Source organism: Amia ocellicauda, chromosome 5, assembly GCF_036373705.1.
Source record: "Amia ocellicauda isolate fAmiCal2 chromosome 5, fAmiCal2.hap1, whole genome shotgun sequence".
NCBI lineage: Eukaryota > Metazoa > Chordata > Actinopteri > Amiiformes > Amiidae > Amia > Amia ocellicauda.
Window position 1 is genome coordinate 36,791,241 of NC_089854.1, and position 288,358 is coordinate 37,079,598.

Genomic DNA, 288,358 nt, shown 5'->3' on the forward strand with positions numbered 1-288,358 from the left:
TATATACACACATATATACATACATACACATATACACACACACACATATATAAATACACACTTGCACCTGCAGTGCAATGTAGTGTTTCCATACGTAGTGCTTCAATGGAAAAAAATAAAATAAAAAAACTAAAAGAAACAATCTTTAAAACAATCTTTTCACATATTTCAATATCTTCTGAGGACATTACATTAAAAGGAAAGGCAAACAACAACCATTTGTAAAAGCAGTAAACTATAGCAAACTACAGCAGACTGTACTTCAGTACTTGCTGAAATTATAATTTTCTTTTCTTTAACACAATAGCATTCTGCAAAATAAAAAAATAAAAAATAAAAAACTGATAAAGTAACAGTATAAACTTTAATAACATCAATTATTGTTTTAAGAAGTGTCATACTGTTAAAAATGCAGTGCACTAGGGTTCAGTTTCACAACATTCATCTCTGCAATGAAAAAAGCACCACTAGCACTGATCCTTCCAACACTTTTTCACTGTACTATTTGTCAAGAGACTGCGTTAGCACTTATAACTGAAGAAACTAAACCGTAAGACTGCTACTGCAAAGTTACATACATTGCTCTGAAGAGTTATTTTTCATCCTTCTAGAGAGTTTAAATGTATGGAAAAAGTATATAATACATTAATTGACCTTTAAAAGAAGACAACCGTTTGTAACTCAATTGAGGAAAAAAAGAAAAATCACTGAGTTTTAGAATCATGAAAAACAATAATCCTGTTGAATACAAATAATTGAGCATTTTAAATGGCTCATTCGACCAACAAAATACATTTAATCCAATGAGAATTGAGAATCAAATTTTCTGCCGTGAATTTAAATACAAATTAAGCAACGGTTCCAGTCGGCATACTAAACATTAGAAGCCTGAGCTACGCCACGTGATTCCAACATGAGGTCAGCACATCACGTGTAAACAAACCTAAGAAATGCTATGATTACTGTTTGCCTTTGCTTTACACCGATACAAAGGGGAGGTGACTTTTCACAGCATCATGGACTCCTGTATGGTAAAATTCTCAGCAGGACGTCTGTAGTGTTGTCCACTCGGAGAGTTCGGAAGCTGCAATCGGGCAGGAGACTGTTGTTCTTGATACATAGTCCTGTAATGGAGTGACCCATCCATGGGTACTGGAGGGTAGCTGAACTCCTGAACTGGGGACATCTGTGCCCTTTGAAAGCTTGGGGACCTTGGCACGTTCCCCATGCGTGAAGGGTCTACCTCATGGTTCCACTCCCGCCGGTGGCCTTCCTGCCTATACGGAGGCAGGTGGTCTGGCCGTCTCCTGCCCTCTGGCACGTAGTCCACAGGCGGGTATGCTTGTGTACCTATCAGCTTGGTCGGCTGTCTCAGATAGTTGCTGGAGTTCACAGAGTCGTACTGTGCGTTTCTCTCGGCGGGCATTACCATGATGTGGTTAGACTGGGAGGAGCTGGAGGCGTGCCTGGGGTAGGTGGGGTAGGCCTTCTCAGCGGGCAGATCGAGGGGAGTGTGTGGGGGGATGCCGTGATGCCTGTCGTCGGGCTTCACGTCCACAATGGTGCTGTACTGCGGGCGATACGGAGGAGACGGTCCGGGCTTTGCTGGAGAATACGGTGCCGAGTTGGTGTGGTACATCGGGGGGTTGGAGTAGGAGGGAGGGGGCTTTCCTGGGGATCTTTGGTCTGGACCTTCGAACTGCTTCTGAGATCTCTGTGGTCCGCTTGCGACAACGCCACCTGGCATTCTGGTCGGACTGGCCGACTTGTGCGGCTGGCTGGCGAACGCGGACTCGCCGCGCAGACTTCGGGGGATGGACCTCTCCAGCATGTCCTCGGCGCGATTCTCAAAGTCATGATCGGGGCCGGGGACGTTGTCATACTGCGAAGCATTGGACCCTCTTTTGGTTTCGTCCACCATCAATCCTCTAGCCTTTGGCCTGACAAAAAGCACCTGGGCCTCGTCGGGACTGGACGGGGAGCTGGCAACACTGTAGTTTAGAGCCCTGCCCCTGCTGTCCAGAGCAGACTTTGTAGCTGCTTCTACCAGTTTTGTGTCAGAGGGTTTATTCCACCTTGGGGCAAAGTCCTTCCTTGCACTTGAGGCAGCATTAGAGTTGTGGTTGGCAGTTGCGTTGTTGAACTGCCTAGTGCCGTCCTGAGCCACAGCTTGAGGAGGAACCACAGCCATCTGTTTCCGCAGCTCCGCCTCTGAAGGCGTCCGTGCATGTCCGTCCCACTTCTCTGCCTTATTCCGCTTCAGCGATTTTTCAAAAGAGTCTTTTCTCCCTCGGCTGTGAGTCGGCCCAGCTCTCTCGGGGGAGGCACTGGGAGCATGGCTCTTGGGAGCGTGCACGTCCAGCTTAGCGCTGCTGCTCTGTCCGTTGCCAACATGATTGGAAATGGCTTGCTGAGGCTCGGGTGGCAACTGGCCCAGTGTCTTCTTTGGGATTTCATCCTCCTTACCTGGAAGGCGGATGATACAATGGGAAATTTAGTCAAAGCAGCTGGAAAAGTACAACAAGTACACATACATTTGACAGTATGCAACACCAAACAAATAGTATGTGAGTAACAGCAAGTCGACAATATTCATGCAACACTGTCCCTCTTTGCTAATGCAAAAAGACTAATTACTTAGATGACGTAAGGCTGAAATATATATTTGGGCTACTGGATATTAGGACTTTGTACAGCAGAGGATAACTTTGAATTAATTTGAGGTTCGTGCTTGACAATGCCAGTGGAGCAAAAACTATTTTAACAGACTGGCAAACTGGTTTTCGCATTCCAAAACCTATAGTACTGTGCAAATGTTTAGGCAGGTGTGAAAAAATGCTGTAAGAATGCCTCCAAAAATGGACACGTTAATAGATTATTAATTAACTAAACGCAAAGCGAGTGAACAGAAGAAAAATCTACATCAAATCAATATTTGCTGTGACCACCCTTTGCTTTCAAAACAGCATCAATTCTTCTAGGTACACTTGCACACAGTTTTTGAAGGAACTCGGCAGGTAGGTTTGCCCAAACATCTTGGAGAATTAACCACAGTTCTTCTGTGGATTTAGGCAGCCTCAGTTGCTTCTCTCTCTTCATGTAATCCCAGACAGACTCGATGATGTTGAGATCGGGGCTCTGTGGGGGCCATACCATCACTTCCAGGACTCCTTGTTCTTCTTTACGCTGAAGATAGTTCTTAATGACTGTCGCTGTATGTTTGGGGTCGTTGTCATGCTGCAGAATAAATTTGGGGCCAATCAGATGCCTCCCTGATGGTATTGCATGATGGATAAGTATCTGCCTGTACTTCTCAGCATTGACGAGACCATTCATTCTGACCAAATCCCAACTCCAAACTTTGCAAGGAACCTCCACCATGCTTCACTGTTGCCTGCAGACACTCATTCGTGTACCGCTCTCCAGCCCTTCGGTGAACAAACTGCCTTCTGCTGCAGCCAAATATTTCAAATTTTGACTCATCAGTCCAGAGCACCTGCTACCATTTTTCAGAGGTATGGCTTTTTGGCCGCAAGTCTCCCATGAAGGCCACTTCTGACCAGACTTCTCCGGACAGTACATGGGTGTACCAGGGTCGCACTGTGTTCTGCCAATTCTGAGCTGATGGCACTGCTGGACATCTTCCGATTGTGAAGGGAAGTAAGCATGATGTCTTTCATCTGCTGCAGTAAGTTTCCTTGGCTGATCACTGTGTCTACGGTCCTCAACGTTGCCGGTTTCTTTGTGCTTCTTCTTCACCTGGAAACCCCTGTCTGCCTTGACATTTCTGCCTGGGAGAGACCTTGCTGATGCAGTAGACACTACCTTGTGTCTTGTTGCTGTGCTCAGTCTTGTCAGTAAACAGTAAACTGTCTTCAGCAACCTCACCTTGTTAGCTGAGTTTGGCTGTTCCTCACCCAGTTTTATTCCTCCTACACAGCTGTTTCTGTTTCAGTTAATGCTTGTGTTTCAACCTACATATTGAATTGATGATCATTAGCACCTGTTTGGTATAATTGTTTAATCAGACACCTGACTATATGCCTACAAAATCCCTGGCTTTGTGCAAGTGTACCTAGAAGAATTGATGCTGTTTTGAAGGCAAAGGGTGGTCACACCAAATATTGACTATTTAGATTTTTCTTCTGTTCACTCACTTTGCATTGAGTTAATTGATAAATATAATCTATTAACATGTCTATTTTTGAAAGCATTCTTACTTTACAGCATTTTTTCATACCTGCCTAAAACTTTTGCACAGTACTGTATATATATATAAATATATATGTTCGAGAAGACTAAAGTAAACGGAAACCTAGTTGGACTAGTCAACTGTTCAAATGACCAATATTGATTTTAATTCATTCAGAAATACAATTTTTAAATTAATATACATGTAAAATATTCCATTCTTCCACTGTTGTCTTTCAACCACACACATTGTTATACTGCTGGTGAAAGCATACGCTGTGAGTAATGGTTTTTGAATCCTAACTGGCAGAGATATCCAAAACAACAACAACCACAACAGATACAGAGACACAGATGATGATGAGGACATGGATTTTGAACGTTGGGTGTTTTAAAATAATACCAAAGGCACAATGCATTGATGCAAGCAGGTTGTGAAAGCCTGGTATGATAGAGGTGGTCTGTGCTGACTAATGCATAAAGAGTAAAGGTTTTTCACTCTCAAATTAAGTGACAGGTGGGAACACAATGTCTGGGTTGAAGAACTGGGGTCATTCTCAATGGGTGTTGACAAAATTCCCACCAGAATAGGTAATGGACTTGTTAGCAGAAAACACTCAGAAAAGTAAAATGGATCGAAAAAATTAAATGCTTCCCTCACTCCGTGGCAGGTAATAAGACTGGATTTATTTGAAAGATTTATTTGGATGATGATAAAAAAAAATATATATTTGATTCTTATGAACTGGTGGTTTAGGAACAAAGCTTGTTAAAAAAAATAATAACAATAATCCCACCCAAAATAATTTCTGGTCTCTTTCCAAAAGGATGCATAAAAAAAGGTCATTTGTAACTACATATTCTTTTAGAATTTAAGATTTAAGAAACATTGCACATACTTGTAGTAGAGCTGCAAAGACTGAACAGACCTGAGGTTTTTCAGTCAGTGATTGGACATGATATAAGACATGATGTACGCTCAGTAGGTTCAGACTTGGCAATGGCTGATCGGCTTGGTGGTAAAAGCCACCAAAAGCCTACAGACCCTACAGGTAGTTAGGAAATCAGAGACATTAGTCTTTATTGGTTTTCTTGAAACAGAAACATACAGGCTTTCTGCAGAAGACTTGGCACCGGGCGTTTTTTTTTGTGGAAGGACTGGTGGAAAGTTTGAAAACTCAATAACAGGACAAAACATGTGGAGATCTTCCAAGTTGGAAAAAAATGCAGTTCGAACAAATGATGACGACATGGAAAACCATACAGTTGTGCCCACCAGCTGTTGTTGTATGTGGGGATGTGACTTCCGGGTAGTGCAAGACGTTTGAAAGCTAGCAATGGATCAGGAAAGGAAGAAAATGAAAACAGCAGAAATATTCAGTCACAAGATGGCCATTATATACAAGCTGATGAGGAAATCTGGTTCTAAAGAGGGAAAAACAAGGTTTCTTTATTATGGCCAACTAAAATTTGATTCATCATTATCTATATAAGTATTTTAAAAATTATAAATAAGTTTAGCACTAACAAATGTACAGAAGGTGACTGTATTCCTCTTTCCAAACTGTGTCCACTAGCTCATGAAATATCATAATTTACCCAAATATATAATTGTATTTAATCACTACAGGTGTGAAAGCCAACTCACAAACAGAACACCGACATTGATCTAATCAAAGAAAGCCACGTATGGTGTGCACAACGTTAAGCAAACGGTTCTGGAAGCATACATGAGCATGGATCATATCCACCTAAGTAAAAATCACCACACGACACACAATCATGCATCATCATTAGTACACTGAAGCCAGGTTCACCTAAACAAAGGCACGTCCGAGCACTGTTGTGATCACATGCAACTCAGGTGTTCAGTAGTGTGTTTAGCAGAGTTCATCTCTAAAGGCTGGTTTCACAGACCCAAATTAGCACAATTCATGGCCAACCTAGGACTGTACTAGTGCTAATCAAGGTCTGTGAAATCAGCCATAAACATATTACTTTCATCTTTAAATGTAAAAGGCCTACATCTATCATCCAACCTGAAACTTGGGATGTTAATATTAGCCAGCAGAATGCATGCTACCCGTGGCTACAGTTCCACTCACACTTAAACTGGTCTGCAGAGATTCTGAAATCACTCAATTCTGCCACCTCGTGGACAGAAAGAAACTGAAAAAAAATCAAGATGCAAATCCAAGAAAAGTCAACAGATCTAGTTAAGCAAGACAAGCCTCTCTCTTTTTTTCCCCCTCATAAAATGTATTTTGGGATTCCAAATTGATAAACTATTTTTCAGTTTTAAGACACTATACTGTTATGGATATATGGCTGAGCAGAACAGTCACTACACAAATCGGAAATAACTTCATAGTCATGAAAACACACAAAGCCTCCATTACGCATACAGTCTAATCATTAGGCTAAAGCAGCATGTCGCTGTGCCAACAGCTGCACGTGTGCTGCAAAAATACTTGCTCGGAGTCAGAGGATCAAGTCCCAGGTGTATCGTGTTGCTTATCTAGTTTGGGAGCCTCTGTATTGTCAGCCACAAGGTTTCCTGCCCTTGGAGACAGCCCTACCAAGCAGGTGCACTCTGAGCAGATGGTGCCCCACGATACTGGGGTCAGCAAACCTGTAATGCTCTCTGATGACAGTCAAGACCACACTAGTAGTCCAGAAGAGAGCTATTGGGTGGCAGCACCCCCTCACCTACACACTCACTAGCAGCTATATTGAGTGAGATGGGAATTAAAGGAAAAGTAATTCAACTGGTACAAGCAAAATGGAGCGGGGTGGAGACTAAGAGAGCTTTCATGGCAATGCACCCTGCATACTTTTTTGTGAAGAAGGGTTACAGCCTGAAGCAGAATCTGAGGAAACAAGGAAAGGACTGACTAAGAGGCTCTTCAGCAACCAGGGCTGCTCAATACTGACTGGGACAGATGGCTTTGTCTCTTGGGGAAGATTACGTAGTTTGTCTTGGAATTAAAAAAATGTAATAAGGCCCCGGGCCTTCTGCAACCCTCTGATGCACGGCCCTTTTTCAGGGCGGCACTGAATATAACTTCTAGTGCTGCCACTGCTTCTTGAATTGTGTGAACGACTCATCTGTCTAGGCAAGTGACGGCAGGTGTGTGTGTGTGTGTGTGAAGGGGTGGGGAGCAAGTAGAACTACGGGTGTGGTAAGTCTGGGTGCTTCAGCATCTACCATACCACCACAGCAGGAAACACACGAGAGGAAGCGTGTTACCTGGGGGAGGCAGCTCCAGCTTGGACCGCCGCAGCTCTGACATGGAGTTCTGCAGCTGATCGATTACGAAGTCATCATCGAAGAAGAAGTCCTTGGACAGAGTCACCTGGAGGAATTCCACCAGTTCCTCCATGGACAGCTTCAGCAGGTGCTCTTCACAGAAGAACACAGCCACACATGATAACACGTTAACCCTTTGCGTGAAGAGTACATGTGACTTGGCAGTAAGGGTGCTTTAAGTAACAAATGGAGGCAGTTTTGGTTTTCATGAAGCCTCACTGAGGACATCGTGGCTTTTCTCTGAGTGATTATTCTATAGCCACACAAGGATAGGCCAATTCAAAAGGATGTGTAATACAGTGGGATTATTATTATTTAGTTAAATGCTATTGGTTCCATAAAATGCTTTAGTGTAGCTGCTAAAAATCAGACAAATTACTAATTAATTACTGATGCTTCACTTGGGACAGAACAGTCTAATTCTGGTTTTATTGTAGTGTGATGTGTAAGCAAAAAGGTTTATTACTTAAAAAAATATATATTATAAGGTAAAGCTCCTTTCATTACACAAAACAAAAACAATCTCTTGGATTACAAGCTTACTTTTGTGGAGTTTAAGGACAGTGTAAGACATGGCTGTAAGAACCCGTTCTCCTTCAAGGATGTAAATATCCCATATCCTTAAGGTTAAAGTAAATGGAGTCTGTAGGGGGGAAAGAGAAAGAGAGAACAAACCCTTAGATGCACTTCTGCTTCCTGCGTTAACTGTGCAAACAGGACACTGGTCATTATATTTAATGATGCACTGCTACTCAACATTTGTTACAAAACAACTCAGTTTTTGTTTTGAGAACTGGTATGTTTCAGTGTCATTGTTATAAAAGATGGACATTATTAAGCTGGGCTTTGATTAAATCAAACTCTTTAGCTCATCACCTATTCCTTGAGACATTGTTAAACTAATTTCTCTTTTACAGCAGTAATAGGGTGAAATCCATTTTCCTGTGCTGCTCCCCCACAAAATGTTCAGCTTCTGGAATTGGCAGGTGGTTTTCTTAAAGGAAAATATGTAATGAAAAGGAAAGTAAAAAAACACCTACTCTATCAAGGAAACACTGAAAGAACCACTTCATGGTGTACAGACTGGTGAAAACTTCTTGGTTATCCTGCAATAAAATAAAAATAATAATTTGGTGAAATATACAAAACCCATCTCAATTGTGGCTCTTTAGATCACTGTCCACAATATAAAAAATAACAAGCCTAATAAAACCATGATTAGTGTGGTGGTAAATACATTGCTAGTCGCATTTTCACACTAACACAGGACTGTGCAAATGTTTGGACGTCTGGCATAAAAAGGTCATGCGTTTCAATCTTTCTCTTCAAAGAAAACAGGTCAGCGCCATATACTTTTTGCAGTTTACACTCAAATCTCATTTGATTGAACTGGTAGAAACGTCTTTTCCCAAATCTGTGAATTCGCCTAAATCTGATATTGACTTCACACAATTTTGTATTAACAAATTAATACATTTAAATTAAACCTGATGTTAAAGGAATCTTGTCGTCTCATCACCAGAGAGTGGCAGCATTAAAAAAAAAAAAAGGTGACAATAACAAAAGCTTTTCATGGGTACCTTCCATACCGCTCAGTTTATGTTTTCTCCCATCCAGTCTGGTTCTTACCAAATGTTGCTTTAATTTAGGCATCATCTTCTTCAGAATCCGGTCATGGTGCTCTTGAAACCTCATCAACTTTGGGAATCCAGGAATAAAGAACCCTGCAATTGAAAGTCACTTGTAGAGGCATATCATTTCCAAAGCTTAACATGAGCAATTTTAGTATAGTTACATTTTGACATTATATTTAGGGGAATTAGAAGTCCACAGTTATGCATATAATGAAAGTGAGGTAACATTACTGTGATGTCAGTGTTGTCTCTGAAATATGTGCAACATGATAGATTCGTTTTTTTCTTTATTTTTAATATAATTGGAGATGCACACGTACAGAATATTTTTTTCATTTGAAAGTTGTGGGGTCAGATGTGTGGATAAATGTATATATATGTACCCCTCTATATCCACAGCTCCTTGACCAGTCTGAGTTCCCCGCTATCACAGATCAGTTGGTAAGAGTACAGTGTCCAGCTGCGGTGTCTGAACGAACGCGGCCATTTGAAAGTCTAAGACCTCCTTACCGTGCATGGCATGTTTCTGTCCAGACAGAAGTTTCACAAGGGCCCAGAAGGCATCTTCTTCATTCATGTAGATGAGAAGCAAGGCGGTGATCTGGCTCATTCCCTGACAGTATCCAACCTCCTGCCGAGAGGACGCACAAAACAAATCCTTCAGAAAAAAAACTGCTTACAACATGCACACCACAATTGATGGTGTCGTTCCCTTTATTAAATTGTACATACTTCACTCTGCCTCGCTTTCACAGTCATGTCTCATGTGTGGGAGTTAGTATGGTTTAATTAAATGCAATTATAAATGTTTCTTTGTCAAGATGGAATGTAACTATGGCCATGATTCGAACTGGTGATCACAGCTCCTGGAGTGCAAGTGATCGTGGGGGCAGACTTTGACTCGACTATGAAGACAAAGGAGTTGAGTTGGGGACTTGAGTTGAGTCTCTGTCCTATGTGTTCCCATCCCTCTCTGTTAGCCTTGATCTGTCCACACTGGCTTGTCAGTTAAAGTCTGTCACAGCCTCTCTTCCCCTTCCCTTGAGTCTCTGGTCTCAGTGTTCAGTCCTTATGTCCTTATAAGGATGTCGTAAACACCAGTTACTTGTTTAAAGCTTCAAAAGTTGGTTAGAAGTGTTCCTTTGCTGTTGAACTCTGATAGTTTGGGATACTGTTACAATAGAACACTGACCACTGAAAACACAGCTTTTGTTTTCCTTTTCCTTTGTTGCCTTTTTTTTTTAAATGGCAGCATACAAATCATGTAAAGCAGCATATAAACGGTCATTTCCTTTTCAAACATCACAGGTGAAAGATGACTACATGTTGTAAAAACACTGAACCACGTGAGCGAGCTCTCCTTAGCTGTGTACCGATCTTTGTAGCCAGAACATGTACAGCAGCAACACCGTCTGTGGGGAGAGTGGCTGTTAATGATCAATACTGTAGAGGGCGATGCCAATATATTATTGAATGCTTGGAAGAAAACTCCTTCAGTGTAGGTTTAGTGAAAACATTAAGTGTAGGTATTTTTCTCAGTTGCAGTAATTTGGGTGTTTCATGTATAAAAAAATAATTGTACACCAAGAGAAGTCTGGATTGTTATTTAGGTCGTCTCAGATCCATGGCTTATTAAATACCTCCTCTGGAAATTTACACCATAAAGGTTTTAACATGAAAAGTTTTCACATCAGCATGGTGTCAGTCTTCTTATTAGAGTAGTGCGACAGTGGATGGTGATCTACTTTGCCTGATAATCAAGCTCAGGAAATAGCAGATTAAACATGTACCTATTCAACCACATCCTTTGGTAGTCTGACATTTTACAAGCAAAAAAGGGTGAGGTTTATTTTTGACGAGGAACACGGAGACATATTAAGGGTCGGAATTCTGATTCAGGAAAAACTGAGCTAAATGATCCTCGGCCGTAGTCCATTTGTACTTTGTTTATGGCTTTCAAACTTCTGATATTGGATGTAAAAGGCTGATTATTAAAAGCTATAATGCAAGCAAACCATCTGTGTGGCTGAATGCTGCAGGCTAAAACGTAAAGAATGTAAAAAGTAGCCGACAAAGTGTTCAGAGCATTCAGCGAAGGCCACAGCAGATCGAGGGCAATAGATGCGGCAATGGCAGAGGCCTACACCGCAGGGCCACGGCTGCCATCTTTAATCATTCCAACATACTTCAGAAGCATTTTAATGGGTATGCAAGGGGAGGAAAATTAAACAAGCAAACAGAAAAACATGAGACCTAAAAATGCAGAAAAAACAAAAACAGGTGAATCATTTACTTAGTAAAGGCTTTCTGAGAGGCATCTCTTAAAACACCCTCCTCCATTTCAGATGAATGGGACCACGTTATGCAGGCCAACATGCTCAGCCCCAGCAATGACTCCCTATGTGTGGTCGGCCGGGCAAGATGGAGATGTCAGACAGCAATCAATTTCAATGTTAATAAGGAGACATTTAATTTGAAAACAACATATATCAGTTTCCAATTAATTTTCTCCACAAGAGCCACAATTCTGGCTTTTAAGCACTTAATAAATAATAAATCAGGGTATGAAATATTCAGAGAGGAAACCATCACTGTAAACATCACTTACTGTGTTATACATGGAATAAGCCGTGAGAACATGGAATAGGGCTTGCTGCCTGTGGAAGAAAAAAGAAAGAAAAGTGTGTTATATCATACTTCTGAATGCAAATATTCTAAGCACGCATTTATTGTTCCTTGAAATCCACATCTGGTCTGTATAGCTAGAATATCTATCAAAGCATTACATTAAGGTTCATCAAGTGGAATAAACACTATGAATCAAATCTTCTGAAGAAAAAAAAAAAAAAAAACTTCAAAGCTGCACGATGCAAAGCAGCAGACTGAAAGTAATTCCTGTGAGCCCAACTCACAAAAGGTCGTAAGTGTCGACACTTAAGAATGAATGGGAAATGCAGATTTTCATTCTGAGTCCCTGAGACATGGTGTGCAATAAACAAAATGCTATTGCAAAGCAAACTGAAGAACAGCAAGCAATATAAACCATAATAAAATACCCAGGCTGTATGTTAAACAAGATATCATTATAACATTGCATTATAGAACTTAAAATGATTCGATTCCAAAAAGAAAACTGATATAATCACATAACTTAAAGCAAGTCTAAGGTGTATTACTCTTATCATTTCTTCCTCCCTTACTTTAAGTGTAAGGGAAGCAAGCCCCGGGGACCCCACTCTCCACTGTTCATGTCTTTACAGCAGGCAGCAGAAAATCAAGGGAGTTGCCAGACTATTATCAGTCGCCTTAGACAAACAACGTTCTGTAATTGAAAGGCCCATGGAAAGCAAGGCTGCCGAGAGATCTAAGAACAAATCCAATCGCTGAACATAAAGGTCATCGGCAATATGATATTCTTATATTAAATCCAATGGAGGGTGGCACATTTCCAGGCAAGCACATACATCCATGTATTGATTCGTCTTTCAATTAAGACAGTACAGAATTCATGGCACAGAAACTCATAAACCAGTTTATTTTCACAAATAATTGGCAAATCACAGCACTTGCTAACAATTCTTGAAAACTGTTATGTTGGACTACACTGCCATATAACAAGGAAGCGTAAAATAAGTAGACGCACGGTTGGCCTGGGATTAAGTCCCACACTGAATCTTCAATCTGTAGTTAGGTTTAATAAATACATTTACATAAAGGTTCAATAAACGTACTTCTTTGCTATGCCTTCCTCCTCCTCCCTATTGTTTTATTCCTGTGACATGAACACTCTCAAAAGGGGGACCACTGCATTTTTTCTTTTTTTTTTAAATCTAGAATTCATTTTGATAAACAAGCCTGTAATGCTATTAAAAAATAAAGTTTTTATTTTGTATTAGTTGTAAGCATTTTGCTAAGCTAGCCAGCCATGTTTAACAAGGACTCCCTGGTAGGAGCACAACTTGCTATTTCATGCTACAATGGATAACACAGAAAACATTCCTGTTCTGTCAAATGTACTATAAACCAAATTCCCTCAGGACATTTACTCCTCCCCCAATGATTTAGACACATATTTGATTATAAACATAGAAGTTGTTAAATTGTCTCTGCTAACCCTTATTTCATTAAGAGGAGTAAATTTCAGCTCTAGTTTTATTCACACAGGCTCCCTAACCGGAGTTTCTAACATTTTTCCCCTCTCTGCTAGTCTGCGGCTCTTGTCGACAGGCAGTTAAATTTACAAAACAAGCATTAGCAGGTAAATCCGAGTGAGTTGTTATCCTACTCAGCCTGAGGAGGAGAGAAAATGTAACCTGATTATTAGACCATAACTTTTCCCAGGATCAGCTCAGCTACACATCTGCATTAGGACACAGTGAAAACCCAAGGGCCACCCCCCCACCAGCTTGTTCTCTATTTTTAAAATAAATGAAAATGTTATTCTCAATAAGGCTTTCCTTATTTATATTTTTAATGAGAAGAAACCTCGGTGGAATTATCAGTCTGGGGCTACAAAGCCAATTTTGTACACTTTGGAGGAGTGCAGGTTTAGAAATCCCAAATGGGCCACAGGCTCTGTAGTTAAAAGACAAACTACACTTGGATCCATCATACTTCCAGCTGGTGACATTTAATTTAGCTCACGGAACATGGACTGGCAGTGCTGGTTGGAATGGGCACAGGATGACAATATGAGAAAGAAACCTTTTATTGTGCCTTTAAGTTCTGCAAGTATATTGAGGAATTCCCATGAGAGCTGCAGGGCTTTTGTCTGAGAGTGAAGACATCTTGATTACATAGAGGGAACAAGGTGGTGTACTGTACTATAAATGCGCTGTTACACAGAGCAATGACTATAAATAACCTCGGTCACTCGACACGTTTTATCCTAGAAATGTAATGAACACAATAATACAAAAATGCAGGGGATGACATTCCATTACACAAACCTTTTTTAATAATGGGAGAAAAGGACAAGTTGTATCAGTCTGTATATTGTTATAGGCACGTACAGAAAGGGTAGCTCCCTGAACAGCACGTCCGCAAGTTAATAAATTAAGCAACACTCTGTTGCTCAGTCTGGGAAACTGGAAGATTTACAGTCATGTTTATTTTGTGTTTTGTGGATGTTACAGAAAACTAAATTAACATAAAAAATGCAGATTCTTTAGTGGCACAGAAGGTAAATAACAGCTGTCCAGTCTCCATTGAAGTGGGTGTGAAGTGCAAAGTGGCCTGCTTAACAGATTTATCATGGATTGGATGTAATAATAATCTCAGATATTATAAACTATTCCAGAATAAGGTTCTATTTTCTTTAATTAATTAATTAATTAAGACAATATTTGTATGTATTTTTAGCACATACTGAAGTTGTCCTACCAACCTCATAGCAAAAGACGTTTACAAAAGTGACATTTACATCAAATGCGGATTTTGTTTCGGCCAGCTCAAAATAACTTTGTTTTATATACTTCACAAATTAGCACAAGCTCTCTCACTCTTATCCTTCCAGATGAAGCTGTGAACTTTCTCTGGTGTTAGACGTCCACTTACTTCACATCATATCTATCCCTGAACATGATGTGGTCCCGGTAAGTGCGGTTCACATCCAGATCAATCTGCCTGATGTCTGGAGAAATCCCCCTGGCTCTCTGCTTTAGTTTCTTCAATAAGGAGGAAAAATAAAAGAAGTAGATAATATTAGGTAGAACAGATAACATGACTACAGTGAACTTGGCATTTAATAAAACAGAGCTCACACTCCCTGAATAGAGATCCAATATAGGAGAATAAATTGGCTATAGGAGGCACCTTTCAATCATCTGAAGCATCGTCATTAAAAGCAAAATGAAACCATTACAAGTAGGGTTTATTGCACCAACCATGGAAGAAAAAATTTATGTTAAAATTTTCCCTATTATTAAGTGGGTGGTGAAGAAAAAGTTCTTCATTCTGCATGCGTGTGAGTGAGTTTAAATATATATACACTACCGTTCAAAAGTTTGAGGCAATTTCCTTGTTTTCCATGAAAACATGAGAAATGAGTCTGAATAGGAAATATAGCAAAATTAATAGGGAATATAGTCATTGACAATGTTAGAAATAATGATTTTTAATTGAAATAATAACTGTTTCGTCAAAGAATCCTCCATTTGCAGCAATTACAGCCTTACAGACCTTTGGCATTCTAGTTGTCAATTTGTTGAGGTAATCTGAAGAGATATCACCCCATGATTCCTGAAGCACCTCCCACAAGTTGGATTGGCTTGATGGGCACTTCTTATGTACCATATAGTCAAGCTGCTCCCACAAGAGCTCAACAGGGTTGAGATCCGGTGACTGTGCTGGCCACTCCATTATAGACAGAATACCAACCGACTGCTTCTTCCCTAAATAGTTCTTGCATAGTTTGGAGCTTGACTTTGGGTCATTGTCCTGTTGTAGGAGGAAACTGGCTCCAATCAAGCGCCGTCCACAGGGTATGGCATGGCATTGCAAAATGGAGAGATAGCCTTCCTTCTTCAAGATCCCTTTTACCCTGTACAAATCTCCCACTTTACCACCACCAAAGCACTCCCAGACCATCACATTGCCTCCACCATGCTTGACAGATGGTGTCAAGCGCTCCTCCAGCATCTTTTCATTTGGTCTGCGTCTCACGAATGTTCTTCTTTGTGATCCAAACACCTGAAACTTACATTCGTCTGCCATAACACTTTTTTCCAATCTTCCTCTGTCCAGTGTCTGTGTTCTTTTGCCCATCTTAATCTTTTCTTTTTATTGGCCAGTCTGAGATATGGCTTTTTCTTTGCAACTCTGCCTAAAAGGCCAGCATCCCGGAGTCACCTCTTCACTGTTGACGTTGAGACTGGTGTTTTGCGGGGACTATTTAATGAAGCTGCCAGTTGAGGACCTGTGAGGCGTCCGTTTCTCAAACTAGACACTAATGTATTTGTCCTCTTGCTCAGTTGTGCACCAGGGCCTCCCACTCCTCTTTCTATTCTGGATAGATCCAGTTTACACTGTTCCATTAAGGGAGTAGTACACAGCGTTGTACGAGATCTTCAGTTTCTTTGCAATTTCTCGCATGGAATAGCCTTCATTTCTCAGAACAAGAATAAACTGACGAGTTTCAGAAGAAAGTTCTTTGTTTCTGGCCATTTTGAGCCTGTAAGTGAACCCACAATTGCTGATGCTCCAGATACTCAACTAGTATAAAGAAGGCCAGTTTTATTGCTACTTTAATCAGCACAACAGTTTTCAGCTGTGCTAACATAATTGCGAAAGGGTTTTCTAATGATCAATTAGCCTTTTAAAATGATAAACTTGGATTAGCAAACACTGTGTGCCATTGGAACACAGGACTGATGGTTGCTGATTGCAGGCCTCTGTACGCCCATGTAGATATTCCATTACAATATCAGCCGTTTCCAGCTACAATAGTCATTGTATTTCTGATCAATTTGATGCTTTGTCCATTAAAATAACATTTCCTTTTCTTTCGAAAACAAGGACATTTCTAAGTGACCCCAAACTTTTGAACGGTAGTGTATATATATTAAATGTAGGCTTGCTTACTTTCATTGTTTAATTCTACTGTCCTTCCCAAACTTTAAAGCTGTAGTCAGGGTTGACCGAATCAGATGTATTTTTATTAATTTCCCACTCTTTAAACTGAAAGCAGGTGAGACAGAGCAATGCACCTGTCAAAGCAACCTACCAGTCAGTTGGTGTGCTCATGTAATTGGTTCAATAAGAAAAAGAAAGACTTCTTTGACAGCATAATTAATTAGTGGAGTGTTTTTTAAAAACATTAATTTTAATAGAAAGTAATTATAAATACATTATTTCCTCATCCTGTTCCAGGTCAAATTTCAAAGCGTTTTATATATACACACACACACACGTATACTTATTGGTCCTCCCTTTATAAAAAAAATAAAAATAATAATAATATATATATATATATATATATATATATATATATATATATATATATATATATATATATATATATATATATATATACACACACACACACACATTATATAAATATATATACTTTTTAAAGGGAGGACCAATCCAACACTTCACAAGTCACAGGGGTTGTTGTTGTCCAGCAAGCTGAGAACATCATGGGCCCCTTCTCCAATGTAATCATGGCAACAGTTGTGATGACACGACCTAGATTCCCACCAGATATGGACACAATGTTGAGATTCTGATCAACAGGGCCCAACCTGATCTCCCAGGAGTGGCCTTTAATAATTTTATTCATGTTGGCTCAGTCTGTAACACTAGAAAATCATCTCCAGTGCTCTCTTACCTCGTAGTAGTCCCTTTTCTCCGCTTTTATTTTTGGTATATCAAGCAGCAAGCACCAGACCTCCCCACGCAGCTGAAGAGGGATTCCCTTATAAATTCTTCTCATGAGCTGAAGGGAAACACGAGGAGGGATTAATTGTCAGAATTAACTTTAGTTTATAACTTATTAAATAATTACTCATTTTTTATATATATATATATATATATACACACATATACACACACACACACATACACTTTCCACCTTTATAACACCACCATTGATTAATCAATTACGCTCGTTAAACTGCGTGATAAATGAAGTACACACAGATCATCTTTGTAGCAGGATCTGATAATTAATTATAAAATTACAGTTTTGATCTATAAACATTTCTGATTGTCATCCTTTGCCCACGGTGCCATTACACACAAAAACACCTGCTTTTTGTTGAGCGCAAGTGAATGGTGGATTATAAATTACTCCCATCAGATCACATTCATGAGCACAGCTACTCTGTTGATCTAAGTAAGAGTGTAAAAAAACTCAAGGTGGTATCGTTTATATGGTCAATTCATTCTCACAACTTCAACGCCAAATCTATTTTTGGCACCTCTACAATTAAGATAATTTCTGTATTTATTTCTGTGTGTGTGTGTTTGTTTTATATATATATATAAATGGTTTCTTAAGTTCTTAACATGCATTTAATACCATTATTACTAGTCAGTTTATTACTCAGTACATAAAGTTTAGTAGTTGTAAATTAAATAAAACAAAACAAATTAAAAACAACCCGCTCTGCTTTGTTAAACAGTAGCTGTTGCTGCGATGATCATCATAGGGGGAGTTTACATGCAGTGGTTTTATGCGAGTGCAGTTTTGGCATCAGTTTTGCGGCCAAGAAAAACAGCCACAGAGAAGGACACTGTCAATCCCAAATACATTGCACGAGGAAATGTTTTAAATACATTAATAATTTTAATTTTATTTACAATTGAGAAACACAGGGTTGAAAGAGTGGTGTCACTCCACCCGGCTCCACTTCACCCCTGTGTCAGAGGCAGAGTTCAGCCTTGAACAGATTTTAAAGTGCTAGAGCGGCGCTCTGGTGCACTACGGCAGCATTACACTGCTGGTCACCTCTGTAACAATCACATCATCCCTTCTCTCTCTAAAATTAAACCTGGAACGGGTGAACGAGTGACTGACTTCATGCATGCATGTGTGGCAATGGGTAGGGTTGTTTAAAAACCGCGCCCCATTTTTCTTTACAGCGGTGTGCTTTCGCCCCTCCATAACAGGCCAAACTCACTCCCCGCTAGGCTGTGGTATTTTTAATATACTATTGAGCCAAGATGACAGAAAGAGAGCCTTTGGTTGACAAGAAAGGTAAAACCATTTCAGCTGTTTGGAAACAATTTGGTTTCAAGGAGCCTGATGTGGAACAAAAATAAATAATGTGCAAGATTTGTTGCATGGTGGTGTCTGCACCACATGGAAATACGACCAATTTGTTTAATCATCTGAAATTCAATCACAAAGTGGTTTATGACCAAACTATAAACGAACAAAAAACAGCGTAAAGCCCCGTCGACTTCTTCCACCTCAACACAGTCATCAATTAAGGACACTTTTTATAATGCAACCGCCTACCCATCCTACTCTCACAGACAAATAAATAACAGATGCCATTACATTCTTCATAGCAAAAGACGTGTGTCCAGTTAGCACTGCTAGCAACCAGGGATTAAAGAAACTGGTAAACACTTTGTACAAGTGTCACACGATGCCATCGCGACACCATTTCATCAGAGTTGCACTGCCTGCCCTGTATTATAAATGCCGTGAGGAAGTTGCAAATTATGCGTCTACAGCCGAGTACTTTGCCACTACAACGGACATATGGTCAAGCCGCACCATGGAGCCTTACATTAGTCTTACAATTTATTACATCGATGCCGATTTCAATTTGAAGACAAAGTGTCTCCAAACTGCGATTTTTTCGGAAGACCACACGGGGCAAAACATCGCCTATGGACTGAGGGAAGTGATGGCTGCATGGGACTTAAAGGAGGACAAGCTTGTCTGTATCACTACAGAAAATGCCTCAAACATAAAGCTGGCGGCTGACGTCAATGGATGGATGAGGCTCCAGTGCTTCGGGCATAGACTTCACTTGGCCATAGGTGAGTAGGATTCCTTCCTCCTGATTCTGCGTAATATGTAATTTTAACAACAACAATAAGAATAATAAGTAACTAACATGGTCAGCTACTCTGTGATGATCTCTCTTTTCTCTCTCACACACTAATAATGATAAATATTAATAATAATAATAATAATAATAATATGTAATTAACATATGTTATGTGAGGTAGTGTGATGATCTCTCTCTCACTCACTCAAACACACACGCACGCACCAAATGCCAAATGATACTTTAATGAAGGTTATGATGATCATCATACTATACACTCACCTAAAGGATTATTAGGAACACCATACTAATACTGTGTTTGACCCCCTTTCGCCTTCAGAACTGCCTTAATTCTACGTGGCATTGATTCAACAAGGTGCTGAAAGCATTCTTTAGAAATGTTGGCCCATATTGATAGGATAGCATCTTGCAGTTGATGGAGATTTGTGGGATGCACATCCAGGGCACGAAGCTCCCGTTCCACCACATCCCAAAGATGCTCTATTGGGTTGAGATCTGGTGACTGTGGGGGCCAGTTTAGTACAGTGAACTCATTGTCATGTTCAAGAAACCAATTTGAAATGATTGGACCTTTGTGACATGGTGCTTTATCCTGCTGGAAGTAGCCATCAGAGGATGGGTACATGGTGGTCATAAAGGAATGGACATGGTCAGAAACAATGCTCAGGTAGGCCGTGGCATTTAAACGATGCCCAATTGGCACTAAGGGGCCTAAAGTGTGCCAAGAAAACATCCCCCACACCACCACCACCAGCCTGCACAGTGGTAACAAGGCATGATGGATCCATGTTCTCATTCTGTTTATGCCAAATTCTGACTCTACCATCTGAATGTCTCAACAGAAATCGAGACTCATCAGACCAGGCAACATTTTTCCAGTCTTCAACTGTCCAATTTTGGTGAGCTTGTGCAAATTGTAGACTCTTTTTCCTATTTGTAGTGGAGATGAGTGGTACCCGGTGGGGTCTTCTGCTGTTGTAGCCCATCCGCCTCAAGGTTGTACGTGTTGTGGCTTCACAAATGCTTTGCTGCATACCTCGGTTGTAACGAGTGCTTATTTCAGTCAAAGTTGCTCTTCTATCAGCTTGAATCAGTCGGCCCATTCTCCTCTGACCTCTAGCATCAACAAGGCATTTTCGCCCACAGGACTGCCGCATACTGGATGTTTTTCCCTTTTCACACCATTCTTTGTAAACCCTAGAAATGGTTGTGTGTGAAAATCCCAGTAACTGAGCAGATTGTGAAATACTCAGACCGGCCCGTCTGGCACCAACAACCATGCCACGCTCAAAATTGCTTAAATCACCTTTCTTTCCCATTCAGACATTCAGTTTGGAGTTCAGGAGATTGTCTTGACCAGGACCACACCCCTAAATGCATTGAAGCAACTGCCATGTGATTGGTTGGTTAGATAATTGCATTAATGAGAAATTGAACAGGTGTTCCTAATAATCCTTTAGGTGAGTGTATATATATATATATATATATATATATATATATATTTTTTTTTTGTTGTTGTTGTAATCTTAGAGAATGCAACGAAGGATCCCAAGATTGACCATGCGATGAGGATCTGCAAGAAGCTGGTCTGCAGCTTTTCCTATAGTTGGAAAAAAGAGGGAGCTCGCAGAGGCACAGAAGAAGCTGAATCTGAATGAACACTCGCCAAAGACAGAATGTCCAACCAGATGGGGATCTAGGCAGGCCATGATAGACAGGGTCCTCGAGCAGCAGAAGGCCACTGCCCAGGTAATTTTAAATGACTGAAAAGTCAGACATCTCATCCCCTCCTGGCAGGACATTGATGTACTGGAGGCCATCAAGAAGTCTCTCAGCCCTCTGGTTGAATTCACATATACATATTTCTCCCCAGAAAGTGCAAGTGGGTCTTTTTTTTTTTTTAACCAACCCTCCACCTCTTCAACAACATAATATTGGCAGTGCAGGAGGATGACAGACCTCACCAAAAGCATCAAAAAGGAGATATCAATGACAAATACAATGACACAGCAACACAAGAGCTGCTTGACATGGACTCTGCCCTGGACCCGAGGTTCAAGCTACAATATATCATTGAAGACAATCGAAGGTCCATCCAAGCCAGACTGAGATGAAGATGGTGATGACTGTCATGGTAGTAATAATAATAATAATTAATAAAAAAAGAGATATGACAGTAAATACAATTAAGTGAATTAATGGGTTGTCAAATTGTTATAATGTAATTCCAGGTATGAAAATTAAAAACCATAACCATTTAGTCAGATTAAACATGTCATTCCTATTTTCTTTATAATATATGTCCACTCCAAGGAGAAAGCCCCTTTTGAGAAAGCAACGATGCCTGCTGATGACATGGAGGATGCTGCTGGACCAAAGAAGAAGGAGGACCTGAGCAGTTTCTTCAAGGTCACTGTAGGCAAAGCTGCAGGACCTGCTCTGCAACAGGATCAGACCATAGCTCTTGAGCTACAGTCCTACCTCCAGGCATGGACACTGGACACTGAGGAGGACCCACTGGACTAGTGGAGGGAATCCCGGGCGCTCTACCCACGGCTCTCCAACTTGGCAAGGAAGTACCTGTGAATCCCAGCCACAAGTTCCTCTTCAAAGAGGGTCTTCAGCACAGGTGGAAATATTATCACCTGCCTGCGCTCATCTCTGAAACCAGACCATGTAAACAGACTGGTGTTTCTGGCTAAAAACCTTTTAAGAGATTACTTTGAGCAGCCCTACCAGCATTTGCCATGTTGGCCTAAATCATCTTTTAATTTCTTTCCAGTTACTGACTGGAATGTTGAATATATAGGAGTTTTCAGTAGGTTGTGGCAGTGCACTACAACATATTTGATATAATTTATTTTGGGCTAATTTATTTTTGATAATTTTTATATATTGAATAAATGTGTAGTAGTTTTCAGTTGGTTGTGGAAGTGCACTATAACATAGTTGATCTTATTTATTTTGATGTAATATATATATATATATATATATATATATATATATATATATATATACACACACACACACACCATTTTTACTGCTCAGTTTTTGTTGAATTATATTCAAGGAAATCCACTCTTAAAAATACAATTAAAAGTAAAAAAAAAAAAAAAAAAGTTCAATAAATGCATGATGTCTCAATATTCACCATAATATTCGTGAATTATTATTTTTGCCATAATCGAGCAGCCCTAGCAATGAGTAGACAAAAATATTTTGTACCATGGCAAGACTGAGCACAGCAACAAGACAAGTTCATCAGCAAGATCTCTCCCAGGCAGACAGGGGTTTCCAGATGTGCTGTCCAAGCTCTTTTGAAGAAGCACAAAGAAACGGGCAACGTTGAGGACCGTAGACGCAGTGATCGGCCAAGGAAACTTACTGCAGCAGATGAAAGACGCATCATGCTTACTTCCCTTCACAGTCAGAAGATGTCCAGCAGTGCCATCAGCTCAGAATTGGCAGAAAACAGTGGGACCCTGGTACACCCATCTACTGTCCAGAGAAGTCTGGTCAGAAGTGGCCTTTTTGGAAACTTGCGTCCAAAAAGCCATACCTCCGACGTGGCAACAAGGCCAATCGACTCACAAAAACACAGGAACTGGGGTGCAGAAAAATGGCAGCAAGTGCTCTGGACTGATGAGTCAAAATGTGAAATATCTGGCTGTAGCAGAAGGCAGTTTGTTTGCCGAAGGGTTGCAGAGCGGTACATCAATGAGTGTTTGCAGGCAACAGTGAAGCACGGTGGAGGTTCCTTGGAAGTCTGGGGCTGCATTTCTGCAGCATGACAATGACCCCAAACATACAGCGACAGTCATTAAGAACTATCTTCAGCGTAAAGAAGAACTAGGAGTCTTGGAAGTGATAGCCCCCACAGAGCCCTGATCTCAACATCATCAAGTCTGTCTGGGATTACATGAAGAGAGAGAAGCAACTGAGGCTGCCTAAATCCACAGAAGAACTGTGGTTAATTCTCCAAGATGTTTGGGACAACCTACCTGCCGAATTCCTTCAAAAACTGTGTGCAAGTGTACCTAGAAGAACTGATGCTGTTTTGTAGGCAAAGGGTGGTCACACCAAATATTGATTTGATGTAGATTTTTCTTCAGTTCACTCACTTTACATTTAGTTAATTGATAAACCTAATCTATTAACGTCTATTTCTGAAAGCATTCTTACTTTACAGCATTTTTTCACACCTGACTAAAAGTTTTGCACAGTACTGTATGTATTTATCCCTTGCCTCTATTGATCAACACATTGATCAACTTTATTTTGACTGTGTTGTGAGGCCCTGCTTCATGTGTGTTTTTTCACACATGAAGGTTGTTAAATACACACATACACAAGCAAAACAAAATGGTCAGTTCCTACACTTGCTTGTACACTGCTGTTGCTGCAGCTGTTCCTTCAGGGATAAATCTAGATCTGTCCATTTGCTGATTCCACTCGGCAACATGTTGGGCTGCAAGCTTCCAGCAGAAGTGGCTTAGCCAGATATCAAGAGGCTTCTGCTGCTTAAAGTGTTGTATAAATCAAATGATTTTATTAAACATTTAACAGTTATGGCTGTGCATCACAATTCAATTCCAAACAGTTAAATCTCCCGAAGGAAAAAGTCAGCAGTATTTTTTCAATAAATTATTTATTTTTAATAAAGTGGGTAAACCAGCCAATGGCAGTAAATTATCAGCTGTACTGCACAGCACAGTTAAATGTTTACATTGTGACATACAGAGCCAGCGATTCACTCAATATTTTGTCCCTGAAGGTTTATATAGTCAGTGTAGAGACTTTGTAACTAAAGTGTTGCAATAATGCACTGATAATATGACTCAATAGTTTGCATGATATGTAATGATTGGAGAGACACACACACATGCACACACACCATGTTTGTTTGATGCATTTGAGGATGAGGTCCTTCTTTTACAGATGCACTATGACAGGGTGTTGCCTGAAATGCAGGACACTCTTTCTGAAAGGGGTACAATACCAATGCTTAGTGAATGATTGCCACTGTACTTCCCCCCTTCCTTCACACATGTCCACAAAGGCAAAGCCACAGTAGACCATTACTCATTATGATCTCGTAATGAAATGCAACAAGAGAAAATTACCAGACATTACAAGCTGCAGTATGGTTATAAATTGCACCCAGGAGGAGCCGTGTGTCTGAAGCCAGAGCAGACATCTGTAACGAACGTACAGTGTAGTGCTGGTAGTAATCACTGGTAGTAATCCCAGGATTGGCATTAAAGACTTTGGCTGCTTTTATTTGAGCTAATCATATACTGATCCATAATTTTTTTTTACCAGCAGTAAACAGTCCTTTGATATTTTGATGATCTGATCAGCAGCTAATTAAAATCTGCCCTATCGCCACAATTCAAAGCCTGCAGATTTCCTAAAGATTTGCCTAATGTTTTCACTAAGGATTTCAACACATTTGGTAAGGCAGAAATAGCGCTTTATAGAAGAAAACAAGTCTGGGTCTCTGGCATTTTTGAGAGTAGGCTGCACATACCAGTTTCTGTTTGGATAATTAAAATGGACTGTGCAAAAAGACATTAAAACGTCTCTGGACCCCCTGCTGTATAGGCGAAATTTTGATGAAAGTTAAGAAACGACATGCACTATAGCTCATGCTGTGCAATTACTGCCAGTTGCAGATTTATTCAAAATAAATCTATGATGAGAAATTACAGCTTGGAAGCCACTTTTAAACCATGTGCAACTGCAGCGGCAATGTTAAAAACGACTTCAGATGCAAACTTATACACCTCAGTCACATTTTATTGCTTATTTGCAATCAGACATAGTTCCGTTGTCCTGTGGAATTGCTATGGGTTTCTGTTACTAGAAAAGACATGATTTATCTAGATGCTTAACAGGGGGGTGATGGTAACAAAGCTTCATTTGCAGTTGGGAGTCTTGCAACACAGCAGAATTAGGGCTATAAATAAGAAAAACATAACAACAACACAAAATGGTCAAGATTAAGAACCAGTTTTCATCAGAGTGACAGATTGTAAATTACCCAGTTAATATAAGCCAGAAAGTAGACATGTTATTTACTTAGTAACTTTCACTTGAATTGCAAAATCCCATTTGCAGCAGATGTCACAGGTCAACTATATTACCCAGAGACGATGTTCTGCTTTTGCCAGTAATGAGAAAAGACTCTTGCTCTTATGCATCCCTGGTTAAGGTTCACAAGGAGGGAACCCAATAAAAGGAAAGATTACAATACAATTACCTTATTTGGTACTTAAATGTAATACATTTTCCCATTACCAAGCCAATAAAGTAATTTTGCAGCTGCTGTTGGTTTCTGTATTTTTTTTTTTTTTTTTACCCTTCACGGATACCTATGTGACAGATGGCAGGGAGTATTAAGATGCAAGTGTTTCCAATCTGGTTAGGATCACCGCCTGTCTGAAAAACACGCTGGTCTTTCACATGAACGTAGCTCTGAGCAGGGAACTGATCTTGGTAGACAGAGAGAAAGTATAAGCAAAACTTTGTTCTAGGCCAAGGAATGTCAAAAGTCAAAGATTTCTATGCTGAAAAAGCAGGTGTTCTCCATTAAGTATATGAAGGCAGCAGTACTGAACACTACAAAGATAGAATGTTCTTCAACACTACCCCCTGATTAAGTATGCTTAAAGTACATACAGTTCTGTGCAGTTTCCTTGTAACCAGTGTGGTCTGGAAAATAATTAAAAATGCTTTATATTAGACAAAATAAGGTTGTTTAGAGGTATACTACACTGTCACTTGTTTTTCTAAGAGCTGTAGCTGCAGCATACATTGTAGAAAACAATGAAAAACAATTCTGTATCATCCGTACAGTGTACAGTGTGATTGAGGTTTACAGGTTTTGTTATGAATTGTACATGTGAAAAAGCTATCTATCTTTCTAGAAAATGGGTGTATCTGCAATGATTGGACTGTAAAGTATTTCATGAAGTCTAATGAACCCACTTTGAACCTTATCTGCACTTCTTCCCCACTATTTATTCCGGTTGTTTATTGAATTTTAAATCAGGTTTTTACTAGAAGTTTGGGATCCTATTTTACATTTAGCATCACTCACCCACCTAGGATAACGAATTCAAAGAAACCACAATACACTGATAGATGAGGCTTCGTGGTTTAACGACAAGTTTTTTTTTTACTTTGGGGAAAAACCTTTTCACCAAACATAGGGATCCTGTATTCTGTTTCTCCAGAAGGCCCTGTAACAAACTATAAATCTGTAACAAACTAAAAGAAACAAAAAGGCAAAATCATCCATGGACTTATATTTACATTGTACACTCATCTTTATCTCTGGTTTATTTTCAGAGGGAGGAGGGTGGGGGACAAATCTAATCCCAAGCTTTTCTGCAAACTCCACAGACGTCTCATTCTTGTATCACGTGATGGACAGGACAATGCAGAGATAATACAAAGTTGCTGAAACAGTGCAGACACCGCTATCACTAATTACTTTGCTTTATTAGACCATTAAAATAAACCTGCCTAGGAAGATCTACGGTTTGAGATAACTGTTGATGTGAAAGGACATGCAGGCAGAGTATATGAATGTGTGTCAGAGAGGCATTGCAGCCAAAGCAATCAATTGACTGTTTATAACCATTAAGCATTCCAACCAATTGCATTCACCATGGATATAAATTAGGAGATTCTGTACTGTAAATCGATTGACTTTAATCTGAATCATCATGCCTTTCTTAAACTCCTTTCCCCCATTAGACTTAAATACATAAAACTGCTGAGACAGTAGGCTGATTCAGCCAACCACTGAAAATCAGAATATGATAGGGAATATACATGCGTACATATAAATAAGTACATTGTTGTCCTTCCCTTTCCTACAATACAATATGATTGCTGTACTGATCACGTCGTAGACGTAGAATATAATTACAGCAACAACAGCTTTCTAATTAGAGAGCAATTAGTGACCTAATTGCTACAACTGCTTGTTTTTTTTCCCCTCATTAAGGAGTTCCAGAAAACTGCCTGAGCTAGAAGGCATGAACACAGCAATATATTGTAATTGGCGCAACCTTGAGTAAAAGACCACCTCAATATTAATGTATACAAAAAGTATTTATGAGATGTTTTCCCTTCACTGCTACAAATCACATGTTTTGCCAAAAACTGTTTTGTTTATGACTGTGGTGACAAAGGAATATATATATAAAAAAACATTACTAGCTATGAACCTTCCCTTTTTAGAGGGTGTATGTGTATAAACCATGGACATTCTTTTAAATCATTCATCGTCAAGAACCTCATTTCCCTTTATGACAATCAGATGTCAACACAGATCACACCATTTCATTTTCTGCTTTCTGTAGGGAAGTCATAACCACTTTATAATTGGTCAGAAGAATAAGTAGAGGAAAGCTTTGGATAAAAGATTTATAAACTACTTTCTTTGAATAAAATATTTGATAGCCTAGAGAATCTCAAGGCTATCTGACAACAAGTGGCAGAAGTAGAACAAGACATCTTCAATGCGGTTTGTAAATGAAGGGGGGAATTACATGAAGATAACCCCCCCCCCAACACACACACACAGATCATCACGTTCTTTACTGGAGCTAAATACTCCAGCTCCAGCAATCTCCAAATGTCTGGCAATGTCAATTTTCTATTTTTATTATAGAAGGGGAAAAAAAGAAGACAAAAAATAGATCCTTCATAAATGTACTGCCAAGGCACCTATTGAACAATGCCCAACTTTTATTTTCAATTCAAGTTTTCTTTGTTTTCCTGAGTTCAACTATGTTCAAATAAGTGAAACTTTTTTTTTTAAGTCACAGTGCCTGCTTATGCTTATTTTTACCATTGTCATTCCCATAAAATCAAGAAAAAATACATACTGGCTTTACAGGAAAAGTACATACATTTCAACCATCTGATAGTTTCCATTTCAATCCTGCATTGCAGTATTTGAATCCTCATTAGGTTTTGTTAATTGCTTTGGAGTATCGTCAAGCCTGCTTGTGAGCTTTGCTCTACCTTTAGATTCAAGTGTAATACCTCTACCTGCTATTAAAGATACTATAGTAATAGTGCTTGTGATTTCTGTACCCTAGTATATATACAGCCTATTTTGTGCTTAATACCAGCTCTGCACCTTTTGTCAGGGATATGGTAGGTTCCTCTGATTTCCCATTAGAAGACATAAACAAGCTTCTGACGTGGTGCAGTGGTTTTCAAACCCTGCTCCTTGGCCCCTGATGTCCCCGCTGAGCTCGGCTGCAGCAAACCACTGGAAATGTGTGGGAAGAAGACTCTTATTAGACTTTACTTACCTTTTCACTGTTTTTATATTTATCCCAGCTTTTGATCATTTTCAACCATTTGGTGGTCCTTTCAACTTCCTGATGTTTTTGCTGAAAACAAACAAAAGCAAAATGATGGGCGGGTTATTCACTTCAACTGAAACACTGAAGGATGTGTTCAAATCTTTATTCATTTTGTTCTTTTTTTGAATGAGCCTCCTCTACACAACAGAAACGGCCCTTGTACATCTCTCTACTGTGTGTTTGCTTGGAATGGTAGTCTTATTCTTCCCCATGTGAAGGCCATATTGATGTAACAGGCAGAGTAGCTCACACACTTTCCTCACGCACAGCTGCTCACCCTGTGACTTCAGATACAAAGGTGTCAGTGCTCTCTGTAGATTGTAGGCAAGGGGGAGGCCAAAGATCTGGGCCCAGTCTTGGCAGTGAACCACAGGGGACACCATACTCCTCACACGAGTACTAGGCCGCTGCATCTTAGTACAATGATCCAAAACAAGGCGGGGCGAAGCAAAGACAGGTCATCCTGGGCCAAGCCTTTTGGATTCACCACCCACTTGTTATGTTCACTGAGTGAACTGAGTTCACTGAGGATCTCCTCACTCACAAGCAGAAGTTACCCTCAAAATAGTTTACAATTAACCGAAACTAAACAGCAAAGGGCCTTCATTTGTATTTTGTATGGATTGCATTACTGCACTTGTGTAATGCTTTAAAATGCTTCTTGTGTAAACTGTAGGTCACTCTGGATAAGGGCATCAGCTAATAAATAAGAATAACAATGAGGAGAGCATGATTGTCTTCTAAAGTCTTAAAGCACAAGGCAGATTTTTTTCTATCAATGCTTCTGGCATAGAACTGTAGCTTTAGAGTAAAAGTGGATTTACTTACCTTTTCCTCGATGGAATCATATGAAGGAAGCTCATTTGTGCTATGAGGGGAGGGAAGAGTAAGTTCCATTTAGGTAAAGACAAAAACAACCTGCTCAAAACATTTTTCGAATTTCAAAAGCCTTGTTTGTTTATTATTCTCGACTGAGAAACAGCAACACTTTTTTCCAAATAAGCAAAAAACTTGAAAATTATGGAAGGATGCCATTATCATCATCATCGTCTTCCATTTCCATTATTTATTGTTTTCCATAAGTAGCTCTTGATTTAAAGGATTGACTATTTCAAATAATTTGACGTATTTGGTAACGGATCAGATGGCATCTTTATTGACAACAATGACAAGTTTAAGATTTGTCCTTCCAATAAACTTGCTTTTCAAACTAAACACAAAACATCTGTTTGTGAATTTCTCTGCTCATTTAAAATTATACAGCAAAAATACAGCAAAGACCAAAAACAGGGCTGGTTCCAGTGGGGGATAATAATCAGAAACCGATAGGGATGGATACATGTATGATATACTTCATACTATAAAAAATAGTTCTGAATAAACTGATACAAAGTTAAAATATTGAAAAGGGACTTCGGAAATTCATCTGCAGTGCTTCACTATCAGTCCCGGAGTTAAACTTCCTGTTGACACTTAGTGGGAGCAACCTAAACACTGCTAGACAAACAGGAAATAACAAATTAAGATATTTGTATCTGACATTAATCAAACTTTACAATGTTTTACTAGTTATAAAGCTTTTAAAACTGACAAGAAAACCTGCTAAAAAGATTTTAAAATTGAAGAATACCAACTTTCACAGGAAACTATTCACGATTTCACTACAGGCACCCTTTTAAAGAAAAGTGTCAATTCAATGGTGTCTGGCAAAGCTCTTTGGTGTGTGCTGACGGTTATTTTTTGTAATTTCAAGTATCCTATTTGGGAGAAACTGTGACATTCCTGGTCTCTGGTGCATAATGAAATTGATACCATTGATTCTTCAACAATGTGAGGCAGCCTTCAGAGGCATATTCCCAAACCCTTATAGGGCATATTCATGACTAGAGATGACTTGATAGGACTTAACAGCAAAGGAAAATCTATTAAGATTTTATCTGATCAGCTAAAACTCTTTCAGGTCCCAAAAACTTAAAATGATACAGTAGAGAGAAATAACAAGTCAGCTCTGCTCTTTTGCCCATCAGCAGATGGCTCTCACCCACAGGAAGTGCCCTGACTTCACTGCTTTGGTTTTGATTATATTTCCCTGACTTCCTGTGGAATAGCAGTCTGTTTTTGATGATGTTTTTTTAAACATCTATCTTATGTCTTACACATACCAAAATAACCTGGTGCTCAGGTTTGTGCCATATGAAACCCTTGTTTTTCTTCTTCAAAACCAGCACCATAAATAAATCTCCTGCCCAGCCTGGTGTTTGAATGTAATGTGAAACTGCATGTTTTTTTTAATATAAACTGATGTGGCAAAACCTGCGCTGATACATGCATGTAATTCACATCAAATTTAAATATTTTATAGGAAAATTTACCTGAATATGGACTATAAACCATCAGCTCAGGTGGTATTAAAATGCACACAAAACCCTTTGCACAAAGTTTTTTCATTACACATGATATGTACCTACAGAAAAAAAAATAGCACCTGATTGCAGATGTCCTCAACTGAACTTTGAAGAGCCGGGACTACTTTGCATCCCTTCTCAATAACAGGGCAGTAAAGAGAATACAATTAAAACCTTATTATGACCGAAAGCTAATATGGTCGAAGTTTACCAGAAAAGGTAAATTGCAGACACAGATCAAGGTCTTGTAGCCATATACAAAATCTTAAAATCCTGTCTGCTGTGGCCTGCACTATTCCAGTGGCAATGTCAGAGTGAAAGTAACGTTCAGCCCCAGTTTCCTGTCCAGACTCAAGTACTGGCTTGTGCATAATTTGCAGCTGCTAACCTGAGCTGATCAAAAAAAGTACTCCTGTCTGAGGTACTTCCCCTGCACCTGCACCTCTCTCAGGAAACATTGAAAACCCCTGAATAAACATCACATATTTCACACACAACCCCCACAAAAGGGTGTCTTGAATAACAAAGAATATGTAACAAAAGCCTGTAGATTAAAAAATAATAATCTTCCTTTATGAGCAGCTGCAGCTGCTACAATGTTCTGTGGCTATTCAATCCTTGGGATTTTCTGCTTGCTTGTATATTTGTACGTTTTTACAGTAGATGGATTTCTGTTCCAGTTACAGATAACTGTTGCAGATGCTCAACATAATGTTTGTATCACAGCAGGCTGTTTTTCACTGATAATCTTGAGTCATTATCCTACGGTACATAGGTTTCGGGTTTGTGACCTTCTCCCTAATTTGTCCAGTTTCCGTTCCTTTCCCTCAGACCCAAACACAGATTAAATCAGGATGAGTGTGTCTGTCTATGGCTACACCCTTTCTTACTGAAGATTACATTAAATGATTGCCGGTCCCAGAATGAAGATTTCTATGGTGAATTTAAACAACAACAAAAAAACACATGCACATGAAAAAAATGATATAAATGCTGGATAAAACAAGTTAAACCAAAGAAAATGCTGGCTTGCAAATTGCAAAGAGGTGAGGGGAAGATGGAGAACAAAAAAAAAAAAAAAATGGAAATAACAGGCTAAACACTCGGTCTTTGTACAACTCAAAACAGCTACATTTGCATATTTATAACTAATTGCAATCTAAAATGCAACACTAGCAGAAACACAGGATAAAGACAAAAGGGAAAGCAAACATTTAACTAATGGTGTTTATTATGTCGTTTGCAGTGGGGCAATAAGAGGTTTGTACTAAAGCCTTTTCAGCAGCAGCCCTGGACTTTGGAGGCTTGCTAAATCAGGGACTGGGGCACAAACTCGAAGTAAATAAAGACATATTGATTTTCACCTGCTCAGTTATTAAAAGCCATTTGTTCCTGCCACACTCTTATGGAAGATGACTTCCAACCGCTAAAATAATTAACTACATTCCTGACCGGGGTCATCTGTCGCAGGAACCGCACAGAGCAAAGAAACTGATGCAATCTTTTTCATGAAACATACGGCAATGTTCCCTACATGGCAGGACATTTTGTTATCTAGCTTTAAATTTTGTGGTCATGTACACAGGTTAGATGGTGTTTGCAAGGTGTGTGGATAAAAATTGAACACTGAAGATATTCTGTGAACATTGAGTAAAGGTTAACTGACATAGTAGACATTTTAAATGTTTTTAGTTTTTAAAAAGTGTGTACTCTCTAAATACATACTCACCTTTTCTTTTCCAGGATAACCTGAAACGCACATTTGTTTATCTAGCTGAAGGTAAATACATGTTTTCATTTCAACAGTAGACTTTAACAGACTGGAAAAGAACCAAAAGTAGCCCTTTTGAAATCATTACAACAACTCAGGTCTTATTTAGCATTTCATCTAAGTATAGGGATCACACATAGGGCAGAAGATCCTTTTCTATGTGGAAAAAATAACAACAAATCAAAGAACAGGATTTTGCAGAAAACTCAAACAACTTTCCTCCAATTAGCTGACAATGCTACTAAGAAACAAAGGATATTACAACTTCTGATAGAAAAACAAAAGACCCATCTCTTACTGTAGAAATCCAAATCTGTCGATGACTTTATACAGGTGAAAGTTGGCATCCTCCCAGGGTTCAACTATGGCTCCTTCTTTTCCCTGAAAGGGAATTAAAAATATTGAACATTAATCATAGTTCAATAATCCTAAACATCTTGGGACAAACACCTTGATTTCTGAGACCATGCAGAACTTTAAAAAGTGTTTTTCCTCCATATTAAGTAGTAAACATATCTAGGAAAGCAGGGAAAAGTAGGAGAGATGAACGACTTCAATGTTATGGAGGATTAATAATATTTGGAGAGATTACACTACCTAAACAGATTTATTTTATTATTTTTTTAATACTAAACTTGAAGCCTGGAACCTGCTATGAAAATGGAACTGGAATGTGTATTTCTCAGTTGTGTGGGTCGTAAAAGTCCTGGGTAAGAAACAACCACAGCAATTTCAGTAAGATGCCACCACAAATTCCTCTTTATTACTCAGTAAACATTTCACAACATATTCCAAAGAACCGGTCCTCTGCTGGATTCATGATTAAAACGAGTCGTACAAAGAACAAATACAATAATAATACATCCACAGAAAGACAAATATTGTGACTAAGAAGTTCCCGATCCAGATGTATAAAAAAAAAAAAAAACCTATTTAAAGATAATTAGCAAGGTGTCAGTTTAATAATTTCCTTCTCTGCCCTGTTATTATGTTATGGACATTAGTCAGTCTAATGAAGTCTCCACGGAGTCTGGAGCTACATGGCAGTTTTTATCATTAACACAACGAGACTGTGCGTCAGATTCAGTAATTAACTAAGCGCTGTTGCGATCTGGAGGTTGTGCCCTTGAACCGACCCGTTTAGTTTCACTAAAATCGCTGAACAGTGGTGCATCAAAGATAGATTAACATCATTTTCTCTGCATGGAATTAGGAAGAAGGTACGTATGAATACCCATCAGCAACTATACCCCAGCTTTCTCGTGACCAATACTAATCAATCAGCTTTTTATTGAGTTATTTATTTTAAAAAGAGAGCTAATCTGAAGAAGGTGGCAAAAAAACAATAAACAGTAAGTGTATAAATGCAGAAGGCTGCATTTGGAAACCCCAGCTGGGCTCTCATGGAGTAATTTGATAATGTTAGGCAGGAGGTCGTGAAAGACAACTTTTCATCAGCTGTTTGAGTGGATGCACCCTTGATGTAAATGTGTGCCTGCAATTCTTGCACATAATGGATGTATAATGAGGGAATGGTTATTATATTTTCTTGTTAAGCTTCAGCTGCTGCGCTGGTAAAATTATTTGCCGTTTGCTTTGCTCATATTGACCCCTTTAAGCATCTCCACAAGATTGCTCCTATGTCAGTTTCATTCAATATATATACTTTTTCTATAGGGGAAAAAAAAGGTGTTGTTGTCGTCTTTCTAGTTACATTATCTATAAATTCTGTTCATTTTCCATCTGTTAATAGGGGGGACAAATATCCCCACAAGCATTACATTTTCTATATGAAAGGTCTAAATTCTGTGCTCCATAAAGTAGGTTTGTACAGACATTCACATTGCGTGTTCTTCTGTGACAATCCATCATACTGACAGACAAACAAGTTATATTCCACATAAGAGTACAAAAAAAAAAAACACTACACACATCAAATGAAATAAAGGGGGAATTCAGTATTAAGGAAGGTATTGAGTTATTGTAAAACCTTGGAGACCATACATTATGAACACTCAAATAGCAATACTGCCCCATTTGGCCTATATTTAAGTGTGAACCTGACATCGCCACCACCACCATGCTTCCCGGTCAATAAGTTGATATGGTCTGCCAAGATTTCCTTTCTCTCTTCAGGACAGGGTAACTATGGAACACACCGAAGCGCGGGTTACAGGTTTTAAATCGCACACATCTGACAACTTTGGAAATAACAGCAGTTGCATGGAGTCAAACGGGCATCATTTGATCAATTGCACTGCTTCCATCAAATAGATAACATGATGTTCTGCGAGGCCGTCCACGGCTGCTTTTACTGGACATTAGATTCCCCAATATGTGGATCACTTTGCACACTGTATAGAGGTTGGTAGTGAACTGAAACCCACCCAAATTTTAAGATGTGCACAGATGCCAGACCCTGCCTGACTTCTTCAGTGCCCAAAACAGAAATGGGAGAAAGGGCTGGATTAAAACCAAAACTTTGACAAAGACAAAACTACAGGCTCAAACTTGATAAGGGGTTATATTTATAAGAAGCTGCAGCATCTGACAAATAAAGTGGCACAGAGTTTTCTATCAGCGTGTGGCTTGAACTTTTGATATAATCCCCTTCAAAGTCCATATCAATACAGCCACTTCCTGATTTCTTGCAGTGAAACAATGCTTCCGCAGCGTGTAAACGAGGGGGCCGAAGGAAGCTACAGCGCCTGCCAGTCGTTTATGCACAAAGACCACACACACATTGGTCCTCTTGAACAACAGAGGGTGTTTGAGCTTTGCCTTTTAAGATGATGGGTGTGTCCAGATATATCACTCTGACTTAGCAAGAAGGAATGTGCCAAGAGATAACATCTTCATAGTTAAGTGGATGTTTCAAAAGCAATACTCATGGTGACAGCCTCTAAAGCCCAGTGCTTTGGAGCAAAGGGTGTTATTAAGCAAATTAAGAGCATTACATGAAGATGGATTGTGTTATGCTGCTATGTTGTTGGATCATATATGGAGTCTGATCATGGATTTTTTGGGATTTCTCTACCATACAGATTTATGCCATTTCTGATATGTTATTCATTTAATTTATTTAGTTCTACATATTAATAGAACTATTAAAAAAAAAAACTGATCTGCATATGTTTAATGGTGGAATTCTAAATTTACAGTCTATAATATATATTTTTATTGGAATGCTTATATTACAAAAACTGGTACTTAGTTTTTTAGCATTTGTCTGATGCAGTGTTAGAAATCGAAATATTGTTTACAGCCAAGGCATTCCACAAGCACCACTTATTATTTCAGAAAATGTTACACTTTAAATGCAGAAACTCAATTTCTAATATTCCTGTAATCTCAAACTGGTCCTTTTTTTTTTTTTTTTTTTTTTACACAACAATTTCCCCTTGAAAACACTGGAAATCCCAAAACACAAAGTTAAGTATTTGTTCTTTTTTTGTTATATTGTTTTTATGAGTGTCATGGGTTTTTGTCAGGTAGGTTTATTGTTCTGTAAGGCAGGCTTCTTACTCTATGTTGCATGTGGCATCGGTGCCAAAGGTACCCGATTTCTCTCGTACCAGAATTTGTAACTTACCTCTTCCTATGAAAATGCAGCCCTTGAGCTGGATCCGAGTCCTTTCTGCGTTCCCCCTACTAGCAGCCTCCATAGGCAGTGTGTTAATTCTGGGCTGACCTTCCCCTTTGTACATCAACACTTACTGCTCCCGAACGCCAATCAGCTTACAAGAACAGCCATGCCAGTCACAAACCATGTTACCCCAGGAAAGCTATATGAACATCAACAAACATTGCATTTCACAGCCTGGGTCTACAGCTCAGAAGCAGTGCTTTTTTGTTCAAGCGGAAGCAAACCATTGAAATGTTAAATACCGTAACATAAATAAAGAAGTTATTAATAGTACTGTTCCCGTATTATAAAATGGCACAGGCAGCTGGGTCAAGACAAGGTTCATAATAAAAATGCAAAGCATTGCCATAGTGCATGCTCTCTGTTCCCAAATAATGAGTTCACTTGATTAAACTCTCACCCCCCAGCCGAAAATACCAAATTCACAAGATATCCACGGATTTCAAGTCAAAGGTCAGTGGAGGATTTAACATTTGATAATCGTTAGCTGTTAAAACAAGACTGAGTAAACGTGCAATAAATGAAACCACAGTGCTCACCTTGTCATATTTCGCTACGATTTCAGCACGTTCCTGGGAAAGCTTTATGGCAGCATTCTGTTCCGCCTCCGAACCTGAAAGCATTCCAGAAAAGAAAGAAGTTAACTTCACCATTTTTTACCCCAGCATTCATCATTTCATAAGTGTTCCAGTCCCCAAAAAGAACCTTGGAGAAATCATGCCGTTCTGAAAGGCGGTGGGCCACTTCCTGTTTCATGAGGTCACACAGCAATGACTCACAGTTCCACTAGCTTGTGCACAGCGTCAAAAACAAAACAAATACACTACACTTTGGCAGCAAAACATAACAACAATAATAAAAATGAAAGAAGCTGAGCAAATAAACGGTCAGCCTCCATTCCACTCTTACAATGTGGGAACAGGGAACAGTGTGGGAAAACCTTGGAGAAACTCAAACAAACCTATGGAGTATGACGCAATTTTTTGAGGCTTATCATTCAAGTTTAACTTATTTGTTAAACTTTGTTAAAAGCATTCATACAGTACGGCTTATAATGCTGGCTCTAATGGGTACAGATAAGCCTAGTCAAATATCAGGCTACATAAATTGTGTAAGAAGTTTAATGAAGATTTAAATTATCACCTGTACTATTGGACATCCTATATGGATTTATAAGAGGAAGTGAGCTGTATACATTGTGGTGCTCGGTGACGTATATAACAACTGGGAGAAAAGGAAATAAACATACAGTACATTAAAAAGTATACCACAGAAAGATAAATAAAAAATAGCTAATTTAGAATGATACCTTCAATCAGAATTACTGCTATGGCTACTACTGTGGACCTAAATTCTACGGAAAATCAAATCTTCACATCCTATACATCTCTCATGCTGAGCACTGACAGATGCAGATTCATTAAGTTTTGTTAAAAAAAAAAAAAACACTTTGGAGATAGTCATGATTTCCCAATGGTGGCGTTTAAAAAAAACACAGGATTTTTCTACAATTGAAGATGGATGACTGTACCTTAAACAAATGGCACAAAAATGTTTTAACTTTCATTTGAGCAGTCATTCCATTTGAATAATGCAGGTTTCCTGGACATTTCCTTTGAATTTTGTATCGTGATGTTTTTTTAAGCATCCAAATCTTCAATACATATAGATGTGGCAATTAATTAGCCTAAAACCAAAGGCAGATTAAGAATCCTTCTAATTAATTGTGCACTGCAATCTTGCAGATGGAGAGACTATACCTATATACCACTGTATTATATAAGTAGCATACTTGATACAATTTAAGCCCTAACAGCAGCAGACTGAATCTCACCCTAAGCAACACTAAAATTTCAGGCTAGACCCCTACCAATCTACACATGATTCAGTTAAGTCAGTACAAAAGTAACCCTAACCTGAACAGAAGTAGTATTTCGGAGACTAACCCTAACCCTAGCCTAGGTATTATATTGGATTTTACATTTTAATTTCTTTATCATTACATTTCTCATCAACATGCAAATCTTCAATTCGTACAGATATGACAGTTAATGAGCCTCTCAATTAAATAATATTTAAAATGATTTATTCTGAATTGTGTGAAACTGCATTGCTGATGTGACGGGGGAGAATTCAGCCTACACAGTGATTACAGTTCAATCCCAGATGCCACTGGATAAAACAAGATTAAGTCTTTGCACTTGCAGATAATGAGAACAAAGGGCCTAACAATTGTGTTGGACAAATCAAAACATGAGAGGTGTCAGGTGTTACCTTATGTCATGAAACATTACGAAATCTACTGAGGTGATATAGCCTAATCACTTAAACGAATGCACTGTAGATGTTCTGATGAACACTGGCAGCAAAAACCTAGCTAGCTCTTTCCAGTCTGGTGTCAGGGCAATCTGGGCAACTGTACTGTAAAGGATATAGCTGATGTGCAGATGCTCTTGATAAATGATGCAAAGTTTTCAATCAGTCAGTTGCTCGGGCTATATTCTATTTTCTGCTCCTACTGCTGAAGATTCCTTCATTCATGAGGTACACATGAGGTACACCAGTACCATGAGGAAACTATGATAGCTAAGGGCCTACAGAAGCTTTATTCCAGTCCAGTGCTGTCACTACTTCAGCATTATACAAATGAAAACTTCACAAGCGTTTCCATCTCCTCACACTAAACTGCCCTCGAAGACATAAATTGGACATTTCAGAAGTGATGGCCACTTTATCATCGCACAGTGATATTGAACAGTTATGCTACTTTAATTTTGAAATCTGCAAAAATTGATGTTTAATTCTCTGTTGCCAAAGCCCATTGGACATAAAAACTCTTAAAGCATTAAGTTACAATAAACCAACAATATAATATGCAGACTGGAGGGAACTTAGGAATTAAATTGTATTACTCGTCAAAAATGAGTTGGTATGGGATTGATCGTTTCATCCCCTAATCACCAAAGCCAGGATGACTGTACAGACCCGAGAGGTACAGTAACGCAAACGTCTCGTGCAACAGCAAACTGTATGGCCATGGAATAAAAAAAATAATAAAAAAATGTATATCTGAGTCTGAAGCTTTATGTTCAATATAACTCAAGTGTAAGAAAATATCACTATAAAAATCATTTTCCAGTGTGCTGAAATCTAATTTCAAGGACTTCGGCACATACATCTTTAATGGGAGGGGAAAACAAAATTGCCACAGAAGATGTAACAGTGATATTTTATTTATTTTTAACATGGACAAAGTACATGTATAGTTTACAGTGACATTTGGAAATAGCTGCTGTATATTTAAGGACAGAACAAGCAGATGAGACAGAGACTCCATTTTCTCTGCACAACAATCCAAGAGCTGTGAAGGTCAAAGCTTATGAGTATTGGGACAAAGTAACATTTTGAAACAAAGCAGCTTTCTCTCTTTACGTGACAAATGGGCCACAGGTGCTTAGCTATGACTTTAAATTAAACTGTAGTTTCCTTGTTTGGCTTTTCTGAGGTCAAATGGATGAAAACAAAGTTTCAGACCAGAAAGAAAGAGAGAGAGAGAGAGAGAGAGAGAGAAAGAGTGAGAGGAGATGAATGAAAGAATTATGAAGATAATTCACTCAAGGAGGTTTCAGTACACATTCAAATGAAAGATGATCAAAGATGATCTATTGTGCCAAAGCATACAAGACAGTTTCCACATAAGACCAGGTAAGGTAAAGGCATTTCCTTCTCTCCCATTGCAGACTAAATACAGAGACTTACTTCATCCCACTGGAACAGTCTGTTCACATGCCCATGAAAAAATGCAGAAAATAAGGAATTACATTATGGTCAAATCTGACTTCTTCCTAGGCCTGTTCAACTAACCAATCTGAAGCCCCAGACTACTTTCAGGCCTGTCCGCAATAGATTTCACACATGCAGCTGACCCAAACCCACACTTGTTGATGCGATTGTCCTGTCATGCTGTATTACTGTCAGGCAGCATTTCAGATTTTCTCATTAGTCATCCTGCCACAACCATGTCATATTTTCATGTATAAATCGACATCATACCATGGTAGGCAGAATGAAAATCAAAAATCTGCATCCTATTGCCAGGTTTCTCAGTTTCACAATCAGACCATTCTAACAGCTCAGCCGTTTAGCAAATTGGTCCTTCATGGTCATAATTCCAATGATCAGAAGAATCAAATATTGCAACTCAACGTCATTACTAAGATGAAACAAAAGTACCCCAACCATTCTTTCTGAATCTAGGACTATATGAAATCCGCACTATGGAAAAAACGGATTCAGGCACTCGAACACATTACAACAAAGTCAGTTTAAACAACATATACAGTACTGTGCAAAAGTGTGAAAAAATGCTGTAAAGTAAGAATGCTTTCAAAAATAGACATGTTAATAGATTGTATTTATCAATTAACTAAACGCAAGTTAGTAAACGGAAGAAAAATCTACATCAAATCAATATTTGGTGTGACCACCCTTTTCCTTCAAAACAACATTAATTCTTCTAGGCACACAGTTTTTGAAGGAACTCGGCAGGTAGGTTTGCCCAAACATCTTGGAGAACTAACCACAGTTCTTCTGTGGATTTAGGCAGCCTCAGTTGCTTCTCTCTCTTCATGTAATCCCAGACAGACTCGATGATGTTGAGATCAGGGCTCTGTGGGGGCCATACCATCACTGAAAGACCTGAGGTCTTGTCAAATTTAAATACAATAAATGACATATCAGCTCTGCATAAATATTCAAATGTATATGAATATGTATATATATTTCTTTGAATGGAATATGTAAAATGTTGTTGTATAGTTCTGTCTGTCTGTCTCTCTTCCTGCACACTCACTTTTCTTTGTCTGGTTCCACATGCAAAACAAACAGTCCTTTGTGCATCCCAGAATGCTATGCAGAGGAACCAGTGATGTCGCCCCGATGCTTGGTACCTCCACCCTCCAAAGGCGGAAGAGGAAGAAGAGAAGCGAGGGCCAATCCACTTGCACATCCGGGACACGGCCCTCTGCTGATTGGACATTATGCACCATTTGTTTAGAACTGTATAAAAATGCAAACCCGGAAGATATCTGTAAGAAAAGCGGTTTGAATCTGAGACTGCCTCGCGTTCGCTCTGTTCTTCTTCTGGGCCAGCCTGAATAAAACACTTCTTTTCCATTTGCAACACAACTCCTGCGCTGCTATTTCCGTCAATTTAAGAGGGTTTCTTCAATCACTTCCAGGACTCCTTGTTCTTCTTTACGCTGAAGATAGTTCTTAATGATTGTCGCTGTATATGCCTTCTGCTACAGCCAAATGTTACACATTTTGACTCATCAGTCCAGAGCACCTGCTGCCATTTTTCTGCACCCCAGTTCCTGTGTTTTCGTGCATAGTTGAGTCGCTTGACCTTGTTGCCACGTCGGAGGTATGGCTTTTTGGCCGCAAGATTTCCATGAAGGCCACTTCTGACCAGACTTCTCCGGACAGTAGATGGGTGTACCAGGGTCCCACTGTTTTCTGCCAATTCTGAGCTGATGGCACTGCTGGACATCTTCCGATTGTGAAGGGAAGTAAGCATGATGCGTCTCATCTGCTGCAGTAAGTTTCCTTGGCCGATCGCTGTGTCTACGGTCCTCAACGTTGTGCGTTTCTTTGTGCTTCTTCATAAGAGCTTGGACAGCACATCTGGAAACCCCTGTCTGCCTTGAAATGTCTGCCTGGGAGAGACCTTGCTGATGCAGTAGAACTACCTTGTGTCTTGCTGCTGTGCTCAGTCTTGCCATGGTGTATGACTTTTGACAGTAAACTGTGTTCAGCAACCTCACCTTGTTAGCTGAGTTTGGCTGTTCCTCACCCAGTTTTATTCCTCATACACAGCTGTTTCTGTTTCAGTTCATGATTGTGTTTCAATCTACATATTGAATTGATGTTCATTAGTACCTGTTTGGTATAATTGTTTAATCATACACCTGACTATATGACTACAAAAATCCCTGACTGTGTGCAAGTGTACCTGGAAGAATTGATGCTGTTTTGAAAGCAAAGGGTGGTCACACCAAATATGGATTTGATGTAGATTTTTCTTCTGTTCACTCACTTTAGTATATAAATTTAATCTATTAACACGACTATTTTAGAAAATATATTTGAAACTTTTGCACAGTACTATATATATATATATATATATATATATACATACACACACACACACACACACATACATACACACACATATATTATATATATACATACACACACTATACACTCACCTAAAGGATTATTAGGAACACCATACTAATACTGTGTTTGACCCCCTTTCGCCTTCAGAACTGCCTTAATTCTACGTGGCATTGACTCAACAAGGTGCTGAAAGCATTCTTTAGAAATGTTGGCCCATATTGATAGGATAGCATCTTGCAGTTGATGGAGATTTGTGGGATGCACATCCAGGGCACGAAGCTCCCGTTCCACCACATCCCAAAGGTGCTCTATTGGGTTGAGATCTGGTGACTGTGGGGGCCAGTTTAGTACAGTGAACTCATTGTCATGTTCAAGAAACCAATTTGAAATGATTGGACCTTTGTGACATGGTGCATTATCCTGCTGGAAGTAGCCATCAGAGGATGGGTACATGGTGGTCATAAAGGGATGGACATGGTCAGAAACAATGCTCAGGTAGGCCGTGGCATTTAAACGATGCCCAATTGGCACTAAGGGGCCTAAAGTGTGCCAAGAAAACATCCCCCACACCATTACACCACCACCACCAGCCTGCACAGTGGTAACAAGGCATGATGGATCCATGTTCTCATTCTGTTTACGCCAAATTCTGACTCTACCATCTGAATGTCTCAACAGAAATCGAGACTCATCAGACCAGGCAACATTTTTCCAGTCTTCAACTGTCCAATTTTGGTGAGCTTGTGCAAATTGTAGCCTCTTTTTCCTATTTGTAGTGGAGATGAGTGGTACCCGGTGGGGTCTTCTGCTGTTGTAGCCCATCCGCCTCAAGGTTGTACGTGTTGTGGCTTCACAAATGCTTTGCTGCATACCTCGGTTGTAACGAGTGCTTATTTCAGTCAAAGTTGCTCTTCTATCAGCTTGAATCAGTCGGCCCATTCTCCTCTGACCTCTAGCATCAACAAGGCATTTTCACCCACAGGACTGCCACATACTGGATGTTTTTCCCTTTTCACACCATTCTTTGTAAACCCTAGAAATGGTTGTGCGTGAAAATCCCAGTAACTGAGCAGATTGTGAAATACTCAGTCCGGCCCGTCTGGCACCAACAACCATGCCATGCTCAAAATTGCTTAAATCACCTTTCTTTCCCATTCAGACATTCAGTTTGGAGTTCAGGAGATTGTCTTGACCAGGACCACACCCCTAAATGCATTGAAGCAACTGCCATGTGATTGGTTGGTTAGATAATTGCATTCATGAGAAATTGAACAGGTGTTCCTAATAATCCTTTAGGTGAGTGTATATATATATATATATATATATATATATATATATATATATATATATATATACATACACACACACACATATACATATATATACATATACACACACGCATATATATATAAACAAACACCGTGACATAGTATAGTGTATGTATAATAAGAAGCTTTGAGAAAGGCACATCATTGGAACACATGAAAAAACTATTTTAGCACCTTTCAGCCACCATACATGCCCCGAAAAAATAAAAAAATAAAAAATAAAAAATAAAAAGAAAAGTGTAGCCCACTTCTTGTGCCACTTCACTCTCGCTACTGCAGCTCCGGTATCAATTGAGTGAGATCAACAAACAATAACTGACTAAGAGTCATAATGGTTGGTCTCGGAAGGATAAGAATAAACATTTTCATACTGTACAGTCATACAATGTTTGTGTATCAAGTAAAAAAAAAAAAAAAAAAAAAGGACACAAAGCATATCAGCATGTAGCCATATAACTGTTATTAAATAATATTTTATTATATTGTTATTTACATGTTATGAAGTTAAAAAACAAAACATGACACTCACAAGTTGAATTTGATGCCACCACAGTCTGTTGAAAGAGATTGTTGTGATAGCACATTGAAAACTATTGGTATGTATGCAAGTCATTAATAATAAAAATAATACCGAATCAGATTACTGATGTTACAGTTAACAATAAGTAAATTAACAGATACATATAAATGTGCATGCTCTCTTAACTTGCTGGTACTGCTGTACAGTCAAAACTACACGTTATTCTGTGAAATGTGGAGTTCGTTTCCTGATTGCATGAGAGCTTAGACCTTCCAGTGTCACATTCAAGTTTTTCAAGCCAACCGAACTCAGTTCTCTTGCCAAGCGGACCGAGATCACATCTTTCAGTGGTCTCCATTTCGGTTCGGTTGCCAATCGAAATTTGTCGTCCACACCCTTCTCCAAATTAACTGAACCATGCTGAATACGAAACAAACCTCTAGTGTGAATGAGCCCATAGTTTTTAATCTGCGTTTCTTAATGAACCACATCAAGACTTATACAGCATTTGAAAAGCTGTCGGGGTGAAGTGAGCCCGACAAATAACAGAATGATCGTTTTCAAAAATGTAACCTTAATAAATCACCTTATTTATGGGATCTTTTGTGTTCCACTTGTGATGTCACTGCCGAAAACTCTTCCTGACCGCTGTTTCAGTGCAAAATAAATGTATGTATAGTATGTATATACACTACCGGTTAAAAGTTTTAGAACACCCCCATTTTTCCAGTTTTTATTGAAATTTAAGCAGTTCAAGTCCAGTCAATAACCTGAAATGGTACAAAGGTAAGCGGTAAACTGCCAGAGGTAAAAAAAAATTCTTCAGTTTTTGGTAACCTAATGTAAATTTCAGTTATATACTGTGTTACTACACCCTCTTAAGCATTATTTGGCAGTGTTACGTGCAGCTCCTGTGCATACAAGTTACATTGTATTCCTACAATGCGCACATCGTTTGAAAGCTTATTCTCTTGGCTGCCAGCTTGTTTCATTCTCAAACACATCCAACTTACAGTTTCCATGTCGTCTGCCGTCATTCAGAGCCCGGGGGGTAAATCGGTTTCTTTTGTTTAGAACAACCTACAATTAACCCAATATATATTATTTGATATTCTATCAAACAGAGAAGTTCAGATCCAATTATGTAAAATTGTTGCGTATTCGTACACTAAACAGTTTTCCATCTTGACATTTTGAGCTCTGTACGGGTGTGTTGTCTCTACCAAAGGGTGGATGGTCTTGTTTCTATCATTAGACTGTCTGGTCAGAATGTGTCTTAATTGTCAATATTTTCTGAGATTTTGTATTCCTACTCAGACCTAGTATCCCCCCCCACCCCCCCTCCATTTCAGAATGTGGGGGGAGGGGGCGCATAAATGTAGAGGGGTATAATAAATTAGGGAATGCTTCACATCATTAGAAAGCTGAGAGTCTTAGCTTTCATGGGATACCACTTGGCAAACAACACAACAGTGAAGAGTATGCATGGGATTAAAGAGAAGCACATGGATTTGGTGTCCTTTTAAGGGTACCAGAGGGGTTTGTCAGCTTAAGGGGTTACATTTTGTTAAACAAAACGATTCCATTCTTTATTTTTTATCTCCAATTGTTTATTTGTTCTATGCTTTAATTTCAGAGTACACAGACATTAAACTGCATAAATGTCTATAAAGACTGGAAAAATGGAGGTGTTCTAAAACTTTTGAACGGTTAAAGGAAAAAACAGAATAAATCATCCTATCATGCTCTGTGCCATGTACAAAAATGCTGAGCAGGCCTAGTTGACCTCGATATTGGATACAAATTATAAGAGGAAAGGATCTAAGTGACTCTGAAAGAGGGGTCATTATTGGGGCACAAATGGCAGGAGCTTGAGTCACAAAGACTGCTCAACTGGCTAGTGTTCTTGACAAGTGGGCGAGGGGCATATAGGGGCATTTTCCTGACATGGTTTGGGTCCAGTTGTCACCTTAGAGGGAAGGGTGACTGCAAATCATTACAAAGTTATTCCGAGTGATCACTTTTATCCTATGTTGACACGTTTCTATCCTGATGGGAGTGGTCTCTTCCAGGATGACAATGCCCCCATCCACAGGGCACGAGGGGTCACTGAATGGTTTGGCGAGTATGAAAATGATGTGAATCACATGCTATGGCCTTCGCAGTCACCAGATCTCAATCCAATTGAACACCTATGGGAGATTTTGGACTGATGTGGTTAGACAGCACTTGCCACCACCATCATCAAAACACCAAATGAGGGAATATCTTTTGGAAGAATGGTGTTCCATCCCTCCAGTAGAGTTCCAGAGACTCGCAGAATCTATGCCAAGGCACATTGAAGCTGTTCTGTTGGCCCAACACCTTACAGAGACACTTTATGTTGGTTATCCCTTTAATTTGTTACCAGTCTGTATGTATTTATAGCCTATGGTATTTTAACATAGTTTATTAATATATAGTTAGTCTTAAACAATATGAGGGTTTTGGACTTTTAATGTAGCATTTAAAATCCTGTTCTGTGGGGAAAAGAGGTCCATGTCACATCTTAATGTTTCAGGGTTCCCCAGAGCTATATTAATAAAAATGGGTGCTTGAATGTCGAAAACAAAGTACAAACCTGAACAAAAGTTATCCCCCTAACCCCCCCCCTTTTTTTTTTTAATGGAAAAATCCGAAATCAGGGAAAAATAAATCAGAAAATTCAAAACAATTAAACAAATTTCATATAGCCCTAAGAATCTGGCCTCTTAAGATGTGTATCGTATGCTACTAGGACGTTACTGGCAAATCAAAATCAGGATTTGTCCATAAGACAAATGTTTTCTACAATGTATGTGTAGGTACACTCATCCACAAGCATGAGCTAAGGAATGCATGGATGTATTCATTCATGGAAAAAGGCCCTGATAATTCTTAAGTGGAATAAAATATGCTTTTATTGGATCAATCTAATGTCAAGCAATAAACACTGAGGTAAGTAAATAGTGATTCACTTGGTAAATTGAGCACTTAAAAGGGCTTAGCTGTTGATCTTTGAACATTAACAGCATACATTTACATATTTCAAAATTTAAAAAGGAAAAGGTGAATAGGGGCATAATGGCATAAATTAATTAATTAGTCACTGTCTGGGTGTATTTTAATAGTTAAATAGAGGTCTTATTCCCCCAACAATGAAATACTGCCTTTTCTAAATGATCAATCCATCTCAAAATCACTATTTGGTATAAAGCCCTTCAGAGTTGCCACGGAGTGCTTTACAAATTGAAAATCAACACAAGCTTGTGTTATTAATATAAAAAGTATTGTATGTTATTAATACAAAAGTAACAAACCTCATTAAAAACCTCCTAATGAACCAGGCTGTCAAGATGAGATCGAAGTTAATTGGAAACTATTTAAAAATCTTTTTGGCCTGAATAAATACATGAATTACAACTTTTCTAGTATGTTTACATTTTTATTTATATTAATATATCCCATTTACAGACTTCTAAATGAATACATGTCAAAGTGGTGTTTTTAGGGTGATCACACAGCAGCAATACAGACATAAGTTAAGTTCCCAATCCAATGCGATAAAGCAAACAAGTACTACAAGACTTATATACTAACAACTTGGTTAACATGGTGTCCTCAGTCGGTAAGTGATGGTCACCAGAAGTCTTTAGGGGAATGTGATGTGGTTAGGTGCAACATCCTGCATTGAACACAGGATAAAAGCTCAAAAAAGCTCAAAAAGCTCAAAATCTGAAACTTAAATGATAAATACCACCATAAAATATGTAATGACCTGTTATTCAGGGGCTTATTTAGACACCAGTTTGCCTGGGGCTATCAATTCACCACAACTCTTGGAACAGACTCAAATTGAAGAGGATTATAGTACATGCCAACTCAGCAAAATGGCACGATAATGCAGGTTTGCAAATCTGAATAAACCCTATTGAAATCATTTCTCTTCCTAAAGTTGTTTTATGGACATGGATAATGGTTAAAACATCTTATTAATAACACAAGCCATTCCAAAATCTTACCATCTGTGAACTTAAACATTTAGCCTACTGCACATTAACCTATTTACTTTAGATTCAATGCTTCGAAAAGGGAAAACGTTTGCCGTTCTTTCAGTGCCAAGCCTCATCATTGAGGAGAAAATGACCTTGTTTTATATACAGGGTCCACACATATACTGAAAAGATCATTCTGAGTGTAAAATCAAGACTGTGCTGATTCAATATCTGCTTCAGTCAAGTAACAGCCTCTCTTGTAATGTACCATAGATAAGGCTATACAAATTCTGCATTTCCCTCTTCCCTAACTTCCAAAACTGACTTTGTAGTCAAATTAAATACTGTAAACTTCAGAGTTTGCTTGTTTTCCTGTGATTTATATTTTGTGCACATAAACATACATACTGCAATGCATAATAATGGATAATCATTACATTACTGGTTTTCAAATATAGCAATCATTTCCTTTATGCATATAGTAAAAAAATATTTGGGTTGGTGAGTAATACCCTAAGAATGTTAAGTTTGCAATACCACTAAAAACAAGATACTTTGACAGAGAGAGACAATCATCAACTCCTGCAATCAAGCATTTTGTCTTGCTTTTACAGGTGGAAATATTCCAAGCATCTAAATTCAAACAAGGCTTTAAGTAAGGTGTGTGTTTTAAATCTTTCATGTTCCTGGCTGTTGAACAAAGTGTTGATGTTCCTATCCTTAGCCCTTTGATGTACCTAGATGTCTGGCATCCATAAAATATTCCAGGATTCTTTCACCTCTAAAGGATAAGTTGCTAAAATTGCTCTGGAAGACAATGTGGGGATGCCGAACAGTCCACGTTCATCTTTGTTTCTTTGTTTCTAGAAGGACACTTTAATGACTGCCTTTCTTTCATCCCCAAGGTAACTTGACTAATGAGAGAAAGGCACCAGTAATAAGGAATTGGCAATAGAGTATACTGATCTCTGCCATTAATCATTTGATTTCCTGATGACTGGCCACGCCATTTCAAAAGTAGTGATGGTCCATTTCTCTTATGTTGGCACTGCTATATGTGGGAGAGTTGGGCTGACATGAGGATGCTTGCCCTGTTTGGAGAAATGGCTGACAGCATAGAGAGACAGGTCCCCCCTGACTCGAGTCTGACGGCCTGGAAAGTCACCAGAAATGACTACTGAGGTTAACTGTGCAATCCTTGATCATTTCTTGTGAAGCAATCCCACAGAAACACACTTCCATGATCTTCCATGCGTCTCAAACCACATAAAACATAAGGGAACTACTAAATGTATGGCACTCTAAAATATCCCCCACCCACTTCCTTTGCGAGGTCCCAGAATAATTCAGATGTGAGTGAATTTCGATCAGCACTCTTCACTGTCATTTCTGACATGCATTGTGCTCACTTGGCATTGTGGGATTGACGAACAGCAGTAAACAGTCCACAGCCATTCTTCACACTTCCTGCTTTTGTTCAAAGCACCAGAAAACACAGTATGGGGGTGCATGGGTTAGTGTAATGTGTGCTGAATTTCAATAATACTGCACAAATGTACCAACTAGAAATAACTAATTTTCATGATAATATTCCAAACATTTAGGCTACATCCTTAAAAGTTTTTTTTTTTTAAAGCTAAAATTAATGAAAGGCATTAAACCATCCACCATCTGGAGCCAAAACAAACACGAAACATAGCAGAATAAGAAGTGTTAGGCTCCAAATACACTTGAAGTTTGTTTAAAAAAAAATAAAAAAAAGTTCTGCAAAAAACAAATGCATTTGTATGATAGGCTATAACCCTCAAACACTGCCTCTACTGTAAGTGCTCAACTTCTCCAATCTGCAATGATCGCCTGAATGCAAATATCTTATTTTGTGTAAGATATAAAATGTGTGGACCTCTCGGCATTAGCTGCCTCAATTAGAATATGTTGCCACCTAAACTAACTTATTAATTTAAAGGCATGCCGTTTTCTATGTGCATACATCTAAAGTAACATTAAAACATTAAAAGTTAACATATGTCATGCTATTTTCCAGCCTGCAGTGCTATATTCCTGCATCAAACTGCTGCAGTCCTGCTTATAGAGGACTTCACACAAACCCTTTTTGTCCAGCCAAACAGCCTGTTCTGTGGCTTATAAATAAGATTCTTGCACTGAAAAGCATACTGTTCTCCTTCCAACTTTCACATTTCTGCAGTAGACTTGAAAGGGCCTATATTCAGGGAGTACAGCTGCAAACAGTCCACCCCGCTGAATTCGCAGACACTCAGCCTACAAACACTATACAACACGGTCACTAAGAACTCTTATGGAAAACGGTCTCGGGAGGATTTTCCTACACTACCGATTTAACTGAACTGGCAGTAAGCCACAGGCTGTAATTTTCATTTATGGTCAACACCCCCCACAAAAAAGTAGAAACCCTAAAATATGCATAGTTCAGGAGTTTGTTTTTACCATTGACAGTGTGATTCCATTCAGCGAGTTTTAACAGCATACTCTGAGCCTTTCCAATATGAACCAACCGTTACCGGTTTTCGGTACCTCAAAATGAAGGAGCAAAATGTATTGTGAAATGAGGATCCATACAATGCTTAAAGAAAAAGCTTTCATTCAATTTTATTTTTAATAAAAACATTGAGCTTTCACTCTTAGGCTACAACCAAAGCCCATTCTATCAGGCAGTTTCCAGAAGACAAACAGAAACCCATTTCAGTGCTGTAACCTGAATATTTTAAAATAGAAGGCAATTTCACTCAGTGTCTCGGCCACTATTTATTTCTTTCACATCTACCCAGTGCCATCATTTATATCAATTTAGCTGATGCTGAAGATGTCTCAGGATACTGGTGTCATGCCGTTTGTAACCAATCATTTTTACTTCAGAAGTACATCTGCTCAACAAGAAAGTTTGGAAATAATTAGACTTTCATTTCAAGACACCGTGTTCAACATTATTTGACAGTGATCTCCAGGCTATGGTGGCTATCAAGGCATTCAAGATGGAAAACAGGAGACACTTCTTCACACAGAAAGTTGTCACAATCTGGAACAAACTCCCCAGCGATGTGGTTGAAGCTGAAAATTTGGGAACATTAAAAAATAGACTGCATAGTATCCTTGGATCACTTTGTGATTAACTGACGCCAAACGAGCATGATGGGTGGAATGGCCTTCTCTTGTTTGTAAACTTTCTTATGTTCTTGTGGAGATTATTTTAGCACAATAAGCATACTTATGCAAAAAAAAAAAAAAATCATCACGTTGTGGAAATGTGCTGTTCATAAAGCACTGTACTGTAATAAAGCAGATTATAAGCAGGACATAAATTTGTCTAATGGTGCACAAGGCAGCTTGAATGTATCACTTCTCATGTCTGTCATGTGCCCAGAGGTGCAGAAAGAACTCTGTTAATATCACAGTTAATATATTACTTAATTAATCAGACTATTATTAATTTGTCTTCCCTTCCCACACTGCATGACAATACAGCATTTAGTCTGGGATATCTCTTGCTTTCAAAGATCGTTGTCGCCATTACTCACAGAAAACCATGTCAGTACAGGCGGTATTAAGCACACTGCTGTGTCATTAAATTGTCACTATCATAATCACTGCGACTGTGAAATGATCTTTAGAAAGACTCTTTATGTACACTCCAGACACAACATCACAACAAAGATTAACTCCCAAGAACAACACAGCTCTGATTCGTGCTTTTAAGGAAGTACGGAGGTACTATTTAAGTAACATTGCTTCGAGAGCTGAACATAGAAATACAACCATCTTGTTGTTCCAATCCTGTATCCTAAATTGGCCCGTTTAACAATTCTTACAGCACCACTGCAAACAAGTGTGGAATCACTTGGTTAACTGCAGGGACAAAGATTCCCATGAGTCCTTGTACATAGAGGGAACCGTCGCTGCATCTGTATTTGTACTTTGAAAAAGTTTGTCTCTAGCTTTACAGCAGAAGCAATTACACTTGTTTCTGTGGGACTTTGGTACACCAGAACCCCCCAAGGAAAGAAATGGACAACAACTGTTGACTAAATTATTCATTATTACAGCAAACGGTCCTTAAGATGTTCAATATAAGCACATGAAACGCACATCTATATAATGAGATCCAGGATGGTAACCCATTCCTCCTCCCCAAACGGATAAATATAACAAACCAGACACAGACTGTAAAACACAACAACAACCAACAATTGTTTTTCAGCCTGATATTTGTCAGGTGTGACCAACACTGACCACGTGACAGCTGTACCCCAGCGGGGGAAGGTGCTTCGCTAGTTAGAGATTTATAAAATCCACATTAGGTATAGCAGTGTGCCTTGGAAATGTAAGTCACAGCGATTAAACCAAAATGTGAAAGTGTGGCTAATGCACCTCCCGAGACCACAAGGCAGATAATCCTGCTCATCATCGCTTCCGATTCATTCCACAATTTAATGACATCTACATGTTAATATCAGAGATGACCAGAGCGAAGCACAAGTACCCCCAGAGCTGCACAACCCCACACAGTCAGCCCTGCAAAATCCCTGCTTACCTCTCTTGAAGCTTTCCTGGCACTCCTCGAAGCGATTTTGAACTTTAGTCCGCATTGATGATAAATACTGCTAAGCCATTCCACACTGAAAGCTACCTCATGCAGGGTCTTGCCAAGATGTTTAAATCTATTTATTTTTGTAAAATTTCCTTGCAAAACTAAATGTTTTATGCAAGCATTCTTATCATATTACTGTGATGCAAAAACAAGATGTTAGAGAACAGTTTTACAAAGAAGATGTTTGTTCACCGGACGAGAGACATGTCACTCCCCAATCCTACACTTTGAATTCCAGACCAAAAAAAAAAAAAAAACACAAGGGTCTATTGAGACAATTCCAAAGATCTGCCACAGTGATGCCTCCAGTTTTCCACAAGAGGGACACAGTAGGGCAAAAGTTGCAATTACTTGTATCTAATGTCTTCATCTTTACAGGAAAAGGATTAGACCGAAAGTGACGGAAGGCAAACCGATTTATTTTTAAATGCCTTTGCCTTTTAGAAACCCCAAAGCAAACAAACAGGGGGAAAAAAGGAGGAAGGATTACAAAAGTACTCAGCAACTAAGCCAAGCATTTCTGCCTACCGAAAGCCTGAACATGTCAATAAATGAAAAAGTTTTGAAAATACAAGGATAGAAAAGTGCATTTGAAAAAGGGAGGAAGATGGTGAGACTGAAGTGTCCCCTCCACTTTCAATACCATTCTTACTCTCAATTAAAATATTTTTCCCATTACAAGTTGTAATATAGGAAATGCTAATCTTTGCATGCTGAACAGATTTATAGTGTGCATTTCAAATTGAGCAAAGTAGGGCCACAAAAGGAAATGCCAATATCACTCTGTGCCCCACAGAATCAATTACGATGTCAGTACAAACAAAATAGTTTTATTGTGTGCGTGAATGAGGATTTGTAAACTTTAAAGTTTAACAGCCAAGAATACAACCCATCACGAAATGACGGAGATGTGTAAAGTACGGGCTGTGTGTTTAAGAGCAAGCTTTACTCCCCCCCCACCCCACCCTAGTGTTGGTCTCTGCAGAATTGTTAGACTGTTGAACTTAACCAGTGCATGTGTGGGTGGGTGATGTTTAATTGATACTATCTGCCATTTATCATTTAGAATAGAAATTAAAATAAACCCGTCATCTCCCCCATCATCTCCTCATTTCATTTGGATTCCAACACTAAGATAAGCCTTTTTCTTGACCTGGTTTTTTATGTAGCAGGAGTCTCAACTCCATTCCCAGGGGGCCGGAGTATCTTCTGTCTTCCGTTCCAACCCAGTTCCAAAATGGGTCTGATTAGCAGATTAACTGGATGGATTTAAACGCCTCTCTACGGGCTGCAAATTTTGTTACAGGTAGTGCCTTTTGAATCAAAATAATTATTTAAGCAATGATCTGTAAAACACCTTAAATTTATATATATGTGTGTGTGTGTGTGTATATATACATATGTGTATATATATATATATATATATATACACACACACACACACATACATACATACATACACACACATACACTCACCTAAAGGATTATTAGGAACACCTGTTCAATTTCTCATTAATGCAATTATCTAATCAACCAATCACATGGCAGTTGCTTCAATGCATTTAGGGGTGTGGTCCTGGTCAAGACAATCTCCTGAACTCCAAACTGAATGTCTGAATGGGAAAGAAAGGTGATTTAACAATTTTGAGCGTGGCATGGTTGTTGGTGCCAGATGGGCCGGTCTGAGTATTTCACAATCTGCTCAGTTACTGGGATTTTCACGCACAACCATTTCTAGGGTTTACAAAGAATGGTGTGAAAAGGGAAAAACATCCAGTATGCAGCAGTCCTGTGGGCGAAAATGCCTTGTTGATGCTAGAGGTCAGAGGAGAATGGGCCGACTGATTCAAGCTGATAGAAGAGCAACTTTGACTGAAATAAGCACTCGTTACAACCGAGGTATGCAGCAAAGCATTTGTGAAGCCACAACACGTACAACCTTGAGGCGGATGGGCTACAACAGCAGAAGACCCCACCGGGTACCACTCATCTCCACTACAAATAGGAACAAGAGGCTACAATTTGCACAAGCTCACCAAAATTGGACAGTTGAAGACTGGAAAAATGTTGCCTGGTCTGATGAGTCTCGATTTCTGTTGAGACATTCAGATGGTAGAGTCAGAATTTGGCGTAAACAGAATGAGAACATGGATCCATCATGCCTTGTTACCACTGTGCAGGCTGGTGGTGGTGGTGTAATGGTGTGGGGAATGTTTTCTTGGCACACTTTAGGCCCCTTAGTGCCAATTGGGCATCGTTTAAATGCCACGGCCTACCTGAGCATTGTTTCTGACCATGTCCATCCCTTTATGACCACCATGTACCCATCCTCTGATGGCTACTTCCAGCAGGATAAAGCACCATGTCACAAAGGTCCAATCATTTCAAATTGGTTTCTTGAACATGACAATGAGTTCACTGTACTAAACTGGCCCCCACAGTCACCAGATCTCAACCCAATAGAGCATCTTTGGGATGTGGTGGAACGGGAGCTTCGTGCCCTGGATGTGCATCCCACAAATCTCCATCAACTGCAAGAATCTATCCTATCAATATGGGCCAACATTTCTAAAGAATGCTTTCAGCACCTTGTTGAATCAATGCCACGTAGAATTAAGGCAGTTCTGAAGGCGAAAGGGGGTCAAACACAGTATTAGTATGGTGTTCCTAATAATCTTTTAGGTGAGTGTAATATATATATATATATATATATATATATATATATACACACACACACACACACATACACACACACACATACATACATAGACACACTGGAATTGCCACTGGAACATTAAATAAAATACAAACATGAGGTCACATTATTCTTGGTAAAAATCAATATATTAAATGGTATCCTTATTGGTCGTTAAGGACAGACATGCCAGAGATACAGAAGTGGGGCTGTACTGTTAAAATGAAAATGCTTTTTATAAGTAATCTATTGTGCATCTTTCAGGAGATGAAACTGACCGAGACAGAGCTCACTTCAGAATCCAATGCGATGAGATAGCCGTTTTCAAAGTCTGTCAGAAGTATAATGTAACCACAACAATTGATTTTCTGCTGTACTTGGAGAAAAAACTCTACTAATGGGCAATATTACAGCACAAATGCACAGCAGTATAATACGATTTAAACCAAAACAACATTCTGAAGCCCTTCAGATCACCAGAAAACAAACTGGCATTTCATTTGAGCATCGCCAATCTCAGACCTTTATCAGGAAAATCAAATTCTCTCATTTTCCTTTCCTGTTTATAATAATCATGTTGAAAAAAGACCGGGTGAGGAACACTGACCTTGATTTTCAATAGTTTTTATGACACTTTTTAATTTCCTTTTTTTGAGGACATGCTCGTTGTTACTTAAAGAAATCACAATCACATTTTATATAGTCCTAAAATGAATTGAATTACGATTGATCTACTTTCTGGACACATTAGGCTCCAATGGAAATAAACTAAAATCCCTTCAAAATAGAGTAACTTCTAATTAGAATATTCGACAAAATAACAAACGGAAGAGAAAACAAGTGGACAATATTCAGGCGATGGACAAATACCTTTAGTAAATTAAGAATGTATTAAAAAGTAACTTAATGTTTACATTTTTAATTTCTGTACTGACAAAAGTAAGAAGGGTAATACTGTATTGTAGTCTATTAAAAAAGTGTTTTTGCATAAACCCATTTAGTGTTAATGGAGAGACAGTAATGGAACACAGCTCTGCATTGTCTTAACGTCTAAATTATATTTTGAATACAGTATATATACATTTATTCTCTCCTTTTGATTTGTTTTAAACTTGCATTCAACTGAATACTCATTCATCTGTATTGATTGTATCTCAAACCCTCAAGCGGTTTGGATGACCGAGTTTTCTCCTGTTCATTCAGTTTCCTCCAACTCAAATTTGATTTATGCATAGAGCTTGATTATATATGGTTGTTGATCTGTGTCACCAAAGAAAGTCCAGTCTTGTCTAAATACTAGATATTTTCCTGCTTTTCAAAGATTCCTCTGACAAGCTGGCAATATGGCACCTTGAAGAGAATGTGGTGTTTTTTCCCTACATGTTACAGGCCCTTCCTTCTCATGTGTTAAGACGGATAAAAGAGGCAAACTGTGCAGAAAAGCCTACTTTTAGCAAGGATTCAGAGAAGCACAGCAGAGGTGACCTGAAAGAGCTTGAGATAATGCAGAGGTAAAGGGAGAGCCCAGCAGGGATCAAGGTAGCAAAGGCCACTATCAATGAATGCATTAGAAAAGGGCCAAATATTCTCACTCACTTTTTCTGTCCACCAAGCAATATACAGGACACCAAAAACAGGCAATTGTATGTAATTGCAATTAAGCCACATTAATTTAAAAAGTGGCCTTTTATAACTGGGCACCTTGCAAGATTTTATTTTAGTCCACACTTTTTACACTGAAAATAAATGCCCACTGCAGGAACACAAGTGGGCATTTTGCAAGGTGATGGTGAATCTTACAGTCAACTGCCCACCATACTACGGATGAGCTTTTGAAATGTTTAAAAACTCTACAAAGGAGTTCAGGACTGGGCAAGTATATAAAGGTATAAGCAACAAAAAAAACAACAGCTGATTTCAAACTAAAAGTAAAAAATAAATATATATGACCATTCTTAAAAGCCACTGCTGTCTGTAACACCATGGGGATTGAACGCTGAAGAACACCACAGATGTTGAAACTTGTTAGACTGCAGGGGTATTGTGCTGGGATGGACATACAATGGCAGTGTAAGTTTTGTGCTGTGGCAGGACATGCGTGTTGAAAATTATAGTGGTGGGAGAGGGATTATTACAATAGCCTGTCCCATTTGAAACTGCACCTATCCTACGTCACAACACCCTGGGAGGGGGACTGACAACCAGGCGAGATCAACTTCAAACTGGCCTACAGAGGAAAAAAAAAAAAGCAACAGGGCACCCAAAGTCAAGAATAAGAGATGGTTAAATAAGAGGAATACACTTCAGAGTACAGCGTTAAACATGATCTCTTGCAAAACAGCAGCATAAGACAGGATGGGATTCAGAAGTTATTAAGGGTTTGGCAATGAATAGTAAACAAAGCTTTATGAAGTATCCAATGATCAGTGGGTAAACATTCACAACCATTACAATAGAACCATTACAATAGGACATACCCCAAATGTGATTCAGCTGGAGCACAGTGGACTGGACTGCATATTTCACTCTTGATATAAAACAGTTTAGGAAAAAAAATAATAATTAAAAAAAAAAAATATATATATATATATATTTCTTAACAGCGTGAAACATATGAGCTATTATAAAATGCACAGCAGAAAAGTAATAACCTACATAATAAATAATCGTTAATGTAGTAACTGAGTAGATCTATACTATCATGCTTTTCCGGGAAGCTGTGCTGAACAGAAAGTCTTTATCAGCAAAGCCTATACCATAGGCTTAAAGTTGTTTAAAAATAAACTTTTATATGTGAAGCCTTTGTTAAAGTTTGAATCATTTACAAAACCTGACATTCAGAACAAATGTGTGATTATTTTCTGGGTTGTTAGATTACATAGCCTTCAGGTTTAGCAGTAGACAGTGTTAACAAATAATATTATTATTATTATTATTATTATTATTATTAATGATACTGACGACAACAGCAATTCATACTAATCATCATCATCATCATCAGTATAGTTATGATCATATATATTGTTAAAAATATATATTCAAAAAACTGTTGTTTTCTAATGGCTGGTAAAAATAAATAAATGATTAATGACAATAACAACAACAAAAACAACAACAGTTGTGGTTTTAAATCTCATTCTTCCTCTTTCCTACTTTTGTGAATGACTGGAATACAGGATACTCCTGGAAGTTTAAAACCTCAGTGTGTGTTAAAAATACTAACCCAGCAACTGCGTTTAACATATTTTGACAGACACTCGGGAGTGTCAGTGTTACAAAATAATTTAAACATCTGTCCATTGTTCTTTTCGGAGAGCCAAATTACAAATTACAAATTAAAAATGGGGAAAAAAATATATATAAATACTTCAATAGTTAGTGGTCTGAGCCTGTATTATATTTAAGTTGAAACAGAAATTTGTATTTCTCATGATACATAAGAACAAGGGATATTCTTTACACGTTTTCCTAATAATGATATTCTCCTCATTCTACCAAGAGAGAAAACCTTTTTTCATAGGAAGTATCACAAGGAATATTTTGATTATTTACTGCAACTCCTGGAGTAATGATTCACAGAACAACGATAAACATCCTTTACTCAACTGAAATGCTATCAAACATTCCTAGCACATCAAATCCTATTGATTATCAAGTTCACAGTAAGCCCTGGAATATTTGAAAGTCTTATTCAATGACTGTTGTGAGTTCGCTGATAGAATAAATCATAAAACCCAAACTTCAAACCCAACCACACTGTATCAGCACAAACTATTGCAGCAAAACGTCGCCAGCTCTGGATAAAACTGGTTCATAGCCAGGGGTGTTTTAAGGAAGACACGTCGCCACTCTGAGCCGACCCTGAAAGGTTTTCATGGCTATTCTCTGTCAACCAGCTGTGTTGGAGTATATACAAGAGTTCACCACCGGACATAAATCAATCAATCAAGGTCAGCTGCAAAAAACTGTCCAACATGTCACATGGTGTAGTCGTGGCCATGGTGCCTTTTCAGTAAACATAAATGCCCCAGACAAACCCTATGCAAGCACATTGTATTAACATATCTCTGTTCCAACTGTTTTAGGGAAGAACCTGAATATACTTCTGCCTCACAGACCAGATTTCCAGTTACTGAAGAAGTCACTTGCTTAAAGCCTTTAGAAACCCTGTTTTAAATATCTTTGGCCTACAACATACCTCCAATGTAATACATAACGTGGAATCCAGAGACTTAATTTTGGTGGAAAGAAAAAAATCTAAAAATGTAATATAGGCATCTAGTTTGATTTGAAGATAACAATGTCTCTCTTTTCTTCTTATAATAACCTGATGAGATGGCAATCTTGTCTCAATCCTCATATACACTTTACATGGTTACTTTGCCCCATGTTTGGCTTGCAGGCCTGCGTAGCGGCACAGTAATTGGAAAGTTCAAAGTACTGCTGTCTCTCTCAAGTAAACCGAGAGTGGTGATTTAATCTTTTATTTATAAACATGTGCCGAAAAGGCATAATTTCTAATTTAACTATAAATTAAAAAAAAAAAAAAAAAAAAAGCACTGTTTCAGTCTTTATTATGTAATCGCTGTGAGAGAGAACAGGTAATTCCAGCATCTGCCAGTACTGCAAGTGTCTCATTAACGCATTGGCGGACTACATAGGATGCTGCTAATGTGCAGAAATACACTGAAGTGGTTCTAAGCACACAGAGCAATATATATATATTATCAGCTGCAATCTTGTTTAGTAGAAATCTAATTTCTAAAATAAATCCCCCCTCGCCATTTTTACAATATTTAATTTCAATAGACTATTGTATTGCTCTTCTGTCAACCACCCACATAAACAGAACCACCCACGTCTGGAGCCACTTCACTTTCTGTGGAACTGAATCCACCATTTCTTTTACAGAAAGATGAAAAAACTCATTCACACTATGTTTCACTAAAGGAGATTCTGTTCTAGAAACACATGTAGCTTATCCCTGACCATCCGTTTCTTCTTTCGCAGTGCATGCACCACAATGTGCCGACTTTGTGGACATGTAATGAACTACAGATGACCATACAGTAAACCAAATTAAAAAGGACTGTCACAGGAGGGCAAGGAGCATCCATCCTCACAAATAGTACATTAACTGCTTCAGCCTTTCACATTACACTGCTTAGCAAGTGTAATCACACCGAATTCTCTTTAGAGGAGGGTGTCAGTGCGCCAAATCAGAATTTCAACTGTCTGCAGGATGCGTGCATGTCTCCACGTTAAAGGACAACACGTCTTCAGTCTAGACACAGGTTCTCAAAAAGAATAACAAATGAACACTGCTACATTACAAACCCAAACCTACCAATCTCCGACACGGTGATGCATTACTGAATCCAATCAAAAAGTTACTGTACAGCCTTTGGGCATTTATTTTTAACAGGAGTTTGGGGGTTTAAAATAAATAACTAAAAATATGTATAACCTTCATTTGAGACAATCTTATTCAAAGATTGATTTGTTGGATATTCATCACACTAAAGGATGTGTAGACATGTCTTTTTTTTCTAGGCTGAACCAGTGTTTCAAACACCATGCAAAGGTATCTGTATAGATGTTTAACAAACTTAACTACATTGATCACCATGGAACTATTTCATATTAAGGATGCGGATACTTTTTTGGTTAAAACTACACATACAATACACATAATCAAAAACAAATACATTATATATATGTACATATACACATACAGAACCAAAGAGGAGATATTTAGACAAAAAGCACTGGATTTATTGCTGCATTAGCACTCTTCAGTTGGCACACTATTTTACACACACACACACACACACACACACAGAGATACAAACAAACATATGTCCCATTCCTTATACTGAACTGCAATCTACTACAGAAGCTACTGCACTCACTGTCAGTCTCCTACCTCCCTTTGCAGAAGCTGCCCTCCGTCTTGACGGTGACACCAGTTCCCTGACAATCTGAAAGACCTGCATCATTGCCGGTTGCCAGGACAGCTGGGGCCAGCTGTTCTTGTGGAATTCCAACAGGTTTCATCCCCCAGTCGCCTCCTTCCTTCTACCAGCAACATCTAAGCTAAGGCCACAGCACAGCTACAGACTGAGACTCGCAGACTGCACTGGCTCACACAGACTGCTCTCCAGCAACGTAGCGAGGCTTTCCAGCGATCCTCAGACACAATAATTGGAACAAATTGGATGTCAGAGGCAAGAAAGCAATTACAGGCTATCTTTTGTGTGTGTGTGTGGGGGGTTATATAGAAAAAGGTTATTTAAAAAAAAAAAAAAAAAAAAAAAAAAAAAAAAATCCTAACAAAAACCAATAGGAATAGGAGGAACTGACACTCCTGTGTTAAATAAATGAAGACATTCAGCAAGTGTCCCCCCTTTAATCTTTCTAATTAAGACAGTACAGTGCTGGCGTGACATTGTTAAGCTTCCGACTGCTGAAGCTGATGTGAAGCTCACCAATAAACATAAAACAAAAAATAAAAACATGTCCAAGATCCTACCAGCGTTCAGGAGGTAATAAATAACAATAACAATTTAAAGTTATGGCATCTTCTTCTTAAAGGAAACAATTAGATCTGTAGATCTCCCGAAGTTCATTTTAACACATCCAGGTAGTGATAAACAACCCGGTTAACACACATCAGAACCTGACAATCATCTTACAATGATGATGATACTGGTTATCGATATAGAAGTCATAGGCTGGGAGAAATGGAAAAAAAGAGACCGAGAGCTGCCTGCCTCACAAAAAGCTCTTTACCTTCAAATTAGCAAGCTTTCTAAATCACCAGCAGACTCCAGGTCCCTTCCCGCACCCCCCTCCTTTTCTCCCCCATGCCTTTTTTCTGATTTTCTAAGACACGAGCACAATCCTTAAGCTTAGTGTTCCTTGAGGGAATGTAGGGGAAGGGGAAATGGGGGGAAAGACAGAAAGCAACTAGTGTACAGCTTATAACTTGAAGCAATACCATTCAATACCCTGGACATACGCCAAAATCCTCTACTCAATAAAGACCCGCATATATGGAGTCGATATTGGTGTCAGCCACTTGTCTCCTTCAGTCAGCAGCAACATTGTAACCTGGACCCGCCAGTGAAACATTGGTTGCAAAATGGCTGGAGCAGGCTAGGCCTTGTTAGTACACTAATGAAGTCTCGGTGGGACAGCCAGAGAGGCGCATTTAAAAGCGAGAAGATGACGAGCGAGATAAACATGCCACATAATTAAGCCTTCTCCTTTAAAGATCAGTTACATCCCAGGGAGAGCACCCTCCCCCCGTTGATTTCAAATTAACTACATGCCTTTCTTGCCATGTCATCCCCCAAGCACCAAGACAGGTTCTTCTGTGAAAATATAATTATAAATAAAAAGTTACAGTTTTACCATGGTCTTGCTACAATAATAACACACCAACAAAGCAGTTCAGAAAGGGGGAGAAAATACACAAATACTGTACTCAAAACATAATTATGCAGTGCAAATTAACAGTTTGCCGTAATTACAGTTTCACCACTGTCACTACTCATTCATACTTCTTCTTTTCCCTTATAAAACCTGTAATGCATAATGCTTCTCTATTCTCATGTGAAACAATTCCAATATAAACCTGTAATGCATAAGGCATATCCTCGTGTGAAAATTTCAATGAAGTCATATCACAGCATCAACAAGAAATCAATATGACATGATACAGCTTACAACTTCGCTGGGTAGGAAATGATTGTATACAGTAAGGGTTGTGTCTATTGCATCTTCATGAATTGGACTGCATCAAAAGCTTTTTTCGGCCATCCCAACAGTTACTCGACACTAAGGGAGCATACTAAACCAGCTACAGGGAAAACTAAACACTAAATAACCTGGCGCAAGTCAGTGTTTTTTTTAACTAGAGACGTTCCTGCTGCACATTGGCTTTGAAAAGCCCCCAGCAAGAACAGCTGCTGGTATTTCATATTGAGGTATTAAACAGCAGGTGTCCTATATATTTTTTTTTAAATAATTGTCGATTTCTCAACTAAAATGACACTCTCTTCTGAGACACCTGTTCACAGCGGGGAAAAGGTTCTCAGACTACAGGCAGGCTTGACTGAGAGACCTGAATCATAAAGGAAGATCTGGTTTGTTAGTTTGATGGTTAGTTTTTCATTCTGTGCTATTCACTTCAGAGACTATCATACTCGGATAAGACCAATGCAATGACCGACAGGTGTGAGGATGCTAGTTCTCTTTTCTTCTCCTCCCTGTGGCTTGCACATTCCCAAAGATTGATGAAGACTGGTAGCAGATGCAGCTGCAGAATCTTGCCTTGAAGTATTTTACCACTTTGCAGACGAGTCTGAAACCCATCATATTCGCTGGCTGTCTGCCCTGCTGCTCTCCACCTATTCTACACAGGCTAAGGCCAATTGTTATGCTATTAATTAAGTATACATATTAGTACATACATCAGTGCAATTCTACTTGCGGACAAACTTTGAAACAATGAAATATCCAGTCCCTACTACACCCAAACAAAAATCTATGTGCAGCCAATTTCCTTAGGCAATCCTTTTCCCAAAATGTGGTAGAGAAGCTGTTACTACTGGAAGAGCTGATCATCCTGGAATACTTCATTATAACTTTATTTACATGCAAATCTAAGAGCAGAAATCCTCAAAATCTCAAACAAGGTTAATGACAGGGTACGGAGAAGTGAAATCACAGCATTGTGCAGATGATGTAAGGTAATTGAGTAAGTTGATTATTATGGTTCATAGTCTGCAAATAATAGTGCCATCAGTGTGCATCAGCAAATCTGATCGAGCCATTCTTAATGTGACTCCTGCTTTTTGAAGTGACCCTGTTCAATCCTATTATAGCTTCTTAAATTGGGTTATGCTGAACTCACTATCATTATATTGTATCCATATGAAGCACAAATCAAATATTAAGACATCATCATCATCTTGAAAGAGACACGTGGGGTCTGGATAATGTTGAATGTCTATTTCTTTTCTCTAATATCAAGACTTTTAATAATGGGACGTCAATCATTTATTGCAAATACAGCACATATGCCTAGATTGTCACACATCAATATTATTCAGCAAAGTGGAGTGAAATATTTTTATTAACTATGAACAGGATGCTATAGTGGGGTGTATCAAATTGTAAAAGACATACGGACAAATGGCATTCTAAGGGAATTTGGGTGGACAGAAGGCTAACCAGAGGAAGAGAAAAAATGAATAAAGTAAAAACTAACTAAAACAATGGGTCAGACAGACATGATTATGCATGAAGCCTCATGGTTCATTGACAGCTGAAATAGCATTAGCTATTTCAGGATTCCATCTTTCTTAGAAACCTAGATTCGCCTTCAAAAAAGGATGTTTACCAGATTTCATCATTTATGCTATCGTCACTGCGACCCCTGCCAGCACCTATCAAGGAGAGCATGAAGAACATTTCCAAGACAAATGCTTTATGCAGAAAAATAAATGTACGCTTTTGAGGAAGATAAACGCTGGGATATTCAGCAGAACACCTGGCATAAATTTAAAACAGTCCGAGTAAAGCGAGAAGAATGCAAATGGTAAGGTCTAATAAGATCATGATGGTTATGATTTTTTATTTCAGCCAATTTACTGAAAAGCTGATTGACACTGAACAAAATATGGCCTGCAGCGTTACCAAAATACTACCCATTTACAAACTTAAGTTTGATTTGCACAATTCTAGGGTTCCTCATTATCAGTGGTTAAGGAACAACACATTAGGAGCTATAGATGGTCGTGATACCACGCACCCCTTGAAAATGACAGTGGGGAAGACGATCGGAAGTGTTTTAAAAAGTGACAGAAGTACACCTCAAAACAGCATGTAAGATCGGCGTTTCATCCACTGGTTTGATTTGAAACTGAAATGTATGCAAAACTACCAACACCGCTACTTAATTTCGTTGGGAAGTCAACATGTCATGGCTCTGTGTTTGTCTCCATGTTCTCATGACTACCATCACGTCCGAGCCTGTAGGCAACTAGGACTGGCTCAACAGCGTGATTGGCGGAGCACCTAGCTACTCAAAGGTCACGCCCAAACACTGCCTTCTGCAAAGGCACACAACATTACTTTCTCACACAACACTATTTAGTTTGGTTATTTCATGATTTCATTTGAAATTCATTTATTATTCTTATTCGTGCTTATCTGTAGGCTGGCCAAAAATCAACAAATAATATTGTCTACATGATACCAGTATTGAAGATAACGTTGCCAAACCCTAATTTTAGGCAGCCTGTAAAAGCTTCACTTTACCTGAAAAATAGGTAAATCCTCAATCGGAGTACATTAACAGGCAAGTTGACAAATCCTACATACAACTAACTCTCAATACAATCACTGTGTATATGAATAGTATATTTGGAATTGAATTAAATACCTATTAAAATATTAAAACACTTTTAAAAGCTTGGGCTCAATTGATTGTTAGAAGGGTTTGCTTTCTTTTAATTTATTTCACAGAATTGTTTTCCTTCAACCACAGTGAACAGATTTTCCCTCCAATGCCTGCAGTAAATTCTTTAGCACACAGGGGATATTCGCTGTACAACTTCTCGGTACTATGAAAGATTATTTCGCATTTCCCACAGTAATGAGGTAGAGCAATAAAGTGACAATTTTCCTAATAATTTTTCTTCTTTTAATCAGAGTGTACTAATTTTGAAAATGCAGCTACTGAGAAGGAAATAAAAAAAAAATGAAACAAATGCAGAAAGTGTTGCAGTAGAGTGTATACATACACAATGTTTTTATTTCCTGGGACCTATAAGTGTGCGTGCATCAGGAGTGTTACATCATCTTCTGCATCTTCTGCCATCGGTTCAGTGACACTGACTATAGCTTAACTACTTGCCAAGATTAGGCAGCACTGTGGAGTAGTGGTTAGGGCTCTGTACCACTGGTAGGTTGTGGGTTCAAATCCCAGGTGGGGCAGTGCTGTTGTACCCTTGAGCAAGGTACTTCACTTAGATTGCTTCAGTAAAAATGCCCAGCTGTATAAATGGGTACAAATGTAAGTCACCCTGGATAAGAGTGTCTGCTAAATGACAAGTAATGTAAATGGGACTACCCTAATAACAGTAGGCTGTCTATAAACAGAACAGTGAAGCTAAGAAATAGATTGTTATATATACACAAATATCATAAAGTGAAAAAAATTGCATGTGGATGCTGACAAAAAAACAAGGTGTTTTTAATTGGTTATATATTTTTTGTTGTTGTTTGTGTGTGTGAGAGATTTAGTATGTGTCCTATATCAACATTGTTTTGCTGCATCGGGGACTTGCAATAAAAACCTTGCTCAAAGAAGCCACAGGGTGTGTAATATCAGCAGCAGCTCTGGATGCACATTCACTTAATTAGAAAGGTAATGCAATATAAAAATGATTTCCCCCCTTTTTTAAGACATTCATAAAAGGGTGCGTGAAAATCAAAAAGCTCGGGAATAATTAATTGATTAAGGGAACTACAACACTGAACCAGTGAGATTATCTAAGTGCAAGACATGACCCAGCTCAGTGACGGACAGCTCCCCAGTGTTCAGACACGGATCGCTCTAATGTGCGTTCAATTCCTGCAGTGAGGAAGTGCTGACATTCCCACCGTGACGATGAATCCTACATTGAAGTGTAGGGTACAGGAGGGACTCGTCTGTCTCTCTCCAAAGGAAGGATTTATTGTTTTTTCAAAATCTGTTTCACACTTTAACCATGCTACAGAGTACCGTATGTCACGACTGCCAGAAGAGAAAGCAGCCCAGCATGACTAAAGCTCGGAAACACCTTCACTGTATTACTTAAAAATAATTTTGATAGGAAATGAACTTCCTGGCAATATGCCCTGCTTACTGTGCAAAGCATTCTTCAATTTCTGTCATGTGCACCTGCCATTCAATGCTATTAAGATATCCAGTATTAATTACACAGAAGTAGGCCACACACGATCAAATTCCTTTCCATCATTTATTCATGCATTGAAAGAAAAAAAAAAAAAACGTTTTTGAACATGATTCCCCCCCCCCCCCAAATGCACACATAAATGATTGAAAGGCATTAGGCATTACTGTGCAGGCTGCTTTGTGCTCTATATAGGATGAGGACCTTGAAGATTGATTTGAGCATTGATCAATTATAGACACACAAACAAACAAAACACTTATCTACAGGTCTTTAGGAAAATTAGGAAATATTTTATTTGGCGAGAACACAAAGCACCCAGATTAAAAATGCAGCTCAACCAAGAAATAAAGAGGTTAAGGACTCATATTGACAGATCCATTTAACTTAAGAATGCGGCATGTCAAAGTAGTGCAGTTAAAGGAAAAGAAAAATGCAAAATCAATAGAGAGTCAAGTCAAAGAAAATAACTCCAGAATTGCCCTAGTTATCTATGGACACCTTTGCATTAAACTAAACAGACAACATGCAGAACCTTTTATTCCTAGATGTGACCTTTGGGGATTCTGGACAAGTGAGTTTAATTTAAATTAACAGATAAAAAAACAACACCGCATTACTGCAGATAGAAAATCAAATTGAGTAATCAGCTGAAGTGATTGTAGTACTACATTCATATGGTGAATGGTCCATTTGTTTGAAGAAAAGAAAGACAGACAACAAAATCATCAAGGTGAGTTACTGTAAGCTGATTTTGCAATATCTATTCACATATATATCACATCCGGAGAGAAGAAGTGAAAAAAAAAAAAAAAAAAACAGTCCACAGATCCTCCTTGTGGAGCGATTGTTGTCTTTGATTTCAAACACTCCCTCGTGACACCAAGGAGAGCGGCCCGAGAGAGAGAGAGCGCCACTTGAGGCGGGCACAAAAGAACAGACAGCTACGTTCTTGGCTTATTCAAATCGGTTTTAATGCAAATGCTAATTTTAGTTGTAGCTCAGAAAAAAAAAAAAGATAATTAATGAATAGATGCCTTTGATTATTTTCATTAAGAGTGCAGGCAGAAAGCTGTGTGGCTGAAGCACACATTTTAGAAATACTGCAGGATGCCTTCTCCTGTCAATAACAACACACGGCCTTCATGCTAAGCTAAAACCGTGTTAAATACACTAAACCTAAAGACTAAAACATTTTGCTTGAATTTACCAACAACCAAAGCAGTAGGAGCTGGGACACAGTAGTGAGGACACCCCAAAAACACTGCAGGTCAAAAATGACATGCTGCATAGACTGTGCACAAGCAATCATATCCTCTGGGCATTATGGACTATGGAATTATGGCATAAAAGCACTTTGTTTGCAACTATGTTAAGCTCTAAAACTTCCCTTTAAGGTGTTGAAAGGCTGTGCCAGTGGAACAAAATTATCTTCAAACTGACATTTCAATTGGATTCTTCATTACTAGACAGTCACTTGTTCAAATGTAACCTGCTAATTATTTCGCCATTAACATTTTCATGTCAATTACACAAGGTAAAAAGGGAAATTATACTTTTTTTTCACTGCTGGTTTCTGAAAAATTGTTCTATTGTTTCAAAATGATAATTGCAGTAATATTGTAGCACACCAAGCTAAGTCTCCAGTAATGTGGAAACAATAGCTTATTGTAATGAACAATTGCAATTTCTTCATTAAAAGGCCACCAAAAAGTGATCTGCTGGTTTCTATGCAATTCCAGGCACAATTTAAAAGGGAAGTCCCATTTTCCATAAGATGAAGAAAAATATAGAAGGGATCACATTTACTCTTCTAACATGGTTTGGCATGGCCTTTGCTGTAGACAAACAACCTGGAATGAAGTTTGAGAAGGTTAAGCTGAAGGACATTCCCCAGCCCAGCAATTGCCTTTAACAAATAAGAAAAAGGTGTTGGCCAGAGTAAAATCCATTTCATCACATCACATCATACTAGTTATCTACACATAGGCCTACTGTATACAGTGCGAGCTGTGCGTTACCTAATAATCATGAAGAAAATACTATGAAAATACTTCTGGATTGTTCTGGTACATTGGATTGCTTAAACACTCAATGTTTTACTATTTTATGAATGCTAATTTCAACAAAATCATTAATTTTGTGAAAATAAAAAGTGAGAATTACACCTTGGCATTTGTTAACTTAAATGCCAAAAATATGACCTCAAATCCTTTAAATCTGTCAAATTAACAGGAGTATGTATAGTCTACAGATTCTCTCATGCATCCATCCATAAGCTTGATAAAGGCTCACTGTAAAACAAGATGATGCGAAACAGTTTTAGAGGAAACTGAAGTCAGTTTGTTCTACTGAAATGATTAAATGGACTGAATGTATTATTCATTTCCCTTTTAGTCTTAACACACACACACACACACACACACACACACACACACACACACACACACAGTTCAGTCCATTGTAGCAATCCACTTCACAAAGCTAGATGTCTGTTGACTTCCTGAAAATGATGTGTTACTTTTACAGGTTAAACAATAAGCCAAAGGAATGGGAACGCTACTTTAGTTAGCGCAGAACTCCACATTGTGAATGCTTTCAAGGCCACGAGGTTAGTTCTGGTTCAAAGTCGGGAGGGTAGAAATTAGAAGAATGTTAACAATTGATTGACAAAATTACATTGTTTCATGGATATTTTTTCATATGTGGTTCATATGGTATAGCTGTGAGAACAAGGAGGAATTTCACTTCTACTAATGCTTAAATGTTAAAAAATAGTTTAATATAAAATCTTAAAATGTATATTGTATTCTGTATACATCTGTTGCCATGAAAAAGTACTCTTCTTTAGCTTGAATCACATTATATTAGCGAATAAACATACCTAAACAAAACAAACACACATACGATTTAACAAGTTATCCTGCCATATAGCTGAATTCGACTCTCCGAGATCCCTCTAGAATAATATGGTCTGCAACCACTTCACACTACACACCAAGAGGATTTAATTATGTGGGCAGACGCCTGCAGGCCGAAAGGAAAAGTGCCTTGTAACGAAACAGCAGGTCCCAACATTAGGACAGAGCACTCGAACTGTGCGATACTCTCAATGCGTAGACTCCCCTAACGTTGCAGTTTAAAATGGAGAGACGCATTGTCAATGAAAAGGTTTTTTTGGGCCCATTAGTTCATTAGACCAGTCTCTGCTCGCTCTCCAGGACTTAGTTATTTAAACTTCCTCTCTGTGGGAATAACATAATTAAAAGCACATTTCTATAAATAAAAGCATTTACAGTAACAAGTTCCAGCATTGAATTGCATGGCTTTTGCATCTCAGGCTTTTCACACAACCAGACACTCTTAAGGTCCTCAAAAGGACAGACCCCCCAGCCTTTTTAATAAAATAAATAAATAAAATTCCAATTCAACCACACTGATTTGTCATGATAAAGAGCACTCTAGAGCATGCCTATTAAACAATCCCTGCCATTATATCAGTTTTATATCCAAAATGTAACACACTGGAGACGCATCATTTCCGAAACCAAAATACAAGGACCATAAGTCACGCTGAATAAATTTCTTACATTGTAATGCAGCTCAGAATTTACAGCCTACCTTCTCCTGTATAATGCAACAGAGACATGTTGCCTGAACAGAGCATAAACCTTGATATATTACATGAAAGGCTGATACCATCACTCATTACACCAGATACATTAAATACTGAATTGAAAACTTTGTATGTTATAGGGTTCAGTTACAAACGGCTTTAGATTGAGTGCCTAGAACCAGTCCAGAAAAACTGCTTGGTAAGAGGCTAATTTGGTGACTATTTCCCCAACAAAAGAAAATTCTGCAGAGCCAATGACAGGGCAGGGAAAGAGCTACACTGATAGCAAGTAGTAGGCAATGTAAATAAAACTGAACCAGGTGCCCATTAAATAAAGTACAGAGTTAGAATTATTAAAAATAATATTAATGTCCTTGAAAAGTTAGCTAAATTATAATTTAAATATCATATTTGGTTCACTGGATAAAAACCAGGTATTATAGACCTTTGAATGTAAGAGTCCATGTTTCCCATAGATCCGTATCAGAAGAATTATGTTCCAACATATAATATGCCATATAAAAATACATCTACTCAAGTATTGATCTCATCCAGTGGCGCTTTCTGGAAGGGGTGTAGAATGCCACAGTCTGCAGTGATTGACAAGAGGAATTTTTCATCACGTGACCACATATCCAGAGTCAGAGTCACTCTTTCACCACGTGGATCAGTTTTCCTCATGTTCCCCACAGCACTGATCAATACCGAGTCTCGTAGCCATTTTAAATGTCAGCCACTTTGGTCATTATTATTCTATATACAGGAAATGCCATCTGAGCAACCACCTCGTGCGGCATTACAAAATAATAATTAAAAAAATATTATATATATATTATATATATAGATGATACATCATGCCTATATAGCTTCTCTTTTCCATGTCACCCACACAAAGTTTATTATTTCATCTTCCCATGTTTAATGTGGTCTTTTTAATCTCTTGGGATCCATTCCATAGCTTACTTTGTCCATCTTTGATCTGTTCCTTCCTTAACATTTTCACTCCCAGTGATGTCATTTTATATATGTATAAATATATTCTAGAGAGAGAGAGTGAGAGTGAGAAAGAGAACAGGATATGCAGCCCACTTAGTCACATGCTGTTCATTACAAATTTCAAAACCTCAAAAGCAGAAACATACATCAGAGTTTACACTGCGGTAAAGTACTATATATAAAAACTTTACAGAGTGGACTATCCTACATTGTAAACAGAAACCACAAGAGACACTTACAGATGAATTAAGCAAATCACTTAATACCACACCCCTATGCTGTGCAGCAGTCACTTGAAATCAATGACATCCTGCACGTTGAGTCAATAAATAAAAACCCAACTCAATCCTTCTGACAGAGCTGCTTGGCTTGCTCCTTTCCCAGCACATGAAACTGCAACATACTTTATAAGCCTTTTGATAAAGGTCACAGTGTCTTCGTCATTGCCTGAGATACCGAACAGGGCTGACAGCTGAAATTGAAATCGATGATCGAGCTTCCGAAAAACAGAATCAATAGATTCCAAACTGATTTCTCTCTAGAAATTTGTATTTCAGTCATCCTGTCAGCAATCCACATAACAACAGCTTTTATGTCAGCTGATCAGTCTTTTCGTTTGCTCTCACATCAAGGCAAATCTGAAGTTGTACTGAAAGAGACACAGGATTGTTTTTAGCAACCTTCAAAACAAAGAAAAGAAGAACCTTCAAATAGCTGTTTGGGAGTTCAAGTTTAAAGTGATGCTCACCACTCCACTGTGCTGTAAATAATAATTTGCTGGCAATAGGCCTACCTGTAGTCTAACTCTTCCATACATTTTACAGTTTTTAAATGATTCTTAATAACTCAAGGCTTGTTTGCTATTTTTAGTTCATTAGCAGTTTCCCAATTTTATCAGTGTCAGATTTTCCATGTTAACGGGTATGTAACTGTGGCCTTGGTTGCCTTATTTGCTGAAGAAACTGCAGGGAAATACATGTACATGATTTTCTGTTTCACCACTGTAATGGTACAGAAGTTATTAAAACTGAAGCAGAGAAAATTGCTACTCATTGTGCATTTCCCCCCCTCCTGCACATGCTGACCTGCCGTGGATTTGCAGCACACAGTCCTTGTGATCAACCTTATTTACCCTTCTTCATATTTATATTTAAAACACTGTCCACATGTTCACACCCATAAATCCTCTTGACAGATTACCCCTATTGGACCATAAATTCACACTGAGAGTAGCATCTAAGTACTGAGAAAACAAACCAGTTAACTGATCATGAATAGCTGCAAACAATATAAAGATTCTCCTGCTAATATACCAGTAAGAAAGGTACCAGGATGCTGCACCAAGTAATCAATCGATTCAAACCACTTCCTGACGGTCAGACCAAACAAGAAACCGTGGTCCTTCATTTCTCTATGGGACGAACTCTACAGCTTGAACATGAATAATATACAGTTAATTACCGGACTAGTCTGCACACAGTTTGCCCACCGGGAGAGGCAGTGCTGTCTGTGTGCATCTGCTTAAATGTCAGTAAAAATACACCTGCGGGTGCCAAGGAAGGAGAACTTTTTTTTAAATCGTATTAAAGCTACTTAATATAAAAACTGCAACAAGATTATTTGTTGTAGTATACAAATAATAAGGAGATTCAAATAATAAGGATGATCAAATTAAATACCAATTATCTGTTTAATTGCAACAGCCCCTGCCCTGTAGCTGAGACAGGATAACAATCTTTTACACACACTGTGAACACTAAGGAAAGACACCAACACTGGTAGCACTGATATGAGAAGTACCTCAACTTCCTGATTAGGTGAGTTTAAAAGCACACAATACCAGGTGCACCGCATGTCCATTTTCTGGCAGTGAACTTCTCCTATTCAATCATTGGTTCAGCTAGGAGCCATTTGCAAAGACAATTTACTCAGAATAAACAGATTTGGAACTTTGTACTTCACATGATAAAATCTCACGAGCATATAAACCCGCTGTCCCTCAGCAGAAACACATTTCCACTTCCAGCATTTCCAGGAATCTAATCTCTTCTTGAGGCATTAGATTACTGGAGGAATAATCTCATCAATTATTCACTGCCGAGGTACAGTATCAGGAGTGTGTACTGACTGTTTATGTCAAAATATATACATGTTGTTTCAGTGGCAGTATTTGTGCAATCTTATCTCATCTGTCGCTTCCTTATTTAGGTTAATGTTTGTAAAATACTATTTGAAAAGTAAAATTGAAACACTTGTTGGCTTGTAGAGATAAGTTCACAATACTCATTATCCACAGCCATGATATGCAGGTACCCTTTACACAGTACAGCTCCTGGCCATTATATATGATATACGTTGATCCCTTTTTCTTTTGAATTCAAAAACACATCACAATGTTACGCTAAGCATTATTTGTCAAGATGAAATCTACTAATGTAAAAGTAAAACATACTACTACTACTACTACTACTACTACTACTACTACTACTACTACTACTACAAACAAAGTGTCCTAAGAGGTGTAGGAGTACTTAAAAACTAGTTTTTTGTTCCTGAATACTTTCTCCAATCATCCTCTCCCTTTAATTCATACGAACATGAGAAAGGTAAGAAACAATGGGAGATGTCTAGTCCGTTTTGCTTGACTGGTTGTGGTAGTTAATAAACTGTAGAATTGTATTCAAATAAAAAACACAGGATTAATACTTTAGAAAGAAGGCTGCAGAGCATTAAATTAACAATTGAAATTACATAACCAGGAGAATTTACAGCCATCAGGTTCTGGTACTTCCTGTGACCATCAACAAAAAAACAATATTTTGTGTATTATATATATATATATATATATATATATATATATATATATATATATATATATATATATATATATACACACACACACACATACATACATACATACATACATACATCTAAGAATAATTCTCCAATACCTAGGTGGATGTTTTAACGGTTTGTTTGTGCCATTTAAATTAAATTGAGCCAGTTCTATTTGTTTCCAAGTTCTCCTATTTTCACAAGATCTGTCCCAGCAATGAACCAGGGCTTTGCTCATGTGCACCTCTGAGAATTCATTTGTTCCGTGTGCGGATTTGTTTATGGCAATTAGCAGGAAGGAACGCACGGGTAAAGGCACCGGTCTTTAGATCTTTTACTTTTAGTGATTAGAAACGAAATAGATAAAGAAAGTAAATGACAAGCACACATATCCATGCGTATAAGTTTTTTTTTTTTTAAACAATATAAACTTAAAACACTGTGCACTGTGAAAGTCAGAGTATAAAGCCAGTCGACTTCACAGAATTATAGAGAATGACAACACTTCAAAAGCATGTAGGAAAAGGGGATAATCCAGAATGTTATTCGACATGGTTAACTGTACACCTCACCTTGCTCAAAGCATTTGCAAATGAGAAGCAAGGAACAAAATCATATTTAAAAACTGTCCATAATCTCATTATTTCTCATACAAACTGCTTTCATCTTACTACTGTAGTAATCCCTCAGAATTAAGTACCTCCAATAATCAGCCAACTTTCAGACACTTTAATGGCCTCATACATATTTTAGTTATTAAAGCACTTTTTTCTGGTAAATTAACATGATCTTACTTGAAACTAACTTTCCTCAAAACAAATACATTCAATGAGGGGGGGGGGATAAATAATGCAAAAAAAAAAAAAAAAACCTGTAATCTTTTCTGATCCTGTTTAAGTTAAAAGGCAGCTCTGTGGTAATACCCTTGAAACACGTGCGCTGGAGTGAAGCAGGAGCCTTCTGCACGTTCCTCACAGAAGATCTCTCCGCTGTGCCTGGCTTAGTGGACACACGGTTGCACAGTAAGAGGAATTATTCCTGGAAATCAATACTTCCTCAAAACTCCTTTTGCTGACTCTGTTTTCCTTCATTTACACATAGAAAACACACACACACACATACACACACACACACACAAAATAAACTAACAAACAGCCATCCATCTGTATGCAGCACCGAGCATCAACAAGAACTGACAGCGCTGTAACAGCCCCCTAATATGAAAGCACTTAAGAGGCTTTGATGGTTTAGATCAGCACTTTAATAAAACTCAAACCAAGTGTTTGGGGGTAACACTTCACACTGAAAATTAAACACAGACTGATCCAAGCTGAAAAAGGCCTTCTGTTCCACTGCATATGCATGATCTGTAGCACATGAGGGGGTTTGGAGTGAGGGGACATGACCAGCAAGGTAATCTTGCAATGTTCTGTAACATCTTTACTCTTTGATCGTGTTTTGAATAAGCAAAAGGCTGCGAAGAGATCAAAGACAGGGACAGGGAGAGGAAGACAGCACTGAACCAAGGGCAGTAATAACTGTGCAGTAACTAAACTGCTGGCCTTGATGTGGAAGTAAACCCATAAGCCTTCAGAAGAGCAGGCGGCTGGATGAGGTGAAATATTCAAGCGATGGAGGACTTTCATTCTCCAGACATATGCTGTACCAGGCAATAACGCTAAGTCCATGATGATCAGTATCATTTCCTTGCATTTGATTTTGGTCTACAGGGGCATAGGGCATAGCTTGTTCTATACAGTAACCAAACCGTACTCACTCATGGCAGAAGATGTAGTTGTGTGCGGCCCAGCTGAGGTTTCCAAAAGAAGGTATTAACAGGACAGCTCACAGGGGCACACATGACCTAAAGGGTACAAAGAGAGAAGGGAAAAAAAATGTTAGGCATTTTGTAAACATAAACAATGTCTAACATTGTGATTTGCACACATCTCTCTCAACTTAAGGGGTGAATGCAATGCTGCTGCAAAAAGATTCACAATGGGTCTCCTGCCTCATGCAAACTAAACAAAGTAAAGATCTCCTGCAAACAATGCACTGCATAGACTCTGTCAAAGTGTGTGCTTGAGATTAGAATGCATTGATTTCATAGTTTCTGCTGACACTGTGCAGCTAGTAATGTAGAATTATAAACCCCAGATTGTGCCTGTAGCATTTGACTGCCATAGGATCTACACTGAAATACTTATTTCTCAGAAGAGGGCTTAGCTAATGATTCAGCCCGTTTTTGATCACTCTGGCACTGTGTAATCCCTCCATCCCCATCTTTTTTGCATGTGCTTGTTTGACCACTAAACTTCACACCAGGTACATACATTTACCTTTTCCCCTGTATTTTGGCCCTTTGGGAAACTATAGATTTCGCACAGCTACGGTTTTGTATGCAAAAACTACTCACTCAAAAAAAGAGCTGAGAGCTGGTGGCTGTTAGTAGCAAATAACTGTAATTTCTTCATGTGGTGACCAATTTCCTAGCAGATGTAGAGGGATAAAAGGCCGAAACTTGGTGAAATTACCCTACTGGTTGCCTTTAATGAATGGGACCAACTCAAAATTATATGCTCTCCTCAGATTGCTATGACTATAATTACTGCTATGAATAAATGCCTCATTTTCAACCTGCCTTACTCCAAAAATAAGAGGGGTTCAGCTTATTTAGGATACACTTGCATCTTTGAAAATAAGTAACAACTTAGACTCTAGTCCTTACACTAACCAAACTGGTTGGTATGGTTCTAGCCTTCCAGAGTGTTCCCCCTCACCACACACTATCACAGTAAAACCCAACAGCCTTTTGAAAATGGACATTGATGATCATCTTGTCCTCAACTTGACACATCTAATCAACGACAGTTTAAAAGGCTCTGGGACCCACAGTGATGGAGCTCATCTCAAACTATTTCCCTTTCTTTAAAGGTTTGGCTGCACCATGATGAGGCAGGTATCCTCCTCAGCGATTGTATTTTGCACGTCAAGGATAGATTGCAACCAATCCTGGGATCCCAAAGGACCGGATCCCAATCACAGCCACTTCATGCCAGAAAATGGAACATAAGATTACTGTAACAAACAAATACACACCCACATTATAGAGCAGACTACCTTTTTAACAAACCACCAATTAGAGATTACAAAAACCTAATGATACAGCTGCCTTTTCACTTCAAAGAGGCACACTTCAGAATCCTTCTTTAAAAATGAGTGCAGATTGCCCTCACACATCTGCTCCACATGCTATAAATCCTCAATGCATTATAAAGTTCAGTATGCTGAATGTAGTACTTAAAAAATGATGTGAACCAGGAGCACTTTTTAACTGAGTTTAATGATGTAGGACTCTGGAGTCGTGGACAGGGAATCTTGTAGTGCCAGGCCATGAGCTTGGGCTTTGAAGTTCACAAACGTCTTCAATAAGAACAAATGGGGGAGAAAATGCACAAGAGAATGGTTAGAGTGTCGTGGTTGCCATTTTACAAAAACCTACAGGGCATGTTATTTGGCAAAGACTGTGAAATCCTACACAAATATGAACTGTAGCTTTATTTTCTCCACAGAGCGAGTGCACTCTCCATACATACAGAGTTTTAACAAATGACACGACTGTTGTTGCTCTTCATTACAACTCAGATATTATTTGAACAGCTTCCACTACTGAGTCAGATCAAATATATATTATTTGGGCTTGCAAATTATGTTTTCAAATGATGTTCTGCATACTACTCTAACACTTAACCAAGCCAATTATCTGCTGACATTCTGGGTGGGCTGCTTAAAAACATGTCCTTAAAATAATCTATAGCAGTAGAGAGTTTGATCACTGATCATGCCATGGCACCCAAACACTGAAGCACTGTGACCTCACATTGGGGACAACTGATTAAGTATTCAGTGGAAGCGCTGAGAACGGATTGCTCCCTTTTTCAAGGCCAACATATCATCAGTTTATATCTGAGAATAAAATACAGTTGAAACAAAAACAGAAAAAGGTTCACATCATATATTGGGATACTGCTATTCAAGTCTGATCAGTCTAATCTAATCTAATGTATTCCCATATGATCACAGTGACTTTTTTTCAATATAAAAAGGGGCTAGAACTTCTTTACTGTTAAAAACATGAGATGTAATTTGTACAGCTCATGTTAAAACAAACAATTTCTCGTCTTTGGGGTCAAAAGCCTGTACAAGAAGATGTTATCGTTTCATTGTTCTGCATTATTAGAAAAGGATTTTCTTTTTTATTGGAAAATTGTTAGCAAGTGAAAAATAAGCAAGATTTTGGTTATGACCTACAAACATGTACATTTAGAGATCTCTAAATAACAGAACATATAGAGTTTAAGATACATTTTAATTTCAGTTTTAAATCCACCTCAATTCAGTTCTTGACGAGGGAAAAATAAAAGTTTACAGAAGTATGATTGTATAGGCTACATCTATTATAATTCAAGTGTATAAGAAATATCAGGGGAAACAGATCAAATGAGATTAAACCATGTTGTTTAGATGTGCAAATGTATAAAACTGTAATACAGACTATACAATCTCCCAAACAAATATAAAAAGTTGATGCTCTTTACCTTGAACATTGCACACACCTGTTAATTAAAACTAGACATCTAGGCTTCACCAGGAATTCTATGACAGTACCACTTACAATAATCAAAATGAACAAGGCTTTGTAAATGTTTGTATAGATGTGAACAATATGCAAATCATAAAATGCTTAATCCAATTCAGCACAATTAAGGTTGTCATGACAATGGGTGAAACTATGCATGTTTTTTCAGTTACTCCATTATCAACTATTCTAACTTGTGAACTTATATTGTGTGCAGAGGAGTGCTTCCACTAATAAAAAATAAACCAATCAGTAGATTTGTTTACTAAATACCTTAGTCATTAGGTTAAGAACTCCATTGTCACATAAAACCACAAACATATTTGTACACAAATGAATATCATTATATTGTAAATGGCAACACTGTTCCTGGTAGGTGAAAAGACATTCAGTTTAAAGGGTTTTGGTCTGAAGCCAATGTGTCAAGTAATGTTGCAGAAAGCAACCAGTTTTTCCAAGTTCATTTAGAAGAGATTATATTTTCAACAGGCTCTACTGCAAGATTTTCTTTGTGGACACATCTGTAAAAAGTGCATACCACTACTAATATCTTAATTTAGACAATAACTTCGTCCGTTCACTATTTTACTTAATTCTATTGCTTTCTCCTAAACTCTGTCTATAGTATGCACCTGTATGATCACATATACATGTCTGTAGTGTTTATGATTAAGGCAGATATTGGGGATACTCACATTTTATGCAGAAGTCATTTTATTAGGAAAATCACAACAGTCCCCCCCCCCCCCCAACAATTTACATTAACTCTGAAATTGTACAACGTTTTACCATAGATTAAAAGGTGCATTGATCAAAACACAGCATGCAAACGAGTGCACTCTAACGTAATTGTCACAAAACACCAGTTAAATATATAATCAGCAAGGTAGACAGAAAGGGCATAGATTACAGATCTACAGATTACAGTCAATCTAATAGATTTGGCGTTGCATTATAATATAAGGAAAACGTTGATTTACTTGTGTGCTAACCCCTGTGTAATATTTGCAACAATATGTTCATAGGTTAAAACAAATTAACGTAGTTATACGATAATAAACATTTTGCATACATCTACAGTACATACGTTATGTGTATGTTTCCATCCGTTCAAATCACATTAAAGTGTTAAGCCGCATTATTCACAGGCTACATTGGATTGGGATGTACAAAGGTAACGCTTTCCGCAGTACCATGCTGGAAATAGGAGAGAACTAAAGTTACAGTGATTAAAAATCAGAACAAACCCGTACCCTCATTTAAGTGAAATCACTTTGTAAATCACTTCGATCTAGTACGTATCTAGTACCAAAATATAAACCACAACATTGTAAAAAGTGAATTAAACAACTACAAACGTGTTCTAGATAAATCAATTACAACACTGGAAGCCTGAAACCCCAGCGGACGTCAAATGAATGAAAGGACGGCGCAGCCAATGAAATCCGCGCAACAGCCACCGAGAGCCAATAAGAACCCCTCAACAGCCGCCGACAGCCAATCAGCGGCCTCGGTGCGACTTCGGCACAGTCTGTCAACAACAAGGCTACTGCGGGAGGTTGGCCGTGGGTTTGACTTGGTAGGCCTCAATGAATAGGAATGATAAAGTTTGGAACAAATTAAAAATATAACCCGGCTCCGGCAAAGTTGGCGGAACCGCACTTACAGATCGGCCACTCGTTCACAGACCAATTCAATAACACACCCCGACAGCAGAAAATGTGTTCACGGGTCTAGCACTTTTAAAACTCCGCCGTAGTTCCACATTAGGCTTTTAATATACTGCCGCATATCGCAAAGTTGATAGTTTCGCCGTTTAAAATGGACAGGGACGGGAATGGCCGGCTTACCTTGTTCTAACCGCCCGATTCGTGTCTTGTTTACATGGCAAGACCCTGTTTTCTCGGTGTGATATCCCACGAAAATGAGCATGATCCTCGACCAGGAAGTCGCAGGCTTCCCGTCCCGGACTGTGCACTTCTGAAACTCCTCGCTATGGAAACCCCCGCAGGGCTGCCGATCGATCCAGCTGCAGGTACGCGCCGCCAGCCGGCCTTATCGCACCAGCCATGTTGGATCTAAAACGAGGTTGCGGCAGTGGTTTACGGTATATTAATTCAAATAATAGGACTCTACCTCAGTGCTGTAATAAAGTCATAAGTACTAAAAATCAGGCACTCATAATACCGCATATTGCGCACGGTTGAAATAAGGTTGCGACTTGGAATAATTTAGGTAAATTCGATTAGATAAAATAATTTTTGATATAGTCCTAAAATATGTTACAGAACTAATGTTTCCATTTTACTAATAGTTCTTTTTTTATGTTTGCAAAATGCACATTTAGTTAGATAATGTGCTATACTTTACTATCCCAGCATAACTGAAATTAGGTGTGCTATTCAAATAAAAGGTGCAATGTTGATAAGATGGAGTAGAAAAACAAGGAGAGTATTTCCCTTGAAAAATAATTACATTTTGGTGATAAGAGGTTCAATGTTGGTTATTCATGCCAGTAGAGATCACAATGGTGGGTGGCAAGTTTAGGAAAGGAAGAGCACCACCACGCCCCCAAATAAATAATGAAAATTGTCAGTTGAAGAAGTCAACTTGAGTCTGGTTTTATTTCTTGTCCTGCCCGACTCTTAGAAATATTATATACATATATAGTGTGTGCATGGGGAATGGGTGAACAATTACAGTTTAAGCTTTAGTGCATGTGTTGGTTTATAAAATATATACTAAATAAACAATGTTAAATCTTAACTAGGTATTCTGCATTAGGTACATTTAATTAGCATGTAGCTTACATTTGTTACATTAATAATTTCACAGGAGTTACATTTTCAGAATGACTGTGGATATAGTCTGCTGATCAATGTGATGTAAGAAATACATAAATAAATAATCTGGGTAATTTTCCTCATCAGATCCATAATTACTTTGGGAAACAGACTAAATTCACCTGGATGAAAGCACTACACAACAGCCAACGAGGTGACGTCCCAGTGCTGACTAGCAAAGCCTTTTGCAAGAACTTTAGAGAGACTTAACAGCGTACAGTGAGTAAAAAAATACCAATTGCCACTGGCATGGTATATATTACAAGTTTAGCCTTTTGTCCATTTTGACTACAGGTGCCCTTTAAGAGTACAATAGTGGTGTCTCACCTGATATTGGTACCCATATTCCTCCAGTCACAACTCCAGAGCCCTTACCAGTACTCCACACTGCTGCCCATAAACACAGTCCTACAATCAGCTCATTTTTTAGAGGCATTTGTGCTGGAAGATTGAGTTAACAAGAAACATAATCCTCAGCAGCAACACCAGGAGAGAATCATGTCGAACACAAACAGTACAACATGTAATGCGTTTGAAATCAAATCAGTACAGAATGTATTGAAATCCTGAAAATTGAATTAAGATGGATAAATATTTAAACAAAAACATTTTGCAATGAGCTGAGAAATAAAGACATCTAGCTATATAAAACTGCATCTTTTTTTTTCTTACATTGGTCTAACTACAAAGATGTTTAAAGGGTAGTATGAAAAAAAAAAAAGCTCAATTTTCTAGGGCCTTGCTATGTGGAGGACTCAAAGCATTCACTTGGAATTCAATAATAAAAGAGTCTTAATGATGGATGTTACTGTATTGTACACGCTTAGCTCATCTTCCACGGTCATTTCCAAGCAAGGCCTGTTGAGTTTTCTGTATACAAAGGGCCTTGAGAATGTTCTGGAGACATATAGTCTGAGCGTGTTATTGATTCTGAGTTTTAAATCATCAAATAACAGAAATCCTAGCATTGATGTTGTAAGTAAAACAGAATATGCGTCCCCCCACCCCCCGCCTCACCTCTTATTTATTGTAAGCTAACATATTTAAAAATACATATAAAATCTCTCCCTTACATCTCCTGCCTTCTTTTTCACTTCAGGATCTGGCAAGGGTCGTTATAGTTTGAAGCGCCTGTGTGTGTTTCAGTTCAGTGCTCTGATAGCAATTTCAGATGGAGACTACAGATACATCACCTGTTGTGTAACAAGAGCAAATGCAAATTTTTGGAGAGGGAAAGAACATGTTTAACAGCTTTAAACATTCAAGAGCTGACAGATCCCTCTTAGGTATTCCACCACCTCTGGCTAGGTTTAATACTACTAGAATTTTTGAAAACAAAAGAACTGATCTTTGGCTTTGATTTACATTAACATCATAGTGCTTTTTAGAGTATATATACAGTATATATATATATATATATATATATATATATATATATATATATATATACTTTATTTTAAGGTTGCTTCCAAATGGCTACCCTTTATAGTTGAAAGAGTGATGTTCTGTGTTATATATCTCAAGGAAATGTGTGAAATATTTAAACATGTTAAAACTGCATTGTTGGTGAGTACTAGGTGCATCTACACAATTAAAGGTTAAATAGCAAAGACAAAACAAGTGACACATATTGATCATTTCATTCAGGCTACCACTACTGGAAATAGTTTGCTGATCCATGTGATTACAAATATGAAACACTGGTCTTCTTTTTAAGGAAAGGTTGCTAAGCAAAACATTTTGCTCAGTATCCACTTGGTTCTTTTGTGAATTTCTTGCAGCAGTAACATGCAAGATTGTCTGTATATCCCTAGCTTTGATTCACATCACTTTGTAAACCAGAGGTTGACTGTGCAGGGACATTTACCTTCACGAGCAGGAAGCTTTTGTGTGATTTGTTAACTCATGGGAAAAGCCCCAGTGGTGTTCGTATTTATGTCTTGTGGCAATAAATCCAGGTATTTCCTCAGTAGCAGAGATGTTACTACTGTAAATGTTTCCTCTAAGGTGTTTACCTGTTAACTTTTGAGAGTGTGTACACCTTGATTTCTGTTTCATCCCTTTGTGTTTCCTTCAACAAAAACAGAGGACCAAGTTTGTCCTACAAACCCTGTAGATTTGCATCATGCCAAGAGAGTGACACTCTTGGCATTACTTCTAAAATCATATTGTTTATGACAATGTTTCCCACGCTGATTGGCTTGGGGACACACAGATATGTTGCCTGATGTCTAAACTTTGAGCTGTATGTAGTTACAGTATGCTTCAGCTACATCATCTACTTTAAACACATCCATCGATTCCCCACACAAACACAGGTACAGACAGCTCGATTTGGCTCCAACAGTAGCGATGGAAAATGCCACTCGAAGGCAGAAGCAATACGGGAGCCATGAGTCTCCCTGCGGTTGGCATACTTTTGATCCATCTCTTTGTTTGCCGAGTCTTATTTTCCATACAATGTGAGATAGGGCTCCAGGCGCAGAAGCAGTGGTTAATAACTGTGGACTGGGTAGCAATTTAGTTGGCCTACATGTTTAATGTGAAAACGGGGCGAATGAGACCAGGGGGGAACACTCTCATACTGTCTGGCTTCATATTTCCTTCTTGGATGTAGAACAGTTTGGCGCAGTTGTGCACCAAGACCTTCATGCAAGCAAGCCATCACAGACTTGAATGGCAGTCACACTGAGCTCCCCTCAAGTGTCCACAAGACCCTGTTCCCAGCGGCACTGTTTGATTGCGTATCAGGTTTTGTTGCTTTGCATGATATTTTTTAATTTGCAGGCTTCAGAATTTATACCTGCTGTGTCAAAACACGCGCTGTCAAAGGATGTATCACAGAGAAAAGCCAACTTAATGTCTGATGTCACCCTGAATAAAAAGCAGAAGACTGTGGCTCTCAAACAAGAAGAAAATGTGCTGTCAGGTCTTTGATATTGAAAACTACAGCTTCAAATGCCAAGATCCAGCATATATGAAATGTGAATACTGTGTTTGTCCCTTCAGTTTCTTGAAATTCACAGGAACACACCAAATAAGCACAGGATTGATGATGAGGGCTAGGTGTAACGGCTTACTAATGAAAATGCAATAACACTGACAAAGGTAGTATTGCATGATTAACCAATATCTTGATTCGTTTTTTAAATATTCCCTTTCAAAGTGTTTTTGTATTTAATCAAATGTATCGCTATGGTTCCTAATGTTTTTGGCCATTTTAGTGCCCCAGGAAGCACCATGTGTATTCAGCTTCTGCTCACTAGATGGCAGCAGAGTGTTGTATTTCAACTGCACTGACTGACTAAAGCCTACTGTGTGTAAATCATGTTTTATGGTTTTCCTAATTAACCAGATGATAGGAAGGTCATATGAGAAGTGTGGTAATAAGGATTAAGCTTGTATCAACATTATTAGCTTTCTGAGAATTTCTATGAAGAAGAGTGATAATAATGTGGTTTTGATCTTGTCTCTTTGTCATTGCAGTTTATAAGTAAGACATTGCAGCTGAAGGTTATTCACAATCTGCTCTATTTGAAATCATAGCAGTATGGTATGTGAAGGTCATTTTTAAGCATTTAAAATGTATTGAGTAGAATGAAGAACAGTATATTATTGTAGTCTGTTCAATCTGTGGCATGGCTGTGCGAGGACTTGCAGAGGTATGGCATACAACATGCACAGCAGGGTAATTTCAGCTATTTATTCCACATTTATTTGTAGGAATGTGTTTTTCTCAAAATGTGTTGGAAGAGTTGGTGTACGTCTTAGTTCCTCAATTGTGTTAATGAAGGTTTTGACAGATAATGCTTTTCATTCAGATTTCCAAATATGTTCAAAACAAGGTATACATATATTATGACACAGATGGGAATTTAGTTTAATGTGAGTTTGTTGTACAATGATTTGATTTGAACATTTGTTTGTTTGTTTTTAACAGGGCAAACACAGAATACAGATACTTTCATACTAACATAGTAGAAAGTAGTCATGTTACACCTTACTGCATATTTGGGAATATTTGGAAATATCACAACTTGAGAAATTCTACTCCTCAGCTTGTCCTCCTCCCTCCTCTGGGTCTTTCCCTCAACAATCCTCTTCAACGTACCGATTAATTGGTAGTGAAGGTTCTTTGTTTACTGTATTGAACCCTAGTTAGCTGTCCTTTGTTGTTATACTCTGAGCGTATGACGTGCTTGTGGCATAAATTCATGATATTCACGATCTCTTTGCCCAGACTGTAACAGAGACCACAGCTTTCTTTTCCTCTGATGCGTCTGGCTGACACTAATGGTAAAGCTGTAAATGTTTTATTTATTCTTTAAAAAAAAATATATATATGTAAATGTCCTGTTACTCTTTCTTCAGATTTGTGCTCCAAAATCAGAGAAAAGGAGGAAATAAACAGAGCAAAGGATTTTCCCAGTTTTAAAACACATATATACAGATGTGTCCGAAAGTATTGGTACCCTTCCACTTAAAAAAATAAAAAAACCTCCCAATTTTCTCTGAACTAAGTAGAAATTGACAAAAGTATCTGGTATCCACCATTAACCTGGTCAGGGTCGTGGGGAAGCTGGAGCCGTTCCCGGCAGGCATAGGGCGCAAGGCAGGAATACACCCAGGACAGGATGCCAGTCCATCACTGGGCAACACACACAGACAGACACAAACTCACACTAAGGGCAATTTAGAGTGACCAATCAACCTAACCTGCATTTCTTTGGACGGTGGGAGGAAACCAGAGTGCCCAGAGAAAACCCATGCGGTATGACGTAACATATTACTTTAAATAGTAAAACAAATGAAAATGGCATGGACAAAAATATTGGGACCCTTAACCTAATATTTCGTTGCACAGCCTTTGGAGACAATAACTGCAATCAAACGCTGTCTGTAGCTCTGAATGAGATTGTTATACTTCTCAGCTGGTAGTTTGGCTCACTCTTCTTAAGCAAACCGCTCCAGCTGTCTCAGGTTTGATGGGGGCCTTTTCCCAGCTGCGAGTTACAGCTCTTTCCACAGATGTTCAATGGGATTTAGATCAGGGCTCATAGCAGGCCACTTCGCAACAGTCCAATGTTTTCTTGTCATCCATTCTTGGGTGCTTTTTGAGGTATGTTTTGGGTCATTATCCTGCTGGAGGACCCATGACCTGTGACTGAGACACAGCTTTGTGACACTGGGCTGTACATTTCCCTCCAAAATGCCTTGCTAGTCTTTTGATTTCATCGTGCCCTGCACAGATTCAAGGCACCCAGTTCCAGAGGCAGCAAAGCAACCCCAAAACATCACTGAGCCTCCTCCGTGTTTCACAGTAGGGATGGTGTTCTTTTCTTTGAAAGCTTCATTTTTTTCACTGTAAACATGGAGTTGGACAAAGTACATTCAGGCTTTTTTGTGTTTCTCTCTTAGAGAGAGGTCTTCTACCATGGAGCCCATTTTCATTCAGATAGCGACGGATGGGGTGACCTGAAACTGTTACACCTTGAGCTTGAACGTTGGCTTGGATCTGTTTTGAGGTTTTCCTTGGTTCTTTCTCCACAATTCGAACAATCTTCATTCTTAGGTCAAATTTCCTCTTGCGGCGACATCCAGGGATGTTGGCTACAGTCCCATGGGCCTTAAACTTCTTAATAATATTGGCAACAGTGCTCACAGGAACATCAAGCTCTTTAGAGATGGTCTTGTAGAACCATGCTTGGCTATTACCTTCTTTCTAACCTCAGAAAACTCTGGTTTTCCTTCTCTTTTCCATGTTCATTTAAACTGACTGAATGAGTGATAATGCGATGGAAGACACCTGTGATATTAATTTAAAGAGAATGGTCTGCTTGAGGTATCACTACAATACAATTATTTCATATAACTTCTAAATGGTGTCAATAATATTGTCCAGGCCATTTTAGAATGTCAAGAATTTCAGTTTTTTTGCTTTGTTCCACTGCAAACCAAAGACATGCATGTATGGGTGGCAAAAGATCTTTTAATTTCAACACTTTTCAGTTCGAATGGTGCATTATTTGAATAAAATGCAAGGGTACCAATACTTGGGCTACGTCTGTATGTGTACACACTTTCTCTCTCACACACATATACTAAGCAAGAAAATGCAGGTGTATTTTTCAAAAATATGATATGATTGGTTTATTTCATGAAGGACCTCAGATCCACTGTGCAGCAAGGAGCATCTGCCTTGCTTAGGGCCAGTTTCTCATCCTTCTGTCCTGCAGCACATTAGCATTGAGAGGATGGATGGCATCCAAATAAACAAGAATATTTTGGTCAAAAATCTTGCCACACTCTCTGAATTTTCCGCTTTGATGATGCTCTGAATCACACAGCCACGTCTATGACCGAATGGTTGGCAACAGCTTGAGATCACGGCGAGTCGTTTATCATCACAATCTCCAGACCTCAGCCAACATGGAACGTGTGGTGTGGACCGAAGAAAGCCACAGTCGACAAGGACAAGCCATGCACAGATCTTGCATTCATATTTTTTGTGTTACAAGTAATTGTATCTATATATATATATATATATATATATATATATAAAAAAAAAAAAACACCCATGGCTCTTTACAGACTGATGAATGAAGAGGCACTATATAGAGACCTGCTGTTGTGCGCACATTATCCATAACCTGTGTGTCATGTCAAAATCAATGTGGGGGAGTATATGTTAAAAGGGACATTATTCAAATACACTTTCAGGTTATTTGACTCCTTGATGTTCTCAAAACATAGTCAGGAGCAATTTATCAGGAAATGCCTACAGATGTGATTCACACAACCACAGAGTCATTAAGCTCCTCATCAGAGTAGTGCTGCTGCCTCACAGAGCATTCATTTAACAATCAGCATTACTTCCACTGAACAACATTTAGCCTGATTATTATAGTGTATAACATTCATTATACATTTCCATTGAGCTACTATTTATAGTCATGGTGAAAAATCATGGAAATGCATCCAAAGAGCGATGTTTTGCAAAGGAAATTCAATATTTTGTTCAACTATGTTATGTTCTCCATTATTCATTTATTCAACTTTCAAGGAATTTATCATCTTTGAAACAACAATGCAGATTTTTCAACACTCTAGTAATCCCTGCTTCATAACTACTGTTTGATTTAATGGCACCTGAGCACATGTCTCACCATCCCAGGTTTTAGAGTTTCTCATAAGGGAAGAATGCCACCTATAGGCACGCATTGCACTGCGCCATATTGAACACTATACTGTCAGTCTTTGAGCTAATAATACAGTTCACACCATACCAGAAACCTTTTTTCTGTTGGTTTGTTTAATACAGTTTCTTGTTTTTCATTTTTCTTAATCTATTAATGAGATCTTCTCCTTGTTCTGTTGCAATGAAATGGGAACAGTAGCCAGTTTAATTTATACAAGACATCCAAAATGCACCATTCACTCCAAGCACTGGTCAGTCACCAATGTGCAACACAGCTGAACCACTGCCCAGAGGTCCTTGACTAAACAAAGCATGAGAAATGGTCTCCACATAATAAATCTGTCACAAGCTAGCATGATGAGTCAGGTGTGGATGACATCAGCGATGGACAATACAGTGGTCCACCTCTGTCCTGTAACGTTCTCGGATCGTGGTTCATACTAGATTTCCGAGCTGGATATGCAAAGGTGGGGGGTTATACAGGAGACAATATCAGTCTACAGTTCTATCTCGTGATCAGCGTGGGCTGACACCACTGTGGCTGACAGAACTGATCTGTGCATTTGTCAGGGTCACGTCACTGTGGCACACTACGAGACATCAGTGGAAGTCACGTAAAGCCCTTTGCTCACTGTCACTGGGGCAGATTCATTTTCCAAGATGACAACACCAGGGGTCACAGTGCACGTTTCCCCATGGTTGTTTGTGCAAGGCTCCCCATAGTTATCCAATGTTTGTAACATCTTTACTTGTCCATGCTCCAGGTTCTCACTTTGCTTTCCTGAACTTTACTATTGTTTTAAGATGGCATACTACAGAAAACATTAGTCAGTAATATACCCAGACCTGTTAGAACAGGATAGACAAACCCCCACAAAAATTACAGGAGTTAGGAGTCAATTAATTGCCAAGTGCTGCTGCTGTCATGTGAAAAACCAACTTCTTGCAACACGTGCTCTCTGAACCTCTGAGTTTCACTGACATCATGGCAAGATGCTTACATGCTTCAAAACGATACCAGTCATGAAAAACACGTTCGTGGTTTGTTCGGCTTTGAAGCAATAGCCAAATCCCCTCTTTGCTGTGAGCAGTAGATTCATAGCAGAGTGTTCACCATCCGGCATACAGCTGCAAGTGCTTTGTTAAAATAACAAATACTGTTTAAGCCTTTGTAGCAGGGTTAAGTGTTTTTCTTTAACTGTGTGTTTGTGTGTGTATGCATTAATCACTCTTCTGCTTGTAGTATAACATTAACAGATTGTAGTCATACAGTGTCAAACCCCTGGTACAGCATGTTCCTGTCAGTGGATGCCTTCCTCTTTCACAATGGACACAGTTAATGAGACATTTAGGTTGGGGTGGGGGTAAATTCGCCCGTCATGGATTAATCTTCATGAAATTATTGAAATATGTTTTTTCTATTCATTAGTTTTTTTGTTTTTTTTTTCACTCTATTCAATTATCCTGAAAGCACTTCAAACAGATCTGCCCTCTCCACAGAAACAGCCACGATATTGAGCACTATGGGGCAGCACTCGTTTGGGGTGTAAAACCAAGCAATGATGTGCTTTGATTTTTAGTGATGATTTGGGTCAGTTTAGAAAAGTACGCAAAATTGTATGCAATAAAATACCACAATCTCAGTGCGTCTCAAAACAGTTTGGTTCCACAGCAGGACGTGGCGAAAAAACAGCCACTGTTAATAAAACCTGACACGGATGCATTACTAGAAGTGTAACACTAACATTTGGAAAACGGTTTAAAGCGCATTCTAATCAATACTCGGATTGACTTCGTTCAAACGGACACTTTGAATCAACTGAAACTAAATATTGTCAGCTCGGTAGGGTGCAACAGCAGCATTCCCTGAAGTACACATTTAGCTTGTGATGTTGCAGTGAGTGCAATTTCAGTTGCTAGCTGTGTTTTTGTTTCACAGACCTTTAATTAAAAGAGACATTTCAGGCTGAAACCCCATTGTTCCAACAGGCTGTGCGACGCCATTTATGAACTGGCTAATACCAAGCGCTTAGAAATAAAACCTTGGATTACATTTCTTTTGAGGCAATTAACCCCATTGTATAATACAGCTTATTGCCTCGCTGGTTCTGCCAAATTATGAAACTTAACTTTCTCTACACAACACAAGTGCCATCTATTGCATAGGAACACGTTTTAAAAGCCAGGCCAGCGGAAACTCAGCCGTCTCGTCGACCTCAGACACGTAAACGTTTTTTCTAATGTGGCGCCGTTTTGTGGCTCATTATATAATTTTTTTTGACAGACACCAGTGCTCTCTCCCAGCTGCCTAAAGTCCCGATACTCAATTGTGATTAAAAAATAACAGCACAATGAAGCTGGACTCGGGAAAGCAATAACTCTCACCTCATTATTCCGTTCTTGAGAGGCCAAACCTGTAGCCATCTTCGGTCAGCCGCACGGTCCTCATGGCTCCCATTCAGAGGTCATCCAATTAAAGTGATGCCTTCATTTATCACACGTCGTGGCAGTGTAATGTTGTATACCACAGGGGACCTTAATGAAGATTCTCTCAATCTATTTGATTCGCAATGCAGGGCCTGGTTATACTCCAGCCATTTGGACAGACACCTCTCCTCTTTGCATGCGTGGTGGTGCGTGTTCATCACATAAACCTTATACCAGAGCATTTGCAAATCGACACAAATGGATTATTGGTTTCAACAGTTTTCAGTTTTAGTGCATGTCAAATTGATGTATAAGTGTGTATTGTCATGTGGATTTACACATTTCAGTTTCACAACACTGTCAGTGTTTAAGAAATTACCCAGGCCTGGATGAATTCATTGGCATTTGTTTGAGGTTATATACTTATTGAACAGCCAAATCCCCTCGGAGGCTTATTGTCACTTATGATTAGGTAGTTTTCAAATTATTTTGTTCCTCTGAATTTGTTTACTGTATCACAAATTATGTAAAAATGCACCAAATCCATTATTCCTATGGGACCAATTAATCAATTAATTGTATTACTGTCTATTCCCACAAAGATATCCTAGCCATCAGCACCCAGGCATTGCCTTCATCATTTTAATGGTCTTAATTGTTTTAATACAGTTTCAATTAATTATTTAAGGTGTGGATAAAGTGTCAAACTTTCATGGACCTTCCATTGTTGGGTTGGTCTGCGATTTGTCATCGTGCTAAATTCTCAGTTCAAACAGTGCTTATGGATGTACTCTTCATACTTTCATTCCTCCAGTGTGTGTGTATTTTTACTAGAATAAATGTACTTTACTTTCCCTCCCCATGTACACATTCAATTCAAGCAGTGTCCTCTACATATTAGCAACAGTTTATCCTATTAATTTAAACCAAGCATTGTTGTTATTTAGTGGTTGCTTTCTAGAACCATACTGTTTACATTTTCTTTCTTGATTGAGTAGGAGTTTCTCATAGTTGGGTCTTTCTTCCTTAAGACAAAACAGGGTTTGTTGATGGGATAAATACACTTTTGTTTGTAGAAAAAGCACTTTTTGTCCCCTATTGAACAGATAATCCATTATAAACTAAACCTCATTGGAGAGGATTATATTCCCCCCAGAAACATGTGGGACACTGTACAAAAGATAAGCAGCTTATATGAATGTGTTAACGCATCACATACCACTTAATATTGTCAGACATTTACCTGGCCTACTAGATAGGTCTCGGATATTCTTTAAATAAGCAAAACAAAAGTAATAAATAAAAGAGAATAGTACTAGATCTTTGGCTTTACATAGTTGGGTTTCTATTGTTAAAACAAAAAAACAAAACAAAAAAAGCAAAAACAAAATGAAAATAATATTAATCAAACCAAACAAAAGAAAAAGCCTTAGCTAAGAATAATTTGTGGAAGTGGGGCCTAAAAGAGGAAATGAACATTCAGAAAACAGAAAATGTAAAGTCAGCAGAATGACAAAGACTTTCAAACTTTACATTTTTTGAAAAGCAGATGAAAAACAAATATGTTGATACTTCAAACTCGTGATGGGTAAATCTGTGTTAATAGATCTGAACAAATAGGAAATGTGTAAAGAATTGTAATCATACACTACAAAACATGGGATTCCTTATTTCTATGAAAATGTACAGAATCTGGCCTTGGAAAATCCCATTGAATATCAAAAATTCTGAATATATATAATTATTTATTATGCTTACAAGGACATCAAATGTGTGGTAATGCTTTTGAAGACTATTTCATAAAAGGGAAAGTGTGCACTATACATCAAATCTTTCTCCCCCCTCCTCTTTACTCATATGTATGTATATTGGGAATGTAAGAGAAAACAGGACACAGTCAGAAGTAGTGAACTACAACAGAGATGAGAACAGAAGCAGCGTCTGGCCGATCAGCAGTACAGTCGATTCCTGATAAGTGAATAACCAGGCAGCCACACGACTGATTCACTTATCAGGAATGGTTCCTCGTTTTTCTTTTGCCTGACAGCAGCAGTTTGCCTGCCGGTCTCGCAGCCACACAGACTAAGTGTGCAAGAGGCTGCAGCACCTAAGCAGATTTCTAAGTGCTTTCATTACAGGGGTGCATCAGGAAGGCCATTCCAGGCAACGGTTGTGTTGTAAATGTCTGTAAATCTGATTGAGTCATAATTTGAATTGCACTGTGGAAAAACAACGGTAATCCTCTCCGCACCTAAGCGTTTGGAGTGTGTGTGTAAAGAGATAAAGACTAAATGCAACTTTTGCTATTCTGTTCTAACAATTTATAAAGTGTTTTTTAATCTCTTGAATAGCAGTATTGCAGCTTTGCAGCTTTTCTGGACTGTGAATTAGCATTTAGTTTGGAGGCCCCTGCAGTAGGGCAGCAGGCAATAAAGTGTTGAGCATATCAGTCAATCTATCAGGGATTATTTTCTACAGCCTGGAATACACATAAATATACATATGCACACATATATGTATATTTAAGGTGCATAGACTCTCAGACTGTGTTATTCACTGAGATGGAATCGACTGTAACCTGTATACACAACAAAGAGAAACAAGAGACGAGGAACAGCAAGGTGTGTGAATGTGTTACAACATCAGACGACCACCAACAATACAACACGCAGAGAGAGAGACAAGTATTAGGAAAAATGGTTTAATATTGGAGACAGAAGCAAAAAACTGCATCACACAATAACATACGTTACAAAAATAAGTCTGACTTTTCCAACTACACGGCTATGTTCACAATGAGGACAGAAGAATCAGAAAAATCTAAACAGCTAAAAGCAAACCCCTAGTTATTTTTCTCTGTTAAACTAATACATTTATCCACTGAAGGTGACTAAATACGTCTAATCCTAATCATTTTATGTAACTGCACAATACATAATTAAAGTGAAACTTACCGCTTTGTTAAGACAAACTTCTATTACTATGTATAAGCAAAAATAAATCAAAACAAAAAAGAAAAGAAAGAAAAGATAAAAAGAAAGCAAGCCAAAGTTCTTCCCCCAAAAAAAAATAATAAAAAAAAATCTTGTATCAAAACCCAACTTTCTTTATAGCAACCAGCAATCAGACTCGGAATCAGTCACAATCTGGCTCACATGAGGAAGCCAGAGAAATTTTCCAATATATTTTTTTTTCCTTTAATCTCCAGTATAAAAAGTTCCACTGGTACAAAATGCATAAGTACAATCAGTTGTAGAAATAGGAAAAGCCTGCTTTTTTTTGACTTAAATTCCATCAAACAACAGAACCCAATGAGTCATTAACAACAGAAATCACACTCAAAACGTTCCTACAGTTTCCACTGAAATGCATTAACTTTGGCTTATCTCAAGACAATACTTAAAACTATTAAAATTCTTATAATCCTAAACAAAATGATATTAATCTACAGACAACAGCTCTTACAGCACAGAAAAACACAAATACATTTTTCCATTTGACATTAGCCAAAAATGCAATGAAACTACAGTTTTTCTTTGTTGTTAAATAGCACTTAAGATAATATTAAAAAAAAAACAAAAAAACGGTGACAATGATTTAAGATTACAACAAGCCAGACATGATAACCCCCAAGGTGAGAAAGCTCTGCAATGCTCCTTTGAGGACTCTGTATTGTGCTTTTAAAGATGAAATATACTCCATATATTTATTTATTTGTGTACAGTATGTTCTCTTAGTCTAAACCATCGAAGGTGATCTGTATTAGTTTTAAGTTTTTCTTTTTTTCTTGTCAGTGAAATTCAGTGAAAAACAACCAATCAAACGTGGTCCCTGATATCATGCTCTCAGACCGGCATCTACCCTGCACTAGATTCCAGTTTGTAGAAAGAAAATGAACAATATGGAGAGCAACTGCTACCCTGCCACCATCAGAGAGGTGAATATTTTGCAAAGAACAAATTAAAGTGTTCTTGTGCTAAAAATAATCTATCAACGCCTGTGAGCAGAACACACTCCTGAAATACAAGATGTATATTCTGCTGTGTAACAGAAGGGGGATAAATATGATTTAAAAAACAAACAAACATACTACCAAAAGCTCTTCTGAATAAATTAAACTCACATTTGGGGAGGAGAAAATGGTGCGAAGAGTGCAAATGCAGTCCTCAAAGGAGAAGGTACCTCAACAGCTTGGTGAGGGAGAGGAGAGCTGTAGCTTGCGTTTACTCGAGAAGGCAGATATCGGTGTGTGCTCGAGACAGTGTCGGCATTCACTGTCCAACACTAGCTTAGTCTTATCAGGGTCCTTAACCAAGGGCTGATAGTACTCTGCTGGGCAGTTTTTGCAAAATATATATATATATATATATATATATATATATATATATATATATATATATGGCACTTTACATACATTTAAAATCCTAAACCTTAATAAATTAAGTTTGTACCTGCAGACAGTGCCCTTGAGAAACTTACAAAAAGAGAAACATTGGTCTTGATGACTGCTTTGTGTGCCCTTATTTACAGTACATTAAAAAAATCCACGTGAATTCCCAGACATTATTAAATAGTCTCCTGTAAATGTTCTGCCTTGGTTATTCACGGTGAATTGATGGGTTTGTGGTGCAATGCTGGAGCTCCCAGTCACTTTGCTGAAGGAGTTTCTGATTTCCTGCTACTCATATCTTAATTATAGAGATTGTGAATGTCTGTCCCTACTCAATTCAGAGGCTTCACATGCCGAAACCGTAATACTTGATTGTGCTTCATCAAACAGACTATTTTCACAGTTACGTAAGAGTTAACAGCTTCAATATGGAGGTCCAATTCAATTATTTTCAACTTTTTTTTTTCTCTAAATAAGTGATTTATTTCATAATGTAAAAATATATTAAACATTCTCTGGTATAACAGCATCTGCTTAAATCGTTGGTTACCATCTCCAACAAGTTACCATCCTTTGATTCATGCTGTTGTTTAAGTTATTCAGCAATGCATCTACAATATAGTGAACAGATGGAAATCCAAATGCTTTAAATGCATTTATGCTGGCTGGTCCCAGGAGAGGGAATAACTTTCAGAGAAACTTTTTTTTGTTATAAAGCAAGCACAAAGTAGGCTGATGAACTGATCAATATCATATGTGCTTCAAAGAACACGATCTCGACAGATCTAAAAACGCAAAACAAATGACCCTCGTTTAAGGCGGTGGCAAGTGTGTAAAAATGGCAGTACTTTGTCCATAAATTACCACTAACAACAAAAAGGGCCAAACATCAGTAAGCACGGGCTGCAAATTCACATATAAAGACAGAAAACGTACGGTTATACCCTGTGTTAGAATCTCCAGGTCCTCACAGTTCATCTCAGGTGTTATGTTTATGAACACGATGCCATGGTTTAGGATGCCGCTTAAACACTGCAACACATGAACTCATGAACACTGGTGAATTATTAGAAACGTATCAATCATTGATAAGGGATAGTTACCAAACAATTGCCAAAATAAACTAATAATCAAATTCAACCTCCTTCTGTGCAGCTACATACACAAGGCAGTGGCAACTACACTTAACTGGCAAACCACGAACATCTAAGACTGAACATTACAATTTGTTTCAGCACAAAAAGATCAGTTTGTGATATATATGTATGTATATTTAAAGATGTATTAAGAAATGTTATACTCACTGCCTGATTAGTTTTAAATCAACCAATGTTAATATGAATTATCCAGACCTTTTGAAATAATGTATTTTTAGTTTCTACTGAAGCGCATCCCCACTGCGTCCTGCTTCCTGAACTTAAAGGAAGAAAGGATCTGGAACTGTCCTTAACTTCATCTTGATACAGCAGCATCCCAAGCGTTTAAAAAGGCAACCGATTCCTACATGCTGATGTTTATGCTCCTGCTTGGCTCTAGAAAACATCTGTCTCTGAATGTAGTATTGTCGATATTGTTAGGTGGGGCGCAATAGAACAAGCCTTACTGGAGTAAGAGCAGCTATGGGTATAATGTGACAAACGCAGGGTGATTGAAAAGTCCCTGTGCACCTGCAGTAATTAACAAGCAGCTGTATTTGCCTTGTTCTGCTTACAATACACATTAGAAATAGTGTGTGTGAGTGGACAGGTGTCTGCATGTTTTGCAGATACCATTTCCAACATTTACTCTAAACAGAAAACATCTAAATCATACTAAAAACTGCAGGGACTTTCTGGTCATCCAGTAAAAATCGAAACCACAAACAAACAAAAGTGTGTTGCGTGAGGAAGCTGGCCCGTAACGTCTAAGATGGTGGAACGATCGAGGCTATGGCTGTGGCCCTCTGGCTCTTCACCAGCTGGTGACTGAACACAGAACTCCTGCAGCAGAGTGAGTAGGTGTGTGCGTTGGGCCGGTTTTGCGGATACTTTGGGAAGAATGAAGAACATGGCTGCGGAGATTCTCACCTTCAGGGGTTTTCATACATCATGTAAAAAGAAAGTCGATTGTGAGGTTTGCTTTTCACAGCACTGGTGAGTGATGTTGAAACAAGTGAAACATGGGCACTTTTACATCTTACAAAAAAGCGAAAAGAGAAATAACAAACATTAACAGTTTCAGGCAACAAGACCACAGAATAGCAAGTTAACAAACTTTTTTTAAATCTATATTTTTAAATATGAGGGATTCATACAAAACACTAAGTAATAAAATACCCATGTTATCAAATAACTTTTCACAAGAAACACACTGAAGCTCTAGGCAGGAAGTACCTTTGGAATTTGGCACTAAATTCCACTGATTTAGGTTTTTCTTTAAAAGAAAAAAAAAAAAAGAAAAAAAAATCACATTTTGCTGAACAATAAAACACATCTATATCATTTCCCACAATAGAAATAAAAATTATGACATCAATGCTTTACAAGCCAACACTTTTTTTTTTTTGGATTTTTTTTTTACCCAACAAGAAATTTAGCAAATAGGACTCGTAAAAGAAAAGAATATGAAAGGCTTTGTCTGTTGTTCAAGTAAACCGATTTTTAGTCTTGTCCTTAAAAACATGAAACACTTAAGACCTTAAGACTCGTGATGATACCACAACTTAATCCACAAAAAGCACCAACGTTAACACGGTTCACACGTACTTTTTCTCTATACATTTAAACAGTATAAAATATAGGTCATTTCATGTGCATTTAACCACGGATTGTCTAACTGTGAATCAGTTCAGCAAAAGGTGACACGTAGGTAGCATTTTCCCCCAAAACAGGGCAAATCTTTTTTCCTTAAACTATTCTAGAAAAAAGTGGTTCTATATATAGTTTTAATGAGAAAGTGAGCCACTTAAAATGGCCTTATCAAAAAACTTTACACTGCCTGAAAAATGTAAAAACTATTACAGAGCTCTAAGAGAGATTCTATATTAATCAGACAGTTTTTTCAAACTGTTTGGAAGTAGTCTATTTAACTTAGAAACCGACATTCCATGATCCTGGACTCATATTGCTATTGGTACCAGCAACCTGGCAGAATGCCAATCCCTGTATAATACTTTCAAGTTTGCTTTAATGAAAGAAGGAAGAAAAGAAAAAACAAACAGAAAACATTTTGCCACAGGTTTTTTTTTCCTCTTTCTATATATATATATTTTTTGTTTAATGTGTTTAAAGATTCAGTCTTGTATGAATGCGGCTATGCTTTCACATTGACTTCCCAATATTCAAAGCTAAATGAGGTCACATGCAAATTCATAGGTCAAGCTAGGTTCAAAGGTCAGTAGGAGGACCAAGTTATGATGTGAGGTCAGAAAGACATCAGAAACAATGACGGGACGATGAAACTTTTTGTTTTTTGGACGCCACAGGGACATGCTAGGCAAACGATGAACTAACGGGCATGGAGATGTCTAGGGAAAAAACAAGGAAGAGTAAAAAGTTACACAGAGTCTATGCAGCAGAAACAAAATCATTTTCATGGGTACAAGAAAAAACAATGCAAATCACAGGTTATTAGAAGCTATGATTCATTATATAATTTGCATTTTTTTTTTTTTTTTTTTTTAATTACTTTCTAGAAACACAGACATTTAGCACCCAAAGCAATCCATCAGCATCAAGCCATAGACCAGCGACGGATGTATTTTGGGAGAAACTACTTAGTTTGTAAACAAATAAACAAACAAACAAACAAAGGAGAAAAGTCACACAACTGAATATAACTAATAATGGAAAGAACAAACAAAAATAACCACAGACAACATGTAACAAAGAAGCGTGAATACTGCAGATCTGGGGTTCAGCAGCAAGAGAGGAGAGAGGGGGGAGGGAGTCCTTTCTTGGCACAGTTTTAAACTCTATCAGACTACTTCACAAGGTTCTAGCTAGCAAATGAGAACTGTTATTTAGGTATCCAATAAATTAACAATAGGCAATAAATAAATTCCGTTTTTTTTTTCTGAGGCAGTAAAAATTTTTGTATAAAAATAGAACTGCTTTTTTTACAAATAAAATTTACAGGCCTGTGGCTTTCTTTACTCTGAATTTATCTTTCAAGAAACATCAAGTATTTTCAGTTTTCTTTTTTCCCCATAACCCTTTAGCTTTAGACAGATTTAAGAAGGTCTTGTCATGTTCTTTACAATATCCCGTTCCAACAAAGACCAATGTGATCTGACCTAGTAATGTAAAGTCTATCTAATTCATGAAATAAAAATATTCCTAAAATAAAATCATTGGAACAACATTTGCAGAATAACATTTAGTGCTTCTGTTGGCATTGACTACAAGAGAGGCCACAACAACGCTAACCCATAATCAGCTGGTGCCAGCAGAATATATTGAGTGGGTCCAAGGGAGCAGCCGGATTCCCTTTCTAGGGCATTAAGTGGCACCAGAAATTAAGAGTTAAATTGCACATTTGTTTTTTTTTCCCAGAAAACTTTAAGACATCAGTCTTCGGTTAATGAAGCAAACTTTTTTGTTTTTGTTTAAACAAAATAATAATAATCATAATAAATAATATTTAAAATAAATCATATACTCTACACAACTCAACAGCTACCGATAACAGCTACTCATTGCGATTGTATGCAAAATGGTGGAAATGGAAGCGTTCATGTAAAAATTAAGAACAAAAAAAAAAATTAAAATAAAGAAATGAACCAAAAAAAATAAATAAAATAAAACCAAACAGAAAAACTGTCTCTCGGTGAAAGTTGGCAAACATTTTGCTCCTCAGTCTCCGTGCTGAGACAGGCGTGGCTCATTGGGGGACTTACCCTAGCAATGCTAACATAAGAGCTGTAAGCGTCTAGTGCTAAGATCAGTAGGGTTTGCTGTCATTCTTGGACCGCTTCAGCTGCACTTTCAGGCGCTTCATGCCGATCTGGAAGCCGTTCATGGCCTGGATGGCGGCCTGCGCAGAGACTGGATTGTCGTAGCTAACAAAACCTACAGCAGGGGAGAGAGAGAGAGACAAAAAGAAAGAAAAATCATAATTGAAACAGACTAGGGATGTGCCGGTGACAGATTTTTGGTATCGATACACCGTTGAAGAATTCACTGCGGTGATCAGTATTACCGGGGGGTGGGGGGGTTTTGTTCTGCTATTATGAAAAAGTAGGACTCTTCTCTTTTATTGTTCAAACAGTAGAAGGTTACACATTAAAGGTAATATTAATAAATACACCACACAAACAGATAAAATTAAGATTTAAAAGAACGATGTGCAAATTACATTGTAAATTGTTTTCTTAAGTGTTATTACTTAAAATTCTGACTTTTAAAGGAGCATTTGATGTAGACTTTTTAGATTCAAATACATATTTTAACAAACTGTGTGTAAATTAATCCGTTTAAATGTTGGTGGTGTTGTTTTTAAGTGTTACAAACGTGTGCTTTCAGTTATGTTGTGTCTGGAGGTTCCGTGCCAAAAAATACAAACATGACTGTCTGGCTTTAACGATGATCGCATCAGAGTTGCAGTGTTGCACTATTCATTTTAAAAACAATGTATAAATGGAGTCTAAGGTACCTCCCTGCTAACACAAAATGTTGCCACAATGATGTAGCAATGTTGTCACAATGTTGTGTGTTAGCTGGGCTGTCCATTTGTTATGCACTTTTCATCACGAGATTTTAACAACAATCAATAAGGTCACAGACAAAAGATATTCATCAACAAGTTTTGTTTTGGAAATCACTACTTAAGCTGTGCTAAAACCAAACAGCACTATAATAAATTACAGATTCAGTACGTATTGACATACAAATTACATAAATAAAACCCCAATAGAGCTATTAATAAATCATAAATAACAGATACAGTAAGTATTCAAATTCAGTAGCTACATAAATAAAACCTGATCACTACTTGTACTTGTTATGTCCTACAATGATTCCAAAACAGCCTTTAATTAAATCCTACAGTTATGCATTGCAGTTGTAGTCTTTTCAACTCTTTAATCTCACTCCTTTTTATCAATATCTCAGGCTACATGTTGTAACTAAGCAGGCTTCCTATAGAAATTATAGCACTACGGGCATCTCAGCTTGTTTACACTGGGTGGCGTTCACATTGCGCTGACTTTCCTCATTCTGCACAGAATCTGAATGCTCAGACTTAGTGCTGATTCTGTGCAGAATGACTAAAGCCAAATAGCTCTCAAGTTTTCAGAAACTCAATGCATGAGATTTGTCATTTGAAAAAAGACACAGACTGGTCATCCTGAGCTGGGGAGGGGGTGCGCATATGTTTTGCGCAAGGGGGTGGGGGCGTCCGCGTAACAGTTTGTTTGAAATGTTTAATATGCGTGTGACTGTACACAAACACACACTTCTAGCATAACAATACTAAATAATGAAACAAAACAAAAACAGCGCACAATGATATAACATAGATTACTATAATAAATGCCTTAAATGTACACTCACCTAAAGGATTATTAGGAACACCATACTAATACTGTGTTTGACCCCCTTTCGCCTTCAGAACTGCCTTAATTCTACGTGGCATTGATTCAACAAGGTGCTGAAAGCATTCTTTAGAAATGTTGGCCCATATTGATAGGATAGCATCTTGCAGTTGATGGAGATTTGTGGGATGCACATCCAGGGCACGAAGCTCCCGTTCCACCACATCCCAAAGATGCTCTATTGGGTTGAGATCTGGTGACTGTGGGGGCCAGTTTAGTACAGTGAACTCATTGTCATGTTCAAGAAACCAATTTGAAATGATTGGACCTTTGTGACATGGTGCATTATCCTGCTGGAAGTAGCCATCAGACGATGGGTACATGGTGGTCATAAAGGGATGGACATGGTCAGAAACAATGCTCAGGTAGGCCGTGGCATTTAAACGATGCCCAATTGGCACTAAGGGGCCTAAAGTGTGCCAAGAAAACATCCCCCACACCATTACACCACCACCACCAGCCTGCACAGTGGTAACAAGGCATGATGGATCCATGTTCTCATTCTGTTTACGCCAAATTCTGACTCTACCATCTGAATGTCTCAACAGAAATCGAGACTCATCAGACCAGGCAACATTTTTCCTGTCTTCAACTGTCCAATTTTGGTGAGCTTGTGCAAAGTGTAGCCTCTTTTTCCTATTTGTAGTGGAGATGAGTGGTACCCGGTGGGGTCTTCTGCTGTTGTAGCCCATCCGCCTCAAGGTTGTACGTGTTGTGGCTTCACAAATGCTTTGCTGCATACCTCGGTTGTAACGAGTGCTTATTTCAGTCAAAGTTGCTCTTCTATCAGCTTGAATCAGTCGGCCCATTCTCCTCTGACCTCTAGCATCAACAAGGCATTTTCGCCCACAGGACTGCCGCATACTGGATGTTTTTCCCTTTTCACACCATTCTTTGTAAACCCTAGAAATGGTTGTGCGTGAAAATCCCAGTAACTGAGCAGATTGTGAAATACTCAGACCGGCCCGTCTGGCACCAACAACCATGCCACGCTCAAAATTGCTTAAATCACCTTTCTTTCCCATTCAGACATTCAGTTTGGAGTTCAGGAGATTGTCTTGACCAGGACCACACCCCTAAATGCATTGAAGCAACTGCCATGTGATTGGTTGGTTAGATAATTGCATTAATGAGAAATTGAACAGGTGTTCCTAATAATCCTTTAGGTGAGTGTATTTTCTGATGTTATAGGCACCAGTTCATACAGTCGCCACAGCGACATTAAAACCCGGCTCTGAAACGCCACAGTGCAGCGACATCACCGCATCAATTTAAAAATACAAAAGGCCGGGATTGACGATAAATTATTTTTCACCACGGTGAGGCGGTATACTGTTTACCGGCACAGCCCTAAAACAGACGCTGTGCTATTAAATAAAAAAAAAAACAGCACACAGAATATCATTCCATCCTGTCCAATATTATAATAAGATTAATGTGCACCTTTCTATTTCTCAATCTGTGTGGTGGTCCACTTTGTGTCTCCTGATGCTCTTGGTTTTTACTTCCTGTGATGTTGCAGGGAAGTCTGTTCTGAGTGAACAAGGTGGACTGGACTGGTATTTAAAATACTCAATATTTTTGTTTCCTCAGCACAGAAACTGGTAGCTTGCTCAAGTCTCCTGGGTGTGAAAGTTACCTTTTGACAGTTTTAAAAAAGGTGTCAATTGATTCATGTGGATTTCGTTCCCAGAATAAATACATTCTTCAGAAGGCAGAACATATTCAAAAGGAATAAACAGAATTGGAATTCACTGAAGGAGAATTATGATGCTGGTGAATTAAATCTAGCTCTTCTGATGAATTTGGTGAATTCAATCATGCCTGATTGATGCATTGCAAAGTGCTGCATTAAGAGTGTGCTTTCCCTGCTCTGTGCGCATTAATAGTGTATTCTCTCTTGTTGTGTATTCTCTTTTGTGGTTCTTGCTTAGATTGTTTTAACAACGTCTGCTGGAAAAAACTAAAACTCAGAAAACCGATTTCATTAGCCAGGAAACTAGATTACTACATCATTAATCTCACTGACGAATGAAGCCTGGGAAAAACTGATAGACACATTCAGCCTGGACGAATCAACAGTCAGTTGAAATGGCAGAAAAATAAGCAGAATCGTAAAAATAAATACACGTCATTTGCAAATATTAAAGGTAAGAAATTAAGCATGTGAACAAAGTCATTTGATTTCATGAGGTACAAAACTAATCTAAACTTTGAGAGTTTAATTTGTTTATGCTTACTTATTTTACACTGATGTATATTATTGTTAAAATAATGGACTAACATGATCCCAGATCCTATCACATCTATCAGTTTCAAATTCATAATTTATTAAATTAAATAAGAACATATTCTCTCTATAAATGTGTCTATATAACCAGAACTGAAGAATACATTTTTTTCCTAAGACATATATATATTATATATATATATATATATATATATATATATATATATATATATATATATATATATATATAATGCATATTCCCTTGTGTTCATGGTTACGTACCGAAGCATTTGCTCAGATTGGTCTGTTTGTCAATGAAGACTTTAGCCGAGACTACATTTCCAAAGGGCATGAACATCTGCAGGATATCCTGGTCTCCGAACTCCTGGGGAAGGTGGTAAATGAACAGGTTCGCACCCTCTGGCCCTGTGAAAGATCACCAGACAAGACACTTGCTTACACTCTCGCCACAGCATGGCTGCGAATCCAGCTGGAAGATGGTTGGCTCTATCCGTGCCCTTGCTCTTTTCTACTTCTCATGCTAAAGCTCTGTGACATACAGAGCTTAATATCCCTGCACTGCTGAAGTTCAGTATATTTCTTTAAATATTTCTATAGCTCGTGTCCGTGCAAGACGGCATTGTTTTTATGAAGTATGCTGCTGTGCATTGTAATGAAGTTATTACAGCCATATTAAATCCCCCATTGTTTGGGGTACAACCAAACAGAAAACAAATCTGAAACAAATCAAAAGATGCAGCCAGAGCACTGTTTTTAAAAATCAGAGCATTCTGCAGCTGTCATCATTCCTACAGTCTGGTGTCACTTCCTTGGTTAACACCCAAGATAAACTGTATCTTAATTAACTCTGTCACTAATGTGGGTATAAAGTGCATTTTCCCCACATGCAATGAAAAAAATATAAATCTGTTCTGACCAGGAGTATTTTGAACTGGAGAAGACATGTACGAACACAAACTGAGGAAGCCGCGGGTAAATAATACCCGGAGTGGTTCGAAAAAGCCGGCCTCCAGCTGGTCGTGAGGGCTGTACTCACCCTCTTTCTGGCTGCCCGCGGCGCTCTGCTGCTGGAGCAGGCTCTGGCTGTACAGGGTGGGCAAGGCCGCTGCAGCGTACTGCTGGATCCCAGAATAGGCCTGGCTCAGGGCATCCATAGTGCCAGCTGTCCCGTTTGTCAGCCCTGTGGCACCAAGTCCTCCATTAAGCGCCGCCATACCTGAGAGCATTTGAGCAACTTTACATAAAACCCAACAATAAAGAAAGAAAATTGCACTTATTCATTAGCGCTTTTCCCAACTCGTGTCGATACACAGAACAGAGAGGCCATGGAGAGCTCATACGAGCATGCAACGCCAACGTCACCAGATCGCACTGCAAACAAAACGGTTAATGTCATGACCTGCCAAGTGACGTGGGAGGGGATCAAATAAATTAAAAATCACTGAGATGGTAGACATTAGAGCTGTTACTTGAGGCCAGTTATACAGTCATATATATATATATATATATATATATATATATATATATATATATATATATATATATCTGTTATACATATATTATAAAATCAATAAATGCATAAAAGGATCGTTAATTTTTGAAACATGGTTTCAATAGAAAAGCTTTTTCTTGATTGATTTTCCTAAGCAGATGAATCAGACTTAAATCAGTTTTAAATTACAATCTTTATATTTAATGCGATGTTTGGGTTCACCCTATTAAGCAATTGTGGACTAAAATGAGGTTAGAATTGACTGGTGCAGCTGTTAGTGTAAATGTATTGTAAGTAATACACATAATTTGGTAAAGCACCCTGCAACACAGACACCAGGGACCAAATAATTGTTACTAATAGTATAGGCCCATGAATTTATTTAACACTAATTGCTACAATGACCTTTAACAGTTAAACTGAATATCCTTAAAATTCAATCAAGGAGTAGCAAGACTAAATTTGAAGTTCAGCAACAACATCCACCAATTTTAATTTCTGTGATTAAACATTATAAATTCAATTATAAAAAAACAAAAAACAAAAAAACATGTTTTCGGTTCTGCAGTTTATATAGACGTTTTCCACATTTAGGCATATATATTTAAAAAACACTTCACGAATTAAATACAGAATTGATTCTCCGATCAGGAATTTTTTTTGGTGTACTTCTGTTGAACCTCAAGAAACAACGAAAAAAAAAAAAAAAATGTATATCTATACACCAAAATGGAAAAAGCTATGCCTTACACAAGCACATTTACACAAGATACTTTTGTCACTTCAGTAGCAATAAAACTACGCAAAACAAAAACCTACATGCAAATGAGAATGAGAAGTCACACTTCAATCCACAACAATACTCAACACTGATTTAAGTATCTATACTAGTCGCATTATGCTTACACCAAACGAGCACGATGGGTCGAATGGCCTCCTCTTGTTTGTAAACTTTCTTATGTTCTTATGTAAATATATTTGAGAGTTACTAATAAACAAAAATACTAATACTATGATGCCGAAGAATTTTAGCTTCCTCTATGCTACAGAAACTATAGATGTTTGAAAATCTATTGCAATGAAGCATTCATCAATACCTGGTAGCACAACAAAATGGACTATTGATACTGGGGTGTAAGTCTAGTTATTTTCTTGTTTTACCCTACTCCTGGTGAAGAATTGTGAATGGCTCACCTTGCAATACTTCTATAAATATAAATACATACATACATACATACATAAATAAATAAATAAATAAAAGCTCGTTTATTATAGTATATTTAAAAAAAAATGTAAATCTAAAAAAACAAACAAAAGCAGGATGGCATTTGTTTGGAAGCCAACCCTTTTTCCACCCCGGTCATCTACAAATTAAACTTACAGCATAATTAGTGAACCTGTACCACACAGGGAAGCCATTAATGAAGGCCGGTGTGCCTTAGACACAGCCTGGCTGGCGCAGCTCAGTGGGTGAAAGTCTGTCGATCAGTGCTGGCATTTAGCATCAACTCACACCGGAGTGGAGATCAGAAACGCTCATGAAACATACTCCACTGCTAGGAAGACGGCACGCAGCAGCACCGCAGTGTTGTCACTTTTGTTCGTGTAAGTAAAAGCCAGAAAAACATTTGTCCAACTAGAAAAGGAATTTGTAAGTTATATCCATAAAAGGAAAAAGAAAAGCAATAGGCTAACTCTCCTCACAGGCTACACTCATCCTTGTGATCTCTCTGGTCTACCCTCCTCTTTGAGCTCCCTACTGCTTCCCTGCATGCGACGAGGGTGTGTGTTTGGAATTTATAGGTGTGCAGGGACAGTGTGGCTCAAGGAGATATCAAAGAGACATGAATTGAAAGAGGCAAATGAGATGAGGATACATCAAGCTGCATAAAGGGATCTCTCGAGCAGCACCCTGAGCAGGGCTGACTGCTGCGTCGCGCTCTCGGGGTCCGCTCGGCACACGGCAGCGCGCCCTCACGAATGCAAGTGAATCAGTGGTTGGCAAGGCGGCATGATGTGTGAATACTCACTGTTGACGCTACCTGCTAGTGCATTTATATTGTTTAACCCCACTGTGGCTCCGGCCAGCCCCTGCAGAGTTCCCAGGGATGTGAGGGAGTTCATGGCGGCCCCTGCATTGGAGTTTGCCGTTGTCCCAGCTACTGAAGACAGAGCCAGTGAGAGAGAGGTGGAGAGCGAGCGAGAGAGAGAGGGAGCAAGAGAGAGAGGGAGAGAGGAGAAGAAGCAAGGGCAGGTGTCAGAACAAGCAACATGACATAGACAAGGGGAGGAAACTACTTCAGCGTTGGTCTTATGCCTCAGAAAATATGGTACTTCATTCAGTATAAAAGTCAGCCCTGCATTTAAAATATAGCACTATATCAGTTGTATATATAGTGTAACAAATATTCATACCCCTGTTTTCAGTACTTTGTGCACCCTCCCCTTGAACAGACAACACTACCGAGTCATCTTCTATAGTGTTTTTGATGGATACAGTGCAGATTCACGAACACATTGCGGGGGGATCTTTGACCATTCCTCCATACAGATTCTTTCATGTCCCTTCAGATCCTGCAGTCTGCGGTTGTGGACCGCTCTCTTCAATTCACACCACACACTTTCGATCAGGTTCAAGTCTGGGGACTTAGGTGGCAATTCCAAAACATTACTTTTGTTAGTCAACCACTTCTGGGTTGATTTTGTGGTAGGCTTGGGATCATTGTCTTGTTGAACGTTTCAGCTTTCTGGCAGAGGGAACCAGATGTTTGGCCAAAATGTCTTGGTACTTGCTGGAGTTCATAATTTCATTGACCTTAACAAAGTCCCCAGACCAGTAGATGCAAAACAACCCCATAACATCTAAGATTGACAACCATATTTCACCGTAGCTATCACGTTCTTTTCAACAGAAGCATCGTCCTTCTGACGCCAAACCCAGTGCTGGTGTGCGAAGCCAAAGATCTCAATTCTGGTTTCATTTGACCATAACAACCGGTTCCATTCCAAGTTCCAGCACCATCAATGTTGCCAACAATAGAGGCTTTTTCCTGGCAATCCTTCCAAAAAGCCTACTGGCATGGAGGTGGCATCTGATGGATGATGGGACTGTGTGTCCCCAAAATTATATAGATCTCCAACTATAGTCCTTGGAGTCTTCTTTGCCTCCCAAACCATCTGCTTCACTGAGCGTGGGGGCAAGAAGCACTTATGTCCTCTACCAGGCAGATGGTTTTGAACTTTTCAATTATTGATCTAATAGTAGAAAGTGGTATCTTTAGTTTTCTGTAATTATTTGAAATACCATCCTGACTTGTGAAGGTCAACAACCCTTTGTCTCGTTTCTTCTGAGAGTTTTTTTTTGCCTTTCCCTAATGTGAATGGATGACAGGTGGATTTTACACGAGTGTTACTTCTTTTGTATACCCCAGTGAAACAGGAAGCCATGGGAGGCCACAATAAAGTTCCCTAAGATTGAGATTAAGTTTAAATTGCATGTTAATGCAGATTCATTTTTGTTGGATTTAATTTTACAACATTATTAGGGGTGTGAATAATTGTGACATCTTTTTTTGGGGAAAAATATTTCTCTGAGCACTTGTGTTAGTATAACAATTTTCCCAATTTTTGAGCAAACAATATAGCTCATTAGCTGCATTGTTTATTTCTGGTCTTTTTTGTTCATCTTTATCAAGAGGGTGAATAATCTTTGAGAGTACTCTATACATTTAATTTTTTTAACAAATATAATCCCATTTTTGGATTGGGTACACATACAATAACATAATTCATAGCATAAGGATTCTGTGCTTAATAGGAAAATGCATTCACAGTAGATATTTCTCTGTTCATACAGTCAGGTAATTACCAAGTGTTTATACTATGCAACATGGATTAAACAACATGAGGCTCCCTTAATCTGGTACCTGATACTCACCTAATATCATCTCATTATAAGCAAGCTAGAAGATTTATTGTATTATGACAATATATAGCAGGAAATAATCACTCAATGAATGGATTTTACATTGAAACCTCATTGAAGTTAAATTACTTCTAATACAATTTCATCGTTGATGCAAATGCAAATACTTTAATACTCTGCTGTTCACATGAACGTTGTGCAAAAGTTCATTATAGGCTGATTCTTAATGTGTGTTTTGGAAACAATTAACTGAATCAAAAAGCATGTATAAAAACCAGCCACTGACAGTAAATTGGCTTTTACAAGGTGTTCTCGTAAGCTCTTCGTAAATACCGACAAGATCAATAAGCGAAATGTGTGGGATTTGTACATGAAGGAAATCCTGACGCACTGGAAACTGCTCAGTCATTAACCAGGACAAGGAGAGAAATATAATGGATTTTAAAATGCAGCCAACAATGACATTTCTTTCAACATAAACACTAATGAGTATTTCTAAGGATAGATCTTATGCTTTAAATTCTTAAAACTATCTAAAGCTGCATAGATTTCCTGTTCATCTATCAAACAAAGCTAGAATGACTTGAATCGCAGCAGTCGACATTAAAAATGTAAATTGGTGTGTAACGTTTTATCAGCCTAAAAACCCATAAGCAGGAAGGCGAGCGAGCGAACGATCGAGAATGTTAAAGCAAAATAATAGTTTTCGATTTCCCCCCCGATGGAGAATAAAACCCAACCTAAGTCTAAAGTAATCAATTTTTAGTTCCATAGAGGTACTGTGGGGAAAGTCTAAGATGTTATCTACCTTCTTTATTTAGTTATTTTACACTTTCTCAGGTTACATTACTGCCCTAGAACACTAATAACACTGGCTGCTGGGAGAGAGTACTGGAGTCCCATATAGTTCAGCAAAGGTGCAATTCTGTTTTCCCGCTCCCTTGTTTAACTTTCTTTACTTCGATTCCAGTGTTGATATTCCTGGGATCAGGACTTCCTCCTTTGTAGGGAGAAGCCTGTCCGTGACCATGCCATGCCACTACAGTAGAAGACACCCCCCATCCCATGGCTCCATGCACAGAGAGCTCGGTTTTCTCATGCGTAAGAAAGGCCTCAAACAGCATTGGCATCCATTTGCTTGCTTTGTTCTTTTCTGCCTCCCACAGAGTATCCCTGTATTCTGACACCATTCCTACACTGTCACATGCACACATTGTTAAGTATATTCACTGAAGTAATGACAGAGCTTCAAATAGTCACCTATTACTTCATTTTTTTCCAATAATTATATTGATTAGGCCTGTAGCCGATTTAGCTCTGATCTTTGAAACAGTGCTCGAACGGAAAGTGGGTGGAGAGAGACCTCTGCATCAATACATGATTTCCTAAAGACCCCTAAACCTATTTTGATGGCTTGATTAGAGGTGACTTATTCATAAATGTTGCCGCATCAAACAATCTATACTGAAGCATTTATTTTATATTACATTGTGGATAATATGGCAGGGGAGAGTAAGGTCTCAAATTATTGAAAGCCTTTTGAGAAAAATAAAATAAAAATGGTATCCTGATAATACATGCTGAGCACTTAATATCACTATATTATTCTGCAAGGTCCCCTCAAGACAAATGTCTGTTTGTTTTTTTCTAAAACAAAATGCACATAAAAGAAACTGGATGTTTTGTTGTGGAAAAACAGTATGATGTACGGAAGAGTAGAATGAAAAAATAATACATTGAATGAATAATAAAAAAAAAAAAAAGATGTGTCTATATAGATTTTTTTTTATTTTTTTTTATTGGGCTCATATATGAAATGTATAAACAAAATCATATTTCCCCCAAATTTGGTCCCCTCTGAGCAGGTTTTTACCTGGACTTGTGAGTGCTCCAAGGGCACTACTGGTTGTCGACAGAGGGTTTGCATTCGAGGTTGCTGCTGAGTTTTGTGCTGCTGCTGCAGCTGCTGCTAAAGTTGCCAGGTTCTGTAACTGCATAGCATTCATACCTAAAAAAGGAGCCAAAAAGGGTTTATACAATTAATGAGCGGGGTACTGACCTCATTGCTACCGGAACAAGCTCAGGAAAACAAGTTCGCTTTTTCTTTCCAGATTGGTTAATTTTGATTTAATCTTTTTTATTTTGAAGTGGGGACAAGTTAAAACAAGTACCCATTAACAAGCAGTGGCCACGCATGCGGTTTATCAAAAGCTACATTTGGCAACCATCTCAACTGCAGCCCAAATTCCTCTGACGTGCTCGGCCTGTAATCTGTGCCATCCATGTGCGGAGACTGAATTTTGACCCCCTCCCCCCTTATTATGTACTGTATACATTTATTATCCTTAAAGTGTAATGTTTAGAAACAAAAGAGGAAAAAAAAGAATTGCGTTTCATTTCTCATTTCCAGGTTTGTCCTAAGGGGTTAGCAGCAGCAGACAGTGACAGTATATTACAAATTACATATGGTATGATAGCTGGCTTGGAGTGTATTACAAGTCATTAATTCAATGGCAGACATTCAGATCAAAACCCTGAAAACCAAAGCTGCAGGGAATTATACTCATCCAGAACCCCAAGATCACATTTCTGATTTACATCATATTTTCAGAACAAGCTTTGATTATATGTAGCACTAATAAAAAGGTTGGTAAACCTCTTCCGGATTTGACAGGATATTAACGTTCAGAAGAAGCATAGACCCGGGGAATTCAAGAGTACCTGGATGTACGGTATTTAATACTCTACCGAGTCTCTTTTTTCAGTTGGTCTGATGTAAGACACGCCCACAACGCTGTGCTGTGTTTTCAGTTGTAAAGACTGCAGTACCAGAATAGGAGAACGAGGTCTGGTGTGAGCTATGCACTGTTCTTCTGCTAAAGGGCTAAAAATTGTTGAAGCCCTCAGCTGTAAATCAGCATCGCCCATACACATACAGAAACAACCTTAAGCCACCCATACACTATCAAAGACCATCTGCAATACACAATCACATATCAATTAGGAAGGAGTGAATATTAAGCTAAGGTGGTGTCTCCCCTAGTCCTACTGCAGACATCCTGAAGGATAACTCAAGGCACAATGAAAAAAAGTCTTGAACCAAAGGATACAAACATTTTAACAATAAAAACAAGATCCTTCCAAGGTTTGGGCTTACCAAATTCTTGGACCAACCAGCTGATATTACAGTGGCTTGTGTCACTCAAAACCTTTTATGGATGCATGCAACCAAGAATGAGGTAAAAGCACTCCAAATGCCAGCAGCCTTTACAAGATCATTTAAGGAAGTCTGAAAGCAGAAAACGTGGAGACTTGATGCATCTGTCCTACACCTTCTACCAGTTTGAAGAAAGCAGTGTTTGTAGACCAGGTGAACTCTTCTGATTATGCCCAAAAATGTTCTAAACTGAGACTGCTAAACAAAGCTGCACAGACAAAAGCTGCAGATGTATTCAGCCTGTTTGGGTAAACGGCTGAAGAGGAGTGATGGGTCATTGACAAGTGGATTATAACAAGCACTCAGTACACATCAACACTGCAACTCTGCTTCAGACACACCAATGAGTTACCTGCTGCTGTCAGTCCCTTTGGAAAGCAATGGCATGGCATTCAATATGTCTGTGGTTCAAAAGTAATGTAGACATGTTGAAAATGTGTGTCGTGTGTACAGCGTGAAGGACCATCAGCCACGTGGTCCAATTATAATGTTTAGTTATCAATGGAACAACAGTTTATTGGTTTAGATGCCAAAGCAGAAAGTTAAAATAATGGAACACTGCAACTACTACTACTACTACTACTACTATATTACTACTATACATTTATTTATTCCATTATTTACCAGCTTTGGGGAAAGCAGAATATAAATTTCAGTCACCAATTTGTATTGGTGGCTTGGATCGATCAATCTGTAATTTTGGAGAGTCTGATGGCAATGATGGCCGTGACAAAGGAATGGACACAGAAACAAAGCAAAACGGCACAAATCTGTGATGACATCAATACCGTCAACATTTAACCCTTTTCCATGCAAATAAATGCCAATTAATTGATCAATAATGCATCAGAATAAACATGATGTAGAACTACATTTTATGTGGTCAACTGGATAAAAACAAACAAGAAAGACAATCTACTAGGTGTTTGTCTGAACATTTGCATGCATGAGTCAGGGATGTGAATGCCATCAGGTTCTCTCATAAGCTCCTTTGCATTCCCAAGTGCTGCTTTATTTGGTTTTGCTGAAAATGCCATAATCATTCCTGCAGTAGTCAAAATGCAGACCATTACAGCAGCAGAAATCAGTCCTCAAACAGGCAAATTAACATCTTGGGATGGCTGTGGCATCCATGGAAATAAATGCCCCTGTTAACCCTTTGTAGTATCTCTCTCCGTCAGCAGGCTGGGACAAATCACTTAAACTGGGAGCGATTTCCAGATAAACCATTGCAGCTCTTTAGCTCTGCCATACAAACACGGTAGGTGAATGCAGTCATTACAAAATACACCACCTAACAAATTCCAACAGGCGACAGTCCTGTATGTGGGGGTGGGGGTATAATCCAGAGCCTTTTTATTCTTGAGATCTTCCCCAAAACACAAATGTTCAACAGGACTTAAACTCATCATAACTAAAATGACAAATCATTTCATGAACCTTCTCGGCGCTTCCCAATCAGTCGCATGAGGATCAGAAAAGGTTTGTTTGTTTTGTTCTTCTCTACAGCCTACGAATGAGCTCATTTCAGAAGTGCTGCATAATCTTTCAATTCCCCACAGAGGTCCTAGAATAATTTGAAGCTCTGTGATCAATACCATGAAAGGCAGCATCCTGATGAAGGCTCTGTATCTGTAACATTGAGGAGACCTCTAGCATGAGTAAAACTATATGGGGATGGACTGAGGGGCAGGCAGAGCAGTTGCAGAACTGACTTCCCATTACCTAGTGTTTGCCAAAGGAATGTTAATTAATCTGAACATCTATTAAGCATATAGCACCTTTCATCCAATATATCAACACAGCTGAAAAATGATCCAGTGCAGTTGGGGCATTTAAGTAGCACTGTCCACAGATCCATTTCAGGGCTATTCTTAAGTGGCCCATATTTTTTGGGAAGCAATATTTCACCACTGAAGGAAAATGGAGGCTAAGCAAATGCATGTTCTTTTTTTTTTTTTCTTCATGAAATCATTTAAAATTTGACATGTCTGGAGGCCTAGATTGGCCCGTCTGGACAAAAATGTGTGCATCCTGGCCAAACAGATGCGTTTACGGTGAACCCCCCCCCCAAAAAAAAAACCTTAAAAACACAAGCATACATCCCCGGCCCCCTGCTCTCGTTCACCACAGCTAACAACCCCCCCCCTGCTCCCCCAGTCAACAATTCAGTAAGAGACGGCCATGCCTATGCTAATTTCTGGGGGAAACCCTGAATGCTACATCCAAGTCATCCAGGGTCCCCAATATGTGTTTATATTAAATACATTAATTCTAAATATATACATTATATACATAAATACCTTAATAAATATTGAGTGTTACTTTGCTCATGGTGTCACCTGCCAGTGCGAGGAGCTACATTTGTACATGTCCTACCCTGAATGCATTTTATTTTTGGGCATAACTACATTTTTAGATGGAATTCTAAAAGCAAGAAAAAAAAACCCACAAATCTATGCAAGTGCCTTTTAGCAGTGTTCCTAATTGCCACTGTCGATAATGTACATCATTAATGAACAAATTAAATGCTCCCAGATTTATAGCAAATTAACCACCTGACTGATCAGAAAGTTTATTATTTTTAAAGAATGAACATACAGTGTACTGCCTTCTGGGTCTCACGGGAATCAGGGTAATACTGCCCTCTGGGTGCTGCCTGAATTCATGCCTACTGGCCAGCCGGTCGCACACAGTGGACACGTGGCACTGGAAACTCACAAACCTACAGCAATGGTCCTCAGCACCACTAAGCATCTAATCTAGTTCCAACCCCAAGTCTTTAGAAAGAAAGTGCTATTTACATGGGGCTGCAGTTGCAAGTTTAATTTAATGTTCACCTTGATGCTTATTGTTCATCGCAATTACCATAAATCTGCATATCAATAAATAGGAACAGATGTCAGTTGTTATGAGTGCTTGCCAATCAGAGCCTGTTAGAGACTGACAGATGGGCGGCAGTAGATCGTTCTCACCAGTCCTGTCTGAACGCGCACAGTGCTTCTCTATCCTCTCTGCACCACAGCAGTGAGTAGACGGCCCTAAATCAACAGCCAGTTCATTTATTTATTTACTTTCAGACAGGTTCCGAAGGGTTAAAACCTTGTACTCCCTGGTGAAATGGCTGCTGTGCTCAAAGTCTGAGAAAACCACCATCATTCCCAATTATGGAGAAATGAATGTGGCAAACAGTAGTTGAATCTTTTAAAATACCTGTATTTATAATGCATTCAATTATATACCTTTCCATTTCATTTGGTAGAAGGTGCAAGTTGAATTGCTCTCTGCTTTAAGTAGACACGATCCCCAAATCCGCCTTCAAGCACCCTTGTAAGGGATTACAGTGACTGTTTTTGCTGTGTAATCCTTCCAAAGAGGGATACATAAATGGCAAGAGGTGAAGAACTCTCAACAGAAAACTTTGAGATGGGCGCTCATGCTGAACACAAATTAATGAATAAATACTTTCACGAAACAGCTCTGCCTTTGATTATGGTAAACCACCGAATAATATCAATGAACGTTTTTTCAATCATTGGCTTTCTTTTCAATGAATTTGTAGGGGTAAAAAAAAAAAATAAAAAGGTCAATAAACTGAAATAGTAACAAATCCTAGAAAAAAAAAAAAAATCCTTTTATCCGTTGCATGTTTGAGTTTGGGATGAAACTGATTAATGGGATGCCGTCACCATAGCTCAAAGGTTGACTAAACTATTTCGGGCCTTCAGTGCCATCTGTACAACTAAAACAGATGCTCCTGAACCAAACCAACCCAAGACACAGTACGCTAGTGGCAGCGACCGTGTTCATCATGCTGCTGTCTGAAGGCTCGCATCAATTGACTTGTCCTCGCAATTTATCTCAGTATTTTACCCAGAGTCATCAGTAAGGCTGTGTTAAGGTCTGTTCCTCATCACGACTCGGCAGTTTTCAATTAGATTCAGTTCCTTTTGGGATTTTTAAAATAAACATTTCAATTTTAAACAATTCTTTAAAGATGTCAATAATGCTGAGTGATGATTCAGGGCTAGTATTAATCTCCACACTGTAGGAGAGCCTACTTAATGCTTCACCTCTGGCTGCCAGGCACTGAGAACTGGGGTCACAGGTCAATCCAGATCTCTGTATGATGATGACAAACGATTTCAGAACTGCAGGGCGTGATGTCTGTTTAGCACCTGTCCTGACCTTTACCACAGCATGTATATACTACAAATAAACTACATTGATGAACCTGGAAGGGGATAGATACAAAAATATATTGCTTTTAGGCAAGAGAAACCTGTTATATCCTCCCCCGCCCCTGGATTTTACAGCTGTAAGAAGAATTATTTGTAGTAAGGTGTATGGCACATAAATAAGCAATTTCTGAGATCTCCAATCTGGCAGTTCTCTCTTAAAACAATACATTTGCTCACACACATGCACACACTCGGTATACAGTGAGTTATTCATACTGAAATGCAGCCATACAACCTGTAATTAAGATATGATGGCCTCACAAAGCAACCCATGGGTACGTTATGTGAAAGCTCTAGGCTGCTTCTGCGCAGGGCTTTTATTCTGACGTGAAGGTTCTTTGTGCAGCAATAATTTGAAGGGAGCAGCAGGGTTACAGTGAGAATTAAGCACACAGAAGTAAAAGATACAGACCTGACTTTGAAGGGAATGCTGCGCGAAGTGAAAACAAGCTGAAGCTGACACGGCTTGAAAAAAGCCAAAGTAGCCCTGTCACATATGATCACGGGGCATGAGAAAGGGCCTCCCAGCATTTCTGCGATGCAAGACATCAGTAATAATTCTTAATTTCTTTCCTGGAAATGATGCTGCATTGGCCAGCTTGGGTTCCACAGGGAGCCCGTGGTTCGTTAACACCTCACTGGAGTGCATTTAATTTGACGTATAAAGCCTGGGCATTATCTCTTTACAAAAGGGTAATACTTTAAATCTAATATTTTATTACCATTGGGCACTGCTATTGTCTGTGGTATGTTTAAAATGAGGGATGGGTATGAGGGGCAGCATCGACTGCCTTAATTGCTTTTTCTGCCGAATACATGCAGTCTTCCCAGCTCTGGGACTCCTCTGGCTTCTCAGTTCATCTTCGCACCCGTAATGAGCATCTGTGCACTGTTGTGATCTTCTCTCGGCACTGTGTGTGCAGCCCAGAAACTTAAACGGAGGGTCACCCAGCAAGACTGACCTTATGATAATCTTCATACATCAGTCGCTACATGCTCTGCTCGTGTCAGCGACTCACCAGCCACGCGCCTTTCCGATGGAGCCAGCGCTTTGATTCCCGCCACCCAAGATTTTGTTCATTAAACAACAGAATCAATCACATTATGAGGCTATCTGAGGCTCCTGAGTCACAGGGGTGCTCCAGTAATTGTGCTTCATTGGACATCTGCACTGTTAAGGTATCCTATTAAAAGCAGGTCACAGCTTCTTTTCTTGATACACTTAATGGATGCATAACAGGCTTTCATTTAGCGCCATTTGGGTGAAGCCAGGAGGCTGCGCGCGCTGGGGGAGTACATGTTTAGACGCCAATTGTAATAATACAAAGCGAGTCTTTGAGAAGTGAAGAAATAACGGAAAAAATCTGCAAGGAAGTTTCTATGAAAGAAGCAAATGTGAAACACTGTGAATAAACCCTATTGTTCTACCACCGCCTCCATCCACCTACAGCACACAAGTGAAAAGACAAAAGCACAATTAATGTGCTGCAAATACATCTATGCGAGTAAGACGTCTATGTCTGGAACTCCTCAGAGCGCCCTCCATCACAGTTAACTCTGTGGTATAAAGAAGTGGCCACCAAAATGATGATCGGAATCATACAGAAATGGCAGGGAGTCCAATTCACACAAAATATAGATCACTTGGCATTTTGTTAATGCATAGACTGCAATGCCACTTTATACCTGAACTGTGTCTTCAGAAGAAACATCACATTCTTAAAATTACTTTGAAATGCTAGTCAATTCTTGTTGAACCACATTTCAGACATCAAGGTTGGGCTATAAAACCAATCAAGAATAAAACAATTGCTGGCAAAAGTTGCCAAAGTTGTTTGAGCAATGAACTTACCTTATCTGTTATATAAAACACCCACCCAACTAGACATTGTCATGCTTCATGCATGGTTGTATGCATGTAGTTTTAAAGATACAGTGGATTTGTGGAAAGAAAATAACAAAATGTGCTGTGATGTGAACAAAAATAGATTAATTGAGCTTCTGATAGTTGAATGCAGTTTTTCCCTCTATAATCAGTATTTTAAAGCTGCAAAATATTTTAAGTTTTTTAAGAAGGACCAACTGTGTCCACCCTATGGGAATATCAGTTTCTCTAAATGATGGTTTCTTGAACTTCTCTGTAATCCAGTGACAGATGGACACCAAATAGATATCTTCAGGACCGTACTTCCCACGATTTACAGGCTTAACTATTGGCATGTTCCTTGTAGTTATTGGCTTCATGTGGTACTCTTTCTGAGAGATAATTATTCGCCGTTATTTAATCTTTTGCAAAATACATTTCGAATAAAAAAATAAAAAAGAAAAAAAAAGAAAATCAAACACAGGATGTTTTCTTGAGTGTGAATGTGCTTTTTCCACAAAAGTATTAAAATAAAGTTAATTCAGTTGTGAATTGAAAGGCCTCAGACTGAATAGTTATAATGCAGGTACTGCTGAAAAAACATTCATTAAATATTATTTTATTGTGATGCCTTTTGCATGGGGGTCCAAGAAAGTGATGGATATAGTTTTTTCTGAACCAATGAGGAGGGAAGAGGAAAACAAAGGTCAGACTTAACCATGTCTGTCTTCGGGAATTCAACGTGATCTTCCTGACGTAACAAGGAAATTCTACCGTCAATGAAACATCTCAAGGCTGTGTACATGCTATATCCGCCCACCCAACCACGAGAGCCTCGTTCCCTCCCTGCTCTGGGTTTCTTTTGAAAGTAGTTTGAGGTTTGTAAATTAGTTTGATTGTATTATACAAGTATTAACTGTCAGCAGTGCGTACCCTTCCATTTCAACAACACGTCCATGAAAATGCCATGTGTCGGTGCTGGTGCAGATTTCAGTACGTCTCTTTTCCAAGGAAAGAGGCTTTCAAACCACAGGCATTCGACAAGCCTGCTGAGAATGGAGGCACTTCCTGCTTTCTAGGTTTGACCTGAGATCTAAACCGATTTGCTACAATTATACCCAGGATATAGAAAGATAAGTGGTCAATTTTAAGAGCAATTTCACTCACCTGCCATTTGTTGAATGCCGCTAAATGCTCCCAGGTTACTGGAGGAGGTGGCTTGCTGGAGCAGCTGAAAGCAAGAGATGGAGAAGGGGGAATAAAATAAAATAAATTGTGGAAAATCTAATTTCTCTTTCCTCAAGCACCTTAAAAAAATAAAAAATAAAACTGAGCTTGATGTAAAACTCTCATTGCTGATATGGGAGAATTCTTGGGCTCAGGTACTTGGCATGAATGCTAATGTCGTTGCCGAGACCACATAGGCAGCATTCGGTCCAGCAAAATAATGAATCAATTTACAAGTTTAACAATCAGGTGTTACATTTGTTTACAACAACATGCTGTGACTAATTAAAACCCTCAGTAGCCTTGCGGTGACAGTATTCCAACTGTCACTCAAGATTTCTCTCTCTCGCTCTTTTGTATGTCTTAAACTTAGGGCTATTTATGCATACATTGTTAAATAGCCATCAAGCCAGATGAAAATAAAAAATAGGCCTTGAATTCAAACCCAAACATGAAATGCCATTCCACCTCTATATTTGGGTCTAATAGCTATTCCATGTTATGAATTGACCTGAAATACAGAAGTCATGCTGCAGTATAACTAACAAAGTTTCCCTGGAGTGTATTTGTGTTTAGCACTGATGGAAAGCAGACAGACAGTGGTAAACTGTCCATTATAAAGCTGGAATAGAGAAAATTGAACTGGTGTTATATAAAAGAAGCATCTCCCCAAAAAGGAGCTGATAAACAGGATTGAAAAGGATATGCACAAACACGGTGCTTTGGAAGAACTCTATAAGCTCCAGTCCCATATTCAATTATTTTCATGTAGTTAAGTACACTCATATGTCTTTCACTGAACAGTTACCGAATTTGACAAGCCACAGTTTAGCACACGCGCTGCAGGGAAAAGCACAGAGAAGCTGCTACTCACTGCCAGGTACTGTGGTGTGAGTCCGCCCAGGCCGGTCAGGTTCCCCCAGGTGGCAGTGTTGAGCTGCTGCATCTGCTGTGCCAGCTGCTGTTGAAGACGTCTCTGTTCCTTGTCCTTCTGAGTGTCTGCAAACTTCACAACAATCGGAGAAGAGCAACCCTGTAGGGGAAAGAGTTTTCAATTCAGGGGTGCTACTAATTTCCTCTGACTACAGGAGCATTGGGCAGCACATTGGATGACAACATGTTCTTTACTTTCAAAGTGGAAATATCTCGGGGAGGCCTTCATCCAGCAGTGGACCGATAGAGGCTGATGATGATGAGATATATAGATATATACATACACACATTCAAAATAATGTTTTGTGCCCTGTATAACTTCTGTTCTCTGCCTCTGTTAGTATTTTCCAAAGCAGATTTTTCCAATCCTCTTCCGCACCATTTCAAGACAGTGAGACAGATCTCTGCTTTATATTGCTTCAGTCTCTTTCTCCCCTTGGCAATCTATTTGCTAAAAAAAATATAGCCACTAACAGAGGTATGTCTTCAATGGTATTACTTCACAACTTCCCCAGCAACAGGGCACTGCATGAATAGGGCAGGATGAAAAGAAAGATGTTGAATGCTAAATAAAAAAAAATGCATAATGTATATCTATACTGGATGCTAGAAGAATGGGTGGCATTGCCTCATACAGTAAGTATCCAAACTGCAAGAAAGAGCCTGCATGTCGCAGATCCTTCTTGCAAGCTCTCTGGCGTGGTGTGGTTTTTAAATAGACAAAGCAAATGGAGAGAGATTCGGCACCATTTTATCATTGCTTGTGGATGGTCTTTACAGTAGCATAAGTGGTTTAATTTGTGTGGCACACAACACTTAACTGCACAAAACAGTGCATTGCCTTTTAGAGCTCAGTTAGGGTGTGGGCTCAACAGCTGACCTCCAAACTAAACACAATGGCTTCCAACTCATTGAAGCAGTACCACTCACGATCTATACAATCTCAACGTGCTAAAAGGGCTGCAAACAATTCTGTGCTATATAATAAGTGAACTAGACAAAACATTGCGAGATATTCACTGAAGTATGCAACATATACATTAGTAGTTTGACATTCAAATACACACAGACACACATTAAACAAATACAGAGAACAGCTACACAGGAAATGGTTGAGCGTGCAATTTACACACACCGTGAAATGCACCACAAATAAACACATTTGTTGATTCTATAATTACAAAAAACCTATTGCTAAAAATATATATGTACTTTTCTAAATGTGTACCAACCGTGATGCAAGTTAATATCCTTTTTCGGTATTCATAAAAAGTAATAAGAGTATATATTTTAATCTGGAAATAAATACGAGCTTCCACCATGCACTTCCTACACAACAAAGTCGTTCCAAATTTAAAACTTAAAATCTGTTCAAATGTGTCAATCTCTAGAGCTTGCATTATTTTCCTCACTAGCAGGCAACAAAGTACCTCATTACTTCTTCCAACGTATCGCAAGATCAAAATTGTTATGCAGAAAATAAGCTTATCCGAGTCCGTGGTGGCATTTCGAACAGTGAACAAGCGATGTACATCTGCCAATTGCTCAGACACTAATCAAACAACAAAATGGAAACAAAAGGCTCGATTGGCTCAAAGTTTATATGGATTTTTTTTTTTTGCAGCTTGTTGAAGACTTTTTTTTGTTTGTTTTTTATTTTGCTTAAAATAACAGGGTTACAGGGATTAGGCAATACTGAGAGTAACCCCTGTATAAACTCCACATAAAGCTCCTCACAGATGAGGTGACCCAGGACCTGCTGACTAGCTCTTAAATGATGATTATGACGGTTTATGAAGGGAAAGGTTGTGGGACCATGCTAATCATTTTAGTTCCAACGCATTGAGTGATATGAAGTGATGGCACACATGCCACTCCCAACAGTCCATCCCAATATCAATGCAAAGAGGTCGGGAGTGACACCAACTGCACGTTGTCAGAGAAGCCTTTGCGGTCGAGCTCCTGAAATGGGCACGGGGGAATGTCAGGAAGTGGGCACAGCAGCTACGGCCATCTTCCCGGGCAAAATGAATTGGGAAGGCTGAGGTTTTGTTCATGTAAAGGGCTGGCATGTTTACAGCAATGCTGAGGAACAAAAGCTCGAAGACATTACTGGAGCCCCGTCCACAGAAGAGGAACTGCCGAGAGGCTAAAAGCACCTGCAGATCACCCACCAGCCTAGCCAATGTAATCGTGTCTGAAGCTGAAAAGGTTATCTTTAACGTATAGCATTCTGAGGGAGAGTTTTGCCACAGGCTCAATGTGGAACTTCACACCCCGTGTAGAAAATCAGCATCTTTCAGATCCATGACACGTGAACATATCAACTTTTTATAGACCGATGGTAAGCACCGCGCAGGAAGAGTGTTCTCAAAAGCTTCTGTTAGAAAGCTGTGGAGGGCAAGAGAATCAAGGAAAGGGGTGAGAGTCCCACTTGTCTGGGGACTACAAAGCAGTGATGGTAGTAGGATGCGGTGTGAAAGCACCACAGATTTTGTACGCACCCATAGGCAGGGTGCCAGGGGACCATTACCAGATCTGCCAACAACAGTCAAGCTCCAGAGCGTAGACTCGCCTTTCGACTGCTGACGCCTGTGCCTTGCAGAAAGAGATGGCAGCCGAGAAATACAAAGCTTATCAGGACTAGTGGGCTGGCAGTGGAGAGAGCAGTAGATCCTGCACATGCTAGAGTACAGCCGACACCAGCTGAAATACAGCAGAATGTGAAATAAGGACAAGTGCTTCAGAAGGGTGTCTTCACATCCTGCCCTGAATCCCCAAAGCAAGAGTGAACAGGGGTCTGACAGGGGCACCACTAGCTTGTGAGGCTGCAGGGAAGAATACCACACAGCCTTCAGACCTTTGAAAGCCTGCATGTTTCGCTTTTCGTACAGACAAGCACAGCGGCTACGGCCATTTTCCTGGGTCACATGAGCTGAGCAGGCTGAGGTTATGATCACACAAGGGGAAATGTTGAAAATGCCAGCATGTGACAGAGTCAGCAGAAACAAATAACCACTTTCAAACAGTTGGCAAAAAAACAAGGAAGCCCATTCACAAATAAAACAACATATTAAACAATGTTATAAAAAATAATTCTCGCAGGTGACGTGTGCAGTGACGGGCATGTTGGATGTCAATGTGTGTGTGAAGTGGCAAAACACCCACCCACTCACACACAGCGACCCGGGCTGTAAACATTCTGGTCAAACCTACACGGCTCTGCCAGAAAAACCCATAGGCAATAGTTTTTGTTTCTCTCTCTCCGAAAACATTATGGTGGGGATTAGGATGTGGATTAGGATTTATTTTATTTACTGTATGTCTTTGCTTGTGTTTGATGATAACTTACATACAAATACATGTGCAACGCCAGCGGCATATCTTCTATGTTCTTATGGTGAGCCGATTCCGTATTTAAACCTAGTGGCAGCTTATTCACCCAACCATGAGAGATAAATTAAAATACATTAAGCAGCTGAAATCTGCGTTTTAAAAATCTCCAGTGTAGATGAAATCTCGAAGTGTCACAGTTTTGTGAACACTTGCTTTAAGAGTCTTTCTAGAGCACTGCTAGAATAAAGTGCAGTACAATACTTAAAGCACTTACATGCATCGATGTCCAGAACACCCAAATGCATACCTAATCGGCCTATTCAGATCTTCACTTATTCACTCGCTGCATGAAGACTTCCCCATGTGTATAGCTATCCTTGTGTGCTGCGATTAAAGATCTTTCCATTATTAAGGTCGATGAACTACATGAGGTGTTACGGGGCTGCGACTCATCTGCAATCGTGTTAATAGACAGACTAGCCAATGCTTTTATTAACAAAATAGACAAATTGGACAAATAAATAAATGCAAAAATAAAATAATCTATAAATAACCCAGGTTAATCCCCAGAGAGCCTGCCAGGATGGATGCACCATTTAAACAAACACTGAATAAAGTTTTTATAATAAATTATCTCCTGACTGACAAGGAATCAAAAGTTAGCTCTGAAAGAAAAACATGCACCCTCAACAAATAAAATCAGATAAAAACATCTATATTGGTAAAAGTTTATTTTGGAATGCTAATATGAGTAGAAAACAATGAAAATGAAAATGAAAATGATGCCGACAAAAGTTCTATTGTGTGGGTATTGCAGTGGTAACTACACAGGGCGAGGTGTGCATAAATCAGCTGGAAACACAAACGGATAAAAAATAAATAAGGATGATTTAGCACCCTGTTTGTAAAGGCATTAGCCCTGCAAGGAGACATCACAGGAAGGAATGAGCTCCACAATGAATTCTTATTCTCGAACGTTTCGCACAGAGACATGCTGCTATCATCAAGCTGATCACCCATCTGTGAAATATGGCTTAAACAAGAATGTATTCATTTTGATTTACATAAATTAGAGGAGCGAAGGAGAGGAATTGAAGGTTTCATTTTATAATTGTTTCTGTGAATAAGATAAAAAAAAAGTGTCTAGGAATGCACATAAAACAAACAAAAAGAGCATGAGCATTTTTCTATTATTTGGGAGAGGGGGAGTTTGTAAAGTCCTACGTTTGTGATGCAAAAGGAGATATACTGACATGCAATCCCTAGTCAATGCCTAAGGTCTAATTCTGATTGTTGGATGGTATAACTAAACAATATAACCCATGTTGGTCTTGACTGGACAGCAAGAAATTTGCCTCCTTAAAATGTTCTGCTGGAGAAAACAATCTGGCCTGTTTGGTTCTCTACTTTTAACAACCAGGTAAAACCTAGTTAATTCATTATTTAATTGTTCTCCCAATGTTTCAGTGCTAAGTAGTAGCGACTACTGCAGCTGGTGTGTATTTGGATTCGTTGAGGTTTGGCAAGAATGTGGATGTGACAATTCCCAACTGATTCCACAAAGAAGAAAACAAAGAAAGGGCAGATGATACAGTACCTCCATAGTCTGAGACTGGTGCATGGCTTTGATTGCATTCTGTGCCATTACCCGTGTAGAAAACGTGACAAACGCACAGCCTGTGGGGACAATGGGAAAGGGAGCAGGAGAGACAAGAAGAACAACAAGACAAAAGGGTTGGACACTTGTTAAACCAACACAGTCTACGAGAACGGCCACAAGACGACACTGTTCTCAGTAGTACATGAAAATAAACAACAGCTCTAATTACTCATTCACAGCGCTGACTTGTTAATCTGGCTACTGGTTAACGGTCCAACAAGAACGTGCAAGAGGCGCTCATTTTTCATTGTGTGACACTCAACAGTCTGGGGGGTTAAAATGCTATGGGTTTAGTGTAGTGGTTACACTTGATTGAAACCAGTTTCCAGCAATAAAGTATCATGTCTGATTTACATTTCAGGATTTACATTTATATTCATCTGTTCTCTCTCTATCACTGTGTGTGTGTGTGTGTGTGTGTGTGTGTGTGTGTGTGTGTGTGTGTGTAAACTCAAGGTAATGATTAAAAATGTCTATACAGGTTCTAAAATGGTGTCACTGCATCTAAATTGCCAGAAGAAAAACTTCATCCTGACAGCATGCAGATTTATACATTTTGCCACAAATTACCAAATCCAGGATAGTTTCAGTGTTTTTATAATAAGGTTTCTCATTATGATGTTTTGGGAACAATTCAAATATAACAACTACTACACATTCCCAGATTTCTTTTTCATAGTGCCTTAGCTATTGTGTATTTTACCTATTTCCTGCAACTGATCAGAGAACCTACAAAACAACTTAAATAATATAACATTTTAAAACCCCAGGCTATGCACAGAAATGCCAGCATTTATAATATATATATATATACATACATTTATACATATATATGTATATGTATATATATATATATATATATATATACACATTTATTAATAGATTAGCCAAACTGACATTACTGCTCAGCAAAACATGAAGCAGATTAAACTAATTAGATTATCAAGTCATGACTGTAGTGACATTTTTAACCAATCAGTTACAGAAGAAAGCAGTGTCCAATGACTACTTCGAGAGCTTTAAGCAACCTATGGGATATGCTCACAATACACATTACAGTATAAGAACACCATCCACTTCTAAAGGGAACTTCACCAGGAAAAAACTTTTTTCCACCAATACTGCTTCAGAATGCTGGAATGTGTACTGTAGGCCTGATCTGGATCATTTTATCAGCATATACAGTACAATTTACATCACCCTTAATATAAAAAAATAAATACTATTTTTGAAAAAATGTATTTCTATGATGGGACTACTGAGAAGCATTTTGGAAAAACAAGCAAACAAACATTAAACAAACCAAACCAGCATGTCTGATATGTAGCTTAGCCAGAGGCTTAATCAGGGTGGTTTGGAAGAACATCAACCCTATTTGAACTTGGGCTAACTCTGAAATTGATGAAAACTTTATAAGTGTTTTGATATTCTCTTGACTGCAAATATTGGAAATGGTTTCTCTGTCAAGAACTGCTGAGCCGTTGTCTGCTTATGAGAAACCCGAGTTTAAGGTCAATGTTCAAGAAGACTGCACAAAAAGGAATTGCTAAATATATTTATGACATATTTTACTTTTTCCTTTCTTTTGTGAAACTGTACAAGTCTATAGACAATTCAGAGAATGATTAGAGCCAATTGGACAATTCCCTCTAGATTAGAGGTTTGCAGTCATTCACTACACGTTTTGGCTGAGCAGATGATGTTCCTTCAGAACTGTGAGCTATATCAAAAACTAGCCATAAAGCCTTTTTGCGCAAAGCTCAAGCAATCACAACACCGTGGTCTCGGTTAAAATGTGTGAATAAAGGGAGAGATCAGAGGGCCCAAATATCCGATATCCCACCTTCATGTGCAATAATGACTCTTCTGGGGTTGTGGTCTATAAGAGGAATGTATCTATTCCAAATAAATCGATAATATAAAAGAAAAGTGCAGGCTTATGAAATTCCATCAGCATTGATACCCTAACTTTTCTTTCATATTATGGTGATAGATGTAGCAAGGAATTATATATATATATATATATATATATATATATATATACACACACACACATTCACTTTAAAAAAATATTAATTATATATATATTATCTGGAAGAACGGGCACATTAAACATGTTTATTACACTTGAACATGGACTATATCTCTACCCACCCCCAAAGATTAAATATGAAATTTCAATCTAGTTATTCCATTAATTTAATAAAAAAGAATAACTTGACAACTTTGCTTAAAATGGTTTATATTTGGAAGGTTTGCTGGGTATACAATATATCCTGCAGATACACACAGGAATGAAACCCTGTATTCAGTCGTCACTTGACTGTAGAATAGTCCTTAAAAGAAAGTAGGGTAAGTCCCCAGGCTCAGTGGATACACATGTGGTATGATCCATATTTTATTAATAGCAGAATTGCTATCCAGTGGATTGATTGATATTGCATTTCAATACTAGGCAGTGAAGTGTGTATGTCCTAGGAGAGGCTATGTGAACAGGAGTCCTCCTCCTCCCTCCCCGCCCCCATTTCCAATACTATAATTATTAAGGAGAAAAATAAAGGGGGTGGCGGGGTTAGCTCAAAAAAGTATCACAAAGACTGGAGGGAAATGAAAGGGCCAGGTAAAAGTGTGCATCAGACGCAGGTGAGCAGGTGAGACTGGTTAGATACACTTATAGACATCTTAATTATACACGTGTAAAGATGAGACATGACACAAAACGACAGCGACACCAACTGTAGAGCACTAATAACGGTCCTAATAAAGAGCACAAAGCCCAAGTCTGACCATACAGACAAGCAAGTTTTGCGTCTTTGCCCTTTTGGTTTTTCAAATGGACGTCTTTTCAATACCAGGGGGGACATGCGCCACAGGGGTCAATTTCTCTTGTTTTTCTGTACAGCTGTATCCCTGCGCTTCCTCGGCACAGATAAATAGCGGGAGTGTGAAAGGTTTCTGAAAAGTAATTTCCTCCCTCTGACAGAATCACTGGGAGGCACGTAGCACTATGAGAGAGAGGCATTTCTGAACACTTCTCTAATACCCGTCATCTCAATGGAAAGGATATCAAAAGTCAGGTGTTGCCATGGCGCTGGGACTTTTCTAAAGAGTAGCTTGAACATCTGATAACAGGTGTGGTAATGTAGAAATGAACAGATTCTCTTTTGGGCAAATCTGCTATTAAGTCAGTGCTTCATTCATTTCTACGAATTCAGTTTTTATGGAGACCTCGATTCAGGATAAGTTCTTTGTGTAGTCAGTCATTGTATATCGTTTTTAGTTATTTGTAGTCAGCAAATGTTTTGCAGAATGTCTTGAGATTTGAGCGGAATGCGGCAACTTTTGAGTGAAATGATTCTATAGAGAAAACATGTCACCAGGTAAATGGGACAAGGTGTCCTATTTATATCCGACTTTGAATGGATACATTAAAACCCACGGGAAGTCGGACATGATTGTGACGATCAAATTGATACCTAGTTGGGTAATTACTTTTAAAAAGGGTGAAAAATTAAAAAAGAAAATGAAAAACAGCATGTGCAAATGAGGACTAGATAACCACAGATAACACTCAGAACTGTTTCAGCCAGTGGTTGTATGGGACAGTCACATCTTTATATACATCGTATTTTATATATATATATATATATATAAAGTTAATTAGCCATAAAGCCTTTGATAGATGATTAAATCATTGTAATAAAAGGCTCAAATGAAATCCCAAGCTATGTTAGTCTATAGAGGAGGTGGTAATGAAGGGAGCCAATAAACTGTCTGCATTACAGCAAATACATTTCACTACCAGCAGTTACTCATATTTAAACAGATGTGAAATACCTTCTAAATGGATTGTAATTTCATGAGGACTATTTTAGTGCACAGGGTCAGATAAAAGCTGCTGTACGAGTTCATTCCCTGCAGTCCTGAAGATGGTATGAACAGCTATTTGTTTCCCCTTTATGGGCAATCGTCTCAAATGAAAGGCAGCACAACTGACGCCCCATGTAGAGGCCAAGTGCTGTTCAGATCGGAAGAACTGAATCCTGAACACATGCAGAACATTTTATGAGGAACACATCTCTTTGCTTACCCTTCCCAGGGCTTATTTATTTATCCATCTATTAACTGATTTTATTTGTATTCAAATAACTAATCTTCTGACAAAAAGGGGAAAGCTTTAATGCCTTACACAATGTTGTAGTGAAGTTCAGTGTGTGGAGAGAGAGAGAGAGAGAGAGAAAGATAGAGACTGTGCACTCACCTCTACTAAGTCCATCAGGTCCACGTAGAATTCTGCATTCTTCAATTTGACCGAATGGGGAAAACATCACCCTGATATCATTCTCATTACATTTCTTTGAAACCATTCCTATGAACAATTTTCTGTCTTCCACGGCTAGAAGATAAAAAATAATGAATGAGTAAAAGGCCATTTCATCTGCTCACTGTGATCAATGCCTCATTACCACATCAAGCAGGCTTCTCGGCACATCATAGCAGCGCCCCCTGCAGAACGCAGGAATGCCTTCAGGCCAGCGTTTTCACTTAGGAATCTTTCCTAATTTCCCTTCAGCCAAGAATGCCGCTGAATCTTAAAGCGACTGTCTTCAGATGTGGACTTTCAAAGCTCTGTCTTGTCATCTTACATCTAAACATACATTTTGTACATCTACCCTGGTTTGAATTTTTGGTGTGGAACTAAAGGCACTTTTGAGGGCAACAGAAGATCCTCCAATGATAGTTAAACACCAGAGTGTGCAAATTTGCTTGCAGTACAAATTCAAATATAAACAGTCAGCCTTAATGTTATTTTTGTGTTATTTTACTTGGTTAGTATGTTGTATATGAAACTCAAAGGAAGTTTGTTGAGGACTGTAAACATTAAACACACCTTCACATAAAGTGGAATCCACACCATCTCTGCTAACCCACACTGCGAAATTTAAACACAAAATCCATTTTTAAACTTCATACCTTCTTTAGCAATGGCTAGTGCCAAAACAAATTCTGTAATTTAATTGTATTTGCAAGTTTCTTTGTTCTGTATTTGATACATTTCATGCAAGTGGGTTCAATGGATATATACACTCACCTAAAGGATTATTAGGAACACCATAATAATACTGTGTTTGACCCCCTTTCGCCTTCAGAACTGCCTTAATTCTACGTGGCATTGATTCAACAAGGTGCTGAAAGCATTCTTTAGAAATGTTGGCCCATATTGATAGGGTAGCATCTTGCAGTTGATGGAGATTTGTGGGATGCACATCCAGGGCACGAAGCTCCCGTTCCACCACATCCCAAAGATGCTCTATTGGGTTGAGATCTGGTGACTGTGGGGGCCAGTTTAGTACAGTGAACTCATTGTCATGTTCAAGAAACCAATTTGAAATGATTCGACCTTTGTGACATGGTGCATTATCCTGCTGGAAGTAGCCATCAGAGGATGGGTACATGGTGGTCATAAAGGGATGGACAAGGTCAGAAACAATGCTCAGGTAGGCCGTTGCATTTAAACGATGCCCAATTGGCACTAAGGGGCCTAAAGTGTGCCAAGAAAACATCCCCCACACCATTACACCACCACCACCAGCCTGCACAGTGGTAACAAGGCATGATGGATCCATGTTCTCATTCTGTTTACGCCAAATTCTGACTCTACCATCTGAATGTCTCAACAGAAATCGAGACTCATCAGACCAGGCAACATTTTTCCAGTCTTCAACTGTCCAATTTTGGTGAGCTTGTGCAAATTGTAGCCTCTTTTTCCTATTTGTAGTGGAGATGAGTGGTACCCGGTGGGGTCTTCTGCTGTTGTAGCCCATCTGCCTCAAGGTTGTACGTGTTGTGGCTTCACAAATGCTTTGCTGCATACCTCGGTTGTAACGAGTGGTTATTTCAGTCAAAGTTGCTCTTCTATCAGCTTGAATCAGTCGGCCCATTCTCCTCTGACCTCTAGCATCAACAAGGCATTTTCACCCACAGGACTGCAGCATACTGGATGTTTTTCCCTTTTCACACCATTCTTTGTAAACCCTAGAAATGGTTGTGCGTGAAAATCCCAGTAACTGAGCAGATTGTGAAATACTCAGACCGGCCCGTCTGGCACCAACAACCATGCCACGCTCAAAATTGCTTAAATCACCTTTCTTTCCCATTCAGACATTCAGTTTGGAGTTCAGGAGATTGTCTTGACCAGGACCACACCCCTAAATGCATTGAAGCAACTGCCATGTGATTGGTTGGTTAGATAATTGCATTAATGAGAAATTGAACAGGTGTTCCTAATAATCCTTTAGGTGAGTGTATATCAAACATGAAGTGTAAAGGAAGAAATTAGTAAATGAATGCCCATCGCCCATTTTATTTAATGAACTAGTTTTGAGGTTTGCAGTTACACACACACACACACACACACATCTTTAAATATGTAGTTTAACAAATACTCAAGTACAAAACAAACTAAAAAAGTAAATAAAATCCAGAATGCTGTAGACTAGAACTATATCTCTGATAATAGCAATTACACTTCCATTGACTGGCATGGTAAATACATACTGTGTGCTTTATACTGCCCACGCTCCACACATGATGATTAAAGTGTAAGATCTGCAGCAACAGTGCCAAGAGGGAGTCAAATCATAGTTTCTGCTACATCTTTAATCCTTTCAATTCGAATGCCTTGGAGCTAATAAAAAGAGTGCCGTGTAGTCCAGGCAGCCCCAACATAAGAATGTAGCCAATTAAAATGTCTTGAGGGAGGAAATCCTTTATATTTCGGCAGGTTTTGTAGGTCCTCTCTTCTATTGTGTGTCTTTTTAGTTGTGTTCCGACGCATTTTCTTAATTGGTTTCCATTGGATCAATCGCAAATGCAACCTCAACGGCGCTTTTCCTCACCAGCAAGAAAACGTACTGACAGCAAAACTAATTTTCTAGGGATTTAAGTGCTTAATAAAGTGTTGCTGCAGTGCTGTGCATGTGTGCCCTCAACACATTCAATGTAATGCTAATCCAATTCATTGTTAATGAGAAGACTGACAGACTTTACCGTGAGGCTAAAAGAAGATAAGAAGTCAGTTTCACTCTGGGAAATGAATAGCACAGTTGTTTATTTTGTTGTGTAAATTATTTGTGCATTTTAAATAATCACCAGGATATGCACGAGATAAGTGTTTTAATAGCTGATCCGCTTAGAAATAGATCACCCTTGAGAAAGCTTAAAGAATTTCTGTTATTAATTTACACAGCACAGAAATTAAGAGCAAGCTGCACAGTCTTCAAATATGCATCTATTAAGATATAAAACTGTGCATATCGGTTGGACTATTTTTCTGGGGCTTCTGACAGATCAAAAAAGCACCTTCATGTTCCCATGCCTTTGCACGCAATACATCAGTTATCAGCGTGCATTGATTTGCATTGCTAAGAGATTAGATATTTTCAACACCGAAATACATATTCCCATTAGACCTAATAAGTATTTTTCTTTTTCCATAATAAGATAAAATGCATCAAACTTTTCCACTACTGCACAAGCTTAAACTTACACATTAGAATTCATGAATTCAGTTCTAACACTGATAATGCACACACAGTACACTTTATTAATGCGTCTACGTCTCTATACAGTAGGTGGCTAGATAGGGTTTAGCATTTTAACATGGTTATGGAAATATGTCCCTTTTTGTTTTAGAGGAAAATGCCGGTTTACCTCGGTTCCACATAACAGTTATATTGGTGTAGTATTTAGTCAGTCAGCTCTAATGATGGCCTCGGAGACAAAGGTACAAAGAGGAAACTTTGCAGCCCCACACAAGTGTCTATTCCAAACAAATACTTTTTATTAAACCAACACGCTGCAAATATTCTTATAGTTCTTAGGGGTTTTTGTGGACTAGATTTGCAATATAATATCCTTCCTTATTTAAGGTCTGCGTCTTAGTCTGGTATCCCCTCCCAAATACACACTGGTTGGTGAATAGTTTACAGTACCTCTGCCAAACCACGCAGATTACAACCATGGCCGGGAGATCACACCACAAAAGTGAAATCCCCAATTGGTCAAATTATGCCCTTTAAGCAGAAAATAAGTTATCAACTGCTGAAACTTCCTGTACCCTCATGGCGTTTGCTGAAATAACACTAGGCTTTGCACACGTGTGGGATTATCTGAACCTCTGAACACATTCATTGCCTACATTTTTATACATTACGGTCTTGGCAAATTAGCCTGATGCCCACCAGGCCTGCACTGTAGTTTCTTAAGGTATTAAAGTGAAGCCGGAGGAAGAGGCAACTCATTCATCCAGTTTCCTACATCTAGTTTACATACATGTTAAAAACATGTTTTTATTTCCAGTTTGAAAATCCTCAATTCACGCAATTTATTAGCGCTACGGAAAGGCTTAACAGATAGCTTAGCATTACAAACCGCCCCTTTCCAGCTGAATGGATGGAACGGTACTTAGGAGATATTTTTCTTGTTTTATTGACAGTTCAGATGGTTAATTTAAGAGCATTAGTGGTTACCAATGCTTTGTTCAAGAATTGGTTTCCAATGCTAATTGTAATCTGGTAACACTCTAGTGTACAATCTGTCAAAGTCACACCTGTATCCAAAGCTGCCTGAATTAATTAACAGGTTTCCTATGTGTTAATGCTAACATATGGCACTTAATTATAGCTTGAAAATTCTACAGGATTCTCATTTAGATGTTCAAATTTACATTAACAAAAAAAAGCTTTAGCCGTCAGCCATAGGCTTACAGGAAGACAAATGCTCTGTGCTTGGTGAGCTGCAGAAAATATTCAAAATGGTTAACAGTGTGGCTAAATGTTCATAGATCTTGTGCTGATCTAATTCTTGAGCGGTTCAAAATAAAGCTGTGAGGTGTTTCAGTTTCTTCACAATACATCACATTTTGTGTAGGCTGCTTTAAAGTGAAATCTACTGGCTGTCAAAAGCCGGTACAATTTGCCATCACATAAGCCAGCACTGTCAGTCCTCCTGTTAGATAAAACAAACTGGTATCTTCTGTTCAGTGCAAAATGAAAATCCATCCTAATTACTTGTCATTTTAAGAAAATCTCACGTTGTAAAAAAAGAAAAATTGAATTGTTAATAATGTTGCCAATTACTTAAATTGCAGTTGAATCAGTTGCCGCACGGTCCAATATAAATGAATGGATAAACCACTGCAGTAATAGGTCCTTAACTATAAAGACCAGAAAATGCTGTAAACCAATAATATCATTACTGCTTTTGCTCTTCATAGCATTGCATTTAGCTTTATGAGCAATGGAGTCTGGAGTCGCCATGCCTGACATGTTTCTTTCGTTATAGGCTGTTCAATTGATCTTCTTGGACTATTCTCTACTTGCTTAGCACATTATTTGAATGATTGGCTTTAATTCCCTCAAATTAAAAATACATTACAAAAGAAAAGAGATTAAGGTATAGAGAGCAGCACACAGAAACATTTAGAAAATTCATATATTCTGAAGGTGACTTTTTGCGATCAAAAACAGATAATTTCTGCAAGAACCTTAGTTAAGACTTGTAGCACCAGCTCGTGTGTGTGTTTATTAAAATGCTTATAGGGATGTTCTAAATAATAATAAAATAAAACGTTGTGATCATTTGACAAGCCACTGACACAGCACTAAAAATCATTTTTTGAAGTCTGAATCGCACTGTCCAACAACAGAAGGAAAGCTGAGAAACGGATCTTCCTTGGTGAGCTGACGCACTCGAAAACCCAATGGATTTCGGTGACGAGCACCTTTGCTTGAAGTCTTTATTGAAAGTATTGTATTATCACTTTTACATATAAAAGTAATTATTACTTGGATAAATCATCGAGGCATGTAGCTGACTTGACCTTAATCCTACACTCCAGCAAAAGGTTACTATGTGGGTGACTACAGGTTGAAGTTGAGTTATACATCCAGTCCTACAACTACAAGACTTTGTAGATGTAAAATGATGTGTTGCATCAATATTAACAACAGATATACAGAAGCAGAAAAATGCATTTCATACAAAATTAACCAATATTGTTATACTGGAATATCTGTATTTTATTTTAACCAGATTGTGGAGTAACAATTAAACCAAGGACCCCCTGAAGACTGTCTAATAAGGGTTTCTCATCAGTCACATTAATCGAATGAAAGCTGGTGCTTGCTTGTATTTTGAATTAATGTGAAGCTGTGCTTCTACGGTTAAAGCTTGCTGCATCCATTGACTTTTGGGGGGCTTCACATTCTCCATTGAGGGAAAGGGCTTAGTGGTGGCTGTTCATGGCAGACACACAGCTAATATGAACTTTCACTGACCCAACAAACTCCTTAATAATGCATGACTTGTAAACACTCCATGGCTAATCTCCTTCAAATGACATCATCCTCAGCTTTCCAAAGCAATGTAGCTGCAGCCCACTGGGCACTTACCATTTGATTTTTCACTGTCTGCAGGCTTCATTTGAATAGGATGATGCATCTAGAAAACAAAACGGAACAGCAGGCTTTAAAACTTCACTATTTATTCTGCTTTTATTGCTTTGATTTTATTTAGTCTAAGGCATGATTTCACAAAATGCAGTCATGTTGCTTCAGAGTAAAATGTTCTCACAGACAGAAGCTTTATATTATATTTAATTATTCAAGTGCACGGTCAGAATTTTAAATACATACATATATATATATACATATATACATATATATATATATATATATATATATATATATATATATATACGTGTATATATATATATATATATATATATATATATATATATATATATATATATATATATATATATATATATATACGTAGATATATATGTATATATATATATATGTATTTTAAAATAAGCACTATCCTAAGCCTGATTCTTGTACCACACACACAAAAACAAAAAAAACCTGAGAGAATGACAAAAGTTTTTTTGCGCAAGACTCCATAAAGCCAGTCACCTACAACCTAAAACAAGTTTCCAGAATCACTGGTTCATATCTCATTAGCAGACCACACCTCAGAGCCCCAGAGACTTTAGCCATGCAGGTCTATTCCAAGATACCATTACATATTTACAGCAGGGTAAATTAATTGGTAATAGAAAGGCTCAATGAACAGAGACTCACACCAGGCTCCACGTGACATCATACTCGCTGCCATAATTCACAGTCTCTTTGATTCCTTTTGATTCATTCCACATCGCATGCCTTCAGGTGCAATTCTCATTAAATTGTACCATTATCACAGACGTATCCATACAAACGCACATGCACACGCACGCGCACACGTGGCTTCTACAGAGCATGTCAAACACTACACTAACAACAAAATAAAATAATCATAAAGGGTTATTTTTATTTAAGTGTGTTATGTAAATGTGTAAGTCTATAAATGATCAGATTACAAAGGAGCAGAAGGTGATGAAGAAGAGGAGTATTAATCATGGAATGGATACGACATTCCTATAAATAATGCAACATTTGATATTTTCTGTCCAACGTATGTTGTTCAGCAATGTGAGAAAGAACATGAACCAGGAAACATAATTAAGGTGGTTCTCTCTCCTCCAGAGAGACTCAAAGGCTGCACTTTTAATACACAAACACTCATCAAGCGCAGTCCAGACTATCCCTGCAAAGGTTTATGGAGATCGAACCCACTAAAAGGATATGATGCAGATGCTGAAAGAGGCACTCCGCAATCTGTGACGATCAGAATTTAAACACTACTCCACTAGAGACGGCTAAGATAAACCTTTTTCAGAGATCACGAATGAACTGCAGGACGCAACTGAAACCAACTTGTCAGATTTATTTAGAAGATTTACCTCAAATCACATGGATTTAAAGGATGAAAAGTCAAACTACACATTGGGTTGATGACTACAAAGTGGGCAAATGTACTCCATTAGATAAAGACACAGAGAAAAAAATAAATGCATTAAAAACTGTTACAATCAAGAAAAAAGACAAAAGGATGTCAAATATGAAAATGGAGCATAACAGAATGTGATTAATATTCTTTACAAAAACGACATGACCTTATGACGTTACTCCAATCTGAGTTCACGCCGTTGATGCACATGAATAGGTTTACCGCAAAACGTCTGTGCAGAATCTGGGGAAAGACTGTGTCGTGAACAAAAGCCTTTACTTTCCGTTTCCAAATTGACCTCAGGTGACAGCATGCCCTGTGCCCAGCTTGTGCAGAAGCAAATTTCTCCTGTTCTAGTTAGCAGGCCACACAGACAATTGCCCAAGCAACAGCAAATGCCTTGTCCTGCATTATCTTGTTCAGTTCCTACTTCCTTTGTGTCATTTTCCTATCTAGTAACCCTAACTTGCAAACTTAAGGCATGGTGGCTTTGGAGAGCCCTGTTGATGGCCATTGTCTGCACAGTGGTTACTGCTGTACGTCACATGTCACTCAGTAAAGCCCTTCTTGAAGTCTGCGGCATCTGTGGTTTTCCCCCCATCCTCCAACCTTCTGTTACCCGTTAGGCACACCAGCTGTATTTAAACCATCTCCAAGGAACACGTGATACAGGACCACCTGACTCACACAGACATGCTTGAGAGACGCCAGGTTTGGTGCCAGGTTTTAATTGTTGGTTTGGTTTGTGAAAACAAAACCAGTATACTAAATCAGGAAACAAAAAATAAAAAGTGAAGCTGAATAAGAGCATACTACGGTCTGTTGTGATAAAGCATCGCCCTTGATTAGCACTGACCGAGATCAAAAGTGTATTCTGATTGATCGATTTCGTTTCCAATCACAGCCTAGGGCTAGGGCTAAGTCTTAGAACGGCATTTAAAAAAAACTAAGAACAATTACGAATCCATTCCAGTAAAATCCCATTACACAGTGGTAGATGCACCTTTCCTCAGCCTTACTAAGCTGCTGCAAGGATGAGCTAACATTCAGACGCATCACTGTGAAGAGAAAGTGAAGTGAAGTGAAATGCTACCTGGGAATAACAGTCTGTCTTCCCAATCAAGTCATCATGGCTGTCAAATCACATTAATTGCTTGCCACAAAGTATCCTGCAGCTCAATATGAATCTGGATAGAATAGGTAAAATATGCCAAATATATTGATTGATTACTATAAAAGCTCTTCACACCTTCATTTGAATGGATTTTTGGCTGTCAAATATAGTCCAACTCCAAATGGGGATTTTGTTTTTTTAACAGGACACTGCTACAAGACTTTGCATGAAGATCATTTGCTGCTACTTTCAATACTGTGAGAGCTAAAATGAGCACAGGCTATTTTGTTGTAAGCACATATAAAGTCCTCAGCTAACCCTATAAGAAGTACGTCTGTATAATCCTGAGTCACTCAAACACAGGCCTGACACCTTTTCCCGCGCAGGTTATTGCTCACTGGTACCACCCACTTCTTTCCCAACAAGAGCTATAAAACCAAGAGGCTAAATCCCAGCTCTCCTGTGGATTTTCTCTCACTTGAGATAAGCGGCTGTTATGTTCAATAAAACACATTCCAGATGTCCAATGAGCTACAAGTACCACAGTGATGTAATGAGTGGAAACGCAAGCAGAAAATACTAACTAGCAAACTACTAGTTCAATTGCACTGATGTTACACATTCTTTCTTCAAGCTCCTGCCTCCAAAGCCCCCAAAACCTGAAACTGTCCCCACACTCAAAATCAAACACTTTCATAGAAGAAACCGTTTTCATCATTATCCCTGAATAAGAACCAGGTCAACAAATGCAATAATACTGTCTTGATTGGACAAGAATTTCATTGCGTAGTACAATGAATAGTGATAACTACTACTGGTGTAAATATTGTGTTAGTTATTTTATGATATTTTTTTCTGGTGATGGTGAACATTACAGAGGCAAGCCAAAGTCAACTTTGCCTTTCCAGCTTCTTCACTGATTACACTGATTAAATCTGATCTGTGCCTAAGTACTTTTATGCAAGAAGAATAGCTATAATCCTCAGAATCTATTCCAGTATCAATCATCTATATAGAAGTTTGGAATTCAATGAGACACACAAGTTAAAAAAAAAAAATCAGTTTCTCCGATCTGACATCACACAAAAAAGTGCCAATTTAAGGCATCGGCTCTGCTGTGATACTTTAAGTAACCAGACTTAATTCGAGGCTCTGCAAAAGGATAACGGCAAGCCCTCTAGTTAGGAAAATGCAAAGGCTTTGATCTTCTCGGAGAAGATCTCCACAAAAAAACAAGATTCATTCTTTCGTGAAGTTTTTGACAGCCTGGGGCTAACTTTCAAGGAATGTAAAGTAATATATCCCATTGCTTTCTGGTTTAAATAGTACTTTTTAATTCTTGTCCAGCAGAAGCTTTCGGCCTAAACTTCTACTGCACATTGTAATACCCTTAAAAAAAAATTAAAGTCTGCTACCGATCCCATAGTAATTTTACTAATTGCGGTTTATTCATTTACTTGGTCTCCAATATGTCAACCTTCATGAAAAATTGATGATGTCAATTGTCTCTGAATGACAGCCACATAAATAATGTAATGCATTATTTATGTGACTGTAAATGCAAGGCACCTCATGTTAGTGGGAAGAAAAATCCATCCCTGTGATTCAGTTGATACTTATTTTCTTATTTGTTTTGTTTAAATATCCATATTGCTGTATGCACATTAAATCTGGGTACAATACAAAGGAATTCGCACTCTCAGAATTGGGTATTTCATTTGTGGAAATTCAGTTGTTAGGGAGAGGTGCTGTGCTGCACAGTGTGAGTGTGAGGTCAGCAATGTGAAGTGGAGTAGTTCTGGAAGTGCAAACTAGCCAAAAGATTGTTCTTACAGAAGAATCAAAAAGGTGTCATCTTTTAAGCAAAACACATTTTCTGAAATGTTACATTCCATCCTCCACCTTTAGAATCATGTCATGGTTTGGACCCGGATAATTAAGAGGACAATCTCAGCACTGATAGGCTAGTGTGACTGTTTATGCTGAATAAACTACACTGTCCTGATGCAGTAAATAATAGGCTATCTTCTGTATGAGGGATATGTTGTCTATTGGGAATGGTTTATCTTTTTGTCTAATAATCATTGGCTGTCATCCCATACAATAATCTAGAGTCTCCCTTTTACAAGCAATGAACTTCAGCTAATAAAACACCACCAAGTTCACCGGTATGGCTTATGGTAGCCTAATATAGTGAATCATCCCAGGAAATTTCCTTTCCGAGGGCTGAGGAGCCATACGGGTTAAAGCAGGACAGGCTGTGAACCTGAAATGCACAAGAGATTTAAAACCCTTGATCACTGCTGTAAATCTCACACCTTTTATTCTTGCTTAAATGGGACCCCACCCCCCTTCCTCATATTTCCAGGTGAAATAAATTAAATGTATTATATACTGTTACAAATGAACACTTAAGACAGGTGAGTGAGAGAAATTAGGGGCCTGTTCTCTTTTCAGTTGGTTAATTACACCCGAGTTCGGTAATTATTAAGAGCTCATCCTAACCAGATTCATCATCATGATAATACAAAAACAACTATTTTAACATCTTGTTGTTGATTTTCTGTCCGTGACCTTTGAAAGCAGCTTGGGGGGGGGACGCTCTGAGAGAAAACATCTTCAATAAAGACCAGGCTTTTCCAGTCAAGTTTCATATAATCTTGGGATATGAGGGATTTATTTAAATCCCTCTGCCACCCTTGACATTTTAATGCTTTATGGGTAAACCTCGATATTAGATAGCCTGCTAAAACAGACCAGAGTGTGGCGATATTTTCCAATTCGATTTTACTCGCCGCAGAGTATAAATTCCAGAAATCATTTCTTCCCTTTTTTGTGCTTCCTGTGACCAAAGCTTCAGTGGAAGATCTTCACATCACTAGCTGAATGCCAAAGAGCTTTGAGATTTGTAGCAACCCGGAGATATAGCTAGTTTGTTTGATGTTGCCACTGCTCTTGTTTCAGAGTTAAATACACTGCTAGTAATGTATATATTTGTTTCCTTGATTCTGGAGAGAATGTGCTAAAGTTTTACAGCAGTGGAGATATGCATATCAATCCTGCACTTTACCTACTTTTAAAAATACAGCAAGAAAAACATGTAAGGACTTCCCTGTAATTGCAATTAAAACTGATTATGCAGGTAGATGTGATAAGCTGAGGTGACTAACTTAGTGATGGAGAATATGATGCACCCAATTAATCTTTTACAAATCATGTTAAATACATGAAACACCCTGTTTTACTAGTTTTACTGTTTTACGTCAATTGCATTTTAAAGTCAGTTTGCTATAGCATTTGTGCTTCATTCCTGCAATTACACACTTAATTAAACTGATGTATATAACAAGGACTCTAATGATATTGCTCTGGGGTTTGCTTTACCAGGCTTTAATACAAAAGCAGGCTGAGGCAATATTTACAGTGGACTTAAATGTGTAAAACCTGTACAGAGAATATTGTCTCAAGACAACTGTAGGAAATGTAGCCAGAATGAGTTGCTATCCTATTTTTAAACCTGCAAGCCTTACCATCTACCATGTAGACTAAAACAAATAATGTATGATATTCAAAAATAAGTCTAAACTATCTTCTTCGGTGATGCATACATGCACTCCATTGTCCTGGTTTATGTGACCGGTCACCTGTAATTGTACCTCAGGCTGGAGCTGCCCATTTACAATGTTCATTATTTTTGTGATGCATCGGGGAGAAAAAATTAAATAAAAAAGGTTATGTAACAATCGTCGCTATAAACAATGCTTGACTCTATAATGGCCAATAATTTACTTCCTTATATTTGATAGCCAGCAGCAATTGAAATCTATTAAAGTTGAGGAATTTAAAGGGTTTTGCAAAAATCTTGCAATACAGAGCAGCACAGAGGAAAAGCATCGTCTGTGACGTGGTTTTCAGTGTTCACATTCGAAAATAAGTAATTCATCCGATGTTGTCGCATTAGAGCTGTCAGACTGCATTATTGCAGGGGCTGTGCTCCCCAAGACTGCTGTCAGTCAGACATCGCATGCTGCAGACCTTCATGTGATGGAAACAAATGTATCTAGGTGCCTCTTGAGCAACTGAGAGAGATGTTACAGAGCAGCCCAGAGGACAAGAAGCTCCCCACGGGGGCATCCCGCTATTGCTCTTAAAGTAAATGCATCAATTTGTTTTCTATCTTGCCCACCACGAGCTCGGCTAATTTACGAATTTGCTAACGTGGCTCAGTGGGAAGACAGGTGTGTGTGCTAGTATAGAAGCATGAAGTTTTAATTAACGTTCTTGTTACAATGTTCCCAATTCGCACACGCTACTCCACTGCTCCGCTCCCTCCACTGGCTCCCGATACCGGCACGCATTCAGATCAAGACATTGACCCTCACCTACCGCTGTCTCGACCACACTGCACCAAGTTACCTTCAGTCCCTCGTCTCCCCATACATCCCCTCCAGACCAGTGCGCTCTTCCGATGCCAGAAGACTAACTCTGCCTCCTCTCCACTCTCCTTCCTCCAGAGCCGCTCCTTCTCATCCCTGACCCCTAAGTGGTGGAACGACCTGCCCACCGAAGTCAGGACAGCAGAGTCCTTGACCTCCTTCTGGCACTTACTCAAAACACATCTTTTCAGACAGTACTTGTAATTTAGTCATTTACTCTACTGTAAAAAACACTTATACAAGGTTTTATCATACCACTTGCCTAGCGTTACTAGTACTCGTATTATTTTGATTTCTCTTATGCTCGCTTTCCCTTGGCCCTGACTGTGACCTAACATCGTATCTGTACTCAGCTTTTACAATCCAGTATGTAAGACCTCATATATTGTATAAACTTGTGTAAACTGGAATTTGTAAAATGTATTATGCTTTGAATTGCATTGGATTATGTAAATTGGAATTTGTAATGTTTTATGCCTTGAACTGCACTGTACGTTTGCACTTCGTATTAAGCTTATAGTTTGTAAGTCTCCCTGGATAAGGGCGTCTGCTAATAAATAAATAATAATAAACATTGTAAAAACTGGCCATCGGCTTTACAGAGACTAGCATTAATTGTGGATCAGTTGCTGACTAATCATGTCTCTGGACTATTCTCACATTTCACAAAATAAACAAAGAAAAAGAACCAAGAGCCTTGGGAGAAATGCAATATCAAAGTTATATCTTTTTCAATTATTTTACTGCTGAAGCTGGGCTCACAGCTGGAAATCGCTTTAAAAGACATGTCCAGGATCAGTTTCCCTTCTCAAATCAAATGGCACACAGGATGGCAGCAGGTCTGCGGACAATTAACGGCCAAAGGAGGTAATTCATAGATGTGTCAAACACTAATGAAAGTTACATTTACTGGAAAATTCTTTAAATCAACCTTAGCTTGTCGGATGGTGGGTTACACTTTGGTTAATCACACAGATATCTAATGTACTTCATTTTATGCAGCACTAATTCATGAAGTATTAACAAGAATGAAGACAAACCTCAAAATTTACACTGAACTATAAGACCTGAGCCGTGAAAAACTACACTCAGGGCTCAGTGTTGTAATGTGTTTGGTGCAGGTGGTTTGGATAACATTGATCTATATTGGAGAAAACTGGCAGAAACCATATAAAAGTGCCTAAACTGTGCATGTTTTTTGTTTGAGTTTTAAGTTCTTTAATTCAATCCAAATACAAACACAGGGAATTAATGCTACAGCTCTGAACTACTCAATGCTGAACTTCTTTTTGGGGTTAAACCTGTTTTAATATCTTCACACACACTCTTGCTCAAAACACCAGTAAAATATCTCATTGGTCCCTTTACAAGAAAGATTTAGCTTAATAATATGGTGGTTTTGCCCTGCTCTTTATTATATGCCTTTAAGCTATTTCTTATAACCAAGCTCACTGGACTCAGAAGTCCCCAATAGTTTATCAAAGCCAATGCCACGTTATTTTTTGACATGCCTGTTTAATAGGGAAGTACAGTGTAAAGATGACTGTTGGATATCTTAAGCAGGCCAGAATAATGTGGAATCTCTTGATCTTACTATTTTTCTTTTTTTAGAGATTAAGCACTTCCCCCCTCCTTTTCATTATAAACCATTCTTGCCAACTCTTTACTGCTGCACTGTCACAGACTGTAGAAGATCACTTACACCCTCAAACAGAATTATCTGCCCTGCTTTTCTTTCCCTGTATTGTGTGACCTACCTTACCAAGCATTTTCTTTCGTTTTTTAACGTTTGTATGCTCATTCAGGCGTCACAGGCTAGATATGATATGTTAACATTTGTTGCTAGAGTCAAGAACAATTCTGAGCCAGTGTCGGAGCCTGATTTAAACAAAACTAACACTACCGATAGGGACATTACCAAGGGATAGCTTACCAGGTATACTCAAGCAATAAAACAAGCATGTTGGCATCTTTTTATCGAAGTTTATGTTAGACAAGCTGAACTGTAAACAGAAACTTGATTGATCTTACTAGCAAGGTATAACTATTGAGAATGAAAGGTGGATGCTTTTTGGGGGGAGATATTTTACATGGGAACTGGAAGGCTTCAAACGACATTTTATGTTTCCATCGCTGGCAAGCAGGCTCAAACAGAATTTTTCATGTCACATTTCCATGGTTAGGTGCTGAGAAGCACACTCTGGGTTTCCATAGCAATTGCTTTAACCAAACAAGAACCACCTACTCTTTGGGAGCAATGGCAGCCTGTCTGAGGGTTCTTATCTTAGACTTATTACTTGCCAGTGTTGCCCTGAGGTACTTCTGAAACCATGAGCTCCCAATTCTAAAGCATCTGTGCTAAAACACTGAGCCATTAGTTTAATAGGAGGATTTTACTCGCTTAAAAAATGCTGGACCCCGAGGGTGGTGCAGACATGTAAGGTGTCCACAGCTATCTTAAGCACAGGATATGCGATAGGTTGCAAGAGCGTAGCTTCAGGAAAGATAAATTAGGTAATACTGTTTTGGAGTTTATCAATTTCTACACACCTGACAGATAATGATAAATAAGGTCTGCTTAAAGTAAACATACTCACCCCAGATAAGGTTTTAATATTATGCAGTGCATTCTGTGCCTCAAGTGCAGCTTTTCTTGTATAAAATGTTACAAAACAGCAACCTGCAAGAAAGGAGAAAGATGTACAATGAAAATCTGAAAGGGAGAACAGATGACAGATTTAAGAGAAAGGCTGAAATACATATTAATTACACACAATCTTTTCACAAAGCAATAATGCTGAATGTGTAAAATTATAGCTAAATGCACTAAAGCTAATTTTTACATTTACGAGTACATTCAACTGCAATACATGAATAGCATATTTGAAACTGTAATACCAGGAGGCTCTCAAATAGATATAACCTTTTCTTTTATTAAGCTTTACACACTGTAATACATCTGTGTTTAAACATCATATCATCTCGCTTCATATATTTAAACAAACCAAACATATAATGCAAATCAAGAACTAAAACAAAATAATCAGCTGCTAACTAAGAATGCCATATCTTCAGAGTATATTATTTTTCAGTGCATGGAAATAACCCTCATAATTTTGTTTTAGGTATAATACCAAAGATATTTACTAAAACAACAAAATTAAGTATTATTGTCTACTCTGTACCTTGATTCAAATAGTAAGGGCATTTTATCACCAATAATGCTCATGACAAATTCAAATTCAACACATCAATAGTTGAGCATTTGGGAATTCATCTGAGGACTGCCAGAAGCCAGAGTGACAGATCAAGGGATGAGAACCCTGCAAGGTAAGAAACCGGGTACCAGCAGCGTTGCACACGTCAGTAGAGCTTCAATTCGGCCTACTTTACAGGCAACACAGGTGCACTGTTTATACATGTGTGGAAACCTAACTTGCAAAAACATCTCTTGCTTATATAGTGAAATCTGTTACCTGGGGGCCAACAGTTTGTCCTGAGGAGCCAATTCAACTCCTATATTATGAAACATCTGTATAGCAGATTTCCTTTTAATTGAAACTCGGAAAACAAAAAAAACATGCTATTCTGTTCATGTCACTCGGGAGGATATTATAAAGTCAGAATAAAACTAACCGAGATATGAGAAAGCTGTGATTATATATGTTAGCATACTGTAACAGACGGGAAATAAAAAAACACTTATACGTACAATGTGGGACACACTGTGTACACACTGTACAAAATTAGTCTGAGAACTAATCTAATTTCAGCTACAACTATAACAGCAAAATATATTACTGTATATTTAACTTTGGTTGTACAGCGAATCATGTCAACTTTCCATTACCAAGCACCACCACCACAATTTGCAGAAATACAAACTTGGAAACATAAGGACAATAAATAAATAACTTTTTATTTTACATTCTAGCAGTCATGAATAGTTGTCACATTGTTGCAACTGGGGACAAATGAAAAGGCATTTACAAGCCCAAGTTCCAAAATGAATTTAGTTCTTGCAGCCAGGTTGGTTGGGTGTGAATAAACTTAAAAGATACAAAACAGTTTTCTCAATTATATATATTTAAAATGCATGTTTTTTTTATTGTATGGAAAAGTAGCAAAGCTAATGTGAAACTTTTCAAATTCGTTTTGTATACATTCCCTGTCTTCAGGCACGATAAAATAGGGTAGTTCTCTAAACTGGGACATTAAGCAATGATTTTAGTATTTGATTCCTTTTTTGTTGTTGATTCACTGGACTGGATCCTGAATGCTTATCTGAATTCTTTACTACAGGTTAAACGGTAATGCCTTTCAGCTAGCTGTGCCTGATGGTTCCTGCAAAACAAGCTACAGGAAGCCGTGTAGATCCCTGTAGTCCTTTTAGAAAACAAGGCCTAATTTACCTAGCCTTTGGATGACTTACCAGGGTGTCTCCCAGTATTAATTAAAAACTGCCTGCAGATCAAAGCCTCCTCTATCCAAACCCGAACCTGAAATCCAAGCCGATCCAGAGACCATGCGAGAGGCCAATTATTTCTGGGTACTAATGTGCTACCATAAAATGACAGCGAAAATTGAAAACCAGGTCCAAGAGACCCTAACACCACCCACCCCCTGTGAAATCAGGGACACGACTGCTGCAGCAGAGCAGTTCTGTGTGCTAGGCATCTAACTGTTCATAAGTATCATTTATACAAAACAAACAAACAAATAAATAAATAAATAACGGCAAGAAAAAGAGAAAGAGAAAGAATGAAATCCTCAGGGGCCTTTTTCATAAGCATGTTACAAATACATTGCAGGTAATTGGGCACCTGCTCCATTTTCCTGTCATCGCAGAGAAGCAGTTGGGGAGTTCTGCTGCAAAGAGCACACTCAGTCATTGCGAACCTCTGGTGAATAGGCCTGCTCTCGATACATGTCCTACAACTGGAAAATTGAAGCGGGTTTGACCTAGATTGGTTAAATTCTTCTACGATTTCAAGCCTTTTGGGAGTGGATCAGAGGACTAACGTGAACCAGTCTGTGTACTGCGACACTTTCCCCATCCATTACGTTAATTCTGGCTAAAGTGCACCACAGACAGGAATGATATCAAGGACAAAATTACCCCACTCTGCTTTCCATAATTTAAATAAGCCACTTAACTTTAAAGCATCTTAGGAGGCTTCGCAGGTTTTATGTATTTAATGCTGACAAATTAAAAGGTTGATGAAAAATATAAAAGGATGTCCTGTGTTGACACAAAATACAGTTTCTGCACATGATTCTTTATTTTATTTGATATTTGTACTAAAGTTAACCAAGGAGTATCTGAAGGGGTGGGAGTATAGTAAAGCAAGAGGCACTCATTCATAGTTTTTCCCCATTTTGCCTGACCACCAAATGTCACGAGCTCAGGGCGCAGAGCAGAGCATGAGGTTGATCACAAAGGAGTTTAAAATACAGACCATGCTTAATTTCCAATCTTACGGCAGCCTTGTTTGAGGCTATAAACCTCTGTGGTAAATTACCCACGTTTGAGTGCTTTAATCCATGGTCAAAAACTGAGTGTGGCACCCTAAGAAGGAAACTCTTATTCATTCAAGAGAGGATATGACAATTAAACTATACCTTTATTGTCTGATGGCAGTTAAAGCAAGCCTGGTATAAAAGGGAATGGTGTGCCGACACCTCCATTACTGTGACCGTGTCTCTTTCCGATACTTCACACACAGATCATGTTTTAGTTTGATGTATAAAAATCAGATTGTACTTTCCCTCTGTGCTCTCAGACACAACTCAGAGCACCTGATCTGTACAGCCCAAATAAGTGACAAATACCCAAGGGCCTGGACTGGGCCAGCCTGCACACTTCTCAGGTCCAGGGGAGGTACATTACTGTAATAGCTCCTGTACAGATTGAGTCTTTTACATCCACACAGCACAATGCAACATTTAAAACTAATTTTACATTATGCAATTGTGTTTTGTACCAAAAGGGTGAATCGGACATTACACAATTCTAATGTCCTTCTTTCCTCCTCTTTTGCATCAAGCATAGTCTTCAGATAACCAAACAGATTGTAAATGAGTGAGATGTAAGCGATCAATTTGCCGTAGGTTAATATGCATGAACATACTGTACATTCTGCACATGTTCAATTGTGACTTCAAAAAACAAAACAAAACAAAAAAATGGGCACAATGATTAAACTGATTGTACAGGTGCTGTATTGTGGGAGTCAGTCATATGTGATTCCCTTTCAAGGCAAGAGTGACATAAAAATGTTTTGGAGCCCCTTGATGATGTTTTTCATTATTATTAATGATCTATGTCATCAGCCTATATCGATCCACTACTGGATGAAGGCCTTCCCAAGATGTTTTCACTGTTTTTGATCTATAGCTTCCCTTTCCCAAGTCACACACCTGCAAAGATTATCATTTCATCTTCTCATCTTTTATGTGGTTGTTTTCTAGGTCTTTTTTTAATCTCTTGGAATATATATATGCTTGTCTCAGAAGTAAACACACCAGATAAATGGAACGATGCGACTGTCATTCTCCTTCTCAAGAAAGAAGACATGGAAGATCTGAAGAACTATAGGTCCATTAGTCTACTTCCCATCTTATACATAGTATTTACAAAGATATTGACACATCAACTTCAAGACACCCTGGGCTACACACAACCAAGAGAACAAGCAGGATTCAGAAGAACATATAACATGATAGATCATATACAAGTTGTACAAGAAGTACTGGAAAGATTTAGAGAATATGAGCTGCCTCTGTGCCTGGGCTTTGTGACTACGACAAAGCATTCAATATATACAAAATCAGTCAACATAGCTGTAAGAAATCAAAATATTGAGGAAACCTATATAACTTATTAAATATATCTATCACAATGCTACATCAACAATCCGACTCCACCAAGACACTAAAAAGATCGAGATTTATAAAGGAGTATGTCAAGAAGACACAATCTTTCCAAAACTCTTCACAGCAACTCTTGAAGTGTACAAGACTTTGAACTGGGAAGAAAAGGGAATAAAGTTAAACCACTTATTTGAACAATTTATGTTTTGCCAATGGCTGTCATATTTGCAAAAACAACCTGCCGTTTCCATTTTAAGAAGTCTCAAATGCAAGCAAGAAAACCAGACTTCAGATGAAACCATAAAACCAAACTCATATTTAACCACTTTGTTAAATCTAGGAAAAGGTAGGCAGATCAACCCATACTCAAAGTCAAAAGTTATGTCTACCCTGGACAACAAATCAGTCCAGACAGAGGGAGATATTACAGACAAAATCAATGAAGAGTAAAAATGGGATGAAGTGCATTTGGAAGAAATACCATGCTGTTGAAAGGAAATCTACCCATTTGCCTGAAGATACAAATATTTGATCAATGCATACTAATAATGCTCATTTATGGCTGTGAAACCTGTTCATTTAATGCAAAAATGATACAGAAACGTCAGATGAAAGAAAGAGGTATGGTAAAATGTATTATTGGAATAATAAGTGATGGAAACAGAAATTAATGGATCTATGAACAAGTGAAAATGTTAAAATGGCAATGGGCTGGACATATTTGCAAGAAGAAAAGATCAAAGATGGACAAAGGAAGCTATTGAATGGATCCCAAGAGATTAAAAAAGACCTAGAAGATGACCACATAAAAGAAGGTAAGATGAAATCATAAATTTTGCAGGCGTGACATGGAAAAGAGAAGCTGTAGATCGAGTAGGTTACTACACTATAATATACATTAAGTGAAATAACATCCCAAACATCCTGCATCCCAAAAACACCTGCAGAGACTTCCGCTACTCAGCTACTCAGGGTGAGAGAATTTCATTACAGCGCTGCCAGGGCGTTTAGACCGGGGGGGGGGGGGGCTCCTCTTTCTTTTTCTTTTTTGCATTCTACTACATGGGAATTCACACCACTATCCCTCCTATTTAATCATGCCTATATCTACAGACTTGACACCACTTCATAAATATTACTGCATGGCCAGGAATGTGAAATGGAAGTTATCACTTCCATCAGTGCATTATCCCCGATATGATGATTTCCTACCGGCGAAACATACATCTGGTCCCTGCCGTGGCTCTCCCCCCTACCGCACACCTTGAATGGGAATCACCTTAACGTTGTTTGATCCATGAAGCCTCATTTATTCCAGTGGCAAGTGCCAAATGTATTGCCTTGGCTAGGTCCTTTCAGGAGAAATTGGCTGTCAGCTGTAATTCCATGCAGACAGTGCTCCAATATTTTCTCCCTGCTTAAACTTTAAACCCGAATTCAGCTCGGCTCCAAAAAACAAAAGCTGATCTCAGTTGCCGGATGAATGAATTTACAACACATTACAAGGAAGCCTGCAGGCTCCTTGCAGTTCTGGCAACTAATGCCAATTTATACCTGCGGCTTAACTGTGTCACTTAAAAGGGACCAGAATTAGCATCACTTGAGTCGCATGGGAATGACTGACAGTCTCTCTCTGATTTACTTTACCTTAATGTCCTCTTCTTAGGTGATTACAGAAACAGGTGCCACTTCCAAAAAGGGAGGGGGCGGGGGTGTAAGAACCACTTGAGACTGTGAAACAGCTAAAGGGCCTGTGAGCACCCAGCTAGCGGAGAGGCAGAAGGAAGTAAGAGTCTACAGTAGGCGCTTCTTGCACTGAAAAGGGACTTATATCCTAGCCAAGAGTAATACGGAGATAAGTGGATAACACATGGTTTCCAGGACTTGAACAGTGCTTTGAATTAATGTTGCACCTCAAAGTGCCGGCCTTTCACCTCAAGGATATGATCTTAATTGCGACAGAGACGGATGACTGAAATCTGTTAATACTACAGGCTGTAAAAGGGTTGACCGATGGCCTAAGTTAAAGTCTTCGAACTATCATATACCTGCAGGACCAGAGGCAAGAACACAAGGCTGTTTGTCTGCAATTTAGAAAAGTACAATTTAAAAACTGGGCTTATCATACATTTAAATATTCCAAGATCATAAAAATTACCTGTATAATGAATCTTCAATATCTTTTTAGGGATTTCGGAACTGCCCCCTTCTCCCCGCCTATCCCATCCACATAAAACACATGCAGTATATTTAAGAACAGTGACTGAATACATAGCACTGAGCATTTTAAATAGTTTACTGGAATCGATTAGAAGACTGCAGTTTTTTCTTTATAATGGCTTCATTTGTCATTCCTAATTTCATGTTTTTTAAGCAGATTTTTGTTTCGCCAAAAAAAAAAGAACAGACATCTTGGGGAGGTCTTCCAAGCACTGCTTTTATAAGCCACATTTTCACTTTGATCACCAATTGATTACTGTGGGAAAGTGATCGCCTTCTGCAATGGCATTTTTCCCAGGTGGGAAACAGTTGACATCAACTCAAAAGTAGGAAGGGTGGATGTCACCTGTCTCTTAATATATTAAAAGAGTAAATTAAATTGGTGGATAGATTGTTGTTTGTAGTTGATGAGCATACAATGCAAAGCTAAATCAGATTGAACATGGCAGAATGAAAAAATGAATGACTGATGAAACTCGTATCAGACTCTTCCATCCAGTGACATGCAAATGTCACCATCAATTTTAATTTGGAAGCAGCAGCTAATATTGTCCACCTTACCCCTTCATAATTCCTCCTCTTTTCCTTTGAATGACATGAGAATTACCCCCCCCCCACATCATTCATTTATCCAAATTAGTTGGGTTTGAACATGGAGGATTTCAATAACTAGGTAATTACCATACAGCATTAGGGGGGAAAGGAAGGATAAACATCTCACTAAAAATAGACCGGGTGAATAAATATCCAACCAGACAATCTGAACAATTAGGAATAAATATGCAAGATTTAATTAATTATGTACAATGGAAATATGGAAGAGAAAGAAAAGGCTTATCGTACATTTAAAGGGAGGATGCACAGATGACTACTGAGGAATGGAGCAGTGTCCCAGCGTTCACGTCTGTAGTGAAAAATTACTCTAGGAGTGGAATAAGGAAAGCAGAACAGAGTGAAGACATTTTAATTTTTGCAAATGAACAATCAGTTTCCCTACAGATCCTGGAAACACTCGACTTTTGTTCTGTACTATGCTTCTTCCCAAAAAAAAAACATATATAGTCTGTTATGTCAAATGAAGCTAAAGATTATCAGAGCTAAAATGACCAAGGAAGGACAACATTATTAAATTGAATCATTTTCAATGCTGACATTATTTCTCTTCACTTCACCAACACAGAGCATTTTCAGTCCCTCTCTCTCTACTAAGATGCAATAGAAGTACATTTGTATATGAAATCGAACATCCAATTTGAACTGGATGCCACACAGAAGCTGATATGTGGCTTCGATGTGCATCACTCCTCTCATTCAGACCCTGTATAAAAGTATGGCAGAGGACTTGGAGAGCAGTCAAATGCAAGTCCAGCCATTCTGAAAACATGCCGCTTTCATTCGATACATAATGTATTACACACAACCTCACCACTGCGATTCTTTGGCAAGTGGGTGCCAATTGTGTTTTTCTACATGGCAAGAGGAGTAACTTTTATAGCACTTGCTCAAATGTATCTCGGGGTTAGCATGACATCATCGTTAGGAAAATTCAAGATTAGAATATGATTTGTATGTTCTTTTTTACCCACGTTAACAGGGACAGCACCGGAAGACAAGCACAGGTCAAACACAGCCAAAAACATTAAGGTTGGGTAGCTGGAGGAAAGCATTTGCTGCAAGCATTTGGTTTGTGAAAGATGGGTCAAATATATCTCAGGAATTCACACTGCCTTTCAGCTGCTCATCTCCCTCGATTTGAGAGGAACTCACAGATTACAGCGTGATTGCTGTGATTTACAGCAACAGCTGATGCCTCACACTTCACTGTTAATTGGGCTGAACAAGACACAATGCATCTCCAGACTCCCTGTTCATCAAACCCACCTTCAGTATGGCAGAAACAACCCCCCAAAAAAGCCACAGAACTCCCAGATATGATTTACTGACAGCCACAGAGTAATTTAATTTGAGGATACTGCTTATGTCTTATTACATTCTAATTGGTCATACTGCTTTAAAAAATGGGTTTCATATGGAACACCTTTGGAGGGAATGAAATTCATTAAGACAATGATTCAAATTAATCCAAAGAAAAGGCATAGAGGCGTTTGAGTTAAAAACTGATGAATCACCACAATCCCCTTAAAATCTTTTTATAAGCGGCCTTGAACATTATCTGTATGGACAGTCAATCAGTGGCATATGGATAGGCAGATTGGGACAGGGTCAGGCTGTGGTGTCTCTCTGTCTACAGGTCACTGAGGCGTCTAAAAAAAAATATTACCCTTATAAGAAATGAACCCGACACCAAGGAAATAAGGGTAGTGAATATATTCAGACCCTCCCCCCCACTTTATCTACAGATGACAGAACAACTTAAGATAACACAATTACTGTTTGAAAAACGTTTCTTCAATATGAAAATGACCAGTACATTGCGAAAGTAAAGTCTCATTTCTCAGTATGATTTAGGAATCAAATTAATAATCATCATGAATATACAGCTCTAAATGAAGACATTAAAAAACCATCATGTTTTCAATTTAGGGTTAATAATCAGGATATTTTCCACCCTCTCTTTGGCACAGCTGCAATGTTCTTGGCCTCAAGTGGGAGGCAATGAGGAGCGAGGATTAGAAAGATAAATGACATACAGTGTGCAGTGCCAATTCACATAAAATATCACCGGCTTGGAAATGTTTGCCGAATCCATTTCTCTTCCTAATTTTCATTGTGTGTTTAAAGAGAGTTTAGCAGGAACACATTTACTCAAGTTATTTACAACTGTCCAGTTAGAGAACGTGTGGGCTGGATTTATCAGGGTTAGTAAAAAAATAATAAAAAGATGCACATCATTTCTGAATTCTCTTTCACTGTCATTTGATGCTCTAAGACATCAGCTATATAAATCTGTCAATCTTTTCCCTTCTACTTCAAACTATTGGGTAGTGTCTTGGTATTTATTGTTTTTAAATAACTACTGAAAGATTACTTGCTGGTCAAGATAAAAACTTTTATATATATAAATATATATTTAATATGTGTATATGTATATACATATATATTTAATATTTGTGTGTATATGTATATACATATATATTTAATATTTGTGTATATATATATATATATATATATATATATATATGATAGTACTGTGCAAAGGTTTTAGCCAGGTGTGAAAACATGCTGTAAAGTAAGAACGCTTTCAAAAATATGTTCAAAATGTTAATAGATTAAATTAATCAATTAACTAAAGGCAAAGTTAGTGAACAGAAGAAAAATCTACATCAAATCCATATTTGGTGTGACCACCCTTTGCCTTCAAAACAGCATCAATTCTTCTAGGTACACTTAGAACATAAGAACATAAGAAAGTTTACAAACGAGAGGAGGCCATTCGACCCATCGTGCTCGTTTGGTGTTCATTAATATCTAAGTGATCCAAGGATCCTATCCAGTCTATTTATAAATGTTCCCAAACTTTCAGCTTCTACCACATCATTGGGTAGTTTATTCCAGATTGTGACTACTCTCCGTGTAAAGAAGTGTCTCCTGTTTTCTGTCTTGAATGCCTTGAAGCCCAATTTCCATTTGTGTCCCCGGGTGCGTGTGTCCCTGCTGATCTGAAAAAGCTCCTCTGGTTTGATGTGGTCGATGCCTTTCATGATTTTGAAGACTTGGATCAAGTCCCCACGTAGTCTCCTCTGTTCCAGGGTGAAAAGGTTCAGTTCCCTCAGTCTCTCAGTAGGACATTCCCTTCAGACCTGGAATGAGTCTGATTGCTCTCCTCTGAACTGCCTCTAGAGCAGAGATATCTTTCTTGAAGTGTGGAGCCCAGAACTGTCCACAGTATCCAGATGAGGTCTAACTAGTGCATTGTACAGTCTGAACATTACTGCCCTTGTTTTAAATTCTTCACTTTTTGACAATATACCCTAGCATTCCGTTTGCCTTTTTTATTGCTTCCCCACATTGCTTGGATGGAGAAAGTGAGGAGTCCACATAGACTTGTACAAAGTCAGGGATTTTGTAGGCATATAGTCAGGTGTATGATTAAACAATTATACCAAACAGGTGCTAATGATCATCAATTCAATATGTAGGTTGAAACACAAGCATTAACTGAAACAGAAAGAGCTGTGTAGGAGGAATAAAACTGGGTGAGGAACAGCCAAACTCAGCTAACAAGGTGAGGTTGTTGAAGACAAGACACAAGGTAGTTCTACTGCATCAGCAAGGTCTCTCCCAGGCAGACATTTCAAGGCAGACAGATGTGCTGTCTAAGCTCTTTTGAAGAAGCACAAAGAAACTGCAACGTTGAGGACTGTAGACGTAGTGGTCGGCCAAGGAAACTTACTGCAGCAGATGAGACACATCATGCTTACTTCCCTTCACAATCGGAAGATGTCCAGCAGTACCATCAGCTCAGAATTGGCAGAAAACAGTGTGACCCTGGTACACCCATCTACTGTCCGGAGAAGTCTGGTCAGAAGTGGCCTTCATGGAAGACTTGTGGCCAAAAAGCCATACCTCCGACGTGGAAACAAGGCCAAGCGACTCAACTATGCATGAACATACAGGAACTGTGGTGCAGAAAAATGGCAGCAGATGCTCTGGACTGATTAGTCAAAATTTGAAAAATTTCTGGGTGTAGCAGAAGGCAGTTTGTTCACCGTAGGGCTGGAGAGCGGTACACGAATGAGTGTCTGAAGGCAACAGTGAAGCTTGGTGGAGGTTCCCTGCAAGTTTGGGGCTGCATTTCTGCAAATGGAGTTGGGGATTTGGTCAGAATGAATGGCAGATACTTATCCATCATGCAATACCATCAGAGAGGCATCCGATTGCCTCAAATGTATTATGCTGCATGACAACGACCCCAAATATACAGCGACAGTCATTAAGAACTATCTTCAGCGTAAAGAAGAACAAGGAGTCTTGGAAGTGATGGTATGGCCCCCACAGAGCCCTGATCTCAACATTGAGTCTGTCTGGGATTACATGAAAAGAGAGAAGCAACTGAGGCTGCCTAAATCCACAGAAGAACTGTGGTTAGTTCTCCAAGATATCTGAGCCAACCTACCTGCTGAGTTCCTTCAAAAACTGTGTGCAAGTGTACCTAGAAGAACTGATGCTGTTTTGAAGGCAAAGGGTGGTCACACCAAATATGGATTTGATGTAGATTTTTCTTCTGTTCACTAATTTTGCGTTTAGTTAATTGATGAATATAATCTATTAACATGTCTATTTTTGAAAGCATTCTTACTTTACAGCATTTTTTCACACCTGCCTAAAACTTTTGCACAGTACTATATATATAGGCATATACACTCACCTAAAGGATTATTAGGAACACCATACTAATACTGTGTTTGACCCCCTTTCGCCTTCAGAACTGCCTTAATTCTATGTGGCATTGATTCAACAAGGTGCTGAAAGCATTCTTTAGAAATGTTGGCCCATATTGATAGGATAGCATCTTGCAGTTGATGGAGATTTGTGGGATGCACATCCAGGGCACGAAGCTCCCGTTCCATCACATCCCAAAGATGCTCTATTGGGTTGAGATCTGGTGACTGTGGGGGCCAGTTTAGTACAGTGAACTCATTGTCATGTTCAAGAAACCAATTTGAAATGATTCGACCTTTGTGACATGGTGCATTATCCTGCTGGAAGTAGCCATCAGAGGATGGGTACATGGTGGTCATAAAGGGATGGACATGGTCAGAAACAATGCTCAGGTAGGCCGTGGCATTTAAACGATGCCCAATTGGCACTAAGGGGCCTAAAGTGTGCCAATGAAACATCCCCCACACCATTACACCACCACCACCAGCCTGCACAGTGGTAACAAGGCATGATGGATCCATGTTCTCATTCTGTTTACGCCAAATTCTGACTCTACCATCTGAATGTCTCAACAGAAATCGAGACTCATCAGACCAGGCAACATTTTTCCAGTCTTCAACTGTCCAATTTTGGTGAGCTTGTGCAAATTGTAGCCTCTTTTTCCTATTTGTAGTGGAGATGAGTGGTACCCGGTGGGGTCTTCTGCTGTTGTAGCCCATCCGCCTCAAGGTTGTACGTGTTGTGGCTTCACAAATGCTTTGCTGCATACCTCGGTTGTAACGAGTGGTTATTTCAGTCAAAGTTGCTCTTCTATCAGCTTGAATCAGTCGGCCCATTCTCCTCTGACCTCTAGCATCAACAAGGCATTTTCGCCCACAGGACTGCCGCATACTGGATGTTTTTCCCTTTTCACACCATTCTTTGTAAACCCTAGAAATGGTTGTGCGTGAAAATCCCAGTAACTGGGCAGATTGTGAAATACTCAGACCGGCCCCGTCTGGCACCAACAACCATGCCACGCTCAAAATTGCTTAAATCACCTTTCTTTCCCATTCAGACATTCAGTTTGGAGTTCAGGAGATTGTCTTGACCAGGACCACACCCCTTAATGCATTGAAGCAACTGCCATGTGATTGGTTGGTTAGATAAATGCATTAATGAGAAATTGAACAGGTGTTCCATAACATTATGACCACTGACAGGTGAAGTGAATAACACTGATAATCTCGTTATCATGGCACCTGTCAGTGGGTGGGATATATTAGGCAGCAAGTGAACATTTTGTCCTCAATGTTGATGTGTTAGAAGCAGGAAAAATGGGCAGCATAAAGATCTGAGCAACTTTGACAAGGGCCAAATTGTGATGGCTAGACGACTGGGTCAGAGCATCTCCAAAACTGCAGCTCTTGTTGGGTGTTCCCGGTCTGCAGTGGTCAGTACCTATCAAAAGTGGTCCAAGGAAGGAAAAGTGGTGAACCGGCGACAGGGTCATGGGTGGCCAAGGCTCATTGATGTACGTGGGGAGTGAAGGCTGGCCCGTGTGGTCCGATCCAACAGACGAGCTACTGTAGCTCAAATTTCCGGAAAAGTGAATGCTGGTTCTAATAGAAAGGTGTCAGAACACACAGTGCATCGCAGTTTGTTGCGTTTTGGGCTGCGTAGCCGCAGCCCAGTCAGGGTGCCCATGCTGACCCCTGTACACTGCTGAAAACACCTACAATGGGCACGTGAGCATCAGAACTGGACCACGGAGCAATGGAAGAAGGTGGCCTGGTCTGATGAATCACGAGTTCAAGGTGTTGACTTGGCCTCCAAATTCCCCAGATCTCAATCCAATCGAGCATCTGTGGGATGTGCTGGACAAACAAGTCCGATCCATGGAGGCCCCACCTCGCAACTTACAGGACTTAAAGGATCTGCTGCTAACGTCTTGGTGCCAGATACCACCGCACACCTTCAGAGGTCTAGTGGAGTCCATGCCTCGATGGGTCAGGGCTGTTTTGGCAGCAAAAGGGGGACCTACACAATATTAGGCAGGTGGTCATAATGTTATGGCTGATCAATGTGTGTATATATATATATATATATATATATATATATATATATATATATATATATATATATATATATATATATATATATATATATATATATATATATATATATATATATATATATACACACACACATTGATTTTATATATAGATATCTATACATCTATATCTAATATATATTAGATCTAGATATAGGGCTCATACTGGATGAACCCGACATGGTGACATGATCCCTCTCTGAACATGGCAGTTTACAAAGGTGACCTGTCATTATGATTCTACTGGTGGAGCTGTGTGGATCGGGTGCTCAGAGGATATAGTTATTGTTATGATTATTGTTTTTAAGTAACGGAGTAGATCATGGCTAACCCTATTACTGTCTGTATGTTTAAAATATAAATACTTCCCTGGGAAAAGAGATAAAAACAGGGATAAAAAGTATCTGAAACAACATTGAGTTATAATTGATAATATGTAGACTGTTCCATATGGTGAATTCTAAAGGAATATGATTGAAATTAAAAAACTACAGACAAGGGCAGTCTGCACCCAACGCCACCACTTCTCTGATACACCCGGGCACCCGTCAGGCAAGATTAGCCGGTCGAATCCCCTGCTCCGTCCCTCAAAGTATTCATAACAATGGAAAAAAGGTATTCTGCCGAATTGACCACAATGGGAGAGAAGCTGAAATTGCTATCTTAATTATGCCAGATAATCCATTTGAATAAATTTACATCTCAAATGATCAGCCATGGCCTCGTCTCATGATTTGAATAAGCTCCACAACATCAAGGCTACATTAATGAAGACCTTGTACATCGTACATTTCTCATGGCTCACTGCAATTACCCAGCATAAACCAGCTTAATCCAGACAAGTTAGTGGTAATTTTCCTGCCTGCATTGGGAACTAAAGATGAATGGGCAGTAACAAGGTCTGTGTGTTCAAAAAAGGAAACAAGCTGGGAGAAAGAGGAAAGAGTGTGTGTTTATAAATTAAGTTAAAAAAAAAAAAAAAAACTCAGCCCCACAACATTGTTTTTTATAATATATAAAATAAAAAAATACAGAAGCTAAAATGTCAAATTGTCTGTACCCCTTTCTGATGTGTCTGTTTGAATGAGCAAAAAAACTAAATAAAATTAAATCTTTGGCAGCCAGCACATGCTCATTGCTCTACCTAACTTAAGCAATCAGTAGAAATTCAAACAGCAATTCTTCAGTTCAAGTGTCGAATTATCCCAATCAACCCCTTTTCCACCATTGCCCAAAATCTCACTCTAAAAGGCAGAGCAGTCCATTCAAGCCCTTCTGCTTGTAGCCCCTGCAGCTTCTCTGAACTTGAGATCAGCATTTCCCAACCAGTGTGCGCTTTTAGGCAACAGCAGGTGCACCACACACCAGAGAAATGAAGATTAAAAGATCAGAATAAACGTGTTTGATTTAAATTAAATAAGTTCCTGTCCGAATTTAAGACTGGTGTGAAGCAAAATATTTTAAGGCAAGCAGGTTTGCATTATTATTGAACATCAGTGGGGCTACCTACCTACCTTAAACCTCCAAATCTTCAGTTCAAGAATAAAAATGAATTGACCGAACACCTGAAGAGATCTGACACAATAACCCATTGTTCAATATCAGTAGGTTACCAACTCTGTGTTAGCCCCTAACAGCAGGCTGAAGACCAAACCCTAACGCACTCTAAAACTTCAAGCTAGGCCCATATCTATACTGGCTTCAGTAAAGTCAGCAGAAAAGCAAACCTAACCTTATAGAAAGTCTAAGGGGTCTCTCACCTGTGGTTTGATGCAGATTGAAGAGTGGTCTAGTTCAATTGGAGCTATATGTGAAACCTCAGATGGTGACAAATCGCACCAGGATGCAGATCCAACCAAATGAACTTAGACCACTAGACTGTGAAAGCAAATGCATTCTGGTTCACTTGGAATCGAACTGCTCCAAACAGAGGACCAAACTGTTTAAATTACGTACCCAAACAAACTGCCCAGACTTGTTGCTTCATTGAACCAAACTACAAAAAAAATGTTAAAATTTTCATAATCAACTGATTGATTGTCTGTGGTTGAAACACAAGCTTACGTTAAGCTAAATGGCACGCCTGAGCGTCTGTGTGTAGCGGTCTGAGTTCAAACATTATAATATTCCTTAGATGTCGCTGACAAATCTCCAAATGGAAAGTGGTTTTCCGCTGAAATACGCAATCATCTTTATGTTCCCTTTCTTCTGTGGTAAAAAATTAAAGCATCACATCAATGAAAGACAGAGCAAGATCACAGCACGTAAAATATTAAACAAATCTGAATTTTAGATTTTCTTTAAATGGTACTTCCCCTCAAATAAACTGTAAGAGAACCGAGCACATTTGGAAAAGTGCCGTGTGAAACCAAATGAATTGTGGTCCACATGAAGCTGCAGGTGGATGACACAAACACACCTGAAATTCAAGTTTGATTAAATTTTCCTGTTGTGAAACAAACCAAACCAGAGTAAACTTAGGGCACTTTCACAGGACTAACACTAGCCCTGACTAAAATATAAACCAAACTCTAACCCGACTGGATCAAAACATATAACCCTAATTTTAAAAGTTAAAACGTTCAAATGCAGTAAAGCAGTAGGTTGCCTGCCCTATGAAACATCTAAACATCCGTTTGGTCTGCAATCGAAGCCAACACCAAAATTTCAAGCTAGGCCCATTCAAATCTACACCCAATTGAATTAAGTCAGTCTGAAAAGCAACCCTAACCTTTACAAAGGCCTGCGTTTACTGTAGTTTACCCTAGCCCTGAACAACCTACAACCCAAATTATAATTTCATTTTAATGCAAAATTATTGAAATTAACATTCTCTAAGAACACCTAAATAATAACATTTCCTGTTGTCATAAATCACCCGCCCACCCACACATAATGTATAACGTACTGTGACGGTGTGAGGGGCAAGGCCGGGTCTTTCAGGGGAGGAGACTACAAAACCTCTCCTCCAAGACTCCAAAACCCAGAAGCCAGCAGGGCTCCTGATGACCATAGCCCGGCCCACCACTTCCTCTATAAAAGGAAGCAGGAAACAGACCAGTGTGTGCATTCTTGGCTGGGGTAGCAAGGGGTGCAGGAGGGCACAGGGCAAAGTTGAAAGTTAAAAGTTAAAAGTTGACCGATAAACTGGCTTGAGACCCTTTTTCTGTACCTGGACCATTCTCCCTCTTGAACCCTGGCCTGTATGACAACCTCCCGCGAGTAACGAACTGTGATTACAAACCTGCCTTTGCTGACTCGGGCATTTACTGTACTTATTATTATTATTATTATTATTATTATTACTGTTTGTTAGTTAGTTAGGGACCGTTTATGATTAGTTATTGCTCAAACAGAGCTAAGCTTGGTTTTGTTTGAGGGAAGCAATAAACCAACAGCAAGACTGTTTTATACCCTCTGCCTGCCTCCCTACTGTGTGTTTCAAGACCAGACCCCGCCTACAAAACAAGCCCTTTTTTCGACAGGCCCCCCAACCTGTCACAGTACATATATAAATATAGTACTCTACATGAAAATGTGTATACTTATTCCACACAAGAAATGAGATGGGTATTAGGAAAAGTCTGCACAACAACAATGAGAAAAAAAAATGCTATTAAAGCAACTGCCTTGTTCTTTTAAATATGCAGCTCAAGACAGTTCTGGCAGCTCTTTAAAGAAATAATCCTTAGGCAAGTGGGAGAGGAAAAAAACAAAACAAAAAATCACCTACAGAATCCTACTAAGTATTAAAAGAATGTAAATGTTCCTCCATGAGTGCATTCCTATTCTAAATTATTCTCTATCACTCTCTCTTGCAGTGCTTAGACAACATTCCTCGAGTTCGCCAACAGGCCTGCAGGAACATCAGCTAAGGGGGAGCAAGTGCCCTCCTACAAGGCTACAAGCGTTCAGGCGAGCGTCTAAGGAGAATATTGTCAGGCACGGCACACACAAATATTTCCTTCCATTCCTGTTAAACTCTTGCCTTCTTCATGTTAAGCCAAACTGGCACTCCCTGGCCTGAATGGGGTTGATCTAAAATCCTAACAAAAATTCACTTCAGATACAGCCCTGGGTAGAAACCAACATTGCAATTGTTCTAAACGAAAACAGATTAAAACTTAACAAAACAAATGGGCAGGCTTGTGTGTGTGAATCACCGTTTGAAATGGAAGTATTTAATTGGGTGAGACAGCAGATCGTTACTGTTAAAAGAACATTATAGGTGGTGATGTCAGAGGGACAAGCTGTGGGGGGTCTATTTTTCCGCAACTGTATTAAATTGTCTCTGATACATGAAGGTGCATGTGCCATTCATTTACATTTACCAGCATTATCGTTAGTGTGGACCTCAGGCTATGCAGCAAACAAGACATTTTATTGATCTGGCTTTTATGTAGATGATCAAGAACACATTTGTTTTAGATTTCATATCCAATAACATTACCAGGCCTTTTTTTTTCCGTCATTACAAAATAAGCAATTCAAATTAAATTGTTAACTTAGCAACTATATAGTTTACTTACTGGCGAGATAATTCTGGCATCTATGTTGTAATGAGAATCAGAACAAACTGCGTTCATGATCATTTATTTTGAATGAAAAACTCAATATCAATCATTCAGATATTATACTTTTGTAAGTATGATCATCACTGGAAATGTCAAGGTCACTTTCTCTCAAGAAATAAGCTTCACAACTTCAAGTACATGTGATGTATGAAATGCACGTCTGGAGACAAGTAGCATGTTCTTGGTGTGTCCACTCAAAAACTCCACTGGAGTATGTGTGGCAACTGGAGTATCCATATAGTCTTTACAGTGCCTCTGCCCTAAGTGTAACCCTAGCCTTACTGTGTAATCCCAACTCAATCATGACATAAATACTCCTGAAGAGTTTTTAGGTGGGCAGATTGCTAGTAATGTGCAGCAGTGAGAAGAAATGTCAGAGATTCCAGCCAGCAGCAGTTGGAGAGGTTTTCAGTGATCAGATCGGCACTAGTCACATTACAGTTCAGGCGTGTGGGATTCCCTCCCTCTGATGCATCTGTCAGTGTTTTAGCAGTCACTGCATCTTGATTTTGTACAGTACAATTATTGTTTTAATCCATTAATAAAGTCGTACACAGTGTAATTTAATTATGGAAATGCCTCGTAAGTAGAACAAATCAGTATAATTTAAAGATTCAAAACACCACAGGCAAATTACATTAACAACAGAAGCACAATCCAAAATTTCAGTGCTAGGGTTGCAGGCAAAGGGTGTGTGTGGCTACAAACAGTGGAAGTAGTTAATGATCAGAGGGAGAAGCCAAACTGAATGTTTTGTTCCTATTTTCATATTGAACATGAAAATTATAAATACAAGATAACCTGCATTTAATATTGAATGTTTAGTCAGCTGCAGTTTTTACTTGGCTGCAAAATCATCCTTCAGCAATGTGATCTTCCTCTTTGCCAAGTACGTCGGAATTCACATGTTCCTTGTTCTATGGAAGGTATAGACATTTGATTAATTTGTTCTACTTCTAAACATTAACTACAAGATAATAGGATTGACAATAAAACAACCGGCAATAGTTTCAACAGTTTTGATTCTGTAAAGCTGCCTTGTAGACGAAACAATTAATTTCTACAATCACCCCATAATAAGAGAAGGCACATAAAATATTTAAAGTGTACCAGACAGAAATTCTATTCTTCCCCTCAGTTTTGATGTTTAAGGAGATGCTAACATCACTAAAATGAGAGCAATCATAGCCTATAAACAAATACTCTGTTGGGAAATCCACAGGGCTAATACGCTGCCAAACCAAGTCTTCCAGGTTTTGTTACACTGTTCTGCTAATGCGATTGTTAACTTGTGCGATTTCATATTCCCTGCAGTTTAACCGTGCTCTCAAGTGCTGTTTAGAAATATGTTGGCTTCACAGGAAAAAAAACTAAAAACTAAAGATTAACTCCAGAAAGGCAAGTGCTTCACATTTAGGTTTAAGTTTAAAATAAATAAAGCGACTCCTACAATTGCCTGATCATTCCTTATATTTGGCTTGCTAGAGTCACCACTCATACGCTGCTTAAAACAAGTACAGAAATACAGCAAGATGTGTAAATTTAAATAAATGATGTAGGTATTGTCTTTAAACCAAGACAATAGAATTTTAGAATTATATGAATGTATAATTACTTGGGGAACTGGAGTACATCTGGATTTTAATATTTCCATGATGACAGAGGGCTTTTTGTCTCTATAAAAACTATGTTATAATAGGGAAGGACATAGATCCACACTTGCAACAAGCTGAAGAAATGGGCACATACCTTGCAATGGTCTAACCAATCTCCTTAATTTAAAATGAAAATTGACCTCCTGACAGTCATTTAATTACTTTAACAATTATAATTATAACAAATAAGGTCAGTTTTATAAGATTGCAAAAAAAAGAAAAAAGAAAAACTCTAAAACCTTCACTAACAGGTGCCTGGCAACCAGTTGGTGCAGAATCATTTAGTTGACATGGTTGAAATGAAATTGGCATCCTTTGCAGCGAGAAACTTATGACAGACTATTAGCAGGATGAATCATTAGCTTTAAGTGAGTACAAAAGGGTAAATAACTTAAAGCAGTGTCTTCATTTAACACAAGGTCTTTGTGCTGTCACTCATTCTTTTTTACAGTCGTGGTTGTGATCTGAATACTGCAGATATAAATGCAAATTAAAAACCGCAAAGAGCACTCTGTGTTGGAAGACTGACACACTAAAGTTACCCCCTCCCCGCAGAAAAGCAAGGGAAAGGGAAATATCTAGTGTGGTAGAATTAAGTATTAAGTAACTACATAAAAAGCCAAACTCTGACCACTAAAGACCAGTTGGAAACCTCTGCTGGGACTGCAATGACTTTAGTACTCAAACCACATCAAAGCGGAAAGAGTACCCAAGTCTGAAACCAATTCATAAAGCGGTTTTGCTCAAGAGGTAATTTTGTTACACATACACAGTTCAAATGTATTTAGAGAAAGGTTCGGAAGTGTTACTTTGTTTCTCCTCCCAATGAGTGCCCCACTCTGCAATAGAATGCAGAATGCAGAAAACCAGAAACATAAATTAAATCTTGTGGTTTTAATATCACTGCTGCTTTTGGTTTTCCAAGACCTAACCACAAAGGGAGCGATTATTTTATACATCTGGCTAGGTTTGGGAAAACAAGTTCTTGGATCCAGAGGCTTTTCCCTGTCACATGAATGGCTGGGGCCAAAGCAGGGTCATCCTGAATGCATTCTCCTAATAAATGGCGTATTTTTTTGCCACACAGAAACAAATCTGTTCTTAATTTGTCTCAGCTGGATACACCAATTGAAGCAGAATAAAAACATACTTTATCTACTCTCCTCCTACTTTAATTTCTTCAGTTAATATATTTCTTTATAATAGTTGCCACTAAACACAAAACAGTTAAAAGACAAAAGTGTGTGTACCAAAATAAAACCCTCGGTACTTGGGCTGCATTAACCCTGTGCTTTTCCTACATCTCTGTATAGAAACCCCTGTATAAAATGCAGTGTAGCGTAAAACAGTGACAGGACACACAATATGAAAAGAAAGATTCAGTACATGCCTTTACCTTTGCTCTGCGGGGGGTTCTGACTCCTGTCTCGGAGGATGTTAATCTGGTAGACTGCACCGTAGGGTTCAAACAGCTCCTTCAACTCTTTTTCTGACCAAGACCGAGGGATCTGCCCGACAAACATCTTAATGGCATCAGGGTCGGGCTGATCCGAGTGCTCTAGGGCTCCATTCATCTTGCTGGCCGTGCCGTTACTGTAAGAGAGAAGACAAACGGCACCTCTGTCACATGGAGGAAAACATGTCTGTGGACTTTCTCTTCCCCAGCCAGTGCTGCTGCCAGGAGGAATGCAAACAGCAAAGCACAGACGTGCATGAATGAAACTGCACAGTGCTGTTACCACACACAAAACAGCAAAATAGTATTTTAATGCAACCTTCGAAGCAAAAAGCCCTCCTGAGAATGGTTTTGTAAACATGACGGTAAAGAGATAGCAGCAGCTGTGAGCTCCAATAAGGCAAATTTAATTTTTTTGTAATGAAGTCACATGAAAGGAATAAGAAACGTCGGGAGAGCTGTCAGATGACTAATCCTGGGACCCAGCAATGGAACCGCAAATCGTACGGAGTCTCCATGTGTGCATCAAATTATGACAAGATCCCCAAGAATGGAGAGCACTTCAGCTGAACTGCTGCAAGCTGAAGATTAGCGCCCGGTGTGTGCTGAAAGCGCAGCTTAGAACGGGAGCGTCGCTGAAAGCTGCACCTGCTTTAATCAATGCCTTGTGCACTTCTATTATCATTTTAAAAATTAGTTTTAAAGTAAAAAAATACTACTGCTTGTACTTCGAGAACCTTAGTAAAAACCTAAGAGCCTGTAAAATTATTAGGATGTCAACTTTTATAGATCTGTGCAATTCCAAATGTGTGGCCTATTTTGTGTCAGCGCTTACAAACTGTGAAAAAGGTGTCATTATATCAATACCACATTTTGGAAAGAAAGGGATGTGCACAGACATATGGACACAGACTTAACTGTAACTTAAATTATGACTATTCTCTGTTGGCAGTTATGCTTGCTCTTTCTACCTACAAGCTCATATATAAATCAAATATGTGTTTTTTTAAGTAAAATTCACAATTGAACAATACTGGATTTCACAACACATGAAATGCGTCAGACAAGCTGAGGATAACAGGATGGCCACCTCTCCTTAATGCAAAAGTGCTAGCCACACATGCAGGCTGGAGACAATAGTAAAAGCTCCGACATTCGGAAAACTCAAATCATGTGGCACGATTCAATGAGAGAAATAATGCTAAAGCATACCAAACCAATACAATCTGAACCAGCCTACTAAACCTTTCAAATGAAATGCCACTTTTCCCTGAGTGGGCAACAGAAAAGCAAGTTCTATTGTGCTGCAGCCTCGTTTCAATGAAAGGGAACAAACAGACCCTGTTCTCCACTTAAAAGCTGACCCGAGAAGGCTAATTCTCTGCAGCGCACTTACACAATGTGCAGTGTGTCCGACGAACAAGTCTTAATTAAACAGAAGCTTGTATCCCGACCAATAAGCAGACCGAAGATTTATGAGAAAGGCTGAGATGTGTGGTCAAGTCCGTCCCTTAGAGACTTTTCCAGTGAGCGGTGTCGACTGCGAGACCTCCATAGCCCTATCACGTGAGCTCAATTGCTGACAAGGTGTCATTCTTTATTGAGAACAGCTACCCAGGGCAAAGATTAAGTTGTTGAGTGGTTCTGCTGCTCATGGCTTCTGCCGGAGCATCCTCTCTCAATTTACACCAATTTTCTATCTAATAGCTTAACTACTGCTTCCATCATTCAGTCAGCTTTGTAGAGCTTTTCTTCACCACCGCCAAGATAATACTTTTGAGTTGTACTCTTTAAAATCACTAGAAAACCCCTAACTGCTGTTATTTCGGCATGAGCAATTTCATTGTCCACTTGACATATAGCATTCATCTAAAACTAGTGATTGATCATCGTTAAATTAGATCTTTGTTATCTCAAGTAGGAAGTATGGGGGAATTTGTTTTGAAAGCAATTGTGTGTTAACTTGAAAGTGCAATGAAAATAAAATCTGTTTAACACATTGACACGAGTCACCCCTCCTAAATTACAAGAAAAACAGTTTGTCAATACTTCATATCTTTATTGAGATTATACTGGCTCCAGTTCATTATCATTGAGTTGATGAAACCTCAAATAGCTGTACTGAATCTGCTTTATGGTTGACTGTATTTCGATTGTATTTTACAGATCTGAACTCCATGCATTAAAACATGACCAATGGAGGGAAGCCAGAATGTATGTTCCAATCAGAACATTCTCTGGCACTCCAAGATATTAAAATGATTCCTTTCTAAAAATCAGTGGTGATTTGAAGCAATACACTGATTTTGCCACATTCATATGCAGGGCTCGCAAAATCGCTAGCCTGACGTCCCGGGGCTATAGTGTTTTCCAGTCGGGCTACCAAAATGCATCACCGGCCTGCCCGATGGGCTATCTGAAATAGTGTAATCAAATCCCTCCCTTGATTCACGTTATTCACTCTCTTGACTTGTTATTTTAAGGAACAATACGATCGCGGAAGTTTTTGATCATCAGATTTGTCCGCAGTGAAGTTGAGCTTCAAGCCGTGTATCGACTGCACAGCGGCGCGCAATGAAGTCCGGCCTCGGGACGATTTCCGTCTTTGCTAAAAGTCGGCGGCCAGAGTGAAGAGCAAGTGCGGTGCGGGGGTGGGGTTTTCTCCGGTACAAGCGGGGTGGGGGAGGGGATGGGACGGGGTTTTCTCCCGTAACAGCGGGGTGGGGGAGGGGATGGGACGGGGTTTTCTCCGGTACAAGCGGGGTGGGGGAGGGGATGGGACGGGGTTTTCTCCCGTAACAGCGGAGGAAGGGGGGGCAGACCGGGTCGGCTCGCGGGCCGCATATTGGGGGCCCAGGAACACGCGGTGCAATTTGTCCTGAATCTCCGTGCTGTAGCCCTTGTTTTAAGAGAAATACATGAATAAAAAACGAAGCCCCACTTTCACGTGAAAGCGTCACTTTGCGTGTCAGAATGTGCAACACACACACTACCATATATTCTGCTATATAAAGAGCATAACATAATTAGAGCACCACTTACTTGCCTCAAAATACTCTGGTATTATTATTATTATTATTATATTGAATTTATTGCCACACTTTAATATGTGAATTATTCCATCAGAAAATGAACACATTTAGCGTTGTCAGGCTTTTATTTGTGCTTAATGGATAAAACGGCAGAGCTGCGCGCTCGGGTTTATGTCGCGACTCTGAGCGCGGAACGTTCGAACTCAACGGGAGACCAAAACCGAGTGCAGCGTAAATATCACTGTCTTTTACGATTATAACTCACTATTAAATCAATCGTACATGACCAAACATCAATATCCCCAATGTATGCAAAAATACTTCTAGTTAAGACCTCAGGGCTAACATTATCTTGTTCTCCCTTGTTTTTATGCCCCTTCTACTGGTAACTTAAACACGCCGTGCTGATGCTCATGTGTCTGGCGTTGCGCTGCAGGAGACATTTGTATTGTATAGGAAACAGAGGGTGTCGATTAGAGGAGTCGCTTCTAACTGGAGTGAGGTTGTTAGTGGAGTTCCACAGGGATCAGTACTAGGGCCTTTGCTTTTTCTAATCTATATTAATGATCTGGACTCTGGGATAGTTAGCAAATTGTCAAATTTGCAGATGATACTAAAATAGGTGGCTCAGCAAATACAATCTTGGCAGCACAGGCTATTCAAAGGGACTTGGATAATATTCAGTTGTGGGCCGACACCTGGCAGATGAAATTCAATGTGGACAAGTGCAAGGTCATACACGCAGGTAACAAAAATGTCCACTATAATTACACTATGGGAGGTACAGATCTAGATGAAGTAACGCATGAGAAAGACCTAGGAGTCTATGTGGACTCCTCACTTTCTCCATCCAAACAATGTGGGGAAGCAATAAAAAAGGCAAACACAATGCTAGGGTATATTGTCAAAAGTGTAGAATTTAAAACAAGGGCAGTGATGTTCAGACTGTACAATGCACTAGTTAGACCTCATCTGGATACTGTGGACAGTTCTGGGCTCCACACTTCAAGAAAGATATCTCTGCTCTAGAGGCAGTTCAGAGGAGAGCAGCCAGACTTATTCCAGGTCTGAAGGGAATGTCCTACTGAGAGACTGAGGAACTGAACCTTTTCACCCTGGAACAGAGGAGACTACGTGGGGACTTGATCCAAGTCTACAAAATCATGAAAGGCATCGACCACATCAAACCAGAGGAGCTTTTCCAGATCAGCAGGGACACACGAACCCGGGACACAAATGGAAATTGGGCTTCAAGGCATTCAAGACAGAAAACAGGAGACACTTCTTTACACAGAGAGTTTTCACAATCTGGAACAAACTCCCCAGCGATGTGGTAGAAGCTGAAAGTTTGGAAACATTTATAAATAGACTGGATAGGATCCTTGGATCACTTAGATATTAATGGACACCAAAAGAGCATGATGGGTCGAATGGCCTCCTCTCATTTGTAAACTTTCTTATGTTCTTATGTTCCGCCAGGCGGCACCGAAAATGTTGGTTGCTCCACTTCTTTAAGGCAAAAGTCTCCATGAACCACTGTGATTGGACCCATACACTGCCACTTAATTTAACCCTGCACTGGTACCATGAAAAAAGTTACATTGACATTGGGGTGGGGTCACAGAGACCCCATGGTACCACAGCGGGAAAGTACAAGGTTTCACCAAAATAGGTGTGTTGGTGCTAGATAAATGGTCCAGTAGAAATACAAATAAATCACATTCATTCCCTTTACCTCATGTTTTCAAAAGGTAAATCACTCAGCACCAAGCAGACACTTACATGATAGATTAATAGAAATTTCAGTTCAGTTAGAACCAGATGCACATTTGTATTGATGATTCTAATTTGATTATTTTAAATCTGATTGTTGATATTTGTGTTTTGAAAAAGTTTTTGATTGATGTTTGGACTCCTAACCAATTTTCTACATTAAAAAAATAAAACTTTTTTTATTTGGGCTAGTAAAATTCATTTCGGGCTACCAAAATCTGAAGAGGGCCTGCCCGAAGGGCTACCAGAGATTTTGAAATTTTGCGAGCCCTGATATGGTTTCATTTGTGTTTCCCAGCCTGCATCATTCCTATCTACTCACTTCACCAAAGGTAAAACAGACAAATAGTTTGGTAGCAAATTTGGTTCCATTTCATGATTACACTACACAGCTGGGAGTGTGACGATAATGCACTTGAACTTCCTGCATCCCTGAGAAGTGTTCACCTCATTGGGTAGAAACAAAGGGAATGTTAATGCATCACTAGGAGTAAAATTGTCTAAACTCAGTGTAACTGTGCAAATGACAGCTGTGCGAGGCAAGCGACTGCTCGGTCCCTTGCTCTTTCGGGAAAGTCGACAGGTGACTGCTTAATAACAGTAATCAGTAAAGCTCCATAATCCTAATTAATCACATTTGCAATAAAACACCCTGCTTTGCAGCACAATAACAGAAATTCATTGGGTTTAATTGGAGGTATTTATTTGGTTACACCTACACTGTTTTGCGGTGTGACAGGCTGACAGCTGAATTAAAACACCAGCCCCACTGTTCATCATTCTCAGCACGCACAGCATTTGTTTTCTTGTCAACACTGCGGGCCAATCTCCTTACACAAGGCACTCAGCATTAGCTTTCAAATCTACTTTAATGCTTGAATAATTTAAGTGAAGAATTATGCAATGGTGCCATTTTGATAACAATCTGAGCTTGAAGACTTTTCCCTTAAAAAGAGGTTCGCAACATGATGAGCAGCCTTTTATAAACCAACACAGCGGTCCGGTCATTGTGTCATGTTGTTCCGTCTGTGCTGCCCAGTAGATTATACACATCTGAGAGGGAGTAAGCAGTTCAGTTTACACGTAATTTGATTAAGGCTATTACAAAACACAAATCCCTGTAACGTGGAACTACAGCTAATGTAGTACTGATCCTGAACATTAACTTGAACACTTGCCGAACTCTACACAATTGCACTGCTCTACACAATTCCCCAGTCTTGTTCAAATGCTGTAGTTTTCTGCGAATGGCTCCATCAACAAAATCATTATAAAATAAAAATACACAGTATTTCTTGTTTAACCTAAACACTCAATTGTAAAATTGTCTGGCCTCCACTATTTACAGTTTGGTATAATTTTTTAAAATAAATGTAGTTGTTCATGTTAAAAACATATGAATCATTCTGTGACCCAATGGATAAAAACAAAAAAAAAGCACTATAACCCTTTACATGTACCATATGCCCAAGTTGTTCCACAAGCCGAAATGGTTTTTCCTGGTAGTTTTTTTTCAACAATTTTCAGACAAACAACTACATAAATATCAACATATCCATAACATATCAATTATAATTGTTGACAGATTGTGAAGAAAACAAATCCAGACATCCAAAAAACACAAAACATTATCAACAAAGAACTCGTAGGGCTGCTTTCACAGACCCATATTAGCACTAGTCTTGGACTACCCAATGTTATTTTAGGTAGCGCAGTACTGGACTAGTGCTAATCTAGGTCTGTGAAACCAGCTGATAAGGTTCAGTTCTATGCAGACTGCTGACTAGAATCCACAAATAACCTTAAAAAAAACCTCAACAGAATTAGTTTTAGTTTATTCCCTTTATCTCCGCATTAGCCCTATTGCAGACCCACCAAAGGCATTACACAGAGTTAAAATGTATCAGAGGAATCCATCACTGAATCAAAAATGTGATTGAGGACAGCTTTGAGCATTACATTTCAGTCAAACAAACAAACAAAAAAAAAATCATACAATGCTGTCAGTTGTTTTTACCGTCTCTTAAATAACGTCCATACCTCCCCCCTCGACACACTTCTAGAGAGACATTTTCAGAGCACTTTTTCCATTACACGTAAGCTCACTTCCAGAACATTACGTGTATTTCCCAGCGTAACAGAGTCCTATCGCTACCAAATACCCCTCGGTCTCTTAAGTTCTAAATAATTTCTTACGATTAAAGCCCTCCGAATCTGGCCAGTGGAACAATAAAGCTTCGTACTATGACATCACACTCCAAAGGTCCACCACCTCCATCTTTACTTCATTTACCATCTTACTCAGGACTCAAGACTTACTCGAGTCATTTCACAAACACAAATTAATTCCAGATTATGTCGCAATGTCCCTACAGCAGCTCACACAAACACAAAGTGAGATGTGGAGCCCCGGCTTTCACATTACGGACCCCGAACGTTTAGCACCGAGAACATGTGTGACATTCAAACATGAATGAAACCCTGACTCCTTTCAGTTCAATACCAATCTACTCAAACCACCCAACAACACTTTCCGTCAACCCTAAGCATTCACGTCTTCCCGAGAGCAGAGTTTCAATCCAAAGGGAAAGTTAATAAGTACCAGTCTTGTTTTTTTTCCGTATTGGCATGTGATCAGAAAACCTAGTAAAAACTACAGGGAGCATAGCTGTGGATTTCAGTCCCTATCTGGGTGGTGTCTAGCAGAGATCAATCCTCTCCATTTAGTATCTGACACTGTCGAAGGAAGGGTGTACAGCAGAGAAAACTGTTGTTGAAAAGTAACCATTGGTGTAGATAACTACAGAGAGGAATTATTCTTCACTCATGCTGCGACTATCACATCACACATCCTCGGAGATTTATGGCAGTGGGGTTTCTTATCCCGAGAGAAAAGGGCTGTATTATTTCAAGTAGAGAAAAAAAGTTGTCAATGAAGAATCCGTTTTAACATCCATTTTCCGTTTGATTTTTTTTCTGAATCACAAAATTCGACAATTCAAAAGGAAATCTAAGTTAAATTGGAGTAAGCAAGTCATCAAGAATGCATTTGTGTAGTTTCTATAAAAAATAAATTATAAAAAATAAATAAAAGTGCTCATTATCTCGAAGTCTAGCTATGGCTTAAATAAATGTAGTTATGCTAATGAGGAGAGTGTTGTCATCCCTGGAAGCTGCATTTATTATTCCACTTGTTTCAAGTGCGATGGAGGTTCCCATGGCAACATGACGGACGATTCTGGAAAATTATAAGATAAATGTCAGAGCGAGATAATAGTGTTAATGAAGCTTCATTGACAAGCAGCTCCTCACTGCAAATAATGAGCTTACCACCATTAGCATATGTATAACCTTTCTAAGACCAAAATAAGGTTAGGAAAGAATGGTTAAAAAATAAATAAAAGAAATCATGTCAATCCACTGCCGTTTGCAAGCCTAATTTGTCTTGGGTTCAAATGTACATGAGAATGCTGAACAATAAATAATAATCGATTAGAATTAAAAGTTTGATTGCTTTCAATATTTATAACGGGGGTCTGTTTAACAGCCTTATTTAAAACTTTTGGAGATTATAGGAGAGATAACCAAGTTATTAAACTCTGTAAACTAAATTAACTAAAAGTAATTGGTCCATGATATTCTTTAAGAATCTGTCACACAGTAGATAATTTTGTTTAATCTTTTCTAAAGATAGCTAATATTATCCCATCTCTGTGTACATTTATACGGACACACACTATTGCGCATCATAAGATCATTTGTTTTAAACAAGACCATTGGAAATGCATCAATCTTTGAAGCAGTGATGGAAACTGTGCTGGTTAAGAATATCTAGGGTATCAACAAAATCTATTCTTAACAAATTGGGACTTTTCATTTCGACACTGTATCTATAGAGAATAATTCATTAAAATATATTGATACCAACAGATACAGATATAAATGCAAAATAAAATGGGATGACACATTCAGACCTACTTCTTTAGTGTTAGATATTGAAATGTCTTCCATCATATGATGTTTTCCCCAGTGCTGCAGTCCTCCAATCAATAACGAGAGGATATCATTGAAATAAAAAGGTATATAAAACCTATAAACATAAGGATTCCTCAGAAAATCCCACATATTGCTTTTGTTTCTTGTAAATCATGAGAAAAACTAAATAGCACAGGATATGTAATCACAGAGCCAGAATACCGAGATCCTCAACTTAATATCACATCTTTTTATTACTGCCCCCCTTACAATCAAGCATGGATTTATGCTCTCATCCAAATGGATAAAGATCATTCAAACTCAAAAAGAAAACAGTGCTAAATATCAAGGGTGACAAATACTATTTCCCTTCATAAGAATACAATAATGCACTTCAAAATCCGTCCCAATAATGCCCCCTTCCGCTTCACCAAGATGCGAGTGCACATTCTCTTAAGAAGCACTAATTATTCCTGTGTAGCAGACAAAGACAAAAGCCTCCTCAACACTGTTATTTTAACCTAAGCAGCATATTGATAGTTTGACCTTTTTCTAACTCTTGCAATCCAACAGCTTAGGGAACCAGATTTGAAGAACTGGTCATCTGTTTCTCATTACTACAGCATCCTGGATAATGTCAACATCATGTGCAGTATAAAGATGCTGAAAACGAATCGTTACACTGAAACTTTGTATTGAATGAAAGCAGGTCTAGGTCTGCTGTAAACAATACTATCCGACAAACTCCAAAGGGATCAACTTTTATCTTCATCATTATCACCATTACCACCGCCATCATCATCATCACCAGACTTATTACATGTATCCATCTTTCCCAACAATTTCATTAAGAAGCAGAAAGACCCCAAATCCCCTGACAGCCCTTGGGATTATGCCAGAAGAGAGAGAAAATTAACATACACAGATTGGAATGGATATAAATTCCACTCAGCTTGGTGGGGATCCCAGCAGGCAGCAGCATTATGAAGCTGAATATATTTGGGGAGAAACAGGAAGTGTGTGTATTGGGTTTATGGCCGTTACGGAGCAGACATCCTTCTGCAAGTCCAGAGAGGCACTTTCACTAGAAAACATCCCCTATTCTTCTTCCAAAAAAAAAAAAACATTTGCTTTGTGAGAGTTGCAGTTCTAAATATACAATTGGAATGCAATCATGTTTCCCCATCCACCGAGATCTGTAACCATATTCAATGTATACTTGATAGGGATCAATGTACGATGATGAGACTGAAAGACAACAAACAAACTGCAGTTAAAGAAGCCTAGTTTCTGAATTCTTATTTTACACTTCAAGAAATTTGAGGTCAACTTCTCATTTGAACAAAGATGTATATATTCTTAGACGGCAGCTGACTCTACGAGTGCTGAAACTAGACTAAACTGGTTTTGTGTCAGAAACAATGGCACAAAACAGAGAAGGCTTTAGAGGCATGTTAAAAATAGATTTGTAGCTGTATTGGACCATAAATTAAATCATGCACACACATACACACACACAGTAGAGTTAGTCCATAAAAATAATTGAAAAGGTCTGAAACGGTAACGGGGAAAGCCATTTTATGGAGACAAACAAAGTATTAGGTGTATTACTTTTGCAAGCAAGGGTCATTTTCCAGGCTTCAAAGAGATGTATATGAATGCGATCAAATAAAACAGACAAAAAAAAGCAATAAACACTTGTAAACTCCAACTGTGAGATGTTGATGAATCTTTAGTATCTTTTATGATGAAAGATAAAAACAGTCAATTTCACAAATCAAATTTGCATTTATTGAAGCTCCCACTGTTTTTACAAAATTAGTGCATAAAAACATTGTGTGAGGCGAGCTGTTAAGCTATTTATCCATTACACTAATAAGTATATCCTGTGATGAATTGGCTGAATTCAGAATGCCTTGTAGCAAAACACACACACCCTTAAAGAGAGCAAGTCTGTTACACATCCTTTCCTATTCACTTAATTTAATTACCTTATTGTGTGTTTAATAGGAATTCAAGATCAAACACAAATTGCAGCTATTACAAGGGGCAGACTAAGGATCTCAAACGTACTGGTCTGATTAAAGCAGGTGTGGGCATGGCATTTCCTATTTTTTTATTTCACGAATTTAGAGATCGAAAAAATAAAATAAGTTCAGCACAGATACAAACTAATTATATGTGACCACAAATAACCCCTCTTGTACAATACCTTGTAGCACTGGCTGCCTTGGTAGCTGTGTCAGGGTAGGTCGGCTCTTTCAAAGACTACCATTGATTGCATTGATCACAGACAATCATTTCTTGCAAAGAATACATCCAAGCAGGGGCTGTTTGTTACCATAACATCGCATGAATAATCACAGATCATTTTAATTCTAAAGGTCACTGCCACAAATTAACATGATGGGTCAATTTTGCAGCAAGCAACAGAACGTGATGTGAAAGCACTGAAATAGACATCTCTCCCTCACAAAGATTCAGATAGATGTTAAAAAGGTTTTAAAAGGTTCACTTTGAGTGAAAACATACTAGTTCCAGTACAATACACTGCAATGCCTTTGACTAAATTAATAGAGCTTGTGCTACAGCATCTCGTACATGACAATTTACGTCCAGTACTTTAACAGTGAAATAATCTTTGCACAAGTGACGCTTGCTGTTGCCCTCATCTGCTGAGCTTTCCAACCCCTCGTAGGACTCACGCTTTCAATCAGAGCGCGCTGCTGTTGGGGCAGCAGTAACCGAGGAGCCACAGTATTAATCCTGACCAAAGCGCTGACTGCACTGTGATCCTTAACCAGACCACCTTGCCTGCGCACCTGACGTGTGTGACCCTCTGCACTGCATTTCAAAGGCTTTAGTGCCGAGTCTGGATTAATAGTGCTGTCAGCTTTCACAAGGGTGCCCAGGTTTGAAAAAGTCATCTGGATTGTAAATGCAAGTTAATGACCCCTTTGACTTTGATGGACGACTTAAACGTCGAGCACATTGTGCCTTGACATCCAAACCATTTTGAATACAACACTAATTCCTGATGGATCCATACACTTTTCAAATATATTACTTTTTATATGGCATGCTACAGGTCAATACCAAATCAACAACTGTTGAATACATATCTACATTAGAATAAATAGAAGCAGTGCATCAACCTTAGTATTACTAATGCAATATGCATCTGAAGCCTGTAAATAATTGACCAGTCTAGCTCACATTCTGTCTTCTTAGTCAGTGTAAGACATTTTTTTTCTATGGAACTTTCTCAAATTAAAGAATAAATGTTTTAGTTTTATGTCAAAGCTCAATCAAGGCTTGTTTGACTTCTTTACTGCTGTATGAATTCCATAGAGGAATCGGCTAATAATACAAATAAAGGTTTAAACTTTTTGGAAAAATAGTTTTTCAAATCAAAATACAAATCTTGTGTACACTTACTTTTCTGCCATATAATCTATTTAACAAATAAGTATGAACCTTAGTATTTGAAAAACACAAAATGGTTTTCCAAAACTGCAAAACTGGATTTTTTTTTTTTTTTTTATGTGAATTTTATGCTCAAATAAAGAATTACGAAAACCAACCACTTTCTATGTTAGTGGAGACAGGTTTACTACCACACATCCCAACTTTAGGTTAAACCACAACATTACAGCCTAATCGGTCCATTAACTTCAGATAACATCTGATGGTATGTCCCATTTGTGTTAAAGTAAACACCAAAGCGATGTGCACTTTAAGAAGATGAAGGCAATGCAGGAAGAAACTAGTGGAAGTGTGGAATCATGACACAATTAAGGTAATTATAGCATCATACTGTTAAAATAATATACACACATTCATTACTGTTTATGCTTCATTCGCTACAAGAAGAAATATGAAAATTAGGTAGGTTTTGAAGAAAATAATTTTTAATACGGTTAAATGATGGCTGCTGCACAGAGGATTTTAATTAAATCCTATGCTTACAAAAAAGAAAAAAATAACAGCATCAGAAAAAGCAATGTGGTCATTAATTTCTATGATGTAGCAATCATCTCCTTGTTCAGTGTCATTAATTATAATCACATTACTGTTATGTTGAAGGCAACAGAATTTAAATTGTAACATCTTACAAAGCAAACATTAATTCAGCAAGGAGCCATGTCAATATAAAAGTAAAGCGTTGTTTACAAAGCTATAGAGAGATTAGGCTGCAAAGATAAAGTCAACCCGCAATGTATGCATTAGTTACACATGAAGGCACGCTGATAGTAAAGACAACAGCAAATAAATGGAAAACAATTTGAACTGTTTGCCAACTTGGAATGAGATGATTGCCTTTGCACATAAGGATTTTATGAACACAGACACAGACGTATATAAAGTATATTGCATGGATAGAGTTTAGAATAATAATGATAAACAAAAAAACAAAAAATGTCAAGGGACCATAAGTGTGAGGTCAGAATGAAATAAAAAGTACAGCATGAAACATTCATATCTATAAGGTACCAACACCACCAGCTCAAAATATACTTTATAGTATAAAAAGTAGCTTATACGTGACATTTGGTTCAGGGCTGTTGGTATATGGGTAAATCCAAACAAATTACTTGTTAGAGACATTATTTGGTGTAAACGCATTCATACATATCAGGAAAAGTGAGGACAAATATCCCACTGTATAACAAATGCATGAAATAGGCAGTTTGGAAATATGGACCAATATATTAATTACCTACAACTATGTAGCCTAACTATAGGATCAGATGTAGGATTTTGACCGCCACGTTTTAATGTATGGTTTTTATTTGGGCATATTCCCAGTCCTTATAATTTACATATCTGTGTTAGTTATTTTTGGTCATACGGAATATTAAATGAGATGATTGTATGTAGGTGACATGACAGAAAATACATGGAAAGCTTATTTTATGATGATTCAGTAGTTTTTTTTTTTTTTAGATGTATATTTTGGTTCCTCATTATAAAAGTCACTGTATACGATTTGTTTTCTTGTCATATAAGGGAGGTTGTAAGCGTAAGGTGAATCTGGCTTACAAGTTGTTTAGTGTAAAAACACTACTATTGCTATACTATAAGCTGGTGTCAGGGAAGTACAGGGAGAAGCATTTAAATGGTGCTGAAGCCTGTAAATTATATAGACATTTCTACATAGTTTTCTACTCCATTAAATTATGTTGTAACTCACTTAAGACTATCTATTACTTAACAGATCGGTAAAAGCGATTAACAAGGCAAGGGCAAGCAAAGATGTGTTAACACAACAAAGATCAACCAAAAAAAAAAGCTAAGTAGCATTTGCATTTTGATATAGGAAGTGGGAAATAAAACTGCTATCCATGTGCAAGAGTATAATAAACCCTTAAGATGTGAAAGACAAAGCTTCAATTGTGCCACCGTTTTTCACTGCATTTTACACAAGTTAATTTATGCTCTGAGTGTGTCATCACAGGCAATATTGTAGAGCTCGCTGTGCTGCCTCGTCTGACTGCTTGTGAACATGCCGAAACTGTATTTGACACTATGAAAAAGCCAGCCATTATCTCCCCACACAGGCCACAGTTACTGAACTGGGTTTTCTAATTGTAGCTAGGAAATAGATGACAAGTGGAAAGAACCTATTTATTAGTGAATTGCTATATCTGTAGCTTATCTCTGCAATTCTATTACTATATTGAAGGGGCTACAATTTGCATGTCATGCAGTATTCTCAAGCCAGTTTTATCTGCTGTACCAAACCTATCACACACACACACACACACACCATAAAACAGTGTGATTATATAGCTTCAGCACAGTTTTTGCACACACACCCGTACAGACTGCAGGGATGTAAAATGTTCTGTGTTCCCGTAGGCGAGAGAAAAAGGCTGCTCTTATTCTGTCAAAGACCATTCTGCATATAACATGCTATAACATTCATAAGTATTCATAGTATTATTATCCAACACAGTGAATTTGTAAAGATGGTAGTATTTGTTACTATGATTTATAGTTCATATGTGTTTGGATGTGGATTTTAAACACACATTCATGGACTTTTTTACAACATGTTCTTATTCATTGTATGCTCATTCCACAATTTACCTGGTCTAATTTATGCAATTGCTTAATTGTTTTTTCTGGATATCAAGAACACCGTTTGCTTTGCACTTAATTCCCTAAGCTTGCCATCAATATAAGAGCGGAAATTAGAAGCGCGATGGATTCACTGGAATTCAAACAAGCAATTATATAAACACATACAATTATTTTGTCTGCGCAAAATATTCACGATTTGCCCTATCCAAAATCGACTCAATCTTGTGTGGTTTAAAACCAACACGAAAAAAATCGCACATGTGAAATAATAATAGTAATAAGCCCTTTAAAAACATGGAGATGGTGTTCATGTTATCATTAGTGGAGTTAAAGCAGAAGGACTTTTTAATTATGATTTAAGGGTTGGGGAAAAAAGTTTGTCATTATTCCAATTAGAACTGAACAGATGGCTCTGCTCGCACATCTCACCTACTTTCAATGCTTTCTGTCTCTTTCTTCACACAAACCCCTGCTCTCTGAATTGCTGCGGAAATGGCAGCTAATTTGCGATGGACCATGGACCCCTTACCAGGTACCAGAAACAAATAAATAAAATACATTGAAAACTGTATCCACATGTCAAAGCCCATCATTGTCATTCCCCACATGAAACACCGTAAGAACTATTGCATTTTAAAGATTTCTTAACCTTAAACATCTCTTAAGTTAAGTTAACCCACTTCCTTGCTGCTGCTGCTGTTGTTGTTGTTTTTATTCACGAAAGGACAATTTGCATAGAGGTGTAATGTTTATCAGCTGTGTAACAAGCTGTAATTGCATTGAACTCATTGAGGTGATGTTCTACAACCGGTGTGCAAGTACTTCAGACCCAGAGGTGCAGCTTATTGGTTAATCTTCAGTGTAAGTCACCAAGTGTGCGTGTGTGGCAAAATATAAAAGAAAAGTGGCTCATTGAAAACCAGCAGGGAGTTTGCTTTCACAAATTGTGTTTCCAACCTGGTAATTCAAAAATATCAGCAAAACGATCTTCAATGTTCATGGGCTAAGTAAATAAATACTTAGTTGGAATACACATCTGAATTTCATTGTTTTCTCCGATCTCCTGTTGGGAATTAGATGGATTAGCTAAAGTAGCGTGATATACGTTATCTATATATAGCTTCATCTTACATTACAATCCAATTATCTTAATCAAGGTCTGCATCACATTTTAACACTTTACTCAAACCAGATTTAAAGTCTGCATAACTATGCAATACTGTACATATCTGCAGTCAAACAGAGATCCAAGACAGATGTGAGGCTGTACTTTAAGTGAATGTTACATATTAGAGGAATGTAGTTAATAATATGAATAATGTTCAATCTTTCAGGAGAAATCTCTTAAAAACACCTAGTGATTAATACAAATATTCATACAGACAAGCAATGAAGAAAATCTATCGACTTAAAAGGGGCAAGGGGACAGTTTAAAACAGTGTTACCCTTTTAATGGTAAGAGAGTCTGACCAATGTTAGCAAGAGTATTTACAGCCTCAGGTTTCTAGAATGTGACAGAACAGTATAACTTCTATATATAGTGTGGACTGAACTGAAAATCTTTACAGCTCAATGAAACCGAGCCACAGCTGAAACAAATGGCCCCCCCACCGCCAAGTCAGTGATATTCTTGTTCTTTAGAAAAGTACAGAAGCGGATTAGAGAAGACATTTAGACAACACTGTGCTCAAACCATCCATAAAAAGCAGTGTTATGCAGTTCTGCCTGTTAAAGGGAATTCACTCTGATAGTGGAGAGGCCAACGAAAACACTACCCTCCAAATAAAGAGTCAGAAAAAAAAATCTGAACTTGAGTAAATCAGTCAGTTGTACCATGCCATTATACATATACTGTTTAAGTTGTGCATTTACAGATGTAGCAGCTACATATATATGTGAATAGGTTTGAGAGACACGCAATAACCATTTGCTCCTAAAAATTGAATTCTCTTAAGGAATGGGAGTATATTCGGGGGTGATGCCGCCTGGTAGCTGCAGGTCACCGAATGGGCAAAGATGTTGACCATAGAGTCAAGAAGAGATGGTGTGCTTTGTGAGCTGAATTCATATTAGTAAATTTGTAAGTGAGGATGTGTACTTACACATATCACACTGAAGAACATTGCCACTTGAGAGAAGAATGGAGGGTATTACAAAAGTAGTGAGTATTTCACACAATACTTTTCCTCACTGTAAAGTTACACATAAGATCTTAGGATTGTTCCAAATATTTTATACCAAACTAACAATTAGCAATTGTTTGACAATAATACTGTATATTAGTATAATATTCCACATACTGTATTAATAATGCTTACATCACAGGTCACCAGTTAGTAATGAAGGCCTGAAGGACCTGTTCCTCCTTTTGAGCGTGTTTTGGAAAAAGAACCAAGAGAAAAATAACCACTCTACAGCAAATGGACATGAATCTGCAATATCATTTTTGCCAAGAAGTATAATCCATGCAATGTAACAAGAATTATATTGATGGTGATTCATAAGAAAAACAAAAATAGTCAGGAAATTAAAAATGTATATCAGCCATGCAAGCACACAATTAGACCAGGGCCTGAGGGAGGCTGACTGATCAACTGACTTGCCAGTGAGCTACTGTTGATCTGTTAAAAATAGCATGTGCGCTCTGCAGCCCTGCACAGTCCACACAAACACCATTTCCTCCACAGATGCAATTCAGTCTGCAATTTGCAGAGACAGAAGAGTAAAAATTGAAGCAACCATAAAATCAGGTAACCTCAGGCAACTTCCATCTCAAGTAGTTTACATTATTTTGCCAACATTAGTTCCCACAATTGAGCTTAAAAGTTAATATTTGTAATACTTAGTTTGAAGACCATTTAATCATTCTATCATGTTTTCCTGTTAAAATGGAACATTGCTCAACCTAGGTCCTGCTATTCACAGCTCTTTGTAAAAAGTACGTTTTTTGTTTCTTTGTTTATGAGAAATATGACAACAAAATGAGTTGTAAGAGACAGTTTTTCACAGATTTGTGCACTCAATCTATAGAGGTGCACGTTTTGGCTTTTGACTCCGAGAAGCAGGATAACAAACAAGCCAAAAACAACCACAACAAAAACCATCACCACATCTCAAAAAACGTATTTACAACGTTCTCTCTTCACTGGAAGCTGACAAGACTGACAAATCTAAGTAATGAAAATCAACCTGAATTCTGTAGATCAAGTAGCCTATTTTTGTATTTCTTGCCATCTAAAAATACCTGTTTTGTCAGTGGAGGCCATCAGTGATGACGAAAAGATGATCCGACAGGCAGACCTTTACATTTTCTTCATTTATTGCTTCTCGACAAAAGGAGAGGCCTGAAAGGAGGTTTTGAACCCACATAACCTGCATTCTCTTAAACCTCTGCAGAAAAGTATAGTTCTGCAATAACACGGTCATCTGTATCCATGTGTGTAAATACACACATGGATACACTAACCAAGAATGGTTTGTTTTGTTGTTTTTTTAAAAACATATTCATTATTTTAATATTTGAAATTGATTTCTTATGCATTGACAAGGTAAGCCACTTCAAAAAATATATCAAGATTGATAATAAACCGAGTTGTGTGCTACTGAAACGGTCCAAAGTAATTAAATAAAATCAAATAAAACAGTGGCAGGCTATTAAAAAACGAGCACGGGTTACAGTTGTCAGTGATAGCACAGAAAATGCCCAAGAAGCAAATTAATCTAAAAGCACAGATAATGAAAACTAATGAACAGTGTTTAACAGCTTCGGGAGCTTTGCACACACCATGTACATACAGGAATGCTGGGCAATGAGGGGAAGAGAGAAGGACCGTGGATGAGAAATCAATGAAAACAGGGACAGACTTGTCAGGCTTAATGGGGTTTTCCTGTTGCTAAAATGTCTTATGTTCAGAGGGCTGATAGTGGTCAGAAAACTTCTATACATTGTGACCCCCCCGCCCCCCATTCGCTGATGGAGGCAGCTATGATCAATTATAAACATGGTGAACTAACCGATAACACCTGCTCTGTATATCCTGCACTGCAGACATGTAAGCTTGAGTGGGGCAGTGTAGAGAGACTGATAAGGCACCCTGACCAAAGGCCAATAGGATTTTTGCATTGACTGATAATCTCTGCTAGACCTGAAATAACTTTCCCAGAGAGGATTATAAAAGGAAATTAAAGCTGTGTTAGTAAATCAATACAAGATAAAAAAATTTAAAGACAACCCTTTTCGAATTACTAGGCAATTAGTATAATCACAATTACCTGAAATTTAACCAGGCTAATTTGAAAATAACCCTGTTGCAACAGCCTTGAACAAAAGGCCATGAGCGCGGCTGGAACTTGCGGGACAGCACATTTCCGATAATCGCACAGAGGTGCTGGGCTTATCAAGATTAGAGAGATAAGGTTATCAAATGAACAATTCAAACAAATTCAACACAAAGACTCACCAGGCACTATCCAAACACAGGAATTCCTATATTTAGGTCAGTTTTAAGAGAGAAAAGCAAGTGTGCTTTAAAATCGGGAGACAAATCTGATTAAATATCCTTGTCTTTTCAGAGAACAGTGTCAGTCATATATACATTTCTTTGTTATGGTTATTGTATACCTTAAATATATGCGATGCCTCATCCTGGCTTCTACAATGCTCAAGTCCCATACACGAATAATGCAGGTCATTCAAATGACCACAGACACGATTGTAAAATTATTGTAGAGCTACACCTCTGATGTCTGTCAGTTTCAAAGACACAGTGTGACTATGATTCTGTCTGACAGAGACGAGACACGGAGGGCAGTGAGACGCAACAATTTTCCAGGTGTATTCTATAAATCCTGAAAAAGCAGAGGATTCCATTGCAGGGAATTACAAACACAGGGTTATCTTAACACAGGCAAACCAACAGTGCATTTTTCTGCCTCTGACACCAAAGATCAATATGTGAGACCAAATGCCAACTGTAAAGGGAGAAGTCAGTCACTATTTCTCTGAGTAACTGCTTATCTGAAACTCTCACGCTTCATTGAGTGAAAATACAGTCATTGATCTTGGTGTCACTGCACAAACGCTTCACACAAAGTGATTTTTTATTTATTTATTTTTTAAACTGGGTTTTAAAGCTACTATTTCATATAATCAATACTTCTATTATCTCATATAAACTGCAGTTTTTTTATGCTAACAACTGAGATTTTTAACATAACTACTCAGCACAGGCATCAGAAGAGGTTTCTGTATGGCACAGAGTGAAAATCTAGATCTAGAAGATCCAAGCCATTTTGATCTGAAATGGTTTTGATGTTGTACATTTAGGAGAACACAAAATCTGACCTCTAGCCTTACAAATATTTAAATTCTCCTACAACATGTCTTTAAAATTCTGGTCATGTTTTACTGCATTGCACTGAAGTATGCATTTTGTTTTCCTCATTTGATTTCTCCCAAACTTCACATAGTTTGTGTAGTTTCATTTTAAGAAAACTCAAACTTCTGGAGGCTCCAACTACAGGCTTAGCCCCACTGTCCATGTCTGGAAAAACTTAACAACAAGCGAGAGTTTAAAGATTTTTGGTTTTCAAGGAAAAGCTTTTTAGCCGAAATGATAGGACAGCAAGAGTCTTCTTCACAATGCAAACGCAGGGATATTAAAAGTGTTTACTTTCAACTGTTAAAAACATGAAGAGCTGGATCATGAGAGAAGATGGCTTTTTGTATTGTGTATAAATAGTACACATACACATACTGCAAGAAGAATAGATCAAAGATGGACAAAGGAAGCTGTTCCCAAGAGATGATTAGACTCTGTTCACTGCTATGATCCTCATACTAACGTCCAATGCAGCTCCTACACTGTAAATAACTAAATAACACTGTAGGTTCATAAGGTCCCACCAGGGTCACCACTGTGAGACAAGACAAGAAGGCCACCTAGGCCCTAATCCCTGCAGCAACCCTTGTCCCAGTTGGCTATATCACAGCACAAATTCGAACAGCGATGCCTTGCATATGGGACTCCATCTGCACTCCAAAATGACAGAAAGTTTTGTAAAATTACACACTTTACAACTGTAGTTTTACATTTCCAGTTTTGGATTTATTATGTAACAATGCAATAGCTTTGAATTATGTCAAGAACACACAGTCTACAAAGTAATTACCTTATTAACAGGGCCTGCCAGAGCCATTTACTCCACAGCCTAACCTGTTGACTTGTCTCACTCATTCTGTCTGAAAGCACTGGCAGCCAAAGTTAAGGTACTCCTCTTAAGATGATCCATTTAAAAAAGAAAGCATAACATTCATCAATAATAGAAAACACTTAGCTGAAATTAAATGTATATATAAATAATAAAAATAAAAATAAATCAAGTAAACAATACAAAGCCAACGAGCAATTTATGGCAGATAACATTACAAATTACACAGTCCTCTACAATGATGTTATAAACCAGTTATTATTGCTGCCGTCGACCCAACAAGGATGTCTATACTGGACAGTCATCACAATAGCACACATTTCTGTCTCTCTCTAATGAAGCCCGGGCAAAGCAGAATGTAAAACAAAAAGAAAGACAATGTGTTTATATTAAAATAATAACAGTAATAGGATACATAATTGGGATATAGAAAAAGGGCAACATGAAATATTTTGAAGGGTCTCTGCTTTCTAATGAGCTATACCCAATATGGTCTGTGTGTATGTGTTGTGTGCACTATACTTTTATCATGCTACACAACACTATTTTAACCATAGTACACCACGTTACTATTATTTTACTACAGTTGTATATTTGTACTGTGATTTTACAGCATTAAACATAACATTAAACATAACCTCACATACAGACAAAGTATCTTCAGATACTTTAAATTCTAGTTATAATTATCATTATGATTATTATTGTTTTTTAAACAAAGTAAAATACAGATCAACTGTTTAATGGACTGGCAACTCAATTACAGAGGTGCAACACTAATGTCTATGCATTTCTTACCACGGCTTCTCCAAGAATTTTCCGCTGCTATGACAATTTCAAAGCATTTGAGTTTCCATTGACTGAGCCTCCCAGCCTCTGGAGATTGTTTGTTCATCTGTTTGTCAGAATTTAATTACTGGAGCAAAACACAAACACCCAGACGGAGCCCCGTAGCGCCGTGCTTCGGTATCTCCTCATGGCAGCGTTATTCTTCTTCTATAATTACGAGTCATCCCTCTAGCAAACTCCAGTAAAAATAGAATCCATATTTGTGGTCAACGTGTTGTAGTGGCGCGGCTCAGTGCTCAGAGGGCAGCGTGGGACTGCAGATGCCTCAGACGTACTTTGAGTTGTGCTGCCAAACATCTAAAACAATTCTGAGGCATGGAGTCCTAAACCTCTCTTTTTCCCCAGGGTGCAGGATTGAGAAGCACATGTTCACATATACACACCTTGGAAGTAGACCGTATAACCTGGAAAAGCACTGACTGGTGATGTGCAAAGACGAGGTCGTCTTGAAGTAGGAACACAAAACCCATAGTTCCAATCGCTCTGGCACCATTAAAAAGCAGCTGCAGTAGCTTAAAACTAGCATTTGTTTCAGCTTGTGAAAGTGGGCAGGGCAAAATGCTCCAGAAAACACACCTCCTGAAAATGGAGAAGTTGGGGATGTAAACATTCTGTGATCCATTATTCAATTACACTGTTGTTAAATAAATAAATAAATAAATAAATAAATAATCATAACATTCACAGAAAACAATCATTTTGTTTAGGATTGAATTGTTTTGATACTAATGAGACAATTAAGTTTAACAGAAACCCAGGCTTAATCTTAAGCATAGCATCAACCTAATTCCAATAAAAGTAATAAAAAATTACAATAATCTGTGCTATAATTAATACATGTGAAGGGAAGAGTTAGGGCTTTACCTGCATTCTACGCCTAGATAAAATCTACACCAAACAAATGGCACGCTGAATCACAAAACTAATTCAAAGCCTTATAATCACATCAAGAATGAATCGATTTTATTTTACGAGCTACACTAAAGCAGCTACTGCTTTGTTTGTCATTTGAATGTGAGCCATTGAACCCCATTGGAGTTTCACATTTTCATTGTGATTACATATGGAGCCCTATGGTTATTTCATACCTTACAAGTGCTTTTTCACCTTTTTATATATCATTTTTAAATAAAAATGACTAACATTTCTCCATTGTAATAGCTGGTGCATTTGTGGTTCTTTAGGGTTGTGGCTTTCAAAAATAAAACTAAATTGATAAAAAAAAAAAAAAAATCCTGTGCTTTCAGCTGGAGCAGCAGGCATCAAATCTAATTAAATAAAAAGTCACCATTGTCAGATTGCAAGAACTTCCAAAACAAGAACAATAAGCTCCTACAAAACCACCAAGGCTGAAATGATAGCCCAAAGAGAATGCAAAATGGTGGGGTTTGCTCTCCTGATGTAACTATGCGGTTATATTAAGGTACTTGTTCTTTAAACAATCCGTAACAAATCAACAACAAAAATGGAAATCCACATCTAGAATCATCTCTTTTTCTACTCCTTGAGCTTGTAAAAACATAAAATGAAGGTAAAAATAAGGTAAAGGTAAAATAAAGGTAATGCTCTTCCATACTAAAAGACAATCCCAGGTTTGTGGGGGGGGTTCAAATGATCATTCGTATTGAAGATTATTATTTAAAACTGTAGTAAGCGCACATTAGCACAGATGGACTGGGGACAATGTGAGCCATGCGTTAAGTTAAGTTAAGTTAAGTTAACAATGGAATCTGGTTTATGATCAGCTTTGACTGTACAGTGTTTTAAAACAGTGGTGTATGCACCAGTAGACTGGGTAAACAATGAGCACACGAGGAAACCAGTCAAAATCTACTGTATTAGCTGCCTGGTGCCAGCAAAGGCCAAGCAGCTTCTATTGGATTGTTATTCTGTTGTGTTTTTGTTTATTTGTTTTTCTGTTGAATTTGGTGGGATGGAGGGGGAAAACAATTCATTAAAACAGCTCGTGTGTCTATTCAAGGCCAATTTAAACATCTTAATTTTGACGCCACTTTCCATGGGTACTAAACAAAACAAAAAACTAAACCTGCCCACTACAGAATTGTATTTTAAACTTAAATACCACAAAGTAGAATGGAGTACTGTGGATCCAGATGTTCATTATTGTCTTTATATTTTTAATTTTATGAATCCAAAATTGGCAACAATGTATAGTTCTTTTTAAAAGAATATAAATCTAGTTTAACATGATGAGGCAGTTTGTGTATCTGATTGAATCCAAATCAGAACAACTCACTGTCTTCACCATTTAAGTAGACAATTATATAAAAGTCTATATTAAACATACAATTTTCAATTCCCTGGAAACCCTGTGGAATGGTTAAATGTAATATTGAAAATTCCCTTACTTGCTTAATAACTGACATCTGCTCACAGCACCTAGGCAAGCATCCCACTAGAATTACGACATGTTTGCTATTGAATGTTTACAACTCGAAAAGCTACAATGTGTCAGGGCAGGGTAAATTCTGGAAGCGCTTTCACTTGGTGCTTCTGCAAACACATCAGTCACCATTTATCAGAGACAGACATTCCCTACAACCTCCTTAGTTAAATGTACAGGTTTGTAAATGAAGTCACGTGGGAGATTAGCGCCAAAAAATATATATATGTATACACACACACACACACACACACACACACACACACACACACACATACGGATAATATATATTTTTCTCCTTGATTTTACAATCATTCCTTCCTTTAAATTAAATCTGCAACAATATTCTCTAAGGTACAGGTTTTGAAGCGTTTGTTTTAAATGAAGCTTTTAAATTGTTTTGGCATTAATTACAGCATTTCTCCTGCAATCGAAATGCAGGGTGCAATTATTTCAACATGCATCATAATGACAGTGAGAGACAGGAAAAAATAGACCTTGGCAGACAAGACCTAATGCAGACACTTTGATTTTCTTCTGGTTTAAAAACGAAGCTCATTCAGTCTGTTGAGGAAAATCAGGTGCAACCTAATTAGTAAATATGAACCTTTAAATATTTTAACAAAATTTACTAAAACTTCATAATTAAGAGACATTATACTGCAGGTGCCTTTGAAACAAGTCTTGCTTTCATTATTCACAGTAGCACTGCTTCTAATTTACTTCTTGTGGGGTTGCACAATATTGAATGTGGTTACATTTTAAACAGCAGAATTTGAAGTACTAATGGGACAATGGAGGAATTTCCACAGCTATTAACCCACTCCAGATTGCTTATACAAGACATTTGGCTTCCTTAAGAAATACCAACAACACGGCACAGCATTCAAAGAAAATGTTGTTTATTTGTGCTTTTTTAATTGCCACTTCCTACCCTTACCCTCCTGATCTGTGATCTTCAATTGTCAATCACCTTGGCTCACATCTGTATGAATGCCACTGGCTTCTTTTAACGTTGCAAAGTTCCCAGTGCAAACCGCAGAGCTATAACACTGCAGAGAGGACTATTGCAGCTCTCGCCGATATCACTGCAGGTTCACAGGCACCAGGTAAGCCACAGGCATCAGTGTTGAGGAAAATGTCTAACTTCAGTTTCAACAATTACAGTGCTTGCTTGGCCAGTTGCTTGTCTGTAGAAAATCCCAGTCACTCGGGGCCAAGACAAAGCCAGGATTTGAATCTCTGCACTATAGGGCTCAACAATCAATGTGTTTGGATCATGGATGGGCATGAGAATTTTCTGAAAATGAATACCAAAAATCAAAAGTCTTGCATGGTTTTCAGAATATGTATTGGAAATGTACTGGAATATCCGAGAGCCAATTTCTGGAAAACTCCACCTAGAAATTTCCAGTTGGATTCCACATTTTTTTTTTTTTTTCAGATTTCAGGTTTTCAGATAGTCTGGTTGTGTACTGCACACGTTAAAACATACCTTGCCTTCTGCTCAGCTCTACTACTCTGTCAGCATAGGAGCCCTGATTTAAGAAAAATAAATCTGTGGAACTCTATGAGACATTAAACCGACTTGTCAACAGAGGCAAGCGTCCTTTTTGGGGGGATGGAGGGGACAGTTTTCAGATTCAGTTTTCCAAATGCATCAGTTCTGTGAAAACTTCCTGCCATGCTAATTCCAAGATGAGGAGTCTATCACTTGAACATTTCAATACACATTAGCCATGGATTGCTTGGTTCATTTCCTGCAGAAGGAAGCAACAATTCCAACAATTTTGTTGTTACAGTAGCTTCAGTTCCTCAGCCAATAAAGGGGTTACTAAAGCCAAAATAAAAAGGGCATTAACCAGTTGCCAAGTGCCTTTTATGAATACTAAGCACTGTTTTCTTTGCAACCATTCAATCATGTCAGAGAATGTTAAGTTCCCCTTTGGAAAATAAAGTGTAAAATGAGGTCAATAAAGGAAATTTGGGCAGCAATAAAAAAAAAAGTCATTAACACTCTGCACGTCCTTTGATAGACGTGCAAATTCTCAAGAAACAGCTCGTAAGAGGTCCTTAGTACTGATCACCACCTGCTCAAATTACTGGGAATTGTTTAGAGAAAGAGACTTTTAAAAGCATACAATTTTCAAAATAATGACAAACAGAAATGGATAAAAAAGCAAGATGATAATCCCTTTCAAGTGTGCTCTAATTGGACTTATGACCTTCAAGGTTGGGAAGTAGGGTGCCCGTGGAGTTACTCATTTTGAAAAGCCTTCCAACAATCACTACCTGGATTATTTTAACTACACTTCACCCCCTTCCCCATCCCTGCATAAACTATGCCTAATTAAGTGTAATAAAAGGTCAAACTCGCACTCTTGAATTTAAAGGCAAAAAACATTCACACTCAGTTTGCATTTTCGTTGCCAATCATGTTTTGTAGCTACGGAAGAGCTGCTGGCCCACATTCTGCATACATGTGCAACACTGTAAAATTGTGCATTAAGGTTGGGGGGTTTTCTAGTAGTGAAGGTTTCTTCTTAGACACATTCATAATGTTTAGAAAAGCTTACATGCTATGTTCAGCAGATAGCCACGTTCCTAATAAATGAAAGTAAAAATACAGATGTTTTTTAAGACATGTGAAACATATAGTAGGCCTAGGCCTATATAATGAACAAACAAAATTCTCAGGGGAAATAAAATGAGGTCATAAAATCTTTGTATGGGTCATAGGAACATACAAAACACCCAATATTGATGACTAAATTATTTCACATACAATTACCACCATCTGTAAGAAAGATTGATAACTGCATGAGAGAGGATGACTAACAACTATGAGTGATTGATTACGCCACATCAGAAATCAGACTGCATGGAAATCTAGGGAGGGGAAATCTAAAGAAACCAACAAACGAATACAGAGTAAAATGTGACCAAAGCAGGTGAAAGGCATGAAATAAAACCTTAAATGACCACCTCACACATTTCAGTTGTTGCTGCAAACCAGTCTTTTCCACTCTTAAGCCTTACAAGAGAGAACGCGCCCGTTAGATCACACTTTGGGGACATTATGACCACTTCCGCACTCTGAGCACTTACCCTCGGGCCACACGGCCACTCCGAAACTGTTGCCCTTTTACAATCCATTAAGCTCGGTGTTGAAAAATGTCATTACTATAACTTACAATTACTGCCAGCTTGTGAAAAGCCAAGGAAATTGGTGCAAACAGTGCCAGAGTTGACATCAGTCCAAGTAACGAGAGCAGGCGAACACCTTTTCAGATACGGAAAATATAATTTAAATACTTCAGATTAAAAGTTATAGGATAAAGCCTTTCCCTTGTGCTTGTGGTTAAGAATATTTGTATTGTATTATTTAAAAAAACAACTAAATTGTACTAAGGCACATGTTGTTTCTCACCCTGAACATGTGAAATCTACTGCAACCCACAAAGAGCGTGAAACTTCTACATAACTTGGCAGACTGAGGCAGGAATTTACAGTTGGCAGGTTTATGTTATTTTACCTATAATTCCACTTACTCAGATGAAATAACAATCAGAGGCTGCACACGCATGTTAGTTATTAAAACGCACTGCTGCTGTAGAACTAAGTAAGATTCATCATATAAAATAACACGGATCAAAACTAACGAGGACAGAGGGGGATTGCACAATAAAAAGCAAATATCCACAGAAATCAACACTTTCTCTAACAAAAAAACATTTGTGATTTTATTATTAACATACTTTGGGGTTAATACAGAGAAGTAATAATGAAATCTATGCTGTACAACTGGAACATTTTAGAAAAAATATATCTTATTTTCTTTTCTTTTGTAGCAACTGAACACAAATGTTTGGTTGCAAATGCCAGCAACACTTACGTACATATTAAATCATAAATACAAAAAAACCACCAACAAAAACAATCAAATCAATCATACAAATGGATTGCAGCCCCACCGAATGACAGACTGTGAACAGACTCCATCACTGCCATTTCAGCCCCTGCAGGTCACAAATAAGACACGGTTGAATGGGAGCTGGCAACAATGAACCTAATCGATGGGACATTACGACTAATGACAGAACTAAGGTGTTGTGCTCCTTCACGGCTCCCAATTACACAAAGACACGTTCAGAATGCGCAGATTACCTTGGAATGCAGCACACAGTAGTAACACCGCAATTCGAAACCAATTCTATTCTGGAAAAACAAAACAAACACAAAAACACCAACACACACTGTAAACCCATGGCTGATTTAACAACAAGAAGAAGAATCGGTGTTGGTGAGGGGAGATGAAAGAAAAAAAAAAATTATATATATATATATATATATATATATATATATATATATATATATATTCAACATGTGACTTGTGTGCAAATACTTAATAAAACTGACTGGCAGCAGTGAGGATTATTCTGCCAGAGGATGTGTTTTACTAGTATCCCATAGTTCACTGGCTTTTCTCTTCCGACACCCCGACAGCTGTCATCAAGTGCTGTCACATGCCTGTTGTGGCGGTGGCAACCTTTTCATACAAATTCCCAGCCTTGCACCCAATGCCCTGAACTCAAGCAGAGCAGAATGAAAACGGTCACATGAGAGTGTTCTAACGAAGCACGGCTCATCCTGTCGCAATCCCACCGCGTGGACGCGCAGGAGAAGAGAGAGAGATCCTCGTAGCTGTGCTGGAAATCATACGGCTCACTCACCATTTAGAGCTTGAAATTTTCAGCCCGTTAATAGAATCTCTCTTAAAGGGTCACCAGCTTATGAATTGAACAGCTCCTTGGTTTCTACTTGTTCTGAAAACTTCTTAGCAATTTAATATACATCTCATCACCATGAGCCTATAATCGATCCACTGCTGGATGAAGGCCTCCTTAAGATGTTTCCACTTGCTTCGATCTACAGCTCCTTTCCAACCTCACATATTAAACATACGTACACACATATATATATATATATATATAAAACAATCTGTGGATTAAGTAAAGATCTACATACAGACACTACCTACATACGAACACAGAGATTCTGACCAATTGTTGGTCTATTTGGAGCATTTCGTTTGAACTTTGACCTAAAGAACCAACAATCTATCATTTCTACAAGAACATCCTGAGAAAACCCAGATATGGGTTTAAAGAATGGAAGTAAGCCTGAACAATACTTGCAGGCATTAATGTACCTAAAATTACCATCAAGAGACCTTCAATCACAGTAATTTTAGTGTTTTTTTTATATCCAGAAAGAGCAGCCACTCTGTTCAGATTAGCAGTTACCCCTCTCCCTTGGCCTCATGTGGCTTTACTTTAAACTGCATTATGAATAAACCCTTAAGTGACTGTGTTGTTAATCAATGTATTAGCTAAATTATTGTGAAGGATTAACACCTAATGTTCTGGAAGTGATTACCTGGGTGTACTTCAAGAGTGCGCTCTTGCGAAAGACTTGCATTCAATTAAAAAGCTAAAAAATAAATAAATCCTGAACTGAAATCATCAGAGATCAAAATTTGAAAGAAAATAACATTAATACCTTGTTCTATACCATATTCGTGGTTGTGTTCATATTATGCACTACATAGGCTAACATTTTGACAATGCCTTTGCTATTTAACTGACAAGGCAATATTATGCGATTTGTCCTGGTGCTTGGAGATTAATACAACGAGCACTGCATGCTGACAGGACAACAGCCAACTGCCCACTGCATCCGTAATAGACTGCAGTTCATTTTTAACAATACTTGTCTTAAATTATACCTAAACTTAAGTGAAAATTCAGCGGTATATAAATCTATGACAGGTATTCCTGAGCCTTGAACGAAAAATACAATTGCAACCCTGCCAAGGTTGAGCAGGCTCAGATTTGGCCAAAGGTTTCCTCAGCTTGCTGCTCAACGGGAGCCCCTTTGTCTGAGTGGGTCAATGTTGGCATGCAGTGTGATCAGCGAGAGCTGCATTGTTCCTCCAGACAATGCCGAAGCCCCGCGGTTTGCACTGTAGACATGCAGAGCGAAAGAGTGGATAGCCTGCCAGTGCACATCTCTGAGAGGACATGTGATCACCTCTCTTGCTGGCACAAAGATCATAGCCGTGACTTCGTTACCAAAAAACAAAAAACAAAAAAAACAAACCAAAAAAAACCACTAAGGTGTTGGAGTGAAAGACAACTAATGTAATATTAAAATTCTATCTCTGCATATGTTAATTATCTTTATTGGATATTATGGATATTAATCTGGGAATATCCTGCTAGTGGGGTGCATTAATAATCATATCAAAGCAGGCTATCTTGTATTTTATTATAGTTGGCATCACTATAGACCGCGATTTCAATTTGAAATCCTGGTACAGTGAGACCTGTATTCATGGCCAATGCGAGCCTTCCCCTTTTAGAACATGTAAACCCTGCACATTAATAACTTTGTTAAATCAGCTAAGGAACACAAACCAATATCTGAGCAGCTTTATTAGAAGCACATTTAAACCGAAGCAAATGTAAATCGTGCGGTAATCTGCATTCTCTTCTGGGAAACAGTGTTTTTCCATTTCTCTGTGCTTTGGGGAAAATGAGCCATCAAAATGCACTGGGCAAAGTACATCATTTCACAATGGGCAGCAAAACCCTTAACAGTTACCAGATGTTAGTAGTTCATCTTTGGTGAGGAACTGCAGCTTACGACAACCTGTTCTAAAAGCACACACAAGTGGATAAATCATTCAAAGCATTAAATCATAGTTCAGCACATACTGCATCCTACATCATCTTTGCAAATTACGGCGTTAATCTTTCTGCCACGTCTTGTAACAAATGTTGATAAATCGGAGGTAAAAACAAAAACATGAAAGTGTTTGGCATTTGTGCTGTCAATCTCCCGTTGACTATTGTGGCAATGTGCAGTACAAGATGTAATCCCACCACATTCATAAACTCTTACCTAAGTAACTAATCTGTATTAAAACTAGTCTCATGCTTCACCATCAGGCAATGTAGATTGTTTAAGACCAAAGAAAAGCCCTGTGGAGAGATGAAGGGTTTGGCCTCATAAAATGTAGGTTGTGTATTTGTTACTGGAATAAAATGAAAACTAACTATTAAATCCCTGTGGGAAGCCAGTAGTTCGAGCATTCCACAGGGAGCTCCAGGTCTAGAGAGATTGATATTTCTCATTTCTACAACTGTGCGTTGTTACTTACTATTTACTACCAGCCCGCTCTATCAAATTAAGATGTAGATTTACTATTGCTCTCCCCCAGCTCAGCCAGATCATATGGGCACAGTTCTCATTCTCATCTCCACAAATGTGCAATATCTTCACAATAAATTGAAACTCCCGACCTTCATCATGAAAAAAAAAAGAAATCCTGCAAACAAACAGAAAGGATCATCATGATGATAATAAAAAAAACGTTTCTGAAAGCAGGATGCATTTTCGCAACTTAATCGACCAAAACAGAATGCTCTATGACATTTCTCAATAAAGGCCGACTTCATTTTTTTTTTGCACTGCCTTTACCTATCAATTTATGTCAGTCAGACAGATGGATACAGACCCCCTCCCTCCATAAACAGACCACATTTTAGGAGAATGACCTAGTTTCAGAATAAGACCAAAGGAGATACTTTTCTATCCTGGTTTAGCCAATGCCTGTAGTAATGCAAAAAGGTCAGCCCTGATGTATCCGAGGCCTAACGTGGGCAGTGAAGCTGGCGGGAAGGAGAATTCAGAAGCTTGGAGGAACAATGTTTATCAAAGGTGCCCAATCTCAGCTCTGGGAGGCAATTCCACTTCCATTTAATAAGTAAAACTAAACAGCTACATTACATTCTGGAAGGAAGTTAAATTGGTTTAATTAAACAATCTAAGAGTGATCTGGGACCAAGCACTGCAGAGTACCCAATTCGGTAAAATTGGCCTGTAAAAACACAAAAACAAATCAACAGAGAGGATTTTGTTAGTGAAGTGTAGCTGCAGAACATTACTGGAGATATTCTGGGGGGGAAAATGCTCTATTTTATAAAAATAAAACACATTGTTATATGCAATCTATGCAGCAGTTAGTTTGAACGGTAACATTTGAATAACAGAAGGGTGTTAATGGTAGGAGGAGAAAAAAAAACAAGAATTTTGAGGTAGATAGCTTGGATGCGAGAATAGGGTTTGTGCATATCAAGTATAGAATCTTTGAAAAGGCTCTTTTGAAGTTCCTTTTGCTTTTCCAAAAATAGTTCTGCCTTCATACATCTTTGGCACCTTTACCATATGATGCAATAACTGGCAAGGCAGAGCTTCACAAATCCACTCCGTGTACGCCGTGCTTTTTGTGCCCAACACAATGTTCCTGGATTGCTATGACAAAAGACCTGCGAAAACTATATCTCAAAGGGAAAAAATGATATCTGTGGAGACAGCAGTGGTTAACAGTCAAATATTTTTAAAGTAAAACAGATGCCTCATGTCCAACTCTTATTGTGGATGTCTCTTGCATCTGAAGTTAAGCGACAGGCAGATTAAAACATATGGAAGACTGACAGGAAAAATCATCGGTAAGGAAAACGTTCCATTCGTCAGTTCCTCATTCACTTTGAACCAAATGAAATAATTCCTGAAATCCAATCTGCAAAATACTTGATTAAATAACTCACGTTTGCTAGGAATGACCATGATCTACTTTAAAACACTATGATTAATGCATTGGGACTAATATTTATAGATCTTCCCATGTGGATTATAGCGATGATCTTAAAACCTCTCCATCGAAAATAAGACATCTCACAGACAACTTGCAGAAGCACACGTACAGGTTTACAAGTTTACAGCAAATCAAATAATATTTGAGCTGTGGATTTAACAACAACAACAACAACTGACAGGCAAGTGCTTTGAATTGTGTAAATGACAAAGTAATTCTAATATTAAATGTAAACGTAAATAGTAGCAATGTTTACAGCTGGCAGTCTTGTATGAATATAAAAATACTCTAATAAAAGAAAAGCATTATGCAGACTGCACATTGTCAAAGAACAAACAGTCCTCCTTGTTTTAGAGGTCATATCCCTGCTGTGACACACTTAGCAGTGCTGCCATATAAATAAAACCACACGGTTTACTTGACTGTACTAGGCCAGGCCACACCAAGCTCAAGCTGACAGGGGAAAGCAGTGGGTCGTGCCCTTTCCTTTCTGTGGTACTGATGTAGAGCCAAACGAATGTCTCCCATAATTCTCTGGCACAGGCAGGCATACACTTTATTTGAATTTATTATTCTCATAAAGATCCTGTGCTTAGCAAAGATGCAAACATATTGTAACTTTAAAAACACTATTTCGAACAATAAAACCTTCACACCTTAGTGTAAAACTGAACACATTAAGAAAGTATTTGAAAGTTTATTGGAGGAAACATTTCATGTTTTGGTTAATCATGACTTCTGTTATGATTACTGCTGCTGGTTAAATAGCTGACACCATTTATGCCTACCTGTCATGCAAAATCTATATCTTAAAAAAATATATAAGATGAATGGATGTAAATCCCTCATTACCTAATTAAACAACATAGAAAAAAAGGTGGTCATGACCATCCAGCAAATTGTTAACATGAAATTACTTGAGCATTGAATTAATGGAGTTTAATTTCACACAGGCCCTTCTCCCAGATTAAATTCATTACCAAGGCCTCGAATCCACGTGTGTAATGCCTAACACGGTGTACTCTGAACATGCACAAACATCTCAGGGTGCAGGAAGATTACTCTGTGTAATTAAAACACTTGCCGCTTACCAGAAAAATAAATAATCCTACTAAAATACAGTACAACAAGAATTTGACCCAACTGATGCAATGTTTACTCGCATAAGACTTCCAGCAGTTTCTGTTCTGAACATACGGATGAAAAGAACATCTCGGGTCACTGAGGCTCAAGTCACAGTGTTCTCGAATACAAAGTGTTTATACTGTATCTTGCCATTTATGAGAGAACCATAATCCTCTACATTAGTTAGAATCAGTTCTATACAATATGTAAAGTACACTTAGGCTATTCTACATTTTTGATAATTCATATAAAAAAAAAATTCCTAAAGATATTATGAACTCAGAGCCTAAATTGTGTTAGTATAAAAAATGCCAGCTAAAATTCATGCAATCTAAAAATATATATTTTTGAATTAAAAAAAAAAGGTACTAATTTATAATGACCCCTCTAATTGTTATAACAATCCTGGGAGACCACATATACACAAATGCAACAATTAAACCATACCACTACATTAGATCTGTACAACAGCAACATGCTCAAATGTACATACACAGATAAAATACTACTGCACCAAAATTATGGAGTCTCCCAGAAAACCTACTGAAACAAATATGAATGAAAATCTCAATATATACCTTTGGCTTATTCAAATGGTTATTACCCATTTCAAATGAAAACATAACTAGATATTTTTTTTATTGGGCTTTCACTTCTGTTACTCTTAGAACAGCTATCCATTATACAGTGAGGGAAAAAAGTATTTGATCCCCTGCTGATTTTGTACATTTGCCCACTGACAAAGAAATGATCAGTCTATAATTTTAATGGTAGGTGTATTTTAACAGTGAGAGACAGAATAACAACAACAACAAAATCCAGAAAAACGCATTTCAAAAAAGTTATACATTGATTTGCATTTTAATGAGGGAAATAAGTATAAGTAAAATAAGATCATGAGAACGGTGAGGAATCAGCCCAGAACTACACGGGAGGATCTTGTTAATGATCTCAAGGCAGCTGGGACCATAGTCACCAAAAAAACCATTGGTAACACACTACGCCGTGAAGGACTGAAATCCTGCAGCGCCCGCAAGGCCCCCCTGCTCAAGAAAGCACATGTACAGGCCCGTCTGAAGTTTGCCAATGAACATCTGAATGATTCAGAGGAGAACTGGGTGAAAGTGTTGTGGTCAGATGAGACCAAAATCGAGATCTTTGGCATCAAGTCAACTCGCCGTGTTTGGAGGAGGAGGAATGACCCCAAGAACACCATCCCCACCGTCAAACATGGAGGTGGAAACATAATGCTTTGGGGGTGTTTTTCTGCTAAGGGGACAGGACATCTGCACCGCATCAAAGGGACGATGGACGGGGCCATGTACCGTCAAATCTTGGGTGAGAACCTCCTTCCCTCAGCCAGGGCATTGAAAATGGGTCGTGGATGGGTATTCCAGCATGACAATGACCCAAAACACACAGCCAAGGCAATAAAGGAGTGGCTCAGTAAGAAGCACATTAAGGTCCTGGAGTGGCCTAGCCCGTCTCCAGACCTTAATCCCATAGAAAATCTGTGGAGGGAGCTGAAGGTTCGAGTTGAAAAAGGTCAGCCTCAAAACCTTAATGACTTGGAGAGGATCTGCAAAGAGGAGTGGGACAAAATCCCTCCTGAGATGTGTGCAAACCTGGTGGCCAACTACAAGAAACGTCTGACCTCTGTGATTGCCAACAAGGGTTTTGCCACCAAGTACTAAGTCGAAGGGGTCAAATACTTATTTCCCTCATTAACATGCAAATCAATTTATAACTTTTTTGTAATGCGTTTTTCTGGATTTTTTTGTTGTTATTCTGTCTCTCACTGTTAAAATACACCTACCATTAAAATTATAGACTGATCATTTCTTTGTCAGTGGGCAAACGTACAAAATCAGCAGGGGATCAAATACTTTTTTCCCCCCACTGTATAAATTACATGGCAAGTTACTATGGCTCCAAGGAAGGAGATCAGATGTAATGGTCCAATGTTACTCTTCACACTGAAGCACACTGAGGGAATGGCAAGAAGAGCCAAGGCTTAAATGATTGTAGGGGAGTCAATCCGATACCACACAACTGGTAGAAATGCAAACAAATCGAGGGAACCAAAAAAAAAAAAAAAAAAAAAAAACAGCAACATTGAGGGGTCCAACTCAATGTTCTACAAACATGTAGAACAGGAAAAAAAGACAGAGGTGGATCAGAAGAGCAAGGAATAAGGCACATTTGAATTCCAAAACCAAATTGAATAGGAGAAAAAAAACTGTGAAAGATAGACTGACGGTTTAACAGTACCCAGAGCACAGTATGGGGATGGTAACAGCTTTAGGGTTAATTTTCTGGTCCACGAGTAAGAGCTAAAATAAACATTAAAGATACATTTGTTACTGAACAAAATTCCTTTCTTCAGTGTCATAAAATGCCTACAGGGAAGGCAACCTGGGATTAAAGGGTTTGTTTTTCCAACAAGATAATTAGCCAAAAGCCACAGACAGACTCCACTTAAATGAAGTACATTTTAAAGATGAATAACAGGTTTTGAAATAGTCTTTTAGGTCAAATAAACTTAACCCTGTTAAAAGGTTGTAGGATGAGCTTGAGTTAAAAAGAAAAAAAAATAACCCAGCAAGTTAGCCTGGTATGATTCCAAATGAATTAAACTGAAGCAAGTACAGTACTTCAATTACAGTACATGCACCTGCGTTGGCTGACGGGCAGATATTTTCAGTGAAATGCCAGGAAAATAGGTCATTCGTTGCACTGGCTTAAAATTGATACGGTTTACAAATTTACACAGAAATCAAAACTTAATTCTTGCTCCTCTTTTCTCTTTTGCAGTTCAGCAAGATGTCCAGGCATACTACCTCTGAATGGCAGGGTGTCTGCATCAGGCTTTGAAAGGCAATTAGAAAACAATGGAATGTGATAACTGTGGTCTTTCAAAATAAAAGTCCTTTTACCAAGAAGATGCCATTTATATCAAGAGATGAAGAATGACAATTGATCAGTTGGCATAAATCATAGAACTCAGTCGAGCATTAAAGACAGAAATCTAATTATCTGCATAATGGGATCTGGGTCCTTTTTTATCCTGAACAACAATGCTTAAAGAGAATATTTCAATGATCTAATTCCTTTGTGCAGCACAGGATCACACTCAAATTAGACAAATAAAGCCAACTCATAAGGATTGAATTTTCTATTATTACCACCACCAAATAGAGGGAGGTCAGAAGAACCCAGCAACCCAACAGCATAGTTACTACTTCTGTAAGGTTGTTTATGTACAATTCAACAATACAATTCAAATTCAAGCCCATCCCTGCGAATCAAACCTAGAACTGCACAAATCCCTTGCTGTGCGATCATAATTACACGTTACAGATGCTGACAGGGTAGAGAAAATAATTAAAGGAAAATTCTGAATAATTTTTCTCTGGCCCATGAAATATAATTATTGACATTTGTATTGGAATCCAGGGAGAAGCTAAACAAAACAAAATGTAATAAAATGCATTAACTACTGTACTCCTTGTATGCTGCCTTGGCTAAAGGCCAAATTGATGATAAAACAATCGGAACTAATCTTTGTGTCGACTAATCAATCAATTCATGTATGTTGTATGAACGAGTATGTGAAATGGATTTGCAACAATATGTCACGATTGCACCACTACTTCATTTTGGTATTGCATTTCAAAAGTCATGAGGCAGTAGGGGTGTAACGGTACACGTATCCGTACCGTACTGTTCGGTACAGGACGTTCGGTTCGGTGCGCGTTGTGATCCGAATGAATATAGTGTAGTTTTAACCACGCACGGTTTCCCGCCGAAGACGTATCTTGGAGCCACAACTTAGTAACTGAAGTAGCCTAGCACATGTGATGCAGCCTCGTAAATAAATATGGCGAACGCAAACGACAGCCAGAGCTTGAGGACCCTCCCGTATCCTTCACGTCTCCCATTTGGGAAAATTATGGCTTTCCAGTTAACTACAGTGGCAATGGGCAAAGACAAGCGGATAAGACAAAGGCAGCGTGCCGGCATTGTTTTACTGAAATTGGGTTTGTCGCTGGCAGTATGTCGAACACAATTTCTCATTTTAGACGGCATCACCCACATATCACTGGTACAAGGAGAAAACAGTGCAGTGCAAACCCTGCTCCCCCTGACATTTAAGCAACCTCTCCCTGCTAATTCAGACCGGGCAAAAGCAATAACTAAAGCCATAGGTGTTTTTATCAAAATGGATCTGCGACTATACTCCGTTTTAGAGAATACGGGTTTTAAACATATGTTGGAAGTTTATTTGAGAACCTTCAGATGCACTTTAAGTTTTGTTAGTAGGTTGCAGCAATGCTGACTGACATTTTAAATAATACCTAGACCTAGGTATGTTTTTATTTAAGAAAGAAAGATATGCACCTTTATGTGCCTTCCTTTGTTCAGGGAATTATGGCCAATTAGCCACTGTTTAAAAGTGTATAACGTCATAATAAATTAAAAGAAATGTTATGTTTTGCATATCTTTTTCCACTGTACCAAAAGCGTACCGAACCGTGACTTAAAATCTGAGGTATGTACTGAACTGTGACTTTTGTGTACCGTTACACCCCTACCAGGCAGTAGTCTGCACCTGCATTTAAATTCATTTGAATCCTTGAAGCCCCAAATGCGACTGCTGAGATATGTTGTTGATGCTCTTAAACTTCGTTCTGCAAATAGATGCTGCCATTTGAAAAGATAATCTAAAATCTTTTCAACTATACTTCTCCCCCCACCACAATTGGTCTCACAAAGCATGCATGAAACCACAATATATATTGGTACAGAGAGGTATACATTTATATATTGAAAAACAAAACAAAATGTCTTTTATTCAGTAAATCTGCTCGCATTTAGAAATATGACTGGCTATCGTTCGAATCAGGCAGCGAAAATAAACCCCTCTGACTGGTAACATGTTAGTTAACAGCTGTGATGTGGAGCATCTAAAGGTGAAAGCTCAGACCTTTCCCAGGGAACCTTAAAATAAAAACAGGAAAGAAAACTCACTGGGATTACAGACAGAAAATGGGGATGTGTTATACTACAATGTCAATTCCACACTAAACCACATAACTAGACTGATGCATCTTAAAGTAGTAGACTTTTTCCACAGTAGTAAGATGTACAGCTGTCTGAAATTCCTCTGCAAATTGAAGTGCTTATACAGATTAATACACCATTAGATTAACAAAGGTCTGTGCAACACCTACTAGTGTACAAGACACTAGTTCGCCATGGGATTTAAAAACATGCGAGACAACATACTCGTATGACAAGTGGCTACTGGATACAATCATAAATCTCAAAAACTATTTGCCATGTAAGCATCCAGATGCCTTTCAGACACGGTCAACATGTGTGTCGATTGCGACACTGAAGAACGTGTCCGTAAATACTAACAAAGCAAATGGACAAGCAGAAGGAGGTCTTTAAAAATAGTCTGCGGTCATCCAAGCCATATGTACCGGTCATATTTCCCGTTTTGTGGGAGATGGCACCCATTATAATTAATAGAAAAGGCCTTAAAACAGCTTAAAAGTATACAAGGAATATCTTCGGCACATGAGTTAATCAGAAAAGCGCATCAAATGACCAGGTCGCTGTGCTAATGGTGACCAAAGCGCCAGAAGTGGCTTCAATAAAGTGCATAATAAAGATGATGCGCTGTGACAGGCTCTGGTTAAGCAGTATGTTCATGTTACTCGAAGCAGCTGTGGCCAAGAAGTACAGGGTCCAAGACAGGCAACAGATGAGGCGCTAACTACACACAACGTGGCGCGTCAACACGCAATGGCTGCATGTCGTATGCAGGCAACACGATAAGCGACATTACACATCCCCAAATATGGGTCCCAATGCACCGGAGCTTCTCTGTGAGCGTCCGCTCATGCACCGCAATGTCACTAATGCAGCTCGGCAGGGGGCGGCATTCAATGAGCTGCTTGTGTTGGGGTATATTATTGAAAAGTCACCCACGTCTGGTTTATTCTTCATTGAAACTATGAATGAGATAGGGGCAGCTCATACTGGTCTGTTTATTTCTTTGCTTTCTTAACTTTCTTAACAAGCCGCCTGTAGAAAATAACACCTTAAAACACAAAGACAAACCCGAGAATCCCCCTCTTTGCACTGGAAAGAGTTCACTGCCGCCTCGGTGGGGTCCTCCATTGGAGGTATAGGTCCACGCATCTATACGATGGGCAGTTTGGAGACACGGATAACGTGTCTGTATAGGCTTTGCGCTGCTACACATCCATTCTTCACCAAGTTCCTTATTTTCAACTTAATTCATGAGATACGCGCGTTTCAGCAGACGAGTACTGCCAGGTTTGACAACAGCTATGAGATGTGTAGCCTATATATCCGACCCCAAAGTTGTCATTGACCGGCGAGGTGGGCTGCAGCAAACCATTTCAGACGAGGCTCCGTCGTCACAGCAGCTGAAACAGCCCGACTGCAGATCTCAACTACTTCTGAAACGCGGCCACTTCAGAGAAAACGTCGGCAAAACAAAGCCGGTCGTGGGAACGTGCCAGCGAGCGGACGCCGACTTGGGTTACGGCTGGAGAAGGACATCCCGGAGGATTTGGGCGCAAACTGTGCGGGGAGAGGGTGGAGAGAGCGGAGAGAGCGGCGCGGACGGCACGGCGCTGCTCCAGGCCCCGGGGATCAGGCAGCAACTGAAGAAGCAAGTTTCCCCGCGAACAGCCATGCGCGGACAGCGAGACCTGCACACAATACACGCACGATTGGTCACTAACATCCCCATACACCCGTGCCTTTAATGCAATCCGTGGAAGAAGAAGAATAAAAAAAAACCTGCACGCACAACACTGCCCATCCATCCACTTTATCCATGTTTCACGACTGCCGTCCCTTCCTTTTTAAGCCCGACAAGCGTGCCAACCCCCATTCCGCCGAGACATCCACCGCGGGCTGGCTCCCCTGGAAGCCCTCTTATTATTAGCCCATTTATCTCCATTATTGCTGCTATGCACCCCCCTCTCCTCTCCATCTCTAAGCACACACGACTTACATTCTGTCGCCGGAAACCAGCAAACGGCTTTCAACCATCATATCGGGAAGAAAATCCAGATTGTAAGAAGAAGTCATGGTGCTTCCTGCGCGCCGCTGCGTCTGCCGGAGAAGAGCGACTGTGCGCTGGTCTGACTGGAGCAGTGTGCTGGCCGGGAGACGGAGAGGGACAGGTGCGGAGGCCTCCCCAAGGCAGTAGCCAGAGTCGGCAGTTGTCACATTCTCTCCCCCTTCATTTTCCTCCAATCCCCTCCGAAATCCCTACTGCTGAGGCAACTGTCTGTGGAGCACCAGGTGCTGAAATGGGAGGCGTGGCTCCTCGATACTGCAGTTTACTGTTTAACCATTTACATCCCCACATGTACAGCGTTTGCACAACACCATTTTTTGGGGACGCATCTATACATCTTTTTTTAAGCACCATCTTTGTTATCATCAGCATCCCCACAAATAATAATAAGGTCGCTCGCATGCAATGCTAACACTGCGAATGCATATGCCAAGCTCATGACTATTGTTACCTTCTTGTGCTGTTCTCGTCCACTCTTGCGATGCGGCGCTCGCTGCTCCCGCTCTTGACGGCTTTCTACGCTCTTCTAAATTATGTATGTTGCTTTTAATTACATGTGAATTAGCTGGGAGAAACGGCGGGGAAGCCTTCTAGCTTGACTTAAGCTTTCCCAGCAGTTTGTTATTATCCCCAGCCTCATTTCTCCGGAGGGACTCGGGGTTTCAAACAGATTTTAATCATTTTTATCACTGGGGTAAAGCAGGATGTAAGTAGGTCAGAGTGAAAAGGCGTTAGAGGCGCGCAGGGTGCTGTTTTATTTAGGATCTTCCAGTGCACCTTACTTTTAAAGCACGTTTTCCCACTACCCAGTGACGTCAGGGCCGGGCGTGGGTCAGTCTGGAAGACACGTGTGCTGTGGACGGAAAGCATGGTAGATATCAGAGCAGTCTTTCCTTTTCCACATGCTATCCAGATAACGGGTCTGACTTGTGTAGCAATACATGCTTGTGGGTAATACTCGCATGCGTTTAAAATGCGCATCCTAGGCTTTTAAACACGCCAAACACTCAACGAAAACCAAAAGGTTATTTATAGCACCTTATTCCCTGGGCTCTACAGTACCAGCTATTTCATGCCTGTGAGTACGGTCAGCTATTTTTAATAATTCGCGCTTTGATATCCCCGTTATTGTGAGCCCTGTCCTAATTAGTAGAGCTTGCTCACAAACAGGTGTCGAGGTGTGATCCGGAAGCAAACGACGTTCTGCATTCTCGAATTAGAAGCATTAATAATGAATGATAGTGTACTTGATTTTCTCAATCCACTTTTCGCAATCGTAAATTGCTTTTACGATTCTTAATTGTGTTTAAAACGCATCAAGGAGGTCGAGACAACAAGGAGTGGGTGTCCAAAGTTTGTTTGCAGTGATGCAGATGAATAGGCATCATTTGTTGTCATCTAATTCTTATCTAATGAACAGAGACGCTTTCAATCTGCTCTGTTTTCCAATGCCTACAAGTTGTGTATTTTTAAATCTATACAGTATTTGTATTAATACATTTTGACATATCTGAAACCAATACACTCAGATTAGCTCCTTAGATTTATACAATTATAATGTAAACTTATTTCCCTGAAGGAACGTGCCCCCACAGAAATTGTGTTTTAAAATACTGGCAGAAAAATTTACTGGAACGCCTTCAAAGGCAGTTGCCTCTTTACAACCTCACCTCATAGCATTGCTCCACAATGTAAAATTGGTCAGGTCACTTTGCTCTAGTCCACCTTTTCCCTGTACACACAGCTCATATTGCTAAAACATACATTTCCATTAGAAATGCCTCCACAAGATCAAAGAAGGAAGATATATCAGGTAGTTGCACTCACAAGGAACCCGCCTGAATTAAAATGCATTCCCCCTCTAGTGTATTCATTCTTAATATAAAACATGAGATTATGTGTTGTAGCCAGAAATATTTCATATAAGCTACATAGATACCAACAGGGGTATCCCATGATTCACCTCTAAAGGATGACAACAATTTTGTCTTGATAGTCATTAGTATAGTGACTTATACTATAGTCTATGGCTTGGGATTTGTTTTCTGATACATTGACAAATTCATCCATTGCAAATTATTAATGAGCACAACTCACCAGGACATTTTAAAATGTTTAACTAGAATGCCGTGAAATGTATTATTGGAGAACTAAATCCAAGTGTGATATTTTTAATGAGACTGTATGATCATTTATACTAAGATATATATCTTTTTTTTCCTCCTACTGTAAGATTTTTTAAAATAGGGATTTATACATGTTGTTATCTCCCACACCAAGGAAGTGCAAACTGTTTCAATAGAGATAATTCCATTACATTTTCCACGACTCTGTTCCCACCGAGAACATTCAGATGTGGGAATTCGGCTTATCTGTCAGAGGTGCTGAAACACAGATTTCAAGGGCTTCATGTCAGGGCCTGTTCCTCATCAGTCCTTACAGCCATTCAAGGGATCAAAGGTCGCACATTTGTTTTTTGTACTGTTGTTTTTTGAGCCCTCCCCAGAGGCTATACCTTACGAGTTTGGTTGCTGTGGGCGAGGTCTCATAGGGCAGTTATGTGTTCAGCTGCCCTGCAACATGTATTGATTACCAATGTAGGTGAAGGCTGGAGGCCTATGAATTATGGGTATAGAAAATATAAGAATCGCATCTTACCACCCCCCCACCCACTCCCCTTTAACCACAACTACAGCATATAACGTACTGAAACCTACTCACCTTGCATACTTTGCTGGAATCCCAAGAGCAATGAACCACAGATGCCCTCAGAGTAAAAGTAGTCATGGTGCTACCAATTAATTTCTAATACACATTATCTATATGTAACTGTTTAACCATCAGTTGTTTTGTTTTCTAGAGGGAGTACAAATGGTGCATTTCATATGGCATGTTTAAACTACATACAGCTTGACGTAAATCATGTCAAGTCTAATGCAGCTGTAAGCCCAGCAGCCTCACAAAAGGGATACATATCAAGGACGTATATCATATGGAATAGAAAACAATTTAGAAAAATAAGATGCTAACATTTATGTTTTCTTATTTTGCCATTATGAACAGATACAATAAATAATATAAATACAATAAGTGAAACTACTCATTCATAATATGCATGAAAATAAACAAATACACACCTACAAAACAATTAGCAAATTCTGGAAGGGGGGTTCTGAAACTGCAAATCTAAGCAATCCATTTCTTAATAGCTTGATACAATAAAACTGGATTTGATTCTCAGAAATATATGGATACATGTTTCCTTTTCCTTCACAGATGTGACCAGTCCTGAAATCGAACCTGTATCTACAGCCTCGAATGGAAGGCATCTGTGCTCTCGACTTCCACTTCGCCACAGCTCCCAGTGCGGACAGTTTGAGCAAAGAAACCAGTATTGTCTTTCTGTATTAGCTTGTAGAGCATATGTTGACTGGGCCGTTTTTGTAAATATCACAAATCCCTGGGACTATAGTGGGGACAGGGAAAAAAAACAATAAACAAGGAAAATAAATACAATAAAACCGTAAAAGAATCTATACAGACAGCAACAGAATTAGTATAGATTCTGTGTGCAGTCCTGCATGGATCATCCCTGTGTGCCATTATGTATTTCACTTCACTGACACATTTGTTTTTAATCCTCCTATATTTATTGCAGACCATCTATTTTCCTGTAGCCCTGATAACATTATTACACCAGGATCCACATTTCATCATCATCTTCTTCAACCAATGACAGCGTGGGTCAAGTAAAAATAGGCTTCCACACCGACCGCTCAGGCTGCCCTGATAATGCATATCAGGCTGAACTCAGTGACACACTTATTCACTAGCTGCCTTTTCCAGTTTCAGTTCATTGTTCCACCAAGAATTCAGACTGAAGTGCTGCTTAAAAATAAAAAGGAATAAAAAGGCCGAGTCCACTGAATTTAAGACATCCGATACCGAATAAAAACGCGTACAGAAATGTGTGTGGAATGTAGGAAAGGGTGTTTCCAACGATCTGCTACATTTGCCGCTTCACTTTCATTCTGTTTACCTCTGCTTCTGCCCTGCCAGGGAATTTGCAGATACAAAAATATTACGTAAAGTGCGATCGCCTGCTCAGGAGAGTGTAGTGTTAATTCCTGAAAGTGCTGTGTGGGATTTCATTTGAAAGCGTACTATTAAAAGGCATGTTTTGAAATGCACTTGCAAACGCCAGGCATACTTTAACAATGGCCAGCAAGGATAGGTTTTAATATTTTTTTGTCACGTCTCTCTTATATTACGCAGTAAATCACTCAATGGCATAGTGCACACTCACATTTGATGCTGTGCCAGTGACACACGGTAGACTACCTATATTAAAACATGCCGCGTGCCACAGATTCATTAAAGCCCCTTTCTTTTTCTCATTAAGTTTGGCACTGAAAATTTCAGTGGCTCATTTATTTTCATTTGAAAGTTGTGCAGCTTCACTGATCCTTGCTCAAAGGCCACCAAAAAAAAGCTTGATTCTGTCATTTTGATGCCACCTCGCCTGCTCTTCCCCTCAGGTGTCATCAGTTTAGGTGTTGTGAGATTTGTAGTAGTGAAGTCCCCATAAGAGGCATTTTGTAGTTCCTAATTAACCTTCCTGATTTCGGTAATTAGTATTGATTTACTCATGAATGACTTCCTAAGTATTGACGCACAGTCCCTGCACTTGTGATAAAGTTCCAGATATGAATATTAATGAATTCTGTCCAATGCTTTTGTTTCCCTTTGTCCCTAAGGTGCAGTTTACATTCTGATCAAGCAAAATGTGATAAGAGCCACCCAGTCTGTACTAATCTGAATGTATTTCGCCCACCTCATTTCACCTGCTTCCATTGTAAATTACAGAATTCGCCATGTATTTCTTTTCATTATAAGAGATCGTTTAGGGACAAAAGGTCCCATTTGTTGAATTTAGCAAAATATTATATATAGTTCCTTATCTGGATTCCAATTCCAGATTGTTAATGTGGGGAAGTTCAAAATGTAACGTATTCACAATACAGTCATTCATTGTATTTTTCTAATTTAAATGTGTTACCTCCTTCAACTGTTATGTTGAGTGCTTAAGGGAATACTTTACTCAGTGTACTGTATGGGAACTACAAGAAATATTTCAGATAGTTTTGTTTAATTTAATTGGTGTCTAGGCATGTAATGATCAGATTCGCACAGCTTGAGGGGTTAAACAGCAGAGCAAAGCCATTCCAATGAGTCTAGCCTGCCTACATGACACGATGTTCCAGTTATTTCTTATAGGTGTGTGCTGAGCTCCCCATTAGAGATAAGAATCTGGAAAGCAAAGAGCCAAGAAGAGGAAGGGAGCCATTGGACTATGAATAACTTCAAAATTAACGGCTTTACATACAAAATATCACACCTCCAATTATCGCCTAGATAATCCCATGAAATGTCAATAGATCTGATTTAGATAATCTAGATCAGCACTTGTTTAGAGTGAGTCAGTGTAGTATATCCACAGTGTAGTGGAGAGTCGCACCTTGCATTTGCAGCTGTGCAGTCTCTTGGGGGTTGATTAGACCTGTTTAAGTGAACTGATGTACACAACTAATTGAATTGGTAACACAGTCATATTCTATTGCTTCCAAATCGGTACCAGCAGTTTTAAAGATCGGTAAACCAAAGTAATGTGGTACCTTAACATCTATGAATGTCATTGAGAATGTGGACAATATTCAAATATTAATGTTTATTAAGGTTATATATTCACAACAGGAAAAGTGTTACATGGCTGTAGCAATACTGAATTTCCAAACTACATTAAACCAACAATTAGGACCATATAAATACACAACATTGACCCACCTGCCAATAGAAAAGTACAAACCTGTACTCAGTGGCAGCTTAATATTTGGTCTTCTACTCATAAATGCATCCGCTATGAAGTACACGTTTGTATTGATCGTAAATCATTGAAAAAAAATACCTATATTGATCTATCCTACATAGATACGGTCTATGATTGTCTTTATTCTATATTTCATATGTATAACTAACCATCTGCAATTTATGTAATGAAACTGCAGGTAAAATAAATAGTTAGCTCAATTTATATGCATACATTTCTAGTGTACATGTGGCATCTCAACATAGCATGGAGCAGCAACAATCACGTAGGACAGACTTATGTGACCTAACTGAAATTGAAGACATGAGATTTAGAATAACAACAACAATAACATAGCAGCAATAATCACAAAGTGGTTGTTCCAGCTTTTTGCATTCAAATGGCATTTGTGTGTCATCTCTAAACTGAATATGTCCATTTGAATTGTTACAGTTTTAAAACTCTAAACTGCTTCTCTGAAATACTGAAATATGTTGGCATCCATAAAACTAGATATGACCATTTAAATTGTTACAGTTTTAATACTCTACTTGTTTCTGTTACGGTTGCGCCGAAATTCCCAGTTCAATTACATCTTGGAGAAATTCACAGGTGAATTCGCAAGACAGATTAATCTAGTTTTCAATCACAAACCCAAAGAGGTCAAGCAGGCCACTCCAACCGAACTGACTGAAAGAATAATTAAGTGATCAGTGATGTCAAGCCATCAGGGACTGGATAATTACACAATATTTATTTAAGATAGTGTCATATTAAATGAAGGCCTATTGTTATTAAGCTTTACTTTACATGCAACAATTGTAGACTGGCCCTCGCTGTTCAAAGAGATATTTATAATTGGCTAACTGCCTTGTGGTGCTTTTATGCTGCTGTCTTGGCAGAAGGCAAAAGTACTCCACTCAATTTACACTTCTTACATTCCTATTTCTCCCCTTGTTGGGAGAAAGAAAACTTTTTTTCTCCGTCCAGCTTAAATGAGGTTCATTTGTGTCTGGTGCATTGCCAGTTTGATCAGCGAAATAATGGATTTGTGTGAAAAACTAGTTTTGTTTCTGCACACATAGTCTTGCTCGGTGCAGAGATGTTTTTTTTAAGCACTTGTCGTATATAAAACCTGCTTTACACAACCTGGATTTCACTCAAGTCACAGTGAATGTTATTACTAAGTGGGTTAACCTGAAGTGGATGAGTTGAAAACTTAATTCTTTAGATCGGCTTCACTGAAGTGATTGATATCCTGATTTTTTGGACCGCAAACCATGTCAGTCAGTTCAAAATCGCCAGTGAAATCTGCAGAGCATTGAATACCATGTGTGAGTGGAAATATTGATCTTAGACAAAATATACAACATCCTATGGTTCGTATAGTCAGTTATAAAGAATTCACTTTTGAAAGAGTCAGTCATTCACCTCTTTCACTGCACTAAGTGTAAATAAATAATCTGGATTTAAACACTAAAAAAAGCGTAGTGATGGTCTACGTGTTCAGGGAGAAATCAGAATATAATGGTAAGCAGAATACCTCAACACCTGGACTATTTTGCTTTCTGAGAAGACGGCCCAAAAATTCAATGGTGTCCTTTTATTGGATTTATGTCCAGTGTTTCGTGGCAAAGCTACCCGATTGAATACTAGTCCAACTAAAGGAATCATTTCAGAATACTTGTGCCGAGTTCCCGTTTCATGTCCATTGATTCAATATGATCTGTGTGTGTCCAGTAGAGCACACTGTAATGTGAGAAGGTTAACCAATCCTGCAGAAACATCTGCTTTTAACTTAATTTCTCATGTATTAGCTTTTGGCAGATTTTTTTTTATTTATAATTATTTTGTTGGCTAATTTTCTCTTCAGCATTTTCAAAACAACAAAGAACACAGCAGTGAAAGCACAGCAAACGCACACAACAGTACTAAAGACCGGCGGCGGCATTTTCATACTTGGACTGCTGTTTTAATGAACACAGAATTATTTGAGTATTTCCCAGTTCGGCATCCGAAAAGATGCATTACAATCCTCAAAGTACACACTGAATGATTGGGATATATCAATTTCCACTCTCTTCATAGGGTTCTTTAAGGATCTTTTAACAAATCATGCCAGTGGGAGCCTTAGCCTCTATATCAACAGAAGCTTACCTGTAGAAATGACTCCTGAAACTTTTAATCTGATTACTTTCAAACAATAACTATTCAGAGTTTGCCTAAACAGGTCAAGGAGCAATGTGTCAAAACAACTCAAATGTGTAATTGATTTGTATTTGTATTCCTATATCTACAGTTACATTTAAAACACTGTACAAATACAACACATCATATCACCTTTAAGCTGGTTATACTTTTTTTCTTGCACTCCTCTGCCTAGTATGAAGAAATTGCCTTTTGTTAAAAGTTACATAGTTATGTCACAATGGCATCAATAGATAGTGACAATGTTTGTTTACAAAGCAAACTGAAGTGTGTGATAGATATGTAGTATTGCAGGCAGTCTGGTAGCAGGCAATTTATGAGATTTATTACAGGGTTACTGCTATTGAATAAAATCCTATAACTTCACTTGTGTAGTTAATGGAGAAACCAGCTATAAATCTCCAATTTAAACCAACAGCCATTATTCTAACATGCAGAATACCTTAAGGACCATTAACCGCAGACATTAAATGAAATGGTTTGTTTATCACAGACCGTGTTAAAAGAAAAGTACTTAAAAAAATAAAAAAGGAGAGAGGGGACTACATAACCTTTTAATCCATGGGAATACCAGTTTCCACGGTCATTTCAAAAATGAGAAAAAAAAATGAAAAGAATGGGGGTGATGGGGGAAGGGGGTGGGGGGGTCTAGCCAATGAAGTGTTTGACAGCTCCATTGTTCTGCAGTCCCATTGTCAGACCAAAAGATGTATTCAGTGCTGAAACGTCTGCTACCAAATAAACAAAAGACTACATTTTTCAAAGCATGGGGTGCCAATTCAACACACTTCTCTTTCTTCATGCACAGAAAGCTCAAATATTTTATGCAGCCTGGACACCAAAGAAGAGCGTATCAATTCTGATTCGAAACAAACGAAAGGTACAGCATTATTGTATCTATTTAGGTATTCTAAATCTAGATTAAAAGGGGATTTTAGCACAACATGCCCTAATATGGAGTCGCCCTTTGCTGTTCGGGATTATGCCATGCACCGCGCATAAACAAGAACAAACAAAATACGGCACTGTACTAACTCAGTAGCCAATCTTATGCCGGCTTCCAATCCTTCTGCTAAGGAATTTCTCCAAGGATGTATAATGCACTTCAAGAATATTGTAGTCCTTTTGTTGTGGCACACACACAAAAAAAAGGGAAGCAAAAAACACATATGCACACTAGACAATCTCATGGACCGCAAGCACTGAGGGAACTGGAAAACCTCCCATAAGAAAAGAAAAAAACAAAAAACAAAAAAAAACACTGCACAGTACCTCAAAAGCAGCTCCTCATTTCTCATAGTAACAGCAGATTGGGGACAGCGCATGCTTTCTGCACAGATATTCTCAACAAAAGCCAGTTCAGAAGTGTGCTCAAACATCAGTGCCACTGTATCGCCACACTAATGGCCACTCTGCCACTCTCCTTCTCTGCCTCTCTGGCTGGCTGGCTCTCTTCGTCAGTGCTGAGTGGCTGTGCAAGGGGCCCCTGCAGATTCACTAAGCAGAAATAATCCTCTCTGACAAGTTATGTTGTTGGGGCATATCTTACGTTAATGCATTGTGCTGCCTAAAGGGACCTTGTTTGCATTCAGAATTGCCTGGCTAGTAGCTGTTCCACTAATTGCCATCAAAAATAGACATACGAGGAAATAAATTAAGTTTTATTCACATCATTAAATGAGCCACAAAGAAAGGAAACATAAACATTTCACCCTTTTCCAAAATGAAGTTTTGGTGTTTATGCAAAGCACTGCTTCCAATAATTGGTGATATGGGTTTGTCCTGACCCCTTCAAGAATATATCATAGGTAAAAAAAATATATATATATATATTAAAAAAAAAAAAAAATATATATATATATATATATACATACACACATGTTTAAATATGTTAGCCTATAGTGTTTTATAAACACATATACATATACATACATACATATATTAGGACTGTCAATCGGTTAATCAATGGCCATTAGTTGATTAATCGGTAGATTAATCAGGCACTTATTAAAATAAGTGTAATGGTCTTTAAGTGGTTCTCCTACAGAGTAATACTTTAATAAATACTAGGCATTGATATTATAGTAGTGTATAACAATGCTTAACGCAATGGTAACAAAAATAAAATAGAAATAAAAATATATATAAACATGACAGAGGATTCTCCTTCCCCTCTCGCTACAGCAGTGTTTGCTCACAAATGATACTGTAAACTGCGCACACTGCCCTTTTAAGAAAATCAGTTATTTCAAATGAAACGGAAAACCTTTACTTTGTCTTCAGTATTTCCTTCTGAATCCAAAGCTAGTCTGTAGTTTTCCTATTAGCAGCTGTAACCTGCAGTTTGTGCACAGATACTGTACTGCAGCTCTAGTGATGTGATCTCTTGCGTGATTCGCCTTCATCATTAAACACTAGAAGCGCAGGGCTGGTCAGTTTGAACAATTTCACTTGAATTACTCTGTGTTCCTGAATACACTTGTCTCATTGTTTTAACTGTGCAGTGACGCGTTAAAAAAAAAAGGCGCTTTGATGTTATTTATATGTTAATATTTAAATTTAAATTCTAAATTTGTGCTAGTTTTATTCGATCGTTTGCCATCCATTATACCACAGTGTTTAAAAAGGAAAATAAAATTAAAAATCTGCTCGATTTAATTGAGAAGATATTGATCATCGATCAATTCATTACTTGATTAATAGACCTGATTAAATCGATTAATCTTAGCAGCCCTAATATATATATATATATATATATGGCAAATATGTATGTATGAATGTATATATACATATTTATATTCCAGAGGGGTTTCAAGAGCACATTTATTTTATTTTATTCTAACATCTCTCACATGAGGGGATCTTTCTTTGTAAACCACTCTGTATGACATGAAGGCACTCTCCATCTATTCCTTCTATTGTTTTACAACAAAAGGTTTCCAGAAGATGCTTAATGTCTCTGCACTTTCACATCGTATGCCTGCCTTTGAGTGATCTCAAAAATGTTTTTTTTAATGCATGTTTATTACAAATTCTAGATATTGCATTGAGGCAGAACCAAAACTGGGTTAGGCATTTAAAGCACTAACAGCTTCACTATAATCCTACATACATTTGATTGTATTTCTTGATGTAGGCTATAGATGTTGAAAACTATTGGGAATACTTTTGGATACATGCTCCTTAGGATACAGAAAATTATTAAACAAAACAGAAACATGAATTTATATTCCAGGACATGGTTCTACACTCTTTAGATTTAGTTTTATGCATGTGGTTGCCTATTATTAACTTGAAAATAATAATAATAATAATAATAATAATAATAATAATAATAATAATAATAATAATAATAATAACTCTAAACATCGTTAAACACATTCTTGACATGATGTAGTACACTAACCACTCACCTTTTTTTGGAAACATCAAATATTTATCATCTGGTTCTAGAAAAGCACACAGTTTAAAAAAAGATTAAAAAGATGCTGAAAATAACCAGTTTATGAGGAGATATATGGATTCACTCATTGTGCATGAACTCAAAAATTATATTTCCTTTGTGGCTTTTTCAAAATGGGGGAGAACCCCTCAAAGCCAGGAAGCCTCGCTGCTACCAGTCCTGTTTCAGACACATGCTGGTCTTATTGACAAATGGAATAACTGAACCATGCTTTAGGCAGAGGCAAAAACAGCAGCATGTTGGAAGCCATAGACATCACAATTAATGAGAAACTAGTCGTCAAAATAATGAAGCCAGTAAAAAATAAATAAAGTGAGAAATTAAGATTTTGGGAGAAGCCAACATAATCACACTTTTAGACTAGGAATTCGGAAGACAAGTTTGATTAATGACACAAGGTATTACAATTATGAAACAAATCTGAATGGTTATCAATGGGTAGACAAAATACACGCTTTAAATCCAATCAATTGCTTATTGGAAACTAACAAACATTATTTGTGGTACGAATCCCCAAATACTACACTTGCACACGTGTGCTCTCTGACACTCTGGGATGTCCTCCCCCCTACACACACATTTACGGTATAATGTCGAAGGAGGAAAAACTGAATATACCCCAGTGTAAGAATGGTAGTGCTGACATTAGTGTTACATCAGAAAAAGTACTTGAGACTAGACTCTTCTGTGAAAACCAATTTGCAGAGGGTAATGTGCACAGAGACGCAGATATGACTGGATCAGCAGTCAAGATTTCTTAATCGCATGGTTTTATCCACTAACCCTCAGATGGGCATGGCAAAATATCACACATCCTGCACCTTGCGTTAGCCTGCCTGTACCCTTTCTTTAACTTGTTCACCTCTACAGAGAAGAAACCCTTGGTTCAAGTGATACTGCTGGGAGTAGCAGGCCTTGTTGACATGCAAGATTGGTCTACAAGTGCGGACTGGAAAGCTTCATTATACAATTTACGTATTCTCTTTCTCCTGGAGTACCTAGGGATACCACATTATTGCAAACTATTATTAATGGAGAGCTCAGTGATGTTTGGTATTCAGTTATAAGTTAGAATTGCTTTAAGACTGCCAATCACTGCTTCCGATTTCCTTAATGTTGTTCAAATACAGTCCAAAATGTTCCCAAAGCTCACATCTCTATCTTTCAGCTGAAAGTTAGAAAGAACAAGGTAACTAATAGATCTCAAATTAGCTTTAGTTTCTTCTTCCAAGCAAAGCCTGGGTTTGATTAAGGTTTGACGGTAAATGAATCCATTAGGAGCAGAGTTGGTTGCTGATGCAGCATTCATAGCAAGTCAGATTATTTTCTTTACAAGAGAATCCAACACTCTGTATTTGTTTTGATAGAAAGTCAACGGTTTTGCTTGTGGATGAATAATATATTCATTTTATGTTTAAGAGGAGTAACTGAGTGCTGATTTTCTGATGCACCAAAGAGAAATATGTATTGCACTGAAATGTATTGTATTGTGTATTCTTGCTTATTCTAAATGAAGAGTTCATAAGGTTGGGCCACAGCTCACTAAGAACTGACTTTGAGTTTCATTCCAGTTCCAGTGTACTCCGGAAGAAATCTCTTGCTCTCATTACTCATACTGAGTTTGTAATGCTCTTATACGTTACTGTGACTTGCATGTTACTTCATCGGGGCTGCACAGAACTCAATATTTGAGAATATTCTCCTCATATGAGCAAAAGAATCTGCTGGAATGCTGAAGAAAGCAAAATCTGATCCATATAAAAGGATAAAAAGTAACTTTCTATACCATCCACGCAATGTAAAAATAACATGCTAAAATAAAAAAGAGCTTAAGTATATGGGAATACATTTATGGGAAGCTCAAGTTATTGCAAGCTATGAGCTTTCCTTCTGAGCTAGGAAACACATAGACTGTAAATCGTAAACATGTGCAGATAACTGTAAGTGCTTAAATAGCAACCCCCGGAACCCGGTTTGCTGTAAATTTAAACATAAGCACTGCTGGATAATAAAAGATATGAAGTCTGCTAATAATTGCAGAGCCTTGCATCTCAATCAAATCAAGCTCCTGTGTTTTTATGATAATTTCAAACCCTGCAACCTGGGGAGAGTAAAAGCAATACGGTTCTAAACCCCTCTGCTGTTGATAATGATAGGAACAAGTGCTGCTGCTCACACAGGCTATTAAGAGCTGTAGAGTTTCCCCCCAAGAGAGAAGGAACAGAAACCATCATAAAGGTTATCTTGATTATATAAAAAAAAAAAAAGTGTCAACAAACAGGAAACCAACTAGAGGGCGATGCAACTGAATTATAACAGCTGTACGTTTCACAGAGTATGTAAAAAAATCCAGCTATAGGCAAAGTGTGGAGAATAAGCCTACTGAAGCAAATTCGTTTTCATCCACATGCAGACTGGACACTAAGCAAATTACACATGCACAATTCACAGCTTCAGGAATGGATTTTCAAATAGTCAGCTAAGCATGACTAAGAAAGATGTGTCTGTGGATTGTACTCCATATTAACTTAGTACTGTATATATTTATTGTGAAGTTCCTCAATAATAATAATTTTTATTTGAATTTGTTGGTTTTTCACCATAATACCTAGTAAAGGCCACGGCACAGATATTTATTTCTCCCTTTAGGTTAACAGTCGACTTAATTTTCTCTCCACATTCAGATGCATTTCGAGGGACAGCTTTCATTTAATATTAAACATATGGTAGCAGCTGTGAGAGAGAGGTGAGTAGAAAATGCCAAATTATTGGGAATTAATTCAAATTTGTCTTGGTTTTCAACATGCTCATTTCCTTGTGTTGTCTTTTGACTCTCCATAGGGAAATATGCACGGCAGGTTAATAACCTTTAGTGTACAGTATTTTCGTCCTTCATTTATTATTATTATTATTATTTTTTTTTATTATTATTATTTTTTTTACTCAACACATTCTGGCAGGGTATTTGTCCATTTTTGTTCCACGGGCATCAATCTCAAATTATTCTCTGTTTACCTTATGCAGAATCAATTAAGGGGCAAAATAATGTAATGCAGAGTAAATGAGTAATTATTATTATATTAAAATTTGCATAGTAATTTCTTGATTGACAGATGTTTTGGCACTTGAGACCATATCATTTCCAGTGATTGGAGAGAGACTTGGACTTGTTTTCTGCTGCTTCAAAGGAACAACATTAATTAAGTCTAGGATCTCTAACCTCATAACAGGTTATATTTAAAAAAATAATGATTTCACTCAGCCAAAAGACTGCTTTGCATCTAGTTAAAACAGTGTTATTCTCTCAATTAGTTAGCATAAAATAAAAAGCTTGATTCCAGCAACTATGTCCAACTATGTTCATAAATTATCACTGAAATCAGAATGGATATGAAGGAACACATTATTACACATTTTTGGCTTTTGCTTGGAATAATTTGTGAGCCATGTCATTGCAGTGATATCCTTTATTAATTGGCCACACTATGTGATGGGGTAAGTGTTCTGGAGGTCTTCTATTCTCTGAATTGTTTCTCCTCTTTGAAATCCCATTTTGGGAATCATCAGTTGATATTTGGCCTGGTTTTCTGGTTTTCTCCCACACCAACGTAGAGTACCAAAGGCAAACAAATGCATCCTGTGAGACGTGCGCTTACCAGAATAACTGCCTCTTTTCCACACTGGGGAAAAAACACAACAAAACTCAAAACATTGCGTGCGAGCTGGAGGACAGGCACAATCTCCAAAGAATCCTTCCCAGAAGCCCCAGTGAGGGTGACCGCCAAGGATTCCCTAGCCAATCCTGCCTCTCCCATTTTCAGCTGTGGTGCCAAATTTTATACTGGCTGGAGGGTCTCATCTGAGTCAGCAAATGGATCAACCCGAATTGAAGCAGGCAATCATTGGGTTGTAGGGCTCACCATCATCATCATCATCATCATCATAATAATAGATTCATATTTTTTGTTTCAGAAAAGTTCTGCTTAGTTTGTTTAAAAACAATTATGCTAAACTGAGAGGTGCAGTAAAAGGAAATGGGAAAGATTTAGTCATGTGTCTGCATTTTTTAACATCTTATATATGAATCCCTTTCATGTGAGTGAAGGAGATCAAGGGCTATGAAGCCAGCAGATCAGTAGAACAGTGACAAATGTACAATATCTTCATAATGCAGTGCTGTTCAGCTTTAAATACTTATAATTTATAGTCCAGAATACAAAATCTGGCACAAATAACTAAAGGTATTAAAATAAATAGAGAGACTTACACTTACATAAATATATCTGATGTTTCATTTTTAGGTAAGTGGCACTCCTTTAAAATAGATTTCTTTGCTGATCAGATGTTTAAATGGAAATTGTCAATGTTGAAAATCATGAAGTAATTGTGCACTAGATCAAGGGCTACACAGACAACATGCAAGAGAACCAGCAATACATCTTCAGTGTAGCTTATGTGATCAGATGGGAGACGTATCCCCGAACACCTAATCCACAGAGTGACAAAATGCAACTGCACTAAAAGACACTCTTTAATTGAGGTGATGCCAGTGCGACAGACACTTGTACACACTGCGTCCTGTTACACTCTCACCTTCGAAAATTCACAGCCACCTCAGTCACAGATAGACATCACTCCGTTTAAAACTGAGGTGAAGGTCTCGCTAAAGGTGTTGGTACAGTCAGATCTAGGACTCGAACTGCTGTCACAGGCTATGCGTCCAAATGTCAGATTGGCCGAGCCTAAAAGAGGAACAAATTCACTATACCAAGAGACTGGGCCTCTGACACAGGATTTGTACAAAATGGAAGAGTGTGATGTCTATACAACAAGCTCGTGTATGCAATGCAACGCCTAGTATTGAAAGCAAAATAAATGGCAGACAAGTATCCATGTAAAACCAGTGGTGTAAGATTCACTGTAAAGTCAGGCCGAATACTTGACTGATGATATGGGATTATTATGCAAATGCATTCAATTCTAGCTCTGCATATTATGTTCAATTTTTCACAAAGAAGAAATTGCCTTTTTTAAATACATTTAAAAAAATGCCCACTATCAATAGAGTCTAGAGATATTGTAACAAATATTTCTTTCCCCCCATTTAAGTTTACATTAATCTACACTTCAAAGAAAGCTGACAAGTTGAACAATATGTTTCAGTATTCCCATGCAATGTGATATATATTTATTTTCTACTTTATGATTATGGATTAGCTCTCGTAGCCAGTGAAGGAAGCGGAGTTATATAAGCTGCCTCCCTTAAGAATGAACCATCTGGATAAATAAAAGCACTGTTAAGACTATTCTGGACAAGGTGGCATCACTGGCAACCACACCAAAGAGTACTGTCCGTGAGTCAATATCAAAGGGGGATCATTAATAAATGTGACAGGAGCTCAAATATAAAGACCTAATGCTCAAAGGAGTTTGATTTCTTTGTATTTTTAGCTGAGCTTTTATCCAAAGTTTAGAGTTTGAAATCTTTTGACAAGGAGTGGGGGAAAAACACGCAGAAATGTATTGGACTTCATTAAACAACAAGTAATGGGACAGGACAATCCAATGTATGGGGATAGAGTTGGAGATCAGAGATGGTATGTGAAATGTATTGGATTAAATAGCCAGGCCAGCAGAGAAATAAGTTAATGGGCACTATTGATATACTGGACAGCATTGCCAATACTCTTTATACAAATGAAAACCACACATCTCCCAGCATGCAATCCCCATGCAGTCAACTATATACTCATCTTTCATTTTTTATTATGTTTACTGGTTAATGAAATGACCTAGATAAGGATGCTTTTTTTTTTTTTTTTTTTTTTCAGTCCACAGCATATTGCAAAGGCTCTAACATGGTTTGACAGGGAAAGGTCAATGCCCATTGGCTACACAAGGGACGGGAATATCTGATGTACAATTGTTGTCATGGTAACCCCTAAAGCTTTGTATGCCTCTGCTTTGACTGGACAGCTCAGTGTACTGGCACAACACTTAACCCTTTAAACCCTCAGTTTGTAAGTGGACACAAACAAGCTGCTACCGTGTTATTTATATTAACTACATTATATTACTATTTGTATCATTATTTTTAATACTGATAATTCATTGATGCTGTGTGATCAGTGCTCTGTGTTTTTTAAATGTATTTTGCCATGATGTGATCTGAAAACAATTTCCATTTAATGTTCTATTTTATGGACAATAAAGCTTTATTATTAATAAATTCTCCTGGTTTACCACAGGAAAACCATTACCAAAAACAAATAATGTAACACCGTGGGGGGTTGCCAGTGCTGGGCTCTTGAAATAGGCATTGCCTCAGGAAACAGACACAGGAACAGGGGGTTATGGTGCAGTCGTTAGGATTTATTTAAAGTGCCAGAGTGAATTAATACAAAAGGAAACTGGAAAAAAGTACACACACACATGCGCACACACACACACACACACACACATTGCTTTCTGGCCAATCAGGGGAGTTCTGCTGGTCATGTGCTCCTATACAATGATTTATCCTCCTGGTGCTTCTGGGAGGTGTAGTGTTGGCCTGCTGGCACCGTTACAATGTGCAGATGGTGAGCAACCACTGCGCAATGCTAGGGTTAGCATTGAGCAAGTTGCTTGGAAGTAATCATGATTTACTTAGTTTGCTATGACCAATCTATCGACTATCCATGGTTTAAACAACTACAAAGTTCATTTTGATTCAGTTCAGAGCAAAGACAGGGGGAGTCGTTCTGTTAATTCGATATGTTCCTTTCACGGGCTGCTGTGAAATGAGATTGAAAGCTGAAAAATAAACTAGTTCTCCAGCTAAGTTAATTATTTAGCTCCAGCTGCAGGGAGCCTTGGGTATGGGCACACTGCTTGTGTCTGCATGTGTGCATTAGGCTGAGCATTGATTCCTATTAATAACAGAGGGTTAAAAATCTCTGTTTACCATTTTTGATTCACAGCTAAAGATGGGTGAATTCCAGTAGAGGAAAGAAGCAAGCACAGATCAAATGCATCTGTATTCTAACTATGTGCTGCCATTGAAAATACCATAGGGACCTAACATGGTTTTATTGTCATCTTGGCTTTTGCAGAAGAAATGCACCAAAACATGTATAAATTATTTAGAATTTCAAGGAAAAAGCTTAACGCTGCAGTCTGTGAGAAAGGAGACATAAAAATTGCATCGGATACAAGACTTTGCAATCAGTGTAGGGTATAAAGAATTGATCTTATCTGTAAGAATGCACATAACTATTGATATGTGTGGCAAACGGAATGTTTTTTCAAATTACAAACCAAAGAATTCCATGTCTTCCTTATTCAAAACTTAGTCCTTTGGCAGAGCAAGAAAAAGTCTCAACCACACCTCAACCAACTCGCACATTGGCGTTTTGTTAACAGAATTACCACCTCTGATGTTTTTCTACACACGGGTGAGAGGATAAGCAGAGCAAACGCAGCCCTGAGTGGCTTCAGGTGTGATTTCCCCAGGACCATTTCCTGCACCCGTCTCACGGAGGTCTCGCAGAAACTACCCAGCAGCAAATGTCCTTTTCAATTGCTGGTTGTCACTCAGGGCAGAGCAGCATGTCGCATGTCCAGACACATTAATCTACTTCCTTTTTTTTTTAGCTCACAAGACTGCAAAATTTACTGTTAATCCTATAGAAGGCAGCACCAGTTCCAGCTGAAATAATTACATTGAGAGCCAGTTAAAAGGCTTCTGAGGCCCTGGGGTCCTCAATACCTTGTTTTAATCTGTGCCCAAGACATTGGGAGATTGCCTCATTACTGCAACTAATAGTCCCGACACTGCTCGGGATAATGCACTGCCCCTTACTCGTCTCTCGCAATTTTGATCAGTGCAGTGATATGGAATATTCAATATTCAGCTATCTTCACAGGGAAATTAATCTTTGTCACTTTGCATTAGTCACTGTTTTACCGTTTTAAGGGTTGGCCATTCTGAGAAGATAGTAATGTTATATACAGACTTCCCGCTGTATAAACGAGTATTCAAAAACACTATTCCTGAATATTAATTTAAATGTTTTTAGAAAGTTGTTGGTTAGTTAGTATGACTGCATTCAGCAACTGTGGTTAACAAATGTATCCTTACATTTTGTTATTTTTAGAGAGAAGAAAAAAATTTAGGTATATAAGTTTAGGTGGCATTGTAATCCCTGCAGTCCTCCGCATAAATCACGTACATTATATTGGACTTATAATGGCATGTAAAGTGCAAAGCTCCTATGAAATGGGAGCTTTTTTTATGCCCAAACTGTGTATAAGACTGACAGGTTGTCAATGCAGTAGGTAAATCCTCCCAAGTTAAATTGTTCTGGAAACCAGACAATGCCACTAGGGAATAACTAACTTGATGGAAAGTAGACAGACAGAAACAGTAAAAATTGAAGGAATTTGAGGATCTCGATCTCTGTTGCACGGGGAATGACTGACAATGAATACAATCTATCAGCTAAAGTAAGTTTGGAGGAGTCTGTCAATACTTCTGTCTGAAATGGTCAATTTACTTTTTTTTACTGAATATTTGTTTTTGTCAAATTTCATCTAGAAATGATGGTACAGAGATAGTGGAATTTACATAGACAAAATATGACCTATTGAGGGATGATTGGTGAACACTTTTAAAGCTGAAGTAATATCTACAGACCTTTCTTCTGCTTTTACACAAGGTCTGCAGTGAATGTGCATTGCTAAAGATGCATGGTATTATAATTAAATTATGCTTATTTAGAAAACACAGTTCAAACTTTTCATTCTTGGAACAGGAAACAGACAGCCAGTTGCATAATGGTAAAGGAACGATACAGAGATATACAATTGTGAATAAATAAGAACAAATTAGGTTTAAAAACAGATTATTGGAATACCCGTTCAACAAGAGTACCTACAGCTGAGAATGAGGAAATAAGCATTTTACCAGCTGTCTGCTGATCATAATTTATATGTAATGCAAAGACCAATGCAAAACACAAAACATGACATAACAGTAGTGCAATATTGAAGTGAAAGTATTTTCCATAAACAGCAGCATTTCCAATTAATCATATAAACTTGGCAGCTTGAGAAATACAGCAAATATAACCATCAAGGTAATACATTGCCATTGCAGATTAAAATTCATAAATCACTTCTGCATTGTCTTAAGCACAACAACTTTATTTTTATTTTCTAACTACTTCTGCAGTACAGACTGAGCTCTGATAATAAGGATATGTCTTTAAAAATGGAACTGTCTTGTCCAGACATATGGGATGAATATTTGTGTTTGTTATCGGTGCCTTAGAAACAGCAGAACACAGCTGATTGAACCATTGCCATGTTGGGTGATATGAACTGCAAGGGTCCATTAAACTGATGAAGTTAAAAACGACAACCTGAAGTGCGAAATCCTTCGGAGGAGGAAAAAAAAAAGCTACAGTGTTGAGTAGAGTAGACAGACTTACTTACTGAGGGGGCTAATCCATTTGACCTGCCAAAGCAATATTTCACGTTTGATTAAAAACACACAGCTCTCTGCACTTGAGGAACAGCATGGTAAAACACTGACTAGGCCTGCATCCTGAATCGGCCTTCCCTCGTCAGCCCTGCTGGGCTCTGGCAGAAACATTAATCTTTTTCTTTCCTTTCGGAGAGTAAATCAGCTGTTAGGAAAACATTCCTTTTTTTTTTTACCCCCACGTTCTCTTCAGAACCTGGGGGGAAATCTCCCTGCTGGGGTAAGGAAAGCCAGCGTCTGACAGGGATGGGTCTCCTGTCTGTATGGGTTCAGCAGCAGCTCTCACATCTCGTTCCGGGGGAGTAGCCTGGCAGACCACAGAGGAGCTGCTAGATAGATTATGAGTGACGCAACTGAGAATGGTCTATTCCCTATTTAAAAACATCAAATGATGTATACCCTTCGTTTACCGTGCTGTTCTGGATTAATGAGATTGCTTCTTTTGCACATCTACAGGGAAGTCGGCGAGATAAAAGACGGGCTCATTCAGGGATACACACCGTCTCCTCATACAGAGGTGGACGCCTGACTTGCTGTCAAGCCGATGAAGGTTTTTCAAATCAAATTTCAGGCAGCTGTTGATCTTATGGAAATTAAGAGGCAAGGAGGGAAAAATGTTGCAGGGAAACGAGAATTGGAACAGGGACTTATTATTTTATTTTTTTCCCCCTATTGTGTGCTGTTCACAGCAACGTCATCTGCCCTGGCACCTGGTAAACATCGGCTTATTTGGTTTCATACTAGATAATTAGATTGCCGAGTTTTTGTCAGTCACTGCATTATTCATCTGGTCATTCGAAATGTATCTTGGCCCTACTGTTAAAAGTGGAGCTGCAGAGCATCACGGCCTACACAGGTCAATTTTCCCCACGGGAACCAGTCTTCTGTGCAGCAATATAATGTTAGCCTTTGTAGACTTATAAAAAATGCAGCTGGACATTTCTGAATGGGAACCGAGGCACAGGCCCTGAGTATTCATGTTTAGTAACACAGCTGTCAAATCACTTATAAATATATAAACAAAAGTATGTACCTGCATTAAATACTCTGGTCCTTAGTGGAGATTTACTGGCACATTACAGCACATTGAAACCAAACTGACCTGTAAGAATAATTGTTTCAGTCTAATAACTTCGGTGACAGCTGGGTCATAAATCAGCTTTATTTTGGAAGACAAACATTCACCATGGTAAGGCACCAAGAAACTTAGATCTGGTATTTCTGTCAGTACAATTCACATTTGCAAATCTGTATTTGGTGGGGTCTACTGTAAATCACAGAATATCCGAGATCTAGGAGAACCTCAACGAGGTAAAACAAGGACAATGCAGATTATTCTATTGTTGAACAAAAACAAAATAAATCAAGCAGCTCAAACTCCTCCAGGAAATTTTAAGAGCCCCCCAGTTCCATTCCTCAGTTGTTTATTTTAGTAGTGTGGTTTGGCCCCCTCAAAAAATGAAAAGGCTTTCTGAGCCTCCTCTGCATGTTTAAAATAGACAGCACAAAGCCATTCACTGGGTTACTAACAGCAAAGCAGGGCAGAGTTCCTCCATCCATTAATAACATGTGGCTTCTCCCTTTGTAATGTGCAAAGCAGTCAGTCACTCTGCAATCCTGGGGATTATAGGAGCTCTGTATTCTTGATGCATGTTTATTCAGCAAGGGTGCTCTGTAGTTATGCACATTCCTAGCTGCCAACATCACTTCTGAAGCCCCCGATTGTTTAAAAAAAAAAAAAAAAAAAAAGGAAATATATTTTACAGAATTGATAGGCTGGTTATTCCACAAGTTGTATTTCGTGCTTCTCTGACTCTTTCTATGGAGATATGGTGCGGACACAGTTGCCAACAGAAACGGGGTTCTCTCTTAAAAGAGAAACAATTTGCCGGTCATCTGGAACCACTGTACATTTGTGATCTTAAATGAAGTGTCCAAAAAATACTGTCCTCAGTGGGTAATTTAAAACCATTAATACCTTTGACTGTTGGCAGAAGGTGCTTCAGTGAAATTAACTTGGTTGACTGTATTTTCCATATCAAAACATCTACTCTGTCCAATAAATGTTGGATTCAGATTTGTGAACGTTTTGCTTTAACCCAGAGCTTAATCTCAAGGTATTCTCAACATATTCTGTGCAGTGTTTTTGGAGCAGTTGGGTTTTCACCCCTGAATAAAAAGTAGCTTTCATGTCTCCAATACCTTCCAGAAGACAAAGAGAAGCTAGCAAACATCATAGAAAGCAAATAAAATAAAGAAAGGGTCTTTAATGACTGTTCTGGACAGCTCCTAATGGTCTACTGAGCTCCTAAGAAGATATGCATCCTTAATAAGGTCTCAGTTTCCTGCATCACTTTTTATTTTTGTTTTCATTTTTTTCTATTTGATATTTTTATATTATTTTATTAGCATTCCACATTCTCAACCCCAGAATAGTTAGAGAACTCATCTGCATCACTTGTCATATTGTCAAAGGCAGGTTGAAACAGGGCTTAAATTACATCAGTGCCACTATGTGCACATAAAATGCAATAAGTAGCCCCAGGAACCCACATTTGACTAAGTGGTTGTCTTGCAAAATGGCGCACCACATGTCACTGCGAGTCGTCCTTTAGAGGTCTGTTCTCGCATCTCTCTGAATTAAATTAAATATTTATGCACTCCACCATTTTTCTTCACTTGTTTACTTCACGCAGAAACTTTCTCTTTGTCCCTGTACAGGCCTCTTTCAGTGTAATTTAAGTCTATTATATCAGTGAAGCTTTAACAATTTCTATATTATTATTTATTATTATTTTTTATTATTTTTATTTCTTGGCAGACGCCCTTATCCAGGGCGATTATGCTGTGCTGAGCTGGGATAAAATATATATTGTGGGATATTATTACCTGCAACGTAACTGAGGCCTTTGTAATTATTTTACCTTATTGTACATTCTAAGACATGGTCACAGTATGATCCTTTTACAAAAGAAAAACAAATAACTTTCTATTTAAATTATACATTTTCTTCCTTGTCCTTTTCTTCTGTCACCATAAATCACCCACTTGTGCCGAGTGCTAGAGGCTACGCAATTCTATCGCTCCAAGTCTCCAAGAATGATCACAGCCTGTCCAGAAACAATCATCTGTATTTCTCCTGCATGCTTTCTGAGATGTAAGCATTTGCTTTACCTTTGTGTGAATGTTCATCCTTTCCGTTTACATGAGGAAGTTGTGCCTACACTGCCTGTGGCAGAATAGTAACTTTGGTCAATTGTCATTTTTGCATATAATTAGGTTCTTCATATTTTTTGTTTGCATGCATTCCTGGCCACACTGCCATCTAGTGTTTTTTGTATTATTTATTTATTTATGTTTATGAGGCAGTAGATTTTCTCAGGGCTTCATATTGAATTCTTTACACCTGGATTTGTGTCCACAGACAATTCAAACCTCTCCCCTGCTAACTGAATTGTTTTACCATGCCTCAATGACTAAAAACGGTCACAGTTTAATGACCTGTGTTCGTCTCTTAATGGGAATGACAGACCGTAAAAATAACGTACACTTTGCAGCTATGCTTTATCTTAGATTCGTCTTTCGTTAAAATATTTTACTTTTAGAGGTTGGGGTTACAAACAATTGGAAATTAAAATTATTTCACTCTGTAGAAAACCAAAATGTGACGCAGCACTGTCATCTATAGAAGTCTGATCTGGGACAAAAGAAAGAATGGTCAACAAATCAAATAGTGATACAAACAAAAATGTGTCATCTGAGCCAAAAACAAAACAAAGGCAAAACCCAGTCCTCTAGGGTTGGATGATTATCATTTACATCTCACGATCAGCCTGTGTTGTTAAGCTCCAACAAGAGTATCCTTTGATAATCAAATTCATATTAAAAATAAAGGATTTGAGTGTTTTGACAGTAACACAACTCCTATTCAATACGATTCATAGCATTCTGACATGTCTTATGAAGTCCAAAACAATTCTATAAATACTTCAGCTTTAAGACTTTAAATGTACATTCATCAGTATGTTGTCCAAAACCGTGTCAAGGCCAGTGGTGCTTTAATCAATTGTCATCCATAATTTGTTTATAATTATTGTTAATTGGCTGAGATGAAAAGATGAACAGTCACAGTCATTGTAAATATAGCCTGGATAAGTGCATAGCCTACTATTGGAATCAGCAAAAGCAGCAGTAAAGGAGGAAGGCAATTGTGCATTTGTAAATCATAAAATAATGAGCTACAGAACGTGAAATATGATACATGACCTTAATGCATTCAAGGGACCCAAGATTCTTGTAATGATTTTTCCCCCAATCCATCTGATTGAGTACTCTGAAGTCGTTTAAGGTGACGTTCTAAGATTATGATCGGCAATACCAATTTGTAGCAACTGCAGAAACAAGCATGAGAGTACGTTTAACAGCCTAAATGTTCTGCTAAGTGACGAATGGGCTATTGATTATAATTGGAAAATTTGAAATCCCGAGTTAATGAAGGTTTTTATATCCTTAGCTCTGTAGAATGTGAAACAATGCAGATGTCATTTTATGGCTTTTATGCTTCATAGTGGTTTTAATCGGTGCCAGATGTCCCCTTCTTACATCTTCAAACATCTGTTTACAATTAATATCCAAAGCTCGCTGAATAAAGGTCGGGCCGTGGCAGTGATGCTGGAAATGGAAGTCAGGGCATCCCCAACCTGAGCTGCTGCAATGAACTGCAGGAGTTCAACTTGCTCGAAGCCAATTCTTCTGCTGCTGACGCGTGCCAAGAGCTGGTGCCAAATGCATAAACTACAGTTGGAGAAAATGAGAGCTTTGCCGTCTTTTTTCCATGTAGATTTGGCATTCCCTGCAGGTTTCCTTTTATCCCTCCCTACGTGGAACGCCCAAAGTTCTGCCTCCGCCTCCCACTGAGGGGGACTTTCGACCATTAATGGATGTTTTCTCATTTTACCTTTGGACTCCAACTCTCTTTCTCCCCCCAAAAGACTTAAAGCCTCACAGATTAATCCTGGAGGATGGGGCTGAAACCCATTGCTCTCCTGACAGCCTCACGGGGAGATTTCTCGATAAGGTCACCGTGACGGTTACTACTATTGTAACACAGTGGATTCCATGCCGAGAATATAGGGGTTATGAACCTCGAGCAGAGACAGCGAGTGACTCACCCTTCCATCCGCACAGCGAGGTATAGATGAATATCTGCAACCTGACTCACTGAATTCGATATTCAGCATTTCCTATAGCCCCACACTGCATGGATCACAATAACTGGGAGACATCAACTTCAAGTGTCAGATGAATCAGACTTGTACTACGGAGGCTTCACAGCTAATCGGGTTGAACACCATGGGAAGAGGTGTTGGTGGGGGGGGAGGGTTCAATGTCATGTGACTTCTGCATTCTCATCTATTCATTGTGACCCCAGAAATGAGGCACTTTAACAATCGTATAGCCTGCGATGTCAATCTCCAGTAAATCATCAACAATGCAATGGCCAGGTAGAAGAAAAAAGAAAAAATCAATTCAGACTAGCAGAGCCCATCCGCAGTCTTAGTGTCTGAAATTGTTGATAGAAGCTGGGAACATATGGGGCTTCAATCCAATTACTTGCTTTATTAATAGTGCCGCTGAATTTTTTATGAAGCGAGTCTCTACTGCAAATGGAAATGAACAATAACTAGAGAGGGCGAGCAAAGCGTTAGAGGAGAATAAAACGGCATATTGATGAAAATCTAAAATCGGTTTTAATCTTAAAAAGCATTTTAAAGAGATTTGGTGGGGTGTTTTTCTTTTGGTAATTAGTTTCTGGAAGGTAAGTAGGGGATTTATTTGGATAAGAACAGACTCTTTTAGTGTTAGCATAAGGACATGAAATGTACGGTTGTTTTACATACCAATCTGATTATTCCTAGGCTTCTTGTCTTTAAGAATACAACAACCAAAAAATATATATCCACAAAAAACAGTCACTAGGAGAATTTTTTGTTTTCCTGACCTCTATATTCAAAGACCCCCATTCAGTGAACCTGACTGCTTAGATAATTTTAATAGATCACAATGTCACTTAAAAGAAAACCATTTCAGACTTCCTGAACCAATTAAAAATCTCAACGGGTGTCAGAGCAGCAATTGCTTTCAAACATTGTTTGACTATAACCTTAATGAAGATGCCAATGCATATCAATGGTAACCTTATTCTGGGCAGTTGGTGGTAACTATTTTCAGCTCAAACAGTAATGCATTTTAAAGAGAAAGGGCTCCCACATGTCAAGTCTTTGCACTGTGTGGGAAGACTGAACTATACCCGTCTTTGTTGCAGTCTTCTGTGATTAAAAGTTCCACACTACAAGATCACTGCAGAAAGAAACTGAAGAAAGTCTTCATGCTAAAGACAGCCAACATGAATTACGTAATCTAAAACGCACACAATGCACAACTATATTTCTTGCATTAAACATAGATGGCTATGTCTCTTAACACCAGGGCAGAGACCCAGAGGCAAGTGGACAGCTTCAGATTAATAAGGATAACATTAATTTCCAATTGGAGCCCTGCAGCACAGATTCAATTCAGCGACTTCGGCGGCAGAACTCTGCACATGAAAAGGAGAATCAAAATGGCAAATATCTCTGAGCTGTGATTAACCAAGGGCAGAGTCCCCCGCTGGTCAGCGATGACTATGTGGCTGACATTTCCAATGACAGATGTCTTGGCATTACTTTGGAAATGACAGTAATGTGAATTTCCACATGAAAACAGGACTGACTAATTTTGCTAGTTTGCACTGACAATGATCTGTGTACAGTAGAAAAACTGAAATTATGGGATTAGTATAAAATATTCAATCCCCCTCAGATATTTTAAATGTTACCTAGGTGATAAGACATCAGTCAAGGGGGTTTACACACCGGTTAAAAACCTTGCTAATTAGTTGGTTGGTACTGAATGAATGAAATAAGTATTAAATAAAATACTTCAAGAGATATGCAAAGCTGAAATTGGAAGATCACCATGTTTTAGTCACTGGGATGGCAAAAAATTGGAACAAGCTTTTTACAACCGAATAAGATTTTGAATATTTTTTTTAAATGACATTAAAACCATCCTAACGAGCCCCCCCTCCCCCCCACACACACACACACACATATACACACAGAGGCTATCGGAAGCAGTGTGGCCAGGCAGTGCGTCTATGTTTTTGCATATGCTAAAATAGAGTGCTAAACTTTTCCTTCCGTAGCAGGGTTAAAAGTGAAAATTAAACTGACCAATCAGAAGCAAAGTATTTGTTCAGGGACACAAACCATAATAACACTGTCACTGTCATCACACAAGATGTGCTGTATATCCAGTCTAGGCAGCAGGCTCACTTCAATTGATGGTCCCCAGAAAGTAACTGATGTACACTAATCTCCACAGTTATTAAACAATCATAATAATACAAAATTCATTACATATAAAAAGTGTGTTACAATTAGCAGCCCTCGTGACTGAGTACAACAAAACCTATACAGCATACACAGCCAATACACACACACACATACACACAGTACAAATGTGTAGATCTGTAAATAATGTGTCCATGACTGGCTATAATGGTGGTGGTGAGACTAATGGTCACCCCATTCTCACCATCACACCTGGTTTATTTCAGATTTGTTATTTTTCTATGTAAAACATTATCAGCAATTCCAAGAAAAAGAAAATCACCCTTCATACATTTGAAACGGCAAATCCGTCCAGATATGACGGAGGTTGATTGCTCCGAGTGAACAGAACATGCATATTCATTAAAACCCGAGTTAAAACGGTCACCTATGATATTTGTGCCGTTTCTTTGCTGAAAAGGTAGTGCACACAAGTCAGTTGTCAGGTCATCTCACAACAGTTCCAAGAAGGAATTCGGTGTTGAGATGTATTTGTTCGCAAGAGAAAGGAATGCAATAATTTCCATTTCAAATATGTTAGATCACAACAATAGCAGGCTACACAAAGCACTGATACCACCACTAGAAAGACTGTATTAGTAATCATTATAATAAACTAATATACCAGAAATAACCAAACACATAATCTCATCCTCAACATCTCTAAATCTGATCTCCTCTTCTTTCCCTCCTCCTCCTCACCTTCTACTGATCTCTCCATCTCAAGTCCCTTGGAATCTACTACACTCTCCCCCTCTTCTTCTGCTATGAATCTAGGAGTCACCCTTTATCTTGCTCTATCCTACTCCATGCTGACACACTCCTGCCGATTCTTCCTGAAAAAACATATGCCAAATCCACCTCTTCTTCACACACTACTTGACTCAGCTGCTCTTCCAGACCCTGGTTCTCTCCCATCTGGATTAGTGCAACTCCCTCCTGGCCGGCCTGCCTGCAACTACTACCCGCCCGTCCCAGCTCATCCAGAACTCATCTGCTCGTCTGCTGTTCTCTCTGCCCCGATTTGCACACACTATTCTGCTGCTCCACTCTTTGGTTTTGACCCTCACCTACCACTTATCCAGACCAGACTGCACCGAGCTCGCATCAGACGCTAATCTCTCTGTACACTCCCTCCAGACCCCTCCGGTCCTCCTGTGCCAGAAGACTAACCTACCCTCCTCCTCACCGCTCCCGTTCCTCCAGAGCCGCTCCTTTTCATCCCTGGCACTTAAGTGGTGGAACGACCTTCTCACTGAAGTCAGGACAGCAGAATCCCTGACCACCTTCTGGCAATTACTCAAGACACATCTGTTCAGACTGTACTTGTTATTTAGCAGTTTATTCTCCTGAGCTCTTCAGCACTCCTGTAATTTTGCACTTTCTATCACTATGCATCATTATGTTCCCGTTTACTTAAACAATATTAGATGATCTGTTGTTTACTGTGATTTCTGCTATACCCCCATCCCTTTAGCTCATACCTAGGACTTCACCGCATCATGTCTGCACTTTTTATGTCTTTGAACTGGGATGTATGCTTTATATGTTATATTAACTGTGCTGCTGCCTATTTTTTTTTCTATTTTTTATTAAAATTTAATTTGAATTTTGTATTGCATTGTATTACTGCACTTTTGTATAATTTCTGTAAACCATAAATTGCCCTGGATATGGGCATCTGCCAATAAATATTATTGTCATTAAAAATAATAAACCCAAGCTATGTTGTAATGGGTTTTCAGCTGTCAAGCACACATTAGCACAAAAAACAGAACAAACATGGCAGTCTTTGATCAGATAATGCACATTTAATCAAAGACCCTTAAAGGTGCACTGACAGCACCTGGTGTAGATTAACTTTTCTTTTTTTATGTGCCTGTACAACATCCAGTAAGTGTAGGCCTTAAGCCATTGAACATCACTGAGCGATCACCCAGGGATATTTTGTCTTGTTCTTTCATATAATTCCAGCACAAAAATGTTGCATAGGGAGTTACATACAGGCGGTGTTAGATAACAGTGTGAAGTTAATATTGAGATCTTTGTCTCTTGCAGTTGCAATAGATTAATTTTAAGGCCATTTAGTTGTAGTTGAGATCTCATCATGAAAATGTGGCAGGTCAAACTTTTACTTGGTGTGTATACATACATACACATAACATACATGTGTATAAAGTAGATATAGCATAAAAAATGGTGTTTGAAAAGAAATCTAAATTAGTTTATATTTGATCCACCACAATGACACTTGTGGTACTTTGAATGAGGAGTAAAACATCAAAATATCAACTCTCCAAGTATACTTGAAAGAGAGCTTCAATTCAAATTATAATAAGGCATTTAAATTAAATACAATTGTGTGGTGGTACACTTGCTTTTGGTTGTATTTAGTACAGCACAATCAGTGAATATTATTGTGAAACTCTTTAAATGAGCTTGAAAAAAAATAAAAATAGATTCAACCATCCCCCCTTCAACATCTTCAGGTCAGAGTGTAATTACCATTGTCGATCATTTTGAATGGAGTGTCTGCTACAATTGTGAGTCTTGAGTGATAATGAATACTATTCACTGGTTCAATGATGCCAGGTCAGTAATTATAAGTTGTTTTCGCAGTGAGAACATAATAACCATAAATAGTTATAATTAGCCTCCATTTCCCCCCAGTGCCAATCGAGAGTTGTACCTCTTGTTTTGCAAGAGTGAACAACAACAATAAAAGAAGAATTTTACCTAAATTGCAAAGCGGAAATTCACTGCATGAAAAAAGGAAACCAGACTAAAATACTCAGCATCTGTGATAAATACAGTGTATCTAAGTCTGTATTACCTGCAGCAAACTTAAGTTTCAGAATTGATTACTTTCAGACAATCTATAATGTTTCCCTCCCAACCATAATATACAGCTATAGTTTCTCCCTGATTGCTCAGTTATACATTTGAACACCTCTGTCTTTACTTTTCCCTAAAACAGCAATAGGCAACTCACTGGGTGGGGTTTCTTTAAATTTGATATTTGGTGCAGTATCAGGAGATTTAAAGAGATGATTTCTAGAAAAGGGTGAAAAATATAAAATAAGGTCAAATGATAACAAATGTGCAAAAACTAGACAAAGGATTTTTTTTTAATGTAATAGCAGGGTCTGGTGATACATTAGACTCTAACGGTGAGATGCAACAAAAGCCATAATAGCATCAGACTAGTGTCAGACTGGAGTGATCACCGACGTCATCGCTTTATCGCGTTTCATCTAAATATTAATTATTCACTTGCTGGGAAGCAGAAACTTCATATGGGTCACACACATGCATACAGGAATATAGGAAACTAAATTCCTGAAGAGTTGTGCCCTTGTTCTCCGTCTTTTGAAGTTCAGTAGTAACCAATACATCTTCCTAACTGTGCATTAGGCTGAACGATTCTGTTCAATATGGTCGTGCATTATGGTCGTGCATCTCTCGCAACATCACACAGCAGATAATAAATGGAACAGGAAGGAGATGTTATGTTTATTGTGTGATTAGATATTGCATGTTGCAAGGCAGCAGAGAAAACAAAGCGGGCAGCTCTCTACTGTATCAATCCAGTCATTAAAAATGTATGATCAGGATTTGGCTATGACAGTAAAGGAGAGAGAAATCGGCTTTTAATAGCAAGCAGTACAGCATATTTGCTGCGCTTTCATCCACTTTACAAGGAACAAACTACACATATTGAATACATATTTCAGCTCTTGGCTAAACTATAAAACAAACAAACTGACATACATTATATTTTAGACTATAGTCTCTCAATTAATTATATTACCTTTAATGTTTAGCTTTTCAAAAGTTGGCAGTCATGGTACGTACAAGCCAGCTGTATCCCTTTGTATAGGATTTGTACAGTCTTCATTTCCTTAATTTAGTTCTCATCATCACAGTGTGTGTTTGCTCATGGTTTTCTTTTTCTTTTTTTCCATTAATGTATCCCATAACTGTAAAACATTAAATACAGCTAGACAAAAATAGATTTTGCATGTGGTGGTAAAAAATAATGCTACTTTTAAAACAGGTAAACAACATATTGGAAATAAATGTGTTCTTGCCTAAGTGCCTCTAAAACATCTCCAGGCTTTAAGGATACAAAACTAGAAACTAAAATGCATGTCCTCTACCAGATTGGAATGGTCGTCTTTTTGAATCTGTCACAGATATCTGAAGAACACAAAAATCGAATTAAAGATGGTGACCTAGATATGTTCCTTTGCATAGCTCATATATTTAACATTTGTGAATCCTTGCAAAAAGCAAACTGATCCATATGCACTCCTCTTATCAACTCCTATTTAATATCTGTGCAAAATATTACAAAGATTTAGTTGCTTTAAACAAAGGGGATAGCTGCACAAGGAGGGAAGGAGAGAAACAAAATCTCTTAAATCTTAATCCCAAAAAGACAAATGAGTACCAAGAGAGTTCAGATCCTCACAGAATGAATCAGTAATACCCACCTGGAAGTCACTGACTCCCCTAACCTCTGACAGAGACTGCACTAAATCTGCTTCAATTGTCTAAAAGTGGGCCGGGCGATTCTGACATGCAGCACAGACGAGGTCTAATCTTTTACTGTCCTCAGCAGTTTATAGGTGTAAAAATGTAAATACATGTATGTCTTTGTCCTTTTAAGAGCAGTATTGCATTATTATTATTATTATTATTATTATTATTATGATGTATTCATTTCTTAACAGATGCACTTGCTCAGGGGGGCAACTCATGGTTGTCACAAGAGACATTTTTCAAAGCAGTACAGGTTGCAGTATACAATATGTGCAAAAACAATAAAAACAGACGTATGAAGAATCATACTGCATGTCTGCCAGCCCTGTAGCATAGCACCGGGCTGCAGAATGGGTTTCCTTATTGGTCTCCTAAAATGTTGGCAGGTATAATAGAGGCAGAAGAATATGATTTAACAGAGGCAGAGGGGCTCTGGCTTGTGTTGTTCACCTGCTTTCCTATTGGACGTTTGTGTTTTTTTTATACTTTCATATCCTCCTTACCTGTCTTTACAACCCCCCCCCCCCCATACTATCCAGTAACTGCTCTGCAAAGCTGGGCTCCTGTTAGTAAGCCTGGTTTCTTGAACTTCCTTTGTTTGTGTAAAATTTTATTTAAAAATGTGGTGATGTTGTCCAATGGCCTAACTCCATTTCGGGGGGATTACACACCATGTGCTTGCACAGAGGATATGCGAGTTAAGCGCTGCAGTGTTTTGCAATCTTAAGTGAAATCATAAATAATAACAATGGATCAGTCCACTCCCGTCTGATTTTGAATCCCAGAGAAGACGTTCTCCCAGGAAAATGGTCCCAGTTCTCATTAAAACGTTATAAGGATGGTGCGGTTGTTTCATAATGCCTTTTATTTCGATTGGGACTTTAGCAACTGTAACTACAATCTCTTGAGCAGCAGTGCGCTTTGCATTTGTAGCTGCAGGGTCCGGTTTAATGACCGAAACAGCAGCAGATCCAAGCACCGTCAGCTTTGCATTTTATACCTTGTACGACTTCCTTCCACAGCATTTATAAAGTTAATGGAGGGACAATGAATCCCTTATTTGCACAGTACACCAGTGGGCTGCACATGCTCTTCAAGGCCAGGCAGCATCCACGTGCCCCGCTAATGAGATTGGCCCCTTGTACAACTCACGTACGCACACAAACGTGTTGACACCTTTACCCATCACATATTTTATCCTGTCAAGTGGACCTTCTCTCGTGTGTGCTGTAGCCACCAGCAGCAATGGCCCACACTGCACTGGCACGTGTGGAAATCATTACCCCCGCCTCATTTCACAACTAGACATGAAGGTGTATTCTTACCTTTGAATAGCCCCAGACAGCTCAGTGCCGTCCTGCCTATAGGAGAGGGGAAAAAAAGACAACAAAAAAAACTATTAGTTCAAGGAAGCTTAAACCTAGAATGAAAAAAAAAATGTGCATTTTGAGATTAGAGCAATAAATCCTATGAATTATAGAGAGCACCCTGTGCAAGCGAGTCTATTTCTAGCAACCACTCATGCATATCTTACAAAGCAGGTGCATTCATAGACAGACTGGGGAAATTATCTTATTACTTTAAAATGCCTTTCGATAATACTTTGTTCAGGTACAATATGCTCAGTATCCACCCCCCCCCCCCAAATTCCAACCCATATTAACCTCACAGGATATCCCCTTAACTGACAAAAATGTTAAAAGATCTGCCATTATCCTTTACAATAACAATGGCAACAGTTTAATTAAACATTATAATAAAAACAGGGCTGAGAGGAGTTGATTCACCACAGAAAGCAATACAATTATTTTCTCTCGAAATACGTTTCATTAGAACACGAGTACATGAAGTAATTATGATTATCAGCATCATTAGGGTTAGTAGTATAATAAACACAAGATCTGTCATAATGCTGGGCTCATTCAGAGATATACTCGCAGGTTTATCAGGTGCTATTTGAGTGCCCTCGGTAGACGTTCTTCAGTGCTGCTGGAAAGTGCTTCCCATTAGAATCAATAGAAAGAAACCGAAACAAAGCTCAAGCTAAATTTCATTGCAGGAAAGCTTTGGCAACAGCGTTAAGTTTTGCCATCAGTACCTTTTGAACTGAAAGTATTGCCTCACCATTAGCAAAGGATGCAGAAACACTCAAAGGACCATCACTAATTATGCTTTAACCGGGAAAAAGCCTTTCAGGAAAATATATATTTGCTAAGTTAAGAAAGCAAACACTCTGCAATTCTTCATTTGATTCAGCTTGTCACTGGTGACCTGTACTCATTAGGCTAAAGATTTTAAATCGAAAGGTGTTACAAGTACAGTGAATGAATGAATGAATCCAATATATATGTGCAGTGAAATGAGTGTGAAGCAATACGATAGACAATATGTGGAAGGCGGTATCTGGACCTGCTAGTGCAGTCTGAATGAGGAGAAATGGAGAGGGGGTGAGGGATGCACAGATCCTCATGTCTGAGGGTAGCTGGTAACCAGGGTTGGGGTCAATTCCTTTTGTTCAATTCCAGTTCCACCTCAGTTCAGTCTGGTGCACATCCTATTTGGTATTGACCCCAACTCAGCTGGTTAAAACACACAGGGGGGAAAGGGAGGTGGGGAGGGGGGCACGTGAGATTAAAAAGCAAAGAGAAGGGATTAACAGAAATGAGCTCCACCCACGTGGCTGTGTGTGAAGTGCAGAAAATGCTAATGATTTTAAAGCCCTGACTCGCTCTCCAAAAGATGAGAAACTCTGATTCATCTTATCCTTTACACCTCCATAACCCCGTTTACCTCCATTAAGTATCTTTGTAGACAGATAAAGCATGTGTCCCTTGAAAGGGGTGCACACTATTTCAAAGTCCATCCTTCCCCCCATTTCAAAGGGTTTGATCATATTAGTTTTCACCGATGAATAAAGAAAATACAAGCAAATGGCCTCTCTACCGAACCATACTGCACATGCATTTTTAATCTATACCACCATCAGCTATGGCATCTGTGCAGCTTTGTAGCTTTATATACGTATCTTGACCATCTGAATAAACTAGACTTGATCAGCCACAGTGGCGCAGAGGCCACTATTGGACACAGCCACAATCAAAGCTTCCACTTACAGATCCCAGTGAATGTCATTTATAATTTCGATCAGTTTTCACATAGCTTTCAAAAGATGTCATTTTGCGTTCAACATTTTTCTTTCTTTTTTTTTTTTTTAAATCAATTAGCTGCCCTGTTCCCCGGGTACAGTTCTTGCTTATTATAACAGTTCCAGCACAAGTTCTGTGTTACAGCAAGAACAGAGCTTCAAAAGGAATGCCATGATGAATAAAATCAATGCTGTCAAGTCAATCCTTTGCAGTCGTGAAAACAGCTTGGCAGTGTAATAAAGGGCCCCTTATATCAAGTGCATTTCCTAGACGTCACATTGAAAATGGCTTCTTTTTTTTTGTCTACTTGTTAGGGAGTGGTGTACAAAGAAATATCAGCATCCTACTGTGCGTAAGGGAAGGACTGAATTTTCAAGTGAAATGATCGTAATGAAGTGTTTATAACATTTCGCGGCAAAGCATTCGGCTTCCATTTGCGCCGCTCGGAGCTAATCTGGTGGGTTTTCAAACGTAAATATCTACCGACGGCGGCGAAGGAATCATTTGCTGGACTAGGCTGGATGATAATAGGTCACTTAAAGATGCTGTATCGCAACTATTTTGCCTGCTTTGGTCTGTCTGCAGGGTACTTTATTTGAAATCTCAAGATGGAATTGAAGAGGAAAAGGAAAAAAGAGAAAGAGAGAGAAAAACCCCTCTCTTTGCTCTATGTCCTGAAACAGCATTGTGCCTGCAGGCAGATGTCCTATTAGAAAGTGGCTGTGTGCAGTCAGAGGCAGGGGGAATTTTAATGGAATCAATGTTGCCGTATGACACAGAACATGAAAATGGGTGGCATTAGGCTGGGTTCATCGCACCGAATTAGACTCCATGACCCTGTTTTAAAGAGTTTTGCGAAACCTTAAACAACCGCAGCTGCACTCTCAAGTATAATTTCACAGGAGGTTTGCCTTCCCCAAAATTAAAAAATAAGCCACATATTAAGAGAGATTAGAGCCGTGTGGTGAGAGCTGACAGCACTGGGGCCTGCAGACATTTTTTGGCAGGAGAAAACAGGATTCATCCACATACAAAAACACTGCCTCTTCTCGCACAGTATCTTCTTACACAAACTGAATATGCTGGGTGAAATGGTACATTTCAAATGAACAAACCGAAGCCAGTGTTTGAATATCCGCTGTATATCACATGCATGTTTGGGGTTTGCTTTCCAACGTGTGGGACCTTTTCTGGAGTTATGAATCTGAGTCTAGTGTGTTTAAAATGACAAAGGATTGTCACATTTTTATAGACCGGGGATTTTACTACCATCACTACAAATTATGCTGCGAGCTTTCATTTTCCTTTTGCTGCCTTGCATCTCCATCAAAAACTATTCATGTTCTGGTCTAAATTAATACTATAGACCCCAGATACTACATGATTTTAAAGTACTGCTCTGGAATAATTCAACTTTAATATACATTTATTTTACTACAGCACCTTATGTATTATGTCCAAATATATTTTAAGATGACAAGGGTCTCAGAAGTACCCAAGTTCTGCTAGTACTGCACATTCACTCATTAAAACTCATTTATCTAGTCTTCAGAGAAGGAAAATGAAACCAGCCCTAGAGAAATAGTGTGGAAATAGCACATTAGGCTTCATTTACCCAGATATATTCAAAGGGTGAGAAAAATCATTGAGGTTGTACTATGAAGCCACTAAGCCTCTGCAATGATACATTAGTGAAGTGACACATTTTGCAGTTAGAACTATAAACCATTGTTAAGTAACACAAGAAAGACACTGCTATTCATCACAGCTGGAGAAAGAAACTCCGCCATCTAAAAATATTACTGATGTGGATCATTAACTACAATCCAAAAGAAATAATAAGATACAAATTAAAGTTTGGGGCATGATACAAGATATTAATGTATTGCGCAATAAATAAAACCGTGAAAAATAAATGCTGCTAGCACTGCTGATGCTAGATGGAGATGCATTTCAATTTGATGAGGGTCTTTATCTGCAAATTGGGCTGCAAGTTATTGTCAAGAGCATGTATCAAATGAACACCAATTAAATTTGACAAAAATCTTTTCAATTGGTAAGGGTCAAAAGACCAAAGACGTATCAATGAACGCGGTGACCTCAACACTACACCACTGACAAAAGGGCATCAATTAAACAGGATTTTCGAGACCTATATATTTAACCTTTCTACATTTAACGATTAGCTGACTTTGTAAATGTTCTGAACTTTGTTATTTGCTTTAAATTAGACCGGGATCAGAAGCTAATAAATCCAAACAGATTTTATTGATCCCTGCCATCTAAAGAAAACGGGCGGGCTTCCATCCATGGATGCTTTTGTTTCAGCAGAGAAAACATCTCCAAGCTTGAAATTAATATAGAAGAGTGTGCCAGATGCTGCTATCCAGACAACATTGAACTGAAATGTGCCAGATTTTCTCCAGGAATTAGAAGACTATGGTCCCACTGCACACATTATACAGCAACAGTGTTACCGATGGAACAGACTCGGACACACCACCCCTGCTCCTTGGTTCCCCCCAGCAACGTCAAACATTACCTTCAGCAGAGAGCGCAACCAAGGTAAAGACAAACTAATTCATTAGTCACCATGAGCAGGTCTCAATAAGATGTGTCTAACATTTACAGTGGCTGCCATGAACTGTGTTTACTGTAGACGTGGCTCCCCTCACCCCCAACACCCACCCACGCACTTCTATATAAAAACAGGTTGATCTTTCCATGTGGTTTGAAAAGGTTGCAGAATTAATATTAACCTCAGCTTTTATATTGTTTTCCTAGCCCTTCTCCCTGTCACTCTCTCCTGCACTCTGCAACTATCAATGTAATATAAACTACAACAAAAGGCCATTTGAAAGACTGTATGAAGGGAATTGCGAAGTCAATTATATTCTATAGAGTTATATAAATCCATCAGTAGCAGGTATCCATAATACAACATCCATTTTAACCAAGTTGTTTTCTCAGCCTTATGGAATGATTGTGTTTATTTTTCTGTCATCACATTACACTACAATGTGAAAGTCATTTTTTTGCACCACAATCAGTCTTATGTAAATATAGTATCCTATTTTGCAGTGTACTGGCACTACTCTTCATGCCATGATATCCAATTACTCTTTACATGTAATAGCTCATGACTCCTTTCAAATGTATATGCTTGGGGCTGGTTTCACAGACCCAGATTAGCACATGTCTTGCCCAATGTTATTTTAGGTACAGTAGTCCAAGACTAGTGCTAATCTAGGTCTGTGAAACCACCAGTGAATGTCCATCACAATCCACTTGAATCCACTAATTTTGTATCAGGGGTCATCATATTATACACACAGAGAGTTGTCACAATCTGGAACAAACTCCCCAGCGATGTGGTTGAAGCTGAAAATTTGGGAACATTTAAAAATAGACTGGATAGGATCCTTGGATCACTCAGTTATTAATGGACACCAAACGAGCACGATGGGTGGAATGGCCTCCTCTCGTTTGTAAACTTTCTTATGCTCTTATATACAAGAGATACAGAGATAAACAGAATGTAGCCAAACAACTGAAAAAATCTGTAACACAGTCACAGAAGAAAGACAAGAAGCATCACTAATAATAATATAATAACAACAATAAAATGAGATGTTGTTTGTTTGTCGACACAAGATGTATTCAAATCCTGTCAAATGGGATCATAATCCCCTCTCTTTTCTAAAGAATAGGCCAGTTGCTGCAGAACCCTTGGACGCTCCAAGAGTTCTGATGCGAACAGTAAGACGTGGCTCCAAAGAAACTCGGCCATTTACACATTTCACAAGCGGACAGCGGCACACCCCCCCCAAACTTAACCACACACACATACCCAGTGATATGATAAAGTGTGCCACAGCCTGGCCCAATTATTGCACAGTACTGGAGGTTTGCAAAAGTGGCGTATAGGGAAATAATCAACATCCCCTCCCTTATTGCAGAGGTCTTGTAGGATTATGCCAAACTATATGAGTTTCACACACGTAGACGCACACACACGTGTACTCATGTGCACATGCAAACACACATATTGTTTACATTTGTATTGTAAATTCTGACCTCCTTATACTCTGCATGGATACTATGAAAGATTATTAATTGCCTCCATATAAAATAGCTTGTTTTTACAAAGATTATTCAAATGCCTTTTCCCTGACAAATGAATACATCTCATATATTTTCTATTCCCTATGTTCCTCAATAAGATGTGATGTACAGTAATTCATTCTTAAGATAAAGCAGAATACCTCACAGGAACAAAAAATAAAGAAGGCCCCTATCCATTCAGGAAAGTGTGCCTGTTTATATAATGATGAAACTTTGACACTTCCTCAAATCTTGTTACCCAGTACTGATGTGCTATTTAATTGAAGGCAATTACAGTTAGCTGTAATTAAGAACAATTACAGCTTTTATTAAAGCACTTATTTCTTGTGTTTATAATGACAGCATTCACAATCAAGCCTAGCCATTCTGTTTAACAAACATAAAGGACAATTAAAAGTTGTTTTTTTTCTTTATCAAGTGTTAAACAAATGGGCCAAGTCTGGTGATTGGATGGAAAATAGATTTTTATAAATATCCTTTAAGCAATTATGTAGAATCTGACTGAAACAAGATGGAAGATGTGGACAGATTTGGGTCAATGAAGCCAATATATTTTCTTTTTCTATCTGTGATTTTCTTATTATTTTGTTCAAGAGGAAAAAAGGCTCTCCAATATTTGAAAGCAACTTGTAAAAGTATAAATGTAACAATTCAGCAAAAGACAACATTAAATAAAATAGAAATTGAATAGGCTACATTTAGTTGGGGAGAATAGTCAGGAGCTTGATGGGATACAGGACAATATTGAGACAATTCTGAAATGGGACAAAAAGTGTTACAGCTAGAAAAAAAAATGTATGCAGTCCTCATTCATCACCTTTCAACAAGCCATTACGTTTATTTTGTTTGTGGTTTATATCCACTGGAAAGGCAACATAAAATCCAATACAATACACATTTCAGTGTATCCATTATTGTTATGTCATGTCCAGAGACTCAACATTATGATTGGTTTCCATTGAAACTAATATTTTATTGAAACTAATATTTCCAAACCAAGCTTATTACATTTCTTAAGTACTTTATCAAAGACAGAGCCAATTATGTATTTAAATATTTCCTGGCACTAGATACAAACCTCACAATAAGACAAACCAACACCATAGTCGAATGGCTACGCCAACGGTAAACCAGATCTGAAACCTTTTCTGCCTGGTGAAACTCTCTCCTTTTAGTTTTAAATGCCACCAAAATCGTGGGGTTCAATTAGATGGAATGACACAAGATCATTTCTTAATTTGGGCCTGAATAAAAAGATACAGTTTTATTGTATTCGCTAGGTTTTTTGTATTGCCATTCATCAGCATTATAAGTTTTTGAAATGTTATACTATTACAAAATGTGTCTGAGTTACATTTGCAGCAATTTTACAGCTGTTTTTTTACTACCAATTTTATCCTTCTTTGCAAGGTCAAAACTATAAAAAAAAGACTGTTCTTCATTTTGTCTGCTTAAACAAAAGGACTCACTGGCCATTTGAACTGAAAAACCGATTCACACAGAGAATTACAGGGCAAATTGATACAATCCAAATGTTTATAATATAAATTGCTTATTTAATTGAGTTTAATAAAACATTCTTAAGATATTAAGATCTTTTATAAGAAGGTAATATAAATAAAACCACTTTTCTGGATGTATAGCAATGTCCACAATACAAGGACCCCAAATAAGCATGGGGAACAAAAAAGCTGCCTTTTTTTATCATTAATCATAGTTATGATTCGAGTGTTTTCGAGATTTAAGTGTTTTGTTTTTTCTCATAAACATTAAAGAAAGACAGGCAGAATGTGAGCAAGGTATTAAAAATCAGACAGCAATTAGCCCTAATACAAATTAAAGACAAGAGAAATGGTGACCTGAAATACTTTATGTCTCAAAATATTTGCTGTTACTTCTGAAAGAAATAGAATAATATATATATTTAAATAATGTTAAACAAAGAAGAAAGATAATAAAATATATTGAACAATAATAATCAGCAAATCAATATCTATTAGGCATCTAAAAACACTAAATTGTTCAAGTTATGCAGCTGTAAGGAACAATTAGGCACTACAGCACGAGATTAACTGCTTCCCTTGTGGCTTGTGTGTGAGGTACTAGATAACAGCCATTTCTAAAATGAGACAATTTAACAATAAAAAAAAAATTAAACAAACCAGACAAACTTAAAAAAAAATACATTAAAAAAATGATATAATTGAGCTTAGCAGCTACAGGAAAGGTTGAACAAACAACTTTCACATAATATACTCTCCATGCACGCAATTGTGTAGAAATACATCAATCAAAACCTTGATCTAACCACGTATAAAAAAATAAAAAAAAGCAATCAAGAGCAACTTCTCATTTACAACTGCGACAACCGCCAGACGGCAAAAACAGCGTGCAGCAAGCATCCATCAACATCAAGAAACGTGTTATTAGCTATTCCTAATCTACATAACGTAGCTTTGGATGACAAATGAGAGATTGATCCTCCCGAAACACCTCACTTTCCACAGATTTAAGTATTTGGGTTAATCCCTTTAAATAAAACCTGTGTTTAGCAAAGTAACATCCAGCCGGCACCGTGTCCATTTCTAGGCGGTGCTCATGTCTGGGTGCCGTCTAAAATCTCACCAAAGCACTCGTGTAGGGAAATTAAAAGCAGACATGTACCTGGTGTACCTTTTTTTTTTTTTTTGCTTGTTTTTTTTTACCACGGCAACCAGATGTTAAGCAGATAACCCTTTTAAACTAGGGCCAAAGCAGATTGTTATAATAAAGACAGGGATAACAACAACAAGGAGCACAATCCTCTGATCTGAGAAGCAAATCCCTTTGGTTTTAGTTCTGCCTTCTTGCTCGAGCTGCAGAAACATGAATATTTTATACTGTTGATTTGTAAATCCTACAATTTGTGCCATGTTCATGTGATATTGCTACTATTGGATGGCGGTGGGGTTGGGGGGGATTTCACACTTCTTGATTACAGGATTTCAACTTCATGTACACAGAGGATCAAAACTTGTGCCTTTTTATCTAAAGATCAAAACTGAAATAAATATATAAATAAATGCATACCGACATACATACATAAAGTGCAAGCATTTGCGAGGGCTAAAACAACTTTCGACCATTTAAACAAATACTAGGCATCCCCCCCCACACACACACCCTCACTGCTAGATTCACTTCTTTGGAAAAGAAATGTTCAGCTGGATTTGGATAGAATAAATAATGTAGGTGCCCTTTCCAATTCTCTTACTCCATGCTTTAATTTCTGGACGCCACAGTCGAAGCTTGGGCCCGTCTGCAAGTGCAGCTGTAAAACTGTCACACTTTCATTTTTACTCGTTTGTAAGAAGCACAGTCTGTGTGGGAGAGAATATATGTAGTACTCCAGGTGCAATTTATGCTCATCAAAATAGCCACTAAGTTTATTTTTTCATGAAAAACAGCACCAGTCGCCACAGATCAACCCCAGGGATTGCTTATTTTATGCTCAAATAGGTTTGGAGAAAACAAGTCAAAACAGTAAACTTTTTTATTTTTAGTCATGCACTTTAAACACGCCTGTAATGTGCACACAGGCGGCAGGGCGGTTGCATTTTGATAACATGTCCAGTTAGGCCACTCAATACGACCACAGCTTATTTCTCATGCAGTGGAATGTGCATTGCAACACACATGCCCCTTTCGATTTGGCCATGTGATTGCCTAGAGAAAAGCCACCTGTGGGTACAAATCGATTCAATGCTTGATTTGCAGGAGTGCTGAACTACTTCTGGCAGTGGAATAAAACCCCCAGCCATGCAGGGCAACCTCTTGAAACACATCCAACACGATGCAGAGAAAACTAAAAGAAAAAAAACGAAGGGAAAAAAACAGAACATGCAACCATATAACTCCCATCATCCACGTTTGTTTATCTTTGATATTGGGCTCTTGCAACAGGCAAACTAACCAGAAATACGTAGCGAACTCATCCATCTATCCTACAGCAGGATTATACTGTTCCTGTTATTAAGCTAATTGTCAGTTATTACAGTATACATGCAGCACTCTCCTATATATAGCGCATCGGGTCAAGAGTCTAATTGGAGCGCTATTTGTTTGGTGGCCATTTTTCTTTGGAATGCAAAAGTCGGTAAGCATCATGTAAACTGTGACATTTTCAGCATCCCCAAGGCATTCGTTTTACTTTTTTGTGGAAGCCGCAATATAAAATATAGAGTCCTGAGCAGTATTTGTCCCCTAATATGTAGGGGTTTTTCTGTTTTATAATGGTTATCTATCTTAACTGGTAGTCTTTGTTCTAAGATATAATAACTCCCATTGGGAAGGACCACTGACTCTTCTGTCAACAGAATTGTCAAAATTGGCAATAGGGGTCTGAGGGTTGCTTTGGTTGTCTTCGGTCTTGGCCAGTAATTGCTTGCTCCATCTCACAAATGAATGGCCCCTGCCACATGTAATCACAATCCTGATGTAAGGCACCATTACGAAGACATTGGCTGCTAGCTTGCCTATTAAAATTTCATAAATGCTTATAACATAGAATATAATACTACAGCACATCACATATACTCTACTATAAACACTTACATTAACACTCAACTCTGCATATGCTGTGGTTACATACAATTAAAACTATATTCAACTAAACTGTCGGTGGTGGAAGCTCCACAACATTTAGTGCACTTGCTTGTGGTTTGTTTTGTTTTAGGTTGTATATATTTGAAAATACACTATACTTCCCTATGGGGAAAAAAAAAAAAACTTCTTGCTGTAGTGTAATGCTGAAAAATTATTTCAAAATATTTTTAATCTTCTGGGTTTAATCCAATCATGCATCTGCCAACAGTTCCAGATTTTATGAGGAATATCAGATTTCAGAAAAAAATCAAATTCAACATGAATGCTGCGAAGACAGCAGTCTGGAAGATATCAGCATCGAGGTGGACAGTTTCCAATAAGTACACTTAAAAGTGCAGTGTAACACAATGCCATGTAATAATTTTATTATGACAAACTGGAATTCTATGCAGTCCCATGTGGCTTTTGCCCTGAGAAAATTAAATTTGTTTTATAGCAGTTTTCATGCTTGGAGAATTGAGGGAGATGAACAGCAATTTCTTAATGTAATGGCAAGGACTTTTTAACTTGGCTACCTGCAATGCATGCAACACAACTATTTTATATATTTTGTGGTAATTAACTGATAACTGAACAAGCTAAGCAGAATCAGCAGAATCTATTTATTTGGGATGACATCTTCACAAAAGCACCATTTCAAAGAGGGCTGATTTTCATATCAACATAACCACTTTGAAACTAGACGATTTGTTTACATGTATCTTTTGCAGAGTTATTGCTTTTTTGGTATACATTTTGAAGTGTACACTTTGACATAAGGTGAAAGGGCTGGCTAATGCGGAGGTACCTGATGCAATCCAAACACACGGGTTTGTTTCCAAGGAAAAGGATATGCTTGCTGCCATGAGATTCTTCTGTAATCAATTTCTAGTAAAGAGAATGGGGGGGTGAGGGCAGGTTCAAGTAAGAGTAAGACGCATTTGATGGTTGGTTTCTGCACAGCTTTAGCTTTCCGTAAAGTTGTCATCACCTGAACCTTAGCTTGGTTGATAGATTAGGATTGGAAAGACGGACTGTAAGTGATCCCACACTAAAGGGTGTGTCAGAGTGAAACACCTTACACACACTACAGGGGGAAACCACCAAGAAATGGCACTTTTGCTTTTGTTATTTTAAGGCTGATTTGCAAGTAAGTTTGCCCACCTAGCTGAAATTTCCCATCAGCTACACCTAATTAACCAAAGTCAACACAATCAGTTTAAGATACAAAATTGTTTTTGTCATTTCGGGTTTTGTTTTATGAAAATAATGGTGTTTATTTTTGTTCGTTGTCAAAAATGAATACAAATGAACAGAACACAAAAAAAAACACAAAAAAAACTGAAGCACATTTTTCAGCCTTCTTCCAGGAGGTCAAATGACGTGACAGCTTAAAAAAAGAAGGGTGGATCTACAGACATGGGAATAGTCATCGTTTCAGGACTCAAAATCCAACCAAACTGTTAAATAATGGTTGAGTGATAGGAGGGCACATGTTCTGATGGAGAGAAATGAACGTGCAGTGTTTTACAAAAACAGACAAACACATGAGGCATGCTAGAACGATTTATTAATCAAGAAAGAGAAAAAGGCGGATATTCGAGAATCCCTTTCAGCAAGGTAGCTCGCCAAATTTTCCCCAGATGGTGCTTTATGGGTGACATTCCTTGTAAACAGCTTTACAGTTTGATTAATGGTCCTCAGAGTCAGAGAGAAGTCAAAACATATTCAAGTTGATACCACTGATATACATCCATTTGTAAAGTGGCACTGCTCGGGGCAAGTAATGCATTCTTGCAAGGCTCCGGTACTTCATTTCAGCGCGGGCCGCAACGATAAAGCATGAAGCGGGGAATTGCGGTAGTGTCGAAGGAATCATATTTGCCAGCTGTTCTTTAATACCTCCAGAACAAAAAATAATACCAGGACCTAGTAGGTTAGATGTTGAATTTCAGCATACTGAGGGAAGATGTGGGGAAGTAAAGAAACCCCTTTCTGGTATTTAGACAATTTACTTTAAATGCATGCTCTTTCGTGATGGCTGTCAGGAGGTGTTTCAACACAGCAACGCTTTTCTTGCAGTCTCTTACTGCTTCACCATGATCCAAACCCAGAAGGCATGCTTAATACTTTGCTTCTACAGCGAGGAACACAAGCAACACGTTGCCAAGTAAATTCAGCTCCAGTTCAGAAATGACGAAAAACAGCCCGAGAGGGGTTTCTCTGTCTTAGACAAATTGTAGAAGGAGTTTACAATTCCCTAATCCCATACCTCATCAGGTTTATCGATTCAAACCCCAAGGGAGGTCCAGGGAAAGAGAGCAATCCGTCCACAACAGGTATTCGGACTGGAAAGGCATAACTCAAATAATGAAGCATATTCAGTAGGCTTTAGCCTGCTACACTGTACCAAAGCTTCTACCTGGCTCCACATTTTAAATAGGAAAATCAATATGCAATCAATGTAAGAAGTTAAAAATGTATCCCACCCCCCATATATCTTTCCAGGCCAGAGGAGATAAGTTTGCATTCATTTTAATTGTGAGCAACACTTAACAGAAAAAACATACAAAACAAACAAGTTAGTATTACACCAGACATTCAGCTGGAGAAATGACAATATAAATCTATTGGGAAGTGCAGTTGAATAATAAGAAAAATGTCTAGAGGCAACTTCACACTCTAAAGCATTATTGGTAATGATGGAGCTCCAGCCCAGGAGCTAACGACCACGAATGATAGTAGTCCGCCGCACCTGGAAGCAGTAGGACTTGTCTGCAAGCGAAGATTAGATCCACAACAAATACTGCTGTCAGGAGTGAGTGGGGCAGGAACCTGGCCCTCAACAATAAATTAAGGATTAGAAACTGAATGCCTTTGAGATATTGTTCTGAACAATCACATCTCAGAGGCTAACACAGCCTATCTATACCCCTGGTGGAGCTGACTTTGTGTTTGGTTTGTTTTTGTCCCCCCCATTCATTAAAACAAGAAATGTTCGCCTCTGAAATAATTATGAACAGAAAGTTAAAAATATAAGATATAAGATATAAGATATAAGTGGACTGCGTGGGAAGGCGCCCCAGCATCCTCCTCAGAGTAATTGAGTAATTATATTAGTAAAAATGTTGTATTAAAACTTATTTAATAAACTTAACTTTGCATTAAATCGTTCACATGTATTTATGTCCCAGTAATCAGTCAGCTCCCTACACTTTGAAATGGACATATTTAAACACTAAGAACAAACGTTCTTGGATGTCCGCGTTATTGCAAAAATGGTGTAACCTGAATTTGAGTATATAGAGGGATTGCTGTGAGTGCGCCTATATTTATAAACCAGATATTTATCCGTTTTGATTATATTTAAAGAATCCCATATTTCCATGTGATTTTTATTACTAAAATTATTAACAATCCCATTTTTAAAACTTATAGACGCCAATTTGGAAAACAATTTCACCCAAACATCAGAAGCACTCATTATATCGTACACTTCTAAAGACATTTTCCCAGAGAGTTAGCTTACAAGCAGAGTGACTCTCTTCCAGTTTTCCCTTTAAGGAGGATTGTAATCAAAGCTGTTTACAGCCAGTCAATGTGCCACCGATTTAAAATTACACATCAGATCTCTGCATATCAAAGGCGCTACAGAAAGAGACGTCTTGGGGAAGCCACGTGGTATTACTGCTTGAAGATCTTTGTTGAGATGAGAAAATGGTCAAACACACCTAGAAAGAGCACAGAACTATAAAGACAGGTCAAAAGGAGAGATGAACAAAAGTATGCTGGGTAGATGAAACATGAGGGTTCTTCTTTGAACAGAAAAGCTCAAACATTGCCAGAGGAAAAAGAGGAGAGAGTGTTGTGTAGTGCCTACAGGAAAACACGCTACAATGAAGGGCCAGGGCTGCTTCTGCGGGGGCACAGAGAAAGGTAAATGGTAAATACAGGAGATGCATTTTTTTTTTTTTAAGGAGCTGTAATATGTAAGCAATATTCTCAATTGAGACTTGTGTGAGGGATTTCTATCTCAGCATGATACATAACTCACAGCAAGAGTTGACAAAAAAGACATCAGCCCTGAAATAACCCTAACCCCAAGATGAAATGTTATGGGATGTGCTCGACAGGAGATGGGGGAAGCACGTAAATAGACTGGAATAGGATTAAAGCTTAATGAGCGAAAATATGCAGCAACATACTCTTTAAGGTGTATTAAAGAAAGCCTACAGGAAGAGCAGCTGTGATTGTAAACAAGGGGAGTATATTTTGGTAAGAAACATTTGAAGTAGAATAAACTTTTTCTTCTGAATTTTCTCCAGTTCTCTTGCTGCACATGAAACAGTACTGTGAAACGAAAGGCACTGTATTCCCCTGGCTATGTATCAAAAGGATTGCTGCAGTCATTCAGGTCAAGACTGGGCCTAAAGCCTATTCAATACATGTGAACAACTTTTGTTAACATAGTGTTAGTTGATGTCTTTTATGATGGCCCTGTGAAATAAGTAGTTGTTCCACTAACCTCAGATATCATCAGTCATCTGATTAAAGCCTATATATATACACTCACCTAAAGGATTATTAGGAACACCATACTAATACTGTGGTTGACCCCCTTTTGCCTTCAGAACTGCCTTAATTCTACGTGGCATTGATTCAACAAGGTGCTGAAAGCATTCTTTAGAAATGTTGGCCCATATTGATAGCATAGCATCTTGCAGTTGATGGAGATTTGTGGGATGCACATCCAGGGCACGAAGCTCCCGTTCCACCACATCCCAAAGATGCTCTATTGGGTTGAGATCTGGTGACTGTGGGGGCCAGTTTAGTACAGTGAACTCATTGTCATGTTCAAAAAACCAATTTGAAATGATTCGACCTTTGTGACATGGTGCATTATCCTGCTGGAAGTAGCCATCAGAGGATGGGTACATGGTGGTCATAAAGGGATGGACATGGTCAGAAACAATGCTCAGGTAGGCCGTGGCATTTAAACGATGCCCAATTGGCACTAAGGGGCCTAAAGTGTGCCAAGAAAACATTCCCCACACCATTACACCACCACCACCAGCCTGCACAGTGGTAACAAGGCATGATGGATCCATGTTCTCATTCTGTTTACGCCAAATTCTGACTCTACCATCTGAATGTCTCAACAGAAATCGAGACTCATCAGACCAGGCAACATTTTCCCAGTCTTCAACTGGTCCAATTTTGGTGAGCTTGTGCAAATTGTAGCCTCTTTTTCCTATTTGTAGTGGAGATGAGTGGTACCCGGTGGGGTCTTCTGCTGTTGTAGCCCATCCGCCTCAAGGTTGTACGTGTTGTGGCTTCACAAATGCTTTGCTGCATACCTCGGTTGTAACGAGTGGTTATTTCAGTCAAAGTTGCTCTTCTATCAGCTTGAATCAGTCGGCCCATTCTCCTCTGACCTCTAGCATCAACAAGGCATTTTCGCCCACAGGACTGCCGCATACTGGATGTTTTTCCCTTTTCACACCATTCCTTGTAAACCCTAGAAATGGTTGTGCGTGAAAATCCCAGTAACTGAGCAGATTGTGAAATACTCAGACCGGCCCGTCTGGCACCAACAACCATGCCACGCTCAAAATTGCTTAAATCACCTTTCTTTCCCATTCAGACATTCAGTTTGGAGTTCAGGAGATTGTCTTGACCAGGACCACACCCCTAAATGCATTGAAGCAACTGCCATGTGATTGGTTGATTAGAAAATTGCATTAATGAGAAATTGAACAGGTGTTCCTAATAATCCTTTAGGTGAGTGTATATATATATATATTTTTTTTTTAACTAAATATAAACGATATGAAAAAGTAATAATAAATAACATCCCACCGAAAATGTGTACTTGTATTGAAAGTAAACTGCAGGAAGCTTGTACAATATTCAGACTTTCATTTAACAGAAATTGGACACAGTCACTAGTAAAACGAGACGTCTAAAACCAATTCTCAAACGAATCTTCAGATACATACAGCACCTTGTAGCACAAAATCACACTGTTGTGAAATAGAATTCTGAAGGAAATTAATGACAAACACACATTACCAGTGTGTGATGTTATGCATTATTTAAGTTGTGTGAATATCACATTATGATCCTACCATGTTGATTTCTCCAAAGAGCAAACCTGCATCACTTACCTTGATTTTCAGGTTGCTTTTGCAAAAACTGCAGAGAAATAGTTTATATATATATATATAGATATATATATATACACTCACCAAAAGGATTATTAGGAACACCATACTAATACTGTGGTTGACCCCCTTTCGCCTTCAGAACTGCCTTAATTCTACATGGCATTGATTCAACAAGGTGCTGAAAGCATTCTTTAGAAATGTTGGCCCATATTGATAGGATAGCATCTTGCAGTTGATGGAGATTTGTGGGATGCACATCCAGGGCACGAAGCTCCCGTTCCACCACATCCCAAAGATGCTCTATTGGGTTGAGATCTGGTGACTGTGGGGGCCAGTTTAGTACAGTGAACTCATTGTCATGTTCAAGAAACCAATTTGAAATGATTCGACCTTTGTGACATGGTGCATTATCCTGCTGGAAGTAGCCATCAGAGGATGGGTACATGGTGGTCATAAAGGGATGGACATGGTCAGAAACAATGCTCAGGTAGGCCGTGGCATTTAAACGATGCCCAATTGGCACTAAGGGGCCTAAAGTGTGCCAAGAAAACATTCCCCACACCATTACACCACCACCACCAGCCTGCACAGTGGTAACAAGGCATGATGGATCCATGTTCTCATTCTGTTTACGCCAAATTCTGACTCTACCAGTCTGCCCACTGACAAAGAAATGATCAGTCTATAATTTTAATGGTAGTTGTATTTTAACAGTGAGAGACAGAGTAACAACAAAAAAATCCAGAAAAACGCATTTCAAAAAAGTTATAAATTGATTTGCATGTTAATGAGGGAAATAAGTATTTGACCCCTTCGACTTAGTACTTGGTGGCAAAACCCTTGTTGGCAATCACAGAGGTCAGATGTTTCTTGTAGTTGGCCACCAGGTTTGCACACATCTCAGGAGGGATTTTGTCCCACTCCTCTTTGCAGATCCTCTCCAAGTCATTAAGGTTTCGAGGCTGACGTTTGGCAACTCGAACCTTCAGCTCCCCTCCACAGATTTTCTATGGGATTAAGGTCTGAGACTGGCTAGGCCACTCCAGGACCTTAATGTGCTTCTTCTTGAGCCACTCCTTTGTTGCCTTGGCTGTGTGTTTTGGGACATTGTCATGCTGGAATACCCATCCACGACCCATTTTCAATGCCCTGGCTGAGGGAAGGAGGTTCTCACCCAAGATTTGACGGTACATGGTCCTGTCCATCGTCCCTTTGATGCGGTGCAGTTGTCCTGTCCCCTTAGCAGAAAAACACCCCCAAAGCATAATGTTTCCACCTCCATGTTTGACGGTGGGGATGGTGTTCTTGGGGTCATTCCTCCTCCTCCAAACACGGCGAGTTGAGTTGATGCCAAAGAGCTCGATTTTGGTCTCATCTGACCACAACACTTTCACCCAGTTCTCCTCTGAATCATTCAGATGTTCATTGGCAAACTTCAGACGGGCCTGTACATGTGCTTTCTTGAGCAGGGGGACCTTGCGGGCACTGCAGGATTTCAGTCCTTCATGGCGTAGTGTGTTACCAATTGTTTTCTTGGTGACTATGGTCCCAGCTGCCTTGAGATCATTAACAAGATCCTCCCGTGTAGTTCTGGGCTGATTCCTCACCGTTCTCATGATCATTGAAACTCCACGAGGCGAGATCTTGCATGGAGCCCCAGACCGAGGGAGACTGACAGTTATTTTGTGTTTCTTTCATTTGCGAATAATCGTACCAACTGTTGTCACCTTCTCACCAAGCTGCTTGGCGATGGTCTTGTAGTCCATTCCAGCCTTGTGTAGGTCTACAATCTTGTCTCTGGCATCCTTGGACAGCTCTTTAGTCTTGGCCATGGTGGAGAGTTTGGAATCTGATTGATTGATTGCTTCTGTGGACAGGTGTCTGTTATACAGGTAACGAGCTGACGACACCTGGGAGGCAGAAATCTTGCTGATTGATAGGAGATCAAATACTTATTTCACTCATTAACATGCAAATCAAGTTATAACTTTTTTGAAATGCATCTTTCTGGATTTTTTTTTCCCTCACTGTATATATATGTGTGTGTGTGTGTGTGTGTGTGTGTGTAAAAATTTCAAAGAATAGGAAGTCGCAATTTGATTTAAAGCAATTGCGTGTCATATTAGCAATACAAAAGGATACCTGTAAAGAAATACAACAGCAGTGTCTTTTTGGATCAAATACAATTACAAGAGAAAGCCTGTCTTCACCATAATATGGTATAATCTTAAAGTGCATAATAACACAAAGTAGAAAACTATGATTTTCAACAGGAGTGTTCTGCAGTACCTACCATTAGGATTCCTGCTATGTGTTACAGAAGCACTGAAGGATAGACTTGAGGAGAAGACATGGCTTATGTCAGCATTGAAACAATCGGTTTTCGTAATGAAAATGGATTCACAGCCTCAATCAGAAAAGTGAAAGGACAGGGATGTCTATCTAGCTCTCACTAGAAGTACACCAAGGAGAATATTTCTAATCCTCATTCAGAGACTCTCAGAACTGAGAGGTGGAATCCATTCACAAATTAATTTACATACATCTGCATATTTGATTTGGTGGCACTTGTTGCTTCTCGGAAAAAAAAACAACAGGAGAGGAAATGGTTGAATATCTAGTAGCAATGTGGCTCAGACTGCCAGGACACTAAAAGCATTACATTGAAATGGCCGAGTTGGGTGATTAAAGTAGTTCAGTAGACTTGTGACACACACGAATGGATACAATGTGCATCTGGATGTTCAAAATTGTATTTTATTGGAAGTGTCTACGCATGCTTCAGACTACCACATCCTTGTATTATTTCAAGCCCCCGGGCACAAAAATATAATTGGCCTTTAGTCTACAACCTGCAGAAGGCCTGACTCAATGCTTCATATACAGTTTCCTAGATCATCCTATAGGAAACTGTCTACACAGAAAATAATGGACACATTTTTTGTCCAGGTAGGCTTATACAACTCACACAATGTACCAATTATAAACTACGATGAGATTTGATGTCCAGCAAGGAGGAAAGCCCCTGCAGTGCAGATACAGCTGGATGACACAAAAAGACAATATAAGCCTTGTACGGGGTCTGAGCCTTTCGGGACACTGGAAACGCGCTTGCCGATGGTGGAACAGAGTCCAAGTCGGATTGCCTCTGGCCCTCCCTCCTCAGCCACCGTCTGGAAACCCAACCTGATGAAGCATTAAAATACAAAAGGGACGATTCGAAAATGTGATTCTTAACCGACGGTAGTGTGGAGGGGATATAAGCCGAATGATGTCAAGGGACAGCATATGCTGGGAACAGACAGGCAGTGAAAGGTATCACTGGTGTATGTGAAAAGAGTTAGCCTAAAGCTGCTAAAGGGCATCAGACAAGAAGTGAGAATCTGCAAGGGCTGAATCTCAGTATCAAATCTCACGTATATCAGTCTCAGAGAAAACTGGACCAATCACAACCAGATCTACACAGAAGTCGGGCCTGCTGACTGCGGGATTTCATCTGTATCCTGCCAAAACACTGATGGTGCAATTGCTCCTTAAAGACATCCTAAGCACAAAACATCGATTCTGTATGAAATTCTTAATTCCTTTGTCTAGAATACACAATACATATAGGTAGATGGGTGGGTAGGGAAACGGATGGACAGAATACATAATATTCAAGTTAGTCAGGTGACGTTAAACAATAAACTTAATTTAACAAAGCACATTAATAAGTGAACTGACCCCTATAAACAGCTTGAGAAAATCTGAAAATCTATGTAAACATTAGACCAAAACAAAACCATCTTTAAAAGGGGAGAGGGATTTGGTTATTCATTTAAAAATCATTAAGAAAAATTAAATGGCTAAAGGCATAATTGAAGGGCGGTCTTAGATTACAAGAAGAGCTGTGCATGTGTATAGAAAAATAGGAAAGGGATTGTTGTGAAAATTCTCCATTCAGAATGTGATGCCAACCTCATACACCTGATATGTAGTTTGTTCTGCTATTTAATCATCTATATGTTTAACAAAAATGTCTGATCTCCCTCTATACATTTTTATTTTACATTAGCAACATGTTAGCACTGACTGACAGAGCAGCCCAAAGACACAAAACAGAAGACTTTCATTTCCAGGCACTTCTCTGTCTTTCAGAGTGCTGTTGACAGACTGGTATGCATTAAAAGCATGTTGAAAGCACCATTTGCAAATGCATTTACATGTTTTATTGGAAGATTAATTAATAAATGAGAACTCTGCCCTAATTGTGCTACCACAGGTTCTCTTGTGCAGTCAGCTCTCTGCCAGATGAGTGCTCAGTTTAGGCTGCCTAATTAGTAATGCCTGAACTAACAAGTGGCAAATGATTGGTTTAGGCTAACAAGGCAGGACAGACCAGAACACTGAGAGACAGGAGGCAAAGCTGCCCATTACTCGTTTATTCTAGATAAACTGCTTAAAAAAACCCCGCTAAGAATGAAAACTTGTAGCTCCTTTATTAAAGCCAATAAAAGCACACGACACATTGACGCAGAGGTCTGAACTCTGACACGTTATTTGGTTAATTAATGCAAATGAACAGGTTTTTCAAGGCCTACATTCATTGGCCATTTCAAATTGCATCTGCATTAGAGGGACAATCAAGGAATCAGTTCCACGACCGTATTGATGATGTCAACTTTACTGATCATATTTACTGTGTTCAAAGGCCCACCATCATCGTTACCACAATTCACATGACTGGAAGGAGATATCGGCTGTACAATGGTACGGTGACATTAGTGGGCAATCGCATGACCTGAAGCAGAAAAGTTAAAAATCAAATCTAAAAACAACCAGTACGAGACACTGGAGTTAAGCATTTGATCGGTACTGGGAAGTTGTAACATGTACAGGGAGGTGAATATTCAACCCTAATGGGGATAGTAACTGTAGAAATCCCTGAACCGACTGGAAAGATTTTAGTGAAAAAACACATAAAAATATGCAGCAGTGCTACGTGGGAGTTTTCTGTGCGAGAGCACTCGGCAAGGTGACAAACCCAGCGTGTAGGCAGATGGGCCAAATTGGTCAGGATTGTTTTATTCTATTCTGCGTCGCCTTAAGCGGTCTACTAGCCTGGTTTAGCCGGCAAAAGTGTTGTCTCTTTTTATCAATAAATCAGTAGAAATTGATTATCAAACTGGATTTGAAGCAGGCTACGGGTTCTATCGAATATATTTAGAAATGTATTTAGCATATTGCCTTCAGCAAAACAGTCTTTTAGATCCATAGAAAGGGGGATCAGGACCTGCACATCACTCATGTGTTAATGAAGAATGGGTGATATTACAGGGAGAGCTTGCATCTTCCTCCACAAAATAAAACCTTGTAAAGAGTTAAACAGAAGAAACGGTGTTGCAACACAACATGTTTGAGCATACTTCACTTTGTACTGGCAAAATAGTTGCAATATATATATATATATATATATATATATATATATATTAATCGATACACATTTTATAGTAGTGGGTTACACAGTGTGCATTTCTCAGTAACTCTAACAGTGTTTATTCAGACTTATATACATTTGGTAACCGATTAATAAAGCTTGTTAACTGACATGTTTAATTTACACCTGTACATTTTTGATTTTAGGGACATCTTTATCTGACAATTTTTCAAAACTATAGTATGTAACCAGATAAAAACAATACATAGCGCGTGAAAATACAGGATGTGCTTGCAATTGAAACTATATCAAAATACAGTGGAAGGGTAACTTCAGTCTGAGCGAGCTGCTGAGAATGTATTCATCCTACACCAAGATAACTTAAAGGTTCAGAGAAACAAAGCCAGTGAAATTGTTGATGTGAAATTCCCTTGTCCTGAGGCACTTCCAGCAAATATGGGTTGAAAATCCTAGTTGAAGTAAAAACCATTCAGAATTTGATCAAGCAACTGATGCATCTATGTGCTTTTTATAGATGCAGTCACATCAATATGACATTAATAAGACAGCAGACTTGGTAACCAAGGCAACAAACAAAGAGATTATGTCAAAAAAAAAAAAATGGCTTTGCAAAAGTATAGTGAGCGTTAGAGCAGGAAGCAGCTGCAGAAAGAGGCACCAAAAAAAAACAAAAAACCTGCAAAAATATGCAGAGCTTAAGTGTGAACATTACTTTTGGGCCTATATTTCAGTGGAGTGTAAAAATACATCACAGAGGAGTGATGCTCTCAGTTCATTAGTCTGATCATTTGGATTTCACTTGGAAATTTAAATAAAGCAAGTGCTCTCTCTATCCTGAAGTTCACACCTAAGGGACAGTCTTAATTGTTTGCTAGTATGTTTCAATCAAGACTTTTGCATTTCTCCAAGGACATATTACCTCTGAATCATCTATAGACACACAGAGTTAAGAGGGATTTAGGTCTTAAAGATAAATATTTATACTCCAGCTGGCAAAACAGTTTTCCTTTTTAAAAGAAGAAGAAAAATGAACAGCTGCTTTGGTTTGGGTATTTTTTGTTTTATGGTGGAGACCCTTCATTAAGACACTAGATATAAAAATGTTAAATGTTACAACCAGTAATGGTGCCAACACTGAATATTTGGGAAACTGCATCACTTTGGGATTTGTGCTTGCAGGTGCTAGCTTATAAAAGTGCAGAATTGTCTGCATTTGCCAAGAACTTGCCAATACACCGAAATGCTGTCGAATCTCTAGTATTTAAATGCATTTATCTATTCAAACGCAGGCCCAAGCTGTAAATGCCAAGCTACCTTCTAATTAAAAACAGAGGAGAACATCATGACAATTAATCACACCTACTGTGGTCACTATATATGGCTGTCACTCCTCAGAGCAGCTAAGAGCGTACGCAGAAGGTTGCAATCTGATACTGCATCTCTCTCGTTCCCCCAGATCACACAGTGTTCAATTGAGTTTCTCTCTCTGAATTGCACTCATTCACACATTGTTAAGTATTATCAAAGTGTGGTATTAGAAACTGACTGGGACTTATGTGTCATAGGTTGTCTCAAAAGAAAAAATCAGATTTTTTTTTAACATTTCAAAAATGTAATCTTCTATTAAAAGCCTTGACAAGAGTTAGGATAATGCGGTGGATATCCGAAGAGGTGATTCTCCCTTTCACACCACTCGTATCAGCCTATTTTATTTGATTTTTTATATGATTTTCTCTCCTGCTTAGACATTTTCTATAGGTTTCATTTACAAACAAAATGACTAGACAAATGAAAATCTATGCCGTGGCGCATGAAGTCATGGAACTCTGGAGTCACGGCAGATTTCCAATATGTAAAAGTCGAAAGGTTTGGCCCCAGGGCAATAGAAATCGGAGGTGCAAACATACGACACGTTCTCAACAAGCTTATCAGTGCAGTGTGCTTAAGTGCGGGCTTTATCACTGTGGCAATAAGCACTCTCATAATTCAGTTCGATAGCCTCTGAAAATATTCCACCGTCTGTGCAGATATCCACTATATTACAGCCAGGAAACTGTGATACTAAGATGTTCCATTGCTATTACACCTCAGGGATCTTAAAGAAGTTGTGTTGCTATGCAGCCCTATTGTAACATTATAAAAATATATATAAACATCCAGGATGAGGATTAGATTAGAACAAGGGTATGACAGCAGGATACTGAAGGGAGGCATTTTTCATTCTAAAAAGGAAAGTGTGAACAGTAGAGGTGTTTATTTATTTTTTAATGCCCGTTTCATTTGCAAGTACAACTGCTAACGGCAAATTACGCAAGCAAAACACAAGTATTAATACTGGAAACTTGGACGGAAAGGATAGAACTTAAAAAATATATACCAGGGTCTGTGCACCTGCCACACCACCTAAATTGGGCCCTAACTGCATCACCAGCATACTTGTCAAGTAATACAGGCTGGGTGTAGAGACTTTTTTAGCTTATAAAGCCTACAGCCGTATTTTGGTTTACAACAGATTCGATTTCATGTTTGACCAGGCATCTTTTATTTTTATTTTTCAATTATATTTTAATTGATATTTATGATTAATAAATGCCCCTGTAGCATCACATGGGGATAAATTATGAGTAACAACCGCCTGAGATTAATTACACTCAGCAACTCGCACCCCCCGGGACGAAGCACTAGTTGTTATGCAATCCTATGGGTAACCCAAGAAGATGATGAGTTTCCATGGAAATAACTACAGACAGATAGCAACACGTGTTGATTGGAATGCATTCCATACAACTGCAATCTGGCACCAGGCGGCATTGTACCCACTGGTGTCGCTATATTCAGATTGCAGATGCATATTGGTTGGCATGTTTATAGTCATGGCCCAACACGATAAAGTAGTAAACTGTATTGAATGGGATGTATGAATCCACGCTGCCTATGCATGCACGGTTCTGTTTAGGGGGACAGGTACAAATTCAGGTTGGTCGATGTTGGTGGCAAGATAATAATTCAAAGAACTCATCCACATTTACGACCAAACAGCTGAGGGATGCAAAGGCCTCAGGATGCACCTACTTCAATGTTATCTCACCAAAGTACTGGTTGCATTAAAACAAATGTATGTAAATGTTTTTTTTTTTACAGATATGCTAGTGATGCACATGAGATTTTGAGACTATACACTCACCTAAAGGATTATTAGGAACACCTGTTCAATTTCTCATTAATGCAATTATCTAACCAACCAATCACATGGCAGTTGCTTCAATGCATTTAGGGGTGTGGTCCTGGTCAAGACAATCTCCTGAACTCCAAACTGAATGTCTGAATGGGAAAGAAAGGTGATTTAAGCAATTTCGAGCGTGGCATGGTTGTTGGTGCCAGACGGGCCGGTCTGAGTATTTCACAATCTGCTCAGTTACTGGGATTTTCACGCACAACCATTTCTAGGGTTTACAAAGAATGGTGTGAAAAGGGAGAAACATCCAGTATGCGGCAGTCCTGTGGGCGAAAATGCCTTGTTGATGCTAGAGGTCAGAGGAGAATGGGCCGACTGATTCAAGCTGATAGAAGAGCAACTTTGACTGAAATAACCACTCGTTACAACCGAGGTATGCAGCAAAGCATTTGTGAAGCCACTACACGTACAACCTTGAGGCGGATGGGCTACAACAGCAGAAGACCCCACCGGGTACCACTCATCTCCACTACAAATAGGAAAAAGAGGCTACAATTTGCACAAGCTCACCAAAATTGGACAGTTGAAGACTGGAAAAATGTTGCCTGGTCTGATGAGTCTCGATTTCTGTTGAGACATTCAGATGGTAGAGTCAGAATTTGGCGTAAACAGAATGAGAACATGGATCCATCATGCCTTGTTACCACTGTGCAGGCTGGTGGTGGTGGTGTAATGGTGTGGGGGATGTTTTCTTGGCACACTTTAGGCCCCTTAGTGCCAATTGGGCATCGTTTAAATGCCACGGCCTTCCCGAGCATTGTTTCTGACCATGTCCATCCCTTTATGACCACCATGTACCCATCGTCTGATGGCTACTTCCAGCAGGATAATGCACCATGTCACAAAGGTCCAATCATTTCAAATTGGTTTCTTGAACATGACAATGAGTTCACTGTACTAAACTGGCCCCCACAGTCACCAGATCTCAACCCAATAGAGCATCTTTGGGATGTGGTGGAACGGGAGCTTCGTGCCCTGGATGTGCATCCCACAAATCTCCATCAACTGCAAGATGCTATCCTATCAATATGGGCCAACATCTCTAAAGAATGCTTTCAGCACCTTGTTGAATCAATGCCACGTAGAATTAAAGCAGTTCTGAAGGCGAAAGGGGGTCAAACACAGTATTAGTATGGTGTTCCTAATAATCCTTTAGGTGAGTGTACATCTTTAATATAAATCCGAAATCCTCTCCAGACTTGGTGTCTTGGTACAGATAAAACCTGACCCCTCGGATGACTCTTTCTCCTGCCCCTGTATCCAAGGGATCACTGGAAGGGATGGCCAACATGAGATCAAAGACAATCAGCACCACTGCTGAAGTGTAAAGCAATCAAATATCATAATAACAGAGAAATAACTGCACAGGAGATTACTACTAAGAGTTAAACACACAAAAAGAGGATATATAATCACTTGAATCTTCACTTTTCCAATGAAACTGTTCAGACCACAAAAGGATGAAAAAAAAGAATAATAATAATTAATAAAAAAATAAAACCTCACAAATCCCTAGAAACAGAAAACTAAATAAGGATTTTACTCTGTTGACCTCTATTTATGAAGCCCGGACTTTAACAAGTAAATTCACAATTAATGATCTTGGAAGCATTTTAATAAGATGGAATTAGCTCTCCTGCCCCTAGGACATACCCGCTCAGCAAGGTTTTTACTTTCCGATTATAAAAACAATATGGTTAGAGAATGAAGCAGCTGTCTTGCTTCAGCGGGGCTGGCGGTGTTGGATGACTTCATTGTCCCATTACAATGGTGCAAGTTGCAGCATTTGCAATTAAAAAAATATGAAGTTTCAAACCCAGGCCTCAATTGTTGTCTTAAATGTAATACTTTCCATTATTTCTTCCTTCTGTTTTTGCATTACAAGTTAATGGAAATTAGTAGTGGTTAACGGTACTGCATTCAAGTAATCACCATAGAAATAAACTGACATTTCCCTTCTCTATAGCCAACTACTAGGGTAGCCTACATGATGGAAAGGGAAGACCATTAATTTTCAATGGCAAAAACTGTGCATTTTCTCTGTTTTTAATATAGCTAAATAAGCTGTAAAAGTAGGCCAATAAAACAACAACAACAAAACAACAACTACATCATAACTCTTAATTTGGAATCCCCACAGAAGTCACTGATTTTGAGAAAATTGGTTTATGTACTGAAGTCTATAAACAGAATATTCAGAATAAATTCTACCTGGTTGGAAGATTATTAACATTGAAAATCTGCATTTCCATATTTGTTTCTTTTTAATTAAAACCGCATAATATACTTCACCAGCGCATTTCATTTCTGCATGCTGTGAAACAAGAAAACTATTTTCAAACAGTCACAGTGACACAGACACACAAAATACAAGAAGGCTATATTGGCAGAGGATTTCAAATCTTGTATACATAATTTAACCCAGTGCCCAGTAAGCTCTAAAAGCTTTGTAAAACAACTTTGTTATACAATAACGATAATGACCACTAATTAATTAATTGCTATATCCACTTTAACTTTATTAAAATATATCTCAGTCAATATAGCTTCCTTGTAAATGCATCAATAAATAGTATCACACATTTATAAAACTAGACTAAATGCTTATTTTGATATTGGTCTAAAATGTGATTTATTGTTACAGAAGGTCTACTGCATTGATTATTTTAGTTTGCTTTATAAACTGGCTGTGCCGTTTTATTGAAAACAATACCATACCAAAGTGTGCTAAAACACTGATTGTGTGTTAAACATGTACCATTCACTTTTAAAGTGAAGTTATTTAGGAAAAGAGCAATAGCATTCAGGTTATCAAAATACACAGAAGGGTCTGCAAAATAATCTTAAGTAGTCAGAAAGGGCAATGTGCAAGTCAGTTTAATCTGAAACATTGTGTAAATGGTACACAACCCTGCAGCATTCAGACATCAGATTAGAAAATGATAGAGCATGTGGAGTTCCATCGCGACAAACCCCTGTGTTGTCAATCACTGAAAATATTCCACACTGGAGAACTGCCCACAAAACACAATGAAAACGCCATCCAACTTCCTCGCAGTATACCTCTGTGTCAATCAGCTATTCCCACAATGACGAACTGTGCCCAACACACAAGTGGCTTACCACATTTTTGATTCAGACCCAATTCTATCTACTCAAAATAACACAGTGTGGAGAGTTTTAAATATATTCAGAAGGAAAATGTCCTCAATTGTTAATGGATTTCTGAAACCCATACATAAACTTTTCCTAATCCACTGAATGCTTACTTGCAATTAGCAGAATAAACAAAAAAGGAAACTAAACAAAATCTTATAAATACCTTTCTAGCATTCCAACGTGCTGGGAAAAACAGATCAAACAATGATAACAATAATAATACATGCGAGTGTGTGAATTCATATGCATTTATGGAGGCAGATTATATAATATATATTGTGTGTATAGCGTGGTGAGAGACCACCCCAAACTGCCCTGCACCTCTCCGGATCCCAGGGGAGGAAAACTACTACTGGCTCCCCTTCAATAAAACTGATTTTGATAGTTTGCCAGAGTGTTTTGTCATGTTCGTATTATTAGTTCTGTATGTAGTGAGGGATCTGTTCTGTGTGAAGTTTAGGCTCAAGAGGAGCTAGGTTTTCATTTCGGTTTTGCATGTCTTTTGGTTTGAGCACTCGTGCACTCTGTAAATAAATAAGCATATATTTTGCACTGTACCTCTGCCTCTGTGTTTCCTAAGCCCCACCTGAACTCCAGACACCACGTCCAAACCAACAAAATATAGGTGTCAAAATATATAATACACACACACACACACACACAGATATATATATATATAAAGAAAAAAAGAGGTAGCTCTGTTATTGCTGTGCCCAATAATGAGATGACTGACAATGGCTAAGCCGAGAATTGCATTGTTAGAGAGCACAAGTCCATCACAGTTAATAGCAGCACTAAATAATGAGCTGAGAACACCCCTTCTGCAGCGACATGGCTCTGACATCCTGCACTGGATAAAAAACACACTGAGTGCATCTACTCAGTATGGATCACATGCTAAAAGCCCTGTAACTGGCCTGTTCACTTTGCCTTATGATACACAGAATGCTGGAAGGTAAACCCAATTAGTCAAACTGAGCAGAACAATGTACTTTTCACCTTTTCCACATACTTCACAATGAATACTAAAGGAAACACGATTGCATTCAGAAGCACAACATAATGTCAGGTAAGAGGTCAGGTGCCTACTTCAAAACATTATGGTGCTATACAAGTATACTAAATCAATAACTGCCATTTGCTTATTAAATTAATTTTTGTACACATTTACAAGGATTTATTAAGCCTAGATTTATTTTCCACCTTTATGATGGGTTTAATATCCAAACTGAATGAAGCAGTTGAAAGGAAGTATTGGTATTTTAATGATTATTATTTATCTCTGTACCGTAAGGGGGAAAATGTGTGACAAATGAGGATTTAACACCACGCACACTGAACAATAACACAGTAAAATTGAAAGGCACCATCTCTCAAAATACTGATGTCACTATACAATGTGTCACTGCAATACATTCCTGAAGGTTCATGTATGGATACTGTGGCCAAAAAATGCACATTGGGAAGCACCTTGCAACTGTCAAATCCATGTAAGCAAATCAAACCTCAAGACTCGCCCAATATGTTGTGATTCACAAAAGTGTCGCACATGTCATAAAAGATTACAGGAATAGACAACATACAATGATTTCCTTCCCAAAGTGAACTACGTACTTTCCTAAAGAATTTCCCATCCTTTCAGTAGGCTGCACGTATAAACAATCAAGATAGTACCAGCTCATAAAACCAGCTCAGTTACATTTTTTTCTTTTTTCAAATAACTAAAACTACAAGGAGTTTCTTAAATTGAATTTTTCAAATTCAAACGGATATTGCCTAAACTTGTGTTTGAAATATTCATAAGAACTATAAAGGCTCTGTGTAATTTACAATACTTCATTTTGGGTTACAAAGAGAAAGATCTTAAGCTCTTATATAACACTGAAGACAGGAAAAAAAGAAGATATACATTTTAAATTACAAAGATGACGTTGGCCTAATTAATGACTTTTTTATTCATCACAGAATTATTTCCAATTAATTTAATCACAGTGTACCACTGTGACCCATGCGCAAACCGAAAGGGACTGCTAACAGGGTACATATAATTCCACATAGCATTTCCATACAGAGTCCACACAGACATTCTCCATGAGGTATTCAGAGCAGCTGTTGTCAGAGGTGAATGCTCCCTTGAAATCATCTGCTTCTCTTACACAATTACCCTCATTATAATCAAATTGTAAACTGTATTAAGACAGTTGGGTGATGCACAGAATTCACTGACAACATTGTCAAATTGTTTTCTTAAAGCCTTCCTGAATAAAGCATGACAATTGCCAAGTTATTACTTTAAATGGCATTACAATTAAAATACACAAATAAACACACATAAAATGCCAACCGAACGTTAAAAACCTTAAAATGTTTATTAAAGACAGCTGAAAACCAATTTGTATTACAGATGCATCTTGCAAACAATATTTTAAGCATTAAATGGGCAATCTGAGTAAAGATTGTTTATATTTTCTGCGCTATTCCCTGGCATCTGGCAAGCTTTTCAGCATATTAACCCCAAAATAGTTTTTATTTTCCCAGTTCACCTAATTCTACAAGTTCAAAGCAGTGAAGCAAACTGGCTGGATTTTCTGATTACTGGAAATCATTTAGTCCAGTTCTGTGTCTTTCTCTAAGCCCAGAGATGGTGCTCTGGCCGTGCAGTAAAAAACAGGAGTATTGCAAATGGTCTTGGATGCTTAATTTGAATGTTCTTCATTTGAATTTGCATATGCAAAAGATCTGAATCAGGGAGATCACATTTCCAACCAAAGAATGATTCCAACAATTGCTGTGGAACTTGGTGTCTGGCTGAAATGCAAATGAATACCATACAAATAAATAAGACATTTCCACAAGATACAAAAAACAAACAAACCTTTATCAATATAATACAACAGCCTAATGTGATTTATTTAATACACTTAATATACATAATAAAAAGTACTGATATTATCTTAAGAACAAACATACACATACATACATATATACACAAATACATAGATACACTTATTTTTAAATCACACTAAACAGCTGTGAATCAAAAGTAAGCCAAGCTACCAAAAAGTATTCATAATCATAATTTTTCATTACCCGACCCCGCAGTTTTTTCATCTAACATAGATCTGTTACACACTAACTGTTGTTACCATAATTCCAACAGTGATAATGTGATTTCTGTTATTTATTAACAATGTATTGCTGCTATTCCCTACAATTGTCATTACAACTCCTACCAATAGCTTCTGTTAGATTTATTCTGCGATGCAGCACTAAACAATCAAAATGCACTGCATCTATTTAAACAGGAAACCAGAGACGCCTTTACCATAGCAAGCTATTGGGGCCAATACATTATTTTCAAAAGAGAGACAAAAAGTGTGAATGATTTAGCTATTGGTTATCCTGTATGAGACACAGAATGTCTAACACATAGTGGTGTACAAAAGCTTTATAATTTGGGTATAAGAATTATACCCAAAGACCAATGTAGCATGTACTGTATACAGTACCTGACAGTGTGTGTGCATGTTTTTTCAACAATATAAATGTTATACTGGACAATTTAAGTATATAAATCAGTTTTTAGTATGTACTACGATCTTAATTTTACACGCCACCACAAAGAGTTTCATCGATGGCTTCCAGTCTGTATTCACATATCTTCTTATTGAATCTGGTGAAGTATTGTGGGCAAGACAGTTTTGGGACTCCCCAAGTGTGACGACTGTACGAATTAAAGGAATTATGCATCACTTCTATACAGACAAACCCTCCTCATGTGTAAATTAATTTCATATCACACAGGGCACTGGATAAAACACTCCAGCTAAAGCAGTGTTTATGAGGATACATTTGCAGGTGCTAAGAGGAGATTTAGCAAAGCAACAGCAGAAAAAAAAGCCTCTACTAAACAAATATAAACCAGGCAACCTAAAGCTGGTCTTTTGTTCAGATCCTTCTCTTTAGTGCGGGACAGCTGCTCCTTCGGCTAATCTCTGCCTACAGAGGTTTAATAAAGGAGAGTGAAACAAATGCCTCAGTAAAGCTTTTCTACTTCTCCTTTCGCAGATCCCTTTCTTATCCTGTCCCTGTACAGCAGATTACAACCCACCATATCAGCAGTCGAGCCTTTGTTCCCTCAAACTATCTTCTACTGGAGATAGATACATGCCCTGCTTTTAGATGGCACTCAAAAAGTGTGGACGTATCACTTCTATAAATGCATCTTTTTATTCATATTCTCTTTTATTATAACCACTAAAACTAGACTACAGAACCAGACGGAGTTCTCTGGGTTATAATAAAAGTAGGCTACGCATTTCTTTAAAGCCCAGTTTGATGCTGATGATGGTGGAAAAGACAAGTCGCAAATGCTCATTATTACCATCCATTTGTCTTTAGTTTAATGAAAGGTCGAGCCATCAGAAAGCCACTCGGGCCTAACCTGCATGCATGAGATAATTAAGGAAGTTAAAAATACCGCAGACTTAAAGAGGAAATGCTGTTTTAGGACTTAGTCTTCTGCTGGCTACAAAATGTCTCTGGAGCTATTTATGTACAACTAAACATGAGTTTTTTTTAATAACATCATCCGGATAGGACGATGAGTGTTTTGCAAATGATAACTTATTTATTAATTGTTTAAATATTTAAAGAAATGGAGTGCTTTTACTTTTACCATGCCAAGACAATGACGGATTTTAAAGCTGCAGAAAGATGCTGGGTATTTAAAGGGGAAGCGCACCGTTATAAATGTCGGAATAGGGTTATTATCAGTTACTGTACAAAACATATACAGTAGCGGTATTTTCGTTTAATCATTAAATTCAAATGGAATTAAAAGATGAAGGAAATTACTACGTAGAAAAAATAAAGCATGACAGGAAGTACCAGGCACAGCCTACCAAAAGGACTTGTTTCGTTATGACTGACTCCCATCCAATGCATTTTATTTTCGAAATAGCAGAAACTCGTAATTACTGCGACGAAAAATATAATGAAATATATAAACCAAGTAATAATAATAATCTTAGACTGGGACTCATGCTGACAATGAGTGACAATGCCAAGTGTACATAAAAACGGTTTAAAATAGGACAAAAATACCAAAATCGAGGTTTTTTGTGATGGTTGCGAAAACCAAAACGCTTGCATCATTAACTCCTGTGAATTGCTGACCAAAGTTACTTTTCGCAGCACCACCAAATATCCCTCCATCCGCCGCTGACAAGGCTGCAAAACTTTCCCCCAACGTGCGCCGCCGGCCTCCGCGACAGCACAGCCGCGCAGCTCGCCGCTCGGCCAATGGGATCGGCGGAATCGGGCGAAACTGCGCAGACCTGCGGACATCTGCGCTGCGAGACCGCGACCCCAGCGCCGGCCGTGGAGCACCTGCGGCGGCGCAGCGCGGAGTTAAGACCAGCTGCTGCGCCCACAAAGGGTTAACCCAAAGCAGCCTCCCCGCCTCAGACACATGACAGCGGAACTTCAAACTGAAGCACATTGTCTTCATTCGGGAGCACCGAAATAGCAGGCTCTGTAATAATACCCCCAGAGCAGCTGAGCATCTGTCAAGGCACGGGGTGTTTAGAGTCACAGACATCCAGTTACAAGCGCAACCCGCCGGCTCAACCCTACCATTAGACGCCGCACATTTTAATTACAACTTCCACGGTTCTTCTCTTCCGCTAACCCGCCGCAAAAGGCATGTGCGGCCGTCGAGAAACGGACAAAGCCTACCTTAATACATTCCAGCTTTTCAGAGGATCCAGATCAGAAATTATAGAAACCATTGTGAGAGGGCAGCACGGGGTGGGCAGGCTTGGACGAGAGGAGTGAGAGCTGTACTCCGTCTGCAAATGACAACAGCCCAGCGAAACTCGTCCTACTTCTGTGGCTGATAAGCACTTGTCATAGCTTACCTCCGCCCCCAGAATCAATCCTGCGCTGTATTGCTTTCTAGCCGCGCTTTCATTTCTCTGCCCCTACCTTTTAAAGCTCCTGTAATCTGCTCCAACTGATCAAATTTGACCTTTGGTGTCTCACTTTATCCCAAGCGCCGCTGTGTGTGAAGTCTGTCTTTATTAACACCGTCCTCTTCGGCTTTCTTTGGGGAATACACAGATCCGTTGTGAAACCGGCAGGCTTAAGCAGCAGCTGTAGTTTACAGATCTCTGAAAACTTGGGCAGTGGTGTTCCTCTTTCCACGGTTGCATTTGCTTATCCTTTTTTTTTGGAAAGAAATGAGAGAGTATTCGTTTTGTGAATTCATCTAGTCATAGTCTGTCAGGTGTTTTTATGTCTTGTCATCAATAAAGTATACCGGACAGAGCACCACTGCTTTGAACACATGGTAAGCTACACAATTTGTGTTCACTTAGGCGTAGATTTAAGTTGGTAAAATGTGACATTGTCCCCCCCAGTATTGGACGCCGGCTCTATAGTCGTAGGGGACGCATCCCCCTCAATATTGACACCCAAGTCTGAAAAGAAACATACTCCCCTATGTATTCAATCAAGGACAACACAATGTCTGCTACAATTACCCCCCAAAATACACAATCATGTGTTTTGTTAACACAACCCTGTTACTATAAGTATACATATTCCTAATATTTGTATCTGTGCTGTGGCCATTACGTTTTTGTTAGTTTTACCTTTATTGATACTGTAAAATGTGACCTAAATTAAGGAAATATTTGAATATAATAGCCCTCAAATGACATACAATGCGACTATAAAATGTATGATTTGTATATCCCACCAATCTTTTTTCAATGAACCACTAAAGTGTTTTGCTACAATGCAGTAAATGTTACTGATTTTCATACTGTATCCAGATATGCTAAGTGTTAAAGCACAAGACAGAGCAGCAAAACTGAACTGAACATTATCCAAGTCACACATGGATAATGTCTTATCTTTTAATCATAGGTTTATACGTTTGCATAAATGAATAGATTACTCGTATTAACAGGTGCCTTTTACATATTGTTTATATGCTTCTTTAATTCAATGTGTTAATTTGTGAACACATTGTTCACAAAACAAGTGATAAGGCATTCTTATGAACACAGTGGAGTTGCTCACTCAAATGAGGGTGTTTGTAAGCACAAATAATTAATTGAACCATAAAAATCTTTAAATATAAAACTTAATTGAAAGATTCAATTAATTCATGATTTAAAATATATGTATATAAAAGAAAGAGAGGCCAGTCTTTCAGCAAGACACCCTTAACAAGTACATTTTAGCCTGTCACACTGTGCTTTTCAAGGCACTTTCTTTACAAACGGTTTCCTTCCTGTCACAGTGACCACATCCTGTTTACAGTATATATTTTTTTTAAATAAAGGCACCATTCTATGATGTAACTAACATTAAAGCACATTCAAATGTCTGTGTTCAACACCAGATTACTCCAGTGTGTTTTCTTGCAGGTGAAAGAAGGCCATCAAGTATATTTACCGTGATGTCTGAAGCTTTACAGACAAGCAATGACAAAGGTCTATTCAATTATATAACAGCATAGACCAACCATTTCTGAAGTACAATTTTTATACATAAAAAATAAATCAACATCAAATTGTACCATTGCAAAGAGTATAATCCATGTATTTCTGTACTGAACCACTTGCTGCATTACATCAAATAGATTGCAATTAAGAAAAAAATGTTCCATGGAATTCATGCATAAATGTATATATTTAATATATTGTGGAATGTGGAATTAAATAGTAGTCATGGCAGAGGTGTCTGTTTTTTCTATCATTGCTTTTCTGGCAGATCTGTCCTTTGTACCTGAGGCATTAAGGGGTGTGACACACCCAATTCATCTGCAGAGCTGACAGCACTACCCTATCTGACTATATATTCACACCTGGCTGATTCTCCTTCATAGACGCAATAAGATATATAAGACAGATTGATTGTTACTTAATGTACATGATATAAGACAAGTATATGGGTTGTCTGTGCATTGCCTGTTCAAAGGTTTTACCATTTTACCATTTCAGACAATTAAAAAGTGAAGTCTTGTCAAACTGGCAACCTTGTGAAATACACTTCAGAATATCTATCCACTATTGTTTTTTTTAAATAAAATACCCCTCTTCTTTTCTTCTTTCTTATAAGTGACTGAGGTATTTGATTAAATTAAAAAGTGTGTGAATATACACTTCATTCAACATGGTAGATGAGTTCTCAAGTATGCAAAGTGACCCCAAATGGACACATAACAATGATATATACATGCTACAAGTGCAGAAGAGTGTCTTTTGGAATATGAGTGATTTAAATCATCACTACCATGTCATCCATTAAAAAAGTATAAATCATTTAATATGTCAAAGTTTATTTAATTTGAAGATGTAAATTCACTTAGCTATGAAACATAATATGTGAATGATTTCCTAGTAACATGTTAGATTCTGGTACACCAATGCATTTGCACGTACCTTTGAAAGAGGAGTAACCTGCATAGGTTTTTTCCATTACTATCACAACAAACCATCAAAGCTATCAATCAGAAAAAAAGAAAGCATTTGACTGTGATGAAGTTGAATATACTTACCAGTGTACTGTAATCTTCTGGTCAATTGAATACACCTTCAAGAAGGGGTAACACTTTACAGTAAATCTCCCTAGTTACAGTGTATTTACATAGTAGGTACTCAGTAACTGCATTTGTAGTTACTCATAAGAACAGTGCAATTATGCATTATTACAATGTACTTAATGTGTAAAATTGATTAATGGTATATACAAGTACACAATTGTTTGGTAAGGATGCCCACCAGGCATAATAATGCATAATTACACTGTTCTTATGTGTAACTACAAATTACAGCAGGGAGACTTATTGTCCAGGGCATAGAACTCCTTTGTTAGAATTTACTATCTTGGCTTTATTTATTTTTAATAATTCACCAGGTAAGCATTGAAACCATTTACAAACTAAAATGTGGTTAACGATGAATATAAAATGAATACCAAAATAAGATGCCACCCACACTGTATATATTGTAAACAAGATTTAGACTTAGATTAATGCATCTTTTTACACACACAAAAAACCTGAAAAAGACATTTAATTATTTGTTCTGAAATATAACTGCATGCAGATGTAGCATTATGATTCTTTTCTGTATATTTCCAAATCTATTGTTGTCTTCCAGGTTTTTCTAGTGCTTTCACTGAAAATCAATACTGCTCGTTTGCAGTTTTTCTTTCTTTTTTAAGTAATAGGTAAGTAATCATCCCTGGCTGTCTGATACTGGTAAAGACAGAAAATTACATAATATATAGCATAAGCATGGCTTGTAAAAATCACAGCCTGTGATTGCATAAACAGCATCATGTGATATATATATATATATATAACTGTGCAAACGTTTTAGGCAGGTGTGAAAAAATGCTGTAAAGTAAGAATGCTTTCAAAAATAGACATTAATATATTATATTTATCAATTAACTAAAGGCAAAGTGAGTGAACAGAAGAAAAATCTACATCAAATCAGTATTTGGTGTGACCACCCTTTGCCTTCAAAACGGCATCAATTCTTCTAGGTACACTTGCACACAGTTTTGAAGGAACTCGGCAGGTAGGTTGGCCCAAACATCTTGGAGAACTAACCACAGTTCTTCTGTGGATTTAGGCAGCCTCAGTTGTTTCTCTCTCTTCATGTAATCCCAGACAGACTCGATGATGTTGAGATCAGGGCTCTGTGGGGGCCATACCATCACTTCCAGGACTCCTTGTTCTTCTTTACACTGAAGATAGTTCTTAATGACTGTCGCTGTATGTTTGGGGTCGTTGTCATGCTGCAGAATAATTTGGGGCCAAACAGATCAATCTCTGATGGTATTGCATGATGGATAAGTATCTGCCTGTACTTCACAGCACTGTGGAGACCATTCATTCTGACCAAATCCGAACTCCATTTGCAGAAATGCAGCCCCAAACTTGCAAGGAACCTCCACTATGCTTCACTGTTGCCTGCAGACACTCATTCATATACTGTTCTACAGTCCTTCGGTGAACAAACTGCCTTCTGCTACAGACAAACATTTAAAATTGACTCATCAGTCCAGAGCACCTGCTGCCATTTTTCTGCACCCCAGTTCCTGTGTTTTCGTGCATAGTTGAGGCGCTTGGCCTCATTGCCACGTCGGAGGTATGGCTTTTTGGCCGCAAATCTTCCATGAAGGCCACTTCTGACCAGACTTCTCCGGACAGTAGATGGGTGTACCAGGGTCCCACTGTTTTCTGCCAATTCTGAGCTGATGGCACTGCTGGACATCTTCCGATTGTGAAGGGAAGTAAGCATGATGTGTCTTTCATCTGCTGCAGTAAGTTTCCTTTGTCGACCACTGCGTCTACGGTCCTCAACGTTGCCCATTTCTTTGTGCTTCTTCAAAAGAGCTTGGACAGCACATCTGGAAACCCCTGTCTGCCTTGACATTTCTGCCTGGGAGAGACCCTGCTGATGCAGTATAACTACCTTGTGTCTTGTTGCTGTGCTCAGTCTTGCCATGGTGTATGACTTTTGACAGTAAACTGTCTTCAGCAACCTCACCTTGTTAGCTGAGTCTGGCTGTTCCTCACCCAGTTTTATTCCTCCTACACAGCTGTTTCTGTTTCAGTTAATGATTGTGTTTCAACCTACATATTGAATTGATGATCATTAGCACCTGTTTGGTATAATTGTTTAATCATACACCTGACTATATGCCTACAAAATCCCTGACTTTGTGCAAGTGTACCCAGAAGAATTGATGCTGTTTTGAAGGCAAAGGGTGGATGGATTTGATGTAGATTTTTCTTCTGTTCACTCACTTTGCCTTTAGTTAATTGATAAATATAATCAATTAACATGTCTATTTTTGAAAGCATTCTTACTTTACAGCATTTTTTCACACTTGCCTAAAACATTTGCACAGTACTGTATATATGTAGCCTATGCACTTTTAATTTTAATTAGTGGCTGGCCTTATCACCACCACAGGCATGGCACATACCTCTGGGACCATAACAGCCTGTTGTGGTATATACATTATATTTATTTACATGATATATACACACACACACACACACACACATATATATATATATATATATATATATATATATATATATATATATATATACAGTATCCAGTTATAATGTATTTTTTTTAGCATTGCTGAAACCAAGTCATATTTGTCATAAATAATTAATTCATTTTAGAAAACACAATGGTCCAACTCCTGTTCCCATCCAGATTTATTCAGGGGTATAAAAAATAACAGCTTCCGAATAGTTAAACAGCTACTGCTACTAAAAGTCAATTGTAAGATTTTAATCATGGCAAACATTTATTACAAAAAATGAGGACACAAACAAGCAAGCAAACAATCCAAAAAGGAGAAAACAATAAAAGCAATGTCTCTTCAATCTACCTTTCATCAAATCCACAACTGTTCAGATTGTGCAAAACTTTCATATTATGTTAATATTTTCAGCAGTGAAGAACAAAGTCAATTTCGCATTCCCCCCTTTTTTCTTGCTTGCAGATAGTAGGCCTGGTAAATCTATTAACTTATGTAGTGGTTTTCTCAGTAATACAGAGATATCTCGAGTGATGCATGTACCCCCTAGGTGTTTATATGTAAATACAGCATTTGAGATTCAAATTACTCATGGAACTATTATTAGGACATTTATCATGTAAAGCTACCCAACTAGTTTTTCCTCTCATTGATTTTGTATATTCAGGCGCACATGGCTGAGCACACTGCTGTACTCTGTGGGTTTGTTGAGGCTTATAACACAACTCTGGTCAGCTCTATGTTTTATTTTAGGCCAGCAGGAATCAGTTTAGTTGTGGTTAGTTTGTCCTGCTCTTCAAGATTATTTTCTTGGACACACAAACCAGAAAACTGACAGAGAGAGGAAGGAAGGGCCGATGAATATAACTTGACACCCAATCCACTCTTCAGTGTGATTATTTGCTACTGTTAGAAATTCAAGCCACTGCCAAGAGAATGTTGCACTAATTCAACACCTTGCTGTGCCAGTTTATGACTTCTGGGAAAATATATAGACATGAATAAAACATGATACCGTTTTCTGAAGGTGAATCCCACCACAAATCAATTCCAGGAATTATCTCTTTTGGAGCCCACGATTATTTGTCTTCGCAATTTTTCAGAACAGTGATGATGGGGTTTATTGATTATACAGCAATGTTTTGTCATCAAATAAGTACAAGGTAAATTTCCATCTATTTACTATCTCTTTCTGTATGTGTACAGTATATAATATAGTTGCTGTTGAAAGTATTCACAACCTTGAAACAATGTTCTTTGGCGATTCATTTGTTGAATAAATATTGTTTGTGAAAATACTTAAACCCACTGGTTGCTATCTATCTGTCAATCTGTCTATCACTCTATCTATTAATCTATCTATATGTTTGTGCATGCAAAATACTCTCTAATATCTCTAATATGTTTTTGTACCATGTTCTGTAAAGAGTGAGGATGTGCAACTTTTTCACCATCATAAAGACCAATATATAACACACACCAATATATTTTTGTATTGTTTCACATTCCACATAAAAGTAAAAAGATCCTCCACTTCCTAGCCCACAATTTTTACACAAAGTGTTCAAGATGATCATCGGCAAATCAGAACATTACGCAGATATACTAAGAGGTATTCGTGTCATAATACATAAGATAAACACCCATTTAAAACCATATTATATCAACACAAACCGAAACTCTTTGGTTTCAATTCATGTTTCTCGCTCTTCCACATTCCCAACATGAAGATTTGCACATCAGGGAGATGAGGGTATGAGGATTTTAATGCCAAAAGGGAGACATATTAGATACATGAAATATTACCTTCAGGAAATAGGGGCATGCAAATCCTCTCCTTCTAGTGTCTGGAGTCAGACCACAAAAAAAGCTCCAAGAATATGTAGGTTAAATTAATTGACATGTTTATACATTAAACAGAATGTGTTTGAAGTCATAGATACTGTGGGTGGAGATGCATTTATTTATGAAAGTCTACACCATAGTGTAGGATGCTGTTATATATATGGCTGGGTATGCACAGGCAGAATGCATTTGAGAAATACATAATATAAACAGTGAACTGCAGTAGCTGAGAACACATGCAAATAAGCCTGGTGTTTATTATTTTTTGCAGGACCATGACTTAATGTACTGTATTGTATTATGAGTTTTAAATATAGAGTTTTGACCCCCAAACAAATTAATTCACCCTGCAGTCTGTTAGAATGGTCTATTTTCTAATATTTAATTTGCACAGTAGTGTAAATTGTATTGATAATTAGTAGCTGGACAGTATTTTGAGATAACATTGGGCACTGTGAATACAATTGAATACAATTATTTATCATTATGGTAACTGGGCTTATTCCAAACATAATATAGTAAAAGGCTGGACTCTTTTGCAGTTTATTGATTGTTTCAGGTCAATAGTCACTCTGTGAAATGGCTTTGGATACAAATACATAGAAATATATGTAATTGGATTGAAACTAACTGCCTTTTAATGTTTTATTGAATCAGTTTGTTTACAGTATGTAGTTGTTTCCCCCCACTCCCTTCTATACCCTTGTAATGTACTGTCAGTCTTTGACAGTTAGTTTGGACTGGAGGGAGTTTTCATGTGGAATGAAGGTACAGTAGGTGTTGAGACATGGTTTTCATATGCTCCAGTCTTTCACATTTTTAAGTTCCTCGTTTTGTCTCTCAGGAACATTTGGGCAGAGAAAATGTCAAAGCTTTCTAGGATGAATATGTCCTGATCCATTTCCATATCCATTTGGATACTGTGCTTCCTGGACATATTTTTGCTGAGCACCTTTGCCCAGTCTTTTAGCAGCCCAACCCAACACATTTCTTTGCCCTCTCTCTCCAGAAGGCTTTTCTCTTGCTTCAGATCCTCTGAGTATGACTTTACAAAGTCGCCCACCCACCCAATCTGCCCGAGCCGTTGCTGTTGCTAACTGCCATTCACTAGAGAGCTCTGGAGGTGTTTCTGTATATTCTCTTACAGAAGGAAATTTCCAGTGCGAGCCTCTATCTGATAGTTCTTATGAGAACAATAGAAGCAGACCTCAATACTTACGTTGTAAAAAGCATATATTACTTGATAATATAGGTTATCTTACCATGTGTCATATACTTTATTACTCCAAGGCTCTTAGTAGTACAGGCATGTGGACATCCTATATTACATCTTGTTTTCAATTGCAATTAAAACATATTGTTCCCATTGATTTCTATCTAGATAACTACCAGGCATACAAACAATGCTGGAGGTTCCTAATAACTGTGTCCAAGGCTGTATACACTGCCCACGTATTTATTATACAGCCGTTAACATACGTCTGAGACATGCAAAGGGTTTAGCTGAGCAAGTCTACAGGTGCCTGTGTGTTGGATGTATGCAGTCATCTGGGATCTTATCATACTCTGGGAATGACTGCACTGCCTCACAGGGCTTCTAACGGTGCTCAACAGCCATCTTTTCAAGATACAGTAACTGTTACAGTGCAGACCTGCAAGG

At 38.5% G+C, this 288,358-nt stretch overlaps 2 protein-coding genes across 29 annotated transcripts; both read right to left on the reverse strand.

Annotated features, from left to right (window-relative positions):
• Nucleotides 1-345: 345 nt before the first annotated feature.
• usp6nl (USP6 N-terminal like) lies at nucleotides 346-82,273 on the reverse strand. Of its 2 annotated transcripts, XM_066705052.1 has the most exons (15): nucleotides 82,144-82,273; nucleotides 77,432-77,518; nucleotides 37,418-37,491; nucleotides 33,531-33,613; nucleotides 29,885-29,924; nucleotides 29,003-29,083; nucleotides 17,465-17,572; nucleotides 14,692-14,801; nucleotides 11,744-11,792; nucleotides 9,646-9,766; nucleotides 9,131-9,225; nucleotides 8,542-8,607; nucleotides 8,045-8,144; nucleotides 7,442-7,594; nucleotides 346-2,466 (listed from the first exon to the last, which is right to left on the reverse strand). In XM_066705052.1, exons 2-15 carry the CDS (start codon nucleotides 77,433-77,435, stop codon nucleotides 1,007-1,009), a joined length of 2,544 nt encoding a protein of 847 aa, XP_066561149.1. In that variant the 5' UTR covers nucleotides 77,436-77,518; nucleotides 82,144-82,273; the 3' UTR covers nucleotides 346-1,006. The 2 variants fall into 2 exon arrangements, with proteins under 2 accessions (XP_066561149.1, XP_066561148.1); XM_066705051.1 differs by lacking the exons at nucleotides 77,432-77,518; nucleotides 82,144-82,273 and adding an exon at nucleotides 53,487-53,752.
• Nucleotides 82,274-99,569: 17,296 nt separating this feature from the next.
• celf2 (cugbp, Elav-like family member 2) lies at nucleotides 99,570-220,337 on the reverse strand. Of its 27 annotated transcripts, none has more exons than XM_066705056.1 (15): nucleotides 220,179-220,337; nucleotides 169,467-169,663; nucleotides 147,911-147,993; nucleotides 138,323-138,371; nucleotides 132,760-132,801; nucleotides 132,130-132,264; nucleotides 127,806-127,885; nucleotides 122,814-122,972; nucleotides 121,880-121,943; nucleotides 113,264-113,398; nucleotides 109,496-109,627; nucleotides 107,010-107,207; nucleotides 106,235-106,378; nucleotides 102,028-102,199; nucleotides 99,570-100,656 (listed from the first exon to the last, which is right to left on the reverse strand). In XM_066705056.1, exons 1-14 carry the CDS (start codon nucleotides 220,283-220,285, stop codon nucleotides 102,072-102,074), a joined length of 1,653 nt encoding a protein of 550 aa, XP_066561153.1. In that variant the 5' UTR covers nucleotides 220,286-220,337; the 3' UTR covers nucleotides 99,570-100,656; nucleotides 102,028-102,071. The 27 variants fall into 27 exon arrangements, with proteins under 27 accessions (XP_066561153.1, XP_066561158.1, XP_066561152.1 ...); XM_066705061.1 differs by having other exon boundaries at nucleotides 107,010-107,189; nucleotides 109,508-109,624; nucleotides 169,461-169,663; XM_066705055.1 differs by having other exon boundaries at nucleotides 109,496-109,624; nucleotides 169,461-169,663.
• Nucleotides 220,338-288,358: the final 68,021 nt, after the last annotated feature.

Bases quoted from the DNA above. Each gene is read 5' to 3' on its own strand.
- usp6nl (XM_066705051.1), bottom strand. From the start codon at position 53,541: ATGCGGACTAAAGTTCAAAATCGCTTCGAGGAGTGCCAGGAAAGCTTC. The intron at 8,608-9,130 runs GTAAGAACCAGA...ATTTTATTGCAG, and splicing joins CTAAATTAAAGCAACATTTG to GATAACCAAGAAGTTTTCAC. The intron at 2,467-7,441 runs GTAACACGCTTC...TCCGCCTTCCAG, and splicing joins GCTGGAGCTGCCTCCCCCAG to GTAAGGAGGATGAAATCCCA.
- celf2 (XM_066705054.1), bottom strand. From the start codon at position 220,285: ATGTTTGAGCACACTTCTGAACTGGCTTTTGTTGAGAATATCTGTGCA. The intron at 138,372-147,910 runs GTGAGTATGTTT...TTTGTTTTCTAG, and splicing joins ATATTAAAACCTTATCTGGG to ATGCATCATCCTATTCAAAT. The intron at 127,886-132,129 runs GTGAGTGCACAG...TTGTCCCCACAG, and splicing joins ACCTGATGGACTTAGTAGAG to GCTGTGCGTTTGTCACGTTT.